The 215,937-nt window shown below is 40.6% G+C and overlaps 2 protein-coding genes across 9 annotated transcripts; one reads left to right on the top strand and one right to left on the bottom strand.

Moving 5' to 3' along the window:
• The first annotated feature begins 7,015 nt into the window (after window positions 1-7,015).
• On the top strand, window positions 7,016-148,633 carry ppp6r3 (protein phosphatase 6, regulatory subunit 3). Of its 7 annotated transcripts, none has more exons than XM_048545515.2 (26): window positions 7,016-7,212; window positions 33,431-33,513; window positions 41,675-41,907; window positions 46,817-47,003; window positions 49,512-49,649; window positions 50,099-50,164; window positions 58,811-58,923; window positions 67,751-67,864; window positions 72,775-72,904; window positions 75,561-75,713; window positions 80,057-80,215; window positions 81,204-81,268; window positions 89,344-89,459; window positions 92,034-92,119; window positions 92,846-92,932; window positions 102,477-102,523; window positions 111,088-111,142; window positions 115,108-115,238; window positions 115,704-115,828; window positions 117,581-117,731; window positions 119,840-119,934; window positions 128,316-128,511; window positions 133,231-133,248; window positions 133,536-133,634; window positions 134,331-134,420; window positions 145,972-148,633. In XM_048545515.2, exons 3-26 carry the CDS (start codon window positions 41,681-41,683, stop codon window positions 146,021-146,023), a joined length of 2,700 nt encoding a protein of 899 aa, XP_048401472.1. In that variant the 5' UTR covers window positions 7,016-7,212; window positions 33,431-33,513; window positions 41,675-41,680; the 3' UTR covers window positions 146,024-148,633. The 7 variants fall into 7 exon arrangements, with proteins under 7 accessions (XP_048401472.1, XP_048401470.1, XP_048401468.1 ...); XM_048545513.2 differs by having other exon boundaries at window positions 102,444-102,523; XM_048545511.2 differs by having other exon boundaries at window positions 102,426-102,523.
• Window positions 148,634-159,253: 10,620 nt separating this feature from the next.
• Window positions 159,254-173,223, bottom strand: tollip (toll interacting protein). Of its 2 annotated transcripts, XM_048545714.2 has the most exons (7): window positions 173,053-173,223; window positions 169,203-169,352; window positions 166,578-166,760; window positions 165,793-165,945; window positions 164,651-164,741; window positions 161,892-161,912; window positions 159,254-160,769 (listed from the first exon to the last, which is right to left on the bottom strand). In XM_048545714.2, the coding sequence occupies exons 1-7, from the start codon at window positions 173,086-173,088 to the stop codon at window positions 160,555-160,557; spliced, it is 849 nt and encodes a 282-aa protein (XP_048401671.1). In that variant the 5' UTR covers window positions 173,089-173,223; the 3' UTR covers window positions 159,254-160,554. The 2 variants fall into 2 exon arrangements, with proteins under 2 accessions (XP_048401671.1, XP_048401672.1); XM_048545715.2 differs by lacking the exon at window positions 161,892-161,912.
• Window positions 173,224-215,937: the final 42,714 nt, after the last annotated feature.

Here is a 215,937-nt window from a genome sequence, read left to right as displayed (position 1 = left end):
ATTTTTTTTGTATTTAATATTTTTGTTTACAAATACTGTTACCAAAAAGCTGGTCTCAGTATGCAGGTAATGACACGTTAAAAATATTTGTAGACAATAAGGACTGCAAATGCTGGAAGCTCGAGTCAATAAATGTGGAGCTGGAAAAGCACAGCAGGTCAGACAGTATCCAAACTGAAGACAATGTTTCAGGCCCGAATACTGACTTCACCAGCTTCAAAATCTCACCACTCCCAACCCATCCATCTTGCTACTCACCTATCCACTCCACCCTCCCACTGACCAACCACAATAACCCCCTGCCTGCATCCACCTATCTCCATCACAACTACCTTCCCCCTAGCCCCACCTCCCTTCCTCTATTTATTTCTGAGCTCTCCTTTCCCACCCCAGTCCTGACAAAGGGTTTCGGCCTGAAACGTTGACTTCCCGCTTCTCACATGCTGCCTGACCCGCTGTGTTTTTCGCAGCTACACATTTATCGAATGAAAAGTATTCGTACTTTTTTTAAATTATTATTCTTCCTCTTAAATTTTGCTTCCAAAAATGTCAGTGTGTCAAAACTGAACCTGGCTAAAACAAACAGAAAATGCTGGAGAAACTCAGCAGGTCTGGCCTCATCAGATTCAGTGTGAATAGTCTTTAGAGCTGTACCTGGTTATGTGGTGCATTTTGTGTTTTAGTTAGCTCATACTTCAGCACTTAGAGGTGAATGGTGCCTATCATAAACCCTATTAATTAAAAAGATCAATAATTGCTCAGAATAAATTGAAACAGGTTCACCAAATTTTAAGTCAGGGAAAACCTAATACTGTCATCTTGAATGTCAAACTTAAAAATAAAAGCTAATAGCAAATTTCTTAAGATTTTAGCATCGCTCTAAATTAACATGGATGTGCAATCTCTTTTGTTTATCTAGAATACTTGAGCACCATTGTTAATTAATTTATCAGTGGTGATTTCAGTCATGGGCTGAAAAATAAAGAACAAGGTTGTGTGGAGAGATGTCTTGTTGCAATATTTACAGCACACGTGTCAGAAAGGGTGTGAGCCCACAGTAACTAGAGCTTGAAACTTTACTGTAAAAAAATGAAATCCAATTGATAAAAATACTGGTCATGAGTGTATAGTCAATTAACAAAAAGAAGTTAGTAGGGTGCAATTATGGAAAACTTTTCCTGTCTCTTGGAACGAATTTTGTGAATCAAATCACTAGAAAATTACATTGTATATACTTGTATCACCATGATCCTATTTATTCATGTTTTTTATTTGTGTCTGAGATCAATTTGTTATCCATTACAATGATGTAAACTCTTCAAAACTTATTTCAAACATTTTAAACTTACAGATTCCATACACATTTAAAATATCTTATTAATCTTTGTTACTGTTCTACTTCCAGACAAGGTCATTACTGGGCGGATTGTTTTGATTGTAAAAGCTAACTAAGATGCTTGTAAAAGTTGATTTACTGTTGAAAAGTAGGTAAAATAAATAACAGGACTTATGAAAAATTTAAGGACCAAGGAGTTGCTAAGATAAACCTTCCTGATGCATGTTGGACTTGGAAGACTTAGGCTCAGGACCATGAATTCCAACTGAGAACTTTCAGCTTTCTGTGAGAGGATGAAATCTGCAGGGAATCCACTGGTCAGGTGGGAATACTTAGAACTTGTTCTTATAATGGTACACATCTGCCCAAAATGCAGTGAGCACAACAAAGAGCTCTAAAACATACTTTACTTGTGTTAGTTGATTAATACAAAATCAACTTATCAGTCTTGCGTATTTGTAACCTGTAAAAACATACTTGATTTATTGTTTTTAGTTTAAGAGCATAATATATAGGATTAGAAATAGGCCATCAAGTCTGCTCTGCATTCAATAAGATCACAGCTGATCTGATAATCCTTGTCTCGAGATGTTTCCTTACCTCAACGCCCATGATTCCCTTACTGATTAAGCATCTTTCTATTCAGCTTTGAATAAAGTTAATGATCCGGTCTCAACAGCCGTCTGCAGTAAAGAATTCCACAGATTCATTACCTCAGTGAAGAAATTCCTCTTCATCCCTGTCTTAAATGGACAACGCCATACTCTGAGGTTACACCCTCTGATCCAAGACTCTTCCAAGGAGGAAACAACTTTGCCACAATGATTCTGTAAACCTCCTAAGCAATAAGGGCACTTCAAGACTCCAGTGAAAATAAACTCAACCTAGTGAATATCTCCTCATGTAAAAATCTCTCCATGCCTAGATCAATCTAGTATATCTTCTTTGGGCTGTCTTCAATGATATTCCTTGCTTTAAATAAGGCCAGTGAAACTGTTCACAGTATTCCAGGTAAGGTCTGGTTAGTGCTCGTATAGTTTTATCAAAACTTCCTATACTTATGTCCTATTCCTTGTGAAATAAAGACCAACATTCCAAATGCCTTGGGTACTAGCAGTGTGTCCACCATCTCCGCAGTTACTTTCTCTAAAATCCTAGGATATATCGCGTCAGGTCTGGGGACTTATTGATCTTCAGCGTCAAGAGATTCCCTCATACGTTTTCTCCAGTGATTGTTATTGTACTTATTTCCTCCTCCATTTTAACCCCCTGACTATTTATGTCCCCTGTGAAAATGGGCTGAAGCATTTATTCAACTCTTCTTCCATTCCCTGGTTTCTGGTTACCATTTCCCCAGCAACCTTTCTAAGGGCACTTTTGACTCTATCTTCCTTGTTATATATTTAATGAACCTCTTCCTATTAATTTTTAAAAAAACTTGCTTGCTTGCTCATTTATCCTCATGGTTTAATTTCTCCTTCATTTTTTCTGGTCATCTTTGGTTGGCTTTTAAAACCTACTCAATCCTCTAATTCACCTCAAATCTTTGTCACAATGTATGCTTTTCATTTTAATTTGATTCTAATTTATTACAGTAAAAGTTCAAAACTGTGAAACCTTATCCTTCAGTTCTGTCAGTCAGTCACTGGAAAATTAAACTCTTCAAAATTTGTTGATTTTCATGAGGATAACAGACTGCATGGAAATTTTCATCAACATCGCTCAGATGCCAGTATCTAGATCTCTATACTTTAGAGAGGTGGGCATGTTTATATAGCCATAGTTTCAAAGTCTGTGAATGTTATAGAACTTAAAAATGTATTAAAAGACTTCAGGAGAACAGGAATAGGTGAAATGGGCACCCACATGGCAAATGTCTTCAGGGTGCATCTTTAGCTGCTTCACAAATGTCTTTCCCTCTATAAAGTCAGAGGTAAGAATACTCGACAATTACACAATGTTCAGCACCATTTGCAACACTTCTGATAATGAAGTATTCCATGTCCAAATACAGCAAATCACGTACAGTATTCAAAAGTGGTCTGACCACTTCCAATGAGAGATGCTAACCATTGCTCCTTCACATTCAATTTACCATCACTAGAAACCTCCATTATCAATATCCTGCAGGCTACCATTGGCAGAAACTGAGCTTGATTAGCTTTATAAATACTATGACTACAACAGCAAGTCATAAACTAGCAATTCTGCATCAAGAAATTCACTTATAGCTTGCCAAACCTTTCACCATCTACAAGTAAGAGTGTAAGGATTTACTCCCTTTTTGTTTGGATGCGTTCAGCTCCAACAAAATTCAAGAAGCTTGACACCATCCAGAACAATGCAGTCGCTTGATAAGCACTATATTCACAAACATTCACTCCTTCTGCCACTCAGTAGGTGCATATCATTGAGAAAACACAGTGGATAAATTCAACAAGGCTTCTTTGACAGCATTTCCAATCCATAACCACTTCCATCTAGATAGACAAGGGCAGCAGGCGTAGGTGCACCACCACCTGCATATTCCTCTCCAAACCACATTCAATCCTAATTTGGAATTATATTTCTTCGGTGTTATTGGGTCAAAATTCTAACATTTTCTCACTAATGGTATTGTAGTGTACCTACACCAAATGGCCTGCAGTGGTTCAAGAAAGCAGCTCACCAGCACCTTCTCAAGGGCAATTAGGCACGGTCAATAAATACTGATTCAGCCAGTTGCATACATTTCACGTAGCTGGTTTTAAAAAAAAAGTATGAAATAACACATTTTACTAGGAAATGAGAGGAAAGGCTAGACAAATTAAATAATATAACTTTTTAAGGATGTACAAAGAGAGATGATGGTGTACACATAAAACCCTTGAAAGTGGCAGAAGAGCCAAGAACTCTTTAAAAAAAGTGTATGGGGGCCCAATATCTTTAACAATAGTGTACATGAATAAGCAATAAGTTATGCTGATCCTTTAAGTCAGGTGATTTATTGCACTCACTTTTTAGCATCACACCTTAAAGATGTAAAGTTTTGAAGGGCTCTGTTTCACTAGTGGGATGCAAGCATCAGTAGCAAGTTCAACTTTTATTGCTGGTTCCTAATTGCCGTTGAGATGACTAGCCTCCTTTTTAAAAGCATTGTAGCTCCATCTGCTACACGAACGCCTACCGCACTGTTAAGAAGTGACTTCACTCATTGCCAGTTCCAAATCAGGATGGAGTGGTGGTGTTCTCAAAAAAAATCCACTGACCTTGTTCATCCAGGTGGTAGAGATAGTGGCCTCAGAAGGTTTTGTTTTTAAAAAAACAACCATGGCAAGTTGCTGTCGTACATTTTTCAAACAATACAAATTACTGCCACTATCTGCTGATAATGGAGGAAATGAACATTTAAGGGGATTTGGGTTATGACCCAAGTAAGTCGGTGTGTTCTTTTGAGTTTCTTGATTGCCTGAAAAACATTCTTCCAAACATGTGGAGAGTATTCAACACACTCCTGATTAGCACTTTGTGGATGATGAGAGTTTGGAAAATTAGTTGGTGGGATACATGCCATTGAATTCTCAATGTCTGTTTTGCTCATGAAGCAGAAGTATTTAAAGTGTCAATTTCAATAACTTTTCTGGTCAATGGTTGGCCCCATACTTTTAATAGTGGCAGATTCAGAGACAGTAATGCCATAATATTAAGGCAAGATGGTTAGATTTTCTCTTGTTGGTGACAACTACTGCATAACACTTATGCAGAACAAATGTTAATATAGACTTACGGTCAAAGCCTGAACATTGCTCAACTTTTCCTGCATGCAGAAATCAAATGCCTCAATTTCTAAACAGTTGTGAACGATACAGAACCAGTGCAATCAACACTCATGCAAATCTCTGAACTTGTATTGAGGAAAGGTCATTGGTGAAGGAGTTGAAGATGGTTTAGCCCAGGACACTACCCAAAAGGTAGTCCCACAGCAATGCTTTCAGCCTGAAATGTTGAACCCTAAAAACCATGTCCATCTTCCTCAGTACTAAATATACATTCAACTGTGAACATTTGCCCCAATTTTCACATTCTTCAATTTTGCTAGAGTTCTTTGATGCCACACCTGGGTCAAATAAGGCCTTTACCTAGGGAATTCATTGTTAGCTCCCTTCTGGAATTCTTTTTGGGTCCATTTTTGGACCAAGGCTGTAATGATGCCAAAGCCAAGTTGTTCTGGAGGAAAGCAAATTCAGCAATAATCATCATGTTATTATTGAATAAATGCTGCATAGTAGCATTTATGGCAATGTTATGACTCCAATTGATGATAATACTGAACAGGTCAGATCTCAGTGAAGCCTGGCTTTTTACAGTTCAGAAGTTTACTAATCTGCAGCTGGTGATTGGTTACAAACATAAAGAAAGTTTACTCCATATAAGACAAGAGGTACACAGAACATTTCAGAAGGAACAAAAGTAGAAATGGTTGGAAAAACTCGGTGGGTCTGGTAGCATTTGTGGAAAAAGAGAGAGAGAGAGAGAGTTAATGAGAGCTCTGAGGGTCACCAGACCTGAAGCATTAATTCTGATTTCTCTCCATAGATGTTGCCAGACCTGCAGTTTTTCCAGCCACTTCTGTTTTTATCGTGAAGTGATTTCACCAGTTTCTACTGAACCTAAGGAGCTCGGAAAAATGATATTTGTGTCGTCTGGGGGTGGGAAAGACATTAGAGAAGTAATCAAGTAGTAAAAAAGTGCTTGAAAGAGTCCACAGCACATGAAAATGGGAATGCCGATGGTAGCGGAGATAGATGTTAATTTACGAAAATAGGTCAACCTTGCTGAGAGTGAACCCAAGCTAACAAGACAAAAACAGATAACGCTGGTGAAACTCAGCAGGTCTGGCAGCATCTGTGGGAGTTAAAATTGAGCCCAGTGACTCTTCATCAGAACGGACATGCTAAAGGTACTGGAGAGAAGAGTTGTAACAAAATTGGTTTCGTATATAATTTGATGTTTTAAGATAAATTAACTAGCATAGCAGGTAAGATTCTCAGACTGCAAAAGGACGCTTTACAAGAACGAACGTTTACAGGAAAAAAAATAACATTTAGAGCAGGATTCGCAAAATTCACGGCACTCTGACTATTTTCTCCACATTTGACGAATTAGATGCGTCATCTCTCTCTCTTCCTGAACATTACTTCTCCCCTTCCCCCAGCCTTTGATCTCACCAGAATTAATTCACAACATCCAGTTAAACCAAAATAACCTGCAGATGGCGGAAATGAAAACACAAACAAATATAGCTGCAAGCCTAAAAGGGGTCAGTGGGCCCAAAACGTTAGACCTGTTTTTCCTCTCTCCACCCATACTACCAAACCTGCTTAGTTTCTCCAGCAATTTCTGTTTTTTGTTTCACAACATCCAGCTTTCCCCACTGACCACTCCTCCTCCTCTCAGACCTTGGCAGTTTCACCGCCATTAGGGCGAGGGGGTGGGAACATCACCCGTTGGGATTGGACATTCCTATCACGGTCCCCCTTCCCGGGACGCGCCCCCCTTGATTGGTCTGTCACTGTGTGAAGGCGTGGCTTGGTCGGAAGTTTGTTTGATGCGGGAGGGGCGGGGTTGTTGGATGATTGACGGACGCAGCGCAGAGGGTGTTGGGATTGTCAAAACCGCATCCGTCGGTTCTAAGATTTGACCTGTACAGGCGGAGGCGCCATCTTGGAAAGTAGGGCTTGTTGCTGTTATTTCCCGCCGAGATCTACATATACAGAACGTATTTTTAAACCAAAGTGAATAGTTTCTATCACCGCTTTTTTTTTTAAAAACTTTGTTCACAACAGTACTTTCTTTTCGTTTTAATAACTACGCATATAGATACATGAAACTGTTGGGTACGTATTGCTATAATTTTTTTCTATATATTGTTTCAGAGATAAGGAAGAAGGGAGTTTGTGTTGTGGCCCGGCCCTGTTACCTTGCGTCTTAACCTCCTGTAACTGGCAAAGTAGAGGGGGTTGTTGCTATCTCATCAGTGTTCCCCACCCCTCCCGCTCTTCCATTGGGGAAACGTAATAGGCGAGCTCTCTTATAAATCGTGTTAATTGATTTTTCTTAAAGTACCTATTCGAACTGCTTTTTAATACATTTCTCGGAAAATGACATTGATTCGTTTGAGTCATTTTTAGAGGGAATGTTGAGATTTGTCAAGATATGCCTTGTGACAGTCGCACTGGCTTAACACTATATAAAATTTACATCTGAATAATTAATTTAAGAGCTATCTTTAATTGTGTAGCCGTGTATTTTTTTTTACTTTTCAAGTTATACCCCATTGAAATGGAAGATTTTTTTTGTTTTCTGGAATAACTAGTCTTGCACTTAGGAAACCTTTCACCTTTCAAATGTGCGTGCTGATGTGAACTGCAGTTTGTAGGATATTCGGTTATAAAGCCTGGAATGGAAACAGCATGGAAACAGACCTTTTGGTCTAATTTGTCAGACATCCCAATCAACCTTAGCCCATTTGCCGGCATTTTGCCTATATCCCTCTAAACCCTTTCTATTCATGTATCCATTCAGATGCCTATTAAATGTTGTAATTTTACTAGCCTCCACAATTTCGTCTGGCAGCTCATTCCTTATACGCACCATCTTCTGCGTGAAAAAGTTACCTCACAGGTCCTTTTTAAATCTTTCCCCTCTCACCTTAAATCTATGCCCTCTAGTTTGGAACTTTATTCATCCTACGAAAAGAGTAGGGCTATTTGCCCTGCCCATGCCCCTCATGATTTTATAAACCTCTATAAGGTCACCCCTCAGCATCTGACGCTCTAGAGGAAAAAGAAAGCCCTCCAGCAACATCTTTGTAAATTTTCTTCTGCACTCTCTCAGCATTAACAACATGTTTCCTATAGAAGGGCACCAAGAATTGTAATTGTACAAGTGGCTTCACCAACGATCTGTACAACAGCAACATGACATCTCAACTCTTATACCCAGTGTTCTGACCAATGAAGGCAAGCGTGCCAAATGTCATCTTCACTGTCCTGTCTATTTTCAAGGAACCTTGCACCTGCACCACTAGATAGATCTCTTTGTTCGGAGACACAGCCCAGGACACTACCATTTCATGATTTAAGTCCTGCCCTGATTTGCCTTACCCAAACGCAACACCTCACGTTTATCTAAATTAAACTCCGTCTGCTATTTCTTGGCCCATTTATGAGTTGATTTAGATTTGCTTTGTTGTGTTGCTTTGTTAAAACTTGCAGTTTAGAATTTTGAATGAAGAGAGGTTACTGGACTCAAAACTCTCCTTTCTCTGCAGATGCTGCCAGACATGCTGAGTTTCTATTAGCACTTTTTGTTTGTGCTTGTTGTGCATGTTCAATAGAGAGCATTATGCAATTTTATCTCTTAAAACTAAGCCTTCTGTACTTAATTGGTAACTTATTCAAAACTAAACATAGATTAGGAATATATAATTAAATTGACATTATCTCATTGGCAAAAATAAAATCTGAGACCCATCGTAATTTTGTGGTAGAACATCTTAGAGACATTCATTGGCTGTGATGCAAGTTTCCGATTGTAGTGAAAATGTTCTGGGGAAATGAATTAATAATGAAGTAAATGCTTAAATTCAATAGATTTAATATGAGACACTCTCGATTTAAACTATGTTTTGTGCCATATTTATGTTTATAAAATTCAGTATCAAATTCCAGTGAAGATTAGCCAGCGCCAGAGCAGTTCTGATTGCCTACAGAGACCCAGCCATAATGATGTGGTCTCTTTATGTCACATGTTAGGTCTGGTGTGAATCATAACATGGTTACCGTATCTAAGGAGGCCATTTGTCCTGTCAAGTCTGTGCCAGTTTCGTTTTAGCTAGTCCCACATCTTGACCTTTCCAGTGTAACATTATTTTTCTTTCCTCTCTAGGTGCTTATCCAGTTCCTTTTTTGAAAACTAATATTGAATCTGTCTCCTCCACCCTTTCACATTGCGCATTTCAAGTCAATTTTCAAAAAATAAGGTTTTTCCTCATTAATGTAGTCCTGGTTCAGAACCCATTCTTTTGGATTGTGTTTTCATTGGTTTATTGAGTTTGACTTTTCTACACCCCTGATTCATTCCTTTTGCCATAAGTCATATGTCAGATTTGTTAAGGGTTAAAATTCACATGTTAAACTTTTAATCTGTGAGCAGAATGTAGGAATTATGTGATGTGTTCTTTTGAAGACTGAGTGCTCACAATAATCTGACAAGGCATAAAAAAACTAGAATATATCTTATTAGCATTATTGGAAGAGGTATTGCAAGGGGATCTGACTTGAGCAAACTTTATAATTGTGTTGCTATGAAAGCCTCCAATGACAGTTGAAGCATTGGATCTTCATCACAGCTAACCTTGAAGATCTCTTGCAACTTTTTGCCTCAGCTTTTTTAAAGCATTATGTTAGAGCAGATTTCTACAAAATTTGACAAGAGTAACCTGTGAACTTGTCGTTTTAATTTTAGCTATGAATTCAATTGCTCACCCCCGTGGTTTATTTGCAGCAGTGAAATGCAATTTGTTTTCTTAGAGTATTCTGCACTTAATTGTTCCTAGAACAACACTTAAAACCCATAAAATCGGGTTACAATGTTTAATTGTTCACCCACAACTATTTCATGTGAAAAGTTGGTTTTCATTTGGTATAGCATTCTGATTCTTCTGTCCTGACCAGTTGTAGTAAACAAAGCTTCTGTCTCCAAACGCTGAATTGGATGAAAGCAAACTCACTGACCTTTGGACTTGCAACTTTATTGTGGAAAATCGCGACACGTCATAACTCAGTTCTGACAGAGCTTCTAGACAAACTAAAAAATAGATGCTTTTTAAACAAAGTAAAATACTTCAGCTGTTGGAAGTCTGAAATAAAACAGAAAATGTTGGAGAAACTCAGACACGGTAGACTCAGGAGAGATAAACAGAGTTAACATTTGAGTTCAAAGATACTCACGTGGAACCAGATCTGAAGAAGAGTCTTTGGTCTTGAAGCATTTAACTCTGTTTCTGTCTCCACAGATGTTGCTAGGTTTCACCAACATTTTCAGTTTTTATTTCAGATTTTTCAAAATGTCTTGCTGAATTTCTATATTTGAATGTAATAAGAGAGACTTTTCAGGCGTGTAACTTATTGTTTACAGCGTTGTTTATAATCTTGTACAATATCTTGCTACTCATACACATCATGAATGCTATATTCAACAAATTATTTTAGGACCATTTGAATTCTAATGTGAGAAAACACAATGAAAATTCGTTGTTTGGATTTCCAAACCTTTGAATTAGTTTGTTTTTTATATAATTTAATATTTAATTGAAATAGCTTTCTAGCTACTGAAGTTCAATAACAGTACAAATGGAATTCAATCTTGATAAATGTGAGCCTGAAATGGACCCTGGTCTACATGTTTATTGGCCCCTTATGGTAGAGGGACCAGTAGATAAAAGCACTTAAGGCAGTATATGAGGGAACTTGGCTTTGTATGCTAGAACTGTACTAAACTTTGATTAAGGCATAGTATTTTGAGTATTTTGTGCAGTTCTGGAATTCCCAATGTTGGAGGGATGTGATTGTACTGGAGGTGGTAGAGAGGAGATTTATGAAAATGTAGTCTGGCCTGGAGAGTTTGTAAGGATTTGGATGTGAGTTTGCTCGCTGAGCTGAAAGGTTTGTTTTCAGACGTTTCGTCACTTTTTATTTGAAAAAATATACGTTATTCATAAGATGTACAAAAAATAAAACATATTTATACACCTACCCAGTCATGCAAGCTGCTCCGGGTTACCCAGGGGGTACCTGCACCAACTAAAGGAAAAAAACAAACAAAGAAGAAAAAAAAAGCAAAGAAAATACCCCGGCAGTCATCACCCCGCACAGTCCCAGTTGGCCTCCTGACCAGTTGGGGAAGGCGCCAGCTGGGCCCAGTTACCAGATAGGGCCCTTTTTTCTATTCTGGACGAGTGGTTTCATACCGTGGTCTTTCCCCACCGCGCCTTGGTGGCAGCTGCCCCAAGCTTTAGCGCGTCCCTCAGCACGTAGTCCTGGACCTTGGAGTGCGCCAGTCTGGAACATTCGGTCGGGGTCAGTTCTTTCAGCTGGCAGACCAGCAAGTTGCGGGCAGACCAAAGAGCGTCTTTCACCGCATTGATGGTCCTCCAGGCGCAGTTGATGTTGGTCTCGGTGTGCGTCCCGGGAAACAGCCCATAGAGCACGCAGTCCCGCGTCATGGAGCTGCTCGGGACGAACCTCGACAAATACCACTGCATCCCCCTCCAGACCTCCTGCGCATAGGCGCACTCCAGAAGGAGGTGATCAACAGTCTCGTTCCCCCCCGCAGCCACCTCGAGGGCAGTGTGCGGTGGCGCAGAGATTCCGGGCATGCATAAAGGATCTCACTGGCAGAGCCCCTCTCACGGCCAGCCAGGCAATGTCCTTGCGCTTGTTTGAAAGTTCTGGCGATGAGGCATTCTGCCAAACAACTTTGGCAGTAGGCGTGGGAAACCACATGACGGGATCCACCCTCTCCTTTTCCCGAAGAGTCTCGAGGATACTACGTGCTGACCACTGCCTGACGGCCTTGTGGTCAAAGGTGTTTCCCTTCAAAAATTTCTCCACGAAGGACAGGTGGTACGGGACAGTCCAACTACTCGGAGCGTTCCGCGGCAACGAGGCCAGGCCCATCCTTCGCAACACCGGGGACAGGTAGAACCTCAGTAAGTAGTGACATTTGGTGTTTGCGTACTGAGGATCTATGCACAGCTTGATGCAGCCGCACACAAACGTAACCGTCAGGGCGAGAGTGGCGTTGGGTATGCCCTTTCCCCCATTTTCCAGGTCTTCGTACATGGTGACCCTGCGGACCCGGTCCATCCTCAACCCCCCAAATGAAGTGGAAGATGGCCTGGGTGACCGCAGCGGCGCAGGTCCAGGGAATAGGCCAGGCCTGCGCCACATATAACAGTACCGAAAGCCCCTCGCACCTGACAACCAGGTTCTTACCTGCGATGGAGGGGGACCGGAGCGTCCACCTGCTTTAGTTTGGTGATACGCTCCTCCCAAGTCTTAGTGCATGCCCCAGCTCCACTGAACCAAACACCCAGCACCTTCAGGTAGTCTGTCCTGACGGTGAAGGGGATGAAGGAGCGGTTGTCCCAGTTCCCGAAGAACATGACCTCACTCTGACCCCTGTTGACTTTGGCACCCGAGGCCAGTTCAAACTGGCCGCAGATGTCCAACAGCCTACTCACCGACCGACAATCGGTGCAGAAGACGGCGACATCGTCCATGTACACGGAGGTCTTGACCTGAAGGCCTCCGCTGCCTGGGATAGTCATGCCCTTCAGGCTCACGTCCTTCCTGATGGATGCGGCGAAGGGCTCCACACAGCACACGAACAACGCAGGAGAGAGCGGGCAGCTCTGCCCTGCCTGACTCCAGATCTGACGGGAAAACTGTCCGTTTCCCACCCGTTGATCGAGACTGTGCTAACGATGTTTGTGTAGAGCAGCCGGATCCAATTGCGGATGCCCTCCCCGAACCCCAATTTGGAGAGGACGTCCCTCATGTAAGCATGAGAGACCCTGTCGAAGGCCGTCTCCTGGTCCAGGCTGATGAGGCAGGTGTCCACCCGCCTGTCCTGCACGTAGGCAATCGTATCCCTGATGAGCGCGAGGCTTTCAGCGATCTTCCTGCCTGGCACAGCACAGGTTTGGTCAGGGTGAATCACCGACTCCAGGACAGACCTGACCCGGTTGGCTATGACCTTGGCCAGGATTTTGTAGTCCACGTTCAGTGGTGAAATGGGACGCCAATTCTTAATTTCTTCCCTCTCCCCGTTCCTCTTGTAAATGAGGGCGATGATGCCCTTCCTCATGGACTTGCACATTTCCCCTGCCCGAAACACACTATCGTACACCTCCAGCAGGTCCTGGCCGACCAGATCCCACAGAGCAAACAGCTCGACTGGTAAGCCGTCGCTCCCAGGAGTCTTATTCCTCTCCAAGGACCTGAGGGCTCTGGTCAGCTCGTCCAGGGATATCGGCCAGTCCAGCCACTCCCTCGTGCCGTCATCTAAGACCTCCGCGATAGACGACAGGAACGACTCAGAGGCCGTGCTGTCCGTGGGCTTCGTGTCGTACAGTCCGGCATAGACGGATCTGCTGATCCTCAAAATGTCGAGCCGAGACAACGTCACCGAGCCGTCGTCCTCCTTCAGCCGGCTAAGCACATAGCTCTCTTTGTGCACCTTCTGAAAGAAGAAACGCGAGCACGTCTCGTCCTGCCCCACGGAGCGGACCCTGGACTGGAAGATTATCCTGGAGGCCTCCGCGGCGAAGAGCGAGGCTTGCTGGCCCCTCACCTCGCGGAGGTCCTCTGTGACATCGACCCCCGTCACCTGCAGAAGGAGCAGGTTCTGCAGCCTTTTCTGGAGTCGCAACAGCTTTCCCCGCCTCTCTCTCGCCTTCCGAACACCCTTGAGGACAAAGAACCTCTTGATGTTCTCCCCCCAGTTGCCTGGAGACTCAGAGGGGTTTTACGGTTCTCCAACCGGTGTACTCCCTCTTAAGCTCTTCGACGTTCTCTGGGGTCAACAGAGTCGTGTTGAGCTTCCACGTCCCCTTGCCGGCCGGCTGGTCGTCCTGTAAGTGACAGTCTGCCAGCAGGAGGCAGTGGTCAGAGAAGAACACCGGCTCGACGCCGGTGGACCTGACCGAGAACGCCCGTGACACAAACAGGAAGTCTATCCTTGAGCGAATAGACCCGTCTGGCCGGGACCAGGTGTACCTCCGCTGTACTCGGTCTGCATGGGCGCTGAAGACATCGAGCAGCTTGGCGTCCTTCACCGTGCCCATCAGGAATGTGGACGTGACGTCCAGTTGACTCCCCCCACCCGCTGTCCCCACGCCGGATCTTCCATCTGCATCGATGATGCAGTTGAAGTCTCCGCCTAGGATGACTGGCCTGGACGTAGCCAGCAGGGGTGGAAGCCGCTGCAGGATGGCCAACTGCTCACTCCGTACCGCTGGGGTGTACACGTTGATCAGCCTCAGGGGAGCGTTCCTGTAGGTGACGTCAGCCACTAGGAGGCGCCCCCCCCCCACCAACTCCTGAACTTGAGAGATGGTGAAGTTGCGCCCCCGCAGCAGAATAGCCAGGCCCGAGGAGCGACAGTCGTTACCCCCCGACCAGATCGAAGGCCCACAGGCCCAGGCGCCGGACCATTTCCTGTACCTGCTGAGGTGCGGTATCCCGCACTCCTGCAGAAACAGGAGGTCCGCCCTGACGGTGGTCAGGTAGGCCAACGTGGGGACACATCTTGCAGTTGACTTGACGCTGCGCACATTAATGCTCGCAACTCGTACCCCCATTGTGGGCAGTGACCGCAGTACCCTCCCCAAGTCCAAGGTCCAGCCCCTCTATCTGCCCCTTCATGTCCGTTGCTCGGGCTAACTGCTGGACGCTCTCCGGGCTCAGGAAACCATCCGTGCTGCCTTCCGGGTGGCATCCACCCGTCGGGGGTACGGAGGCAGGAGAGTCCGGCTCTTGGTCAGGCTGGGGACGCGCTGTTTCCTCCTTCCTGCCTGGAAGTTCCGGGGGACCCTCCACTGCCCCAGTGGAATGTGACTGGGTGTCGGAGGGAGCCTCAGGACACCTCCCGTCACCTGGAAGCGTGGTGCTGCTTTCCTTCTCCCTTGAGATCTTTAACTTCTGCTTCGGGCGGGCCCTCTCCAAATCTCGCTCGTCAGAGGAGCTCTTATAGCCCCCCCTGTAGCTGCCTCTTCCCGCCTGATGGTTGCGGTTCCTGGGCCTGCCGACCCACCTTCCTCCTCGCTTTCTGGACCGTCGTCTACTCCCGGGAGTCGCCTGTCGCCGCCTCCATTGACTCCGGGTTGTCGGGGGGGAGCGGAGACTGCAGGGGGGCTTTGCTGGCCTCGGGCCCATCCTGCAGGGCTGGGCCCTCCTGCACGTCCTGGCCCTCCTGCACATTAGTGGGGTCCTTGCAGGGCCCTGGTGCCTTCCTCTCCTCCGGGGGGACTGGCCCCGCATTGCCCCTGCCGGCGACCTGGGCGTAGGTGGTCCCCCGCTGCGGGCATGCCCTATAGAGGTGGCCTGCTTCCCCGCAAAGGTTGCAGCGTTTCTCTTGTGGGCAATCCTTTGCAAGGTGTCCCTCCTCCCCGCAGTTCCTGCAGATGGTGGCTTTGCAGTCGGCTGCCACGTGACCTGACCTACCACAGGCATGGCAGACTTTAGGTTGCCCTGCATAGGTCAGGTAGCCCTTGCTCCCGCCGATCGCGAAGCTGGACGGTGGGTGTACGACATTCCCGCCCGCGCCCATCCTCAGCGTCACCTTGACCTGCCTCTTACTGGCCCAGATGCCAAAGGGGTCCATGATGTTGGTTAGGTCCCCTTCCACCTTCACGTACCTTCCAAGGAAGGTCAGGACATCAACTGCTGCCACATGCGGGTTGTACATGTGTACAGTCACCATACGGCTCCTCTGCGCTGGCATCACAAACAGCAGGACAGCGGTCAATACAGAGAGGGGGCCCTCACCTCCTTTCTCCTTGAAAACCTCCAGAAAGCGCTCGCAAAGCTTGGCACTCCTGAAGGTCACATCGTAAAAACCTCCGCCGGGGAAATCCTGCAGGCAGTAAGTGTCCGCAGCAGCGAACCCACAGCAGTCCAATAGGACCCTCTTCACGAAGAAGGTGCGGTCCACAGGTGCACCTTCATCCACCTTCTTTACGGAAACACGGATGGTGTTCCGGACCCCCTGACCTGGGGCACGAGCACTTGCCGCAGCCATCGTTGCAGGTTAGCTGCTCCCCTGAACCAGTGTTAGGCCGAAGCCAGCATTAAGATCCACTGGTTGCAAGGGTGCACAGCCAACCAAATGTCTTCCTTTCACCTCCAACACAGCGTTCCCCTCCTCTCGGTCCACAAGAGAGTGGGTCTTTATTTTGTTCCAGATGTAAGCTGGTTCACTGAGCTGGAAGGTTCGTTCCCAGATAATCAGTCACCATTCTAGGTATCATCAGTGAGCCTCCGACAAAGAGCTGGTGTTATGGCCCGCTTTCTATTTATCTGTTTAGGTTTCCTTGGGTTGGTGATGTCATTCCCTGTTCTTTTTCTCAGAGGGTGGTAGATTGGCTCCAAATCAATGTGTTTGTTGATGGAGTTCCGGTTGAAATGCCATGCTTCTAGGAATTCTCGTGTATGTCTCTGTTTAGCTTGTCCTAGGATGGATGTGTTGTCCCAATCAAAGTGGTGTCCTTCCTCATCTGTACGTAAGGATACAAGTGAGAGTGGGTCATGTCGTTTTGTGGCTAGTTGATGTTCATGTATCCTGATGGGTAGATTTCTGCCTGTTTGTCCAATGTAGTGTTTGTCACAGTTCTTGCAAGGTATTTTGTAGATGACGTTCGTTTTGCTTATTGTCTGTATAGGGTCTTTTAAGTTCATTAGCTGCTGTTTTAGTGTGTTGGTGGGTTTGTGGGCTACCCTGATGCCAAGAGGTCCGAGTAGTCTGGCAGTTATTTCGGAAATGTCTTTGATGTAGGGGAGAGTGATTCTGGTTTCTGGGCCCGTTTTGTCTGTTTGTTTGGGTTTGTTGCTGAGAAATCGGCGGACTGTGTTCATTGGGTACACATTCTTTTTGAACAGGCTGTATAGGTGATTTTCTTCTGCTCTTCGTAGTTCCTCTGTGCTGCAGTGTGTGGTGGCTCGTTGGAATAATGTTCTAATGCAGCTTCGTTTGTGTACAGACACACCAACGATACACCCATGGGATCTCAGATATCGGGGTTCTTAGCAGAGGCAGTGATACAGAGACTCGAACAAACAGCTCTGCCAATCATCCAACCTAAACTTTGGGTCCGCTATGTGGATGACACCTTTGTCATCACTAAACAAAACAAATTAGAGGATACCTTCAAGACCATCAATAATACCCTTACTGGCATAACATTCACAAAAGAGGAAGAAAACAACAACAAACTGCCATTCCTAGATGTCACAGTGGAGCGAACAGTCAATAGGGAACTTCAAACCAGCGTCTACAGGAAAACAACACATATGGACCAAATACTGAACTACAGGAGCAACCATCCCAACACCCACAAACGAAGCTGCATTAGAACATTATTCCAACGAGCCACCACACACTGCAGCACAGAGGAACTACGAAGAGCAGAAGAAAATCACCCATACAGCGTATTCAAAAAGAATGGGTACCCAATGAACACAGTCCGCCGATTTCTCAGCAACAAAACCAAACAACAGGCAAAACGGGCCCAGAAACCATAACCACTCTCCCCTACATCAAAGACATTTCCGAAATGACTGCTAGACTACTCGGACCTCTTGGCATCAGGGTAGCCCACAAACCCACCAACACACTAAAACAGCAGCTAATGAACTTAAAAGACCCTATACAGACAACAAGCAAAACGAACGTCATGTACAAAATACCTTGCAAAAACTGTGACAAACACTACATTGGACAAACAGGCAGAAAGCTACCCATCAGGATACATGAACATCAACTAGCCACAAAACGACAAGACCCACTATCACTCGTATCCTTACATACAGATGAGGAAGGACACCACTTTGATTGGGACAACACATCCATCATAGGACAAGCCAAACAGAGACACACACGAGAATTCCTAGAAGCATGGCATTCCAACAGGAACTCCATCAACAAACACATTGGCTCCAAATCAATCTACCACCCTCTGAGAAAAAGAACAGGGAATGACATCACCAATGCAGGAAATGACATCACCAACCCAAGGAAACCTAAACAGATAAATAGAAAGCGGGCCATTACACCAGCGCTTTGTCGGAGGCTCACTGATGATACCTGGAATGGTGACGAAACGTCTGAAAACGAACCTTGCAGCTCAGCGAGCAAACACATCCAGAACTTCAAGCTGAGCTACAAATCTTCTCAAAGCTCGCTAGTTTGTAAGGATGACAGATTGGATAGATTGGGATTGTTTTCCTTGGAACAGAGGAAGCTGAGTGCAGACATGATTGAGATGTATAAATTTATGATGGGAACTTTTCTTGTTGGTGGAGGAATCAACGACTCGGCCATAGATTTAAGGCAAGAGGTTTATAGGGATGTGGGGGTGGGGGAAATCAGTGTAGTGAGAAACTGAAACTCTGTACAATGTCAAGTGCTAGAAAATAGGATTACAATCTTTTAGGTGCTTGCTCTGACCCAGCACAGACTTGATTGGCCAAGGGGCTTTTTTGAGCTATAGACCTTTATGACTCTATATACTGGTCACTGTCATGAATATGCCATTCTATTTATGCTTGCCTGAATTGCACCTTCTTCCTGAATTGTTATAATATTCAAATCAAAGCTAATGATCCTTACCATTCAGAAACATTGGTTGATAAAACATGAATCCAAAAGTGTTGACTTTACATCAATGTGGAGGGCGAAGTTGAAAGGGGAGGAGAGTATTTGAGGTTGGTTTATTTTATTTCTGTTTCTTTTCCCTTCCTCAAAACCTTTAATTCCATGCTAAGATGGTTAGAAACATAAGGAACGTAGGACGTAGGAGCATAAGGAGACCTTTCAACCCGTCGAGCCTGACTGATAGAACACTTTCATGCATTTTACTCATACTATTATTATAACCCTTTACGCCATTGATAAACAAAAATTTATCAACTTCTGTTATATGTACTCCAAGCCTGAGTTTCCATAGCCCGCTAGGGTAGAGAATTCCAAATATTTACCACCCTGTGATTAAAAACATATCACCTCATCCAGATCCTAAATGGCATCACCCTTGTTATTAAAGAGTATCACCTGTTGTAAACTTCCAGGCGAAGGGTAACATCTTATCTGCGTTAACTTTGTCTATCTCAACGTATTTTTATGAGATCACCTCTCATTCTTCAAAACTCTAGAGACTTGCAGGCTCAGTTTAGTCCCATCATTGTCATATGAGATTGGACAGTGTGTTATGATTGAATATGAATATTAATGCTAAGCACAGTAAAAATATTCTAATCAGTCTGACCCATGATATTATTACAAACCCCTGGAGCAGGTAGGATTTGAACCTGGAAGTCCTGACTGAGTAGTAAGAGCAGTACCACTGCGCCACAAGAGCCTTGGCTATTTAACGTGTTCTGATATATGTTGCTCCTTTGGAGCAAGTGAGATTTGAACCTGGAGCCTTTTGGCCTAGCGATAAAGGCAATACCACTGTGCTGCAAGGATCCATCAAGGATTGTAGGTATTTTCTAATCAGCCTGTTCAGAGATTTTATTATGTGGAGGAATCAACGACTTGGCCGTAGATTTAAGGCAAGAGGTTTGTAGGGGATGTGGGGACATTGCCACGTGCTACAGTAGCCTTGCACTGAGGATTTTAAGATTTGTTTCTGATCAAACTGTTGGGAGGTGTTATTACCACTGTGTCACAAGGATTTTACGACTGTTTCATTTGATCAGGCTCAGCTGTGACACACAATAGGTCCACCCTGAACACCCGTATATATGTTTATATGACAGCCTTGCTCCAAATGTCAGTGCCAGTTGCAGACTCCTGACCAGCTACCCAACTTGGATCAGCTCACTCAGACTAGGCTATTGATTGAATATTTGATATTCCCAATCTTGACTGGAGATTAATTAACGAATAAACCTGATAAGCAATCAGGGACCTAAGTATGCTTCTGTTTTATTAGTGGGAGGGGTGCGAGGAAATGAGGCACAGGTATTTTTCTTCCCTTGTCAGAAGATTTACATTTTATATATTTTCCTATCTTGTGGCAGTATTTAATTTGGGCTTCCAGATGTTGCTGAATTCTTGAAGTGATATTTAATACTTGGTTTTTCCCGTAGCACTGTACTGAAAACTAAGTTGATTTACTTGGTTAGTTGGGAGCATCAAGGGCAGGGCAGTACAGCCCAGTGGTTAACACTGCTGCTTGGCCGTGCCAGATACTTAGGTTTGATTCTGGCCTTGGGTGACTGTCTTTGTTTTTTTGTTCTTTATTCATACATGGGATGAAGGCAACACTGACCAAACAACATTTACTGTCCCCCATCCCTAATTGCCCAGCAGGCAGTTCAGAGTCAACCACATTGCTGTCGGCCTGGAGTCACATGTAGGCCAGACCAGGTAAGGATGGCAGTTTCCTTCCCGAAAGGACATTGGTGAACCAGATGGATTTTTCCAACAGTTGACAATGAATTCATGGTCATTTTTAGATTGTTAATTTCAGATACTTATTGAATTCACATTCCACCATCTACCATTGTGGGATTTGAACCTGGATCCCCAGAACATTGTCTGGGTCTCTGGATTAATGGTCCAGCAATAATGCCACTAGGTTTGTGTGGAGTTTGCATGTTCTCCCTGCATCTGTGTGGGTTTCCAAAGGGTGCTCTGGTTTTCTTCCACAGCCCAAAGATGTCCAGGTTAGGTGGATTGACCATGGTAAATTTCCCCATAGTGTGCAGGCATGGTGGGTTAGTCATGGTCAATGCAGGATTACAGGGATAGGTTGGGTGGCTGGATCTCGGAGGGTTGGTGCAGACATGATGAATCAAATGGCTTCTTTCAGCACTGTAGGAATTCATTGGAAATCAAATGTCACTTTATTCTATATTAAATGCTATCATTTGCAAGATTTCTGTTAATTAATTCAGCCAAATGACTCTCTCGTTCCAAAATATTACATATATGGAGAGGGAAAATAAGATTTAAATAGAATGAAGAACAATGCGGCTCTGAATCAGGCCCTTTTGGCCCTCCAGGCCTGCGCTGACATGTTTTGCCCTTCTATACTAAAACTGTCTTCACTTACATTATCCGTATCCCTCAATTTCCTTCCTATTCATGTATTCATCCAGGTGCTTCTTGAATGCTGCTATTGTGTCTGCTTCCACCACTACCTCTGGCAATGTGTTCCAGGCACTCTCCATCCTTTCTATGAAAGACTTGTCTCGCAGATCTTTTTTAAATTTCCTCCCTCGCACCTTGAACCTGTGTCCCCGAGCAGTTGACCCCTCCACTCTGGGGGAAAAAGTCTTATACTTTCCACTCTATCCATGCCATTCACTAGCTTCTATTAGATTGCCGCCTCAACCTCTTGTGTTCTGATGAAAACAAACCCAGTCTATCGAACCTTTTTTCATAGCTAAAATCACCCATACCAGTCAACATCCTGGGAAACGTTTTCTGTACCCTCTCCAAAGCATCCACATCCTTCTGGTAGTGTTGTGACCAGAACTGTACACAATATCCCAAGTGTGGCCTAGCTGAAGTTCTATAAAGCTGTAGCATAACTTGTCTATCCTTATACTTAATGCCCTTTCCAATGAAGGCAAGCAGGCTGTGGGCCTTTTTTACTACCTTATCCAGCTGCACGGCCACCTTCAGTGGCCTGTGGACCTGCACACCCAGATCCCTTGGCATATCAATACTCCTAAGGGCTCTGCCCTTATCTTCCACCTGTACTTGACCCACCAAAACTCATCACATTACATTTGTCTGGATGAAACTCCATCTGCTATTTTTCTACCTATGCCTTGAACTGGTCTAAATCCTGCTGTATCCTCTGACAGTCTCTCACTATTTGCAACTCCACCAATCTTTGTATCGTCTGCAAATTTGTTAATTAGACCAGCAACATTTTCCTCCACGACATTTACGTAGACCATAAACTGCAGAGTTCCACCACTGATGCCTGTGGAACGCCGCTAGTCACAGTCCTCCATTCTGAAAAGCATCCTTGCAACAATAACCCTCTGTTTCCTAAGACTAAGCCACTTCTGTATCCATCATCCCTGTTCACTTTGATACCATGTGACTTTACCTTTTGTACGAGTCTGCCATGAGGGAACTTGTCGGAGACTTTACTGAAGTCCATGTAGACAATATCAGCTGCTTTTCCGTCATCAATCACCTTTGTCACCACCTCAAATAAGCTTGAACAAGTCAGTGAGGCATGACCTCCCCTGCACAAAACCATGCTATCTATCATTAATAAGTCCATTTGCTTCTAAATGTGTATCGATCTTGTCTTGAGAAGCATTTCCAATAACTTGCCTACTACCAGTGTGAGACTTGCAGGTCTGTAACCTCTAGGATAATCTATGCTACCCTTCTTAAATAGTGGGGCACATTGACTATTCTCCAGTCCTCACCTGTGGCCAAAGAGGATCCAAAGATATCTATCAAATAGAACTGTGTATTTATAAACAAAACAACGAAAATAATCCTTTGAGTCTTTTGCATAATATTAGATGGCGGCCCCCTTGTTCTGTAGTTCTGTTTTACTGCCAACCTTAATGTTTCTCTTCCTAAATAATGTTTCTGGAAGTTAACCACTTAGTTAAATTTTACAGTTGAGTAAAACTTCGTTTTTGAAAGAAGTCCTTCCATATTCCTAATTTGCTGTCCTCCAGTTCAAGGCAATTTTAAAGGAAATGAAAGAACATTTTCAACCAAGATGACTTTGGTTTAACAAGTTAGTTCCTAGCTACATGGATATGACAAGTTAGCATTTTTAGTAATTGAGCAGTAGACATTGATTTCATTTGGTGTATTTATTGTCATCTGTATTTTGCCTTTGTGATTGCAATTTTGATGTTCATAACACTATTTACTAAAATGCAAAGCAGTAAGAACAAGTGCCTCGATCAGTGAGTCATTTACTGCTTTGGCTAATGAATGGTAGAGCTTTTAAATATTCACAAAATACATTTACGTGTGTAAATATGTAAGCTGTATCTTAAATGCATTAGTATGTATGACAAGCTACTAAGTACGGGTTATTATTTTAGTGACTTCTGTTGGATATTGTTGAACAATAAAACAAAATGATATCAACTAGGTAGTTGTAAACCGTTGTATTTACATTTTATGACTTCTTAAAATACATCAAACTCCTCAGGATTAGAATATTTTACTATTAGTTCTGGAGTTAAGCTCCTGACTCTCTCTTTGTCAAATTCCTTTTGCAAAAATGCTATTGTCAGTGAGTTTGAAGAAATCAACTTTATTCTTACCACCCCATACTCCTAATTGTGCAAGGAAATTCTGCTGCTTGCTTTGTTTTAATCCATCTGTAATACAAAATATTGACATTGTTGTTTACACTGAGTCCATTTATTTAGTTAAAACATGGATCTGGTGGATTTGCTGGACCAGCGTGTGGAAGGTTTATTGATTTGTTTTCAAATAAAAAGTAAAACTCTTTACCAGTAGCAGGGTTCTGTTTTTGTACAAGTCCATGCGTTTGGCTAATTGACCTTGATGCAGTTTGTGTGAAAAATCAGTCTTTTTCTACTTGTAGAATTTGATTTCTGGGAATCTGATAAACATAAGGGAAGAATGGAAAAATGAGTATTTTTAAACTGTTTTGTTGTTCTGTTTGTATAATAATCTCTCTCTTTTGAAGTTTGCTTGCAAATTCAGAAAAGGTGTACAATTTTCTTTGAGCATTGTTAAAGTAGATGCAGTTATTTTACAGCAGTGGGTCAAATATGACACCAAGGTAACACACAGATTGGTCTAATCTTAAACTCTTGTCATGAAGAAGGCTAGAGTTAGTAGCTAAGGAAACAGAGTTTGGAACAGTGAAAGAGTATGATACTCAGTCTTCTCAGTGTTTAAAATGCTGTTTAAAATCCATTTCTTTGTCTGTTTAGGTGATTATCATACTATGTCTCCTCATATGCCTGAGAGTCTTTTTTGTCTATAACACTCAAAAAGTGCCTTGCGAAGTTCTACTGTGTGCTATATCAGTGCAAGTTGTTATATTGACCATCCATACAGATTTGCAGGAGAACGGTATGGGGCAAAAATAGTTTTATGAGAACAAGTTACATGTACTTTATTTGTATTCTGTTGGCCCATGTTTTGCAGTTGGTGGTAAAGTGGCAGTTCTTGCTGTTGATTTGCAGAATGGTTACGGCACAGCAGGAGGCTTTTCAGCTCTGACTGTTGTGACATTTTGAAGGGGCAGTTCATCTTGTGCCACTTTCCAGCCTTCTCCCCATTGTGCAGGTCATTTGTTCTTTTCAGATGATGATAATAATCAAATTTTGTCTTGAGTACCTTAGTTGAACCTGCCTCCAATACACTCTCTGGGACAGTTCATTCCAAATTCTTGCTGCTTTTTGCATGAGGAAGTTTTCCCTCATGTTGACATTGCTTTTTTTTGGCTAATTATATTAAATCTATCCCTGATTCTGGATCTTTCCTGTGTAAACAGTTTATCCCTATCGACTTTGCCTCGACCTATCATTGTTTTTGAGTACTCATCAGATCTCATCTCAATCTTCTCCAAAGGAATGCAGTCCCGATTTCCCCAATCTATGTAATTGAAACTCCATCTCTGGGCCCATTCTCTCCCATATCCTTCCTAAACTGTGGTGCCCAGAACTGGATGTAGTATTCAGTTGAGGCTGAACCAGTGGTTTACACAGGTTTGTCATAGTGTCCTTGACTTTATATTGTATGCCTAATTGGTACCTGGGGTACAGTTTCTTTAAACTGTATACTGTCCACTTGTTCTGCTATCTTCAGTGACTTATGAACGTACACGCCAGCTCCCATTGCTTCTGGAACCTCTTTAGAATTGTAGGCCCTGTTCCATTGTTGTCTCTCCATGTTATTTCTCCCAAAATTAATCCTTTTGCACTGTTTTTGCATTAAATATTTTGCCACTTGGCTGCATTCCACCAACTTTTCTGTGCCTTTTTGAAGTTCTATGCTATCCATCTCTCAGTTCACAATGATTACAAGTTTTATATAGTTAGCCTAACACTGCTTACCTGGTACTCCACCATAAAGCCTTCCTTTACCCTAATTATTAACTGTTATGATTACTGCTTCTTAACTCTTGGCCAGTTTTGTATCTGTGTTGCTACTGTCCTTTTTATTCTGTGATCGCTAACCATGTTCTGACGTCTGTTGTGCAGCATTTTGCAAAATGTCTTTCCAATTTCATGTAGACTACATTAACAGCATTGCCCTCGTCAAACATCTGTTCCCTCCTCCAAAGAAAAATAATGCCAAGTTGGTTCAACGTAATTTGCCCCCAATACCTCTATGTTGGCTTTCCTTAATTAATAGCCACCTGGGCAAATATGGTTTAATGTTGTTCCAAATTATTTTTCCTGGAAATTTACCCACTACCGAGGATCAACTGACTGGCTTATAATTCCAGAACTTATCTTTATCTTGTTTTTGAACAACATTTGCTATTCTGTCCTACTCTAGTACCACGCTGAGTTGAGGAAAGCTGAAAAATAAGCTTTAGGAGTACAGGCAGTCTCTCTGATACTGCCTATCATTTTTAAACTCGAAGTGATTAAACAACCTCCTCTTTCACCATGACCTCCGTAGCATCTCCTTGCTTGATAAGTGCAGGTATGAAATATCCATTTATTGCTGTTGCTGTAGCACAGCAACAATGTGGAACTCCCCTTTTTGGTCCCTGATCAGCCCCACCCCTTTTACTGTACTTTTACTTTTTAAATGCTGAATGAAGACTCATCTAAATGCCTAAAGAAGAATAATTTTTATGTAAGCTACCAGTCTCCCTACATACACACACTCTATTTCTTTGCTTTTTCACTTCCCGTCTGGACTTTGTCTGCAGCACAGTTTTTAGCCATATTATAAGCCTGACGTTTGTTGTTAGCATACACTTTCTTTTTATCTTAATCTGTATCTCTTTTGTCATCCAGGGAATTATGGACTTTTGTTGTACTTTCCTCCTTTGTGGGACTGTAATCTGACTAACCAGTTTTGTCATCATCAGTTTTGATTTCATCTTATTTAGATCAGATCCATTCTTATCCCATTGGCATTCTCCTTGAATAATTCCTCTTTGTATTGTTTCTTGTCCCTCTCCATAGCCAAATCTAAACCATATGACTGTAACATAAAAAGAATTTTATACTGTGCTTGATCTACACTACATGCCCAAGAACCAGATCTTTATCAGTGCTTGTTTTCTCTTTGGATTGGAACCTCTAGGAATGCTTGCCTTTGTCTACCCTTTACGACTGTTCCAGTCCAAATTCAAATAATTAATGTCCCCATCATGATTACTCTGGGGCATCTTCTTTCCCCAGCACTGTGATGGTCTTCTCTCCAGCTTTTTTTCCGTTTATGCTTTCCTGTACATCATTGTTGCAGCCACACATTCATCTGCTGTATCCTTCTGTTTGTGTACTCAGTTGTACGTAGTACCAGGAATAATCCAGAGGATTTATGTTTGAGGTCCTGCTTGCTAATTTCTTACAAAAGTCCTTAAATTCTGGCTGCAGGATTACATTTCATCTTATGAAATGTACTCAAAAGATTAGGAACTGTCCTGCCATTTCTCAATCCATTTGATAATGTAGCTGATTACAACAAATAAATCTTACTATTTAAAAAGACTCACCAGCTACTTGCTTGCCTTCTGATGTCACTTAAATATAGGAATATCAACTGAATGTCTTATTTCACTTTATTTTCAAAATAGAACGGTTTAATTTCCTTTAATTTGGACAAAAGAAGCACAGCTACAAACTTACCAGTCAATCAACTCTGTCCTATCTATGAAGTCAGGAATAGATTTTTCCTCTCTTCCCCCTTTTTTAAACTATAGTGCAACCCGACTTGCTGTTGCTGCTGAGTCTTTCCCGTAGTAATGATTCCATGAAAGGTGACATCTAAGATCTAGTGATCTCTGTGGTGTAGATTTTGTCTTTGCTGTCTTTGCTGTCGTTCTGGTGTCAGCTGCAGCGTATCTCCAGCTTGAGCAACAATGCTGCATTCAAATCTATGGCTTTAATGTTTTAACCCGCCACTAGTGGTCCCCATTAGCAGCTATTCACTCTCCCAGGCTGACCATTACCGCTCCTTTGTCTGCCCAATTGTGGTGTTGTCTATTTCTGGGCTCCATCTCCTTCCCCCTCCCCAAACCCCACCTTCAGCATATACATCAACCTTTTACTAGCTATAATCGGTTCTGAAAAAGGGTCATTGGAACCAAAATGTTAATTCTGCTTTCTGTCCACAGGTCCTGGCAGATCCGAATTATTCCACCAATTCTGATTTCGTTTCTGATTTTCAGCATCCACAGTTCTTTGGCTTTAATCCTAATTTGACATTCCTCAAATTTAAAGTTTTAGCTTATCAGAGGCACAGATATTGCCAGCAGGAATTTAAAATGAATTATGTTGCTGCCATAAGTTTGGAGTGTGATGGAATTCATGCCACCTTTCTGGAACTGTGGTTCCAGTTTAAGAAGCTTGAGGGAAAACTGGTTTCCTGATCTATATCTGATCTGTCAACCAAACATTCACTCTGTCCACCACCAATACACTGTAACAGCAATGTGTACTGTCTATAAGATGCGCTGCAACAACACACTCAGGGTCCAACCACGTCACCTTCCAAACATACAACCTCTGCCTCCTTGAAGGACAAAAGCAGCAGATGCATGGGAACACCACTGCCTCCAAGCCATGCGCCATCTTGATGTGCAATTACATTCCAGTGTCTTCACTGTTATTGGGTTAGACACCTGAAACTCTTGCTTAACAACACTGTGGTGTGCCTGCGCTAGATGCACTGCAGCAGTTTAATAAGGCAGCTCACCACAACCTTCTCAAGTACTATTAGAGTGAGTAAGATCTTGCATCCCATGAATTTTTTTTTTAAAGTTGCATGACGTGAGCTTTAAGATGTAGGGAATGCTTGCCAAGATGGGTGCCTAGAGAAGGCCGACATGAACTGGAGTTGCCAGGTAGCTTCTGAGTTGCAAGTTGGGAATTAGTCCCATCGAATTTCACTGCTACCTGGGAAAGTAGCAACATGCATGTAAGTGAGAAACACTTAAGTGCTAATGAACTGTTAATGCAAACAAATGGGCCTCTCACTGCTCAGGTGCGAGTTTCTGTTCTAGCCTTTAAAACCTTACGCAGAACTTCAGACTTCATTTTCTTGTTATCGAGAATCTCTCTCGTTCTCCCGACTGTCTTGTCATTGTGAGACTGAGAAAATTCTGTCAATATGGTCTGATCTTAACTGGACAAGAGTGAATTGGGAATCTTATTCTTGAACTACGTTGTCATGTTACACAGTATCACTAAGAAGTTAGGATGTAAATTTTGATTTTCTCTTGAGCTGCATCTCTTCTGTTTCCATGTCCCTTTATTCTGACATTTTCCTCTGTCACATAGCGAACATAATAATGTTAACATAATTTCTGTTTTAACTACTTATTAGAGTGTATTTAACTTCACAATCACCCTTGTACTCAAAAACATTCTATTTTGATGCAAATCTTTTGCATTTGGTTTTATGTATGTGCCCGTTAGTTCTAAACCAATGTTTTAAATTTCATTCCACTTTAATTAGATTGTACATATTTGAAAGTGATTTCCAGTTAATCAAATATGAATATTGCTGATTTTTGCCAGTGTGAAATGTTGTAACTGCAATATTTGCTGCTATGTATAATTATTGTTATTTTACAGAAAAAGAAAAGTTACATATTCCTTAATTTGAGGCACTAACTACTTAATGAAGGACCACTTTCTCTCACTGACCTAAAATCATCGTTCAGTACTTTAAGTAGCTTTTTTGCATACATCAGTAAATAGCTGATGAGATCAGAAATAGCCTCCGAGTAGATTGATTGTATTAATAATAATGCATATACCATAGATATTCCACCACAAATGGGCATTTGAGCCCAACCAGCTTGAGTGTATTTATGTATTAAGCAGTGGTCACTTCCATAAAAGCATAATTTATAGCTCTTTTCAGCCTATCTTGACTGTGCCAGCCAAAAGACATGTACAGCCTGATCCCACTTTTCTGCACATGATTTGTGAACACAAATGCATATTTTTTTTGAATATATCTTTTTGTTCCCTTCATTTAAAAAAAAACTATTAATTTTGACTAGCATTTTAGTCACCAACTCTTATAGGCAATACCATGGCTTCATACTCTTGGAGATTTGAATATAAATTCTGGGTCAAGTAGACTGCCAGTTTTGCATGCACACACATTTGGCTTGAGTATGACAGCTGGGTCAGAACTGGAATATGTGTACATTTTAAGGATGGTTAATGTTTTTAAATTGAAAATTTCAGACCATATAATCCAATGTGCTAATAAGAAATTAAGCTTAAAGTACATGCTTAGGCCTATTGGGAAAAGGTTCACTGCAGTTAGCTGTACAATACTGCTCCTTGAGCTTTATAGCAGAAGTGAAGATTCAAAGGATAGAATATGGGTGCCACCAAAATAAAGCATGTATAAGGCACTGCAGTGTTTAAAATAAAGAGTGTATGGAACAGGAATTGAGAGAGGCACTGAATTCTGTTATTTTATGGTCATAGTAAGGAATGATGTGAAATAGGAAACTCTGATGAATATTTTTAAAAATGTAGGAAGTAAAAGCGCATAGATTGTTTTTGGCTTTTTCCTAAGCTCGAAGTGCAACAGAGTATGGAGAGTTAAGGCCTCAATAGTGGTGAAGAAATAACAAATGAAATATTGATGAGGAATAGGACTGTTGGTGATTTGATGGTAATCTTTGCAGACAAGTGCTTTATTCTTTGTGCCTAAATATTAATAGCGTGATATTGCTAGAGAGTAAAAGCAGCATTGATTTAATCTAAATTTGCAAATAAGATGGGTAAAACTTTTGTTCTAATTCAAACGTTTATGTTAGGTTTCCCCTGCTGAAAGTTTGTTGTTGGATTTTGGCTAGTAACTGATCTCAGTATTTTCTGCATCCCAAAGTTAAGCTTTAATCTTAACTCTCTTCTGTATGCATCAGTTTCATATTGCATTTTCTCCCTCTCCCCGCATAAGTACTCCTCCAATGGGTGCGGGGAACCTTGTGTTATGTGACCACTCGTTATCCATAAACTATCAGACCTTTCTTTGGAGGTAGGTGGGAGAAGAGCCTGGAGGTAACCATAGAGTTTGATTTTTTTTTCATCATTCATTTACTTTCTCACAGATCAATTAGAAGTTGACAATCTCACCTCAGTGGCTTCTCATAAATATACAATAGAATTAACATAGGGATACTTTTAAAGAAGGGAGTTCAGCCTCACTTACAATGTTGAAAAAGTATGAAAAAGACCTTCATGAGATTTAGGATTTACTAACATATGTAGTTTATTTCAGAGGGACAGATTTTGGGATGTGGGGATTAAATAGATTTTGTGTGGACTGAGGATTGTCATATTGTTTCAGCATTTCTTTGCTGTCTGAGAATAGAAACCAAGGCATTTTCAGGGCAATTTCCATGAATTTTTAAGCTTCTTGAGTTGTTCAGCAGTTAGCTTGCTCAAGACAAAATTTAATTGTTTTAATGTCACTGAATTCAGTGTTAGATCCACTTTGGTTATGAACATCTGAACATTTCATTAGACTTGCAAAAGGTTTATTGGTCTATCCAGTCTGTCTGATGTTGTTATGAGTTTGAGTGCTCCGGAATCCAGACCACCAGGAGTCCTGAAATCTCCTGGAAAAGGTTTAAAAAAAAATTTCCAGGCCAGCTCAGAGTGGTGGGGGAAAGAAACTGACAAATTGCTCTTCAGTCTATGTTGCTGGTTTATCTTGTACCGTATATTATACAATACCCTGCTCTTTATAAAATGTACCAGCCAATAGCAGATTCTGGTGTCCTGAAAGCATTCAATAAATCAGCATTTGTCGCTCGAGCCAGCAACCTGTTTGAGGTCCACTGCTGTCTGGAAAATCCACATTAGTTTACATTTAATATGGCTTCGCCTTGTATAACTATTATGTACAATCCTAATCCCACCTGTTCTGTTTAGTTGTGGTAATTTGGTTGAATTAAACGCTGTTCTGTTTTATTCAATGCTCTATAAATCTCCATTTGTTTCCAAGTTGACTCTGTTAAAGTTTCTCCTTTGACCTTGGTGGTAACTAAAGTGTCTTTAACTGAGTTTTTACTGTACATAGCACACATCAACCCAAAGACAGGATGTTTGACAAACATGAAGAAGGAGGGAGTGAAGAAAGCTTAGTCTGACAGAATGGAAAAGTCCAACAGATGTAATTTCTTATGAACAAGTACAGCTAAAGCTTGTTTAGCACTCCATGTTCCTAAGTAGAAAACAACCTATATTAAAATCATTTTGCTATAAGAAAATGTGTGATATGGGTAGGATACATCCTGACCTGTATTTTTACATTTTAAAATAGCCAGTAGGTTTTCACTTAACTCCCAAAAAATCCTCTTCTGCTATTGGCATTAAGTGTTTGTTTCTCTTCAGCTCTTACCTCCCCTACTTGCCATTCCTGTCTCAACCTTAGTTGTGAATGAGGGCTTGCGAGTGGATTCTCAAGAGAAAGGGGTCAAGGTGTGCTGTAAGTTAGAAGGTTCAGGAATGGTTGAAAAGGCAGTTTCTTCTTTTTTCAGAAGATGCTGAATGTGCTATACTGTAACTGCTAATATGAAAATGTTGACTGTATTGTTTGGGATTGTTCTGCTTTATTAGCTGCATAAAAGTGAAAATGTACCATTAGAGTACACTTGAAAGAGGGGAAGCCTGTAATGCAGTCTTTGGGGAGGTGGCAAAGAAGATAACTGAGATGCTGAACTTGTGTCGCATCAGATGCAAAAGACCAAATCGTTAACTTTTAGATTGGTAAGCAGTTGATCATCATTGTTTACAACGGATTTGGCAAAAGGAATTCGGCAGAGTCGTGCAGAGAATATGAAATTTGTTGAGAGTTTTATACAAATTGTAGTGTTCTGACATTTTATGTTGCAATTCATTAATATGCAACCAACTTACATAATAACTAGTCATCTCGCACAAGTTAGAGCTGAGTGTACTTTTGTTTTTGGAAATTTTTAAGTGTTGAGAATTATAAATTGGTGAAGACTGTGGGAGAACGGTGAACGAAAACAGTTCCATAACATGGTTTAGTATGACCATGTGAGATTGATAATTCACAGTGATGCCCTTTATACTGCTTGACCTGTTCAGTGCTTTTCTGTATTTTTTTGTATTTTGTTTGACCATTCCACTATTTTGATTTTCAAAGATAAGTGGCTGTTGCACTGGTTAAATATCCATCTATTTTAACAATGTGATGCACCTAAAGCTTTTCTACAAACTTGAAGAAACATATGATGTTACTTAACAAAAATAAGCCCTTTAAGCATATCAGATCTGTTTCTTGTATTCCAACTGTACGTCTTCTCCTGAATTTCAAAGCAATACCTACTTGTTATTTTCTTTCTTATACTAGTCGCTCTGTGTTATTGAAAAGGATTACTCATTTGTAAACAGTTTTGTGTTTATTGAGGTCATCAAATCTTGGGTTTGCTTATATTCCATGCATGTGACAGGGAGAGCTCTCAACCAAGGATAGGGAATTCCTGTAAATACACCATACTTTATTTCTGCTCATGGGAAACGATACCTTTTGAGAATTCTGGACTTAGAACATGAACTCTCATGTTCATTTCACATGATTTTATGTAGGTTCTAACTGGTTGCTGTTGCTGTATTTTGTGGCACTTTTATCTAGTATGCAGTTCTAATGAATGAAACTGATAATTTAGCTTAACGGCAAAAATAGATAAGCATTGACAGCAAAGTGTTTAAAAAAACTCAGGTGCAGAACGGGCTGTAAAATATGACAGTGAATTTGTAATTCTTAGGAGTTCAGCTTTGAGAAGCTGTGATACATTTTTTGTGTAAGTGGCATTAGCCTGCTAGTTGTTTTAAGATCAGATTTGTATAGCGACTATTTGGGTGTGACTGTTGTCCAAGTTGTGAAATTTAATGAAAACATAACATTTCTGTTACTGAATTTGGTAGAATACAAATGAATTTTTGAATGTCCCCATCAAAGATGGGAAAACAAGGTAGGAAAATGTTTTGATTTCTTTGAATGTTCTCCAGTCCACTCCCAAGTTTTTAATTATAGAGAATTAGTCTTTTGTATTGTTAGAGCTAATTACTTGCTCAGACACTGACCTTTTAATTTTGGTTGCAGTGTATATTTTAGATAAATCTTATGGATTCGTCTCTCCTTAATCTTGCTGGAACTTCCATTGTGTAGCTGTGTTTCCAAAACAGGTGAGTTATCCTGCAATGCCTTCAGATGTCATACAGCAGTAACCTGTAAGTTGAAAAGAAAATGACTTGTGCTTTTGTTGAGAAGATTACCTTGCTTGAAAATACCAGTGTTGCTTTCAACTTCCAAAACCATCAAAATTAAAGTATCTGATTTGTTATTAATGCTATTTTTCTAGGTTTCTATTTCACTTTTAGATATATTGCCTGTCATTTTAATTGAACATTTCTCTTGGAACATGTTTTGGAGATTTTTGGTATAAGAACTAAATTACTTCTAATTTTTTTCTATTCTTAAAACTGGACTTTTCAGAACAATGCCACACTCTTTGACAATTTACAAGAGAGATAAAAATACAAATACTGGAAACACTAAGCAAGTCAGGTAGTATCCGTGGAGCTAGAAACTAAGTTAATGTTTCAGGTGGATCACTTTTCATCTGAACTAGCAAATGTTAGAGATATTTCACAAGTGTGCTGATTTGTTCGTGCACCACTCCCTCGATGCGGGCCCTGTGACAGTGAACCGTCTCACAGGACAGAATCTCAGTTCATTAATCCCCACAAAATGGACCTCTCAACGTCTGCCATATCCTTTGTAGCGATTTTCGCAGCAGCTGCACTCCTTCAGTGCAGTCCCTCTGATACTCCATTAAAATTGACCTTCCAGTTGTGGAAGTGGAGTCATTAGTGACATTTAAGCGACTGCTGGACATGCACATGGACAGCAGTGAATTGAGGGGAATGTAGGTTAGGTTATTTTATTTTTGGATTAGGAATATTCCAGGGCACAACATTGTGGGCCAAAGTGCCTGTACTGTGCTGTACTTTTCTATGTTCTATGTTCTATGTTCTATAACATGGACGCACGGAATGTTGGAGGGTGAGAAGCAGGACAGGTTAATTACAAAAGGGATGCTGATGCACATTTAAAAGAGAAGGTAATGGGACAAGTGAAACAGTAAAAGATGGCTTTAGAAGAGTATGAATGCAAAAAGTAGAGTTGCTGGAAGTGTTTTTCCTGAGCACTTGAACTTGCACACCTTTCAAGGAAATTTCCCATATGGGATGTAATAGAATCTTTGAGAACTTGTGTTTTACATTTTCTTATGAGCTGTTGGTGTCTTTGGCTGGCAGGCATTTATTTCCCATTCGAGTTGCATATGGGAAGGTGGCGGTGAGCTGCTTTCTTGAACCTCTGCAGTGCATATCCTGTAGTTTGACCCACAGTGCCTTAGGGAAGGAATTTCACATTAAAGTTTTGGCAAAGATCTGTAGCTCAGGTTGTGGGTAAGATTGCTGGCTTGTTCTCGTTCACTCATTTTGTCACCACGCTAGGTGACATCGTCATTGGAGCCTCTGATGAAGCAATCTTTTTCTACTCTGCTTGGAATTTATACTGTCTGGTCTGTTACGGTGAGTAGTGTCATTTCCGGTTTTGATCTGTATGGGTTTGTATGTGGGGTCCAATTCTGTGTGCTTGTATAGGTGGAGAACTATGCCTTTAGGAATTCCTGTGCAAGTCCATGTTTGGCTTGGGCTACTATGGTTACCTTGTCCCAGTGAAACTGATGGCCTTCATTGACTGAGTGTACCGATATTAAGGAGAACTTGTCGTTCTGTTTTCCTGCTAGTTGGTGATTACCTTTTCTATTGGCTAATTTCCTTCCAGTCTGTCTGATGTAATGTTTGCAATGGTACCATGCAATGACTGTCACAAGCATTACATCGGATAGACAAGATGGAAACTAGCCATCAGAAAAGCAGAGTAGAATAACATTGCGTCATCAGAGGCTCCATTGATGAAGTTACCTAGCATAGTGACGAAATGTCTGAACGAGAACAAACTAGCTTGTCGAGCTAGTCAACAACTTCAACAAATTCCAGAATTCTGACCCAGCAACTGTGAAGGTACGGCAATATATTTCCAAATCGGGATGGTGAGTGGCTTGGAGGAGAACTTGAAGATTGTGGTGTTCTCAGGTACCTCCTGCCCTTGTCCTTACAGATGAAAGTGATCATGGGTTTGGAAGGTTCTGCCTAAGGTCTTTGAATTTCAGCAATGCGTCTTGTATGTGGAATGCACTGTTGCTACTGAGACTCAGTTTTGGATGGATTGGATGCATGTGGATTTAGTGCTAGTTAAGCGGTCTGCTTTGTGATGTATGACATCAAGTTTCGGGAGTGTTTTTTGGAGCTTCACCCATTCAGGCAAGTGGGGAGTATTCCATCACATTCCTGACTTGTGCCTTTATAGATGATGGACAGGCTTTGGGGAGTCAGGAGATGAGTTTCTTTCCACAGTATTCCTAGCATCTGACCTGCAGTCGTAAGCCCTGAATTTATGTCGTAAGTCCATTTGAGTTTCAGGTCAATTGTAACCAGCAGGATGTTGACAATGGAGCATTCAGTGATGGTTAGACCATTGAATGTCAAGGGGTTGTGGTTAGATTGTCTCTTATTTGAGATAGTGATTGCCTAGCATTTGTGCGGCACAAATGTTACATGTTACTTGCCACTTGTCAGCTCAAGCCTGGATATTGTCCAGATCTTGTTGAATTTCAACGTGGACTGTTTCAGTATCTGAGGAATCATGAATGATGCTGAACATTGTGCAATCATCCATGAACATCCCCATTTCTGATTTTATGACGGAGCGATATGTCATTGATGAAGCAGCTGAAGATGGTTGGACCGAGAACATTACCCTGAGGAACTCTTGCAGAGATGTCGTGGAGCTGAGATAACTGATCTCCAACAATCACACCCATCTTTCTATGTGTCAAGTATGACTCCCAAACAGCGGAGAGTTTGTACCCTTTTATACCCATTGATTTCAGTTTTGCTCGGGCTTCTTGATGCCACACTGTCTCAAATCATTTGATGTCAAGGGCTGTCAATCTTTGATTTTCTTGTTATGTGTACCAAAATGCAGTGAAAAGCTTTGTTTATGAGAGGTATGGGGATATCACAGCAAGCAAAGGATGTACAGATCAAAAAGACTTAGAGGAATACAGGTTACATTGCAAGTTACGTTATTTGAGGTTAGAGTCCATTCAACAGTCTGCTAACGGCCAGAAAGAAGCTTTTCCTGAACTTGCTCAGTGTGATCAGGCTTCTGTATCTTCTGCCTGACGGAAGAGGTTGTAGGAGGTCATTACCAGGGGGCGATGAGTCTTTGATGATGTTGTCTGCCTTAGTGCGGCAGTGAACCATGTAACTTGAGTCCATGAATGGAAGGCTGGCTTCCGTGATGGTCTGGGCTGTGCACTCAACCTTCTGTAGTTTCTTGTGGTCCTGGGCAGAGCAGTTGCCACACCAGGCCGATATGCACCCAGACATTATGCTTTCAATGGTGCATCTGTAGAAGTTGGTGAGGCATTTTACGGACATTCCAAATTTCCTGTGCCACCTGAGGAAGAAGAGGCGTTATTGTGACTTCTTGGCTGTCGCATCTGTGTGGGAAGTCTGTCAGTATCGTCACTCAGAGGAACTTGATGCTGTTCACTTTGTCAGCCTGAATTCAGTTGATGTAAATTGGGTGTTCTCCTCCTCCCTTCTTTCTGAAGTCGATCAGTTCTTTAGTTCCACTGAAGCCTCACCCCTGGAGTTCAGCTTTTTTATCCATGTTTGAAGCAAGGCAAAGTGAGGTCAGGAACTGAGTGGCTCTGGAAGTACCCCAACTGGGTCTAAGTGAGTAGGTACTGCTTGATAGTACTGTTGATGACATCTTCTATCACTTTGTTGATGATCGAGAGTAGACTGATGGAGCAGTAATTGGCGGAACTGGATTTGTCCTGCTTTTTGTACACAGGACATACCGGAGCAATTTACCATATTGTTGGATAGATCCCAGTGTGTAACTCTATTGGAATAGCGTGGGTTCAGTACTATTACCAGAATGTTGTTGGTCCATAACCTTGGCACTCTCCCTGTGCTTCCGGTTGTTTCTTGATATCACGTGGAGTGGATTGACATGGCTGAAGACTAGTATCTGTGATGCAGGGGGACCAGTGGAGGAGTTCAAGATGGATCATACTCTGCTACTTCTCTAAGGTTTTAGAGTAATTTGTAGCTCGGGTTGTGGATGTTGTATTGGTTGGCTCGCTGAGCTGATTCGTTGTTTCACAGATGTTTCATTACCATGCTGGGTAACATCGTCAGTGCAGCCTCCTGTGAAGTGCCACTGTGTTTTCCCACCTATTATTTAAACTCAGGTTTGTTGAGCTGGATTACCTCATTTCCGGTTTTCCTTCGCAGTGGAGTGTATATGGGGTTGAGCTCTATGTGTTTGTTGATGGCTTTCTTCATGGAGTGCCATGCTTCTTGGCATTCCTGTGCTGGTCTCTGAAGCACGGGAATTCCAAGATGCGTGGTACTCCACGAAGAAAGACATCAACAAACACATAGAGTGTGACCCCATATATGCTCCACTTGCAAAGGAAAATCGGAAGTGAGGTAATCCAGCTCAATGGACTCCAGAGTTTAAATAACAGGCGGGGAAGCACAACAGTGCTTCATTAGAGGCTGCACTGATGATGCTTCCCAGCATGAAATCATCTACGAAGCAACAAACCGGCTCGGCGAGCCAGCTTGCTACTTCTGGCTGAAGGTTGCTACAAATGCCTCAATCTTGCCTTTTGTGCTGATGTTCTGGACTCTTCCATCACTGAGCATGGAGATATTTGTAGAACTGCCCCGTCCAGTGAGTTGTCCACCACAGTTGGATGTGGCAGGACTGCAGAGCTGGGTTCTGCTGCATTAGTTGTGGAATCACTTCGCTCTGTCCTTCACTTGCTGCATAGGCTTGCAGGTAGTCTCCTGTTTGGTAGCTTCTCGAGGTTGACACCTCAGTTTTAGCAATGACCGGTGCCGCTCCTGCATGGCCTCCTGTACATTCCATTGAGCAAGAGTTGATGGTAATGGCTAGGTGGAGGTTGGGTCATGAAGTTCCAGATTGTGCTGGAGTACAATTCTGTTGCTGTTGATGGCTCTCAGCACCTCCTGGATGCCCAGTCTTCAAATATTAGATGTATTTGAATTCTGTCCCGTTTAGCATGAGAGTACCACACAACAGGATAGTGGGTATTCCCAATGTGAAGATGCGACTTTGTCTCTACGAGGACTGCGTGGTGATCACTCTTACAGATACTGCCATGGACATTTGCATCTGTGGCTGACAGATTGTTAGCGGTGAGGTCAAGTAAATTTTTCCCTTATTTCATTCTCTCATCAACTGCCACAGACCCAGTACAGCATCTATGTCCTCTAAGATCTGACCAGCTTTTCTACACCTTTGCCACCCTCAGTGATTCTTCCAAGTGTTGCTGAACATGGAGGAGTACTGATTCATTAGCCGAGAGAAGACAGTACATAATAATCAGCATGCCCATGTTTAACCTTAAGCCATGAGGCATCATGGGATTTGGAGTCAATGTTGACTGTAAGCCAGCACTCATTCATGGGATATAACTGTTGCTGGCTCAGCCTGCATTTATTGTCCATTCCAAATTGTTTTTGAGGTGATAATAATTAGCTGCCTCCTTCAACATTTGCAGTCTAGATGATGTAGCTACACTGTCAGTGCTGTCAGGGAGGGAGTACCAGGAATTTGAACAAAGGAGAGTGAAGGAACAGTCACATTGGTCCACATTGAGCAAGCGATAAACTAGGGGAGTTTGCAGGTGCACGTGTTCCCGTTTATATGCATTTGCCCTTTTAGGTGAGTAGAGCTTGTCCTAGACGTAGATTGCGGTGAGTGTTATTGGAGTTATACTCATCCACACAAATGGAGAGCCTTCATTCACATGCTTGACTTGTGCCTTGCAGTTGGTAAACAGACTAAGTAATCAGGAAGTTACTTGCTGTAGTAAAGGTTTTAGTTTTTTTTCATCAATCTGATCAGCGATGTTATTACACACCTCTGGAAGAGGTAGGACTTGAGCACAGGCCTCCTGGCTCAGAAGTATATAGCCATTTGCTGTATCCTTCAGGATGAGAAGGGTATTAAAGTCCTGCTTGTTTGTTTTGGAAGCCTTTGAAATTCTTCCAAGATTAAGTGAGTTGTGATAGTGCTGTCTCTAAAGAATTGAACCGTCGCAAAAGCTGCCAACTGTATTCATTACCTCCCCGAAATGTTTGGAGCTGCTACCATATTAAAGAAAGGTATTCTTATTTGTAATTCATTGAAGTACCATTTATTGAAGCAGAATATGTCTTCTAAATAAAGGTAAGGATACTGATACTGATTATGGATAAATCGTGTAAGGCACAAATGTTATGGTTAAAATAGTCTGTACTAATATAAACTAAAAATGGCTGTTACGTACTTTTTAAAGTTCTTTTATGGGGCATGTGTCACTGGCAAGGCCAGAATTTGTTAATCACTCCAAATCCTGGTTATTTTCTCAAAGTACAGTCTGCCTCAATAAAATCTGAGACTGTATATCTGAAGTCTTTGGAGAGTCTGGTCAGACAGTGAGAAAGAGAAGGAGATTCTAAAAACCAGTATTTAATTTTCTTTGGTACAATGGTAAATTATTTTACAAAATGCTGTTCAAACCCTTAGACCATCTTACATGCTTCAAAGGCATTGTACGTGTTTGAAGTATTTTAAATGCAAAGATTGCAGCCAGGTTCAAAGGCCTGATGAAAGTGAAAGGAGAAACAATTGGCATTAGGTATTTGTTTACTAAGTGCTGAAAGTTAAGTTAAAGTTGTCGTCGATACTACTCAAATACAGTAAACCATAAAGTGTTTAAAGGGAAGCACAGTCTTGTGCAGTGTCAAACGACCACGTTGCTGAGGCAAAGAAAAACATGTGCTGAAGCCTGCCAGCCAAAATAAAATGGTAGTGGTTCCCTGTTTGATCCCTAGGCACTCTTAATTTACCTGGCTGTCTGTGAGCATATTAAAGGCTCATTTCATATGACTGGCCAAATGCTGAGCTCAAAATTGAGAAGGAGAGTAAGCTGCCCTACCGTAACACAAAAAGAATAGGTATAAAACTTGCAGCCTAATAATCTAAAGTAAGTGGACAACTCTTGTTTTAAAAATTCCTACACCGGCTGCTAAAATTGAAGAAAACTGAAGCTGAAACTGCAGTTGGATATTAAGGCTTCAAAGAGCAATACAGAATTATTCGCTATCAAACTATGGATAGGTGAACTGGACTCATTTTTAGTGAGACTAAATAAGTCCTTCTCAACATCTTTGCCTGCAATTCAGCACTGTTTTCTCTCCTTTTTCTCTATCTAGTTTGCACTCGTACAAATCTTCATAATACCTTCTTATATTGGTAACTGGCCACAGAGCAATTTTGAATATTTTCCCATTTGTTTTCCTTTTTAAACCAACATTGCTGCAATTTCCCTCGCATTCAAATTATTCATCAGAATATAGATGCTTTCCATATTTTCACCATGAAGTGTATGTTTTAGGCTTGTTTACATCACGAGTACATTAATCTTGTAAAATATGAACACTGACCATTCTACCCCCCATACACATATAGGTCAGTGTTAAAATGCAGCAAACTTATTAACTGACACCTATGGGCCCAGGAGTGTGCTGGTTAATCAAGAAGTCCTCATAATCAGTGTAAAAATTCACACTACGTAATAGAAACATATTGCAGGATATATACATAATTATTCTACTTTATTTACAGCATAAATCACTTAAATAATAGCGCAACTTCGCATCAAATAAAACATGTTGGCATAAAGCCTTCTCACTCGCACTCTGAACTGACTACTTGGAGATTGTAATAATATAGTATATTTCCAGTATTTCATGTACATAATTTTTTTTTCCGGTTTAGAGAGAGAGCCAATTCAGAAGGTGCTGGTTAAAATAAAGTTTGCTGTACTTCCATTACGTTGTAATCTTTTGGCTCCCTATTCACCTTGTATTCCTTATCTGAGATTTTATTTTCCAGTCTTCTTATTAGTTTTGGGGTTTCAAGTGACACTCTGTATATATTGGTGATTAAATTTTGATTCCTTGTCCATATGACCTTGTCGTACACTAAGGCGATACATTTGCTTGCTGAGATACCAGAGAACCGCACCCTGTTTCCTGATGTAAACAGCATGGAAGTTTTTCCCCTCCCTTGTTGAACTAAATCTTCATTCTGAGTGACCTTGTTTATCTTCCAAATTAGTGCATCATGTTTTGGAAGTTCGATCTTCACACGTCATCCCATATAGATACACTCCTAGAGAAGGAAGATGTGACTCTGACTGAACTAATGGATGAGGAAGATGTTTTGCAGGAATGTAAAGCTCAGAACCGCAAACTCCTGGACTTTCTGGTCCGAACACAGAGTATGGAAGATCTAGTCACGTACATCACTCAAGAGCCACCAGATGACATGGATGAGAAGATGAAATACAAGTAAGAAAATATTATTATTGAAAGTGAACTCTTGGGGGTTGGTCGCTCAGTTGGCTGGTTTGCAGTGCAGAGTGATGCCAACAGTGTACGTTCAATTCCTGCCCTGACTAAGGTTACCATGAAGGACTGTCCTTCCCAACTCTACTCACCTGAGGCATGATGACCCTCAGGTTAAACCACCACCAGTTATCTCTGTAATGAAAGAGCAGCTAAGTGACTTGGTAGTACTTTGGTGACTTTACAATATTTTTAGCTACACTGAGTGAAGCTCAATAAATGACATTTTAGTGTGGAGGTGAGAAGTAACTATTGTTAATTAATTCTTGTTAAAGATGGGTCAGTGTTAGATTATTAACTATTTGCTTTAGAAAAGGAAATTCATGACACTAAAGCATTGCTAAAAGATGTATTTTGGAAAACTAATGATGACACGATGAATCTGATAGCTTTCAAGGGATGTTCCTTATTCTTGACTTCTGTCTTTAGTCATGAATTTTCATTTATTCTTTCTTATTGATTTTTGCATAAATTTGACAATAATCAATTTCAGGAGCTCTTGAACTTTTTCCCACCTGGACTCCAGGGGTGGAACAGAAGATCAGGTGGCATTACCTAGCTGCTAGCCGTTGGCTGGTATCTAAAATTGTACACGTACAAACATTTTTACTCGTCAGCTGGTGTTAAAATTATTCATGAATTAGGGTAGTGTTGGCAGTTTTATTGTCACAGGAATCTGAATAAAGCTGAACACTGTAGAAGTGTCAGTAAATTACTACACTCTGGAGCTTTTAAGATGCCTGAATGGAGCACCAGACTGTGGTTGTGTTGAGGACATTGCTGAAAGCATATTCTTAAGTGTGATGTTCTTTTGACACAGTTTCACCATGTCTGTCTCTCTTTCATTCTGGATTTTTTTGATGCCTGTCCCCAGGAACTGAAATCACCATGTGCGTGTGCAAATGGCCTTTTGATGACCGTCTTTGCATTCATGTTGAGCTCTCTGCTTTTGTTTACCTATAGTGCCTAAAGCACAAATTTTCATTAATACTCTGCTTCATATCCTTTTATTTATTTCAGAAATATTGTTCCACTGCTTCTTTTCCATATGATCCTTGTTAAATAAGGAGCAGTTTTGACTAGAATTCCCGCAGAGCTTCCATTCTCTGCTTTTAATACTGTCATTGCATCTTTTGTGTTCACCTGAATGAATTGACAGGGTCCTTGTTTAAATGCCTGATCCAAAAATGGGCATCTCAGAAAGGAGAGCAGTCTTCTACTAGTGACCTGTCAGCCTAGATAATGGATATTTTCCAATCAGCCTATTCAGAGATATTATGACATGCCTTTGGAACAGGTATGATTTGAACCTCGGCTTTTTTGTTTGGAGTAGGGACAGTACTACTGCACAATAAGACCAGTGCAGCCTAGAATTATGTACTGGACTGAGACTCGAACCCACAACTTCTGGCAGAAAGAGTGATACCATTGAATGAAGCTCAAAGCTAAATGAATAGTTTCTAAACAACATTACTGCTGAGAACTTCTAACAATTTCAACTTTAACTCCTCTTTCACTTACTGCTGGTCAAAGGTGTGGCCATGGGTGCCTGCATGAGAGCCAGTGATGCCTGTCTCTTTGTAGAGTATGTGAGACATTGCTTGTTCCAGTCCTCTTTGGGCCCCTCTGTGCAACTGTTTCTCCAGCATATTGATATCATCATCAGTGCTGCTTTTCTTTCCCATCCAGAATTGAAAACTTTATTACTTTTCTTTCCAAAATTCCATTCTGCTCTTGCCTTCACCTGCTCCGCGTCTGGCTCCTCGCTTCCCTTCTGCAATTTCTCTGTTTCTGTTTCTGCGGATAGATGGGCCACCGATAGCTATTACAAACCCATCGACTGTCAGAGTTACCGAGACAATACATCCTCATACCCTGCTTCCTGTAAAAACTCCATCCCATTCTCCCAGTCTCTCCATCTCTGTCACATCTATTCTGATAATGCCACCTTCCATAGGGGGCCTCAGAGGTCCACTTGTTTCCTCGACCAAAGATTCCCTGCTACTCTGGTTGACTGACCATCTCCCGCACCTGTTTTCTTCCCGGCCACAACAATTATAGGGTCTCCCTGATCCTCATCACCCCACTAGCCTCTGCATACAAAGGATTGTAAGCTTCCATTTCCATCATGTACAGTGGGTTTCCATGACACGTTCCCCTCCCATCCTTTCTCAGCATTCTGCAGGGACCTCACGGACATCCTGGCCCACTACTCCATTCTCAACTTCCCTATGCCTCCATGGCACCTTCCCATGCAGCCACCGAAAGTTTATCACTTGACTGTTTACCACCACCACCACCACCACCTCCTCCTCCCTCCTAACTATCCAAGACCCATGGCACACCTTCCAGGTGAAGCAGCGATTTACCTGCAGTTCATTCAATCTCGTCTACTGTTGAATGTGGTCTCCTCTACATTTGGGAGGCGAAATATAGACTGGGTGACTGCTTTGCCGATCACCTACATTCTGTCCATAAAAATGACTTAACTTCCAGTTGCCTGCCAGTTCAACACATCACCATGTTTCCCGGCCAACATTTCTGTTGCAGCCTGCTGTAGTCTTCCAGAAAACTTCAACAGAAGCTGGATGAACAGTATTTCATTTTCTGTTTGAGGACCCTGCAGTATCTAGGGGCCCAACAACTAGTTCAATAACTTTAGAGCCTGATTCTGTCCTTCCACATTCTGTTAACCCACCTCCACAACTGGTCCTGTCATGATATGGGCTGCTTTCAGCACAGCCAACCCACTCTTCCCCACTGTCAGGCTTATTATTACATTACATGGGTTGCTTTCAGCACAGCCTACAGCCTTGGGCGGCACGGTGGCTCAGTGGTTAGCACTCTGCCTCACAGTACCAACGACCCAAGTTTGATTCCAGCCTTAGGTGACTGTGTGCAGTTTGCATGTTCTCCCTGCAACTGAGAGTTTCGGAGGAAGGGTCACCGGACCCAAAACGTGAACTCTGTTTTCTCCTCCACAGATGCTGCCAGACTTGCTGAGCTTTTCCAGCAACTTTGTTTTTGTTTCTGTGTTGGTTTCCTCTGGCTGCTCCAGTCTCCTCCCACAGTACAAAGATGTGCAGACTAATAAGGATTGGCCATGTTAAATTGCCCATAGCGTCCAGGAATGTGCAGGCTAGGTAGGTGAGCTATGGGAAATGCAGGGTTACAGGGATAAGGTAGAAGTGGAGAACTGGGTAGGATGCTGTTTTGGAGGGTCATTGTGGACTTGGTGTGTTTCCACACTGTAGGAGTTCTGTAATTCTCTCTTATTTTCAGCTCTGTCTATCTTTTATTCAACTTCTCTTCTGTTAATAATCACCTCCTGTCACCAATGTTGTGAAAGGGGAATGGTCTCATTGCTGTGAATGCTCCAAGTAGTTCCTTATCACCTGTCCTTCGAGGAAGAATTTGCAAAAAGGCACACCTTTGACCACGAGTCCTTCAGGAATAGGTCAGCACAAAGCATCCTCACGACCCTGAGTGAAAAGGACAGGGTGGATCCAGCTGGGTTGTTCCCTGAGCAAACTGTTGAAATCAATTGGCAGAATGCCTCATCACCAGAACTTTGCAAGCTAGTGGTGAGAAGGGCATTACCTGTGAGATCCTTCATGTATGCCTGTCCGACAGTAAGCTGGCATTGAAGGGGGGTACAGGTGTGGGTGTGTCTGTTGGTGTTTTCAGGGTTGTGGGTATAGAGACAGTCACACACCTCCTTCTGGAATGTGCCTTTGCAAAGGAAGTCTGGAGAAAGATGCAGTGGTTCTTGTTGAGATTCGTCCCACGCAGCTTTGTGATGCCAGAGTCTGCTTTCTGATCTGTTCCCCAAGACCTGCACTGGGACAAATATCAACTGTGCTGGAGGATGGTCTGCTCGGTGAAGAGCGCTCTTTGGTCTGTCCAAAACTTATTGGTCGTGCAGAGCAAGGGGTTCACCCTGATCCAGTGTTGCAGATTGGCACTTTCCAAGGACTATATGCTGAGGGATGCAGGCAAGGTGGGGAAAGACCACTGTCTGACGTCTTTCTGCTGAATTTAAATAGAGGTCCGTTCAATTATCGGACCCTTCCGGTGCCTCAAACGTGACTAAATGTAGTCTTGGAAAAAGTAACAAATTCTTTGATTTTTTACCCACGTAGAATCAAACTCCAATGTTTGTTTCTTCATGCTACTCTATTATATGAATATATTTTTGGAATGAAGTATATTTTCGAAATAAAGAAAATCAATACTTGTCTCTTTTGCCTAGCCCTTTCATTATCTATCTATGTCTGTCTCTGTGAGCCTCTCTTTACCCCCCACCGTGTATGTGCGTCTCTCTCCCTCTCGCTCGCGCTCTCTCTCTCTCTCTTTCTTTCTTTCCCATCTCCTTTTTGTCTGTGCTCCTGTGTGTGTCTGTCTCTCTCTGTGTGCCTCTCTTGCTCCATCTCCACCTAACCACTCTCTCCTTTGCCTACTCCCCACTCCCCCAACCTCCCTAATAACACTTTTACCTATTATTAGTCCTGATGGGGTGTTACTAGATTTGAAATATTAACCACTTTGCATTCTGCCCAGATACCGCCAAACCTGCTGAGTTTTCCAGCAATTTCTGTTTTTGTTTTAAATCTTCAACACTTGCAGTTCTTTGTTTTACATTAGTGCTGAGATACCCATGTCAAACAACAGCTGAGTCTTTATATGGCAAGTGACCAAAATGATGTCTGGTGGCAGGCAGTAAGATGCTTTAAAGAAAGAGTACAATGTGCTGTTAAAATGAGATGGCATTATTAAATAATTGGACGTTTTTGCAAGAAACTAACTGGAATGAAACTTGATTTGTGTTGGTTTAAAATTCTTTTTCTCCTAGGTATCCCAACATATCATGCGAGCTACTTACGTCAGATGTAGCACAACTGAATGACCGACTGGCAGAAGATGAACCTTTATTGACACGACTTTACAGCTTTCTGCAGAATGAGCCACCGCTTAACCCTTTGCTTGCCAGTTTCTTTAGTAAGGTGCTCAGCATTCTTATCAGCAGAAAACCTGACCAGGTAGGAGCATGTGGATGTAGATTTTATGTTTATTACGAATAAAATCATTTAATACAGGCTGCATGATTTTGCGTGATAGACTGCAGCTTCACTCCCATATCCCAAACTACTGGTAGACTTCAGAATTGGCTCTGTTCTCCAAGCTTTAACAATTAACACAAACATCCCATGTTTCAGATTTATCATCAGAAAAGAGCATTTAACATATTCAAAAAGTATATATTCATGGGAAGTGGGCATTTATGACTGGTGTGGCATTTATTGTCTATCCCTAGTTACCCTTGAAAAAGTGGCAGTGAGCTGTCCTCTTGAACCACTTCAGTCATTTGGTGTAGGTAGACCACACTATCAGTGGGGAGGGAGTTCCAGGATTTTTACCAGTGACACTGAAGGAATTGCTATATATTTCCAAGTCATGATGATGAGTGGCTTAGAGGGGAGCAGGCTGATGACGGTGTTCTCACCTTTGTCCTTCTAGATGGAAGCTGTGAGTTTGAAAGGTGTTATCTAAAGAACTTTTGTGAATTTCTGCTTTGTATGTTGTAGATTGTACAGACGATTGTTTCTGTGCATCAGTGGTAGAGTGTGTGAGGCTTCGTGGATTTGACGTGTGTCGAGGAGTCTGCTTTGTCCTGGATGATATCAACCTTCTTTTGTTGTTGAGCTGCACTCATCCAGTGCACTCCTGACTTGTGCCTTGTGGACATTGGGATAAGGAATAAGAGAGAATCTTAGAAATAAAGATTTTCAGTAAATTGGCAGATTTTTTTATGCAAATGATGCTGTTAATGCATTTAACACAAGGATTCCTTTGTAGTGCTGACTGGAACAACATTGGCACCTTCTTGGTTCATATGTTCATGCTGTATATTGTTGGAAAGGAATGGGATTTAAATCATCCATGAAGGTTTCCGGACTATTTTGACATGCAGTTGAATAGGAAGAAAATGAATACTGAGAGTCCATACAACTCTATCTTCCTGCTGAGCAAGACGTTGGATTCATCTCAATGATTACACTACTGTGGCCTCATAAGCATAATTGAATGGGCAATTTATCACCTTTTTATTTTGACTTTCTCATTCTGACTTCTGCAAGTATTGAACAAAATTTGTGCTCGACACATCTTCTTGATTCTACGTCCTGATCTTCTGAACCAAGATCCTTTTGTACCACTCTCACCTTGAGTCATCCTTTGCTCTCAGGACTACTACTCCTTTTCTATTCTGTCTGTCTTTTCAAAACATAATATATCCTCAAATATGTTTCTCCCAACTTTGCCTTATGACATACTGTTGTCACCCCAAAATCTGTGCTCTACTTTTTCTTAATTCCACGTTTGAATACCTCCAGTTAGCTTTTCATCCATCCCACAGCCCTAACCAAGTTCACAAATGTAATCCTCTAATTATAATGTATTATTACTCCTGGACCATTCTGCATCCTTTTGATAGACAACCAGACCTTCACACTTTCCCTTTTCATGTACCTTTGGTCTGCAAAAGTAGTCTACATATAACATCCTTAGACATGAGGTCATCTAATCTATGCTGCTAGGGCTTTTGTGAGATAATAATAATCTCCCTACCTCTGTGCCAGAAGGCCTGGATTCAAATCACATTTTCTTAACTTCTCTGAACAGGTTGATTTTTTTTTTAAGAAAATCTACATGTATATGCTTATGACACTTGGCATCTATTCTGTGTGTTCAGTCTGATTGTTCAACGTGCAGCCCTGGATGAGCCTCTTTACTCAAGCTAAAATTTGAGAAGACTGCTTCACCAACTCCATCCTCCTCCTCAGTTATTGTCTGAAGCTGATCTAGATGACATGCATCGTGTTCCATCTTGCATACAAAATAACTTTTGAACAAACTTGGGAACAGAACCTGTTTGCAACTGAGGAATGGCTTACATTGCCCAAAATATATTCAGATGGGGGTCGTAGTTTTTAATTAAGTAAGGTTATAGAAGAACCTGGAGCTAAGATGGGGAAATGAAAATGTGATGCATATCATCCAAAATTAAAAGTTTGAGGGGATGAACAATCTTCTCCTGTTCCTATATTTTAGATTTTTGTCATTTGAACTCCTTGGATCCTCCACCTTTGTTCATCCCTCCTGAATATCTTCTCCATTGGATTCGTGCCCATTTTCTGATAACACCTCTGTGAGACCCCCTTTGTACAATTTTCTACTTTTCAATGCGCTATGATAATGTGACTTACTGTTTGAAAATAGAAACATAGACCGTCTTCTGAAATTTTTTCGGAAAGTTGTTTCTCCAAAGTTTAATTTAATACACTAATGTAGTCAGAAACTGAAACATTTATGAATTAAAATGTTTTTGGGATACTGAAAATTGACATTTTACTGATTTGCCCAAAAATGCATGCTTGGTTTTGGCAGTGGGTAGCAGGGAAAGTAGAGGATTACACAATTTGTATTTGTCGGCATTAAAGCTGACTATGGTGCACATTGTTTCAGGTGAGATTTTTTTTTCCTTGCAGATTATCACGTTTTTACGAAAGAAGGATGCATTTGTAAATTTACTGTTGAAACACATAGGAACCTCCGCGCTCATGGATTTGCTGCTCAGGCTATTGACATGTGTTGAGCCACCACAGCTGAGGCAGGATGTTTTAAATGTAAGTTGCGGAATATTTGGTATTTGTTGCATAAAACAGTTAACGCAGATCTGTATGACTTACAAATTTGTATTTCTAAAGTGCTTACTTGACGGACGAGTGCTTTAAGCACTTTAGAAGAAGATTGAATTAGGGGAATGTGCACAGCCATGATCAAAGAAAAGCTCAAAAGAGGCTTTTTCAAATTTGGCTTGACAGAATGAAATTCATTGCAGGTTGACAGGAATGGAGAAATAGTGTATACATGCAGGAACAAAAAAAAATCAATAACTATTGCACGCTGAATAATAGGAACAGATGCAAATGTATTTTAAAGTATAGTTAATTTGGATATATTGTTTATTGGTTATGAAGTTGAATTATAGTTGAAGGTAAGGTAGTTTCTAATTCAGCATTAACTTTATATATTCAATTATATTTTGCTTTTACTTTTTTAAAAAAATTTGCAGTGGTTGAATGAGGAAAAGATTATTCAACAACTAATAGAGATGGTACACCCATCCCACGATGAAGACGTAAGTAGATGCAAAAGTATGTTATTTCTTCTTAAATCTTTTTAAAAAAAAATCCAATGGATAACTGTGTACTGAAGAACGACCCCCAGTATGTCCAGTTCTCATGGTTGCCAAAACATACCAGATAAGTAGCCGTAGTTACTGCCTTGACTCAATCTTGTGTACAATATGTTCAAAATACCAAAAATCTGGCTGAAAACTGAAATTGCCAATAAAAGGGTATATTTGTAGTAAGGAATGTTTCGTCAGCATGAGAAACATTTGCCTGGACTTGAACTTAGCTGCACTAAGAGGCTCGTCATTGAGATTAGGTTATCTTGAAGGTATCCTCAAATATGGTTTTCCATAAAGAAACACAATAAACAATGAACAATCGAACATTGAGGACTGGCTTTGGGACTTTGAGCCCAGGTGCAGTAAAGGTTGGATGTCCGAAACCCAGCATGGTTTGATTGCAAGGGTGTTAGATTGTAGATGTTAAACTTGCACATTGGATTTGAGGATTCAGTCATACAGATGAAACTAAAGTTTAGCTAAAGCCTTTCTGTCCCAAAGGAAGAAGGGAGATAGTGAGAAAAGAGATCAGTCTGAGAATGGGGGAAGAGATAATGGGAACTGCAGATGCTGGAGAATCCAAGATAACAAAGTGTGGAGCTGGATGAACACAACAGACCGAGCAGCAACTTAGGAGCACGAAAGCTGACGTTTTGAGCCTTGACCCTTCCTCATAGAGTCTGAGAATGGGGCAGTTGGGAAAAAGAGTGAGTCAAACACTCAGGACAGGCAGAAACAAAGCAGAGAATGAGGTAGGACTGATAAATTAAACTGCATTTATTTCAGTGAGTGGTCTGACAGGTAAGGCAGGTGAACCCGGGGCATGGTTTGGAACATGGGAGTGGGATATCATAGCAGGTACAGAAACGTGACTCAGGGATGGACAGGACTGGCAGCTTAATGTTCCAGGGTATAGATGCTGTAGGAAAGATAAAAAGGGGCACAAGATAGGAGAGGTTGGCAGTTTTGATTAGGGATAACATTACAGCTGTTTAGCATATTCCTGAGAGTGCATCCAGGAAAGTTATTTGGGTGGAACTAAGAAATAAAGGGATGATCACATTGTTGGGATTGTGCAGTCGACTCCCCAAAAGTCAGTGGGGAATTGAGAACCAAATTTGAAAGGACATCTCAATAATCTGCAAGGAGGGTGGTAATGGTAGGGGATTTTAACTTTCTAGACATAGTTTGGGGCTTCCATGGTGTTAAGGGCTTAAATGGAGAGGAATTTAAGTGTGTACAAGAAGATTTTCTGATTAGTATGTGATGTACCTACTCTTGGGAAATAAGGCAGGGCAGATGACTGAGGTACTAGTGAGGGAGCAATTTGCGGCCAGTAATCATAATGCTATTAGTTTCAAAATAGTGATAGATAAGGATAGGCTGGATCTAAAGTCAAATTTTTAAATTGGAGGAAAGCCAATTTTAATGGTATTAGGCAAGAACGTTCAAAAGTCAATTGGGGTGGATATTTGAGGTAAAGGGACGGATGGGAAGTGGGAAGCCTTCAAAAATGAGGTAACAAGTCTTTAGAGACAGTATGTTCCTGTTAGGGTGAAGGGCAAGGCTGGTAGGTGTAGGGAATTCTGGATGACTAGAGAAATTGAGGTTTTGGTAAAGAAAAAGAAGGAAGCATATGTCAAGTATAGACTTCAGGGATTGAGTGAATCCCTTGAACAGTATAAAGGCAGTAGAAGTATACTTCAGGGAGAAATCAGGAGGGTAAAAAAGGGACATGAGAAAGCTTTGGCAAATAGAGTTAAGGAGGATTCAAAGGGACTCTACAAATATATTGAAGACAAAAGAGTAACAAGGGAGGGAATATGGCCCGTTAAAGATCAGCATGGCCGCCTCTGTGTGGAACAACAGGAGATGGGGATGATACTAAATGAGTATTTTTGCATCAGTGTTTACTGTGGGGTGGATATGGAAGCTAGAGAACTTGGGGAAATAAATAGTGACATGTTGAAAAATGTGTATATTACAGACAAGGACGAGCTAGATGTGGATAAAGGTGGATAAATTCCTGGGACCTGATCAGATATACCCTAGAACTTTGTGGGAAGCTATAGAAATGGTTGCTGGGCCCTTTACTGAGATATTTGTATCATTGATAACTGCAGGTAAGGTGGTAGAAGACTGGAGCTTGGCTAACGTTGTGCCACTATATAAGAAAGATGGTAAGGAAAAGCCAGGGAACTATAGATAAGTGCCACTATATAAAGAAGATGCTAAGGAAAAGCCAGGGAACTATAGATAAGTGAGCCTAGCGTCAGTGGTGGGCAAGTTGTTGGAGGGGATCCTGAGGGACAAGATGTACATGTATTAGAAAAGGCAAGGACTGATTAGGGAGAGTCATCATGGTTTTATGTGTAGGAAATTGTGTCTCACTAACTTAAATTTTTGAAGAAGTAATGAAGAAAATTGATGAGAGAAGAGTGGTGGACATGACCTAATATGGACTACGGTAAGGTGTTCATCAAGGTTCTGCATGATAGACTGGCTAACAAGGTTAGATCACATGGAATACATGGAGAACTAGCCATTTGGAAACAGAGCTGGCTTAAAGGTAGGAGACAGATTAGTTCTGAGTCCATTGCTTTTGTCATTTATATAAATGATTTGGATGTGAACATAAGAGGTATGGTGACACCAAAAAGCAGATAACGCCAAAATTGGTGGTGCAGTGGACAGCGAAGAAAGTTACCTCAGAGTATAACAGGACCTTGATCAGATAGTCCACTAGGCTGAGGAGTGGCAGATGGATTTTAATCTAGATAAATGTGAGCTGCTGCATTTGGAAAGGAAAATCAGGTCAGGACTTATTGACTTAAAGGTAAAGACCTGGGGAGTGTTGCTGAAAAAGAGCTCATGGAGTACAGGTTCATAGTTTCTAGAGAGTAAAATCGCAGGTAGACAGGACAGTGAAGAGGCATTTGGTATACTTGCCTTTGTTGAAGTATGGGATGTCATGTTGCAGCTATGCAGGACGTTAGCTAGGCCTCTTCTGGAATACTTTGTTTGCTCCTAGTCTCCCTGATATAGGAATAATGTTGTGAAGCTTGAAATGGTTCAGAAAAAGTTTACAAGGATGTTGATATAACAAGGTGTGGAGCTGGAGGAACACAGCAGGCCAGTTAGCATCAGAGGTCCAGGAAAGCTGATGTTTCAGGACTGGACCGTTTTGCAGAAATGGAGGAGGGCAAGGGGGCTGTGAAAGCAGTAGGTGGTCCGGTGATTGAATGTGGATAGTGGAGCAGATAGGTGAGAGAGAAGATTGACAAGTCAAGGACGCAGGGATGAAGCTAGTAAAGGAGTGTGTAGATAGGAAGTGGGGCTGACGGAGGTCAGTGAGGTTGGAGGAGTGGTGGGAGAAAAGATGGATCGGTAAAGGAGGCAGGAATGAAAGAGGGGACTGGTCTTGCGGTGAGGTCGGGGGTGGACAGATTTTGAAGCTAGTAAAGTCCACATTGAGACCATTGGGTTGTATGGTTTCAAGGTGGAATATGAGGTGTTGTTCCTCCAGTTTCTGGGTGACATCATTGTGATACTGGAGGGGGCCCATGATAGATATGTCATCCCGGTGAGTGGGAGGGGAAGTTGAAGTGGCTCGCAACAGGGAAGTGTTGTCGTTTGTCATGAACCGAGCGTAGGCGCTGCACATAACAGTCTCTGAGCCTCTGCTTGGTCTACCCGATGTAGAGGCAGCCGCATCGGGAACAATGGATACAATAGACCACATCAGCAGATGTGCAGGTGAACATCTGTTTAATGTGGAAGGCTTTTTTGAGGCCTGGGGAGGAGGTGTAGGGGCAGGTGTTACACCTCCTGCAGATGCAGGAAAAAGAGGTGGGGCTCGTGGGGAGCGTGGAGCTGACGAGGGAGTTGTGGAGAAAGCAATCGCTCCAGAAGGCAGATAAGGGTGGGGAGGGAAATATAGTCTTGGTAGTCGGGTCAGATTGCAGGTGGCGGAAGTGGCAAAGAATGATGCATTGAATTTGGAGGTTAAAGGCGTGATAGGTGAGGACAAGGGGAATTTTGTCTTTGGTTTTATTGCGGGGTGGGGGTGTAAGGGCTGAAGTGCGGGAAACGCAAGAGATACATTCAAGGGCATTTTTGACCACTGGGGGAGAAGTGGGGGGAATTGCAGTCCTTGAAAAACTAGGACCTCTGGGATGTCTGGGAGTGGAACACTTCGTTTTGGGAGCAGATGCAGTGGAGGTGGAGGAATTTGGAATAGGGGAACGCATTCTTGCAGGGAGGCAGCTGAGAGGAGGTGTGGTCTTGGTCGCTGTGGAAGTCAGTGGGTTTGAAATAGATATCAGTTTCAAGGTGGTTACCAGAGATGGAGACAGAAGTCCAGAAAGAAGAGAGAGGTGTCAGAGATGGTCGAGGTGAACTTGAGGTTGGGGTGGGAGGTGTTATTAAAATTGATGAACTGTTCAAGCTCCTTGTGGGAGTGTGAGGTGGCATCAACACAGACATCAATGTAACGGAGGAAGAGGTGGGGGCTAGTGCCAGTGTAGCTGCAAAAGGGGAACGAGGATGTTGCCATGTTTGGAGGGTTTGAGCTATATGGAGAGGCTGAATAGGTTGGGGCTGTTTTCCCTGGAGCATCAGAGACTGAGGGGTCACCTTGTAGAGATCCTTTTATAACATCATGTGGGACATTGATAGGGTGAATAGCTCAGGTCTTTTCCCCAGGGTAGCGGAGTCCAAAACTCGTGGGCATAGGTCTAAAGTGCGTGTGGAAAGATTTGAAAAGGACCTTAGGGGCAACTTTTTTGTGCAGCGGGTGGTGTATGGATTGAATGAGCTGCGAGAGGAAATGGCAGAGGTTGATATATAACAATATACAATAGCCGGCTGGGTATACGAATAGGAAGGGTTCAGAGCGATATGAGCCAAACTCTGGCAAGTGGAGTGAGATTAATTTAGGATATCTGGTCAGCAAGTATGTGTTGGTCTAAAAGGCCTGTTTCCATGCTGTACAGCTGCCTGATGCTATGACTGTAGTGTTCAGCTTGGGTCTCATTTGGGACTACTGATTTATTATTATAAAATACATCCGTTCAGTTTATGATTTTTCCTTATTTCCTCTACAAACCTTAGATCCCTGCTGGCTCTTTTCTTTTAAAACATGAAGCACAATATGTTGGTTAGACAAATTGAATAGCCTAATTTTAAATTATTACTGAACTGATTTTTGATCTGCGATAACACGTTGTGAAGCTGGATGAACACAGCAGGCCACGCAGCATCAGAGGAGCAGGAAAGCTTGATGGGTCGAAACGTCAAGCTTTCCTGTTTCTCTGCTGCTTGGCCTGCTGTGTTCATCCAGCTTCGCACCGTATTATCTCAGATTCTCCAGCATCGGCAGTTCCTACTATCTCTGTAATGATTTTTGATCTGCCTGTTTTAATTCCCACCCATCATGAACTAGCACTGTAGCTTTTTTTTTCCCTCCACTGACTGTGTTACCCCTGATGGCACAGCTGATTGTAGCAATTGGAGAATGCACAGCGTGTTGCAGGATTTTCCAAATCAATTGACCTAACTAGCAAATCTGACTGGTGTGAAAAATTTATACAGTTTTTTTTGGAAGTAGATTACAGTCATTTCCCACTACATTGGTGGTGAGAGCTTGTGTTTTCATCCTAAGTAGCATATGTCTTTGAATCATTTGGAAGTGGAAGTGATACATTACCAAACCGATGGACCATTGAGATTGCGTGCATAAGCGTTCTCTATTTTTAATGCTGCGTGCTTTTCCGACAAATAGTTTTGCCACACAACAAATTAGATTGGAAGTATGCTGATGTATTAAATGTCAGATTGTCTTTTGCTATTATAAGATACCTCTATATTGGTTTATCCTCCGTATACAAGTAGGATATTGCTCCCCTCGCATTGGGGCACAGTAGCTGGCTTCATGTCCCGTGTAAGCAGGTGATCTTTAGTTGTGAATAATAAGGTTGTTTCTCAGCCTGAGAGGAGATTTCTATCTTGCATACGAGAAAATCTTTTGGATCTCAAAGTTGGTTCTCACTTTAAATATTGTTTTACACTTCAGAGATCATTTTGCAATGATCATTTCTTATTAATGCGATGTTAAACTGAGACTTGATCTGATTGAAACGACTTTGTCAATGTATTTGCAGCTTTCCAATTCAAAATTATGTGTAGCACATTGGATCCTGCCAAATGGTGTGGTTTAAAAAAAAGAGTTGCTTTCTCTGTAATACTTCGTGTTTGAATACTGATTTGATAGTGTTGCCCTCCAGAGAGATACCAAGAGTAATTCAGCAGGTTCTCTTTCTGACATTTTGGGATTGTTGATCCATGGAGACCAGTTTTATTTGCAGCCAACCTGAGATCCATAATTCTGAGAAGCTTATTTACAGATGGTCTCGGATATCCTCTCTTGCAGCCAGGACTGCTGCTTTTATTGCATTCTGTTCCTACGATGTTGTAATTCAGACAGAGATTTTGCTTAGAAAATATTATCTGTTTTCTGGTCCAACAGAAAAGACAAAAACAACAAACAAGTTTGGCAATTTCAGATGCAACGTTCCCCTGAAAGAATCATCAACATTTTGTACAAAATATTACTAAAATGGGAGTTCACCATTCACTTTATTATATACAAGTTTCCTCATGTGTCCAGTGCAAGTGAACTTCTTGCATATTTGTCCTCCACAGTGTCACCAAAGTAAGTTAGTGTACTTGACATACTTTAGCAGCGATCATGGCATAATCGTGTTGCACCTACCATCCTCTGATCACTGCTTCCATTGTAGGATTGGAACCTATCTGGATGCCAGTAAATTTTGTAATACTTCCAATTTGTACAGATTCAGCTTTCAATACACTGAGGAACCTCTGCTTTGTTCAGAGGAAACATCTTTGTTAAATGTGTGGTTATACACTTTGGTGGCAAGAACAGGAAGGCAGATTACTATCTCAATGGAGTCAAGTTAGGTAAAGGGGAAGCACAACAAGATCTAGGTGTTCTTGTACATCAGTCAATGAAAGCAAGCATGCAGCTTCAGCAGGTAGTGAAGAAAGCTAATAGCATGCTGGCCTTCATCACAAGAGGAATTGAGTATAGGAGCAAAGAGGTCCTGCAACTGTACAGGGCCCTGGTGAGACCGCACCTGGAGTATTGTGTGCAGTTTTGGTCTCCCAATTTGAGGAAGGACATTCTTGCTATTCAGGGAGTGCAGTGTAGGTTCACAAGGTCAATTCCCAGAATGGCGGGACTATCATATGTTGAAAGATAGGAGCAACTGGGCTTGTATACTCTTGAGTTTAGAAGGATGAGAGGGGATCTGATTGAGACATATAAGATTATTAAGGGATTGGACACTCTGGAGGCAGGAAGCATGTTTCTGCTGATGGGTGAGTCCAGGACCAGAGGACACAGTTTAAAAATAAGGGGTAGGCCATTTAGAACAGAGTTGAGGAAAAACTTCCTCACCCAGAGGGTGGTGAACATATGGAATGCTCTGCCCCAGAAGGCAGTGGAGGCCAACTCTCTGGATGCTTTCAAGAAAGACATAGACAGAGTTCTAAAAGATAGTGGAATCAAGGGTAATGGGGATAAGGCAGGAACAGAATACTGATTGTGGATGATCAGCCATGATCATAACGAATGGTGGTGCTGGCTCCAAGGGCCGAATGGCCTACTCCAGCACCTATTGTCTATTGTCTGTTGAAATGCTGCCATATGGATAATTAATGTAGCCCAATGTCTGGATTGAATTTGTGAATGAACAAGGTAGATCCTTGGCAGATCATTTTGATATTTTCATTTCTGATGGAGGGGATTACCTAGAAATACGTTCTGTTGCCACCTTTCAGAACAAATGTCTGATTTCTCCCACAAGTTCTAAGATATCATGTTAGTGGCTGTCAGTCTCCTGGCAGAAAAGATTTTTGTACATGTTTCTCCTCCCCCTCCAGATTATTTTCAATACTTAGTTGACTGAAGAAGACTGAAGAAGAGTCCTTGGGTATTGACCAGCTTTAAAGTATCCTGTCTATTTGACCAATCAAATTTAACTAAGCAACCAGAAATCTCAAAGCTATTTGAAAGGCTTGTCTTAAAGGAACTAGGAGTACAACGGTTATGAGTTATAAGTTGTTTCACTCACAGGGCTGATGGCAATATATTTGTATGTGGAGTTGAACTTCTTTTTGAAGAGGGAGATTATACTGAAGGCAACTAATCTATCATTCATTTATTCAACATTTATTATCATTATGTAGTTCATTGTATATCTTTAGTTTTCTAAAAGAAAGTAGCAATTGTAATCCATTAATAAATCATTAAAGTAATAATGAGAAAATGCTGAAAATACTCAGGCCATGCAGCATTTGTGGATGGAGAAACAGGTTACAGTTTCAGGTCAATGATCTTTCCTCTGAACGAGTAACTTTGGTGAATTTGCTTTTGGATGATATTGTTTTAAAACCTTTCACTAAGTTTGCTCTTCGCGCTTAGAGGTGAAAACGTGGTTCCTTAGCTTTATTCTTGAGTTTTTAATATGATCTGAGATAAATGACATTAAATACCTAACTTTTTTTAAGAGACACTCAAATGCATCACAATCGTTGTGTGAAATCATCCGCCTCAGCAGAGACCAAATGATTCAAATGCAGAGCTCTCCAGAACCAGACCCACTTCTATCAACGTTAGAAAAGTATGTACTTTAATACAAATTGTTTAAAAGTCACTTACTAAAGTTATCGTTTACTTTTTAAATTAATGATCAGTGTTCTTAATGATGAAAACACGTGTAAAAGAATAACATTTGATTTCACACTTTACATGAGTTGGGAATATTCCTTTGAAGTGATAAGAACAGTATTGTTATAGTATCGTTTATGTATGCTTCTGAGTAAGCCATCATTGCTAAAAGGAAACCAACTGCAGCATACCTTTACAAAATAAAGTCACTGTGGACAGTGTTCTATAAATGCCATGTATGTTTATCTTCTCACTACTCTATTTTGGCTTTCTAATCTATTTCCCGGTTGGATTCCAGTGCTTGTATGGCCTTAGGCTGGTATGGGGTTAGTTCTGATCTGGGTATTTCCATCCACTTCAGTGGGAGTGATACTTTAAACCGGCTTGAGGCTTGAAAAAAAACTCGTGGCTGTTTTAGTTTCTGGGCTAGGTGCCACCTGACTTCAAATTTGTGCTAATGGTAAAGTTTATTGAGCTGTTGAGCGTGCATTCCTGGAGGGAAATGGGAGTTATGAAATATTTTAGTTTTATGTAATCAGAAGGTCAAGTTATTTTTGGTTAGGAATATATTGAATATATAGTGCAGAAACAGACTATTTAGCCCAACCAGTATCTGCTTGACTCTATGCTCTAGCCTACTCCCCTTCCTTGTTTAGTTTACCATTGTAACCCTCTCTTCCCTTCTCTCTTACAGGCTTGTTTAGTTTACCCTAAAATGCGCCTGTACAGTTTGCTTCAATGATTCCCATGGTAGTGAATTCCCCATTCTCACTACTCTTTTTGGTAAAGATTTTTTTTCCCCCTACATTCTCCATTGGATTTATTGCTATACTGTGTTGATTACCTCTGGTTATCCTCTTTTGTCTGTATCCACGCCATCAAAATCTTCTCTGACTACTGAAGACCTACTGTTAGCTCATGTCTAAGAAATGTAGTTTTAAGGGGGATGGAGAAGAGAAAAGCATTACGATTAGAGAGAAGATTGTTTCACATAACTTCTTTGTTTTGCTTCCTAACTGCCAAAATCCTTCGAGGTGAAAACCATGACATTTTGTATTGTAACATGACAATTGCCTCTGCTTTATATCAGTATAACTTGAGTTTTTGGCATTAGTCCCCATTTCATCCTATTTTCAAATGCCCTTTCCTCTTCATGTTAATTCTTTTTCTCGCAACTCCATTTTTGAAACTCTACAAAGAGTTTTCAGCATTATAGCAACAAAGTAATTATAAACAAATATTCAGATTATCATTCCCTGTGACTGTGACCTTAACACACACTTCCTCTTCATCTTCCTCAGCTTCTTTGCAACTTTATTATGATCACCCTTCACCCTCTTTGCTTGTCGTCCATCTGAGAGGACTGCCTTATCCCGTGTGTGGGGAGGCAATGGGGCGTGGTTTTATTGCTGGAATGGCAATCAAAAAAATGCAGCTAATGTTCTGGGGACCCAGATTCAAATCCCCATAGCAGATGGTGGAATTTGAATTCACTAAAAAATTTCTAGAATTAAGAATTTACATGAAACTACTGGGAAAAACCCATCTGGCCTGCTAATTTCCTTCAGGGAAAGAAATCTGCCATCCTCACCTTGCCTGGCCTGCATATGATTCCAGACCTACAGCAGTGTGGTTGAGTCACGATTGCCATTTAAATTGGGCAAGCAAGCCACTCGGTTGTATCAATTGCTAAGAAGTCTCAATGAAAAAATGAAACCGCACAGACCAACTGGTATCAACCTATGCACCAGAAAAGACAATAGCAGCAGCAGCACTGTTGACCTTGCAAAGCCTCCCTTACTGACATCTGTGGGTTAGTGCCAAAATTGGGAATATTGACCTAGTCAAGCTCACTTACAAAATCCCAGGCACCACCACCACCATCCCTGGATATGTGCTGCCCCACCAGCAGGATAGATCCAGCAGAGGTGGTGACACGGTAGTATAGAGTCAGGCGGGAGTTGCACTGGGCATCCTTAACGTTGACTCTGGACCCCATGAAGTCTCATGATTTCAGGTTAAACATGGGCAAGGAAACTTTCTGCTGGTTACCATGTACAATTCTCCCTCACCTGATGTATCAGTACTCCTTCATGTCGAACAATATTTTGGGGAAGTACTGAGTGAAAACGGCGCAGAACATACACTGGGTTGGGGATTTCAATGTCCACCACCAAGAATGGCTCAGCAACAGCACTATTAATGAGCTGGCAGGGTCCTCAAGGACATTGTTGCTAAACTGGGTCTGTGACAGATGATAAGGGAACCATTAAGAGGGGAAAATATACTTTCCTTATACTTGACTTTACCCTTACCAATCTACTAAGTACAGATGCACCTATCCATGACAGTATCATGAGAATGACCACACAATCCTTGTGGAAACAAAGTCCATGGAGTAATCTCCATGTGTTATGTGGCAGTATCACCGTGCAAAATAGGACAGACTTTGAACAGAACTAGCAAGTTGCACCTATGCTGTGGGCCATCAACACCAGCAGAATTGATCTCCAGCACAATCTGCAACCTCAGGCCCATCATAATCTCCAGTTCAACCACTACCATCAAGCCGGGAGATCAACCCTGATTTAGTGGAATGCAGGAGGACATGCTCGGAGCAGCACCAGGCATACCTAAAAATGGGTATCAACCTGATGCAGCAACCAAGCAGGACTAATTGCGTGCCAAACAGTACAACCAACAAATGATAGACAGAGAAAAGTGATTACGCACTCAAGGGATCAGACATAAGCTCTGCAGCTTTGCCACATTTGGTTGTGAATGGTGGTGTACAATTAAACAACTCCTTGGAGGAGGCTTCACGAATCTCCCCAAAATCAATGATGCAAGAGCGCAACGCATTAGTGGAAAAGATAAGGCTGAAGAACTTGCAGCATTTTTCAGCCAGAAGTGCCAACTGAATGATACATCTTGGCCTCCTCCATTTGTCGCCAGTATTACAGGTGCAAGTCTTCACCCAATTTGATTCACTCCACATGACATCAAGAAACAGTTGGAGGCACTAGATAGTGCAAAGACTATGGACACCAACAACATTCCAGCAATAGTATTAAAGACTTGTCCTCCAAAACTTGCTGGTCCCCTAGCCATGCTGTTCCTGTACAGTTACAACATTGGCATCTATCTGGCAATGTGACAAATTGCCCATACGAAGCAAGACAAATCCAAACCAGCCAATTACTACCCCATCGATCTACTCTCGGTCATCAGTAAATTAATAGAATACATCATCAGCAGTGCTGTCAAGCAGCACCTGCTCAGCCATAACCTGCTTTGTGATGGCCAGTTTGTGTTCTTCCAGGGCCACTTGGCTCCTGACCTCATTACAGCCTTGGTTCAAATATGGCCAAAAGAGCTGACCTCCAGAAGTAAGGTGAAGTGAGAGTGACAGCCCATGACATCAAGGAGCTTGAGCAAAACTGGAATAGTGGGAGTCAGGGAGCAAACTCCGTGCTGGTGCACCTCACATATAGGAAGATGGTTGTAGTTGTTGGAGGGCAGTCATCTCAGTCCCAGGGCATCTCTGCAGGACTTCCTATAGGTTAGTGTCCTAGGCCCAAACACCTTGCTGCTTCACTAATGACCTTCCCTCCATCATAAAGTGAAAAGTGCAGATGTCTACTGATGATTCTAGAATGTTCAGCACCATTCATGACTCCTCAGATACTGAAGCAGTTTGTGTTCAAGTCCAACAAGATCTGGACAGTTTCCAGGTTTGGGCTGATAACTGCCAAATAATCCTTGTGCTATTTGAATTCCAGGCAATGACCATCTAACCTTCTCCCTTTTGACATTTCTGTCACTGAATCCTCCACTGTCACCATATCGGGGTTGCCATTGACCAGAAACTCGTCTGTACTCATAACATAAACACACTGGTTACAAGAGCAGGGCAAGAGGCTAGGGATAATGAGGCAAATAACTCACCATCTGACTCCCCCAAACCTGTCCTCGATCTACAAGGCGTAAGTCAGGAGTCTGATGGAATAATCCCCATTTGTTAGGATGGCTGCTGCTCTAACAACTCAAGAAGCTTGACACCGTGCAGAACAAAGCTATCTGCTTGATTGACACTACGTCCACACTGTCCACCACTGACGCTCACTAGCAATAGCTTATATGATCTACAACATGCATTGCAGAAATTCACCAAAGATCCACACCAGAGTGGTTCAGTGATTAGCACTGTTGCCTGACAGCACCAGGGACCCAGGATTGATTCCAGCCTCGGGAGACTGTATGGAGTTGCACGTTTTCCCTGTGTCTGTGTGGGCTTCTGCCAGGTGCTCTGGTTTCCTTTCATAATCCAAAGATGTGCAGGTTAGGTGGATTGACTGTACTAAATTGCCCATCGTGTTCAGGAGTGTATAGATTAGGTAGATTACAGGGGAAAGGGATAGGGTTGGGCCTGCGTGGGATGTTCTTCACAGGCTCAATGTGGACTTGTTGGGGTGAAGGGCCTGTTTCCACATTGTAAGGATTATGATGATTCTGTGATTCTTAAACAACACCTTCCAATTGCATGACCACATTCATCTAAAAGGACAAGGGTGGCAGAGACCTGAGAACATTGCCACTTCCAAGTTCCCCTCAAAGCTACGAAATTGTGACATGGAAATATATTGCCTTTCCTTCACTCTGACTGAGATGAAAACCTGGAATCCTGAATCAACCAACAGCTCACGGAGCTCACTGGTTCAAGAAGGCAGTTCACTACCACGTCCTCAAAGGCAGCTAGGGACGAGCAATAAATGCTGGACAGCCAACGATGCCCATGTCCCACGCGTGCACAAAACAAATCGTGTATTGCATCTTTCTGTTCTTGTGCTATAACCTAGGGAAATTCATAGCACTATTCTTGACAGTCCTTCCGTTGCACAAATATTGACCCTTAGCAACATTGTCTGAAGATGGCATTGTGTCCCATGTGAGTTTGAATGACACCTGCATTCACTTTTCAACACCTTTTCTGATCCCATCACTACCTCTGTAATTCTGGACTGCTTGTCTGCCATCCTGTAAGGAGATTGAAATGGTGCTAAAAATTGTGCAATCATCTGTGAAGATCCCACTTCTCACAGTGGAGAGAAATTCATTGAAGCAGCCGAAGATGGTTGGACCTAGCGACTACCCTGAGCAATACTTGCAGAGAAGTTCTGGAGCCAAGATGACTGATCTTTTACAACCACAACCATCATAGTTTCTACCAGCTATGACTACAATCAGCGAAGAGTATGTCTCCTTACTCCCTTTGACTCTAGTTTTATTAGGGCTTCTTGTTGCCACTCCCAAGGAGCCATTCAGCCTTGATGTCAGTTACACTCGCGTTACTTCTGGAATTCAGCTGTTTTGTCCACATTTGAGCTATATTTGTAATTAGCACAGGAGTTGAGTGGCCCGAATAGAATTCAGACAGAGCATCATTGAGGAGGCTAATGCCAAGCAAGTGCTGCTTGATAGCACTGTTGATGACACCCTCCATCACTTTAGTAATGATCAAGAGTAGATTAATTGGGCCAGAACAGTGTTGCTTTTTGATACAAAACATAGAGGGAGAGACATACAGCATAGAAACACTTCAGTTCAACCAGCCTGTGCATTACCTTGGGGCCAATTTTCTACGTTTGTCAGATAGGTCCCAATGTTGTAGGGGCCTCTTTCTCCATTTGTTAAGATAAGCCCTGATATATTATCTCTAGATCTAATGTGATCTAGATATAAGGATTATGCGTGTATCTTTTAAATTTATTCCTGGAAAATGTGTTGCTGGCTAGGCCAGCATTTATTGCCCATCTCCAGTTACTAGTGGTGTACTGCAAGGGTCAGTGTGGGGTCCACTGCTGTTTGTCATTTTTATAAATGACCTGGATGAGGGCGTAGAAGGATGGGTTAGTAAATTTGCAGACGACACTAAGGTCGGTGGAGTTGTGGATAGTGACGAACGATGCTGTAGGTTGCAGAGCGACATAGACAAGCTGCAGAGCTGGGCTGAGAGGTGGCAAATGGAGTTTAATGCGGACAAGTGTGAGGTGATGCACTTTGGTAGGAGTAACCAGAAGGCAAAGCACAGGGCTAATGGTAAGATTCTTAGTAGTGTAGATGAGCAGAGAGATCTTGATGTCCATGTACACAGATCCTTGAAAGTTGCCACCCAGGTTGATAGGGCTGTTACGAAGGCATTACAGTGTTTTAGCTTTTATTAATAGAGGGATCGAGTTCCGGAACCAAGAGGTTATGGTGAAGCTGTAGAAAACTCTGGTGCGGCCGCACTTGGAGTATTGCGTACAGTTCTGGTCACTGCATTATAAGAAGGATGTGGAAGCTTTGGAAAGGGTGCAGAGGAGATTTACTAGGATGTTGCCTGGTATGGAGGGAAGGTCTTACGAGGAAAGGCTGAGGAACTTGAGGCTGTTTTCGTTAGAGAAGAAGGTTGAGAGGTGACTTAATTGAGACATATAAAATAATCAGAGGGTTAGATAGGGTGGATAGGGACAGCCTTTTTCCTAGGATGGTGACGGCGAGCACGAGGGGGCATAGCTTTAAATTGAGGGGTGAAAGATGTAGGACAGATGTCAGAGGTAGTTTCTTTACTCAGAGAGTAGTAAGGGAATGGAACGCTTTGCCTGCAACGGTAGTAGATTCGCCAACTTAAAGTACACTTAAATCATCATTGGATAAGCATATGGACGTACATGGAATAGTGTAGGTTAGATGGGCTTGAGATCAGTATGACAGGTCGGCATAGCATTGAGGGCCAAAGGGCCTGTACTGTGCTCTAATGTTCTATCTATCTATCTAATTGCTCTGGGGAAGGTGGTGAGCTGTTTGCTCGAAGTGCTGCAGCTCTTGGTGTGTCAGGGCACCCACAGTGCTCTTAGGCAGAGAGTTCCAGGATTTTGACACAGCAACACTCGAGATGGCCAATAGCTCCAAGTTAGGATGGTGTGCGGCTTTGATGCCACTCATCAGCAGCGTTTGTTGTTTTAGGTGATAAAGGTCACAAGTTTGAAGATGTGGTTGGGGAAGCCTTGCTATATTACTGCAGTGGATCTTGTCGGTGGTACATGCTACTGCCTCTGTGTGGCAAAGATGAGGGAAATGAATGGGATGCTAATCAAGTAGGTTTCTTTGTTCTGCATGACAACAAACCTCGTGAATGTTGTTTGAGCTACACTAATCCAGGTCAAAGATGAATACTCCATTGCACACCTGATCTGTCTTATAGAAGGTGAATAGACTTTGAGGGAGACCGGAAATGAGTGCCTTTCTGTAAAATTTCTGGTGTCTGAAGTGCTATTGTAGGTACGGTATTCAAATGGCTAGACCCGTTCAGTTTCTGATAAGTGATAATCTCTCAGGATATCATGATGAAGTTGTCCAGGACGTTAGTGAGCCACTTTTGCAGTATTCTGTACCAGTTCTGGTCACCCTGCTGTAGGAACGATACTATTAAAGCAGAGAGGGTTTACAAAAGATTTCAAGGATGTTGCCGGGACTGTAGATTTTGAGTTAAAAGGAGAGGCTGGATAGGCTGGGATCTTTTTTACTGGCATGAGGGAGGTTGAGGAGTGACCTACAGAGGTTTATAAAAACATGAGGGGCATAGTAAGATGAATTAGAAAGACCTTTTCTCCTAGGGTGGGTGATTTCAAAAGGTACATATTTTTAAAATGAGAGTACAAAGAATTGAAAGGGATCTGAGGGGCAATCTTTTCACGCAGAGGTAGTTCGTGTGTGGAATGAATGAACTGTTAGAGGAACTGGTAGATACAACAATGTGTGGAGCTGGATGAACACAGCAGGCCAAGCAGCATCTTAGGAGCACAAAAGTTGACATTTAGGGCCTAGACCCTTCATCAGAAAAAGGAACTGGTAGATGCATGTTTGGACAGTTACAACATCCAAAAAAACATTTGGATAGGCACATGAATAGGAAAGGTTTGGAAGGATATGGGCCAAATGCGGGCAAGTGGGACTAGTTTAGTTTGGGCATGGACAGATTGGATGGGTCTGTTTCAGTGCTATATGACTCTGTCCTGAATGGACCACAGTTCTTCCTATTAAACATTCAAAGGACTGGAACCGTTACAAACTTATATTTTGTCACTTTCTTCAGTCCTCTCCTTGGCCGCTGCTAGGTTACAACCAATTAGGTTCAACCTTCAGAGCCCCGTTTGCCTTTTGTGTGCTTTTGACCCCAGTATCCGGAAGACTTTTACTATTCCCATATGTCATTGCTTATATTTTCACATGGAAGTATATGGACTTTATTTTACAACACATGCAGAAGTTTTGTGTTTAGATCCCTCCACAACCTGAATATTTTGATGATATTGTAAAAGTAAACTTTACTCCTGTGCACTGTTTTTAAATTTGTGTGATAATTTATAGATTAATATAAATCACAGAAGCAAGCACCCTGTAAGATCCAATGCATCAACAAAAATGCAAGAATGTATGAATGAATTATATTGTACTCAAACTGACTTTTGTGCTAACTTGTGATGTTAGAGTACAAGTTGAACATAAATGATTTCAAATGAAATCCTGATGTCTCTGCATCTCCTAAAAGACAGATGTGAACGAATGGGCTTTTATGACAAATCTGCAGTTTCCTTAGTTATTCCTGATGCTAGCTTTGCAGCACCGAAGCTTTAGCTGCAATTCCAATCCTTCACAATAGCAAGGCTATATTCCCAGTCATTGCTTTGTTTCTACTGTTATAATTGATTATAATGGAAGTTTGTCCTTTCTTTTAGGCAAGAAACTTTAGAACACTTACTTACTAGTGTTCTGGATAAAGCAAAAACTGAATCAGCAATTGTGAATTGCATCCAAATATTGTTGACCTTATTGGAGACTCGAAGACCAGCGTAAGTTGAAATTATTTCTGCAGTTAATTTGTAGTGCTCGCATTATACTACATACCTTGTTTAATAATTATGTTTCAATTATGTTGTGCAAAGGCACAGTTCTCTGGATCAATGCACTGTGATTCATGTGGGTTTAAAAAACATGAAGCATTAATCTACAGTGGATTAATGTATAGAGTATAGGATTATCCTGTAAAGTCTGAAACAGAGAAAATGTGAGGCCATAGTGGTTAAATTAGCGAATGCCATGAAACAGCGTATTAAAGAATTGGAAAAACATTCAGAATTTTCAGTACTGGGGATGTTGGATTATTTAGTTAAAAAAATAACAAAGCATGTATGCTTTACTTAGGTTGCTCTTGCAGTGAGTTGTATTTGGTTTTGATCACCATTTCAAATGGGGGATATTTAGACTGTGGAAGAAGGCAGTGAAAATAATAACTAATTTGACCTATTGTTGATGACGCAATAATAGAGAGAAAATCATGTTTTGAGGATATAAATCTATAAAGAAACTGATATTAAAAGAATGGGCAGATAGTTGATGGATGGAATACAATGTGGGAAAAGTTGGCAAAAATAGAAAAGCAGAATGTCATTGCTATGAAGAGAGAGTATAATTTTGCAACACAGAGGGATCTGGGTATCAAGAATCATATCATGTTAGCATTCAGATATAGCAAGTAATTAGGGTTGAAAACAGAATAGAGCCATAGAGTATTACAGCACGGAAACAGCCCCTTCAAACCAAATCGTCTATGCTGACAAGACATTCCAGTCTGACCTAGCCGGATTTGCTAGCATTTAGGCCACGTCCCTCTAACTTCAAATAAAAACCAAAACAACTGCAGATGCTGTAAATCAGGAACAAAAACAAAGAACTGAGGAAGGGTCACCGGACCCGAAACGTTAACTCTGTTTTCTCCTTCACAGATGCTGCCAGATCTGCTGATCTTTTCCAGCAACTTTGTTTTTGTCCCTCTAAATCCTTCCTATTCACTTGCCCATCCAGATGCTTTTTAAATTTTATAGTTGTATCCACCTCCACCAATTCATTTGGCAGCTCATTCCATACATGCACCAGCCTATGCATGAAAAAGGTATACCTCAGGCCCTTTTTAAATCTTTCACATCTCACCTTAACTCTAAGCCCTCCAGTTTTGGACGACTCCAACCTAAGAAAAGTACTTTAGCTATTCACCCTGTCCATGCCCCTCATGATTTTATAAACCTCTGACCCTCCAGCGGAAAAAAGCCCTAACCCATGCAGCCTCTCCTAATAATTGAAACTGTCCAGTCCTGGCCACATCCTTGTAAATAGCGAGTTTTGAGAGGATTTGTAGCTCAGGTTGAGTTTGTGGATGTAGATTGGTCAATCTACCATCCTCTGAGAAAAAGAACAGGAAATTACATCACCAATCCAAGGAAACCTAAACAGATAAATAGAAAGCAGAATAACACCAGCGCTTCACCAGAGGCTCACTGATGATGTTACCTAGAATGGTGACGAAACGTCTGAAAACTAACCTCCCAGCTCAGCGAGCAAACTCACATCCATATCCTTGTAAATCTTTTCTGCACCTTCTCAAGTTTAACAACATCTTTTCTGTAGAAGGGTGACCAGAATTGCAAGCAGTATTCTAAAAGTAGCTTCACCAATATCCTGTATAGCTGCAACATGATGTCCCAATTTCTATACTTAAGCGTTCTGACCAGTGAAGACAAGCATGCCAAAAGCTGCCTTCATCACCTTGACCACCTGTGACTCTATTTTTGAGGAACTGTGCACCTGTACCCCTAGGTCTCTTTGTTCAGTAACACTTCTCAGGACCCCACCATTAACTGCATAATTCCTGCCCTGTTTTGTCATGCCAAAGTACAATACCCCACATTTATCCAAATTAAACTCCATCTGCAACTCCTTGGCCCATTGGCCAATCTGATTAAGGTCCCGTCGTACTCTGAGATAATCTTCATCATTGTCCATTATGTGACCAATTTTGGTATCACCTACAACTTTACCTCCAATATTCACATCATAATCATTTATATAACTGATGAAAAGCAGTGGACCGATCAAAATGGCACACTTTTGGTCACAGGCCTCCAATCTAAAAAGCAACCCTGAAACACCAGCCTTTGTCTTCTGCTTTCAAGCCAACTTTATATCCAGTTGGCTGACACCCTTTGGATCCCATGAGATTTAACCTTACCAGTCTACCTTGCAGAAAGTTCTTGAATGCTAGTTGAACTCCATTTGAAAGTGGGTCTTTTGTATTTGCAAAAGAGCATACGCTATGTGAGGGTAAGCTAGCCAGTAATATAAATGAGGACTGTCAGAGTTTCTTCAGATATAGGGCAAAAGAGAGGCAAAAGTGGACATTGGATCACTGGAAAATGCTGGTGGAGCAGTAGTAGTGGGGAACAAGGAAATGGCCGAGGAAGTGAATAATTACTTTGTGTCAGTCTTAACGGTGGAAGACACAAGTAATCTCCCCAAAATTCAAGAGAGTCGGGGACAGAGCTGAGTACGGTGGCCATCACCAAGGAAAAGGTGCTAGTAAAACTGATTGGCCTGAAGGTGGATAAATCACCTGCACCAGATGGACTACACCCTAGAGTTTGTGGAAGCATTAGTGGTGATCTTTCAGGAATCGCTACAGTCAAGGAGGGTCCCAGAGGACTGGAAAATTTCTAAGGTGATACCCCTGTTTAAAAGGGGATTAAGAAAACTTGGAAAATTGCAGGCCGCTTAGCCTAACGTCAGTTGTGGGTGAGATTTTGGAGTCCATTGTAAAGGATGAGCTTTCTGAATATCTTGAAGTGTGTGGTAAAGTAGGGCAAAGTCAGCATGGTTTCATCAAGGGGAGGTCATACCTGACAAATCTGCTAGAATTCTTCGAGGAAGTAATGAACAGGGTAAACCAAGGAGAGCCAATGGATGTTATCTACCTGGACTACAAGAAGGCCTTTGACAAGGTGCAGCACAGGAGGCTATTGAGTAAGATAAGGGCCCATGGTGTTAGAGGCAAGGTGCTAGCATAGATAGAAGATTGGCTGTCTGGCAGAAAGCAGAGAGTGGGGATAAAATGGCCTTTCTCAGGATGGCACCTGGTGACAAGTGGTGTTCCACAACGGCCAGTGTTGGGACCACAAACATTAATGCTCTAGATGAAGGAACTGTGGGCTTTTTGGCTAAGTTCGCAGATGATACAAAAGTAGGTGGAAGGACAGGTAGTATTGAGGAGGTGGGGATGCTTCAGAAGGATTTGGATAGGTTAGGAGAGTGGGCAAAGAAGTGGCAGGTGGAGTACAATGTGGGACAGTGTGAAGTTGTGCACTTTGGTAAGAAGAATAAATTTTCTAAATGGGGAGAAAATTCAGAAGTCTGAAGTGCAGAGAGACTTGGGAGTTCAAGACTATTATTCCCTAAAGGTAAACTTGCAGGTTGAGTCAGTAGTCAGGAAGGCACATGCAATGTTGGCATTTGTTTTGAGAGGACTTGAATATAAAAGTAGGGATGTACTCCTGAGGCTTTATATGGCTCTGGTCAGGCCACATTTGGAGTATTGTGTACAGTTTTGGGGCCCCAGTTCTCAGGAAGGACGTACTGGCCCTGAAGTGGGTTCAGAGGAGGTTTACAAGAACGGTCTCCAGAATGGAAAGCTTAACGTATGATGAACATTTGAGGACTCTGGGATTATACTCATTGGAGTTCAGAATGATGTGGGGGGGAATCTAATTGAAACTTAGAGAATACTGGATGGCCTGGACAGAGTGGATGTTGGGAAGATGCTTCCATTGGGAGAAGAGACGAGGACCCAAGGGCACAGCCTGAGAGTAAAGGGAAGACCTCTTAGAACAGAGATAAGGAGAAACTTCTTCAGCCAGAGAGTGATGAATCAATGGAATTCGCTGCCACAGAAGGCTGTGGAGGCCAGGTCATTCAGTACATTTAAGACTGAGATAGACAGGTTCTTGTTTATGAAGGGGTTCAAGGGTTACGGGGAGAAAGTGGGAGAATGGGGTTGAGAAACTTATCAGCCATGATTGAATGGCGGAGCAGGCACAATGGGCTGAATAGCCTAATCTCTGGTCCTGTGTCGTATGGTCTTATGGTCTTCTTAGGAAGAAATCCTGCAGGTTAGGATGTAGTGATGAGCGCCAGGCTTGAATTCATTCCAAAAATTGGATCCCCAGGGAGGTGCATTCACTACACAGCCAAACAGGTTGAGTATCAGCCTCCAACTCATGGCAATGGCACCCGGTAAGAATGGGAACGTTTCCTTGTCAGCCATATGATGGAAACAAAGTTGAGTTGTCTTCATCAAGATCCATAGATCCAGATTACAACATGCACATAAAAATGCATGTGTCAACAGCAATTTGGACCCCTAAGTCAACTGTAATGCACTGCCCACACTATGGGGTGTAAAAGTGGTGAAATCTGGATAGGGAATTGGTGCGTCTCCTTAGGGATACATCTGTATTGGAAAAGGATTCAGAGTTGGTTCACCAGGCTACTTCCTGGTATGCAGGGGTTGACTTGCATCACAAAGTTGAATTGGCTCATTGAAGATTTTAGAATAATGCAAGGCAATCTTATAGAAAGATGAAGGATTTTAATGAGCCTGGATGGCCTTGAGAGAAGGGCAGTTAAGTTTTTAAGTATATATTGCACAGTAATAACTTGAGTTATGAATTAATCTAAGCTTCAGGGGCTTGCTTGATTTGTCTTGGGGATTGAGGTATTTTTGACCTTTTCAAAAATTAACTGCGGGGATAAGGGTGTAGGTGAATTACAAGCTCCATGTCTAGTTGGGGTGGCTTGAATACTTATGTGATCATTCCCATTCTCCTTTGTATAGTCACAGCCATAATGTAAAATCAATTTTCATTTGTTTTTCAAGCTTTGAAGGTCAGCTAGAGATCTGTCCAACTGGTATGAACCATGCAGCCTTTTCTGTGAGTAATAGCACATTGCAAGCCATTAGACAAAGACTTAAAGACTTCCATCAGATACTACTTGAGCCTCCTAAGGTAAAATGGATTAATGGCTTTGAATACTTGGATATATGATAATTTATTTTAGGTGTTTACTCTTTTCCCTTTTCAAGCTGGCTATTTTGATTATGTGACTAAGCCAGTTAAAGATTTTGTTCCTTGAAATGTAAGATCTTTAACTGGTAGGTTTTCATAGTAATTTGCCATCCATCAGCTGTTCTTTTAATAGTATGCAGAAATGGGCCTGAATTCTTCCTGTTCTGTCAGGACTCCAGAGTCTAGACCTAATCCTGCTCGAAGATCCTCACCAGGATGCTTTGGTGGAGGTTAAATTTTGTTGGTAAGATGATCTCGTCCCCAAAATAATGTGGAAGCTGCTGGGTGTGAAAGACCAGCCTTGATGCTATGGCACTTTGTTAAAGCAATGCAAAAATGATAATTAAACCAAAACAGCTCTCAACCCCCCACACGTAGTCCATGTCCCATCAATGCCAAGTGATGGCCCTTCGTGTTATCCATCTTAAAATGTGCTCTTTTACTGTCTCCCTTGACCAATCATACCTGCATGCCAATTTAGTTCCTTTACCCAACCCTCAGGTCTATATAGTCCTTATGCCAAGTTCGTGACAACCCTTTGTCCTCTTCACTTAGCATGCCTACTCACCCACTATTTCACTGTGGGCAAACTTCCAATCCATTGCTGAGACTGAATCTGTTCGAGTGTCTGTTGATGAATTAGCTATGTCAAAGAATCACTCTCAGTACAAATCTACATTTCACTATTTAAATTTCCTTTTATTCCTTATGAAAACTGTCTCTGGAGCCCATAGTTTCATCTGAGAGTTTCTAACCATTTGGAGCTGTCGGTCAGAATGTGAAATGACAAGTGCTTTACTGTGATAATGAAAGGCTGTTAAATTAGTGATATAACACTAATCCTTTAATATAGGCCTTTTAGGTTTACATCAACACAGACAGAATGAAATGTTTTTTTTAAAAAACTTGAGGTATATCTTTTAAATATTTAGAGGCTGGCTGTTTTAAATGACTTGACAGCTTCTGCTAATAGTTCTAATGAGTTCTGCACTTTTTACATTGTGTCTAATTTTAACGCCCCAAAGGGCACATGAAATTCATGAATGGTGTCTTAGAACTGCCTCCAAAGGGGTGTCCCAAGTCTTGAAAGAACATTAACAGATTTAGTTCTTGTACCAGCTCTAAAGTGTACTTGTTTTGAACTTCCCATTATTCAAAGACGGGTCACTCTGATGCCCTTTGGTTGCCTTTGTTAGCCTCAAATCTACAATTTAGAATCCACCCAAATCTCCTTTCTAGACTCCTCCCATAGCCCTCCCCACCCACAGACCAAAAAAAAACTGGGAAAATGTTTGGGACTTCTGAATTCAGGCCTGATTCATCGTTGTTGTGATGATGATGAAGCTCTTCGTCTTTGGTGGAAGTTCAGGCTTTAATGACATGCAAGAGAACGGGTAACATATTTGTTATATTTAACATGACTGTAGTTTAATTCTCAGAATTAAGTAAGCTGCAATGCTAGTGAGTCCACAAACGTGGAGAGTATAACTGTAATTTAAAAGATATAGCTTTATAAATTTAAGATTGTCAGCCATCCTTGCAGTGTGGTGCACTTATGAGCTCTGGGAAAGTTACATATGTGGAGACACAAGCCATTTTTTGCAAACAGAAGGAACTTGTATACTCTGCCTGTTTCAATTTAACAAAACAGATAACTGCCATTCTCTGATTCATATTTCAAGGAAATGCCTTGACCAGAGTCACCCTGCTTGGTTTAAATTTGAACAAAAATTGGTAGCTTACTCTCAGTCATCATTTAGCTGTGCTTTTCCCCATGCAATCAGAGTCCATTTGTCAAGCAGTTACCAATTTTTTTCATAGACTATAAAGAGTTTTTTTATTTGATGAATTGTCCTGATGAGTGCAAAACAAGAACCTGTGACAAATGTCCTTTTATTTTCCAGCAGTGCTCAAGTTTTGTACTACCAAATGACGATTAGATACAGAATCCTTGCATCAAGGATAACCTGGGCTTTCTATTAATGTTGCTATCAATCAGAATTACAGTACTATAAAATGCTTAACACAGAATATAAGTAAAGAAATGTCACCATATTCCTAGAGGACCATAGGGCTGCGCTGTCATTAAAGAGAGACACTTGGTGGGGAGTTTAACCTGAGGGTCACCGCATCTGAGGTGAGGGGCAGGTTGAGAAGCCAGTGCTCGAATTGAACCTGCATTGTCGTTATCACTCTGCATTACAAACCCGCCATACAACCAACTGAGCTAATGTACTCCCTGTTTTGAGATTAGTACAATGGTCCTGCTTTCTCATCCTCACCTGAGGTCTGCTGACTCCCATGTTAAATTCACCACCAGTCATCTTTTTCTAATGAGAGAGCAGTTCAGTGGTCCACTGGCTCTGTGGTGACTTTGCTTTTTCAGGCATAATGAATTGATAACGTGGCAATTTCAGGATGATTTGGAGACGAGTGAAAAATTTCAGAAGCAAGCAACTGTCAACAAATATAGCAAAATGTATTTAAGATGTTCAGTTGCACTTGCTTAAAGAACTTTGCATAAAAATACGACAGTTATGATTTCACTTGATAAACTTTATGATTTGCTATTCACCCTGTGTCACTTCTTTTGTAGAAAAGTGCAATGAAAACTACGTGGGGAATATTAGAGACACCAGTGGGGAATACACGCCTGAACGTGGTCAGACTTGTAGCGAGCCTCCTACAAACAAATACATTCAGTATTAATGAAGAATTGGTAGAACTTAACACTATGGATGTGTTATTGGTGAGGGACCCATCAAATGCTGGTGTTTTAAGTTCTATTTATAAATTTTATTAATGGTCTGAATAACGGGAACAGATTATACTGTTTACAATTTATGTTTCTAACAATTATGGAAGTAACGCTGCGGACCTGCCAGAAGTGAGAAAATTCTGTGGATAGTGAATAGAGTAAAGACGACAGGACTTAGGAAATGTTCAGATGAAAGCTACTAGAAATGTAGAGGTATTTGGAGTAGATCTGTAGCTCGGGTTGTGGGTGAGGTTGGTTGGCTCGTCGAGCTGGTTTATTGTTCCGCAGATGGTTTGTTACCGTGCCTCGGAATCCCGAAGCGAGGCAATCCATCACAACGGACCCCAGCGTTTAAAAACCAGCCAGGAAAACATACTAACGCTTCATCGGAGGCTGCACTGAGGATGTTACCGAGCATGGTAATGAAATGTCTGCGAACAACAAACCAGCTTGGCAAGCCAACCAACCTCAATGTAGAGGTAGTTCTGCTGTAACGTGTGTTTTGTTACCGCGAATTGGCTGTAATGTGATTGATGAATAGTAGATGTTGTTTGGATAACAAACTTTCTGGTATACAGGTATAGAGAGTTTTCTATAGTGATTTGCCTATTATGCGATTTTCTATAGCACAAGGTCACACAAGAATGCAACTGTTGGGTTATAGGAGAACTACCTATACCAAGGATGAGGGACTTCCAGTTGAGACTTGGTTGGGCTGTTTGAAGAAGAGAAGTTATAGTAACATCTGGTAAATTGGATCTTCAGAGAGCCACCATAGATGGAATGTTTTGAATAATCTTCTGTACTGTAATCATTCTATGATTCTTTCTGAGAGTGGTTTAAAATCTTTTGCGGGGGGGCTGTTGGGGGGAGTTAACTGGTCGGTAGGTGCCACAAAATGTCACTGCACTAGATACAAGGTCATGGTTTTGGGGGTAATGTATAGGATTGACTAATTTACAGAAAATTGAAAAACTATAACTAGTTATTTGCTGAAGGAATCAGTGCTGTCTCAACGATTTACGACCTATATTAATACCGTGGATAAAGAGACCAAGTGTATTAATAGCCAGATTTTCTGATGGTGCAAAGAAAGGTGGAAGGCAAAATATAAGGACCATACATCAGCAAAAAGAAATAAACATGTTGGGTGAATGGGTAAACGTTTGGCAGATAAAAATATAACATGCGGGAGAAAATGTGAGGTTATCCACTTTGGTAGGAAAAATTGAAAAGCAAAATATTATTTAGATGGAGAGAGAAGCTGTGATACAGAGGGGTATGATCATGTGAATCAAGAGTTGGCCGTCCAGCCCCTCAAGCCAGCTTTACCATTTGATAAGATCATGGCTGTATCTCCACTTCCCTACTTACCCCATTATCCTTTGAGTCATTTACTAGCTCAAGCTATACCCTGGTTTTAGTCTTTCTGACAAGGTGAATCATCCTCTCACCGTACACCTTGTACATTTCAATAAGATCATCTTTCATTCTTCTAACCTCCTTTGGATGTAGGACAGTCTGTCTAATCTTTCCTTGTAAGATAACCCATCATTTCAGGAATCCCTCAAATGAATCTCCTCTGCATTGTTTTTAATGTAATTGTCTTCTATCAAAAATGTACTGTATTCTAGATGTCTCACCAAAAACCCTGTACTAATGCTGTGAAACATCCCTGTTTTTATATTCTGTACCACTTGTGATAAATGACAATATTTCATTTGCTTTCCTAATCATTTTTTGTACCTCCATTCTATCTTTTGGGATTTACGAATCATGACACTCAGATCCATCTGTGACTTGAATTCTGCAATCACTTTCCGTTTAAAATATAGGCCTTTTTTGTACTCTTCCTGCTAAGGTGAACAAGTTCACATATAATATTTGCCCACTAATTTCCTTATCTGCAACCCTTTTCAGATTCCTTGTATGCTGTTCATAACTTATTTGCTTGCCCGTCTTTGAGTCACCATGAAACTTAGCATTCATTCACTGATTGTAGTTTTGAAGTTGTTCCAACCTCAGTATTGAATCGTGTTCGTCATCGTTTCAACCAAAAAATTATCCGTTTATACCTACTGTGGTTTCTTTTACAGACCAATCTTGAACCTGTGTTAATTTGTTACCCACAGATCATGTTTTTGTTTAGTAATCTTTGCAGTAACACCTTGTCAGATATCTTCTGGAAATTTAAGTATACCATCTCGACAGGATCCCTTTATTTTCATTGCTTGTTACATCCTGAAAGAATGCTCATAAGTTAAAACCCTGTTGCATCTGTCTAACTAAATTCAGATTTTCCAGGAGCATTGAGATTTTCCAACTCTGTACCCTGTTACTGTTCTCCTCCTCTCCCCGCTCCCCCCCCAAAAAAAACCTTTGGTCCCTTTAGCCATGAGAACTATAGTTAACTCCATACTGAAAACATTCAATGTTTTGGCCTCCATTGCTTTCTGCGTCAGACAATTCCGCAGGCTCACTACTTTCTGGGTGAAGGAATTTATCGTCGTCTTAGTCTCAAGAAGCCAACCTTGTATGCATACACTGTGACCCCTGCTTCTGGACTTGAATCCCTTTGCTATGAAGGCCAGCATATCATTTGCCACCTTTGCCTGCATTCTGCAGCTGTATGCTTACTTTCAACAATTGGTGTATGAGAACATCTAGGTCTTGTTGCACCTCCCCCTTCCCAGTCTGAGTTCAGAAAATAGTATGTCTTCCTGTTTTAGCTGTTAAAATGGATAACCTTGTATTTATCCACATTATGCTTCATCTCTCATCTAATGGCCATTCATTTAACTTATCAAAGTCATACTGAAGCATTTCTGCATCCTCCTCACAGTTCAGCCTCCCACTCAGCTTTGTGTCATATGCAACTGTACTGAAATAATGTAACATTTAGATGATCTCTTACCTAAATCTTTAATGTATGTGGTAAACAGCTGGGGTCCAAGCGCTGATCCTGTGGTACACTACAAGTTACTGGCTATCATTCAGAAAAAGATCTGTTTATTCCAACTGTGCTTCCTGTGAGCTAAACAGTTCTCTATCCATGTCAGTACACTACCCCAATTCCCATGCATTTTAATTTTGAGTATTAATCTGTTATGTGGGACTTTACAGAAAGCCTTCTGGAAGTCAAAGTTAGCCACATCCACTGGCTTCCCCTTAATCACTGTACTAGTTGCATCCCCAAAATTCCAGCAGGTCAAACATGATTTCACGTTCATAAATCCATGCTGACTCTGTCCAATCCTGTCACTGTTTCCAACTGCTCTGCTATTAAATATTTTACAATGGATTCTTAACATTGTCCCTACTACTGATGATCTCTAATTCCCTATTTTCTCTGTACCCACTCCTTTAAATAGTGGGGTTATATTAGTTACCCTCTAAGACCTTCCAGTGATAATTTTCCTACAGTTTATGTTTTGAAGGAAAAAAAGAATTAACATTTCGTGTCTGGTTTATTTTCTTCACAGATGCTGCCAGATCTACTGAGCTTTTCCATCAACTTTGTTTTTGTTCCTGATTTACAGCATCTGCAGTTCTTTGGGTTTTTATAAAGGCAGAGAAGTCTTGGTACACCTAGACAGGATATTGATGAAACCACATTAACAAAATAAAGAACCACAGATGCTGAAGATCTGAGACCAAAACAAAAATTGCTGGAGAAACTCAGCACATCTGGCAGCATCATCTGGAGTTAATGTTTCGAGTCTGAAGAGTACTTGGACTCAAAGCATTAACTGTGCTTTCTTCTCACAGATGCTGCCAGACCTGCTAAGTTACTGCAGCAATTTCTGTTTTTGTTAGTCATCCCAAACTTGGAGTACTCAATACAGTATTTGGTCTCCTTATTTAAGGCAGAAGATACTTGCATTGGTGACTGTTCTGAGAAAGTTCATTAGTTTGATTCCAAGGACAAAAGGGTTATTGTAACAGGAAAGGTTGAACAGGTTTGTTCCCTTTTTGGAGTTTGGAAGAATAAGTAAGCTTCCTGAAATATATAAAATTCTGGCGACGCTTCCTGTAGCTGTTCAGAGAAGTTGGATATTGATTTGAAAATTAAAAATTTGCAGTATTTTAGAAAAAGATCTGGACAGTGGGAGTAATTGGATATTCTTTCAAAGTTGGCAGTCATAGTGGGCCAAGTGGCTGTCTCCTGTGTATGATTCAGTGAGTGATTTGTGTGAACGATCATCTGAATGGTTATCCATGAATTTTTAATTATTTTGTTGGAATATTTTGAACTTAAAGCTGATTCTTTATAACAATACATTTCCATTGGGTAGTGAAATCAAAACTTTAATATATTCTTTTTTTAATCAAAGGATATGTACTTCAGATATATTTGGAATAATTTTCTTCATGTACAAGTAGAAATTTGCATTGCAACAATCTTGGGAAGTCCTCCACCTCATGATACTCACACAGAAAACAACATAGAGGATAATTCCAATGCTGCCAGAGAAAATATATTAATAAAACATGTAAGAGCCTTTGCCTTTTATAGTTCTGTGTTGCAATGTTGATGTTAGCTTGCGAATGTTGCTGGTGAGCGTTCACATGCTGGTATTGCTTTTCCTAACTTCATTGAGATTATTGTAAAGCAAATTGTTATTGTTGTACTGAAAAATTGTGTAATATTTGAACTACCTTGAACAGGTTGCTCAGTGTTTTACAGTTAATTCATTTATGTCCATTGTTAATGTTTTTATTGTGAAATCCCATTAAATGCACCAAAGAAAGCTTCAGCCCTCTGAGGTCATGCAATTTTTATGTTTAAGTCTCATCTTCACCTCATCTTCAGTAGTTCTTCAATGCATTTCTGTGCACTGTTGCTTCCTTTTACTTTATTGCTCAGGCCTCCTGTATGAACCACTCTCTATTCTTGTGTTATTCCCTGTGCTTTAGCTGCTCTTGGATTGCCCTGCCACTCTGACTGAAGTTTTTAGTTATTTGTTCCTCATATCAAACGTAACTTTGCAATGTTTTTAAAACTCTTTCCTTGTCATCAATTTGTGGAATTGACTGAATTAAAACTTTACCTTTTAAGTGAAATGTTTTTCACAGAGTAGAGGATTTGTCTTTTGTAACTAAACATTTTTAGATTGTTTTGAACAGTATACCCATGGGATTATGCATTAAAACCAAAAATTCTCTTTTAAAATACAAAGGTGGGAGTGTAACTTTAGGTGTTATTAATAAAGTCATGGTTTACTGTTTGCAAAATAACACCTTCGTTAAAATTTCCTTGGGAATTTTGAAATAATGGTTTTTATGCTAAAACTGTTTTGATTTTTGGTTTAGTTGCTTTTTTTTTGTAATCTGTTTTCAGCAGACCTCCATATTTGATGCTTTATGACAGTTGAATCTGATTTAGCACACCTGATCTATTGTCTCAAACTCTGTAAAGCCATGAAAATATTTTTGGTTTTAATCACTGTGTGTATATTAACTCAGTTTTTCATTGTCCAGCTGTTTACAAAGTGCCGATTAATTCAGAGAATACTTGATGCATGGGAGAACAATGAAAAGGAACAGTAAGTAGACAACTTGTTTTAGTTACCATTGAGCTAAAATCAACAGTAATTTTTAAAAATTATAACCATGTTGTATAGGGATTAGGCAGTATGAGTGGGGCCTGGAATTTTTGGTGACTTACTCTGTTTTGGGACTGGAGTTTGAATCCAACGCCAACTGATGAATAAAGCTTTCTCTTTAAAGCGAAGATTCTACCAAAAACAGTCAGGCAAATCTCAAATGACTCTCATTAAGCTCTTTAATGGTGCAAATTAACAGATGTCGTGAGAGTCCTTTGGAATGCTTGAAACGAAAAATCAGTGGCAGCAAAGTACATGTTCATAGCATATTGCAAAACATGTTGGGGTATAGTAAAAGGAAATGGTCTACATTTTGATTATGTTGTTGTAAGGATGTCCAATTCTGTAGACATTTTTTTAAAGAGTATCACTTTTAGTTAGGGAAATATTGTTAAATAGAAGATAAATGAGAACACCTAGTGTGAAGCTGGTAAACGCATCTGAAGTAACTACTGTTCAAAGAGTAATCCATGTTTGTTTATTAATTCATTCGTGAGATGTGACCATTGCTGACCGGGCCAACGTTTTATTGTCCATCCTTAATTGCATAAAATGCAGTTAGGGGTCAGTCACATTGCAAGTGTCTGGAGACCCACATAGACCAGACCAGGAAAGGATGTCAGATTTCTAGCCCTAAAAGACAGTAATGAACCAAATTGGTCACCATTAAACTCTCTCTTAACTCCAGATTTTTATTGAATTCAAATTCCATCATCTGCCATGGTAGAATATGAACTCATGCCCTCCAGAATATTCTAGTGTGCTGGATTAATAGTCCAGCAATAACACTGTCAATTCATCATTGCCCTGCATATCATTTATTAAGGTTCAAGTTGAAAATAGGAAAACAATAAACAATGTGATCTTCTCTTGTCTTTGTAATGGCGACAACAAATCTGATAAGATTGCTGTTGCCTTTTTAGGGATATGGATTCTTATGAGTCCCAGAATCAAAGAAAGGTTTAGAAGTCAAGGATAATTGTTCAACATCTGTCTCCAGGACACCACTGCGGTACCATCTTCCTGCAGGAAGATTTGCTTTTCATTTTGGGTTTACTGATAATATCTCACAGGAAACAGGCAGAATGGTTAGAGCCCTGGAAGCAACTCTGAAGAACACAATGTGTGCCTGCTGGCCCAATAGTAGGGGACTGTCAGAAACCAAGGGTGTTTCCTGATTTGGAATCATAGAATAGATCATAGAATCCCTCCAGTGTGGAAACAGACCTTTCGGTCCAACAAGTCCACACTGACCCTCACAACATCCTACCCAGACCCATCCCTCATAACCCATCTAATCTACACATCCCTGAACACAGTGGACAATTTAGCATGGCCAGTTCACTTAGCCTGCGCATTTTTGGACTGTGGGAGGAAACCGGAGCACCAGAAGGAAACGCACGCAGACACGGGGAGAACATGCAAATTCCACACACATAGTCGCCCAAAAGTGGATTAGAACCTGGTTCCTTGGCGCTGTGAGGCTGCAGTGCTAACCACTGCACCACCGTGCTGCCCCCTAAGTTGATGAAATCAACTCGCCAGGCAAAAGCAAGCTCAACATTCAGCAGACTCAACCACAGAAATCATGGAGTTGGTTTCAAAACAAATATCAAAATTTACCAGGCAGCAGTCATCATAACACTTCTTTTATGAGGGATGGTCAATCCACTATCATGTCACAAAGCAAGTTCTGAAGGATCACTGTTCTCGAATCGTTAACACATTAATCAAAGCTTTGAGATCAATGATTAAGTTAAGATGTCCTTAGTCTTGAGATTCTTAGGTTGGAGAATTGCCTACCCCATTAGAAGTACTGCAAGAAATCTCATACTGAGTCGAACAGCAGGGACGTTTAGGAGAATCAAGTGACTTCCTGAGAGGCCTGGCACATCGTGTTTTGGTTGCAGGAAGAGTGAAGGAACTCCAATATCATGAAAATATAAGGGAACTTCTTAGAGGGTTTGGGAAGAAACCAAGACAAAATGAAAAGTTGGGATTGTTTGGATTTCCAGGTTTATGAAATAGTGTTAACTCAGTAGTATGTGCTTGTATTCTTGTGCAGTTTAAGTTTTAGTTTAATAGTGAATAATTCTCGTGACATAATTCTTGCAGTTACTATCTAGGTGCTCAAGCTTCTTTTCCAAAGTAATTGGTCTCCCTCAAGGTCACTACAGTGCATGTACCTTTCATGGGAGTTGCAAGAAAACATTACTTCTCTGCATTGCAAACATTCACCTGAGAATACTGACAGTACGAAAATGTGTTCAAGATGATGGCTTTTTATTGTCATTAAAATACGCATAAAGTTTGGTGTCATTTGTATTGACCCATTGAGATTCAATTCTTTGTAAACCAAACACATGTAAAGTAAATTGCCTTTATGATACATTTATGAAAATATGCAATCGTACAAATGAGCCTTCTACTCTTCATAACAAAGTAACAAGATAACTTTTAGATAAATTATTCAATTATGAAATTTGTTTGATATTTTAACCAGTATTAAATGGGGGAGTGGGAAGCACTTGTGACAGTTCCTGGTGTAGCTGTCCAAAAAATCATTGTGCTGGACAGGGATCTCAATCATATCCAACCCTTTTCTTATGCTTCTACTTTTACCCTTCTCCACCATTCTAGAATTGTGATGGCAAGCCTCTTGCTCTCACTTTACACCCCTCCCCACCATCCTTCATATTCAATCTATCATCGTCTGCGGTTTTCTGCCACCTCCACCCAGATACCACCCCATTTGCACTTCCACTCCCTTGCCAGCATTCTGGCCTGACGATGCGCTCTGCTACAGTTTGGCCCATTCCTGTATCACCCGGATACTTCACTGCTCCCCACAAAGACTTCTGGGGTAAAAGCAGGTGGTGGATTACCTCTTTCCTCGCTGTCCAAAATTGCAAGCACCTCCTTCCAAATGAATCAGTTTACTTGTACTGCTTTCAATTTTGTCTACTGTATTTGCTGCTTACCTTGGGGAATCATAATATAGATTGAGGAACACTTCCATTCAGTCCACAAACACGACCCTGATCTTCCAGTCACTTATCATTTTAATGCAGCACCTTGCTTTCACAGTCACATTTCTAACCAAGGACTATTGCATTGTTCCAATGAAACCCAAAGCGAGCTGGAAGAATAGCAGCTCATTTACTGCTTTTCTGGATTCAACATTGAGTTCAGCAACTTTATTTCGTAAATTCTGTAATCCGTTCTGCTCCTCCTCATCCCTTTTCTTGCTTTCACAGTTTGACTTTCAGCAGAGCTGACCAGTGTTCTGCAATTAACATTTACTTTGCACCTCTATCACTTCTCTACAAACATTGCCACCCCGTTTGCTGTTTGATCTCTGATCTTCTAATTGTCCTTACTGATATGTGATTTTCCCCACTTTTTTACACAGTATTAAACCCTTCGTTTTCCCACCCTTCTTCAATTACAAAAACTACACATTGGACTCTCTCTTAACTCTGTTTTTCTTCCACAAGTGCTGCCAGACTGGCTGAGTTTCTCCAGCACTGTTTTCATTTCAGTTCTCCAGCATCCACCTGTATTTTGCTTTGGTTTTGGTCCGTTTTCACTTTGGAAATAGGTACAAAATTGGCCCTAGATTGTAGAACTGTACAACACAGGAATGAGCCCTTCAGCCTAACATGTTGTGCCAAACATGATGCCAAATGAAACTAATCCCTCCTGACTGCTGTTGGTCCATATCTCTCTATATCTTGCACATTCACATGCTTATCTAAAAGTCCGTTAAATGCCCTTATCGTATCTGCCTCCAAAATCAACGTTGGCAGCGTGTTCCAGAGTCCTATCACTGTGCAAAAAAAAAAACTTGACTCTCGCGACTCCTTTGAACCCTCACCCTCTAACCGTAAACACATGCCGCCGCCGCCGCCGCGCCCCCCCCCCCCCCCCCCCCCCCGTATTAGACATTCCAACTCTGGGAGAAAGATTCTGACCATCTACCCCTTCTATGCATCTCATGTTTTTATAGACTTCTGTCAAGTGTCCCCTCAGCCTCTGCTGCTCAAGAGAAAACAAACTGAGTTTTCTACCCTCTTGTTATGGCTCATACCTGCTAATCCAGGCAGTGTCCTGGTAAACCACTCCTGCATCCTCTCCACTGTTGTCTCATCCTTTCTCTATTGTGTCAACTAAAATTGTATGCATTACTCTAAGTGTGGTTTAACCAAAGTCTTGTAAAGCTGCAGTATGACCTCCTAACTCTTGTATTCATTTCTCTGACCAATAAAGGCAAGTATGCCGCATGCCTTCTTTACTGCCCTCTCTACTTGCTTGGCCACTGTCAGGCAGCTATGGACTTGAATAAAGACCAAAAGAACTGTGGATGCTGTAAATCAGGAACAAAAACAAAGTTGCTGGAAAAGCTCAGCGGGTCTGGCAGCATCTGTGGAGGAGAAAACAGAGTTAATCTTTTGGGTCCAATGACCCTTCCTTAGAACTGATGGTCACGTCTGTTTATATGCGGAAAATAGGGAGATTGGTGGATTTGTCTGTCCACCTGTCTTTTTCTCTCTTTGGGCTTTATCCTATCGTTTACTCCCTACCCCTCCCACCTCCCCATTTTCTGCAGAAAAGTGACATTTCCCAGCCACCATCAGTTCTGAGGAAGGGTCACCAGACCTGAAACGTTAACTCTGTTTTCTCCTGTACAGATGCTGCCAGACCTGCTGAGCTTTTCCAGCAACTTTGTTTTTGTTGCTATGAACTGGAACTCCAAGATCCTTTGTTTTGTGTATACTTTTGTATATGTTTTACAACATTAATAAAATTGTCAGCTGTTTGCAGTCCTGGAGACAAATAATAATTTTCACAGTGTAGATTTTAGTTTTGCAAACTCAATGGTTTCACTCATGTGTAAACCTAGGTTGAAAAGCTGGTTTTGTTTATCCCTTGGCTTTAAGTTGTTTCGCCCAGTTTCTTAGTTCATGAAATTCCTAGAGTGTGGAAACAGGCACTTCGGCCCAACAAGTCCACACCAATCCTCAGAGCACCCCACCCAGATCCATCCCCCTAAAACTCACCTAATCTACACATCCCGGAACACCATGGGCAATTTAGTTAGCCAATCCACCTAGCCTGCACATCTTTGGATTGTGGGAGGAAACCGGAGCACCCTGAGGACACCCATGCAGACACGGGGAGAATGTGCAAACTCCACACAGTTGCCCAAGGGAAGAATCAAATCTGGGCCCCCATGGCGGTACTTTTTCTTAATAAGCTATCTTGGTCTATCCTGGTCTTTTAAGAGTTTCAAGCAATTACATATACATGTTACATATGTGAGAAGTTGTGTTTCATAACTATAAAAGCTGATGTGCAACGTCTCCAGTTTTGTTTTTTAAATAGATGTAATAGATCTGGTCTCTAAAATTTACATAGCTTTGAAGTTGTAGACTGTTCTAAGTGTTGTGCCAGTTTTTGTAACTTGGCTGACTTATTTACATAGTTTATTGTTAACTTTTGAACAGTGTATTAATTCTTGATTGCTAGGTTTCAGACAACAGCTGTACAGAGTAACTTTAGTCAGTACAAATCTGCTAATTGCTGAAATACATTGGAGGAACACAGCAGGTCAGGCAGCATCAGAGGAACGAGAAAGTCTGATGAAGGGTTCTAACCTGAAACTTCGACTTTCCTGTACCTCTGATGCTGCATGACCTGTTTAGTTCCTCCAGCTCTTCACTGTGTTGACTCTGACTCCAATATCTGCAGTTCTTTCTATCTCTGCTGAAATATACTCATGTCTTTGAATACACTCAATAGTCATTCAGTTTTTTTCATTTTCTTGTCCCACTTTCTGCTGTACTTATATTTAGGTAGTGTAAATCTAAACAATCAGTTGTATCACCAGATGTAAAAATTAAAGTTGCAGCTGAGATGTTACTGGAAATAAATTCTACTCCAGTAAGTTCATGCTAATATTTGTGGATGATGGCAGTAGACATTGTAGTGGGGTAGCACAGTGGCTCGGTGGTTAGCACTGCAGCCTTGCAGCACCAGGGTTCTGGATTCAGTTCCAGACTCTGGCAACTGTGTGGAGTTTGCACATTCTCCATTGTGGGTTTCCTGCAGGTGCTCCAGGCTATCTGGATTGACCATGCTAAATTGCCTCTAATGTCCAGGGATGTGTAGGCCAGGTGAACGAACCATGGGGAATGCGGGGTGAGAGGGATGGGGGCGGGCGTGGTGATGGTGGTGAAGATGAAGTTTGGGTGGAATGCACTTCAGAAGATCAGTGTGGATTGGATGGGCCAAATGGCCTGCATCCACACTTTATTATATAATTCCAAATGTTCATTTCAATATTATTACTGACGGCTGGAGAGATATTCAAAACTTCATCATGTTCCAATATAGGAACATGAGTCTAATTCCTCAGCAATGTTGTGATAACAGACTGGAAAATCATTTGACCCTCCTCAGCCTGAGAAAGAGCATAACAATAGAGAATCATATGATAGTCTCAAAATAGTAAATGATGTTGCGAAGGTAAATCTTAAATGCTTATTTTGAACCAAATGCTAGTACTGTTGACACAGGTTTGAATTGGCAAAGGACAGATTTGGTCTGTTACGAGGAAATTGTTTACACACTGTTTTAAAGTCTTTTTCAGGACCAGTGAAAGGTAGATTCATATTGAATAGTTTGCTGTGGAATAATCATTTTTCTGCTTTGCTTATGAAAAAAGTAACCTAGTTCACTGTTTCTATAATAAAACCAAAAAGATAAAGGTGTCTCAGAAATGAGGTTGTTGACTTGCTCACTGAGCTAGCTGGACTGGGTTTGTTTTCAATGGAACGCAGGAGGTTGAAGGGCTACCCGATTGAAGTTTAAAAGATTGTGAATGACATAGAATGGAAAGTATGAGGCTTTTTCCCAGGGTGAAGGGGTCAATTAACGTGATTTACAAAATACCATGCCGCGATTGCCATAAGTATCACGTCGGACAGACAGGAAGGAAACTAGCCAACAGAATACATGAACATCAGCTAGTAGCAAAATGGCACAATGAACTCTCCTTAATATCTGTACGTTTAGACAACGAAGGCGAACAGTTTAATTGGGACAAAGTAACCTAAGTAGCCCAAGTCAAACATACACATGCATGGGAATTCCTAGAAGCACGGTTCTCCTCCCATCCTTCAATCAACAAGCACATAGAATTGGACCTCATACTGATCAAAACGAAATGACAATACTCGCCATAATGGACTGGACAGTATAAATTCCAAGCGGAGTAGATTAACATGGCATCATTGGAGGCTCCACTGATGATGTCACCTAGTATGATGATGAAATGTCTGAACAAAACCAAGCCAGCTCAGCAAGCAAGCCAACAACCTCTCCACAGCCCGAGCTACAGATCTTTGCCAGTACTTTAAAAGTGTCTCAGAAATGCCAATCTCTCCAGTTGAGTCATTATATCATAGTTCAGTTTTCCCTTTGTACTTATGTCAATTAAACTGAAAGTTCAGAATACTTTAGACCCTAGCACCAAAAAGTCCGACCTCCCAGGCAAGTAGTAATGTATATTTTTAATTAAATTCTGATTTTATCAGAAAGAGAAAACTAATAAATCAGTGATGCTGATTATTTTCTGCCTCTGCATTTTAATCCGGATTGCACCTCTTGAAAGTTTGTGAAAAAAAATTCACATGCAATCTCTGACAATTTCCTCTATGACAATGTCATTGCCAATCATAGTTCACTCGCCAACTAATCAGCACTCTCACCTCGTGCAGTTTAAAAGTTGACATTCCCTTTGAAATGATGTTTTGGCAAATTGTCACGATATGTGCAAGAAGAAAATCTTTAACAAAACGTGTGTCTTTCAGCAACCTTTACTTTAGTAAAAACATTTCTTTAAACATTATTTTCCCTCTTCTCTCTCTCTCTTTATTGTCTTTCCCCCCAACACCCACCACCAATCATTGTGCTTTGTTGTTTTGGAATAAGTGGATGAACTTGTTTTTCAGATCAGCAGGTGGAAGACGGAGAGGGTACATGGGTCACTTAACACGGATAGCTAATGCTATTGTGCATAATGCTGAAAAGGGACCAAACAGTGTACTCATTAATCAGCTGCTTAAAGGTATAATACTTTACATATTTGTTTCTGTTTTTAACGTATCATCTAGTATAGCTACAACTCATCCTATACTATTTCTCCTAAGATTTTTTTTATTTTGCATTTTACAACGCTGCAATGAACTGAACTTGTGAATTATATTTTAAATTATTTTAAGAAGGATGGAGAATAAATGAATTGCATTTAATTGTGTGTTGTATGAAGATTGGGCAGTGTCTTTATTCCTTTTCCTCATAAACCATTTGATGTCAGATTTCTTATGCAGGCTGTGTCTCTAGTGATCTGAAAGCTGTGACTTCTTACTCTGTATGCTCTCCTGGTTTAGTCCAGTTCTCTCAAATACCAGTTGATGTTATGGTGAATAAATTTATGATCACTTTATCTTCTCTTAAGTGTGGAATACGGTAAATAGCATTGTGTTCAACCACTCTTGGCTGAACTACTCATGAACATGTTATACAACTAATAATTATTCACAGATGAATGTGAAGATAGACAAAAGACTGAATTTTGCCAAAAGTCAGCTGTGTCAGTTTTGGAAAATATGGAGGGTTCATCTCCATGAATGCTAGAGTGTTTTCTTGCACAATTTTCTGCAGTTTGTCTCATTACATACGCACAGCACCCGTTTGTATTATGGTGCACACAGCAGTGGTGAAAGTATTCGCCACTGCCAGGACCAGCCTGGATTCCTGGTGTCAGTGCCATATTTAAAGCGCAGCCAGCCATGAGCTTCCCTTCATGGTACATGTTAAGAGAGGGGAATGAAAAAGAACTGCTTCTAAGGGCATGTAGGTGATATGGGTGAAAATATAAGCTCGCATTCATAAATATAATATTTTTAATTTTTCACTTTCCGTTCGACTGTCATTGCGACTGCAGCTACAGGAATAAGCGACACAGGTTAACTGTCCTTTGCACCATATCACCTTAGTACCCTGTCTCTAATGACCGGTGTAGCATTAACATCTTGTCTTTGTTCAGTGTGGGAGCATTACATGTTTGCTGTTTGCTGTAGGGAAAGTCTTCAAATGGTTGTAAAGGTTTAACCTGTTTTCCACAAAAACAAAGGCAAAACAGCAGCTACTTGCCTTTTCAGCAGCACTCAGCTCACATCTATTGGAACCGGATATCAATTAATTCCTGTCTAATTTGTTGAGCCTGATGCTGCAGTGTGCTATAATGCTGAAGGTGATGTTCTGCCTGTACATTCTTCCTCCTTGGAACACTGGTTGCTCAGCCAGCTCTTCAGCATTGTATTTACACGCTCCCTCAGTCAGAATCATCAGTTACAGGTGCAGAAGGTTGCCCTTGTCTTCCAGAAGCCATCCTTGTATAAGGCCATCATCCCTTGAAACAAGCAAGAACATGAGAATTATCAGGGTTATGGCTGTTATGATACCTCCCAGATACCTGGCACATCTGTGGTCTGGTGATCACACTTGACTTGTACATTAATGGAATGCAGTACATTTCAGTAGATGAAGTTAGCTGTTATGCGATATGATGCTTTTAACATTTTGTGTAAGCGGTTTGTACTGCACTGCACCTTGGGAAAGCCAGCTATGTTGGTAAAGCTGATGGTCTAGTTTGCAACAATGACCTTATGTTCATGAAATAATAAGAAGTGGTGTGACCTGATAGAAATTGTATTGGTAACAGTCTTGATACATTCGTGACTTGAGAGTTGTAATATCTAACTTGGGTCCCCAGTGGATCCATGGAAGCAGTCAGTTGTGTACAAATTTGGTGCAGCTGTCCCCACAGATGGCCATCCACCTCCTAACGTCACATGTCCTGCTCCAACAGTTGGCATCCTGGGACATCCTTAGTCTGCAGCACCAATGCAATCATTGAGGAAATAACATCAAGAATGCTGGACTCTGGGTCTCCACTTCATTGTTTTAATGTGGAGGCTGTTTAGTGGACACTGAAGGTTGTTGCTGATCCTGTGCTTGCTGATGCATTTGTTACTCTGAATTTCTCTGAATCTTTGTAACATTGTGGCCAAGTAGGTGATTATCCCTGCTGTAGCTGAATCCATTGTTCATGGTTCCAGTGAGCCTGCAAGAAGAATATCAAGCAGAACAAGTTCTTTGTAATGTCAGCATTCCGCATTCGCACCACATAAAAATGACGATTTAGATTAGTCCTTCATTTAGTGGAACACGGAGGACCCCCAAGGAAGGACATGGAATGCCTTTGCTGGACTTTTGACATAGGCACCTTTTTCAGATGTGTACAGCATAAGCTGTTTCATACAAATATAGTAGGAGATTGTAATCAAGTCATACTTAAAAGACAAACTGTTAATTTCTGTTCATCTTGATTTTCTTTAACAGCTATTTCAATGTAAAAGTAACTTGAAATTACACACGTTAACATTTTAGTTTCCTTTTAAAGGGTATCTAATTTAATAAATAAAATTGAATAAATAAACCAGGAGTAAATTTTTTTGGTAGGACTGATTATTTGGCGTGGACATTTATTCCAATTCCAAATATTTGGCTTTTAGAATAATCAGAGTAATGGATTTTTTTGTAAAAGTCATGTTTCCAATACTGCTTACGTTTTCAGATCTTAGTGAGGACTACAGGGAAAGATGGGAGACGTTTACAACAGGTTCATTGGCAGAAACCAATAAGAAGAATACAATTGATCTGGTAGGTGTCTGAAAACAAGTACACAAGCTGAAAGCTGTTTAGGAGCACATAGAAACTATGATATTATGGAGATGAAAGTGGGTAACTTTTTGAAGGTATGAACTTGGATAACTAGTCAGACACTACAATTATGAAAAAATGGCTGTCGTGTGAAACAGTAGCTAAGGAATGAAATAGAGCCAGTGACAAGTGTGCAGCATTTGTAGCAAGGTTGAAGATGATTATTCCAGTCTTTTAATGTTTTACATTGCTATTTAGATTAAAATTATGGTTGAGGGACGTTGCATTAAAAGTAGCTACATGTATACCAAAATTATGGTCAAAAAGTTGATTTTTATCAATTTGCCTGTTGTTCTAAAGAGGGTTGTGCAGAATTATCCCATGCTTTGAAGTCTGAATGGACTTTAGGTCTTCTGTGGTTTTCTGAATGTATGAAGGTATTGTCTTCAGTTTATTCCGAGAAATCCGTTGGCTGTTAAGCAGCTTTAAAACTGGATTAATTGTATTTTTTTTGCATAAAAGACAAAAAAGCTTTAGCGTTTCTCACGTGAGGTTGTCATTTAAGTTTTTCCAAGCGTTCCTCGATATTTCAAATGTGTCTTCCTACAGTTCGGCTTTATTGAAAATATACTTTTTGTTTTCTGGAGGGAGTGGACTGTGTTTTTGGGGAAAGGGTGAAAAATTCATGTTTAGCTGTATCACTTTATCCTGTAAATAATATTCCAGGTTAGTGCACACAATATACATTCATCAAGCGATGATGAAGTTGATTTTAAAGAACCGGGATTTGCTCCAGACTCAGGGTTACAGCAAGTAAGTATTTTCTTTACTGAGTAGCCATGTAATACTTCGTCATTTTTAACAGATAAAGTACCTGGTTTGCATGTGAATTTAAATGAAAATGAGAAATTGTAAAATTAATGTTTTTATCCTCCCTAATATATTAAATATTAAAACTTAAGAGAAATTTCTCCTAACTAAGTATAATGTGTGCTTTTTAAGTTTTCATTCAAGTTTTCAACATATTCTGTACTCTCAGCATTTAGAACCACAGCAATCATGGATCTGTTAGATGCATTGTGTACTAAGATCCTGTGTGTATACTTTGGAAAAGCTTGGCTTAATTAGGGACAGTCAGCATGGCTTTGAGCAGGGCAGGTCATGTCAAATCTTACTAATTTGATTGTCATCTCTTCGAAAGGTTCAAAGATGATCAATGAGGATAGAGCAGTGAATGTTGTCTATATGGATTTTAGTAAGGCTGTCAACAAGGTCCGTCATGGTAGGCTCATCCAAAAGATTAAGATGCATGAGATCCACTGTGACTGGGCTACATGGATTCAGAATTGGCTTACCCCACAGAAGGCGAAAGGTAGTGGTGGAAGGGTGTTTTTCCGGCTAGAGATCGGTGACTAGTGGGGTTCTACAGGGACCTTTACTGGGACATCTGCTGTTTGTGATATACAAATGACTTGGATGTAAATGTAGATGAGTGGATTAGTAAGTTTGCAGATGATACAAAGGTCAGTGGAGTTGTTGGTAGTGTAGAAGATTTTCAAAGGATACAATGGGATAGAGATCGGTTGCAGATATGGGTGGAGAAATGGCAGATGGGGTTTAATCCAGCTGATTTTTGAGATGTTGCACTTCTGGAGATTAAATGTTAAGGAAAAATATATAGTTAACAGTAGGACACTGAACAGCATTGATACACAGAGGGAACTTGGGATTCAGGCCCATAGCTCCCTGAAAATGGCCATGGAGGCAGATAGGGTGGTAGAGAAGGTGCATGGCATGCTTTTCGTTATTAATCAGGGAATTCAGTACAAGAGTCAGGGTATCATTTTAATAATTTATAATTTAGTCCACATTTAGATTATTACGTTCAGTACTGGTTGTCACATTGCAGGAAGGACGTGGAGGGTGCAGAAGAGGTTTACATAAGAACAAGGCCATCTGGCCCCTCGAGCCTGCCCCACCATTTAATGAGATTGTGGCTAATGTTCCTGAGACTCAGCTCCACTTACCCACCCACTCACCATAACCCTTAATTCCTTTACTGTTCAAACATTTATCTAGCCTTGCCTTAAAAGCACTCAGCGAGGTAGCTTCAACCACTTCACTGGGCAGGGAATTCCACAGATCCACAACTCTTAGGGTAAAGAAGTTTCTCCTGACCTCAGTCCTACATCTGCTTCCCTTTAGTTTGAAGCGATGCCCTCTAGTCCTAGTTTCAACTGCTAGTGGAAACAACGTCCCTGCCTCCACCTTATCTATTCACTTCATAATTTTACATGTTTCTATAAGATCTCCCCTCATTCTTCCAAGTTCCAATGAGTATAATCCCAGTCTACTCAGTCTGTCCTCATAACCCAACCCCCTCAACTCTGGAATCAACTGAGTGAATCTCCTCAGCACCCCTTCCAGTGCTAGTATATCTCTTCTCAAGGAAGGAGACCAAAACTGCACACTTACTCTCAATCTATCTTACTTTTCTTTACAACTTTTTTTGTGGCTTTCTGTTGGCCTTTAATGATTTCCCAGTCTACTAGTTTCCCAGTACTCTTTGCTTTTTTTGTATATGGTTTTTTTCAATCTGACACTTTATTTCCTTAGACATCCATGGCTGGCTCTCTCTTTTCCTACAGTTCTTCTGTTTCACTGGAATATATTGCTGCTGAGCACTGTGAAAAATTGTTTTGAAAGTCCTCCACTGTTCCTCAATTGACCCACCATAAAGTTTTTGCTCCCATTCTACCTTAGCTAACTCCTCCCTCATTCCTTCATAGTCTCCTTTGTTTAAGCCTAAGACATAGGTACTGAATTTAACCTTCTCATGCTCCATCTGTATTTTAAATTTGACCATACTGTGATCGCTCCTTCTGAGAGAATCCCTAACAATGAGATCATTAATTATTCCTGTCTCATTATATTAGGACTAGATCTAGGATAGTTTGCTGCCTTGTAGGTTCCATTACATATTGTTCAAGGAAATTATTGCGGATACATTCTATGAACCCCTCCTCAAGGCTGCCGTGACTGACCTAGTTTGACCAACTGATATGTAGATTAAAATCCCCCATGATAATTGCTGTACCATTTTTACATGCATTAGCTATTTCTGTCTTTATTGCCCACCCCACCACAATGTCATTATTTGGTGGACTATAGATCACACTTATCATAGAACATAGAACATTACAGCACAGTACAGGCCCTTCGGTCCTCGACGTTGTGCCGACCTGTCATACCAATCTGAAGCCCATCTAACCTACACTATTCCATGTTCATCCATATACTTGTCCAATGATGACTTAAATGTACTTAAAATTGGCGAATCTACTACCGTTGCAGGCAAAAACGTTCCATTCCCTTACTACTCTCGAGTAAAGAAACTACCTCTGACATCTGTGACTTCTTCTCCCTGCTATTCCTAACTTCCGCCCAAATGGATTCAACGTTTTGTTCAGTAGAACCTTTGTCATCTCTCACTACCACTCTGATATCATCCTTAAAAATTAGAGCAACACCACTTCCCTTATCTTCTTGTCTGTCCTTCCGAACAGTTTGATACCCCTAGATATTTAACTCCCAGTCATGACCATCCTGTAACCGTATCTGTCGTGGCCACTAAATCACACCCATTTGCCATGATTTGCATCCACCTTGTTTCGAATGCTCCAAACATTCAGATAAAGTGCCCGTTTGCCAGTTTTTGGGCCCTATTACCTCAGTTATGAGCAGCTTACCTCCATTACTAACAGCTAACAGTTACCAGGATGCTACCTGGATTAGGGGTATGTGCTCTAAGGAGAGGCTAGAAAAATTCTCTTGAGCAGCAGAAGCTGAGGGGAGACTTGATAAGTATATAAAATTGAGATGCGTAGGTAGGGTCAGAATCTTTTTCCCAGACTTGAAATGTCTAAAACTAAAGTCCATGCATTTAAAGTGAGAGGGAGAAAGTTCAAAGGAGATGTGAGGAGCAAGTTTTTGTTTTAAATAGATGGCGATAGGAGTTTGGAATGCACTATCAAGGGTGGTGGTGGCAGATATGTTAGGGGAGTTGAACAGCCCTTTCAATCAGCATATGAATATTCAAGGAATGGAAGGATACGGACCAAGGGCAAGCAGAAGGGTTTAACTTAATTTGGCGTTATGTTAGGCACAACATCGTGGGCCGAAGGGCCCATTGCTGTGCTGTATAGTTCTGTGTTCTATTTGAGATTGAGCAAGTGAAGTGTACTTTCTAAGATCATCTTGGCAAATGAAAACAGTAATACCTTGGTGCAAAGTGCTGAAAAATTAGTCAATTTACTGACTAGTTTTCATTGTTGCTGTGAAAATTTCAAGCCATTCATTTGCCCTAGTTGTTGATACATCACTTTGTTCATTTGATTCAATTGATGTGCTTTTCAACTAAGAAATGCTTAAGAGAGCTCAAACTTGATCAAAAACAATTTTAGAAAATAAATCTGTGGCTGTAAATGTTGAGAATATCAAATCTTAAATTTGTCCCATTTAGTTGCTGTGAAACACATGATAAACTAATTACTTTTGTGCTGGGGAAGGGTAGGATAGACAGAATTAACTAGTTTAATACATGGATAAATGAATGTATGCAATAAAAAAAACAACTTACCTGGAACACTGCAGCCGATTGGCAGAGCTAGGCATTAGCAATTGTACATCAACAGCACAAGCACAGGCCTCTGCTTTAAATTGCAGTAGAATCTTATTTGCAACATTGCAACTCAGTCTACATACTGAGAGAATGTGCTGCAACATTCCAGCAGATGTCCCCCTTCTAAAGAACAGTTTTTAAGAAGAAGGACAAACTTGCATTTTACTTGATACTGTTCATGACCACCAGAGATTTCGAAGTGTTTTATGGCAATTTTATGTAGGAAATGAGACAGCCAAATTGCACGTGATAATTTGATCATTACCAGGTATTTATTTTTGTGATTGAGGGCTGAATAATGATTAGGGTATTATGATAACTCCCCTTGCAGTTCATAAAGTGCCTTAGGATCATTCACATCCACCTGAACGGGCAGTTGGGGGTCTCATTTTGATATCTCGTTTGCAAAATAAGTCATCTGATGTTGCAACATTAGCACTTTATTTTTGTGCTTGAGTCCTGACATGGGACTCGAACACAGACCGTGTGACACAACTCTGTAAGAGTGCTATGAACATTGCTGATACAAAAGCAAAATTAATGCAAATGCTGGTGATCAGAGAAAGAAAACAAAGCACTGGTGAAAAACAGTAAGTCTTGCAGCATCTGTGGGAAATGAAACAGTTAACATTTCGAGTCCAGTGACTTGGAACCACTGCTAATACTTAGTTTGAATTCAAGAAAAAGTAGCAAATGGGATAATGCAGCTACTTTAACCGACTACTGCCGGGTAAGCAATATTGAAATTTCCCTGAAGAATTTAATTGGGCCCCCCTCTCCCTACATCTCCCTCACTTTTCTGATGGTCAGTATTGCCCTTGTTAGCTTAGTACATATATTAATCAGTTGGGGAATATGGGTGATTTACTGGTGATTGGTGAAAACATACCATGAGTGATTTGATGATGAGGAAAACAAAAATGGCTCAGTTGTATGTAACTACTCTTCTGGATATAAATAAATGAATTTTATCAGGATTCCTGTGGTGCAGTAATAGTGTCCCTCCCCTTGAGCCAAGATTTCTGGGTTCAAATTTCACCAGCTCCAGAGATGTGCAATAACAACTCTGAATGGGTAGATTAGAAAATACAAAATTGATTTTAAGTTGCTTTGTCCAGTCTGAAAACCCCTAATGCATTCAAAAAAGACTTTGCATAGCAGCTTTCACAATCTCAAGATATTTCAAAATGCTTTAGAATTACTACACTTCAAAAGTACTTAATGTAGGTGATATGGCAACTAATTGCTGCACAGCAAAATGCCACAAACAATAATCAGAGATGATCAAATTACTGGAGTTTGGCTAACAATGTGCCACTATTTAAAGAAAAGCGGTAAGGAAAAGCAGCTAAGTATAGATCATTGAATCTGATATTGGTGGTGGGCAAGTTGTTGGAGGGAATCCTGAGGGACAGGATTTACATGTATTTTGGAAAGGCAAGGACTGATCAGGAATAGCCAACATAGGTTTGTGAATGGGACTTTGTGTCTCACTAATTTGATTGTGTTGTTTGAAAAAGTAACGCAGGATTGATGAGCACAGAGCGGTTGACGTGATCTGTATGAACTTCAGTAAAGCGCTTGACAAGGTTCCTCATGGTAGACTGGTTAGCAAGGTTATATCATGTAGGGAGGACCAGCTACTAGATACAGAATTGGCTCGAAGGTAGAAAACAGTGTGGTGGAGGAGGATTGCTTTTCAGATGGGAGGCCTGTGGCCACCGGTGTGCCACAAAGATCAGTGCTGGGTCCCTTGCCTTTTGACATTTAAATAAATGACTTGGGTGTGAACATAGGAGGAGTGTTTGGTAGGTTGGCAGATGACACCAAAATTGGAGGTGTAGTGGAGAGTGAAGAATGTTACCTCAGAGTACAATGGGACTTTGATTAGATGGGCCAAGGAGTGACAGGTGGAGTTTAATTTAGACATATCTGTGAGGCGCTACATTTTGGAAAGGCAAATCAGGGCAGGACTTAAATACTTCATGATGAGGACTTGGGGAGTGTTGCTGAACAGAGAGTCCTTGAAGTGCAGATTCATAGTTCCTTGGAAGAGGGGTTTGCAGGTGGATAGGATTGTGAAGAAAGTGTTTGGTATGCATTGAGATTAGGAGTTGGGAGGTCATGTTGCAGCTATACAGAACATTGTTTCAGCCACTTTTGGAGTTTGCGTGTAATTCTCATCTCCCTTCTATAGGAAGGATGTTGCGAAACTTGAAAGGGTTCAGAAAAATTTATGGCCATGTTGCCAGGCTTCGAGGGCTTGACGTATAGGGAGAGGCTGAATAGACTGGGGCTATTTTCTCTAGAGAGTCGGGTACGGAGAGGTGACCTTCTTAGAGGTTTATAAAATAATATGGGGCATGGTTAGGGTAAATACGCAAGGTTTTTTCCCCCCCAGGTGGAGGAACAACATTGTGGGCTGAAGGGCCTGTTCTGTGCTGTACTGTTCTATGTTCTAAAACTAGAGACCATAGGTTTAAGGTGAGAGGGGTAAGATATAAAAGGAACCTTAGGGGGCAACCTTTTCACTCAGGGTTTGATGCATGTATGGAGTGAGCTACCAGAGAAGTGGTGGAGGCAGGCACGATTATAACATTTAAAAGGCATCTAGATGGGTATATGATTAGGGAAGGTTGCGAGGGATAACATTTAAAAGGCATCTAGATGGGTATACGATTAGGAAAGGTTGTGAGGGATATGGGCCCAATACTGGCAAATGGGACTAGATTTATATAGGATAACTCATGAGCATGGATGAGTTGGACAGAAGGGTCTGTTTCTGTGCTGTATATCTCTATGACTACTTGCTTTACATTTTGGTTAAGAGATAGATATTGACAGGGCACCTTGAAAATATTCTCATATTATCCTCAAAATAATGCCTCAGGGCATTTAATGACCAACTAAAATGTCTTTTGGTTTAACATCTCATCCAGAAGACAACACCACCTACAGTGTGGACTTTTGCTCAAAAATCTGAACGAGAGGTTGAACAGTATTCTGGCATGCATCATTGTGGCACGTTCCCCTGCAACCGCAGGAAATGCTACACTTGCCCCCACACCTCCTCCCTCACCCCTATCCCAGGCCCCAAGATGACATTCCACATTAAGCAGAGGTTCACCTGCACATCTGCCAATATGGTATACTGCATCCACTGTACCCGGTGTGGCATCCTCTACATTGGGGAAACCAAGCGGAGGCTTGGAGACCGCTTTGCAGAACACCTCCGCTCAGTTCGCAACAAACAACTGCACCTCCCAGTCGCAAACCATTTCCACTCCCCCTCCCATTCTTTAGATGACATGTCCATCATGGGCCTCCTGCAGTGCCACAATGATGCCACCCGAAGGTTGCAGGAACAGCAACTCATATTCCGCTTGGGAACCCTGCAGCCTAATGGTATCAATGTGGACTTCACCAGTTTCAAAATCTCCCCTTCCCCAACTGCATCCCTAAACCAGCCCAGTTCATCCCCTCCCCCCACTGCACCACACAACCAGCCCAGCTCTTCCCCTCTACCCACTGCATCCCAAAACCAGTCGAACCTGTCTCTGCCTCCCTAACCTGTTCTTCCTCTCACCCATCCCTTCCTCCCACCCCAAGCCGCACCCCCATCTACCTACTAACCTCATCCCACCTCCTTGACCTGTCCGTCTTCCCTGGACTGACCTATCCCCTCCCCACCTCCCCACCTATACTCTCTCCACCTATCTTCTTTTCTCTCCATCTTCGGTCCGCCTCCCCCTCTCTCCCTATTTATTCCAGAACCCTCACCCCATCCCCCTCTCTGATGAAGGGTCTAGGCCCGAAACGTCAGCTTTTGTGCTCCTGAGATGCTGCTTGGCCTGTTGTGTTCATCCAGCCTCACATTTTATTATCTTACATTCCCAACTGATTCATGTTTGCTTGCCATATAGTTGGAATAATATTGTAACTGTCCAAGATAAAAGTTTTTTTAATAGAGACCGTCTAACCAATGCCTTTTGACATCCGATGGTGTTACCATCACTGAGTCTTCCATTATCAACATCTTTGGGATTACCGTTGTGTTTCCATTGACCAAAAGCTCAACTGGACTCGCTATATAAACATCGGCTACAAGACCAGATCAGAGGCTAGGAATACTGCCATGAGTAATCCACCACTTGGCTACCTAAATCCTGTCCACAATGGAATACCTGCAGAAGCTTCACACCATCCAGTAAAATGCAGTCAGTTTGATTGGCAGTACATTTGCACTCTGCACAGTGTGTACTATCTGCTAGATACATTGCAGAAATTCACCAAAGATCCTCAGACAGCACCTTCCAAGATCACGATCACTTCCATCTAAAAGGACAAGGGTAGCAGATAGCACATTCCCTTCCGAGCCACTCACCATCCTGACCTGGAAATATATTGCCATTCCTTCACTGTTGCTGTCTCAAAATCCTGCACTTCCTTTCCTAAGGGCATTGTGGGTCAACCCACAGCATGCAACAGTTCAAGAAGGCAGCTCACCGCCTTCTCAAGGGCAGTTAGGGACAGCCAATAAATGCTGGCCAGTGAGAGATTCCCACCTCCTTTGAGTGAACCTTTCTTTAAAAAATAAGCTTCTTACAGGACCAACCAGTGCGTTGTTTAAGAAGACATTGAGTAGAGTGGATAACCTTGTTTTGAGGCAGATGTTTAGAGATTTAACTTTCCATTGATACTTGGCACATGGTTTGAGTTACCATTGTACATTATATGTTCATAGATTATCTAATGAATCAGTAAGTATCTGTTTTAATGTTTGAATTATAGTTTAGATGGTATGAAGTCCATACTTACTAATCCACTTTCATAGGAATCTTTCAATTAAACAGTTAAAGAAATTTGATTTAAATGATTTAATCTCTTTCTGGGTAGAAAAATAAAATGAGTTAGCTGCTTGCACTAGCAAATAAAGTTACCTTCTTATAAGGAAATGTATTGGTTACATTACTAGACCAGTCATGTCCATTTGGCTCAGTAATATCGCCCTCACCATAAAGTCAGACTTGGTCCTGGGCTGGGCCTGAGCACATAGTTATTGTCACTGCAGAATTGAAGGAGTGTTGAAAGAATGGAGAAATGATCTCCAAATTAACCATATATCAGCAGCTCAAGTGGACATTGAAGATTCCACAGCACTGTTTGAATTTTCTGCTGGTATTTTTAAGCATTACTTTCTCAATCAACACTTCTCAAATCAGTAGCGGGGCATTAATTGAATTTTTAAAAATGAAATGTTAGCTTCTATAACTTGAAAAGATTGGGTGGGACTGGGGAGAATCAGCAAAAGATCAATTTCTTTATTGGGCATCAGATGGTGGTGTAACTTGCATCCAGTATAGTATGATTCATGGTTTGGAATATTGGTCAACATTGAAATTAAAGTTCAAATAAGAAGAATAGTTACTTGACACAAAATACTGCCTTGAAGGGGCTCTTTTTCAAAATTTAAACATTTTATGCCTTGTAATTCTCAAATTTACAGCTACGGAGACTTAAAATTCAATTTTTAAAAAAATGAAGGTTTGGGTCCCCTCTAAGTTAACCTCGTTGTATGATTGAGTATCAAGATTATATCCCTGTCATTGGTCCTGGGTTTGCCAGGCCTTTTCTGATTATCAGATGCAACAAATGACGTCCAATTTTATTGACCAGTTCGGCTTCAACGATGAAGAGTTTGCGGATCAAGAGGACATAGTGAAGTAAGTATGAACTTTTTGAAACTGGTTTAAATCTTTGACTTGGTTATCTATTTCTAGGTATTTATACAGCATGCACTTCCTTGAAATGAATTTGTATAACTAATTGAGTGAGATTGGTGCTAACCTTGTTTTTCCTATTTTTCTGCATAAACAACAATCTTCCAGTGGGTGTATTGAATTTTCTTTAACAGTCCTGTGGTGTTTTTGAACTGCTATGGTGCTTTGGGTCTTTTCCTCCTCCTTTAGCGATATAATTTACATCTGCATGCAAAGGACAACTGAAATTTTTGTTTTAAGCTTGAAATTTTAAATCTTGAATCTCTTTGCATTTGGTTGACTAAGGTGAGAGGAATACAGAACTGCAGTGTGCAGTTTTTACGAGCTGGTATGTGTGTTCAAACCAGTATATAGGCTGCGTTGACTATTCAAGAATGTGAGTCCCTTTGCACAGAAAATGAAGATGCCCAATTTTCAAATATTTCATACCACAACAGAATTATAATATTTCCTTTTCCATCCTGGCCCCCCTGCCCCACATGCATATGAAAGACCATCTTTCACTTTTTCATTAGATTGAAAATTGGGAACCTCTAGTGTCTTCTCTGTTTACTTGCTCAAGTTTGTTAAATTTTCTTTCCTAGTTGTTAGAAAAATGTTGCTTGTTGTTTGCTGATTTAGATAGGTTTGATGACCTTTTGCAGGTCCTCATGCTCCAGGTTTAGGGGGTTCAGCTGAAATTGAACTAAAGTTGCGAATCACGGTTGCTGATAAATATGAAATGGATCAGCAGAGGCTTTGCGGCTAGTTAAAGAAATTTGTGTGTTGAATGACCCTTTTGTCATTTACACAACAAAATTTAGATCAATATCAGTTATTGTATTTTAAAGTCGGTTCTCAATTCATCCAAAAGGAAATCTGAATATCTATCTACTGATACCACCTCTAATTTTCATAGCATATGATAGTTATGTAGAATCTGCAAAATGTTTTCTTGGCTGGTATGTCCAACTGTACAACTGTAGTGCAACTTTATTTTCACTGTATTAGAATAGCCTTCATTTGCGTAGTTTTTATAGAACACAGCTTATTCATTAAGTGGTGGATAGTCCAATTCATATTCCCTCTCTGGTAACTGGATGTTGAGGTGACTTCATCTTCCCTTTCTCCACTTCACTGTTTTCAGCTTTACATATTTCCGTTCTTTCGATACATTCAAAACACACCTTCACATATCGCAACAGAAATGCTTTGGTTGTGATTGGGTATATTTATACTTCTAATCCTCCCTGTGGTCTCTGGCTTTCTGAGAGGAAGCTTTATTGAGGTTTTTATGCCTTTGTGAAAATTTATTCTGTAAATTTTGGGTACCATATTTTGCCATTTTAAGTTAAATTTTTTTGAGGCCAGCTTCTGACTGATCTCATGATGACTGCTAGGTTGAAGCAGTTTTTGGTATTAACATATTGCATTTCTTCTGGTCCTTTCAAAGACTTGACCTTCCAAATGTACTATCTTTTCCTGTTATTAAGCTGGTTATTGATATCAGATTCCATACCTTTGTAGGATAACTCAAAAGAATTATTGAAATGTTCTTTCTGTGTGATGTTTTGTGCCTTAGATTCTGTTTTAAGATAGATGAGTGGAAAAGTTGAAACAAAATTTAACTTGATTTAAAATGCAAAAAGCCACGATGCTTCTGTGAACACGAGACCCTGTCTGAGTTTTGTACTGGTGTGCAGTTGTGATAGATTTCATGCATAATACACAGCTTCTTTCCTCTTCCCAGTTTAGAGGCTGGAATATATTTTATAACTTCAGTCTGCAATCATTTTACATAGATGTGCACTTAATGATTGGTCATCACAAATGCTGAATATCACTGTATGTTTTCTTTCTTACCCCTGCCCATTGGGACGATATCAGAACCTGTTTGGCATCATCTTTTGTGGTATATTGGTGAATCCATGTGTTAAACCTCAATCATATGCCATTTTGATGATATATTGCATCAGGGAAAAGCTTATGGTGCCACTTTAACCTTGCTAGATGTAATTCCCTGCACTATGCACTGTTCCCTATCTAGGAAGGCTAATGTTTTCCAGAATTCTCTCACTACTACCTGTGAACTTGTCACCACAGATATACAAAATATCCATGAGAGCTAGATTTCTTCCTTAAAATTACACGCTTTCCCCAAAAATGTTTCTAAGGTGAAGAGTCAATATGTGACAAGCTGAATAAAAATATCCATCATTTTGGGAGGTGGGAAATTTACCATTCAAACATTTCTGCTTAAAAATGACTGAACCCATCCAGGACATCTAGTGTAGAGTATCATTTGTATAAACCATGTTTTGCTTTAATGACAAGTACAATTAAAGATGCTGTTCAGTGTTTGGTAATGCAGGAAACTGTTCTCTGTGGCTTATCTTGGTTCAGAAGATTTTCAGTGATTCTGTCCTTTTTTCTTCTCGCACATGAATATCAAAGCCAGGAGTGTAATTGTCTGAAACAAGGGGTCAAACCAATGAAGTCAGATAGAGCCAATGGAAACTCCCTTACTAATTAATTTTTAAGGTGAATTTTTATTAGCAAAAAGAAAATGTTAATATTTTTAGTTTTCAGTTAGTGATCTCTCCATTCAAGTAAATTGACCACAGTCAGCACTTGGTTGATGTCTGACGTTACATGCTGACTGCATAGAAGCTCGAACATCAGTTGCAAGAAAAATCATCTTACCATGGACCTTGGCTAAAGTGCTAATTTGAATAATAGCCCTCAGAGGACCAGGAACTGGAATTGACTTTGGATGGTTCACCAGCAAGGATGCTATCCCCTCTGTCCCAATAAAATTTTTCTTCTTGTCTGAAGTTGTCATGTTAACTTTCTAGTTGACATCACTCGTTACTGATTTAACCCAATTTAGAGAAATCATTGGGTTTGGATTTACCTATGGAGTAGTCTTGGTCCGTGTCCAGCTTACAACCTTTGCTGACAATCTTTGCTGCGCAGACCAATATATTTGCATTTTTCAGCCAACTTGGATATCTCGAGCCTTGCTGAATTTTAAATGAAATATCTAAGCAATGGGAAATCGAGGCTGGTAATATTCTGCATTTTAGCATTTCTGCATTATGCATTAAATTGTCAAAGTAATATTTATACGACATTCTTTCTGGATGTATCTTTTCACTTACTATCCCTGAAGATTCATTGGGCTTTTTCTTGGACAGACTGATGTTACTTACCTCAAGGATCTTTTCTGTATTTACCTTTCTTCTATCCTACAGTTTCCTGTAGCGGGCAAAACTTACAGCCCTTTTCACTTCTGTTGCAGATTTCTCAATGATGGTCAAATTACAGACTGAGTGTACATTCCCTATAAAGGGAATAACTTTATACCCTAGAGGAAATTGAATAATTGGAGCAGGGCGGTATACTTTCACTGGGCATAAATATGTTCAATGACGACGAGAGTCTAAGCCCTTGTGAGGAGATGTTTCTGCTGACGGATAATATATGAATGGGTGAACTATTTCAACAATGTACTGGTGATTTTTGTTATGGTTCGGGCCTTTAAAGTATAATTTTCTTTTCCCACAGTTGTACAGTGCTTCCTGTGAATGGAAGGGTACATCTTGCGTCTTCTGCCCGTGCAGAGGTTTAACGCAGCCTGGGTCTAACAATTAGCTCAATTGAGGTAAATTCCATATTGCACTTTACGTGGACTTGCTCTACAGTTTTTTTTTTCTATCGCCTCAAAATTGAATATTGCCACACAAACTCAAATGCTTGCAATCTAAAGTATTCACAAATTCAAATATGAGCTATCACAATTAAGTAAATAGAATAAAAGATTTATCATTTTTTTTAACCTGGATTCAGAGTTTTTGAAAACTTATCAAGTTACTATATCTTGACGCAAGTCTGCATCTCAGAAGCTTGGGGAATTATCATTTTGTTTGTTTAAGTCTATGCTTCACGTTTCATTGAACCGTGGAACTTGAAAGGCCCTATACAGTTTAAACTATACAGATATTGCCTAATTTCAGTTTAAAGTAATGTGATTCAAATTGCTAAATTGTGAATTATTGTAAGTAGATTATAACTCAATTCACAGATGCAAATAAATCTTGCACTCTAATAAGTAACTTACTTTATGTAGACAAATCCAAAACTCTAATCTTACAGAATTCAGTTGAATTAAACTGGCAAATCAGAATTTACGCACAAAAAGAATAGATTTACCTGCTTTTCCAGGACTGATGTGAGCAATGTTTTGGATGTCATGTGGCCTTGGGATATCACGTTTTGAATTTTCCAATCTCAAAGTACCTTGCCTTTAAAACCTGTTTGGAAAGCACTGATCTCGCCCTCGCAGCAAAAAAACCCCTTCTGTCATATAAATCTAAATTTTCCTTCATTATTTTAATGATGGACTTCCTGTTAAATCTTTAACAATATCAGCATTGAAGAGCAAGAAAATTAGTTGATGGACAAAGTGTATGCAAAATAATCTTTGGATGGGGTTAATAGTGATTCACTAAAATGCATGCACTTTTAAAAGTGCATGTTAAAGAATTTTCTGGAATCTGAAGTCGTGCAATTTTATGAAGGTAATTTGCCAAATGTTGGCAGGTCTGTAGGCAGTAATCCTGTTAGGCTCATAATGCACATCATAATATTTCTTCACTTTCTCAGATCAGATCTGTCATCCTCATTGTGTTGATATTGTTGTCATCAAACTTCTTCTCATTAAATACCTCCCTCTTCCCCCCTCTCTCCCTTCTCTCTCTCTCATTTGACCAACTTACTATCCCATTCTAGCACCTCAAAGTAGAACAAATAATAGGTTTGCAGGCCCCTTTCTAGTCTATTTTTATTAAAGTTGCAGCTCTGGAGCCTTGTAGAAGCTTTGTATGTTATGAATAAATAGTCTAATGTTCAGTCAAGGCCAGAGAGACAAGAGATTTCTATGAATATCATTTACATGGAGTTGTAACCTGACTTTCTCATGATGCCCAAGTTGGTGTGGTCGTCTGGAGCTTAGTTTATTTTTCTTATTTGTCTACTGATGGGTCTTGTACTGTTGAATTCAAGCTATTAATGAAAAAAAGTGTTGTATTTGAGCAAGGAGTCATCCTCTGTGTTAGGAAAACAGCAGCATACATAAACATCCTGAGGAGAAGAACAAACAACAAATGCTTTTGAACAAAAAGGTAAAGCACTACAAAAATTTGAAGGGAGATTTTGGTTTAGTAGTCACATAACTTTTGATATTAGCTGTCAGAATGATGTATGAACTTGAAAATCTTTGACTGGCCTGGAAATTTGACAGCTGCTAAAAATCTACATCAATCCTGATTTACATGTGAACAGAATTAAATTTCTGAGCAATGAGTTTTATTTCAGAAATGCAACTTGATTATGGTGGATAAAAGGGTGAGACTAGTTTTTTTTTCTCCTGTGGGGAGGAGTCAGAAAAGAGAGAATTGATAAGGAATAATGAAGTGATCTTGAAGGAAGGTGGGGGATAGAGTCATAGAGATGTACAGCACAGAAACGGATCCTTTTGTCCAACTTGCCTATGCTGACCAGGTAGCCTAGATAAATCTAGTCCCATCAGCCAGCATTTGGCCCATAGCTCTCTAAACTCTTCGTATTCATATATCCATCCCAGATGCCTTTTAAATGCCTCCACCACTTCCTCTGGCGGCCTGTTCCATACATGTACCACCCTTTGCGTGAAAAAGTTTCTCCTTACATCCCTTTTAAATCTTTTGCCTCTCACCTTAAACCTGTATCCTCTAGTTTTGGAGTCCGCCACTCCCGGGCAAAGACTTTCTATTTTCCCTACCCGTACCCTCATGATTTTATGAACCTCTGTAAGGTCACCCATCAGCCTCCGATGCTGCAGAAAAAATAGCCTCAGCCGATTCAGCCTGTCCATATAGCTGAAACCCTCCAATCCTGGCAACATCCTCATAAATCTTTTCTGCACCCTTTCAAATTTCACAACGTCCTTCTTTCAGCAAGGAGACTAGGACACAATATTTCAAAAGTGGTGTAATCCATGCCCTGAGGATGGGCATCTATAAATAGACACTGTTGGGGAATTGCCATTACTCATTAGATCAAAGGGAAAAGAGGCTTGTTAAACTCAGAAAAATGAAAATCATATGTTGAGTGGATTTATAGGGAATAGAGAGATGCAGCTTGTTAAGGTGGTAAGAGGAAGCCTATTAATCTTATGAAACATATTAAGTAAGGATGGAAGAACACTTCTGGGTGTGTTGAGAAAGAAATGGACATTTCCTGAGGCTTAGACAGCTCACTGAAAACTCTGATTTCATGTTAAAGATAAATGTATGAAGAATTAAGATTATTAGTTACAACACAAAGAATCTGGTGCATAATTAGTACTGTTGTCCCATTACTTTTCTCAAAGCAAAAAAGCCTGTCTTGTCCCTACTGTGCAGTTTATTGAGTGGACTTTGTGAATGTTGACCTACACCTTTTTTTAAAGAGTTTTATCATGCTGATTTTGATGTGGTGATGCACCTTGTTCTGTAGGTACATCTGGCTACGTACATGTCTTTCTTAGTTGTTTAAAAGTGGTGGTAATATTAAACATGTTATTTAGGCCAGAAATTGCATTCATGATTTGACTGTCTTGACTGCCAGCCAAGCCTTCTTTAAAATGGCAATCCAACATTTAGTATCTATCATTATCAGTCTACTTCTTGAGGCGAATCATTTATTTTAGAAGAAAAAAGGTAATTGCAACTCAAACTAAATAGTCCAGAAGATGTAAAGGGCTGATCATCTTATATTCTTAAGGAACTGCAATTTCTTTGATTCAATGAGGGTTTAATTTCTCAGCTCTTTTAGAACTGGATCTCTTTACAGCTGAATCTCCTCCTTTTGATACCCTAGTTTCTTTCACAATTTGCCATGGATGGTGGTGCTTTTACAAGGGACAGACTTTTAACTGTAGCTCTTTAATCTTCAGTGGTGCATATCTTTCACACCAAAAGTATTCACTTAAAGCAAGTGAACAAATGGTGTCCATAGTAGTTTCACACCAAAAGTATTCACTTAAAGCAAGTGAACAAATGGTGTCCATAGTAGTTTCCAAACAACATCTATAAAATTATTTGTTGTGACTTCCTTGCTTTAGTTTCATTTGCTTACAGTCATAGCATGTGCTTCATGGGAATTCATCTAGCAGTGACAACCTTCCACCTGCACTCAATGGCAGACACTGCAAAGAGCATGCTTAGTTTCAGCATTTTATATTTTTGAGCTTCAAACTCCAGTGTTAAAGCTGTCATATTTGTCACATTTGGATGAAACCATTCTTCAGTTTTATTTTCACTCACGTGGTTTAGCTTAAAAGTTAATTTTCTGACTGAAGCTAAAAAGTTTAGACTGTATTGATTAGATTTTAAAGCATTATGATACACCGTCTTTCCGTTACACATTTTGCCAGATGAGCTGTAGAATATCTTCTTTGCTGGCAAATCGGTAATTGGTTAGTGAGAGGTTGTTTAATGATTGTTTCATACATTTTAGGATTCTGTTTCATTATGGTATATCAGCATTAGTTGTGTGGTGCAATTCCCACACCTTTTCAAGCACTTTACTGTCTATGTCTTCCAAAGGAAAATTCTTTCTCTGTCAATTCCTGCAACGGGCCTGATATTTTGAAAAGCCTGAATTAGTTGCTTGTATCATTGACGTAATATTGATGTATGCGGAAAATATGTCATCAATTAAAATTACCTAAGATTGACCTGTTTCTATGTAAAAGATAAGTTGTATTCAAATTCTACCTTCCATCCTTCATCACCATTTCTGATTGGGAGTAAATTTGACGCCTTTAGTTTCACTGCTTTAACTTCTTGCTCGTCACCATCCTGTTCAAATTTGGATCTGACTTCATCTGTGAAGTCTCTTGGAATGTTTAACCACATTAAAGGCGCTGAAAGGAGATATTCTGTACAAGTAACTTCCATTACAGGCTCCCTGAGTTTGGTCTCCTGGTAGACCTTTTTTTCTTCTTGAGAACGGAAAGGAGATGTCTACAGAGCATAAAATCCAAGAATGCACTTAATTCTCTTAACTTGTGGCCATTTGGTATCCTATCATATGTGGTAGAGGAAGTACATTAATCATAAGGTAGGTAATTGATCTATATATTGTATTTATTTATTCGCCACCAACTCCAAGATCGATTGTTAAGTAACACTTGCTTAATCTTTTATATTTGATGAACATCGAAATGTGTGCAAAATGTGTTACTTTGATTTTCTGTTGTGCACAATGCAAAATGCAAGTCCTGGTAAATAATTACGTTGTAATATTTGGATGAATTGGCAAGGCTCAATTATGGATTTTCTTCTTCCTTTATTAACGTAAACTTGGGTAACTTTCCAAATAGTGTGAAACAGATCATTTGTAAATGGCAGTCATATTTTTATGAAACCACAGTTCATATTGCTTAAAGTCAGTTTATAACTTGGAGTATTATAACCATAGAAAACATTTTGAATCATTTGCAGTGTTCCCTTTGAAAGAATTGCTGATATCAACTTCTCACTGAATACAAATGAGAGTGTAAGTATTTCATTTTTATAATGCTTGTTTGGTAGGGTGTTGTGGACAATCAACTTAAAGCTAGTTGGACATAAAGAAACTGCAAAACGTAGTCACCAATTTCTGAATGTCAGCTCGTTTCCCATGAATGCAGACCAGAAAGATCCCAAATTCCGTTTAAAGTTTCGAGTCCAGTATGACAGTTCCGTACTGCTGATTATCCTGTGACTGCTGAACTTACTTTTGTCATTTCTTTTTACCGGGTTGTAAGATTTACAATTCTCCAGTTCTCCTGCACCATGCCCTATTTGAAAGACAGCTGAAAAATTAAAGCCAGTGCTTTGACAGTTTCCACACTCATTTGCCCAAATCTGAGGATAGAATACATTCATTCCTGGTGTCTTCTAAAATTTAAGTACAGAGAGTGTATCCATTACCCATTCCTTGTTAACTTCAAGTTCTTTGTTTGACTGAACAACCTCTGCTTTCACTGTGATCTGTACAGCAATATCTTTCTTGGTCAAAAAATGTTGAACAACGTTAATTTCATTACCTCTGCCAAGCTACTTTACTCAATGTTTAAATCTCCATTTGTTGTCTCCTCCACCCCATCCTGTTTAAACACCCTGACAGTCTATAAGCTTATAAAAGATTATTGGATTCTGTTTTTTGTTAGCTGTCTGTTGCCTCTCATACCCTTTGGTTTCTTCCTTGCTTTTTCAGTTCCCTTCTGAACCTTCTATAATCAGCATGGTTCTCAGATGTACTATCTACTTAACAAAAACCAAAAGAACTGCGGATGCTGTAAATCAGGAACAAAAACAAAGTTGCTGGAAAAGCAGAACTGAGGAAGGGTCACCGGACCTGAAACGAGCAACTTTGTTTTTGTTTCTATCTACTTAATGTTTGTCATAAGCACATTTTTCCCCTTCTTAATTAGTATCTCCTTTGTCATCCACTGAGCTCTGGATTTATTTGCCCTTTCTTTCCCTTTGTGGTTTTGCAGAAATCAGCTCATCTTTAGAGTCCATTGTTCAGTTTTTGTCACCTAATGGACTACACTCCATATGCGTGAGATTCATTCATTCATACCCCACTGAAGTTGGCTTCTTCTCAAATAAATTATTCTTGCTCTGGATTCTGTCTAGTCATTTTTCGTACTCAACTGAAACTTTTTATGATACAATGATACCATTCCATAGATACTCATACCAACACTTAGAACATCGAACATAGAACATAGAACAGTACAGCACAGAACAGGCCCTTCAGCCCACAATGTTGTGCCGACCATTGATCCTCATGTATGCACCCTCAAATTTCTGTGACCATATGCATGTCCAGCAGTCTCTTAAATGACCCCAATGACCTTGCTTCCACAACTGCTGGCAACGCATTCCATGCTCTCACAACTCTCTGCGTAAAGAACCTGCCTCTGACATCCCCTCTATACTTTCCACCAACCAGCTTAAAACTATGACCCCTCGTGCTAGCCATTTCTGCCCTGGGAAATAGTCTCTGGCTATCAACTCTATCTATGCCTCTCATTATCTTGTATACCTCAATTAGGTCACCTCTCCTCCTCCTTTTCTCCAATGAAAAGAGACCGAGCTCAGTCAACCTCTCTTCATAAGATAAGCCCTCCAGTCCAGGCAGCATCCTGGTAAACCTCCTCTGAACCCTCTCCAAAGCACCCACATCTTTCCTATAATAGGGCTCCCAGAACTGGACGCAGTATTCCAAGTGCGGTCTAACCAAAGTTTTATAGAGCTGCAACAAGATCTCACGACTCTTAAACTCAATCCCCCTGTTAATGAAAGCCAAAACACCATATGCTTTCTTAACAACCCTGTCCACTTGGGTGGCCATTTTAAGGGATCTATGTATCTGCACACCAAGATCCCTCTGTTCCTCCACGCTGCCAAGAATCCTATCCTTAATCCTGTACTCAGCTTTCAAATTCGACCTTCCAAAATGCATCACCTCGCATTTATCCAGGTTGAACTCCATCTGCCACCTCTCAGCCCATCTCTGCATCCTGTCAATGTCCCGCTGCAGCCTACAACAGTGACATGGCGCAACTTGATCCACATGGCGCACCTCATTCCAAAGAATCCTCTCCAGCAGTGCTTTCTCATTGGACCAGAAACATACTGCTGTTGAAAATTCCCTTGAGTACGTTTGACAATGTTTGCCCCTCTCTGCCTTTTGTACTAATAGTATTCAGATATTTATAACTACACTATAATTCTCGTGCTTGCATTTACACTCACGCTCACTGTCTCACACTTGTCTCACCACTCCTTTGGCATTTTAACAGTGAAATGATTGCCAATAAAATACTTTGAGATTTCCTTTTTTAGCAGCTATTCTATAGTTGCACAGTGTATTTGCCCCATTTATTTCCTTTTTCAGTCGTTCTCTGTACCTTTTACATTTAGCCTGAGCTTCCGTTTGCCAATCTGACATGCTATTCGTCTCTGTTTTCTGCTTCTGTCCACCACCCCCACCTCCACACCTTTTTTGGTCATGTAATTAGACAACATGAAATTTGTTCCTTCAAGGCTGACAGTTGCTGCATTATATTTACATCAAGTCTTTTGCTCCAGTTTACCTAGGTCAGATCCCTCTTCAATTTATTGTCATTAGCTTACTCCAACTGAACATTTTTATTCTTGGTTACATCTTCTACCTCCTCATAACTAATAATTGGCAGTGTTTTTAAATTGACTAAATGTATTTAGTTTGGTAGTATTGTAGTATATTTTAATCCTGTAATTAAATATTGCAATATGATAAGGTATGAGATCTTGGTTGTGAGATTTAATGTAATCATAACAGAATTGTCTCCTTTGTGTGAGACCACCCTGACTACTTAATCATTTACTGAGTGACAGATGAGTTGATGTCTGGGAACAGTTCAATATATTCAAGAACAAAGAAAATGACATAGGAATGAGTTCTCTTTGCTCCTCACTATTACCATGAAGTGAGGTTGGATATGCTGTAAGTCAGTTTTCTAAATGAAAGGATAATGCTTGCATTTATGTTGGGTACAATGAACAATTAGCTAAAATAAGTATTTCAGAAGTTATGAAAATAATGAATCTCAAATTGTTTCACCTGGATTTTATAGACAAGGTAATCATGTAACAAGAAAGATCTGTTACCAAGGAGAAATTAGATTGATCCGTCCATTGAATGAACAATCTTTGGCATGTGTGCAACTTCAGGAAGCAACAGTGCAACAGATTTTGTTATAACCGTAAGACCATAAGACATAGGAGCAGAAATTAGGATATTCAGCCCATCGAGTCTGCTCCACCATTCAATCATGGCTGATAAGTTCCTCAAACCCATTCTCCCACTTTCTCCCCGTAACCTTTGATCCCCTTGATAATCAAGAACCTATCTATCTCAGTCTTAAAACGTTGCAAATGTGGACCTTGATAATTTTGAAGTGTTCATTGTGCCCTATTTCAGAGACGTGCTTGAAACCAAAAGTTTCTGGAACCTTCATTGTAATAGCACCGTACTTCTACTTGACTAAGATACAGCTCAAGAGAATGTCTTCATTTACTAAGTCCCTTGAAAAAGTCACAGCAATTTGATATTTATTTTGTATTTGATAGCATCACTCTGCATTGATATGTTTTTTGAAATTGAAACACAGGTCTGTTTTGGAATTTGGGAATTCTTAAGACTTTGATAATATTTGCAAGTGCCTGCCACACAGTTTTCAAAGACTGATGCAGTATAACTGACAGAACTGTGTTCTGATTATTCCAACATGCCTTCCAGTTATGCCAGCACGTTTTTATACTTGTATGATGAATTCAGTTTGAGTTTATCTTGGGAACAGAAGTGAATGAATATCACATCTGAGACATAGAGATTGTTTTATAGTAGTTTGGAGTCTATTTGATAAAATCTATAATGAATTTGATCTTGTTGGTAACTTCTGACATTTTGCCATCTTGGTCCAGGCGAATGTAGCTCTATTTGAGGCATGCTGTAAAGAGAGGATTCAACAATTTGATGATAGTGGCTCTGATGAAGAAGATATTTGGGATGAAAAAGATATAACATTTGCTCAAGATGCACAAAATCGACACAGGTATGTTAACAGGAATTTACCGTGATTCACTCCTCCCTCCCCCTCTCGCTTGCTCACTCTCTTTTTCTATCTTCCACCCGTCCCCTGGCTGCTGCCTTTCTAACTCTTTCCCCTTCCCTTACCCGCTGCCTTTCTAGCTTTTTTCCCCTTCACCCAGCCAATGCCTTTCTAGCTATTTCCCCTTCCCCTACTGACTGCCTTTCTAGTTGTTTCCCCTTCCCCTGCCTGCTGCCTTTCTAGATCCTCCTCCTTCCCCTAGACACTGCCTTTCTAGCTCTTCCCTCTTCCCAGCTCTTCCCTCTTCCCCCAGTCACTGCTTTTCTAGCTCTTTCCCTTTTCCCTAACTGCCACTTTTCTATTACACTCCCACTACCTTCCACAAGTTAGTTTCTAAAAGAAATCTTAAAAAGCTGTTTTAACTGTTATTATAATTGACAAGCCCTCAATTTTCTGTTTTTTTTGCAGAAGTTCAGGAAGTACAGATAGTGAAGAAAGTACAGATTCTGAAGATGAAGATGTGGACAAACGGAATAATTCATTTGTACCTGGGGTCTCTCCTGATGATAGAATGGAAGTCGACACAAATGATGGCAAGTAACAAATACATGAATCATGGTTGATTTTGAAATGATCTGGGAGTTATGAGGTTAAATATTTGATGTAGCTTTTTCTGGTTACAAAATCACTTTTGTAAATTGTAAAGGTTCTCACTTTTTACCATGGAGATGCTTTAATATACAATATTATCTCAGTGCATTTAAGCTATGCAAGGAACTTGCTGTGAAATAAAACTGTTTTCTTACTTTTACCTTATGACAAAGTTTTATTAGCTGAGGGAAGTGTTTCGTTTTGCTAAGTATCCATAGCAACCATTCCCTAGTGGACTAGTTATATATACTTTGGAACTTCTGGGATGCTAGATAAATACTTTCATTTAATGCCAACAATGAAAGTATTTAATGCCAACAATGAAAGTATTTCTGTTCTCCCTGTTGGCCTGTTGTTTGTTGTCTGATTGTATAAATTTGTGTGTGGTGGAACAGAGCTTGTTAAGCCAAAGCTTTATGTCTGTTAAGTTCTGGATCTAGAACAGAACGTAATAAAAAAAATAAGCATGGACTGGATTGAGACCAAAGTCATTGAGGTATTGGAACAAATTTTGTTGCCATTGAACTGTTGAATACACCTTTAGTGATGATGAACAGAATAGCTTGGATGTTATACCACACTCTCTTCGTTAGAAACATTCCAGGTCTAGTGCATAGTCTGTACCATGTCATCTAATCTCAGCTTGGGTGAAGGCAGGTGTGGTGCAGTTGATTTTAAAATGTTTAGTTCTATTTTGAATCTTATGCCCCTTGCTGGAAATGTATATTTAAGGACAAAATTAAATTTGATTACATTGGAGTCTGTAATCATAAACTTGCTGAATTACATGATGAGCAATTGACAGTTAGGTACAATACAGGACACTTTGATATCTTTTCCTTTGCCAGTAGAGAACTAAGTGGATTGACCATTTGTGTCAACAAAGCATTGTTAAGAGACCCCTGGCACAGTTACCTGTATTGTTTTGTTGGTGGTGTTTGGAGACAGGCGTGAAGACTGGTAGAGAAAGAGTGTGAGATATAGATGCAAGACTCCAGTATTAAAGAATATTAGAAAAAGGAGAGTTCTGTCCTGATGTAGTTACACTTGAGATCCTGGTGAATCCGATATTAAATTGAAAGCCTACAGCTGTAATATTGTTTCTTCAGATCTCTCCAACAATCCTGCTGGAAGCCCAAGAAAACCAATCTTTGTAACAGTACTTTGAAATTGTTGACCTTCCAATTTCTGTTAAGTATCTGGCTTGAGTTGCAGTTGGTACAAGTCCAATGAATGTAGGGGAAAAGCTGAGCTAAGAAATTTGGTTTAGATTATAAACCAATTGTTGTATGAATTTTTTTTAAAATGGGGACTGGTTATCTCAGTTGACTAAATGGCTGGTTTGCAATGCAGAGTGATGCCATCAATGTAGGTTCACTTCCCATACCGCCTGAGGTTACCATGAAGGACCTTCATCCTCAACTTCTTCCTTTGCCTGCGGCATAATGACCCTCTGGTTAAACCACCACTAGTTCTCTCGAATGAGAGAGCAGCCCTGTGGTCCTCTGGCACTATGTTGACTTTATTTTAATATCTTCAATGTAACTGAGTAGTTAGTAGATCCAAAAGCAGCGACCCAAAGGCTTTATTCATAAAGTGTTGGAAACATTTTTTTTGAATGAACTAAAAGTAACGATTGCCATGGACCTTTTGGTAACAGCAAAAGATTGGTAAATGCTGAATTGGTTTTACAGCACCAGGATGGACTGCAAACTTTGAAGTGCCTATGGAAACAACAAATATAACTACAGCAAATTCTAATGAAGCTATCTTGTGGAGTTCGGGTGACTCAGTACAGCAAGAAACTGGATGGGCTACATTTTCTGATTTTTCATCTCAGTTAAGGTATTACTAGTACTGGATATCTAAAAATTCGGTAGTGAGTTGTATTAATGTTTTGCATCAATCTACATTTGGACATCAAATCCAAGTGTAAAACGTCAGACCCTGAAATCCCTTCTGTAGTATTTTGCTATTTAGCTTCTATAATGATGTTATGATCTTTTTCTGAAGTCACTTTTTTTTATTTTGGGTTTTTTCTTTTACCAATTCGTGCTCCTTTGCTGTGTGATATGATGTAATATTTATTGAAAGAGATTCAACCTCATGTGCCAAGACCTTGTCTACCCTACCTTGTACTGTTGTGGTAAACATGGTTTGTGCTGCATTTCTTGCTGGTACTGTTAGAGAAAACTTCAGAATATTTCTTAAAAGCATTAGAGTAAAGGAAGATCATGTGGCTAAATTAACTACATGAAGATGCAAATACTAGGAAGCACTTACAATCATCAGTTACCAATCCAAGACCAGTTGTAAAAGAATCTGTCCCTTACTTAATATAACAGTCCAAATGTTGTCAGGGGGCCATTTTGCGCCATTTGTCTCTGGCGGCAGGTTGTGATGTGAAAGCGATAGCAATAATACAATCTGTTATGACGCCACCCCAGAACAGACCACCAAAGTTATCTTATGGTTTGACTTGAGTCCTGTTCCCTGTTTTGTTAAAAGAAGATAAAGTGTAAGATACCTATGAATTAAAACAAAATCACAAGATTTGACAGTTTGAACGAATGATTATAAACTAGATGAGTAATACAATTGATGTTTTACTTGAGCATCCAGAATTAATGTGAGGTAAATAAGGCTAACAGATAAACTGTGGTGTTAAACCCTACAGAACACACATGAGACAACAGAGGTGGTCATGACAAATCTCAGATTTCTTTGACCTCACTCTCTGCTTCATCGATGTATTAAGGGGTTACAAGCTTCTTCAAAGGCTATAAAATAAAACACAGAACAGCAAATGCTGGAGATATGAAACAAACATAAACAAAAATTGTTGTAGAAACTCTGCAGGTCAGGCAGTATCTGTGGAGAGAGAAACAGAATTAACACTTCAAGAGCTGAGAGTCTTCATGGTTCTGAAATGTTGACTCTGTTTGTAGAAAAGTTCTATCTTTAGGAATCTGTAAACTTGAGAACTTTTTTAAAAATACTGTTTGTCTGACTAAATCCATTGAAAAAGCTGTCTTCTTGAGTGAAGTGTAAATAGGCTTTAATGATGCAATAACTTTGCTGTCAAAAAACCTCTGATCTTGGAAAAATATCTTTGTGCAATGTTAATTTTCTTAATGACAAAAATCTGTTTACTTTTAAAATGTTACCTTCTGTTTGATGCTTCTGATAGCTTGATTGTTTCATTGAGATTAAAATAATTTCAGATTAACATCTGAAGTATAATCATTTTGAGTATAATTGAAATGATTTGCTGCTTCACCTGGGCACAGTCTTAATTTTGCATCAGACTCGAACAAATATCACAAAAGGAAATCCATACCGTATATGTTGCTAGATCTTTGTTAACTACTTTGTTCTTGATCAGCTGTTAAGTACAGTCACTACTGCTGTTTCCAAAACGCTGACATGTTTTTTGCTTGGCTGGATAACCAGGAAATAATGTTTTTCTTTGGGACAGTAATAAACAAAAGCATTCCACCTCCTCCTCGCTGCAGGTTGAAAATGTCACTGGTTCTGAACCTCCGTCCTCAATTTGCATGCAGCCACACCAAGTGAGAGTAGTACTCTTGGGAATTACTTCAGCATATCCTGAGTTCCAGAACTAATGATGTAGATTTAGCTTCTGCAGCATTCCTTTGCTGATCAAATCTTACTTTACAGAAGCATAATGTTTTTTATTTGCTATGATAGACATTCATGTAGCTGAGAAGGTAGAAATTGTATCATTCCAAACAAAAAGTGCATCAAGAGTTCTCAAGCGCCGAGTAACTGTATTGATACCTGTGGCATGCAGTCCAAAGGTCGTCAAGCCCAATATACAAATAACAGATTCATACTTATAATGTTACAAATTATGTAAAGGTGTATGTAACAGGTAAATAGTGCGCTACGACACCTGTAAATTGAAATAACTTAAACATTATTTGATTCAGTTCAAAGGATCCTTTGAGAAGTAGTTCCCCTGTTGAAATGGAAACCAGTGCAGATCCAGAGGATCCCCACCACAATAGTCTAACGCACCATGAAGGTAACTCTCCTTGTTGCAGATGGTGAATTGCTAAGAAATTTTAAATAATTTCTAAAAGTAAGAGAAAATTCTATCAATAATGTATCTGTAAAGTGAGAAATACTGTATTAATAGGTATAATCATGGAATGGTTGGACTCTAAAGGCTATGCAGTTTGGACAGGTTCATCACAACTTAGTTGCTTTCATACTCTGTCCTTATTTGTAAAGCTTAGGATCCTGTATGCTTCATTAACCACGCACTGAACTTGTCTCACTAACTTCAATGATTTGTGCACATATATTTTCAGCCCCCTCTGCTCCTGCACTCCCTTAAAATTATATCCTTTATTTTGTCCATTCTTTGCAATTTGGGAGTTGCTGGCAGGCCAACAGTTGTTGCCCAGCGTTAATTAGACTGAAATGAGTGGCTTGCTAGACCATTTTGGAGGGATCTTGAGAATCAAAATGTAGGGCCAAACCAGGTAAGTGGAGCAAATTTACTTTTCTGAAGGACGTTACTGTACCACACAAGTGTTTTTTCAACTATCACTGGCCTAGCTTTATACTCTAGATATTTGTTAATTGAATTAAAATTCCACTAATTGCCACAGTGGTATTTGAAGACCGCTGAGTTACTAGTTCAACGTTGCTACCTCTACTTCCATCTTTTTCTAAATTGTTTTGTACATTGTCTCACTGGAATAGCACACTGGAAATACGACTTCACTATTCTCAGAGTCATCATAAAAGGTAAAGATTTTATAAAAGTAATTAAAATTCCTGATATACCTTTTAGACCCAAGTTGACAGATAGCATGGACCGAGTTTCTGTACTTAACCAGAATGTTCATCACCAGTCATTTGCAGTCACTCCATCAACTCCCATTTCGCTACTTCCAGCTTTATTCCATGAGCTGTAACTCTATTAGCAAGTCTCTTATATGGCACATCATTTAAATGTTTTTTGGTAGTCCATATGTCGCAGGTCAGAGAATAACTGTCACCACTGTTTGTTACATTGTGAAAAAACTCACTCAAGTTAGTTAAGCATTGTTTGTCCTAATTCGATTCATGCTGGCTTTCCTTAACTGATTTCCATTTTCCAAGTGACTTTCAATGTTGTCCCAAATATTATTTAAAGGCTTCTCTGTATCTAAAAGCTTTTCTGTCATGTTGATATTGCTGTAATAATCAATTCAGTACTTGAGGATTCATTAACCGTCGTCTTAGTTTCTTTAAAATAATGAAATACGTTATAAGTTATAAGTTATAAAACAAATCCGACAACAGAGCAACTGCTTTCAGCAGTGTGGTTTCTGTCAACCCAGTCTGATTGACTGATAGGCGGAGTTGCATCCTTGTGTATATGTAGCACCTAGAGTCTTTAAAGGTAAAGGTTCTTAAAAGCAAATGTATATGAAGAACATTGCCCGCCACCAAAATTAAATGAACTGCCCTATGTTGCTTATCTCATGCAATCCTCGTGGTTTATCAACTTTGAAGTCCAGACAGCCCACCTGATACCTCCCTTTTATCAATTCTGAGCTGATCGATCAAGCCTATTGTAATTTACTGCAGTGTAGAAGAGTAAGAAATTACTTTATTGAAGCAAACAAGATCCTGAGTCATCTTGACAGAGTGGATTTGAAAAAGATATTTCCTCCTGTGGGATAATCTAAACTTTTAGGTAAAGTAAAATTGAGATGTGCTGGTTAGCTCAGTTTTGTGTCCTATAATGTGTGGGAAGCTGTGGACTCCACCATTGACCTAGATGGCTGCATGTGCAGGAACTGTCACCGACTGCCTAACTTGAGTTCTAGGTTTTAGAACTTGAGTGACATCTGGAGTTGCTGTGGCATACCCACAAGGCTGAGGGTATCTGAATAAGACATTCAGAATTATTCACACTATGACATAGGACCAAGAAGGAGGCAGAAAGAGAAGGGGAGACTGCTGGGCAGTCCAAGAGAATCAGACACATGGCGCAGGAATACCCTGTGGTCCTGCTTGCTGATCAATTTATAGTTTTGGTACTGATGAGGATATTGACTCTTGAAGCATTGTGGACAGTGACAGATTTGTAGCACTGTGTTGTGGCTATGCTATACAGGAGGAAGAAGAAAGGGAACAGAGCAGTGATAGGGACTGTATTAATAAGCAGAACAGAGAGAGTTTCTGTGGCTATAGATGTGACTCCAAGGTGGAATGTTGCCTGTCCACTGCCAGGTTCAAGGATATCACAGAGTAGCTGTAGGACATTCTTCAGGTGTGGGTGAACAGCAAGAGATTGTGGTTAATGTTAATACTATTGACTTGGGTAGGAAAGTGGATGAGATCTTGAAAGTAGATTTTGGGTAGCTAGGAAGGACATGAATCACAGGAACTCTTAGGCAGTAGGCTCAGGATTGCTGCCATTCCTACCTAGTGACCGTAGAAGTAGAAGAAATGTGCAATTGAAATTTGTACACAGTCTTCACAAAGGAGAAGAATAAGGTCACCTTTCTAGTCAGAGGAGTGTGAAATGATACAAACAGTTAGCATAATGCAAGGGGGAATACCAGAAGGACTGGCATCTTTGAAGGCAGATAAGTCACCAGGACTAGATAGATTGTAAACAAGGTTGTTAAAAGAGCCAGGGAGAAAGTAATGGATGCGTCTAGGATTATTTTCAAATTCTCACTAAATTCAAGTAAGATACCAGAGGATTAGAGCACTGCGAATATTGTATCATTATTTACAAAGGGTGTGAGGATATACAGAATAATATAGGTTGATCAGTCTGACTTTTATGGACAAATTATCAGAATCAATTCTGAGATACAATAAACTCTCACTTGGAAAGACATGGATTAACCAGAGATGGCAAGGTTGGTTTTGTTAAGGGAAGATCATGTCTTATTGCATTTTATTAAGGGAGGTAACAAGGATGACCTGTGAGGGTACTGCAGTGGATGTTGTGCAGTTGGAATTTAGTAAGGCACTTAACAAGGTATCATCTGCACAGAGTGATCAAAAAAGTAAAAAAAAAACCATGTGATACAGGTCAGTGGCGATTTGAATCTAAAATTAATTGAGCAATAGGAAACAAGTTCAGAGTTGGTGAATTTTGTTTTGTGAGTGACGAGTGGTTTCCTGTAGCATTCTCCAGTGCTGTGTTGTGTTCCTTGCTGCTGAAGTCCGAACGTTAATATATGCAACATGAGGGAGACATAAAATTTGCAGGTGAGACACACATAGACTTGTATTTGATGGTAAAAGGGGGACCAGCTCTGGACTACAAAATGATCTCAGTGGTTTGGTTGAGTAGGTGAAAAAGTGGCAAATGGAATTCAGTCCAGAGAAGTGACATGTAATGCATATGGAGATGGCAAACTCAGGTAGGGAATACACTATATAAACAGGGGGGATATTGAGAAAGATAGATAAAAATGAGACACCTTGAACTCATGTTCACAGGTCATTAAAGATTTGAAGTTAGGTTTTATTGTTTTGTGCACTCAAGTACAGAGATAGAAGAGTGCAACGAAAAATGTATGAAGTTGCCGATTCTGGCGCCATCTTAGGTATGAAGGTACCTAGGTACAAAATCTTAGGTGCAAGGTAGAAAATGAAAGAAGTAAAGGTGTAAGTTCAAAATTACATTCTTTCTTGAGTACTTAGCTATGCCTGCCTTGCAATTCCCTCAAGGGCTCAATTTTCCTCCACTTTGGGCTCTTCTACTGCAATGGGCTCCGTCTCCCTGTGCTGGCTCAGTCTTCCCGGCAGATGCCGGGAGATCTCGGGCTGCCTGCTCACGCCGCCACCGCGGGCTGCCAGTTCTTACCATTGCTGCAGATGCTGGAGGACCTCTCTCGCCGTCATGTGGGCTCATTCTCCTCTGCGCTGCACAAACCCAGTCTACACAGAACGTAAGTAGATTAAAGTAAGGGGTGAAAGAAAAAAAAACAAGCAGATGGATGAGCTCCGGGCAGGAACCAGCATGCTGTGCTGCTACTCTGCTGTCATCTAGAATGGCAGAACAGGTAGAAAATGTGACAGAGCAGGTGAAATGCTTTCTTTCATTGAACAAGGTAGTGAATACAAAAGCAGGGATATGATGTTGGAAATTTATAAAATGCTAGTTAGGCCACAACTGGAATTTTGCATACTGTTCTGCAATTGCTCTAAATTGCAGCAATAAGAAATATTGCAAAGGCAAGAGTTAGCTTCCTTTTCCTTAGGAAAACATCTGATGACTTAATTGAGATATATAAAACTGAGAGGCCTGAATAGAGTGCAGAGAAAAGACCTGTTTCCCTTAGCCGAGAGGTCAATTATCAGGCACATATATAAAATGATTAGCAGAAGAATCGAAGAGGTCAGGAAAAATTTCTCCCCTGGAGGTAGTGAGTGTCTGTCAAGCTTTGCTCAGTTTGATGATGGAGGCAGAAACCTCCCCACTTTTTTGAAAGATACTTAAATGCTATAAGCTGCAAGGCGATGAACCAAATGCTAGAAGCTAGGGCTAGAATGGGGCGTTAATTGGTTTTGACTTTACCATCATAGATATGGTGCACTGAGTGGTTACTCTGTGCCTTAACTTTTTTATGTGGTTGCATGCTAGCTCTTTCAGAAACCCACTTTGTAAAATGTATGTTGCTTAAAAGAGAATGATTATGCACAACATCCTATGTCAAACCTTCCTGGGATTGACCATTGAAATAAGATTTCCTTTGGAATATTGGATAAACACACCCCTAGCACAACTGTTTCATCAGCCAAGGTATTTTCAACTGTCCATTTTATATTTTTGGCTTCCAGGCTGGTTGAAAACATTTATTCTGTTAAACATTTCTCATCAAAAATATGACAAAAACTGCCATATTCTAATAGCCGTCCAGAAGGTTGACGTCTGAAACATGAAGCAAACCTGTTTTACCAATGTCATTTGGGATACTCAAGACTGGAAGCCTGTATTCATTTTTCTGAATTTCATTCTTTTAATTTTTTTTGTCCAGACTTCCTTGATGATCACACGCTTCATCATAATACAACTTCTCCCATTGCCTGAGATGTGGTGACCCTCATGCTAGATTTATCACCAGTTCTCTTACTATCTAAAGAGAGAGCAGCCTCTGATCCCGGGACTATTTCACCAAAACATCCTTACTTAGCATCTTGTCAAGTCTGAGTGCACAATCAGTTTAACTATTCAAATGTATTAACTCGTCAGTTTTTACCCTCACTGTAAAATGATCTTTCTTTGAGGTTCTGCCCGAATTTATTGGGATGCAGTTAACATTTTCCAAGTAAAACTGTTGATCTAAATTCATTCCTGACATGTTCTGCTGAATGTCTAACCTTATATGTTTAAAGGCCACTGAAGCCTAACTTTAAATCTTGAATTCTCTCTTTATTTTATGTATTACACTTTGTTCAAATTCCATAGAATCTCCTCACAGAAAATCATTGATGTGCATCATAAAGATACGTGCTAATTTTTCTCTGTAATATCATTGCTCGGTTTGCTTAAAGCTAAATGTAGCCTAATTTCAGCAAGACAGACTTAACTGGGAAGTATGATACTCTTGCTGCATCACTGAAACCATTAACATTTGTTTAATTTCTATTGTTTCTGTATCACCCAGTTTTACCAATCCATACATCTTAGTAACTGTCCCTCGTCTTGTACATTTGGAGAATTGTGTATTTGTTGATAAATTTGTCAGTTGCTTTTTCTGTTCTGGTAGAATTCTAGTAGAATTCTCCATTTCCTGTACTCTCAAACATGTTACTTTCATCCCCAATTTAGGTGTTGTCTTTGAGGTCAAACAACCTTGTCCTGTTACTGCATCACTTTGGCCACATTCACCTTTATAATTGCCATAATCTGGTTCTCAGCATGGTTGAACATTTTGGCACGTAAAGTCCACTTCCAATTTTCTTAAAGTTTCTTCTCTACACATTCTGTACTGTATTAGAACTTACCTTGATTTGCTTTTTCTGCACTCTCTCGTTTTACCTTCCTTAGACCTGAATATTTTTATATGTCCAGGGATCTCTGGGCTTGTTGCTCCTGCCTGTACTGTAAAGGGGATATGTTGGGCCTGCACTGTCCCTATTTCTTTATTAGCACCCCCCAGTGTTTTTCTGTAGACTTTCCCACAGGTTGCCTTAGTTTTAAAAGTACTGTTTTCCCCCAATCCAATACCCTTTTTTCGCAGACCATCTTTTTCCTTTTAGATAACAAGCTTAAATTGTATTGCGTTGTGGTTGCTGTCACTAATGTGGTCCCCCATAGTCACCTTGATCACCTGTACAACTTTGTTCCCTAGATTTTAGCTGCAGCACCCCTTGTTGCACCTTCAACAGGGTGACATCAAAAGGCCTGAATGTATTCAAGAAATCTGCCCCCTTTAAACCTTATACACTGACTATCCCAATTAATGTTTGGGAAGTTCAAGTTCCTAATTTAATGTTGTTGTCATTGTAATCAAAAATACATTCACTCCAATGTGACTGTCTGCTTTTTTTAATTACAAACAGACGAATAGAATTTAGTACAGGACGCCGTTTGAACCATCATGTCTCTCCCAGCTCCCAAAAGACCCACCCAGCTGGTGCCATTCCTCAGCCCTATTTCCATAGCCCACTAAATTCATTACTTTCAAATATATCCAGTTGCCTTTGAAACCTCATATGAGATCGCCTGCACCACTCTCCTAGGCAATGCATTCCAAATGTTAACTATTCTGCACAAATAAATTTCTCCTTATCTCACTATTAGCTCTATTGCTGACATCTTGAAATTGTGACTCCTAGTTATTGACCTGTCAACTAGTGAAGACCAGATATCCTCCTTTACCCTGTCAAAGTTGTTCATGATTTTGAATACCTCAACAAGGTCACCACTTAATCTTCTCTGCTCCAAACAGAATAAGCCCAGTTTCTCTAATGTCTACTCATTTGAAGACCTTTCCAAAATATCGTCCCTCTTTAGTGTAGTTATTGACTCCTAATTAATATTGCAACACCACCCCTTATTTTACAGCCTTCCTGTCTTGCCTGTAGATCCTGTAACCCGGAATGTTGAGTTGCCATGTCTGTGATTGCAACAATATTTCAATTCCATGGGTCACTCACACGCTTAATTCATCTATTTTACCTATACTATTTCCAGCATTAACATAGAGGCCATTCATCCTTCCCTTCTTTGAATCACAACATGGCTGTACTCTGTCCAACCGCGTTCCTGTACCTTAATATTCTGCATCTTTATTGCACTAATGCTCCTTGCTCCTCTGACTACTAGACTTGTTTAAACTCCTCAACAGCACTAGCAGACCTAACTGAAAGGATGTTGATTACATTTTGTTTCAAGTGCAGACTGTCCCACTTGCCCAGAAGTGGAACCAGTAAATCCAGGAAATGTAAGATGTCCCCTCCTGCAGCAACGTCTGAGCCATGCATCTGCCATGTTCTCCTTTTCCTACGTGTATTAGCACATGACACCGGGAGTAATCCAGGGGTTATGATCTTGGAGGTCCTGAATTTTAATCTGTTGCCTAGTTCTGTGAATTCTTGATGCAAGTTGCCATCGTTCATTCTACCTATATCGTGTACAATGACCTCTGACTTATCACCGATCCCCTTCTTGTGCCCTACATAGTCATGAATCTATTATGTGGTACTTGATTTAAGGTCTGTTTAGAAAGCCGAGTACATTACATCTACATTATTGTTATCTGCCTTCATTTAGAAATTATCTTGACCACCTAAATAAAAACTGAAAGAACTGCGGATGCTGGAAATCAGAAACAAAAACAGAAATTGCTGATTAAACTCAGCAGAACTGAGGAAAGGTCACTGGTCCTGAAACATTAACTCTGATTTTTTTCCACAGATGCTGCCAGACCTGCTGAACTTTTTCAGCAATTTCTGTTTTTGTATCTTAACTACCTGCTCTGTCTCTGGCATAAGTCCCTTTCTAATTTTTTAGTATTAAGTAATGTACTAGCGCCCTCTGCAGTCTCTTCCTTGACTACTTTTTATGCGCAGATATAATCCTTCCAGACTAGGAATTTTATCTTTAAATTTGATTAATCATGCTTTTTTTAGTCTTCAGTTGAAAATTTTGATTATTTGGAGGAAGACAATCTAAAACTCAGTACAAATGTTAATATTTGCATTATAGTTCTGTTTTGGTTTTCAGTAAATCTACACTTCAGCATGTTCTTCAAGTAAAAGGTTGGCTAATCTGAAAGCATAGATACTACTTAGAAAAACAAATAAAGTGAGACATGCCAGCATTTTGCATTGTCTAAGGTAGTAGTCAGTTACATTTTTTAAACACGATTTCTACTTCACGTGCCTGGTTGTTCAATTCTACAGATCTTAACTGATTCTATCTTCAAACTGCAGATTTTGTTGCAACTTCACAGCTTGCCTGCAAGGAGCAAACAGTAGTGTCAACCACATTAAATGTAGAATCCACCTTGTTTGGAGAAGATGAAGAGGTGGCTACAGACCAAGTAACAGAGACCGTTACAAATGGCTCTATGAAAGAAACAGTCAGCCTTACAGTGGATGCCAAAACTGAAACTGCTGTGTTTAAAAGGTTGGTTGAGTGTATCCACATCTGTCAGAATATTAATTATTTCAATCTTTCACCGCTATTTTTTAAAGAAAATGTGACTGAATCCCATTCCCGACATTATGGTTTGGGTATTTTGTGACTTAGTTGGATTCTCACAGTGATGGTTCAGTGATCATAATATTTGGGCTCAAAGCTACTGGCATGACATAATGCCAATTCATTCTTTCCTAGATTTGTTTTGATTTGATTTTGTCTGAAATGAGGGAGGGGTTAGATTACGTGAAGAGAGTTTTGAAGATTTAAAGATTCTAATCTTTCAGAAACATTTGCCAAAATAGAATACTTTAATGCATTTTGTCTTTCAGTCCTTTAAACACAAGGTTTGTTTATATTTCATTTTCTTGATGTCCTCATTCCTTCAGCTATTGCAGTTTACAATTAAATAGATTTTTAACTTACATTTTCAGCTGTACAGCATAGGAATGTGCCAAACATGACGTTTCTTAACATAATTACTTCTACCTGCCCTTGGTCCATTTCCCTGCAAACTTGCATGTTCGTGTGCTTATCTAAAAGTCCCTTAAATGCCCCTTCTACCTCCACTGCCTCCCCTGACAGCATGCTCCAGGTTCTGACCGTGCTCTGTATTCAAAAAAAACACTTGCTCCTAACATGTCCTTTCAACTCTTCTTTCCCAGCATCAGCAGAACCCCCCCACCGCCCACACACACACACACACACACCTTAAATGCACACCCACTAGGTTTTGGACATTTCAACTCTGGGGAGGAAGATTCTGACCATCAATCCTATCAATGCTTCTCATAATTTTTATCAAGTGTCCCCTTAGCCTCCACTGCTGTAATGAAAACAGGCTGAATTTTTCTAGCCTCCCCTTATAACTCACACCCTCTAATCCAGGCAGCATCCTGGTAAACCTCTTCTGCACCCTCTCCAAAGCCTCCACATCCTTCTTGTAATATGGTGACCAGAATTGAACACCTTACTCTAAGGTGTGGCCTAACCAAAGTTTTATAAAGCTGCAACATGACATCTGACTCTTGTACTGTGTTCCTCAACCAATGAAGGCAAGCATGTCATATGCCTTCTTTACCACTATCTCCTTGTGTGGCCACTTGCAAGGATCTATGGATTTGAACCCCAAGATCTCTCTGTAAATCAGTGCTGTTCAGGGACCTGCTATTAACTTATACTGTCAATAACTTGGATTTCTGTGACAAAAATGTAGGGTTTCAATTTTTGTTTTGCTCTGGAGGGACTGGTGAGCAAATTTCAGAAAGATGAGGTTTGGCATAACAGTAAACATGAACTTTTGAAAAATCTGAAGTAATTGATCATTTAAGAAATAATTGATGAGATGTCTAACAGGAGATCTGAGTTTTTTTCACAATCTTGGGTAAGCAGAGCTATGAAAGATAGACTCGATCCTAAGTACAGATCGCAAGCAAAGAGTTGGAGATGGGCACAAAGCTATGCAGTTGGGATAACACTGATCTTGTGTTTACTTCTGTTGGCACATACTCTAAACTGCCCTTGGGGGGTTTCAGAGTGGACATCAGAAGATTGTTGTCTTTCAACCTAAAAGTTCTCCTCTCCCAATCTGCTTTGTAGATGGGTTTCTCAGGGAGCGGATGAGGGGAATGGATGGGTGTGTATCTGAATCTCTCCATCCCCCGCACACACTCTCACTCAATCACTGCCTTCCAAGCACACATTATATTTTATGTCCACTGAAATACTCCTGCTTTCTCACTTGCTCTTTTCACGCATACTCAAGCTTTCACTACCTCCCACACTCTCTCATTCCATCCCTTTCACTGATACATCCTCACCTCTCCCTCCATGTTGGTCTGTCCCACCCTGTGCGCCTCTGTCTGTGTCTCTCTCTGTCTCCTTTGCTTATGTTCTGTCTCACTCATGCACTCTTTCACGCAAGTACGTGCATATGCATTCTACGTAGTGATGATCCTGGCTGACGTTATTACTGGACATACCAGATCCCAGATTGAAATCTAATGCCATAGATCATATTTTCTTTCAATGAAGCAGTGTTTCACTGAAAAGCAATGCGATGCTGCAAATACAGGTTTAATAAAAATTGACAGGATAGTATGCAAAGAATATATTACAATAAACCCAACTGTTTATATAAAATAACTTCTAAGATTTCAAAACACACTGTAAAAGTTTAATTGTATTAATCCCCAAAACACACCTTTACAGTAGTCACCAGAGAATTTACTTCTCTTTCGTATCCATAGGGCTTAATTTAACTTAAATTCAGATTTAATTGCAGGTCTGTTAACTTCTTTTGGAGCCTTCACCCAACTGTATTTAGATTTTTTTCAGCTTCAGCTAACCCCTCAAGAGTTTTATCTAGACTCTCCTGGCCTGAAAATTTTAAACTTGTCTCTGTTCACTGAAGTAGCCTTTTCCTTAAACTGACCGAAAAACTGCCCCCCCTTTTTTTTCAGGAACAACTGCTTTATACATCCATCTTCAGTTAGGACTTCTGCAAACTGTGCCAAACTGCTTTTTCAAAGCTAGGGGTATTTCTCATTAACACTCCCAAAAGTCCAAAATCTTCTATTTGAAAGCATAATGCACTACACGGATTACTTTAAAATTAAAAAAAAGAACAGTGGTCCCTGAAGATCTGAAACAAAACCAGAAGCAAAAACAGCTGAAATCTGAAAAAGGTCACTGGACTCAACATTAACTCTGCTTTCTCATCACAGATGCTGCCAGACCTGCTGAGTTTCTCTACCAATTTGATTTTGTTGCAGACTTCACTTTGTTTGCTCATATGCACTTCCCCTGTAAGCAAATTCTCTTTGCTTTCTATAATACTGAGCTTTAAAAGGAATCACTCTGGCAACAGAAATTCTTGCATATTGAGTATAAATCACTTTACAGCTACATGCCACTGGTACACAGTCCAGAAATAATTACATTGAAATATGTATCAATCTCACACCTCATATCATGGAATCAAATTATATAGACCCATCACAAGACTAAAGGTCCATTTTTCCAGTATGGAGTATTTTTGCTGACGTATTGTCAGTTTCTTGGAAAATCTCTATCTTGTCATCTTGCAGCAAAATCACTCAAATTGATGTCACTGGTATCAACAACCAGTTTGAATGACCTCAAATTGATTTATAATTCTATGATACTTTAGTAGTCTGATGGAAGATGAACTAATGTAAACACTTCTGTTTTCCAGTCTGATTGTTGGAGGGTCAATGTTTAAACTATCAGTTTGATTCCCCAATTTACAATTTTTCATTTCTATTTCACTCCTTATTTCTTCCATTGATGTAAGTACACTTTTCTTTTGGGTATTGTTCATGTCATAATCTCTCTTCAACAGTGTGTTATCATGGCACTTTTCTGTCTGATTCTTTTTCCTGTCTCAAGTACCCACTGCATAATTTACATTGGGTTCCATTTTTGATGTGATAAGTTCCAAAGGCAGGTAACAACACTGACACATTACCTTGGGCAACAAAATTAGGAACTTTGACAATAACTGCTATAGCTTTCAATGTTTGCTGCCCATTCTTTAAATGCTTTTAGGTCAACCTAAAGGCATTGTAAATTGTTTCCTTACGTTGACACACAGTTTGGAGTATAGTTTTGGAGCTATATAGTTTTTGGAACTTGTTCAATTCCAAATCCATTTGCTGCGTATCTGTTATAGAAGATGGGCCTAGCATTATCATCCTCATTCACTTTGCTGCATCCTTTTGAGTTAATTTTTAAAAAATTTGTAATTGCTAACTACATTTTCCAAGTCATCTCTCTGATCATAGAATTAGACAGGAAGAAAACGTTCTGGAATCTAGCCACAACACAGTCTGGAAACAATCCTGGATATTCCTGTTGTAACTTCAGTTTCTCTTAGTTCCATTGGTTGTTCCACCATCCTTAATGAAACCAATATTCTTGAACTGGCCAGGTCAGTTCCTTCTATATGAATTTGTTTCATTATGCTTCCACTGCAGCCTCTCCATTTACAAAATCACTGGATTTGAAGTTGTTTTTTTGGAAAAGTCCTATTTGGTATTGTTTATATTGTATATAGCTGATTTTACATTTTCATGTTATTGACCTGATTAATTTATAAAAGAAATTTCTATATGCTTACATTTGAAATTTTCTCCTGCGTGTATGATTTCTGAAGCTAATGCTTTTGAAGCAAACATTGATAGCTCTGAATCATTGCTCTGTTGTAGAAGAAAGTGTCCTCATCCCACATGACAGCATACTTCGGCAGCTTTTAAAAATTGCTGGCGTTTGAGTGAATTAAATTAAAGGAATTTAAAATATATGTTTCATACAGGTTTCACAAAACAGACTGAAGTTGGATTTTTCTATGATGTTGTATAATGTTTGAATATCTGCCACTTATTCATCTTTCTGTATTTATGATCCAGCTGTAGTTTAGAATTTTAATTTGTGAAATAAAATGGTAGCAAAATGATTACTTATGAAGCTTTTTGCTATTGTTTACTCGAACTTAATAGTGTTTTGAAACATTGAGGTATTGATTTCTTACACTATTACAGAAGAATGCCAGACCATTTAATGGAGCTATATTCAATAGAAATTGATTGTGAAACTTGCCAAAATTATTAACTACAACATACTGGTTTAGTTGAGTGTTTCACAATTTAAGCTTCCTTTCTCTTTCTTTCGTGCTTGTGGCTTCAGAGTGTTGAAATCCTATTGGTATGTATTACAATATGTGTGTATAAATAAACAGCGTTATGTGATCTTTAGATTTCTGTTCATATTTTGGCATGATTTTGAGATAATGTCCAGACTATTACATTAAAGTTTAAAGAGCCTGCAAGCTGATCCTCATAAATTCATGCTTTTCATTCATTTGCATGTGAAGATTTTCATATACTGCATGATTGGAAAGTGAATTCCATAACACACCTGTGAAAGGACATATATTATTGTTTGAAAAACTTTTTGTAGATGGTTGACCAAGTTACTTTTTGTCTGTTTAGTGAGGAAGTTACGTTGTCTACCTCTGAAGATCTTTCTTCAAAATATGTATTATCAGAAAACTTGGAAATTCCAAAACTGACTTCACCATCGCAGTCTGGGTATGTGCATTTCACATAATGATGATTCTAACCGTGCCTGGTAATCTTTAAGATTTAACTTGTAGTGTCCTGGTTTGATTATACAACTTGCAGTATTTATAAATGGTAAGTACATGGAGGTTTGGATCTCAGATTGTTTGCTACATCATCTTTGTTACTACTGTAAAGTCAGTTTTAGTTTTAAAGCTGTTATTTGAAGTCGTATTTCATACATTAAATGAGATTTAATTAGTTCACATTGCAGGAATTGTGAGAATTTCACTCCCGGCTAAAGAAATTCCTCTTCGCTGACATGGGGACAACAGTGTCAGTACTGATGGCTGTGCACAAGTTGTTGTGTTTTAAATGCAAACAGAACTTCATTGGGTCGCATGGGTGGTGTTGTTCAAATCCAGAGGTTTTCTTAACTAACCAGTCACAGTAGATACAACTGCAGCTGCAAAGACTGAACAATAGATTTGCTTTAGATAGAAGTCACACTGTACTGACTACTGTATATTGAATTGTGCCATTTTCCTTATTGTTCCACACATTTGTCATTGGAATGAGTTGATTGTTTTAATCCTAGCTCTTGTACATACTCGGTGCTAAAATCAGATAACATTCAGCTCGGGTAAATTATTAGAATATGTCAATTGGTAACTAAACAGAGGTATGAAGTGTAATCTAACTTTAACACAAACTGTTTGTCAATAGCTTGAAGCCTTCTGAAGGGAATATGAAATCTCGAGCAAAAGGCACCTTGAATGGGCCCGTTGATGATGTGACATCAATGGAAGAAGTCAAGTAAGTCTTAGTTGCAGTCTATGCATTATATCGTGCAGTATCTAACTTCAGCACTTTATTTTCCCAGTAGTTTCGTACCATCTTTTGTATCAAAAAATGCAGTGGCACATTTTGTATAAATGATACAGATGTGTACATGGCTGCTGAGGCTTTATTTAATCTCCGGTGACTATTTTTAATACTTGGATAATGCATTGTGAAACAACAATTATATTCACTTAATATTGAAATATCTCCGCTGACTATTTTTAATACTTGGATAATGCATTGTGAAACAACAATTATATTCACTTAATATTGAAACCTAAACCATTTGGAACGTGATATTGCAGCCTTTCAGAAAATTGTTAAGGTCCCTGTGGAGACCAATAACTTTTGAATTCCGAGATAAAGGAATTGCATGATGAGATTTGAATGTTTTAGAACGTAGAACATAGAACAGTACAGCACAGAACAGGCCCTTCAGCCCACGATGTTGTGCCAACATTTGATCCTCATGTATGCACCCTCAAATTTCTGTGACCAAATGCATGTCCAGCAGTCTCTCAAATGACCCCAATGACCTTGCTTCCACAACTGCTGCTGGCAACGCATTCCATGCTCTCACAACTCTCTGTGTAAAGAACCCGCCTCTGACATCCCCTCTATACTTTCCACCAACCAGCTTAAAACTATGACCCCTCATGTTAGCCATTTCCGCCCTGGGAAATAGTCTCTGGCTATCAACTCTATCTATGCCTCTCATTATCTTGTATACCTCAATTAGGTCCCCTCTCCTCCTCCTTTTCTCCAATGAAAAGAGACCAAGATCAGTCAACCTCTCTTCATAAGATAAGCCCTCCAGTCCAGGCAGCAAACTAACATCAGCATTATCCTGAGTTATTGTTTCACTGCACCACTTTGTACTTTTTAAAAATAGAAGTGAGACATTTGCAATTCTGCCATCATCCAACACCGTTCCTGTACCTAAGGAAGATTGGAAGGTCATGGCCAGTGCTTCCAGTTTCCCTGCTATATTTCTCTTTGGACACTTGGATGCGTCTCATTTAAGCTTTGTAATACAGTCGGTTATGCTAAGAATGCGATTGTTGCATACGTGCACAACATCACGTTGTGGAACATCGCACTGTGGAAATAATGGGGCCTATGGGAGATGCAGGGTTGGGGCAGACCATCAAAAAATATCACTTAAAATTTTTCAAAAATCACTCAAAAGCATAACACAAAGGATAGCACAGTTTGAATAATGTTTAATTCGTGTCTAATAATGAAATAAAAGTAATTTTAACACTCTACCTTGACAAAATGTCAAGATAACTTGATGGGGGAGGTTTTGAGACTCCTGTATTGTTAATGCAGGGGCTTGAGAGTAGTTGTCGTCGTCGTCGTCGTCATCACCTTCAGGTGCAGTTGTGGTTGGAGGGTTTGGGCGAAAAATAGTTAATCCAGGTGTGGATGACTCTGGTTCATTGTTCTGACTGTTTCTTGGTGGTTGGTTTAAAAAAGACATCTAGTTTTTGCTGCTTTGCCCTTTTTCTGCTTTCATGAAGAAGCTGTTCATAGGATGCCAAATAAGATCTTGTTCCATGAACTGCCACCCAGCTGCGTTCTGCATTCATTGTCCTCAAAGACCTGCAGCTGCTTCTCTGTTTCCCTCAGGCTAGAAGACAAAACAGAGGTGGAAAGCTCTTACGGTGCTACATCCTGGACTACTATTACTTCGTTTCCAGCTTCCTCTTCCTCCTCAGCGACAGGTTGTTGTAGATCAGCTGTAGAGATATCTTCACACTGGGACTTGAGCAGGTGTTCAACATCCTCACTCTCCACTTGTTCAAATCCAACTTGCTTTGCAAGATCGCCACACTCTCCTTTGATTCTTGGGAGCTCCTCTGATGGATCAAAGCCTTTAAAATCTTGAAAAACATCTGGGAGAAGCTTCCACAAAGCTGCATGCAAGCAGTCCTTACTGACATCACCCCAGGCCTCCATCATGATGTCAACTGCTTCTTGATGTTACAGCTCTTCCAAAATTGAAGAACACTACCTTTATCCCTCTCAGTGGCTGCAATCAAATTCTTAAATATGTGCCTTACATTATTAATTTAAAAGCTGCTATTGTACCCTGGCCCATGGGTTGAATGAGTGTGGTTGTATCTGGTAGTAGAAATTGCATTTTGATGTTTTTTTAGAAAGCTCACTGATGGTGGGAGTTTGGCTTGACGCATTATCCAGGATGAGGAGAATCTTGAAATCCAAACTCTCTTTTTCCTGCAATACTTTCTAAAAACATCTTCCAAAACATCAACAGTAAGATCAGAAAAAAATTTGCCCCATCACCCAACCTGTTTTGCTTGACTTATAGTAGATACCTAGAGTAGCATTAAGGTAACCTTTCAAGGCTTGTGGGTTCGCAGCATGGTACACCACCATAGGCTTAAGCTTTAAGTCTCCATTGCCATTGGCACCCAGCAGCACATTCATATGATCCTTTCCCATCTTAAAGCCTGGAGCATGCGTTTCATTCATAGAAGTGTAGGTTCTTGATGGCATTCACTTCCAGTAAACTTATCTCATCCGTACTGACAATTTGATCTAAGTTGTAGCCACCGATGGAATCACGTTATAGCAAACGCAAGTTCAAGTTTTAGAAATAGCATTCCCTTATTTGTCAGTCATGTTATAGCCAGTTTGTGTTGTCAGAACACGCATTATAGCAGAACCGACTGTATATCAACTTTTAAATTCAGGCAGTCTATCTGATGTTTCGTTTAATAATATTTTAGCTTTTCAAGTGTCTCAGCTAACTCTTGTTTCACTGACTTGGATGGCAGCTTCTTCCTCAGAAAAGATGGATGGAAACTGCCATATGTAGCCTGATTCTCAGTTGTGTCATTGAGCTGACATTTGACATAGTTACCAAATTTGTTCTTTACCTTAAAATTACAACCATAAATGAAATTTAGGTTAGATTGGCTATGGCAAAAGGCTTGATCATTAACGTTAAGTAATAGCAAGTTTTGAGAAGATTTGTAGCTCAGGTTGAGGTTCTGGATGTGAGTTTGCTCGCTGAGCTGGAAGGTTAGTTTTCAGACGTTTCGTCACCATTCTAGGTAACATCATCAGTGAGCCTCCGACGAAGCGCTGGTGTTATGTCCCGCTTTCTATTTATCTGGTTAGGTTTCCTTGGGTTGGTGATGTCAGTTCCTGCGTTGGTGATGTCATTTCCTGTTCTTTTTCTCAGGGGATGGTAGATTGGCTCCAAATCAATGTGTTTGTTGATGGAGTTCTGGTTGGAATGCCATGCTTCTTGGAATTCTCGTGCGTGTCTCTGTTTGGCTTGTCCTAGGATGGATGTGTTGTCCCAATCAAAGTGGTGTCCTTCCTCATCTGTATGTAAGGATACGAGTGATAGTGGGTCATGTCGTTTTGTGGCTAGTTGATGTTCATGTATTCTGGTGGCTAGCTTTCTGCCAGTTTGTCCAATGTGGAGTTTGTCACAGTTCTTGCAAGGTATTTTGTAGATGACGTTTGTTTTGTTTGTTGTCTGTACAGGGTCTTTTAAGTTCATTAACTGCTGTTTTAGTGTGTTGGTGGGTTTGTGGGCTACCCTGATGCCAAGAGGTCCGAGTAGTCTGGCAGCCATTTCGGAAATGTCTTTGATGTAGGGGAGAGTGGTTATGGTTTCTGAGCCGGCTTTGTCTGTTTGTTTGGGTTTATTGCTGAGAAATCGGCGGACTGTGTTCATAGGTTACCCATTCTTTTTGAATACGCTGTATAGGTGATTTTCCTCTGCCCTGCGTAGTTCCTCTGAGCTGCAGTGTGTGGTGGCTCGTTGGAATAATGTTCTAATGCAGCTTCGTTTGTGGGTGTTGGGATGGTTGCTCCTGTAGTTCAGTATTTGGTCCGTATGTGTTGTTTTCCTGTAGACGCTGGTTTGAAGTTCCCCGTTGACTGTTTGCTCTACTGTGACATCTAGGAATGGCCGTTTGTTGTTGTTTTTCTCCTCTTTTGTGAATGTTATGCCAGTAAGGGCATTATTGATGGTCTTGAAGGTTTCCTCTAATTTGTTTTGTTTAGTGATGACAAAGGTGTCATCCACATAGCGGACCCAAAGTTTGGGTTGGATGATTGGCAGATTATCTAAGATTAGCCAAGGAACTACACCAAAGACTAAAACACCTAGTAGAAGACTCCCGCCACTCCATTCGCTCCACCCAAGAATTCCTGAACACCAGAGACACCAAGATAGAAGAGGATGAAATAATGGTCTCCTTTGACGTAACAGCCCTGTTCACATCCATCAACATCAACCTGGCCAAAGAAACACTGACTACACTATTAGAAGAACCGAAGACACATACACCAGACACCACCAACCTCATCAGCAAGGACAACATCATCAAGCTAGTGGACCTATGCCTCACCACCCACTTCACTTTCAATAACAAAACCTACAGACAAACCAACGATACACCCATGGGATCTCTGATATCAGGGTTCTTAGCAGAGGCAGTAATGCAGAGACTCGAACAAACAGCTCTGCCAATCATCCAACCTAAACTTTGGGTCCGCTATGTGGATGACACCTTTGTCATCACTAAACAAAACAAATTAGAGGATACCTTCAAGACCATCAATAATACCCTTACTGGCATAACATTCACAAAAGAGGAAGAAAACAACAACAAACTGCCATTCCTAGATGTCACAGTAGAGCGAACAGCCAACGGGGAACTTCAAACCAGCGTCTACAGGAAAACAACACGTACGGACCAAATACTGAACTACAGGAGCAACCATCCCAACACCCACAAACGAAGCTGCATTAGAACGTTATTCCAACGAGCCACCACACACTGCAGCACAGAGGAACTACGCAAAGCAGAGGAAAATCACCTATACAGCGTATTCAAAAAGAATGGGTACCCTATGAACGCAGTCCGCCGATTTCTCAGCAACAAACCCAAACAAACAGACAAAACGGGCTCAGAAACCATAACCACTCTCCCCTACATCAAAGACATTTCCAAAATGACTGCCAGACTACTCGGACCCCTTGGCATCAGGGTAGCCCACAAACCCGCCAACACACTAAAACAGCAGCTAATGAACTTAAAAGATCCTATACACACAACAAACAAAACAAACGTCATCTACAAAATACCTTGCAAGAACTGTGACAAACACTACATTGGACAAACTGGCAGAAAGCTAGCCACCAGAATACATGAACATCAACTAGCCACAAAACAACATGACCAACTATCACTCGTATCCTTACATACAGATGAGGAAGGACACCACTTTGATTGGGACAACACATCCATCCTAGGACAAGCCAAACAGAGACACGCACGAGAATTCCTAGAAGCATGGCATTCCAACCGGAACTCCATCAACAAACACATTGATTTGGAGCCAATCTACCATCCCCTGAGAAAAAGAACAGGAAATGACATCACCAACCCAAGGAAACCTAACCAGATAAATAGAAAGCGGGACATAACACCAGCGCTTCGTCAGAGGCTCACTGATGGTGTTACCTAGAATGGTGACGAAACGTCTGAAAACTAACCTTCCAGCTCAGCGAGAAAACTCACATCCAGAACTTTAAGTAATGTCTGGAAATTCAAAAACATCAGTATGAAAGTGAAATAATGTCGAATACAGTCACTAATGTAGAGTGTAGCAGTCTGTAGATCCAAGGGCTGGACTCTGAAAAGAAAAGTATGAGACGAATAGACAAATTCTGAAATGCGGGTATGACATTCAGAATTGGCCGGTTTGGTAGGGAGACATATGAGTAAGTGACATCAGAGTCAAAGTTAAGAATAGGAAGTTATTCAAGTACAGGCATTTAAATGAAAATCTGATATTCTTGACATGGGCACAATTGAAGAAGTGGAGGGTAAAAACGAGGAAGAAGAAAGATCAGGTGGGCAGATAACATTTGAATTGTGGACGGATGGATACTTGAAGAAAGCCAGAGAAGAAGCAGAATGATGCTGACAAATTCACTTTGGTTCTGGTGGCAGCAAATGAAAGAGCTTGCAGTTTTGGTCCCCATATCTAAGGAATGAAGTATTTGTCTTGGAGATAAACTCTCTATATCTTATCCAGGGTTGCTGAATCTTGCCATTCTTGTGTTTCATTCTCATGGGAACATGTTGGCCCTGAACGCTGATCAACTTAAAAGATTCCTACGCATCAGTTGTGGATTGATACTGGGGATGAGGATCTGCTTAAAATGGGCCTACAATCTTTGGAGCTCAGAAGAATATGTGATACTTTTCTTGTTACACAAGATTCTGAAGTGATTTGACAAGGTAGACAATGCAAGGTTATCTCCCCAGGCCAGAGAATCTAGAACATGGGGTATTACTTCGGGATAAGGGGAAAGACAAACTACAGTTTACAAACTGAGTTCTATCCTCTTTTTGCTCTGCTAATGTCTCATTCCTAAGGGACAATCTGCATGACTATACTTGTGGCTAAATACTTAACAATATTTCCTTTACTATCTGTGCCATAGCCTTTTTGCTTACAAGTAGGTCTTGATTTTCTTAAACTCCTATGGTAGATATTCTGGAAAAAAAAGTTTTCCAGTTCAAATTTTAAATATACATGTAGTGCATAGCTTAGTTTGGAATTGACTCCTCTCCAGCCCCACCTTTCCCCCAAACTTTCTCGATGTGGAAACAAAAAATGCAAGAGTGTTCAAATAAGACTGTACATTCTTGGTTCATTTTTTAATGGTTAGGTTATATCGGTGTGGACCGACTGGTTAAAAATGAAGAAAGATTACGTTGAATAAGGCAGATTTATGGGCAGAATCATATGGGAACCTGATTGATGTGTGCCACAGTCAGAAAAGTAGCAGACTCACATGCAAAGGTCTTATCTCTGTGTTGGGAACAACTCATGAGCTACATCATTTACCTAAAACATCAAGGCGAAACTCCCACCACGCAGTGGCAAGACACCTATTAAGTGTGATTGTTGCTTGTTCCCGATCATATTCACTGTCGACCTCGCTTCATTAATATGCAGCTTTCTATCATATCACCTGCCATGAGCAAACTGGAAGGCAAAATAAAAACCCCAATGTGAAAGGTGGGGGAGTTACATTACTCATTAAAGAAAACGTCAATCTGCAGTAAAAGAGGACATCATGGATGGCTGATCCAGTGAGGCCATGTGTGTACAATTCATGAATAAGAAAGGTGTAGTCACTCTAATGGGATTGCACTGTGAGTTTCCCAATAGATGCAGAAGATAGATGTACAGGTGTGTAGGCAGGTCATGGAAAAATGCAAAAACAACAGATTTATTTTAACTTCTCCAATATTGACAGTGTCTTCAGTGGGCCACATTTGTTAGATGCATCCAGGAGGGTTTCTTGAAACAATAAAGGGGGCCCATACTTATCTTGTATTGGGAATGAGTCTGGCCAGGGGATGAAGTTTCAGTGGGGAACATTTTAGAAACAGTCATGATAATTCTGTAAGTTTAAAGATAGTTATGGATAAGGATAAGACTTTACCTAAATTGAGAGAAGGCAGGAACTGGAAAAGTTAGATTGAGGGCACCTGTTTGAGGGTAAATCCACAACTGATGCGTAGGAATCTTTTAAGTTGATCAGCGTTCAGGGCCAACATGTTCCCATGAGAACGAAACACAAGAATGGCAAGATTCAGCAACCCTGGATGATAAGATATAGAGAGTTTATTCAAAAAGAAAAAAGAAGTATATCTAAGGTTTAGGAAACCAAGATCGGACAAGGCCCTTGAAGAATATAAAGGAAGCAAGGTAGAGCCTAAACAAAGAATTGGGAAGTCTGAAAGGGACCATGTAATGCCCTTGGCAAGTAGGATTAACAAGAATGTGAAGGCATTTTAATACATATATTTGGAACAAAAGGCTAGGTAGGGAAAGGGTAGGTGCACTCAAGACAAAAGAAGGAATTTTGCAGTCAGAGGAAGTGGGTGAGGTCCTTACTGAGTACTTCACTTCGGCATTCACCAAGGAGAAGCGCATGGATGATGGCAAGACTGTGGATGGGTTTGTTGATATTTTAGAGCATGCCTGTGTTGAGGAGAAGGTGGTGGTGTTGGGTGTCTTAAAAACATTAAAGTAGATAAATCCCCAGGGCTTGGTGGAATCTATCCCAGGATACTGAGGGAAGCAAGGGAGAAGATTGCTGAGGCTTTGTTCGAGATCTTTGAAACTTTTGGAATTAGGCGATGTCCCAGAAAACTGGAGAATAGTCACTGTTATTCCTTTGTTTCAAAAGGCAACAATATCCAAGAAATTATAGGCTGGTCTGACTATTATTGGAGAAGATTTTTTTGGGACATTTGGAAAAGAATGGACTTATTAGGTATAGTCAGCTTGGCTTTGTGCAGAGAGGCCTTATCTCGCAAATTTGGTTGAGGTTTTTGATCAAGTAACGAAGATGATTGATGAGGGTACGGCATTGTAAGTTGTCTACATGGATCCACGGTGAGTTGATAATTTGGATACAATATTGGCTTGGTCATACAAGTCAAAGGTGGTTGTGGATGGGTGGTTTTATGACTGGAGGACTGTGACTAGTGGTGTTTGGCAAGGATCCCTGCTAGGATTCTTGTTGTTTGTAATATGTATATTGAATTGGATGAGAATGTTTGTTGTCTGATTAGTAAGTTTGCAGCTGACAGAAAAGTTGGTGAAGTTGTGGATAGTGAGGAAGGTTCTTAAAGGATACAGCTGGAGATAGATTAATTGGAAAGCTGGATGGAGATATGGCAGATGGTGTGTAATCCAGACAAGTGTGCGGTAATACATTTTAGGAGGTTGAATGCAAGAGGGAAGTACGATAAATGGCAGGACCCTCAGGAGCATTGATATACAGTGGGATCTTGGGGTGCAAATCCATAGCTACCTGAATGTGGCGGCATGTGAATAAGGTGGTAAAGGCAGTGAACAGCATGCTTGCCTTCATTGATGGGGCAGTGAGTATAAAAGTTGGTAAATTATCTTGCAGCCGTTTAAAACACTAGTTAGGCTGCATTTGGAGTATTCTATGCAATTCTGCACCACACTACAGAAAGAATGTGGAGGATTTGGAGAGGGTGTAAAAGAGGTTTGCCAGGATATTGTCTGGATTGGAGTGTATTAGCTGTAAGGAGAAGTTGGACAAATTTGGATTGTTTTCACCAGAGCATTGGAGGCTGAGGGGTAACTTGATACAAATATATAAAATTGAGGGGCATGGATAGGGTAGATAGAGTTTTTTCCCTAGGACGGAAATATCAAGTGTTAGTGGACATACATTGAAGGGGATGGGGTGAGGACGTGGGGGGAACGTTTAAAGGAGATGTGCAAAGCAGGTATTTTGCACAGAGGGTGGTAGGTACCTAGAATGTGCCACCAGGGGAGGTGATAGAAGCAATGTTTAAGACATTTTGGACAAACGCATGAACAGACAGGGAATGAAGTGAAATGTACCATGTGTAGGCTGTTGGGATTAAGTTATAATGACTGTAGGGCCTGTTCTTGTACTAAATCACAGTGTACCTGATCACCTCAATCGTTGCTTGCTGTGAAGGATCTTGGGTAATGGAGAGTTCATGGGGTGCAATGATCATTCCCAACCCAGAACCCGCAGACCCGAGTTCAAGTCTCACCTGTTCCAGAAGTCTGTAATAATATGTCGAAACAAGTTGAATAGAAAATATATTTAAAATGAGCTAGCGTTCTAGCAGAGCAAGACCCTCCTGCTTTGGCAATATTGGGCTTAAGGCATTTCACCTGCAGAAGTCAGTGTGTGGCAACGCACCTACCCTGCCAAGAAAAAGAGGAAGTATTACTGAGGTGCGAAGGTCAAAAGGAGAGAAATAACTTTTCAGGTTGCATGACACACCTGAAGGTAACTTGCACATTCAGGAACTATGTCAATGAAAGGACCACCCCAAAGCTCAAAGGTGTACCACAGTGGCTACCTCTACATAAACTATCGGAGTAGATACACAACAAATAAAGGTAAAAACTGGAAAAGTCAAAAAGAAAGAGAGCACCCCAACCCCACCCCATTGGACATGCGCGCGTACACGATCTGTAGTCTAAGGAAAGGTGGAAACTGGAGTTTGTGCTACGCAATAATTTTACAATAACTCTGAAAGTGTTTTGCTGCTTAATTCAACATATGGATAATAGTCTGTTAAACAGCGAGTAAAGAATTAAAGCATAATTTATTTTCTTAACTTTTTCTAATGGATTATGCTTCTCTTTTTGAAAACATGTATTAGAAGGTTTGGTGATTGTTACCATCACTTCATTAAGTATCAGATTTTACAGCACAAAAACAATCCATTCTGCTCAAGAGGGTTGTGTCTGTGTTTATGACCATACTAGCCTCTTCCCACCTTTACTATCCCACCTCTTTACATATACTTATCAAGTTTACTCTCAAATAGACCTGTGCTAATCTTCTCAGAAGGACCATGGACAACTAAGTACATAAGATCGTAAGTCTATCAGATCTGCTCCAACATATACAGTAAGATCATGGAGATGAAGCCCAAAATCAGCCACTTTCCTGCCTGCTGTCCATATCCTGTGATTCCCTGAAAGGCGAAAAATCTATCTTGAATGTTCCTAATGTTGGGACTTCCACAACACTCTGGGACAGAAAATCCCAATAAATTGCAATTCTGAATGAAGCAATTTTGTCATCTCAGCCCTAAGTGATCAGTCCATTCTACTGAATTGTGCCACCTTGTTCAAGGTTTCCTTGCTGAGGGACAAATGGTCTCAGGGTCTGTCTTATACATGAGGCAGGGGAAGAGATTAGAGTGGTTCCAGGTACATGTGTGACTAGAATAGGCAGTTTGCTTGGGAACAGGATTGTGTGGGGAAAATAAGCATCAGTATAAACCAGTTCAGCCACATGACCTGTTTCTGTCACATAGTGTATGTAGATCAGAGGCCCCAAATAGTACATTTTGGTCCCTCCTAATAGTATAACTGATATTGAGATCAAACCAGAACTGATCAAATGTGTTCAGGGTAAGTGGATTCAGTTTAATGTTCAGATAATAAAGTGTGAAGCTGGATGAACACAGCAGGCCAAGCAGCATCTCAGGAGCACAAAAGCTTTTGTGCTCCTGAGATGCTGCTTGGCCTGCTTTGTTCATCCAGCTTCACACTTTACTATCTTGGATTCTCCAGCATCTGCAGTTCCCATTATCTCAGTTTAATGCTCATCCTTCTGTAAAACAAACTCCAAAGCCTGTGGTTGAAAAGCTCATAGTACATGGGCAATTTAATAATCTGTTGCATTATTTTAAAGCTGTATAATTCTTGATTTTCTGTTGGTTTTCATTGTCCTAGTACACCTTGTTTTTAACAAATGCACCATGTTTGGGGAAAGTTGTCTTCAACTACATGATAAATGTCTCAGATTTCTGACTACATGAAGCTTTATTCTTCTCCTGTAGCTTTAAAAGTATTTATAACTAATGAACAATACCTTCACAACATTTCCTCAGAGAAAATATTTTTTCTTTAGGACAAATCAACAAGTTCTGTCACCTGAAGCTTCGGTTAATGGCCCTGCATGATTAATTCTGTCTGCTGTTGTCTACTCCGGCCTAACCAGCTACTATCCAGGGGTATCAGTGGGGTTCACTGGAGGCACTGGGCTTCGGCCTGTCAAAGCCAGTCACTGCTGCACTAAATTCAAATGGGATCCGGACCAGCAATATTATCAGATTTTTTAAGATGGATGTGCAAAGAAATGTTTGAATGAAATGTATAAAAGAGGGTATTACATGTTGGCAGATACAAAGAACTCTTGCGTGCATTTGTATCAAATACATGTTCTTATAAATGGGATGATTAGTCCATTAAATATCTTGCCACTCACGATAATTAGTATTGTTGCCATAGTTAAATGGTTATAAGTGTAGAATATTTTATAAAAATGTGTATACTTAAATCTGACACATATAATTAAAGTACACCAATTGGAACACATAGTGTGACCAAAGTGTTTAGAAATTTTCATACTTCTTTTCATTTTGTAAAAAATTTTAATTTTGTGTTTCTTCCAAGTGGGCAGAGTACATTGTAGAAGTGAAATGCAAATGTAAAAGTGTTATTTTGATTGAGTTACCTATATTAAACTAATTGCTAGAGAAAATTCTAATTGTAAATGTTCACTAGTGGATCTTTGCTTCAGGTTTTATTTGTAAACATTTCTTGAATTCTAGAACATTAGTATTGAAAACTCTTTGATATGGAGTTTAAACATGTTTGTTACTGAAGACTAGTTGGTCATTTAGTATATCACTGAACAGCCAAAAGCATGTTTGCCCCTCTCTGTGTTTTACATTTTCGGACCAGCATTTGTTAAAATCAAAGGTAAAAAAACACATGATTAGCCTTGAATTGCATGTGGCTTCTGTGTTTTTCTTTTGCTAAAGGTTTTCATTGCCTGAATGATTGAAACTATTTTAACTTTTAAATTTCATTTGAACCGACGAATTGATTTGTTTTTAATATAACCCCTTTATTTCAGTTGGTAGGGCAATAGAAATTAATCAGGGTGAACTAATAACTGAGCACTTAATGTAACATTAGTTTGCTAAAAGTGGCTGTATTGGAATGAATCTCTAAAGAGTGGCAAAGAGCTGTAATTTGATTGAATATGATAATAACTAAAGTTAACTCCAACTTTTAAATTCAGGGATTTGAAGTGTAATGTATGACAGGTTGACTCTTATTCATTGGGACCTTACTGTACTGTTAACAGAAGTGGCAGCTTGTATTGGGTTAAGCTAAGACAATTTTGAAGTCGTTTGATAAAGTGCCTATGGTACTGGTTTAAATCAGAAGAGAGATTATGATGATGCATGATAAATTTGTGGAAGAAATCTTTCACATTAGAAAATAGTATCTGTTCCAGGAAAGTTAAATGAGATGTCCATTCATCTATTTGTGTAGCTTATTCTTTGCAACATCTACAGTAACTGTATATTGTTGGACCCTCTAAGCACCTTAACACATTCTAAGTCAATGGAGTAGTTTATGTCAACTTCATCACTGGTTTTAAAAAGACAGTTTGAGTTTATAGTTCTACATGTCTGTATTTGAGGAACAAAAAAAAAATTGCCAAACGAAGCAATGCAATTTTGTGATCTAACTAACTGCTTTGGGACAATTAACTTCAGCTGCCAAGTCTTCATTCACCACTTAAACTTCTGAAATAGCTATCATAGATACTTGAAGATTGGGATGTTGAGACATCTTTATCAGTAACAATCAGTTAAAATTGATAGGATTGTAGGTTTCTTTTTATTTTAAGTATTTTGAAAAAATTGGAGGAGGAGGGGAGGAAATGTTTCCAACCCATTTGAGAATAGTGATGGTGCTGGGCTGCTAAATAGAAAAAACACCGGTTCTGTCTTGACAATCTTCACTTGCAATGTTTGTGTGTTTAGTTGCATGTAAACATGGCAACTATCTTTTTTAATACTGCGTTAGAATGGACATTAACCACTCACGCAAGCAAATACAAAGTGTAAAAAGTCTTGGATTCTTACTGTCAGATTATTCTGGTTGTATGATACATTTTGCATTTGTCTTATTTCATATGTACATCCAATATACAATGTAAATATACCTTGTTAAAATTAATATGCCATTAGTTAAAATTTGCAATAAAGTAAATTGCTTAAGTTGTACAAAAGTGAATTGTTTAAGTTGTATGATCATGGCAGCCCAATAATTATTAGACGGATGTTCAGTGATGCAAGTAATTTCCAAAAACTTCCATAATGCCTGGATGTACCAAAAGAAACCCTCCCTTAATTGTAGGAACAAAATATTGCAGATCTGAACATCTGAAATCAGAACCGTAATTGCTGGAGATACCCAGCAGATTCTGGAAGCCTTTGTGGAAAGAGAAACACTGTTAATGTTTTGAGTTGAATATAACTATTTCAGAATTATGAAATACCCACAATAGACTTGTCGGCACCATACTTGAGAGCTTGTTATTTGAAATTTATTCACAAATGTTTGCAAGCCTGTTTTATTTCATAAGTAAATTCAGATTAATCATGGATAAAACAAACAAAAATGACCTTCAATAAGGTGACACCTTTTATAAGATGTATAATGGTTTGATTTAAATGTTGGGTTGGCAAAATAAAAAAAACTTGTATGAAGCATACAGCTTACTTTGTACTACTTAAAAATTGAATGGATTTGATTGTTCAGAGGGATCTGGAGAGTTTTGATTTGCATACACAAGCTGAAACTTGTTAGGAATACTCCACACAGTTGCCTTTATAAATTTCTGTATTCAGAGTGAGGTATTAAATGCTTGTGGATGTTAGTTAACTAGTTGCTTAAGTGGTGAGATAAAGTGTTTAATTTAGTGTGACACTAAAAATAGATAAAATGTGATTTAAAATCGTACATATTTGATCTTAATAGTGATAAATTAGTTTTAAACAAGAGGGTAGCCTCATGATATTTTTGCTGGACTGTTAATGTGGACACCCTGATTTGAATTCTGCCATGGCAGATGGTGGAATTTGAACTCAATAAACATCTGGAATTAAGAGACTAATGATGACCGTGAATCCATTGGTGATCAGAAAAACCCAACTTGTTCGTTAATGTGAAGGGAAGGGAAGGAAACTGCCGTCTTTATCTGGTCTGGAGTACAGGTTACTCCTGATCCACAGCACTATCATTGAATGAATAAAAGAAAAAAAAAGTCAGATATAAAATGGATAGGGTCTCGAGTTTAGCTTCTTTGCACATTTGGTCTCGGAAGTAGTAGATTTAAAGTTCATTTGATAACTTACTTGCGAGATGCAGCATCTGAGCCAGCTGCAGTTCATTTTTGAAAAAGGCCAGAGATATCTGCCTTTACTATCTCCTGAATACTTGAATTTCAGCAGTTTGCAACTGATAATGTTCCATAACATTTGGACGTTAAGGGGTTCTTAATGTACTCACTTTTTTTATTGTTTATTCGTGGGGTCTTGGTGTTGTCAGCCAGTATTTGTTGCCCATTACTACTTGTCATTGGAAAGGTGGTGGTAAGCATAACAAGAGATGGATCATCCCACAGTACTGAGTAGAACATGTTGAAATAGGTAATCAGCAATGCAGGGCTCCATCAAGTGTTAATTTGGCATGGATACTCGTAGTTTGTTCCTGCAGTTGTGGATGTCACTGGCCTTTTACTGCCCATTCCTAATTCCTTGTGGGAGCATCTTGGTGAGATGGATTTTAATACTACTGGAGTTCATGAAGCTGTAGTTAGGCCCATGGTGCTGTTAGGAAGGCTGTTCCAAGGTGTGAATTAGCAACAATGTAGTTCCATGTCAGGACGGTGTGATTTGATTTATTATTGTTACATGTACCAAGATACAGTTTTGTCTGCTATCCAAGCAAATCATAATTCCAATACATCAGAGTAATAGAGCAGAATACAGAATTTAGTGTTACAGCCACCGACAAGGCGCCGAGAAGAACCAAATTTAATATGAGACGTCTGTTCAATAGTCTGATAACAGCAGGGAATAAGCTGTTCTTCAATCTTTTGGTATGTGTTTTCAAATTTGTCTCTTCAGCCTGACAGAAGAGGGTGGAAAAGAGTATAACCGAGGTGGGAAAGGCCTATGATCATGTTGGCTGATTTGCATGATGGATTGGGTCGCATTTACAACTATGTAATTTCTTGCAGTCTTGAACAGAGCAGGTGTAATACCAAGCTGCGGTGCATCTGGATAGGATGTTTTCTGCCTTGTGAGCAAAAAAATTGATGAGAGTCACTGTGTCTTGCCAATAGGAACTTAATGGTATTTCCATGTATCACCTGCCCTTGTCCTTGTAAGTTTTAGAGGTTGTATGTTTGGAAGGTGCTACCAAAGGAGCTTGATGAATTGTTGCAGTGCATCTTTTCGATGATACATGCTGCTGTTCCTGTGTTTCGGTGGTGGAGGGAGTGAGTGATTGTTTAGGTGCCAGTCAAATTGGTTGTTTTATTCTGGATGATCAGAAGGTAGACAAAACCATCAGGTAAAACCAAGGAGAATGTGATTGTTAATCAAGTGCAGAAGCACAGTTGTAAGAGGAATTTTCAGTTTGGGAATAGACTGACATTGACATTGTCAGCAAGAATCCTCAAGTTTGAGAATGTGTTACGTCACAGAATGTATAAAATAAATTTTGGAGAGGAAGTCACAGCAGCCAACAGTTATTGAAATTGGAAACAGTCATATTGGAGGCCCCTCAAAAGGGAGAACAGCGATTAAGAGACAGCAAGGTTTTAGGTATAATAATCTTAGGATTATTCTAGTTGCCTCCATACCAATTAGAACTGGCAAATGAATTTAATGTGATGCCGGAAGGAAGGATTCTATTTCACTGATTTTGGATGAATGCAAACAGGAATGGTCTGTACAGACTTCAAGCAAATAAGCTACAACCACTATCATTGCTGGTGAAGTAGCTGATGCTGTGACGGCAGATATTAAAAAAAACAAATAAATTAGTGAAGGAAAAGATAAAAGCAAAGCAAGGGTAAGTGGTAATTATAAAGTTCAGTTCAAAAACAAGTAAGATGGTACCCAATTGAGAAATTTAAATCTGGTAAGTAAACCATTAAACAACATCATTATACAGTAGTATTCTCCACTAACGGATGCTGCTGTCAGTTCAAAGTGATTTCTATCTACCACGATTGAACAGCATTGTGTGAATTTCAGTGCCTGTGAGTTACCAGGTGAGTGTGCTATAGGTACTACTGATTGGCTGATCAAATCAAAAAAGTATGATTGTTTGGTGATTTGTTACAGATTATTACAACCAGCCTGTGCTTGCCAAACCCAAAACAGCACGCCTAGCGTGAAGTGCAATTCCATATTTGGCAATGGTTCGGTGAACACTCCCGTGTGTTGTTAAATTGTCAGTATAAGTATTATTACAATCAATTAACTCTTTATCTTGTTCATCACACTCACTAAATGTGATACACATTAGACCATAAGACATAGGAGCAGACATTAGGCCATTCAGCTGAGCGAATTTGCTCTGCCATTCAGTCAGGGGGGAGGTGGGGGGTGGGGGAGATAATGGGAATTATTTAACACACCATCCATTACATGTAATCCATTACATCTGATTGCAGAATAAATTCTCTCATATATTATAGTCACTTAAAGCTCCCTTATGAAGTCTGCCTCATTGCACAACACTAAATCCAGAATTGTCTGCTCCGTAGTGGGCTCCACCACAAGCTGTTCCAGAAAGCCATCTCATAGACATTCCTTTTTTGCGATCCAGGACCAACCTGATTTTCCCCCAGTCCACCTGCATGTTGAAATTCCCCACAATCAATGTAATCTTGCATTTCTTACATTCATTCATAGAAGCATGTTTTTGTAATCAAGAAGAGATTTGCATCTTTTCTATGAAATGGGAGCTCAGGGAGCCTGTAGTTCCTTGATGTAAATTGCATTAGCTACCCATCTGTATCCTAGAATTATACTTTTGCAATCCAGCACGACTAATCATATGCGTAGTACCTGTTACCTCTTTTGTAAATTCTAGGATTTGTGGAGGTGATCTGTCTGGGCCAGAAGTTTTTAATCATCTTTGATTAGTTTTAAATACATTCCCTTTTTAAATACAATTGCCTCAATACTTATCCAATGTCATGTCTATCTGTTTTACCCTCCTGGTGACTTACAGAATCATACAGTACAGAAGAGAACCTTTGGCATATCCAGTCTGTCCCACCAAGAAGTACACTACTACCTACGTTAGTCCCACTTCCTTGCACTAGGCCTGTGGCCTTGAAAGTCATGACATTTCAAGTGTTCATCTAATTATTTGAAGATTAAGAGTTTACCCACTTCAACTACTTACCCTGACCGTGCATTCCAGAATTCACCACCCTCTGGGTGCAAAAACCAGTTTTTTCTTGCACAAATCCTTTCTAAACCTCCTGCCTTTCGCTTTTAAAAGTGTGCCTCATGTTGTTGATCCTTTAAGTAAGGGGTACAAACTCCTTCCTATTCACCGTTTCTATGCTCTTCATAATCTTATACATCCTATTACCTGTCCAGCCATCTTCAGGGATTGGTGTCAAGCACCTCAAGTAAGGAAGAAAAATAATTAATATAAAACAAAAACCAATAGCTGGAGAAACTCAGCAGGTCTGGCAGGATATGTGGAAAGAAAGTAGAGTAATCATTTTGGCCCAGTAGCTCCTCTTCATAACACCAGGACTTAATGGTTGGGTCCTAGGTAGCATTCTCAAATAGAGAGACCTAATGGTTCAGAGTTAGTTCGTACTTCTTTGACAGTTGCATCACAGGTACAGGGTGATTTAAGAGGGCATTTATCATGCTCGCCTTCATTGCTCAGACCTTCGAGTATAGAAGTTGGGATGTCATGTTGAAGTTACATAGGATGTTGGTGAGGCCACTTTGAGTACTATCTAGTTCTGGCTGCCCTGCTCTAGGAAGGATATTATTAAATTGGAGAGATTCAAAAAATATTTACAATAATGTTGCCAGGACTGGAGAGTTCGAGTTTTAAGGAGATGCTTGGAACATTTTTCACTGGAGCACCAGAGGTTGAGGGGTGACCTTATAGAGATTTTTAAAATCATGAGGGGCATGGATAAAGTGAATAGCAAAGGTCTTTTCCCTAAGATGGTGGAGTTCAAAAGTAGGGGGCTTATTTTTAAGGTGAGAAGACAAATATTTCAAAAGGGACCTGTGGAACAACTTTCTCCTCAGAGAGAGTGGTTCGTATGTGAAATAAACTGTCGGAAAAGTGGTAGATGCAGATACAGTTACATTTAGATAGGTACCTGAGGAACTCAGTCGGCAATGGATGAGTTGGGATGAAGGGTCTGTTTCTGTGCTCTGAGATTCTTTGACCAGAACAGTATTATTTAATTTTGTCTCATTACAGATCCATTTCATTGACACCTTTTTATTGATGTGCCTGTGAAAATTTTTTCTTGACAATTTAATAGCTTAAGTTTTTTGCATTCTAGTTTTATGAATTCTCAATTGATTTGTTTATAAGGCAGTGCATGATATTAAAAAAGTACTGTCTGCAAGTTTAATCTGTCCCTCTTCTTACAATATCCTATTGGTGAAAAAAGACAAAGTAAGTATAAGAGGTTTCTTCAGCAGAATTTACTTTTGGTGTACTCTTGAATGCTGACGTAAATGTTTCCTGCTGTTTTTCTATATCATTGTTTGCTATTTTTAAAAAAAAAACCCACATTCAATTCTCAATTCTTCAGTACCTGCTTTTCTGCAATCTATTAACCTAATTTTCATTTTCTTTAGAATCTGCCATATCCCAGTAAAGGCATGTCCCCTGAATACACCTACTTATCCAAAACTCTGAAAGTGCATTACTAACTGTTTCTGATTCAAAACTTAAATCATAAACAGGTGAACGATTACTACCCATCACCACTCTACGCCCCCAAATAAATGCTGAATGAATAGCCTATTTGTAGACTTTGACATGAAAATTCATGAATAAATAATTCCTTCAGCCCATGAAATCTTGCTGCTGTTTACATTAATTCACCACATGCACAGGGTTAAGACAAACACATACTGTCCATAATCATTTGAAAAACAACATAAGAGAAGGGCATCCATGAAGTGAGCAAGCTAACATTTTGAGTCTCGACTCAACATTAGCTTGCATTTTCTTCAGGGATGCTGTCTGACGTATTGTGATCTCTAGCATTTATGTAGTTCTCCTTTTCACAGGTCTGTCTAATTGTTTTCAATTCCTGTAACTGCCCCTTAGTTTATTCCAGACAGGTATTGCTGATTCTTTCAATGAACAGTCATTAAAGTTCTGCAGTTTACACTATCACAACAGATTGTAAGTATAAAGCAAAAGTTGACAAATATATACAAATTACTGGTTAGCCCACCGTTAAAATGTTATCTGCTTTTGAGCACCTTACATTAGCAGGTTATTCAGGATTACAGAGATGTATCATAGATTTCTAAAGCCTCAGTTCTACTCCGTGAAGCTGCGTCCTCATCTTTTCCAATAATACATTTGGAATGATTTTGTCTTATCATTGAACAAGAGTGCTTTAACTGTCTTTCTCGAGTCCTTTTGAGGTCTCTTTAATCCCACTGCAGTGTCAAAAAAATCTGCAAAATATGTGATCTCTTGGAGTTCTATACAATTTGCTGTTTGTTTTGTCAATTACACAATTAATCTGAATTCTCCTGGACATCATTGACTCCATTCCCCCGGTTTCCTAGTTTTGTCATTCTCTGAAAATTTAATACATGAGTTTTTTTTTCGCTTCCATCTTATTTATATAGATTAAAATTTAGTGTTTGGACCTTTGTTGTTCCTAAGGTAGTGTTCTTTACACTACTACTCAGTCTAACACTGCGTCAATTTAATGCTTCCTAATTTGTTTATCCAACAGGAACAAAAAGAGATGAGTTACCTCCCAAACCTGTTCTACCATTCATTGTGATTATGGTTGACATACAACTAAACCACAGTTAAGCCTTCGCCCGCCCCCCACTTCTCAGTACTTTTGCCTAACAAAGTATTTTCAATGATAATGGGAACTGCAGATGCTGTAGAATCCAAGATAATAAAGTGTGGAGCTGGATGAACACAGCAGGCCAAGCAGCATCTCGGGAGCACAAAAGCTGACGTTTCGGGCCTAGACCCTCTCTGATCTAGGCCCAAAACATCAGCTTCTGTGCTCCCGAGATGCTGCTTGGCCTGCTGTGTTCATCCAGCTCCACACTTTGAAAATATTTAAACAATCATTGTTTTAAAATCAAGAATTGATCTGACATTATTTTATTTGAAGAAAATTACCAATTGCTGCAAACTGTTGCATGTACAACTAATTCCGGATTCATTACTGAAAGGTTTTGATGTAGTTTTAAAACAATGCACCCGCCACAATCCTTGTGCCTCCAACCAAAGTGGCAATAGCTTCTCTGTCTGCCCCACCTGGTCAGCCTAATATTTTGCAAGCTTCAGTCAAATCATACATGATTGAATTTAAGGGAATTCAATTCTCATTATCTGTAATCACTTCTTACAATTTAACCCTTGAGGTCCAGATATTGTCACCTGTATGGAACTGCCTCCAAGGCCAATATCTTGTTCCCAGACAGAATACCAGGTATACTACAAATAGGGTTTTGTTTCTCTTAAACACCCTAGTTTGCTATCTAGGGTGTTTACTATCTAGTTTGCTAATATGCTTGCCTGGGCAAGCATATTAAACATCTGATTATTTTATCCAAATTATAACAATCCTCTTCCTTAATAAAACAATATCTTGATGACTGGTTTCAGTTTTTCTTGCATGCTGCAAATTAACACATACAAGATCAGTTGCACGAACAGTTTAGTAATAGATCTAGACCAGACATAGGCAAAACAGAGGGTTGTTGGAAGCTGTAAAAGTTAAAACTTGGGTAAATGAAGGCAGGAAGAAAAGGCTGTCAGATTCTCCAGAAAGAGAATTGAGGTTACAGTCAGCTAAAGCTAATAGAGGAAATAGAAAAGGAAATTCTCTCTAGTGCGTACTGTATATGAGTATTCTTGTGACCTGTAATTAAAATGTTTCTGGGGTTATATTTTTGCTATGTGTTTTGAAAGCTTTACATCATTATGTAAATGATTTGTCGTGCATAATAAACTTGTGTTTGATTGTTAAACCCAAATCTGCAACATTGTGGTCTTATGCTGAAACATAAGCACATAACTAAAACAAAAAAATCTGTTAAGACAGATTTCAGTCTGGGATCTGACTTGTAAAGTGATAACGTCAGCTGGGATCGTAACACTTAGTGGTTACAGATTGCATCAGATGTCAATGAATTATAGGAATTTTTAGAACATAGAACATAGAACAGTACAGCACAGAACAGGCCCTTCAGCCCACAATGTTGTGCCGACCATTGATCCTCATGGATGCACCCTCAAATTTCTGTGACCATATGCATGTCCAGCAGTCTCTTAAATGACCCCAATGACCTTGCTTCCACAACTGCTGCTGGCAACGCATTCCATGCTCTCACAACTCTCTGCGTAAAGAACCTGCCTCTGACATCCCCTCTATACTTTCCACCAACCAGCTTAAAACTATGACCCCTCGTGCTAGCCATTTCTGCCCTGGGAAATAGTCTCTGGCTATCGACTCTATCTATGCCTCTCAATTTTTCTTGTGTCAAGGTTCAATTACAAAACTGACATTAGGGGTCCTTTAGTAAGGTTAAAATCCCTGGTAAATAAGTGGGATTTTTAATTAAATGGTGCATTTGTAGGTTTAAAAAAAACCTAAAATAAGTGAAATACTTACAGATCAGATCCATCACCATAGCCAAAGCAAACCAGAACTCTGTAAAGCATAGCTAAAGTTATGGAAATAAGACGACTGCAGAAATAATTAAATTCTGAGGTTGCAGCAGCAGGAATGTCATGAACCCATAATTAAAACAATAATGAGGCAATGTAAAAGCCCAAGTATACAGTATCTAATGGAAAAATAAATAAACTAAGATGACTATTGAGGCCACAGTCAGTGTCCGTAATTGAAACCATGGAAAAGCTGGGAGTAATTTAAGGCCACAGTAATACTGATTCAATGAAGCCATTAAAAGAAAATGGGACACTTTATTAAAACTGTAAGGTTGTGGGGAATATTGGCAGTGCCATTGATAACATGCAGCACCTAGGGAAAAACCTTTAAGATACTGGAATTCAGCTTTAAGACCATCTTCAGCAAGATTCATTTGGGAAAGCCATGGAAACAAGCATAAATCCTCCATTTTGATCATCATTGCTATACTGTAGAATCAAAGGCCTTTAATTCTACAAAGTGGCATTAATATGCAGCAGTCTTTAAGAATAAATGATCACATTGGGAAGAAACTGCAACAGAACTAATTGCCTGAAAGATTTAATTTCAGAAATGAGCTAAACAGAACATGTAATGGGATAAAGAAAAAACCAAAAGAACTGTAAATGCTGGAAATTGGAAACTTCTTGAAAAACTCACTGGGTCTGGTAGCATCTGTGGAGAGAAAACAGTTAACATTTTGGGTGCAGTGACCCTTCTTCAAAACTGATAATTAGACATCTTAGAGAATGTAAGAATTGATTCCACTGGACACTAAATCAGTAGCTGAACAAGGAAACACACTTTTGTTGTGAAATAAACTAAAATACTGTGGGTTCTAGAAATCTGAAACTAGCATAGAAAATGCCATAGAAACTCAGTGGGGGGGGGGGGGGGTGGAAAAGAGAGAGAAAACAGAGTTTGCATGTCATGTAGGGTATGACTTCTTCACAGCTTCTGACATGTGGCAGACAGAATCCATTGAGATTACCCATCTTGGCACAGGAGTTGTTTTATGCTAACAGACTGGAAATCACCACATCCGCATAGGCTTGGTAACTATAACCTCCACTCCTAACAACATTGCAGAGTTTGGACAATTAATTAAAGTTTGCAAGATACAAATTAAGGTTCAGATAATGAACGTGACCCATTCAAGCTCACTAATGCATTTCTAAGAAGTTGTTCAGAGAGCAACACAGCCTGACAAACAAATGATGACAAATTTGAATTTGATGTCAGACGCTGAGAAGATGCATGCTCCAGTAGAACATTTAAATTCTTTAATTTTCTAATGACTAATTAGCAGTACTGGAGACTCTGTTGCAGTTTTCCTCTACCCCTAATAAGATGATCAGAGGATTAGATAGGGTAGACAATGAAAGCCGTTTTTCTTAGATGGTGATGGCTAGCACAAGGGGACATAGCTTTAAATTGAGGGGTGATAGATATAGGACAGAAGTCAGAGGTAGGTTCTTTATTGAGAGAGTAGTAAGGGTGTGGAATGCCCTGCCTGCAAGAGTAGTAGGCTCGCCAACGTTAAGGGCATTTAAATGGTCATTGGATAAACCTATAGATGATAATGGAATAGTGTAGGTTAGATGGGCTCCAGATTGTTGCGCTGACCTGTGAAATCAGAGGGCCAGAAGGCCTGTACTGCACTGTAATGTTCTATGTTCTAATTAGACAAATCAGGTTCTTATTAGGTCCCAGCGTAACACGAGGATGGTGGCCCCAAATGTGGAAATTAAGAATCAAGCTAGGTCATACGACTTGAGTGGTGATGAGGATTCATCTTAAAACAAAAATATGACCTTTTCCATTTGTTAATCAGGGAGGGGGGGGGGGGTTTGTGGTTTTTGTGAACATCGAGGGATATATATTAGACAAGATACAGAGGAACAATTTGCCCAGAAAGTGTCATGAAAATCTTTTACATACACTTGAGCTGGCAAAAAGGGCTTCAGTTTGACAGCTCATTGAAATGCAATCTCAATTAACAGAAACTACTTAAAAGCAGACAATGCAAATTAGAAAAACTTGTTTTACAACACACAAGTTCTGATAGTAAATGATTGGAACATATGCAGAAGTGATGTGTACAACTTGGGGGAAAAAAAGAACTTTTGACATGGCTACTTGGAGGAGATTTCTGGAAAAGACTGAAGTGAATGGGATTAAAGACATAAAAATGTAGTAAACCATTCTGCCCTTCAAGCTTGCTCCAACATTTTAAGATCCTTGATCTGAGTAGAAGCTTAAAGCCACATTCTCAGGCCCCTGATAAACTTTCACCTTCTTGCCTAGCAAGAATCTATTGATCTGTCTCAATTCAGACTCTCTTCCATTGCATTTTAGGAAGAGTTCCAAGGACTTCATAGAATAGCAATTTATTGTCATGTATATTTTTATGAAAAAAAGAGAGATGTTTCATACATCACCGTACCACAGCACCCAAGTTAATGACAGAAGTCATAAGTAACAGCAAACAAAAAAAGTTCAAATGACAACATCTAGGTTCAGAGTACACTGGAAAATTGAGGAGCTGAAACCGCCCCTCAACGCTACACTAAAACAAGACCTCGGCCCTAGGCCTTCAGAAAGTCCTCGAAGCCACTTCCGAAGCAAGGCCAGGACATCTGTCCAAGGCTGCTGGAGTACCCTGAAGCTGCCAAAAGACCTCCATTCCAGGATATGAATGCTACTCTAGGGACCTGCCCCTCTTGAACAATACTACCACACTAGGAGACCACTCCACCAGGCCATACCACCAGATCAGGGCAATGTAAGCCAAATTGATCACTGGGCTTGGGCTGGGAGACGACACTTTCCGCCAAAGTTTTTAAAAAAAGGTGATGTACCATAATAAAAAGTAACATTAAAAAGGAAGAAGCACAGTAAGAAAGAAGAGCAGATGAAGTAGGAGAGCAGTGAAGGGGCATGAGGCACAAGTAATTAAAATAAAAAGTACAATTAAAGTGATCTTTATCTTTGTCATCTAATATGATCTGAAAGATTGCCTGGAGATCAAATGGAAGAAGGGAACAGGAATAAAATGTATTAATAATTACTTGAGCTTGATCTGGTTGCATAATTCTGGGAGTGAGGGCAACTTTTATGTAGTGTGACTAACTGAAATAAGTAATTTTCCCCAGAGTGTGTCGTTGGTAAAGGCTACTTATTACTGGGGGTGTGGGTGCACGTGTATATCAGGTTGTGTATGTGCATGGAAGATTGTAAAAAGTAAGTAGCTATTGCTTCTGTACATAATTTAAACTCCAGTTCAGAGTAAAACTAGCTGCAAAATTCCAATTAATGCACATTTTTAATAAACTCTAAGAAAAGACAGTTTTCAAAGCACTTGACAGGTGGACAATCAGCATTAAATGCCATCAGATCCACAACAGATGTACTTCAAAGACGTAAGCATGAAGTTCAACTAAGCTCAGTGGGTCAAATTAGTATATAACCACAATATATGAATTTAGCAGCCTTTCTGAACTTAAGCATATGCACTTAGAGATTGCAGAACTATGTTTAATACAGTTACAAACTTTGTACAATGTGCTGTTTATCGGACACGTGCATATGTAAACAAGAAAGATTGACAGAGAAAGCTCAAAGTCTTTGTTGCAGAGATACATCAGTTATTATGGCCCTTGGCAATATGGACAGTGACTGCACACATTCCTAAGATATTTCATTGATCTGGAGCAAAGAATTAATTGCTGCATCTTTGTTGCCTCTCTGTGCTTCCAGCACTGACCGGATTACTTCTCTGTCCATGTTAGGGAACATATCCTGGATGGATTTGAGATCTTCCTCACTGTACAGATTTTGAGGAGCAGATACCTGTGTTGGTGCTGCAACTGGAATCATTCCTTGTGTGTACACTGTTGGCACTCCTGGCAAATAAAAGAAATGGTATTTGATAGTATTCCAGGAATCAGGACAGAATGAAAACATGAGCAAATGATATGAAAAATAACTTAGCATGTGATTTTTAAACCACAAGCATGATGTTTCATAGAGGTAGTTTAACAAATGCTAAAACAGAGGGAAAAATAATCCACTAAGGGACATCAGACTGGATTGATCTATTACAGGAAGTTAAAATAAATCCATTAATTGCAGAACACTATTACAACTGTAATCCGTACTTTGTGGTATTTCAATTTTTATTATTTGAAGTTATTTGGTTATTAATTTGTATTAACGCTAGCAATTCCAGTCTACTTGGTCCAGTTTATGGATTATGAAAATTCAATGCTGATGGAAGAGATGATATTTTAATGGCAAGCTTCAAGTTTCATACACATTGTAGTATTTACTTTCAAGTAAGATTATTTTGATAATTTTTGTTATGTTAAAATCAGTACTCAAAAGTTTAAAATCTCCTCTGCCGAAAGTACTGTGCTTTTGTACAAACAATGCACTTTAAAACAAAGCCACAATATTACTAGGGATTCCAGGTGTGATTCCAAAAACATGTTTAAAGAAAAACTTAAGGAAACAGAATACAGAGAACCAGCTGCAAACATTTCTTGTGAAAATTCATTCGTGTAGACTACTTGTACCACACATTTTGACATATATAAAATACAAACATATTGAAATAATTGAGGAGGTCAATTTATTTTTGAACAGGTAAAAGTGAATTTCAATTTCATCCTCTATACAACTGATACCAGTTCTATGGAACATTAGTAATATAAATAAAACAGCCTATTGAATTTTCAGTAAGTTTGTAAATGTAAAATATCAGTTAGCCAATTTTATCTGACAGACTTTGAAGCTCAAGTATATTGTAATTTATTTGCCGGTGCAAATTTAATATGAAAAGCAATACATTATCAAAATCAGATATGTTAAAACGTGAAGCCAACCATTGATCCTTTATTGAGATCTTATATAGAATGCTTAAGCAACAGCCAGTTTAAAATACATAAGCAAATGACATATTAAGTGTGTTCATGCATAGACTTAGCCTGTGAGGAAAGGTAGCAAATGCCACTCAAAAAACTTACCCAAAGCAAAATACTCAAGCCCTGAAGTAGGTAATAAGGAAATTAAAGCGCAAAAATACCAAGAAGCAACATTAATAACATGTCTGAAAATTTAGAATTAGTGAGAAAGCAAATCATATCCAATTTCCTTTTACATGAATGAACTTATTACAAACCACAACTATTACTACTATCTAATGCATTGCAGGGTATAAACCACAACTCAGATTTATCTTTAAAACAAATGTAGTGATTATCAATAATGCAATATAGCTGTTGCAAATGTGCCGATGCGGCTACAGATATCATCTTATTGTGTCAGCGCAGAAAGTGTCTAGCACCAATACCACCACTACACTCCATTTACAGTTATGTCATTATCAGGTACATGTCCCAGTGACCACAGATCAGAGGGGTGAGGCAGATGCCATGGTGGGGAAAAAAAAAAGACAAAAAACGGTTGTGTCTAGAGGGTTGGAGTGAGAGATGGGAAGGGTGACACTTTCTACAAAGATACAAGATACTTTACAAAAAGTAAATTAAGCTCAACTCCCAAAATGCAGTCTTAAATTGCCAATAATACAATATTAATAAAGACAGAAAAGAACTTTTGGACCCTTTTAAACAGTGTGGCACTTGCCAAAATCTGTATTAGTTGCATGCAGCAAGAAAATAATCTCGTGAACAATCAAGGAATGATTACATTTAATATTAAATCAGTTCCCCAAAATATAAACATTAAATCAAACCAATACAGTGCAGAAAAATAGACATTTAAATCACAGCTTCATGTCGATGCTCCTGTGCTGCAAGCTGTTTTTAAATGCTTGTATTGAATAACAAGTCTATTGAATACTAGCTCATGATGGGAGCATAGCAATACATAATTGAGTCTTGAACCAGTAATATTGTCTGTTCCATGGCTTAATACTTCTGCCACTGAAGTAGGTGCTTCACAAGCTAATAAGGATGAAGTTTCTTCAGTTTCGGTCTGCTTTTGGGCCTGAAATGGATTTCCTACCAAGAAAGTACAATTCAAGCAGATTCTCAGGGCCAAACTGAAATTTGATTTTAATTGTGGGAGCTGCTAGTACTTCTTGTGCCTCCAAAGGCAGCAAGCTTTAAGAATGCAACAACTCAATGCCTATTTTTACACAGACAACTGGGACATCAGTTGCTCAGAACATCAGAGCCTTCAGAAATAGGTGGCTAAGGCATGCTGGATATCCTGCATGACTTTGCAAGGTATTGAGATTGAATGAAGTTGAAGTATCGAATTGTGCCATATGCTGGAGCAGACTGTGTCACACTAGGTGGTTCATTTATAACGTGCATTAAAAGAAAAATTTGTTTTATTTTAAAAATCACATATTCCTCAATTCCTTTGGCATTCAAAAAGTAAAAAAGGTTAATGTATTTCAAACCAATTCTTCTGTTGGAGAAATACTATGCGTCTCAGAGCAGTTAACAGTCCCTAAACAGTTACTGGTGCCTCACATTTCAGCTTCTGAACCTCACACATAGGCACAAGAAATGTCAAAGCTGCGTTAAGTCCAGCTGGCCAAGGCACAATCAGACGAATGATAGCAGACCCAATACCATTAAACGAGGCATGCATTTTCAACTTCAATGCTTAACAGGAAATAAGGAAAAATATTCTGTTCTAAAACAAAACCTAATCACTGAAATGCACAGAAATATAGAAGATAGGAGCAGGAGGTGGCCATGCAGCCCAAGAAGCCTGCTCTGCCATTCATCATGATCACGACTGATTGTCCAACTCAATAACCTAATCCTGCTTACTCCCCATAACCTATGATCCCATTTGCCCCAAAATGCTACATCTAGCCACCTCTTCAATACTTCCAATGTTCTGCTATCAACTACTTCCTGTTGTAATGAATTCTACAGGCTCATTGCTCTTGGGTAAAGAAATGTCTCATCTCGATCCTAAATTGTCTACCCTGAATCTTCAGACTGTGACCCCTGGCTCATTTGCCCGAGCTCCAGCAAAAACAATCCTAACCTAGTCAGTCAGTCATTCCCTCCTCATACATCAATCCTGTCATCCCTCAAATCTGCCTGGTAAACCTATGCTGCACTCCATCAACAGCAACCGCATCTTCCTCAGGAAAGGAGACCAAACAATATTCCAGGAGTGGCCTCACCGAGGTCCAGTATAACTGCAACACATCCCAGCTCCTGTACTCTACACTCTCACAGTGAAGGCCAACTTGCCTTCTTGATCAACTGCTGCACCTTCACGCTTACCTTCAGCAACTGGTGTTGAAGCACACCAGAAAGGAGTCAACCACATTGCTGTTGGTCTGGAGTCACATGTAGGCCAGATCAGGTAAGAATGGCAGATTCCTTCCCTAAAGGACATTAGTGAACCAGATGGGTTTTTCTGACAATCGACAATGGGTTCACAGTCATCATGAGTCTCTTGGTTCCAGGTATTTCTTGAATTAAAATTCCATCTGCCACGATGGGATTCAAATCTTGGTCCCCAGAACATTACCTAGGTCTCTCAGTTAACAGTCCAGCAATTAAACCACTAGGCCATTGCCTCCCCTTGGCATCATAAATGTTTATTTTAAATTTCATTTAAAAACTAGCTAAAGTAGATTGTGACTAGTTAGAAAGCAATGAACATCTCTTTCAACCATTTCCTCGACAAAAACAAACAATGTTCCATGCTTCTGTTAGCAAAGAAATAGGAGAGAATTGCCAAGAGACTCCTGCCTCACCTTAAAAAGGTTAGAAAAGCTTAATCATACCTGTAATAGGCACGTATCCTAGTCCCTGTTGGTACACAGTGGGCATTAACACTACTGGCTGTGGCTGCACCAACATGTTTGGTGGCAATGTCTGTGAAATGCAATGAAAAATTGAGTTAAAAGTATTTTCCTCCCAAAAACAAAGTGGAAAAATTTAAGGGCATTGCAAGATTGGATTAAGTTGAAAAATCAAATTGTGCCACTCAACTCTTGTTTCAACTGGGTAATAAGTAAAACATATACAGATGATAGATTATCTGAATAAAAAAAGGGGACAAATTCTCAAAGGAAACTCAGATTTCGATAGAACACAAACATTTTGAAAACTTAAAGGACATGCCTTGCAATTTGAAATATTTCAAAGAATTGTGAACAAAATGCTGCACAAAAAAAATGTACAATAGGCAGTTTACATACAAAAAACCCACAGCAACATTTATTGTCTTACCAACATAAATGTGGGACTACACAAGATTTAAAAAAAAAACTTAAAATAACACCAGTTTATACATATTGTGGATTGCAGTGTCTGATTCAGTAAACATGACGTCCTGGGGCAACGCACTTTGCATTTGCACAACCCTTTGCTTGAAGGCTTTAACCTACTAAATTTCCTTCTATTTACCAGACTTCATCTACTCCCCTTTTAACATCGTAATTTAAATAACTCCATGGTCTCTGTCAAAACATTTGACATCAGTGATTGAATATTGGCTTTTGTTGTAATAACTATATAAAAAGAACACTGAAGCTTACTAGTCTCATTTGGTATTGAAGAAAAAACATTTTACCAAAATTTGTATCTTGCAAGCATCAGTGCAAGCTACAAAAAAAAACGAAGTAAAGGCAAAACAATATTTATAGTGCTCAGTGATTGAGGCAGGTGCAAGATGAAAAGTTGAGATAATGCATTTTTTTCAGCAATACTACCAAATGACTATAAGCTTACAAATAATTTTGAAAAATTAGACAATGTACCCAATGTCTTTAAATGTCACCTATAAATCACTGAAAATCTAAGTTACATTTTTAACCTCAAATTGCAATGCTAAACTATTAAACAGTTCCTGAAATGCAATGTCCATCAAGACTTTCACATAAACAAGTTTTAAAATAAAAAAAATCTAAAATGTGTCACTTACTGCATAAGACATAACAAGGTTGATCATTCCTTCTTTATCATCACCTTGCCTTCCACTAAGGCTGTACCACTCATCCACTACTTTGCCTTCTTTTAGTAGTTCTGGGATAGTTATGTGAGTCCAAGCAATTCTATCATCCATGGAAAAAGCCCGCTGCAAATAATAAAACATGTTTCAATAGAAAATGTACACTGATGGAATAACAAGCAAGTAGTCTATGCCAAGAGCTTTTAAACAGTAAGGTTCAAATCACAACAGGTGATAATATGGAAAAAAGTGAACGTGTATAACTTTTGAACACTACTGGATCTATCAATTACCCTGAAAGTCCTGTAAAATAATACAAAACAAGTAACACAACAGAACAATTGTCTTTCTTTGGCTTAAGATCTGCCATTCCACCTCAGGGCAACTTTATAAGCAACTACTAAACCTTAGCAGATCCCAGACCACTATTTGAGCTTTCCTGTGTAAATTGCAGCTCATTTGGGGATTGTTCTAATACATGCATTGAGTGTGTTACTGACTTCTGAAATCAAGATTTTAGACATTTCCCTACTGTGTAAAATGATAGTATGTAATATACAAGTTTCAATATCAGAAATTATTGAAAACAAAAAAAAAAATCAAATTGACAGTTCAAGTGCAGGTCCACTATCTAATAATCCAGTACTCCTAAAAACTTAACATTTCAAGTAAAGTACTTTTAACTGTTTAACAGTTTACCATGCTGAAATCAATGGGAATGTGAATGATGCAATTTAAAGAATTGTTTAGAAACTCACCTCATCAAATATCTCTAAGTAAAATGAATCAACGCCAGGTGGCACAGTACACTGAATGACTTTGTTCCATCTTGGGTTTTTTGCTCCATTATGTGCTGTAGGTGTCTCATATACTGCATATCCAAGACGTATTCTGCAGTAAGGATCCATACGTGTCATCCCGTAGTTTTTTGCCAGTTTTGCCTAGACAGACAGAATTAAGTCATATTTACACAAAGAAGATTTGGAGGAGTTTTACCAGATTCCAGTTGAATAAATTCCTGCCCTGTCAAGACAAAGACAGCATTCGATCTCTTTCTCAGAACTTCAAGTCATCCAAGTTATCCATTGTAAAAGGGAGTACAAAGGGGCTAAAAATCAAGCTGTAACTTTTCTTAACTGGCAAAGACATTTCTGCCAATCATGGTTTAGATTGGGTGTTCAAGGATGTGCAATTCGCTATTTATATACTACAATTTAGTCCAAACTACATACACAAAAAAAATCTTTCCCATTTGTGTATACACACCGATACTACAAAGCAACGAAGCAAATGCAACTTTGTGCCGCTGTTGAAGCAAATGAATACTAGACCAGGCTGTGATGGCTTTCATCTTTTTTGCTACAGGAAGGACAAAACAAAACTAATAACAACAAGTGAGAAAATAATTACATTTTCTGATGCAATATTTAATCTCTAACAAGTCTCAATGCCAAACATTAAACACTGTTCGGGGCTGATATGTCATTGCAAAATACAACTATAAAAGATCAAGATAGCAACTTTTTTGAATTGGACACAAACAGCAATTTTGTACAAGGTTGTCTTCTAACAAAAGAATGTCAAAGCATTTTGAAATTTTAGGTAGGGTTACAGAGAGAGCAGTGCATGAGGTAGAGGGCACAGTGAAGATGGAGTAACTTGGCCTACTTTCAACTGGAGAAGAAGGTTAATTGACTTCTTTTAAGCCCTGCACATAATTACACAATGTTGCTATTAAATATATTTAGAATGTCAAGTCACAGTCACAATCTTATTTTAAACTACAGAAAGAAAAGTCTAATGTACAGAACTTAGGCAGGGGTGCAACCGCTTTCTGGGACAGAAACAAAGTGTTTGTATAATTTCTCCCCCTTATGTAGGGCAGCATCTGCAGTCGGGGCTTAAGTTCATCAACCCTGATCTGACGATCCTTGAGCTGCAAATATTTACAGCAGATGTGATTATTATGAATCTCACAGCTAGGCATCAGCTCCACAGACTGTAGTTGCAACATATCACTTGACCTGCCATTTATATTGCATTTCTTAATAGATATATCACAGTTTACCTTAACAGCTAAATAGTCACTCAAACTAGAGCCATCTATTACTCTCCAGGCAAGTGCTGTCACATGTGCAATTTTTTTTTAAAAATCTGACAGTTGCGGAGTACAACTTTTAAAACATTCTAAACTTGTGGAAAAGAGTGCAGATGGAGAAAAGTGAAAATATTTACAATTAACAGCTAAGTACACAAAGCAATTAATTCTTAACATCAACATCCATTCCTATATCTAATTTTGAATTAATAATGCTCAATTCATCAGAAGAGTCTTGAAATCAAGTACTGGTTCACACAACAGAGAAACTGAAGTGACATGTTTATGGTGTTGCTGGACTAAACATCTGAATTTTTTTTGAGCAGTCTGTTCATAAATATTTGTGCAGGTTAGAAAGTTTCTGGGAACTTTCCAGAAACAAACATTTGGAACTGGCTGGTCAGAGCAATGGCCAAGCAAAACAATAGTTGTATATTATTACAACTGGTCAGCCATACAATTTATATTAATACTTACATTAATCTATGAAATTTATGAAGAAAATAACTTCTGAATAAACCTTTAATACCCCTAATTGGTGGAAAAATTACTGGGATCACAGCATGATCCTTACAAATACAGTTATACATTACTGAATTTCAAAATTCTCCAAAGAAAAGGCTATTGATTTATTAATTCTTTGCAGATTAGTGTTCCTACGATTATGCTCCAATAATATTTACTAGAATTCCAAAATAATTCCTATTTGCAACTGTTGTTTAAGAATTATTAATCCAAGAATAATCAAACTCTTCAAAAAAAAGTATGCCTCTTCAGTGATTTCAGATGTAATAAAACTATTCTCATAATTTTGGAGAAAGTTTTTAAAATGCTTTCTGCAGATTTTATTTGAAATTGCTCAATAAGTGAAAAGGGACACGTTTTTAAAATTCCTTCTTCTGAATCCATAATTTACAGAAAATATACGATTCAGAATAGAATTCTTGAAAATAAAACTACTCGTGAAATTCTCTCAATCAATCTTTTCCACTACAAGAGAAATTTCAGGTAGCAGACTGAAAGTACAAAAATGTGGTCCAGAGACAGACTGCGGTACATCAATTTGATTTGTATTAAGTTCCAAGTTTAGTTCACACAGGTGAGATAAACCATTTTATGTTTCAAGTGCAGAAGCACTTTACTGTCATGAAGGGTAGTGCATAATTTAGCACATCTCAAAATCCAAACGCATCAAGTTGTGGGAACATAGTTGGGTCCTTCACCAATTGCACTGCTCTTAGCTAGCAACTTGACCTTTACTGAGAAAGAAACAAACATTCCCTACCTGTACCACAGTGATGCTCAATCGACCCACAGTAGCCATGCTTGTTCCAAATTGTAATTGTTGAGCAGCCTGTGCATCAAGTTGTACTTGCTGCTGTTGCTGAGTTGGTACAATGCGAAGGAAGTCCTGTGGCAATTCTCCAATGAAAACCTTCAACGCAGTACAAAATGTTTTCACATCAACGGGCAGTAAGACATCATAAATATTATTACCCAGTAACAGGCCAATGCCAATATCATGATGAGATTAGATTCCCTACAGTGTGGAAACAGGCCCTTCAACCCAACAAGTCCACACCGCCCCTTGAAGCATCCCACCCAGACCCATCCTCCTATAACCGATACATCCCTGAACACTACGGGCAATTTAGCATGGCCGATCCACCTAACCTGCACATCTTTGGACTGCGGGAGGAAACCGAAGCACCAGGAGGAAACTCACGCAACACGGGGAGAATGTGCAAACTCCACACAGACAGTTACCCAGGGTTCAAATCGAACCCAGGTCCCTGGTGCTGCGAGGCTGCAGTGCTAACCACTGAGCCACCATGGCACCCTCTAAACGCCCTCTATCATAAATGCTAGACTAGTTATTCAGCCACATTCATCACACCACTCGACAGCCTTAAAAGGGAATAATTACCAGGTGGTGTCAGCCCATACCCTTAAAATGGCAAAGCCCACTAAAATGCTTATGCTTTCCTGATTTCATAATTCAAATCTACCAGTCTCTATTACAATACTCACTGGTTCACATTGTTAGGTGATGGCTTAAGCAGTACAGTAACTTTGGTACCTAGAGAACTCCAGCAGTTTCTGATACATTGTAAAGTAGAAGAATTGATTTGTCGCCATACTGCACTATGAAATGAAACACAGGCGATAATGGAAAGGATTCTTCCATTAAATCTATACCAGCCAATTTTGAAAACACTCATTATGTCAAGTGAGTTTAAATAACAGCACATTTTGCATCAATATATACTGAATGATAGGACACTGCATTTTTGTAGTACAGCTTTCAAAAAAAAACAAAATCGTTACTTTTAAAAAACAGATTCAAACATTTACCATTTTAAAACAAAAAGGAGACTGAAGGACATTTTTGCAAGTCAGTCAAACGGATAACAAAAACGTCTCAAAAGGTTAAAAGTCGACACGGAATTCCGAATCTTAGCAATAATGCTTTGAGCAGTTGACATGCTGAGGTCAAGGCAAAGAAGGAAATTAAAGGCATTCGCAGCATCACTTTACACACTTTCTTAGAGTTAGCGATACGATGCAACAACATAGCGGTAGATACACCATTAAAACAGGGCATGGCGTCAAAAAAAAAAAACCAAGGTGGCAAAATTTTCCAAATTTCCAATTTCTAATGTGCTCAAAGTGCTTGCAATCGAGAGGTGTGAATGGAATGCGTTCTTCGGCAGGATGAATTGAAACTTCCAACTCCAAAACAACCCTGAACAATGCCCAAGAAATGGGATCATGGATGAATTCACCCACAGGACAACACGTCACAGAAACGTCACCCCCTTGTCTAGAATAATCCATCTGGGGAGCTGTTCGACATCCCATGAGGGTCGCTGCTGATGGTGAGTCTTTTGGCAATATCACTGGAAAAAAGCAGTCTATGAACGGAAATACAGCTTGAAGGCGGTGGAAAACAAGCCTGCTGAGGTCAAGGCAAGGCAGCTTTGTGGCGATGTACAAGTTTAAATCCTGTGGTATCTTGAACTATATGCTTGTGTTCTGGCTTCGTAAACCATTGAAAGTTCTTGATTGGAATGATGGTCGGAAGATGAAATTCAACATACAGGTGTGAAGTGATACATTCTGGCACAAAGAACATGGAGACAAAGTATAAATGTGTCCACTGCTGTCTGTATGGAGAAGCCACACCCACAATGCCATTAGGGAGAGAGTTTCAGGATTTAGAAACAATGACACTGAAGGAATGGCAATATATTTCCAAGTCTGGATGGAAAGTGGCTTGGAGATGGTGTTCCTACATGTCCACTACCCTTGTCCTTCTAGATGTTAGCGAGTATAGGTTTGAAAGGTTCAGTCTTAGGAGCCTTGGTGAATTCCTGCAGACCATCTTGTAAATATTACACATTGCTGCTAAGCGTCATTGGTGGAAGGACTGAATGATTGTGAAAATGATGCCAATTCAAGTGGACTGCTTTGTCCTGGATGGTATCAAGCCTGAGTGTTGGCGCTGCAATCATCAAGGGAAGTGAGAAGAATTCCCTGACTTTGCCTTGGAGATGGTGGAAAGGCTTTAGGCAGTTACAAGGCGAGTTACACACTGCAGGATTCCCAGCTCCTGACCCAGCTGCTATACTTATATGACTAGTCCACGTCAGTTTCTGATCAATGGTAACCCCCAAGATGTTGATTGAGTGTTTCAGTAATGGCTACGCCACTGAACGTCAATGTTAGATTCTCTCTCCTTAGAGATGGTCATTCCTTGGTACTCGGATGTCACTTGGAGTATACAAGCTCCATGTGCCACACCATAGGAAGGCTGTGAATATACCAGAAAGACTGAAGAGGTTTGCAAAAAAAAAATGGTTTCAGGGATGAAACACTTCAGTTTTGGGGAGGCAATGAAGACATTGGGACTGTTTTCTTTGGAGAGAAGGCTAAGAGGAGATTTAATAGTTTTGATAACCATGAGGGGTCGAGACAGGGTGGATCGGAAGCAACTGTCCCCACTTCCAGAAGGATCAAGAATCAGCTGGCATGGTTTCAAAATGGCTTGCAAAAGAAGAAAATGCAGGGAACTTTTTTCCCCCTCAAGTAGTTAGTAGGTGGAGTCTGGAACGCATTGTCCAGTAATGGAAGTATTCAAGAGAGCGTCGGACAATTATTTAAACAGAAACAATGTACCAAAAGAAAGGAGATTGACACGAAGATAAAGTGCTCAAATAGCTGTTTCAGAAACTAATAAACCTAATGACTTTCCACACCATGAGCTTCCTGAGATTCTCGAACAGTCAAGAATCACATAATACGGTGATTAACATTGCTCACTTTCCAATTAATCTCGGAAGGCAGTGCGCAACGAGGACTAATAAATTGGGCAACCAATATCATCAGCACGGGACAGTGTGTTTTGGTAGAACTTGGGATGTTACAAGGTAGGACTTGTGTGATGAAACCACGAGGAATACACCCAACGTTGGCAACCCTACAACAGATGCTTTTTATCTATTCGGCACATTACCAACATGATAAACACTCAAGAACGTCAGGATAAGCGAATTCTATTTCCAAACAGTGGGATCACCGTCATCGAGACGCTACGTAACTGTCCTAGATAACAAGGTGTAGAGCTGGATGAACACAGCAGGCCAAGCAGCATCAGAGGGGCACGAAAGCTGACGTTTCGGGCCTAGACCCTGAAGAAGGGTCCAGACCCGAAACATAAGTCTGCTGTGTTCATCCAGCTCTACACCTTGTTATCGCAGGTTCTCCAGCATCAGCAGTTCCTAATATCTCTACGTAACTATCCTATACTGATGGAAATGTTTCTGAAGCAATCTGTCCAGTTATTTTCCTGATTGGCCCTTTAAACGTTCTTAAGACATATCAGAAGACAGTAAACATCCTCAGGATCTTTCTGTCTGTATATTCCAAGATGAACTTTTTTTTTAAAAAAGGAGCATTACAAAAACAGGAAGGACGGGACAAGACACGGGGACGGCAGCCAGCTGCGGGTAGGATCTGGCGCAGCCAAGCCCAAGAGCTCAGTCAGTACACCTACTCCCTGACAAGGCCGCACACTCCGCAGAGATCGTAGTCTCACATCACCCATAACTGGAAAATAAGAAGAGGAAACCTACCGGGCCCCTCTGGGTGGAGACGGTTGTAGCCGCCATGTCCAATCCAGCCAAGCCACACTCTCGTCCACCACTGCCACTACCCCTACAGCCGTTCACAGCTCCTTCTCTGGGCGGCGGAACATCAACTGGGCTAAGGGCCGCTCACGACTCCTGCTCATTGGCTGGAGGAAGGGGTGGGAAATGAGCTCAGTGCCTTGCCATCGGTTAATTCTCGCGCAGTGCCGGCGTGCGGGCCTCCACGATTGGCTGCTCCTGGGAAGGGTCTACACCCATAAGCGCTACGATTGGCTTTTTCGGGGTACAGCCTGCAATCACAAAGCTACGATAGGCTGCTCCTTCACCGGCTCTGGTATTCTGGGCCCTGTGATCGGTTAATTCTGGAGAAGGTAGATCTGAGCTCGCTGATAGGTGGCAGCCTCTTCCCGCTTCCACGGAATGGATGTTGATCAGTTTTTCTGGACGCGGCTCAGTGTTTCTAGCATTTTCTGCATCTGTATCCGAAGTCTGTCACTGCCAGCCTTTTCCTCGCTTCCTTTGCACCCGGGTTGAGGCTAGGGTACAACTTTTGTCCGACTGGTCATACCGTGTTTTTACAGGAAATATTCAAACCTGTTTAGAAATTTAAGATATATAAAGTTGTCACGATCGGCGACGTTAGCAACGAGTAACGCAAAGCTTTCCCAAAGAGGTAGGTTTAAAGGTGGGATAACTGTGGTTCCAGGGACAGACGGCGTGGGAGTGCATAACGTACTCAGCATGAAAAATAATTTATGCATTTTAACAAGGCAAAGGTTTTACCAGTCAATATTTTCACAATTTGACGTGTGTAAGCAATTCAGAATAAATTTACCATGGTCGTGGTATCACACTATTGTTGTAATGCATTCAAACATAATAATATGGTAACACTTCATTGCTTTTCATATCCATGTGGCCTGTGTTGGCTCAACTGCGCAAAATAAGGAATACTATTAATGAATTTGATTTGATTTATTATTGTTACAAATACAGTGAAAATTGTTTAGTGTCGCCATTATCCAGCACCAGTTTGAAACACAGAAAATAAACCAAAACATAGAAAGTGAAGGCAGAAAATAAAGAAATGTTCAGCTTAGCATAGACCTGGATCTGGGCACTTGCCCCACCCCGATGCTAAGAACAACACAAGAATGAAGCAGGATGATAAAATGTGAGGCTGGATGAACACAGCAGGCCCAGCAGCATCTCAGGAGCACAAAAGCTGACGTTTCGGGCCTAGAGAAGGGTCTAGGCCGGAAACGTCAGCTTTTGTGCTCCTGAGATGCTGCTGGGCCTGCTGTGTTCATCCAGTCTCACATTTTATTATCTTGGATTCTCCAGCATCTGCAGTTCCCATTATCACTGATCCAAGAATGAAGCAGTCTGCCTTTACTGCATTGCCGCCACTAGAACAGAGTTGCCATTCTTCACCCCCATGTTGCCTCTACTAATGCTGCTGCCACCATGAGTCCTTGCCGATGATGTAACCACCACCAATGCAGTTGAGTGTACGGGCTCAAACTTGACCTGGCTGCTGACCCAAGTCTGCATCATAGTCCAAACTCGGTGATGCAGTCGCTGATGCTACTGGGTCTTGGATTGGGCCCAAACTTGCTTCCACCATCAAGAATCCAAAAACTTGTCACGCTTCTGCACTGAACTCATATTGCCGCCAATGATGCTGCTGCTCTCAATAAGAAGGTAAGTTTAAAAAAATGAGGAAAATTAAAAAGAAAGACAAGCAACTGGAGCAAACAAGCCCGAACTGTTCCTGCTCTGTCTCCACCATCTTGAAGTAGGACATGCTGTGACAGCATGATGATGTTTGGCGATAGCTTCGTGTCCTGTTCTAAATTGTCCTGGCAGCACTCAAAATTGAAAATACTAATTGGCATACTGAATATTTACACAGATGTAAACATTCTCTGGAAACTGGTTGCTAATACTGGTTGATTGCACTATTTTCATCCCAAGGAAAGAAACATACTAAGGCAAGGACGAGGCAACCATGGCGAACAGGGTAAGTCAGGGACAGCATAAAAGCAAAAGAAAAACGTGCTGCGTTGGGAAGACTAGTAGGAAACTAGAGAATTGTGAAGCCTTTAAAAACCAGCAGGGGATGACTTAAAAAACACAAAGAGGGAGAAGATGAAATATAAGGGTAAGCTAGCTAGTAATATAAACGAGGATTGCAAGAGTTTTATTCGATATTTGAAAGGTAACAGAGTGAAGTGTAGACATTGGATAACTGAAAAATGAGACTGGCGAAGTAGTAAAGGAAACAAGAAATAGTGGAGTATCTGAATAGATACTTTGCATAAGCCTTCACTGTGGAATACACCAGTAACATACCAGAACGTCAGGATAGTCAAGGGGCAGAGGTGAGTGTCATGGCCACCACTAAGAAGAAGGTGCTGGGGATGTTGAAAGGTCTGAAGATTGATAAATCATCCGTACCAAATGGACTACACCCCAGAGTTCTGAAGGAGATACTTGAGATTGTGAAGGCATTGGTGGTGATCTTTCGGGAATCATTGGAATCAGGAAGCGTCCCAGAGGACTGGAAAATGGCTCTGTTTAAGAGAGGGAGGCAGAAAATAGGAAACTTTAGAACGGTCACTGGTAAAATTTTAGAGTGCATTATTAAGAACAAAAACAAGGTTGCTGGAAAAGCGCAGCAGGTCTGGCAGTATCTGTGGAGGAGAAAACAGAGTTAATGTTCCGGGTCTGGTGACCCTTCCAGCATTATTAAGGTTGAGAGTACTTGGAAATGCATGATAAAATAGGACTGAATCACCAGTGCTTTCATCAAGGCTTCATGCCTGACAGATCTATAAAAATTCTTTGAGGAAGTGATGAGCAACTTTGCCAAAGGAGTGCCAGTGAACCTGATCTATTTGGATTTCCAGAAGGCCTTTGATGAAGTGCTGCAGAGAAAGCAGCTAAATAAGAGAAGAGCCCATGGTGTTAGGCGCAAGAAAGTGGCATAGATAGAGGCTTGGCTGACTGGCAAAGGGCAGAGAATGGGATTAAAGGGGTCTTTTTCAGGATGGAATCCCGTGACTAATGGAGTTCAGCATGGTCAATGTTGGGACCACAACTATTCATGTTATACATTAATGATCTGGATGTAGGAACTGTGAGAATTGTTGCTATGTTTGCAGATTACACAAAGCTAGGTGGAGGGATAAGTGTATTAGAGGAAGTGGGGAGGCCTCAGAAGGACTTGGAAAAGCTAGGAGAATGGGCAAAGAAGTGGCAGAAAGAGTACTGTATGGTCATGAACTTTGGTTGGAAGAATAGGAGGTGGATGATTTTCCAAATGGGGAAAGGCTTTGGAAATCTGAAGCATAAAGGGACTTAGGAGTTCTAGTTCAAGATTCTGAACTAGAACATGCAGGCTCAGTTGGCAGTTAGGAAGGCAAACACTTGATTGCAAGAGCTGGAATATAAGAGCAGAGTTATACTGAGGATGCTGTATAACTGGACTTTCCAAGTTCTTCTGGTCAGACTGCATTCAGAATATTGTGAGCATTTTTGGGCTCCATATGTAAGGTAGGATGTGCTGACTTTGGAGGAGGTCCAGAGGACATTTTCAATAGTCATCCCAGGGATGAAGGGTGAGGAGTGGTGTGAGGAGCGGTTAAGACCACTGGCACTGTTCTTGATGGAGTGTCGAAGGATGGCAGGTGAAAATCTTATTGAGATTTACAGAATACTGAGAGGGCTGGATAGAGTGGATGTGGAGGTGGTTTCCACTAAGAGGAAAGAATAGGACCTGAAGACACAGCCTCAGATTAAAAATATCACCCTTTAGAACTGAGATGAGATGGAATTTCTTCACCCACAGGGTAGTGAATCTGTGGAACTCATTGCCTTGGAAGACTGTGGAGGTCAAGTCATTGTGTCTGTTTAAGACAAAGATGTATAGGTTCTTGATTAGTAAGGGTATCACAGGTTACTGGGAGATGGGAGGAGAAGGGGGTTGAAAAACATATCAGCCATGATCAAATGATGGAGCAAATCCAGTGGTCTGAATAGCCTATCACTTCTCTATCATGTGGCATTATTTTCAGTTTTTTTGTACATGAAATCTCGCACTTATGTCACACATCATCCAGGCAGCCCCTCAGCTGTGGCAGTTTTGCAATGTCAGAGCTAATAGTGATAGTAACAAAAATGATCAGGTATGGCTGTCTAATATATTTATTATTATCTTAACATTCATCCGGCACCATCATCAAAAGCAACTTGCACTTTGGAGTTCTGAAGAAAAGTCAACAGACTTGAAATGTTAATTTGCTTTCTGTCCATGGATGCTGCCAGACCTGCTGAGTTTTTCAGTTTTTTTTGTTTTTGTACAAAATGTACAATGTGTCCTAACTTACGCTTTAACATCAGTAGATTAAAGATAGGGCATTTGGAAATAGGTTTTGTGAACCAGGGACATTATTTGCATGTTCAGAGACCGTTCCTGGAAAACCTTTAGGATGGTCTTTGAAAGAAGGAGAGATGGGTGGATTTGGCAGGGAATGTCAAGGTTTTTTAATACATTTGTCCATGGAATGTAGGTGATGCCGGTTTAGCCAACACCCCATCTCTAAATGACCTTGAGAAAGTAGCAGTGACCTATCTTCTAGAATCACTGTAGTTCATGGAATGTAGGTACACATACAGTACTATACAAAGTGTGCAAAGGAGGAACTTAAATATGAGTTATTACAAAGTGAAGTGGCTGGAATATGCTGGGAAAGAGGTTTAACTGCAAAGGCGGTTGAGGAACAGGGGTAGATATTTAGGAAAATAGCTCATGGCTTATGGCAAGTGAAGAAGAAGAGGACAAGCCAACCATAGTCAAACACGGAAATTAAAGTGAAAAGTCTAACTGAAGGAAAAAAAACATGTGGCAAGATTAGCGATAAGCCAGAGGATTGGGCGAGTTTTTAAAATACTGACAGAGACCAAGAAAAGGAGAGAAGATAAACTTTGAAGGTAATATTGCAAGTAAAATCAAGAAAAATAGCAAGATTTTCTTTAAATATGTAGGATGGAAGAGCGAGAGGTCAAAATGAACATTGACCCCTCAGAACAAGAATGGGAAAATAATATTGGGGAACCAAGAAATGGCAGAGGAGCTAAATAACTTTGCATCAGTGTTTGTGGTAGAAGACACTAGGCATCTCAAAATGACTGAATAATCAAGGGGAACAATAACTTCCATTAGAGAAAAAGTGCAAGGGGAATTGATAGGCCAGTTAGCTTAATGTCTGTTACTGGGAAGATGTTCAAGTCTACTATAAAGATGTAATAGTACAGCATTTTCAAATAAGTAATATGGTTAGTACAGTCAGCATGGCTTTACAAAGGAGAAAGCATGCCTGCCAAATTTACTAGAATTATTAGAAGAAGTAACATGCAAGACAAATAAAGGGGAAGCAGTGAGTTTAATATAATTGGATTTTCAGAATGCGTTTGATAAGCTACCACACTTCAGACTAATTAATGAGTCCATGGTGTTTAAGGCAGAATAATAGCATGGATAGAGGATTGAGTAACTAATAGAAGACAGAGTTGGGATAAAGAAGGACATATTCTCTCCATCAACATGAGCAAAATGAAGGAGCTAATCATTGACGTCAGGGAATGGAGTGGATGCACGCCCAAGTCTGCATCAATGCCGCAGGGACGGAGATGGTCAAAAGTGTTAATTTCCTGGGAGTGATGATCATCAACAGTCTGTCCTGGTCCACACACATTGACACTGTGGTCAAGAAAGCATAAGAACACCTCTACTTCCTCAGGAGGCAAAGGAAATTTGGTATGTCTATAAAGACTCTTCCAAATTTTTATGAATGTACATTAGAAAGCATCCTACCTGGATGCAACACAGTGTGATATGGCACAGCCCAGTCCATCATACGAACCATCCTCCCTAGCATTGACTTTATCGGTACTTCCTGCTACATCAGTCAAGCAACCAACATAATCAAAGACCCATCCCACCGCGACTGCACCCTGTTCTGTAAGGCAGAAGATATGAAAGTTTATATAAATGTACAAATATATCAAAAACAGCTTATTCTGCACTGTTATAAGACTTCTGAATGGACCCCTTTCATGTTACTATTGATCTTATTCTGCACCTTCTCAGCAGCAGTAACATTGTGTCCTGCACACTGTTCTTTTACCCTGATGCACTTGTATAGTATGATCTGCCTGTAAAGCTCATAAGCCAACATATTTCAGTGTACCCTCAGTACATGTGACAATAATAAATCAAATATTCAGGATAGCACCTGTATCTAGTGAAGCGTCCCAGGGCCCAACACTGAGGCCACAATTAATAAAAATATTAATGATTTGGATGAGGAAAGTGGATGTACTGTCATCAACTTGTGGATGACACAAAAGTAGCTGGGAAAGCAAGGGTGAGGATGACAGAACCAGTCTGCACAGGGATATAGATACAATTAAACAAGTGGGCAAAAATGTGACAGATAGACTATAATGTGGAAAAATGTGAGATTATGTACTTTGGCAGAAAGAAAAGCAAAGCTGAATGTGACTTAAATTGATAAAGACTGCAGAATACTACAGAACAGAAGAATTAAGGAGCCCTTGGGCAACAATTATAAAAAGCCATCCTCTAACTTCAGGAGTAATAGAGAAGGCAAATGGGATGTTGGCATTTATTTCAAAGACATTGGAGTACAAAATTGTGCAAGACGCTAGTCAGACCACAACTGGAATACTGAAAACAGTTTTGGGCCCCTGGCCTATGGAAATATATACTTGCATTGAGGACCTGTCTTATGAAGAGAAGCTGAGTTGGTTGGCCCTGCAATGATTGGAGTTCAGAAGAATGGGATGGCCTTGTTGAAATGTACATGATTGTTAGAGTACTTGACAGGGTGCATGTGGAAAGATTGTTTCCCCTGTTGGGAGAATCTAGAACCAGAGGGCATATTCTCAAAGTAAAGGTTACCTGTTTAAGACAGAGTGAGGACACATAAAAAATAGGAGCAAGACTACTTAATTCAGCCCTACGCACCTGCTGTGCAATCAGTATTATCATGGCTGATGGTCCAACTAAATACCCCGTTCCACTTTCTCCCCAGGAGAATTTCTTCACTCAGGGTAGTGAATCTGTGGAATTCTTTACTGCAGAGGGCTGCTGCTGTTCGCTTTTTTTTAAGTATATTCGAGGTTGAGGTAGACTGATTTCTAATCAGTAAGGGAAGCAAGGGTTACAGGAAAAACAAAATTGGAGTTGAGGATTATAAACCACGATCTCATGAATTGGCAAAGCACCCTCACTAGGCTGGGCCTACTTCTGTTGCTGATGTCTTAAGTTGATGTTCCCATCCATCTGCTGCCACTCGCTCTTCTGAGTGGTAAAGGAACTGATTGATGCTGCAGTGCACACTGCTACCACTGTGTGTCAGTGATGAGAGAGTGAACGTTGAAGGTGGTGTCATTCAAGCAGACTGCTTTCTCCTAAATGATATTGAAGTTCTTCTGTTGCTGGAGCCGCATCCACCCAGGCAAGGGGGAGTATGCCATCGCAGGCATGATTTGCGTCTTCTTTGATGATGCACAGGCTTGTGGAATTCAGGAGATATGTTGCTCCCTGCAGAATTATGAGCCACCAATCTGTTTCCATAGCCATGGTATTTTATTGGCTGATCCAATTCAATTTCTGGTCAACAATAAGCCACAGGATGTTGACATTAGACAAATGGTAATGTTGTTGATGGTAAAGGATGATGGTGAGACTCGCACTTTTTGGAGATGGTTGTTGCTCTCACTTCTCTGAGGAACTCCTGCAATGATCTCCAGGTTTTTCCTAATCAGTCTGTTGAGAGAAGTTATTACACACCTCTGGAACAGGTGGGACTTGAATCTGGCCCTCTTGATACAGGGCAGGGACACTACCACTGTGTCACATAATGGCTATCTTTACTATGTTAGACATGACTCCAACAAATGAAGTACAGCCCCCAACTCCCTGATTCCTATTGACTCCAGATTTGCTTGATCTTCATAATACTGCACTCAGTCACTTGTCACTTTCATATCAGGGGTAGTCACTCTTATCTCACTTTGCATTTTATCACTTTTCATCTGTGTTTGAATAATGGCAGTAATGTGGTCAGGAACTGCATGGCTCAAAGCTGTTTCAGTAAATCTACAACACTCACATATACCCAATAATGTGGAAAATTTATCAAGAATGTTCTGTCCACAAAAAGCAGGGCAAATCCAATGCAGCCAATTGCTGCCCCATTAGTCCATCTCAACCATGAGTAAAATGATTGAAGGAATTGTTGATGGTGCTATCAGGCAGCATTTGCTCTACAACAGTCTGCTCACGGACACTTAGTTTTGGTCTTGCCAGAGCCATTTGAGGTGACACTTGAAATCCCAGTTACTCACTTAGAACAAAGCACAAGATTCTGTTGTATTTAAACAAATATAATGGCTCACTAGGATAGCATGCTGGAAATCGAGTACCTCTATTCCTAGAGTTGTCATAATAGTTAAATAAGCTAATTTCCCTCTTTACCTAACTTTCAGAACCAGGCTGATGGAAAGCATGCATCAGATTTCTGTACTAAACGAGAATTGATGTACACATTGGTAACAAGTATTTGGACTTTAGGAATCACAAACTGTTGGTGTACAACGCCACCAGTTAAAACTCTAGCCTTCGTATAAGCTCCCCTTACAGACGGACAAACAAACAGTGTAAAATAGATTATTGGGCAGATGGAGAAAAACTAGAAAGTCAGTTCATATCCTTATGACTCTTCTGCTGGGCAGCACCTTGCTTTAATCATCTTTTTTTCCAGATACCTCAGAAACAAGGTAGCCAGTTCACTTACAAAATGTCTGTGACTTATCAGTTAAACCTCAGAGCTTACAATAACTACTACAAGAAAGTTAGTCTGGCTTTTTTCAGGTCTACAGTGAGTTTTGACTACAACTGAACACTGTTCTCGTTTTCTTAAACTTGTTCCCATCTCCAAAGTACTCAGTTACCTGAGAAGCAATCACACTGTTCATAGATCATGGAACCCCTACAGTGTGGAAACAGGCCCTTCAGTCCAACAAGTCCATGCCGGCACTCAGAGCATCCTACCCAGACCCATCTCCCTATAACCCTCCTAATCTACACATTCCTGAACACTATTGGCAAGTTAGCACAGCCAATCCACCTAGTGTGCACATCTTTGGACTATGAGAGGAAACTGGAGCACCCAGGGGAAACCCATACAGACATGGGGAGAATGTGCGAACTCCACACAGTTGCCTGAGGGTGACATGAAACCCAGATCTTTGGCACTGTGAGGCAGCAGTACTAACCACTGAGCCACCATTGGCAAACAAAAGGTTTCTGACCACTGGTCCATAGACCCAGCAAATTCATGTTGTCAACCAGAGTTACATTTGTACACCATCTCGGGTACAGTTCATCTGTAACTGAAATGTCAATTTTAGCTTAAAGTGTGAAGCTAGATGAACACAGCAGGCCAAGCAGCATCTTAGGAGCACAACAGCTTTTGTGCTCCTAAGATGCTGCTTGGCCTGCTGTGTTCATTCAGCATCACACTTTGTTATCTCGGATTCTCCAGCATCTGCAGTTCCCATTATCTCTGATGTCAATTTTAGCTTATTCAGTGGCTTACTTGATGTTTGGCATAGGTGTACGTTTACTTGTTTCAAGACATATAGCCAGTCTTTCAAACACTGTTTTTAAAACCACTCATTGTCATTATGGTTCACAATTTTTGGAGAAGTTAAAGTTGCCATTCTCCTACGACATCAAGGGACTGCTCTCTCATTAGAGAGAGACAACTGGTGGTGGTTTAATATGTGGATCACCACACCTCAGGCAAAGGGAGAGGTTGAGAAGGTGGGATTTCCATTGTAATCTCAACCAGCGCAGGAATTGAACTTGTGGTTTTGGTGTCAGTATATGTTGAAAGCCAGCTGTATAGCCAACTGAGCTTACCAAACTCGTGGTCTTATTGAATGATGGAACAGGCTAGAGGGACCAAACAGCCTAACCATGTTCCAATGCTTATGGTCTTTTTTGTAGGGTTACAGCCTCCTGTACTAGCTGTTACTCTCCATAGCTGCTGGCTTTCAGAACACACAGACAAAAATACGATTTTACCATAATGGATATTATGGGCATAAACTTAAGGGGGTGTTGAGTAACATGGGCTATAGCGAGACTTGTGGCAGGCCCTGATGAGAATTCAGATGAGGCCTACCTCAACATCTTGGTGCATCTTTTAAGCTTTCGCTGAGCACTGAGGTGAATTTCTCACTATCAGTAATGAGTTGCCGATAATGGGGGATATAGCTTGTTAACTGCATTATTAATACCATAACCCACTGCATTAATGTTCAGCTTTCTATCTTATCAAATGCACTGAACAAACAAAATGCCAAGAATTCTTGGCATGAAAGTCAAAGTTGGTACATGGCAATTTTTTTCAACCAGATGGCCGTGTTGAAAACTGGGTCAGTCTGGCCCCCTATTCAACTGGATCTAGGGATCTGGTCATTCATATCAAGGGGCTGTCTCTCAAAGTTGATCTGAGACTGTTACAGTCCTTAGTCCATTAGTTGTAATGGAAGATGCAAGGGAAAGTGCTGATAACTGCATCGGGGGGAAGCAGATGCATTTGTAGAGATGGGGATGAGGACGCTAACAGGGAGAGTTTTCTGGGGGTTTTGTGCTGAAAAAAGTTGAAAGGCATGTTAGACAGTGGGAGGGGAGATTATTGAGAGTGGTCTCCACAGTGGGTGTGTAGAGGATCAGGCTGGGCATCATTAAGGTATAATTTTTTTTAGGGGGCAGAGGGGATAGTTGGAGGCGAAGTACAATATGGTGGGTCACCATAAGGGGGAGGGGGGAATGGGTGAAAATGGGATGTCAGGGTACAACATGGTTAAAGGGGACATGGTGGCTTTAGAAGGGGTACCTGATGACCAGGTGCTTGGTGTTGATGATGTTCACCAATGAGCTGCCATCACTTAACATTCTGTGGATGTGAAATACAACTGAAAAATTGCTCAGGGTGTTTGGAGTCAGTCTCACTTTGATGAGTAAATGTGTGGAATTCCTATATGCTAGATGATAGGATATTAAAGGGACAAATACATAAGCAGACCTTTGCAAAGTCCAGCTACATTTCATTTTCAATCATTTCATCACCCATTTGCAATGCAAACAGAGGGATGATGTTGAGGTGTCAAATGCTGTTAAAGGTGATTTGTATCATGCTATTGGTCCATGTAAATTGAACATTGACATCTCAATGATGCTGAATATAGCAGTGATGAGTTAAAAAGAGGCCAGTGCTGGCCAAAGGCAGCCATTAGTTGTGCGGCTTTCAAGGGTGCTGTGGAACCATCACTGCGTAAACTGTCATACAAGTTCAATAGTCTCTACCGGGGGAGGTGCTAGCGTAGTGGTATTATCACTGGACTGTTAATCTAGAGATCCAGATAACATTCTGGGGACCTGGGTTCAAATGTCGCCATAGCAAATAGTGAAATTTGAATTCAGTAAATATCTGGAATTAAGAATCTAATGATGACCATGAATCCGTTGTCAATTGTTGTGAAAAAAAAACCCAACTGGTTCACTAATGTCTTTTCGGGTAACTGCCATCCTTCCTGATCTGGCCTACACGTGACTCCAGACCCACAGCAAGGTGATTGACTCTTAACTGCCCTTTGGGCAATTAGGGATGGGCAATAAATGCTACCTACCTAGTAATGTTCTCATTCTGTGAATGAATTTGAAAAAGTGAATTTAAAAAAAAGTTGAATATTTGAAGTAGATCTAGGATGGGGCAGAGATATAACACAGTGATGTAATGATGTAATGTGTTGATCACCCAGCCTAAGCAGCAAATTCACCAAGTTAGTGCACATGCTGAGGCTGAAGCTGAAGTTATCAGGATGTGTCATGTCACAGTGTAACTATGAGTGTGTTCAGCTGTCAGCTGCAAGCAACTACCATTAATAACTTCTGAGATCTGCCTTTGGCTTCTTGTGATCCCAACGTTGGTTATTTCCATTTACAGTCCTGCACCCTTCCTCTGATGGCTGCCTTTTTAAGAAGATGATGGCAGATGGAGGAGGACCCTGACCAATGACAAGTTCAGGAGTACCATCAATCTGCAACAGAGAACAAGAAGACAAAGCTCAGGAAGAGTTCACAGTCACAGGGCTCCTCAGGATGTTTGGGGTTCACAGGAGGCCCCAGGTTTTTCAACCCCGTCTCCATTTCCTGGAGATGAGCAAGATGCAGTTTCAGTGCAGGCTCCATATGTCTCGGGATACTACAACAGAACTGTTCTGGTTGCTGGACTGGGATATGAGGGCTTCAGGAATAGGAGGTGACAGCCCTTTGAACTTTTATATGACTGGCTCCTTCCAGGGAGCAGTGGGTGATCTGTTTGGATCTTTCAGCCAGGCACCACAGTTACATCTGGACAGGGACCAATTGTCTAGGGAACAATGTGTGGTAAGGTGGGACTATAATTAGGTAAGGGGGACATTATACGGGTGAGTTATGTAATTAGTGAGGCCAGTTTGGTAAGATTCAGCGAGAAGCCTTGCTGGGTCTTGCATTGAGAACATCATTAAAAAATTTGATAGAACGCACAAAGTAAGCAAATGGAAGGTTTTGTTTTTCCTTAACAATGGCTGACACTGTAAATATTTGCAATGTTGCGTAATGGAAAGAAAATGTTAAATTTGTTCATGGTCATTTGGAGGGTGCAATAAAGGTGAGTAAGGATATGTGATGGTAAGTAAGCTTTGAGAATCTTGGATAGGTGAGCTCATATCTACATCTTCCTTTTGTGAAATTAATTCAAAATTTTGACATTTCTATAGTGCAGAATTCTACCATTTTTGAAAATGTTCATATTTAATAAGAGAATCAATGTTGTATTTTTTACCACCATTAGAAGAATATTACTGTAATTTAGTTTTGTGCTTATAGAGCAAGGTTGAGAAATGAGATAGTAAGTATATATAGATGTAGTATATTGAGTTATACAGATTGCAGCTGGTAAAGGCAATGAGTTTACGTAGAGCTGAATTGATTAATATTAATGTTGTTGGTACTTTTTGTCATGGAAGCCTTGAAACATAATTTTCCACTGAAACCTAAGCCTTCCATCCGAGCCTTTTCAATTCAAAAAAATATAAGTTTTTAATACAAGCTTGCTCTAAGTTGCAGTTTCTGGGATCATTATCCAGAAGAGTGAGTTGAAATGTCTTTGCCATTCTTAAAAAGGTAGTTGACTATTTGTAGTTTTTGCTGGTATTTCACTGTCTGAACATATATCTTGTTAGTACAAATATATTGTCTTCCCTCCAGTGTCCCTACAAATATTTTGAGAGCTATAATAACTACATCTGTGATTGCCTAGAGACAATTAATTATCAGGGGCACGAGACAATAATTGGCATCAATTGAGTTTATTTTAGAGACGCTTGCTAAGGGCTTCTGTCACCTTGTGTATTGTCAGTTCCTTTGACTATACGTTATATAAATGTTGGGCTATTGTCAAGTGAAATGGTTCAGTGAATTAGAAGGTAAAAACTGGCTTTGCGCTTAATTTTATGTCCTATGCCTTCAGAATCCAACCTTATATTATGTTTAATTATATTTAATTATATGGGCATTAACAGAGGAGTTACTTCTGCTCTAATCTGTATAATTTCCTATAAGCAGAAGTAACTCCTCTGTTTGTATAAAAAGGAATGAAAAATAAATGAGCAGAAGGGTTTCTGTGGCACGGTGGTAGTGTCCCTAACACTTAGCGAAAAGGCCCAGGTTTAAGTCCCATTTGCTCTGTAGATGTTTTATTTACTTGTGGGACATGAGCATCACTGGCTGGCCAGCATTTACTACCAGTTCCTAGTCACTGTTGAGAAGGTGGTGATGAGCTGGTTTCTTGAACCGCATGGGTCCGTATATTGTAGGCGTAAGGTGGGAATTCCAGGATTTTGAACCAGTGACAGTGAAGAAATAGTGATATATTTTCAAGACAGGATGTAAGTGTCTTGAAGGGTAACTTGCAGTATTGTGTCCAGTTCTGGTCGCCTCATTACAGGAAAGACGTGGAAGCGTTGGAAAAGGTGCTGAGAAGATTTCCCAGGATGTTGCCTGGAATGGAGCGAAGGTCTTACGAGGAGAGGTTGACAGAGCTCAGGCTTTTCTGTTTTAGAATGACAAAGGATGAGAGGTGACCTTACAGAGGTGTACAAAATGATCAGAGGTACAGATAGATTGGACAGCCAGAGATTTTTTCCTAGGGTGGAGGTATCTATTGTGAGAGGGCATAGTTTTAAAGTGAGTAAAGGTAGATACGGGGGAGACGTCAGAAGTAGGTTCTTTGCTCAGAGAATGGTAGGGGCATAGAATGCATTACTGGAGAGGCTAGTGGAGTCGGCCTTATTAGGGGCATTTAAGCGGAAATGAGATAGGCATATAGATGATAGTATAGGGTAGGGGTGGAGTTTAGATAGACCTTACGTTTAGGGTAAAATTTGGGGACAACATCATGGGTCGAAGGGCCTATACTGTGCTGTACTATTCTATGTTCAATACCACTTGTCTTCCTGATTGCTTGCTACATCTTCAGGCTAACCTTTAGTGCTCTACAGGGTTACAGAGATATACAGCATGGAAACAGACCCTTCAGTCCATCTTGTCCACACTGACTAAATATCCTAAATTAATCTAGCGCCATTTGCCAGCATTTGGCCTGCATCTCTCTAAACCGTTCCTATTCAAATACCCATCCAGATGCCTTTTAAATTTTGTAATTGTACCGGCCTCCACCACTTTTTCTGGCAGCTCATTCCATAGATGCACCAATGTCAGTGTGAAAATGTTATTCCTTGTGGTCCCTTTTAAATCTTTCCCCTCTCATCTTAAACCTATGCCCTTTTAATTTTGGACTCTCCCACCCAGAGGAAAAGGCATTGTCTATTTGCCTATGCTGACTCCTCATGATTTTAGAAACCTCCATAAGATCACCCGACAGCGTCTGATGCTCCAGGGAAAACAGCCCCAGCCTGCTCAGCCTCTCTCGAGAGCTCAAACCCTCCAACCCTGGCAACATCCTTGTAAATCTCTTTTGAGTTGTTTCAAGTTTCACAACACCCTTCCTATAGGAGGGAGACCAGAAATGTACACAGTATTCCATAAATGGCCTAATCAATGTCCTGTACAGGTGCAACATAACCTCCCAACTTCCAAATTCAATGCACTGACCAACAAAGGCAAGCATACAAAATATCTTCTTCACTAGCCTGTCTACCTGCAACACCACTTTCAAGGAACTATGAACCTGCACTCCAGAACTCTCTGTTCAGCAAAACTCCCCAGGACCTCGCCATTAAGTGTACAAGTCATGCCCTGATTTTGCTTTTCCAAAATGCAACACTTCACATTTATCAAAATTAAACTCTGTCTGCCACTCCTTGCCCAATAACCCGTCTGATCAAGATCCTGTCGTACTCAGAGGTAACAAGATGCAGAGCTGGATGAACTTGGCAGGCCAAGCAGCATCGCAGGAGCAGGAAAGCTGACGCCTCGGGCCTAGATCCTTCTTCAGAAATTTTTCTGAAGAAGGTTCTAGGCCCGAGGCATCAGCTTTCCTGCTCCTGTGATGCTGCTTGGCCTGCTGTGTTCATCCAGCTCTGCACCCTGTTCTCTCGGATTGTCCAGCATCTGCAGTTCTTACGTACTCTGAGGTAACCTTCTTTATTGTCCACCACACCACCAATTTCAGTATGGTCTGCAAACTTACTAAGCATGCCTCCTATGTTCACATCCAAATCATTTATATAAGTGCTGAAAAGCAGTGGAACCCAGCGCTGATCCATGGACAAGGATATCCATACTCTTAGCCTCTCACCATTGAGAAAATACTCTACTGTTCTGTTTTTTCCAGCAAAATGAATAATTTCACATTTATTCACATTATATTCTGTCTTCATTTTCTGGTCAATTCGCTTAGCCTGTCCAAGTTCTCTTGAGCCTGCTTGAATCCTACTCACAACGTAAGTTCCCACCCCATTTGGAATAATCAGCAAATTTGATAATGTTACAACTGGCCCTCATTCAAATCATTTAAAAGAATTGTGGGCCTAACAGTAACCCTTGAGCACCCCAGGCTTAAGAGCCTGGCATCTTGATAATAATCACTTTATCCCTAATCTCTGCTTTCTGTCGATGAACCAATTCTCAATCCACAGTAGTATATTTATTCCCAATGCCATCTGCTCTGTCTTGACTTAACTAGCAAGAGGGCACCAATAATTACGTCAAACTCTTCTAAAAGCGGTCACAAAATATGTAAAATATGTGTGAGGCCACCAAACTGTCCAGTTTTGACAATGATTGCCACCCCTGGGTGCTGCAGTTTTTTTCCACCTCGAAGATGTGGGGGTTAGGTTGATTGGACATGCTAAAAAGTTGTACCTTTGTGTGCAGGGATATTCAGGTTAGTTGGGTTAGCCGCAGTAAAAATCCCATGCAGAGATGGTGGGGGTGGTTCGAGTGGGATGCCATTTGGACAGTCAGTGCAGACGTGATGGGTGGAATGACCTCTTTCTGCACTGCAGGGATTCCATGATCTACTCATCAGTAACAAGAAAAATATTGTAACATGCTTAACTTTAACAAGAGCAGAGAAAAGAAAGGATTTTTAATCTACTATTATGCAACTTGAATTACACCCTTTGAGTACCCTCAAAACATCCATGTTCAATTACAGAGATAATGGGAACTGCAGATGCTGGAGAATTCCAAGATAATAAAATGTGAGGCTGGATGAACACAGCAGGCCAAGCAGCATCTCAGGAGCACAAAAGCTGACGTTTCGGGCCTGGACCCTTCATCAGAGAGCTCTGATCACAAGTTTTGATCTAATTTATTTGATTTAATTTGATTTATTATTGTCACATTTACCGAGGTACAGTGAAAGGTTTTGTGTGCAGTACAGGCAGATCATACCATACAGGGTGCATTCGAGTAATAGAACACATTGAAGAGTACAATGTCGTGGCCACACAGAAAGCGAGATCAACATATAAGATGTCCATTCAGTATATTAAGAACAGCAGGAAAGAAACAGTTCTTGAATTTATTTGCACGTGTGTACAAACTTTTATATCTTCTGCCCAACAAAGGAAGGTGGAAGAAAATATAACCGGGAGGGGCAGAGTCGTTGATCATGTTGGTTGCTTTCCTGAGGCAGTGGATGAAGGGCTGGTTTTTGTGATGGACTGAGCTGTGTTCATGACTGTGTCGTTTTTTTCAGTCTTGGGAAGTGCAGTTGCCAACCCATGCTGTGATGCAACCAGATAGAAAGCTTTCAATGGTGCAAATGTAAAAATTGGTAAGAGTCCTTGTGGACCTGCTGAATTTCCTTATCTTCCTGAGGAAGTAGAGACGTTGTGCTTCCTTGACCATTGCGTCAACATGGGTGGACCAGGACAGATTGGTGATCATTATTCCCAGGAACTGGATTCTCTTGACCATCCCTACCTTGCCACCCTTGATACAGACAGGAGCATGGCCTACACTCTACTTCCTGCAGTCCTTCATTTTGCTGATGTTGACTGAGAGATTGTTCTCTTTACACCATGCTCTTAAGCACTGAATCTTTCCTTTAATCTGTCTCGTCATTGCTTGATATCCAGCTGACATAGGTGGTGTTGTCAGCAAACTTGTAAATGGTGTTTTGGGTGGAATTTGGCATACAGTCATGAGTTATAAGGAGCAAAGTGGGTGACTAAGTACACAGCCGTGTAGGGCAGCAGTGTTGTGGATTATGGTGGAGATGGGGTGGTCATCTGTTCTTACTGATTGTGGTCAATGGGTCAGGAGGTCAAGGATCCAGTTACAGAGGGGGGAACCGAGGCCTAGATCCTGGGGTTTAGGCATACATTTGTTTGGAATTATGATATTGAAGGTGGAACTGCAACCAATCAGTAAGAGCTGAATGTAGGTATCCCAGATGTTCCAAGGATGAGTCGAAGGCCAGGGAGAGCTGTAGATCTGTTAAGCCAATAGCGAATTGCAAAGTATTGAAGTTGGCAAACGATAACCACTATGGTTATAATTTTTACTGGAAACACAAAAGAGTGGAAAAACACATTACACAGCAGTAATACCTACATTACTCATCTAATACTCTCTTCCATGTTTCCACACCCAAAGTACTGTGCTAAAATTATGCCGATGATGTTGAGTGACTGCATTGGTCTGCCTAAGACATTTCAAGACAATTGGAAATTTAGAAAATAAATTTCCAGACTAGAGAAATTATATATTGTTGTAGCTATTGTGTGGCTCTTCAAAGATGTGCTAAATCCATCTGAGATGAACCTTTTGATGATAACTTTATGTGAAGTGAAATTACCATTTTCAAACAGTTCATAATGGGTTTTCATGCAAATGATGACTGTAAACTTCTAACAGCATTCAGAAGTCCTGAGGTTGGATGGTGTAATAGGAGGTTTTCTGAAATTGTTGGAGTCAGACCGCAATGGTGAGAATCAGTTGACATTTACCTGCCATCTCTTTTCATGATGCTACATCTTATAACTGTGGTAGCATCTTAGACTGACTAATTCTTTGTGTTGCATTTTACTCCCTGTAGTCAAAGAAAACTTAAAAGTTGATAGTTTCAGAAAATGGTATTTAATGTACAGTTAGAAATGTTAAATAGCAGTTTCATTTTTATCTTGTATCTGTAAGGTTGTATTGGAGAACATGTAAGGGGAGTAAATAATGTTTTCATCTTCGTTTGAAATATTAATGTATTGCAGAAATAAATGAACATAGGTTTCGACATATTTGAAAAATAATTAAACAATTGTATTGAGCAATGTACCCATACTGTACTCTCAACTTAATTTTAGATAGCTGTTTTAATAAAGTCAAAGAGAATTATCGAGTACAAAGGCAAATGTTTACCTGTTCTGACAATCTACAGGATTAGCAAAATCTTGCAGAATATTTTCAAGGGAGTTCAAATAAGCACAAAATACAGTTTTTATTTGGTTGAATAGGCACTTTAAATCATGTAATGAAAAGTGCAGAGAGCAAAAGCATTGTCTTTTGGTAAATATACTGTTTGTCAACTGGAGTTCAGCTCTCCTGTATCAGAGATAATGGAAACCTAGAATACACCTCCTCCCACCCACCCTCCTGCAAAAATTCCATCCCCTATTCCCAATTCCTCCACCTCCGCCCCCAGGATGAGGCATTCCACTCCCGCACATCCCAGATGTCCAAGTTCTTCAAGGACCGCAACTTTGCCCCCATGCCCTTGACCGCGTCTCCCGCATTTCTGGCAACACATCCCTCACACCCCGCCCCCGCCACAACCACCCAAAGAGGATCCCCCTCGTTCTCACACACCACCCCATCAACCTCCGGATACAACGCATCATCCTCCAACACTTCCGCCATCTACAATCCGACTCCACCACCCAAGACACTTTACCATCCCCACCCTTGTCTGCTTTCTGGAGAGACCACTCTCTCCGTGACTCCCTTGTTCGCTCCACACTGCCCTCCAACCCCACCACACCCGGCACCTTCCCCTGCAACCGCAGGAAGTGCTACACTTGCCCCCACACCTCCTCCCTCACCCCTATTCCAGGCCCCAAGATGACTTTCCATATTAAGCAGATGTTCACCTGCACATCTGCCAATGTGGTATACTGTATCCATTGTATCCGGTGTGGCTGCCTCTACATTGGGGAAACCAAGCGGAGGCTTGGGCACCGCTTTGCAGAACACCTCTGCTCGGTTCGCAATAAACAACTGCACCTCCCAGTCGCGAACCATTTCAACTCCCCCTTCCATTCCTCAGACGACATGTCCATCATGGGCCTCCTGCAGTGCCACAATGTTGCCACCCGAAGGTTGCAGGAACAGCAACTCATATTCCCCTTGGGAACCCTGCAGCCCAATGGTATCAATGTGGACTTCACCAGCTTCAAAATCTCCCCTTCCCCCACCGCACCCCAAAACCAGCCCAGTTCGGACCCTCCCCCCACTGCATCACACAACCAGCCCAGCTCTTCCCCTCCCCCCACTGCATCCCAAAACCAGCCCAGCCTGTTTCTGCCTCCCTAACTTGTTCTTCCTCTCACCCATCCCTTCCTCCCACCCCAAGCCGCACCTCCATTTCCTACCTACTAACGCCATCCCACCTCCTTGACCTGTCCGTCTTCCCTGGACTGACCTATTCCCTCCCTACCTCCCCACCTAGACTCACCTCTCCACCTATCTTCTTTTCTCTCCATCTTCGGTCCGCCTTCCCCTCCCTCCCTATTTATTCCAGAACCCTCACCCCATCCCCCTCTCTGATGAAGGGTCTAGGCCCGAAACGTCAGCTTTTGTGCTCCTGCGATGCTGCTTGGCCTGCTGTGTTCATCCAGCTTCACACTTTATTATCTTCAGCTCTCCTGTAGCTGTTATAAAATCACATCGCACAGAGGACACCATCATACCTGTGCTGACTCTGAAGGAACTATCCAGTTAATGCCACTTCTTGGTTCTTTCATCATATCCCCACAATATTGCTGTGGAAACTGACGCTGTGTTGTTTAATGAAATTACTGAAGTGTATCACGCAGATGAGAAGAAGGATGAGGTCAAAGGGAAATTTCATTTAATTGTATGGTTATGATTAGATTGGTAGAAATGCAGCCAGGCATGTGCCATCCTGTAAATGGAGAAGTGTTAAAGGAAACTCATTTGGCAAACTGTGTCAAAGACTGTAGGTTAGCCATTGCCATAATCACAAAGGATGCCATTTGCGGCTGTGATAAGAGCCATTTCAGCAATGTGACAGGGGCACATGAGTATTACGTCTGATATGAAACCATAATCAACAAAACAACATAAGCATCTCTTTGCAACAGAGAGAGATAAATCCTAGTTTATAACTTGAGGATAAGCACTCCACAAGCATGGGGCACATTGAGGAAGCAGACATCTATGAATTACTACAGGGAATTGAACCCACACTATTGGCTTTATTCTGCCCTACGTACTAGTCCTCAAGCCAACTGGGTTAATTGACCTTACAAGTACCAGAGAACTACAGATTGTAGTTAAGGCGAATCATGCCTTTATTACAAATATAGCCACTGAGCAAGAATAAAATGAGCTATGTTGTAGCAATATAAGATTACGAGAAACTGGAACCTGGGCCTGAAGACAAGGTGTCGCCTTTTTTACCATTTCTGTATAGTTATGTTCAATATGGCATGCTGTAGTTGACGCATGACAATATGGCTCCCACATTGTGATACAAAATGCCTCAATTTCATAGAAGCTGGTCTGAACAAGGCAAAGAGTCATGGATTGAATACCTGTGTTTAGGTTATGTTTTTATACTGTATCTCCTGCCACAAATCTGGGTTAGAAAATCTGCACAGTTGACGTCATCAGTGTGCATCTGGAACTGGAAGTGGACATCCACTGCATCTATAGCTGCATGTTTTATGCCTGCCATGGTTTCATGTCTGTGGAACACTCACACCTCATGTGCTGTCCCTATGCCAGATGCCATGCTACTCAGTGTTGTGCTCTTCATCTTGCACACTGCCTTCTTGGCTGTCCTGTTCTTGATCCCTCATGATCTTGCTCTACTCAGCACCCTTCCCTGTGTGAAGGGATATAATGGACAAGTGTTGAGAGAGGTGTTGAGATAATTTCATGATCCCATGATTTAAGTTGAATTGTTACAACATTTTATCACTCCTGATCTTTGATGCAAATAATTTAATTATCTCCTCCATTGCTAGCAGTGACATCATAAGCATAGTGACAGTGTGGATAGTTAGTGCACTCCCTGAAGTTGCATTAGCAGCAAATGTTGACATGATATTTCATGTGGAATGTGTATTTCCATACCAGGAAAGTGTGGATCCCAGTAAAAATACAACAGCAAGCCTTTGTGGGTTTAGAACGAAAAACATAGGAAATGGGAACAGGAGTAGGCTGTTTGGTCCGTCCAGTCTGGCCATTTAATCAGATTATGGTTAACTGGCCTCAGGCCTCAACTCCTGTTTCATGCAAAGGCTTCACAGCATTCGACTTGCTGATACTTCAAAAATCTACCTGCTTCCTCAAAATACTTGCAGTGTTCTTCCTCCAGAACTGCCTGGGGTAGAAAATTCCAAATATTTACTACTCTCTTGGAGAAAAAAATTCCTTAGCACTTTAGGCTCAAATGAGTGTCCCCCTTATTCTGTAACTATTTCCCCTCGTTCAAGATTCCTCCACAAGTGGAAACATCATCTCAACATCTACCTTGTCAGCCCCCCTCAGAATTTTGTATACTTCAATAAGATCACTCCTGATTCTTATAAGCTCTAATGAATAACCTGTCTTACTATTCATTATAAGTCCACTCTTTCCCAAATCTGGATAAATTGTGTTCCGAAGAATCTTTTCCATGGACCCACCCTTAAATAAAGGTACATGTTAATTTCTTGGATTGCTGTGAATGTGGTATATTTAACTAGATATTCACTTGAGATTTGGTACTGGCTGTAGGTCAAAAACCAAAAGCCACATGATTTGCAGCAGCCATTTAAATGCTATGTTTGTGTCCAGTTTCTGAAGGTATTAACTGAAATGACACCTTTGTACTTCATATGACAAAAATCAGGACTTAGGTCACATGCTTCAACGGTCACAGACACATTCATGATCCTTGTAAAATTTAATTCATTGTACTGTTGAACATTTGAGCTTTCACTGCTGCTAGAAATACTCAAACTTAGTGTCCTGCCCTTTTATGTTACTGCTGGCTTTTAGTTCATGAAGCAGCTCACAAATGCAAGACCTGAATGAGTAACATTCCAGACACCATGAGCTCACCTATATTAAGCTAATTTGGCTTTGTATGGAAAATTTGACCAGATCAGTATTCCTTTTGGATTTCTTTTGAGTGGAAAGTCTAAGCTTTAAAATCTCCCACATTACAAACTGGGCTTGGGTGAGGGCTACAAATGTTGCTACTGCAGACATCATGCAGAACCTCCTCAATGTATGAGTGAGTTAAGCAGGGATGTGCAGACTACATGGATTAGCCATGGAAATGCAGAGATAGAGTTGGGAGATGGGGTGGGGGGGGGTTGGTCTGCTGTTCAAAGGTCCGTGTAGACCCGGGCTAAATGGCCTGTTTCCACACTGTAGGGATTCTGTGATAAGAGAGATTGAAAACTTGTGCAGTACTTTATAGGTCGGCATGATGTGAGCTACATTTTTGACTTGGAAGAAAGAAGTAAATGTATTGTCGCCACATTTCCAGATGACACAAAAATAGGTGGAAAGGCTGCTTTTGAGAATTTATGAAGAGGTATTGATAGGTTAAGTAAGCGGGCAAAATGGAGTCTAATGTGGGACAATGCAAAGTTGTTCATTTTGGAGGGGAGAACAAAAGAACAAAATATTATTTAAATGTGGGAAAACTGCAGAAAGCTTCAACATGAAGGGACTTGGGGGTACTTGTGCACAAAACACAGAAAGCTAGCACACAAGTGCTGCGGTATACAGGAAGGCTAATGGAATGTTGGTCCTTGTTTGAAGGGATTTGGAGTGTAAGAGTATGGAAGTCTTAACTGCAATTGAACAAGGTAAGACCACATCTGGAGTACTATGAGCAGTTTTGGTTCCCCTTTTTAAGGAAAGATATTTCATTAGAGGCAGTTCAGACAAAGTAATTAGGATGATCCCTGGTATGGAATGATTGTCTTATGCATGAAGGCTAGACAGGTTGGGCCTCTCCTCACTGGAGTTTAGAAGAATGAAAGGTGATCTCACTGAAACACATCTGATTCTTAAGGGATTTAACAGGGTAAATGCTGAGTGGTGTTTCCACTTATGGAAGAGTCTAGGATCAGAAAGCATAGTCTCAAAATAAAAGGGCACCAATTTAAGAATGAAATGAGGAGGAATTTCTTCTCCCAGTGGATTGTGAGTCTTTGGAATTCCTTGCCTCAGAGAGCTGTGGAGGCAGAGTCTTGTGTATATTCAAGATTGAGTTAGATTCTTGATCAGTAGGGGCATCAGGGGTTACAGGAAAAGGTCAGGAAAATGGACATATGGAATGCCGGAACAGCCATGATCCGACTGAATGGCAGAGCAGGCTCGCGGGGCTGAATAGCCTGCTCCTGTTCATCTTCCTTACAGTCTCATGAGTAGATGCTTTGAAGTATATGGAATTTGTTATTGAAGGGAGGGACTGCAATTGTCAAATTGCAAATGTTAAATCTATTTAATAACATGTGCATGTGATCTTCATCTGCAGAAATAGTTTCCATAGGTGCTCCCTAACCAAGTGCCATGTTTTTGCCGGTAATGCGTAAATGATTGTTTACGGTATTTTCTGGGGTTTTCCAAACTTACAACTGATGGCTCAATGGGGAATTGGAAAAATGCCTTTGGAATTTATTGCAAGTTGTTTTGAATAATAAATAGTTGATAAATATCAAAGTCAATCAGTTTTAATAAGGCACTAAAGTAACTCCACTGTTAATTCGTCCAATGTCCATGAAACTGTATGGTTAAGTTTGTGAGAAGAATCTGCCTATCTTCATTAGATTTATTCCAAACAAAAGAAACACTGTGAATTAATTCAGTTTCGAAATATACAGATTATTAGCATAAAATAACTGAAATGTCTCGCTTACCCACAATATGTTCCAATAAATTAATATTTTTTTCTAAGGTGAATTTGTTCAAATGAATCTCTTCGCTCTGACTGGAAGGAAAATGGACCTTAATGTTACTATGTTTCAGAGGTGTTAGGAACTGCAGATGCTGGAGAATCTGAGATAACACGGTGTAGAGCTGGATGAACACAGCAGGCCAAGCAACATCAGAGGAGCAGGAAGGCTGACATTTCCAGCCGAGACACTTCTTCAGAAATGGGGAAGGGGAAGGGAGTTCTGAAATAAATACAGAGAGAGGGGGAGGCAGATAGAAGATGGATAGAGGAGAAGACAGGTAGAGAGGAGACAGACAGATCAAAGAGGCAGGGATGAAGCCAGTAAAGATGAGTGTTGGTGGGGAGTTAGGGAGGAGATAGGTCAGTCCAGGGAGGACGGACAGGTCAAGGGGGCAGGATGAGGTTAGTAGGTAGGGGATTGGGAGGAGGGGATAGGTGGTAGGAGAGACAGGCTAGGGAGGCAGGGACGAGCTGGGCAGGTTTTGGGACGTGGTAGGGGGTGGGGAGATTTTGAAGCTTGTGGAGTCCACATTGATACTTTGGGCTGCAGGGTTCCCAAGCAGAATATAAGTTGCTGTTCCTGCAAACTTCGGGTGGCATCATTATGGCACTGTAGGAGGCAGGATGGACATGTCTGAGGAATGGGAGGGAGGGTTGAAATGATTCGCGACTGGGAGGTGCAGTTGTTTAGTGCAAACCGAGCATAGGTGTTCTGCAAAGTAGCATCAAGCCTCCACTTGGTTTCCCCGATGTAGAGGAGCAGCGGACGCAGGATAACATTAGCAGATGTGCAGGTGGACATCTGCTTGATGTGGAAATTCTTCTTGGGTCCTGTGAGGGGGGAGGTTGGTGGGGTGGTACATGAGGATGAGGGGGCTTCTATTTTAGTTGTTATTGCAGGAAGTGGGTGTGAGGGATGAATTGCCGAACAGTCATCCACTTCACCAACACCTTCCACCCCAATCTTAAGTTCACCTGCACCATCTGTAATACCTCTCTCTCCTTCCTGGACCTCTCTATCTCCGGCAACCACCTAGAAACCGATAACCATTTCAAGCCCACCGACTCCATAGCTGCCTAGAATACATCTCCTCCCACTTGCTTTCCTGCAAAAATGCCATCCCCTATTCCCAATTCCTTTGCCTCCGCCGCATCTGCTCCCAGGATGAGGCATTCCACTCCCGTACATCTCAAATATCCTCATTTTTCAAGGACCGCAACTTTCCCCCTCCGTGGTCGAGAACGCCCTCACCCGTGTCTCCTGCATTTCCAGCAACTCATCCCTCGCACCCCCTCCCCACAATAACAACCAAAAGGGAATCCCCCTCGTCCTCACGTACCACCACACCAACCTCCGGATCCAACGCATCATCCTCCGACACTTCTGCCATCTGCAATCCAACCCCACTACCAAAGACATTTTTCCCTCCCCACCCTTATCTGCTTTCCGGAGGGACCACTCTCTTCGTGACTCCCATGTCCGCTCCACACTCCCCTCCAACCCCACCACACCCGGCACTTTTCCCTACAACCGCAGGAAGTGCTACACCTGCCCCTACACCTCCCTCCCCCCCACCCCACCCCCAGCCCAGGCCCCAAGAAGACTTTCCTCATCAATTAGATGTTCTCCTGCACATCTGCTAATGTGGTATACTGCATTCACTGTTCCCGTGGTGGCCTCCTCTACATCGGGGAAACCAAGCAGAGGCTTGGGTACCGCTTTGCAGATCACCTGCAATCAGTTTGCACTAAACAACCTCCCAGTCGCAGATCATTTCAACCCCCCCTCCCATTCCTCAGATGACATGTCCATCCTAGGCTCTTGCAGTGCCACAACGATGCCATCCGAAGTTTGCAGGAACAGCAACTCATATTCCGTTTGGGGACCCTGCAGCCCAATGGTGTCAATGTGGACTTCACAAGCCTCAAAATCTCCCCTCCCCCTACCGCATCCGAAAACCAGCCCAGCTCGTCCCTGCTTCCCTAACCTGTCTCCTCTCCACCTATCTTCTCCTCTATCCATCTTCTATCTGCCTCCCCCTCTCTCCCTATTTATTTTAAAACTCTTGCCCTCCCCTATTTCTGAAGAACTGTCTAGGCCTGAAATGTCAGCCTTCCTGCTCCTCCGATGCTACTTGGTCTGCTGTGTTCGTCCAGCTCTACATCTTGTTATCTCTGTTCGTTACTATTTTGAGTTACTATTGGCAAGCTTTTAAAGTAATCAGTTCGCAATTATGCAGTAATCAGGTATCCCATGAGACTGCCGGGCAGGATTGTTATTCTTGTTTTTTTAAAACAGAATTTGATAATATGCTACATTTGGCAGCATAGCTAAGAATTGATAGAATCCACCCTGCCCATGTCATCTAGTCTGCATGGAAAGGAGGCTTCAGCTTCGGGCTATTTTAAGATGAAAAATCAAAACTGTACCCTGAGGTCTACAGGTGGGTTGACAATGCAAAATGCACTAAAACTAAAAGTACACTTTTCTGAAGCCACAATCTAAAAATCCATTGAATATAGATACATTTAAGGCCAGTTTCAAAATTCAGATGCTCCATATTACACAGGTAATAGCAGGTTTACATTTGCTTTTCTGCCACAATTGTGGCCAAGAAGATGGTAAATTGTGTAAAGTTGATGCAGTTTGGATTCCATTCTTCAGACCATGGTGAATCTTGAGACCTACCAACTTCTGAACACCTGTATATATTTTGCTAGTTCAGTTCTTCTTTTAAACCAGATGTAATGTTATTGCTGTCTGAACTTTTTCAAACAGAAATTAGGTTTGCAGAGTTTCATATAGCAGATGAACAGATTAGTTTAGGAACCTTGGACTGAAGAGTCTGTTTCAATACTGTATGATTCTGTGACTCATATAACTTATAATGCTATTCATAGGAATTGTTATAAGTGCAAGTCCTAATAAAATTAGCTGGCAGTGAGTAAGAAGGATTGTCACTTAGCCTAGCTGCACAGTGGCCTGTGGAAATGTGTTACTTTTAAAGATAATTGCAACTTCCATCATATTTGAAAACATTGTTGTTCGCTCGGATTGAAGCAATGGAAACATTGTAAAGTCAGAAATTAATAATAAAATTGTTAACATGAATAACTGACAAAGGGATAGAAATTCATTAATGATCAACGAGAACCGATTGAGCTAGTTATTTGAATTCTCTCAAGTAATTGGTTGGAGAAGCAGAGGCCAGTTTTTGGCTGTTGATTTATCACTATCAAATCCTTAGTAAAGATGGCGTTGAGGACGTTGGAGAGAGAGAGGGCTAGGACCAGGAAGAAGTGAGGGGATGAGTGGCTAAGCATGCATTCAGTTATTGTGTGGACACATGAGGAGAACCTTTGTTTCTTCCTGCATGGGAACAATCAACATTCCACTTTTTGGGAGGGGTTGCTTTAAACACTGCTGCTTATTATCATTTAAAAAATGTTAGTTTCCTCATGTGCACTAATTCTAGCTCACCATTAACTTTCTTCCCCATTGCTAAATTGTCACCCAACACAAATGAGCAGAGATTTCAGCCAATTAAATACTGTAAAGACTAAGTCTTTGTTTTCAGTCCTCACACCAAACTCCATTTCCCAGTTACTCCTTCCTTAACAATTATACGATTTTAAAACAGATCGTTCACAATTGTGGAATTTTAATTGACCCTGAAGTGATTTCCCAATCACATATTAATGTCACCAACACTTCTGGGTAATGACTGTCTCCAACAGGAGAGAATCTAAACTGTTCCCTTTAACATTCCAGGGCATTATTAATGGTGAATCTTCACAATCAACATCATTGGGGTTACCATTGACAAGAAACTGAACTGGCCTAACCAAATAAATTCTGTGGCCACAAAAGAAGATCAGAGGCTGGGAATTCTGGAGTGTGTAACTTACCTCCAGACTTTTCCAATCCTGTCCGTCAACAATAAGACACAAGTCAGGAATGTGATGAAATACTCAGCAATGGTCTGGCTAAGTTTGCCTTCAACAACACCAAGAAGCTTGACATCATCCAGGACAAGGCCACCTGCTGAATTGCACCCCAACCACCACCTTCAGAATTTACTCCCTGCTCCATTAACACACGGTGGAAACAGTATGAACCATCTAGAAGATACATGGCAGCAATTTATCAAGTGTCATTCAACAGCCCCTTCCAATAAGGTGAATTCCACTGTTGTGATTGTAACACGGCCAGCCAGGTGGATGCGATAGAATATAAGTTCCCTGACTGGGACTGTTAATCTGGTCTAATCAGAGATCCGTGGCTGGCAGACAAAACAAGAGTGTCAGACATCCTATTCACTCTAAGGGAGCTGGATCGATGTCCAGGACTTTCTGCTGGTAAATGAAGGATGCCTTGGTGATGCGATACTGGCCCCTGTGGAGCTATTTCATCCACCAACCAGAAAGACAAGGGTAGGAGGTACGTGAACACACCGCCACCTGCAGGTTTCACGCCAAGCCACTCATCATCCTCTCTTGGAGCTATGTCAGTATTCCCTCACTTTCAGCAGGTCAGTATCCTGGAACTCCCTCCCTAACAGTACTGTGGGTGTACCTACACATCAAGATCTACAGCAGCTGAAGAAGGTTACTTGGACAGGTGGCCAATATCCATAAGACATAGGAGCAGAAATTAGGCCATTCGGCCCATAAAGTCTGCTCCACCATTCAATCATGGCTGACAAGTTCCTCAACCCCATTCTCCTGCTTTCTCCCAATTCCCAATCAGTTTTACTAGCACCTTTTCCTTGGTGATGGCCACCATACTCAGCTCTGTCCCCAATTCTCATGAATTTTTGAGAGATTACTTGTGTCTTCCACCGTGAAGACTGACACGAAGTAATTATTCGGTTCCTCAGCCATTTCCTTGTTCCCCATTACGATCTCTCCACCATCATTTTCCAGTGATCCAATGTCCTCTTTTGCCCTTTATATATCTGAAGAAACTCTTACAGTCTTCATTTATATTACTGGTTAGCTTGCCCTCATATTTAATCTTAACCCTCCTTATTTCATCTTTTGTTCCCCTCTGTTGGCCTTTCTAAGTTTCCCAGTCCTCTGGTTTCCCACTGCCTTTCGCCACATTATATGCTTTCTCTTTTGCTTTTATACCATCCCTGACTTCCTTAGTCAGCCATGGTTGCCTCATCCTCTCTATGCCATATACCATGTTTCTGTTTCCTAGGGATGAATTTTTGCTGCATCTCCTGAAATACTCCCAGAAGCTCCTGCCATATCCATGTGATATAGAGTGATAAAAAGCAGGAGCTGCCCATGATATCGTACTGGAAGGGTCGACAGGGTTTACCTGACCTTCCCTCCATTCAAAAAAACAGCTACATGGGGCATTTCTCTAGCTCACATGGGCTCCTGCTTGATGCCTGCACTACTGCAGTTCTCAAAGTTGGCAATGTGCCACAGTGGTGGCAACATTTCAAGCTCCCTATCCACCACCAACTTCCTCTGTCATATTACCATCCCACTCACTTCCCAACCCAATCACCACAGGGTTGGTAACATCAAGTGTTTGTGTCCTCAGAGTTCACATTCCCACCTAGCTTTTTTACTCAACAAACATGGACATACTACTCTTAAAATATTCCACTACATCATTAAAATAGATTGTAAATAGCAGAGGTCTAGCACTGTATGCTCCTATGCCATTTGTAGCTTGCAAGCTTCAAAATCCTCAGTTTATCTTGAACCTTTGCTCCCTGTCTGTTAACCAGCTCTCATTTCTTGGATAACATTGTGTTATCTACCCCTTCTTTAAAACAAATTAAACAACTCTAACCAGGATGTTATGAATGAATTTGCCCAGGTGTTCAGTGCTGAAATGGCCAAATCACTACAAACATAAGCCAGTACCAATACAAACAGTCTCAAGTGTATTCAGAAGCAAGTTACTATAGCCTTTAATATTAAACCATACTGTCTCTATCCTCTTGAGCACCTTAAATTTACCATACTCCCTGAGTCTGTTGTAGATTTACACAGTTGATCTCTTTCTCTGGCTCTCTCTCTGTGGAACTGTGAAGCTGCTTTCTCTCTTCTCCTCTTACGCTCTCTCTGGATGGTCAGGGGGTCTGTGCCCTTGGCCATGTTGGCCTCCTTGGGAGGCCTCCAGAAGGTCCAAGAGATCGGTCTGCAGGTGAAACCCGTTTTTACACCTCTTTGGATTGTTTACTGCAACTTTGTATAGTTCTGGGCAATCAGGGAGACTTTCTTGATAGTTTGAAACATTGTAAATCATTTGGATAACTCAGCCCTTTCTGACTGGGCCATTCTTATGTTTGGTAGATAAATTGTTGGGATATGTCTGTCTAGGATAACTGTTGCCTTTTACATAATAGTAATATCATTAGCACCTGGATGCTATGTTTGCACTGTGTCTGCTGTATGGGTTTTGTGATTTCACAATTTTACTTGACCAGTATACCTAGCATTCCTTGCTGTTTGGCCAAATTACCAAACTGTGTTTTCGCAGCCAGGAGGCTGCTACAGTTGAGACATGTATTGAAGGAGGTTTGAAGAAAATCGGAGAAGAAATAAAACAAAATGCCAGTAGCTCCACTTTTGACTCTGGTGACAATGAATTATGATCCAAGGTAATGAATTATTCCCAACACCTGTACCTTTATCTTGCATACTGACCTTCTCTGTTGCACCTTATTGAATGCCTTTTGGAAATGTAACTGTTCTACATCTTATGGTTGTCCTTCATTCACGCACAAGGTAAATCTTTGCAAAACTAACTCTTCTGGCATTCAATCTCTCCTATCTTTCATTTTATCACAGACCTTCCTTTTGTCCTTTACTCACATAAGTGATGCATAAATTTGTTCCTCTGAGACAGGTAAGAAGGGGTAAGATTAAGGACCCTTGGATGACAGGAACAGAGGTGCTTCTCGTCAAAAAGAAAAAGGCAGCTTATGTAAAGTGGAGGAAGCAAGGGTCTAGCACAACTTCAGAGGATGACGGGTTTGCTCGGAAGGAGCTCAAAAGTGGACTGAGGAGGGCCAGGAGGGGGCACGAAAAAGGCTTGGCAGGAAGGATTAGGGAGAACCCGAAGGCATTTTACTCATACGTGAGGAATAAGAGAATGATCAGGGAGAAGGTAGGGCCAATCAGGGATAGTGTAGGGAACTTGTGCGTGGAGTCTGAGCAGATAGGGGAAGCCCTAAATGAGATTTTGCTTTGGTTTTCACTAAGGAAAGGGACCTTGTTGTGAATGAGAACTTTGAGGAGCAGGAAAACAGGCTCGAACAGATCAAGATTGAGGAAGTTGATGTGCTGGAAATTTTGGCAAACATTAAGATTGATAAGTCCCTAGGCCCAGACCAGATTTATCCTAGGTTGCTCCGGGAAGCGAGAAAGGAGGTTGCTAAGCCACTGGCGAAGATCTTTGCTTCCTCACTCTCCACGGGAGTCGTACCGGAAGATTGGAGGGAGGCAAATGTTGTTCCTTTTCTCAAGAAAGGGAATAGGGAAATCCCTGGAAATTACAGACCAGTTACTCTTACGTCTGTGGTCAGCAAGGTTTTGGAAAGAATTCTGAGGGATAGGACTTATGACTATTTGGAAAAGCATAGCGTGATTAAAGGGAGTCAGCATGGCTTTGTGAGGGGCAGGTCATGCTTTACAAATCAATATTATTGAGTTCTTTGAGGAAGTCACGAGACAGGTTGACGAGGTCGAGCAGTGGATGTGGTGTACATGGAGTTCAGCAAGGCATCTGATAAGGTTCCCCACGGCAGCCTCATTCATAAAGTCAGGAGGTATGAGATACAGGGCAATTTGGCTGTCTGGATTCAGAATTGGTTGGCTGACAGGAGGCAGAGAGTGGTTGTAGATGGTAAGTATTCTGCTTGGAGATCAGTGCTGAGTACTGTCCCGCAGGGTTCTGTTCTTGGGCCTCTGTTCTTCATAGTTTTTATAAATGACTTGGTTGAGGAGGTTGAGGTGTGGGTTAGTATGTTTGTTGATGACACAAAGGTTGGAGGTGCCGTTGATGGTATCAAAGGCTATTGCAGGCTTCAGCGAGACATTGACAGTATGCAGAGCTGGGCTGAGAAATGGCAGATGGAGTTCAACCTGGATAAATGCAAAGTGATGCATTTTGGAAAGTCGAACTTAAATGCTGATTTATTCTCGGCAGTGTGGAGGAACAGCGGGATCTTGGTGTTCAAGTGCATAGCTCCCTCAAAGTTGCCACCCAAGTGGATAAGGTTGTTAAGAAAGCATATGGTGTTTTGGCTTTCATTAACAGGGGGATCGAGTTTAAGAGCTGCGAGGTTATGCTGCAGCTCTACAAAACCCTGGTGAGACCGCACTTGGAATATGGTGTCCGGTTCTGGTCGCCCTATTATAGGTAAGATGTGGAGGCTTTCGACAGGGTGCAAAGGAAGTTTACCAGGATGCTGCCTGGACTGGAGGGCTTGTCTTACGAGGAGAGGTTGACTGAGCTCGTACTTTTTTCTCTGGAATGAAGGAGGAAGAGAGGTGACCTGATCGAGGTGTACAAGGTAATGAGAGGCATGGATAGAGTCGATAGCCACAGACTTTTCCCCAGGGCAGGATTGACTGCCACGAGGGGTCATAGTTTTAAGGTGTTAGGAGGAAGGTATAGAGGAGACGTCAGAGGGAGGTTCTTCACCCAGAGAGTTGTGAGCACATGGAATACTTTGTCAGTGGAAGTCGTGGAAGCAGAGTCATTAGTGACATTTCAGCGACTGCTGGACATGAACATGGACAGCAGTAAATTGAGGGGAATGTAGGTTAGGTTATTTTATTTTTGGTTTAGGATTATTCCACGGCACAACATCATGGGCCGAAGAGTGCTGTACTTTTCTATGTTCTATGTTCTAAAACTCTTAAATCATAAATCATTAGATCACCACAGCACAGTACAGGCCCTTTGGCCCAATAGCAGGATGTCCTACTATCCTGCTCTAAGATCAAAACTAACCTGCATACCCTTCATTTCACTATCATCCATGAGCCTATCCAAGAGTCACTTTAATGTCCCTAATGTATCTGGCTGTACCACCACCGTCGGCAGTGCATTCCATGTACCCACCACACTCTGTGTAAAGAACCTACCTTTGACGTCTCCCCTATCCCTTCATCCAGTCACCTTAAAATTATGCCCCCTCATGATAGGCATTTTCACCCTGGGAAAAAAGTTGCCTCTCATGGTCTTGTACGCCTCTATCAAGTCACCTCTTATACTTCTTCACTCCAATGAGAAAAGCCCTAGCTCCCTGAACCTTTCCTCATAAGACCTGTCCTCCATTCCAGGGAGCATCCTGGTAAATCTCCTCTGCACCCTTTCTAAAGCTTTCACATCCTTCCTATTAGGAGGTGACAAGAACTGAACACGATGAAAGACCATCATCCTGAAATATTAGCTTGGGGCAGAATCCTGTGAAGGTGATGGTGGTTTTGGCCACTGCCGTCCTCTGCTTCCAGGTTTGAGACCAGTCTGGAACTATATCCCATATAGTCCTGGCAGGTCATAGTCCATCCTGAATTAGACATCACCCCTGCTCCCACAGTAGATCATCTAAAGCACAAGGCTCAGTGTGATTTCAGAAGTAGGTTGTCTGAAAGGGGTGCCTGATCCATTGACAGAGAGTGGGAATAAATGGATCTTCTTGCAGGTGGCACACCGTGACGAATGGGAAATTGCAAGGATCAGTGATAGAGCCCCAGCCATTCATGGTTTTGGTAAATGATGTGCATCAGGGAACAAAATGCACCATTTCCTGATTCTGATGATGCACAACTATGTGGGATTGTGAGTTGTGAGGAGGATGCAAGAAGGATTTAGATAAGGTGAGTGAATGAGCTGACACATGACAGATGAAGTACACTGTGGCTAAATATGAAGTTATACTCTTCAGTGTGTAAAACAGAAAGAAGGAGCACTATTTAATTGATGATATATTGGTAAATGTGGATGTATAAACGGATCTGGGTGTCCTTGTACACAGACCAGTAGAAGTAGTTGGGCAGGTGCAGCAAGCAATTAAGAAGGGCAAATGATGCATTGGCCTTCATTGCAAGAGGACTGGGTTTTGACCACAGCTGGAGCATTGTGAGCAGTTTTCGTCTCCCTTCCTAAGAAAGGATGTACCTCTATGGCTAAGAAGTCTGGAACCAAGGGACACAGTCTCAGGATATGGGGTAAGCAATTTCGGACTGAGAAGCAGAAATATTTATTCACACAAAACATAATGACAATCTTTCCCACAGAAGGATCTGGGTGACAAGCCCTTAGAATATATTCAAGAAGGTGATGAATTTTTTTTAGATATTAAAGGCATGCAATTGTTGTACTGGACAGGGTGTCGCTCAGACCCTGCAGACTCCTTGACCAGTATACACAATATTAATTTACCCAGTTACCTTCGTGTGTATCAGGGAAAAGTCTACATACCACGAGCCCGTAGTAAATGACCTTATTCAATAAATGTAAGGTTGAACTTTACAATTTTAACAACATTCTAATTCTTCCCTTCCCTTGAGGAACTTAAGTATTTCCCATCTATTTTCAACATTTGCTGGTCTGTTGAATTCTTTGGTCCTTTTCTGTCTCTTCACAAGATGATTTTTCTCTTTGCTCTTTCTCTCTCTTTGTGGTTGGAAGGCAAACTGCTCAGGTCTTTGCTGTGTCCTGACGTGCCTTTAGGTGGGTCGGAGAGTGAGGTCAGGTCTTGCCAGAGCCAGGTTTTTATACCTTTCTGGCTACCTTCTTGAATTTTTCAAGGTCTTGACTAATCAGGGGCGCAGTGTTATCATGGAGTTGTGGAGTTGTATGGCAGAGAGACAACTCCTTCGGTCTGGATTATCCAGAAATCCTAGATTGGTCTGGTCCCATTTTCCAGCATTTGGCCTGTGACCCTCTAGAATCTTCCTATTCATGTGCCCGTCAAGATGCCTTTTGATTGTGCCAGCCTCCAACATTCCTCTGGTGGCTCATTCCATCCGCACACTGCCCTCTGCGTGAGGCAGTTGCCTGTCAGGTCCCTTTTCAATGTTACCTCTTTTGCCTTGAACCTATGCTCTCTGGTTTTGGACTCCCCTACTCTGGTAGGGGGATCTTGGCTATTTGCCCTGTTCATGCCTATCATATTTTATGAGCCTCTTTAGGGTCACTGCTCAGTCTCCGATACTCTGGGGAAGATAGCGCCCCTGCCTGTTCAACTTCTCTCTGTAGCTCAGCCCTCCAACTCCAGCAGTGTCCTTGTGGACCTTTTCTGAACCCTTTCAGATTTAACAAGCTCTTTCCTATGGCAGGAGACCGGGGTTGGGCGCAGTGTTCTGGGAGTGGCGTAGCCAGTGGCTTGTGTGGCCATGGCATGGCGTTCCAACTTCTGTACTCAATGCACTGACCATTGGGACAGGCGTGCTTGATGCCTTCATCACTATCCTGTCTGCCTGCAACTCCACCTTGGGGGAGCTGTTGGCCTGCACCCACCTGGGTCTCCCTTTGACAGCACTCCCCAGGATCCTGTCATTGAGTGTGTGGGTCTTGCCCTGATTTGCCTTGCTGGGGTGCAACGCCTCACATTCTTTTAGGTGGAACTCCATCAGCCACTCCTCAGCCTGTTGGCTCATCTAATCAAGGTCACTTTGTGCTCTGGGATGCCTTCTTCATTGTCCGCCGCTATTTTGGTGTCATCTGCAAGCTTCTGACCATACATCTTGTATTTGCATTTAAGTCATTTATAATTGATTTTGTCACCTGGAAATACTGGTAACGGCTCTCAATGGCGTGCTTAGAGTGATCCCTTTGATGTTTATGATTTGGGGCCTGGACCTCTTGGTTTTGGTCTAGAATGTGCATCTGGTCTTTTATTTTACCAAGGCATGCCTGTCTCATATATATATCGTGTTTTGTTTGTCAGAAAATGTTGAACTATCTTTTCACACTTACATTCTGATGCCTGTATGTTTTTCAGTTTTCTGGGCTTGAATGTTGCAAGGATCTGTCTCCAGGCAGAATTGTCTGTTTGTCTTCATGTCTTGGCTGAAGTATTTCCAGCATACCGTGCTTTTTGGCCACTTTATGTGCCCTGTTTATTTCAGTTGCTGTGCTTGTATTTCTGCCTTCTAGTGATTTTATGTTACTTGAGCAATTGCAGTATTATGCTATGGGGAGAAAGCAGGAATAGGGCATTGTAATAGATTACCAATCAACATCACATTGAATGATGGAGCAGCCTCAAAAGGCTGAATGGCTTATGTCTGTGCTGCTGGCTTTTATGTTGCCAAGCAGACTAAACAAACTAGGATGTATTTTAGAGAATTCACCAACAGGAGAACTCATTGAAAATCTGCAAACTGCACTCCATCTCCCCTTCCACATTTGAAATCTCACCCCTCTAGCTATTCCTTAGTATGATCATTGCACAAATAAGGTCATTTACAGTGTTGATTTTCTTTAAATGTTTATTTCCAGATGTTAAATTTCTCATTTAATAAATTTAAATAAAACTTAAGAACAAGCAGAAAAACACAGCAGGAACATATTTTTCATCCAGTACAGCCTGTCCTAGACCCCTGCTATGGTTTATGCGGCATAATACATACATTTAAAGTTTTGGCAAAGATCTCTAGCTCGGGTTATGGGTGAGGTTGTAGACTTGCTCACCGAGCTGGCTTGTTCTCGTTTAGATGCTTCATCATCATGCTAGGTGACATCATCAGTGCAGCCTCCAATAAAGCAATAGTACTTCATTCTGCTTGGAATTTATACTATCGGGTCCATTATGGTGACTATTGGCAATTCCGGTTTTTATCAGTAAGGGTTTGTATATGGGGTCCAATTCAATGTATTTGTTGATTGCGCTACGGGTGGAGAACCATGCCTCTAGGAATTTCCATATGTGTCTATGTTTTGGTTTGCGCATCTATGGTTACCTTGTCCCAGTTAAACTGATGGCCTTCATTGTCTGAATGTACCGGTATTAGGGTGAGTTGTGACAAACTCTCCTTAATATCGTAAACTCAGGCAATGAAGGCCATCAGTTTAACTGAGGCAAGGTAATCGTAGTAGCCCAAGCTAAACATAGACACGCACGGGAATTCCTAGAGGCATAGTTCTCCACCCAAAATGCAATCAACAAACATATAGAATTGGACACCATATGCAAACTCATACAGATCAAAACCAGAAATGACCGGAGTCACCATAACAGACCAGACAGTATAAATTCCAAGCAGAGTAGAATAACATTGCTTCATTGGAGGTTCAATTGATGATATCACCTTGCATCTGAACGAGAACAAGCCAGCTTGGCGAGCAAGTCAACAGCAAAATACATACATTCCTGCATCCTAACCAGAGATGAAAAAAAAACAAGTGAAAAACTAAGAATAGCTTTGGAGAAAGTCTTTCTTGGGAATTCCTCTGTTTCTTTTCAGCATGCATGTAGTTCAGAAGATCAGTCTGTTCCAATTAAGGTCATACATCTCAAGATAATTGCTTTTCCACTTCCACATTGCAGACACTATTTGAACATACGGTTTCAACAATCCATGTCGAGGTAAGCACCAGCAGTTACTTCTCGAGCATTCGTTGATGACTTGAAGGCTCTTAATGTGTTGTCCAGTGTTTACATTTCTGTTTCATTAAAGCTTGAACAAATTCTGTTCTAATATTTCTCTTTTAAAAGTTTCAGCTGTAACATCCTTTAATTCATTGGGGCCTGATGCATTGCATATTCTCAAGTGTAATGGTGTAGAGGTCTGTATATTATGGAATTTATAATCCTGAGGACTGCCCTCAAATTCAGGAGAGGTGAATTCAAATCACATCATGACGTTTAATTAATGAAAAGCCTCTGATCATTAAGAGTGATCATGAAACTATCGCAATTGGTTTACTATTATTTTAATATTCATTCAGTGGATTTGGGCTTCTGTGGCTGAGGCAGCATTTATAATTCATCCTTACCTGCCCTTGAGAATGTGGTGGTGAGCTGGGGTTCATTTACAGCAACTTTGCTGCCAGGACAGAGTTCCAGAACCAGTGAAATGGATGATGAGCTTGGCGAGAAATCCAAGGGAAAGGAATCTGATGTTCTTAAGTAACCTGATCTTTTGTATGTTACAGTATATCACCCGATAATGTTAAATGGGTGCCTTTGGATCAAAATTCCTTCAAAAGAGGATCAGAGGTATTGTATCTGTTCGATACTGACCTGAAATTTGGATTTGGTTGCAACGAAGGGTCATACAGTCTAGCCAAACATGGAAACTCCTCAATACAAAGATCTGGGCATTTGTGCCAAAATGGGAAGGACTGTTCCACAGACTAGGCAAGGTAGATCCTGACAGAATCATAAATCACAAAATTATGCCTATTACCTGGTGCTCCAGAAAACCACCAGTTATATGTCATGAGGAGATTGCATTGTGAGGAGGGAATGACCCTGCAAGAATTCACAACTGATTTCACCACTCACACCCAGTGGATGTATCAAGCCATTTACTCAAGCATGATGAAATCAATGACAGACCCCTAAAACTAAACACCTATGTCCCAGCACCTTTAACACCCAATAGATGAATCTACGTTGAACATTACTTGCAGTAGACACTAATCTAGGATTCATCTAAGGATAAGGATAGGCTATTCAGTTGTGAGATGAGGAGAAATGCCTTCACCCAGAGAGTAGTGAGGCTGTGGAATTCTCTGCCTCAGGAACATTGGATGCTGTCAGGGAGATATGGTTCCTCGGAATTCCTATGGATCAAGGGATATGAGGAGAAGGTGTGAACAGTTGAAGATCAGCCATGTTCATAGTAAATGTTGAAGCAGGTTTGAAGGTCCAAATTGGCTACACCTGCTCTTATTTTCTGTGTTTCTTTTAAGGCCACATAATGTTGACTGAGCTGGCTGAGCCCCAAACAACATAGCTGCCATAATGGGGAGGTAGTGGTGGAAGCAATACCAGGGAAAACTAGCTTGATTGTAGTTTCAGCAATCTGCTTTTCAGATTCATTCTGGTATTAGTCATAGTGACCATTGTAGAGTCCTCATGGAGACAAAGTGCCCTCTTCACAGTGATGACAGACTCCATGGAATCTTGTAGCATGAGTGCTGTCCTAAATGGAATATGGTCAGAAGAAAATTAAAGACAGTCAAAATTGGGCATCTGTGGGACACTCTGGACCACCAACAACAGAATTATCTTTCATCACGTTTCTAACTTCATGACTAGGCATATTCTTGACTTTGCTATTGCTGTCAAGCCAGGTGAAGAGCGCCAATTCATTGAAGACTTTAGAACGTACCAAAATCATCAATGAATAAAAACATCTGGACCTCAAAATGAGGTTGTCAACTTGGCAAAACTAGAAACTGGAACTTCTTGAATGCATATAAAGGAGGCAGCATGGTTAAGAACAAGCTAAGACATCTTACTGTGATCAGATCAGTTCAAATCCTTCTGAAGACTTTTCACATCCAATACTGATGTGTGAACACTGTTAAGGCATGGTTGGCTTTACAAAGACATTTTCAAATGTCTTTACTCCGGAAGGTACATCCAATAGGTATCCTTTTTTTCCTACAACCAGAGTGGCTCCACCACATTTTCAACATTACATCAGATGTGAGGACTAAGATTGGAAGGTTGTGTGGACAGCACTGTGCCTAAACCAAAAGAAAATGGTTTGAGTACAACATCAGTAATTGATGAAAAAGGAAGGTGCATTCATTGCACAGTCAGACAGGTTGAATATTAAACTGCAATTCATTACAACTCTAGCATAGTTAGGAGCGGAGTGGATTGAAGGGCAGCTGATTATCCTCTTTGTTGTGTTCCTTCTCTGTTTTAAATATGGAACCAGGAATCCATTTCATGGTTCAAGCTACAATGGGTAAAATTTTATCCCCTGAGCACTGAGGATTTAACAAGTACAGCAACAGAGAGAACTGGGAGGGCTGCATTATCTGATATTGGACACTGAGCTGAAAGCCCTGAATTGATGTGTTGCTTGGTGAGTGAGAGTATCAGAGGCCAAAGCAACAAACCAATCAAGGATGGATAGAAGAGGCTGAGAACTGGAGCAGCAGGAGTTTTGTTCCTTCAACTTGGTGAAGGTTCCCAAATGATAACACTCTCAATTCTCTGCTTTCTGTTCCTGTGGAAGGAGAGAACACAGAACTGCAGAGAGAACCAGAGAACTTCCACTGGCAGGCACCTTAATGACCACTGACAATATGCACTAAGCTGCTCCATTGGGATGGAGAGTCTTGTTCCCTGAGGCTGTAGATGTCAGCAATGACCTGCCATGTAAACTTGAGCCTCCATCAGATGGTCAGTGTAGAGCTGCATAAACTGCTGTTCCTGTGCTAGGCCGGAAGGTAGACTGTGGGGAACTACACATCATAGAGCAGTGAAATTCAAGATATCTAAACATTTGCAAGAGATTGTCAATCACCTGCTGAGCTGTGAAACCACACTTTCAGGAGCGGAGCTGTGAGCCTCACCTGTTAATGGGGACATGGCTACAGTTTTCAGCCTATCTGAAAAGAGCTGAATGTGGATCTTGTCATTGGGATGCATTGGTTGAATTAGACTCTGGAAATTCTCTTTCAACCTGAACACTGTTTCAACAACTGTTTTAACTATTGCAGAAATACCAAAGAACATGCCCACAGCTTTTCCAACAAAGTGAAAAGTTCTCGTAACTGTTAACTTCCAGAAGACTGAAGTACATAGATAGTTGGCGGCTAAATGTATCCATGAAGGAGGGAGAGATACATATAATAAACTGCCCGTGTGGACTAGAGAACAAACAAACAACAGGAAAATGCTGCATCAAATACGGAATGAACAAAGTTTCAGAATGGATCAATTTAGAAGGGAGCTGAAGCAAGTAGACCACCAAACTGTGAAGTATTGAGGGCAAGGATGAAGGAATATTTGTACAGGGAGTATGACTAATTTCAATGGAAAACCTAGGACCAATAATGTGAGTCGGAACAGATGAATAGGCTGGCAGCACAATTTGTACTATAATGTTCAGCAAAATTCAATACTATGAACTGACATCAAGAAACTGAGGTTTAGTGGTTGAACTTTGAAATCACACTTTGAGAAGTCCTTGAAGCATCAACCTTTCAAATGGACACAACTACAGCTCTATAGTGCTCACAGTGCATGAAAAAAATGCAGAATGTGCCTCTTTTCAAAATGATTCAGCAGCAGAGTTTCTCTCAGGAAATTCCCTTCAAATACAATATCACTTTCAATGACTATATTTTTCTAAATGTCCTAAATCTGGAGATCATACATATGTTATTCGCATTGTGTGACTCAAGTCATTGCCATCTCTTAGCATACCTAGCACTGCTACAGAGATGGCTGACACCAAAGTGTGACCAAATTTTTTTAAAAATGGAGCTGTGGGGAAGGTTGACAATGGGAAACTGCACATCAAGTAAGTGAAATTCAAGACTGGTGGATTGACTTTCATGAAATTGTAAAATCACTTATTTCTATTCAGTTGGAAATTCTGACAAGTCAGCTGAACAAGAATTGTTCTGGATAATGTGACCTCCAGAGATGAGTGTTTGAATGATTTTGTCACTTACCTGGGATACACAATGTGTATCTAACACTGTCCTGATCATCCTGCTTTGTACAATAATCCGATTTGGAACACCACCCTAGCCACACACACAGACAAGTACAGATGCTCACACTTACAGACACAAATACAGACACACGGCATTGACCTGCCATGAAATCCTGAGGCTTCTGATTAAGTGTCGTGTCATTGCTTGGATCTGGTGCTCATGGATGTTGAATGTGCTGACTCTCTGTGTGCCTGGCAGCCATATTTTTAGGTCTTACCTCCATCCAACAGAATCTTGACAGTTCCTATTCATGGAGTGGGTGACAGTTGAACAGCTGGTGCTGCTGCTGGTTTTGCTCCTGTTGCTCCTGTATCTGTTGGTGTTAGTGTTGTAGCTCCTCTTGGTGGAGCTGCATAAACTGCTGTTTCTGTG

The sequence above is a fragment of the Stegostoma tigrinum genome, chromosome 17 (genome assembly GCF_030684315.1).
Source record: "Stegostoma tigrinum isolate sSteTig4 chromosome 17, sSteTig4.hap1, whole genome shotgun sequence".
In the NCBI taxonomy this organism is placed as follows: domain Eukaryota; kingdom Metazoa; phylum Chordata; class Chondrichthyes; order Orectolobiformes; family Stegostomatidae; genus Stegostoma; species Stegostoma tigrinum.
The sequence above is the reverse complement of the archived record's forward strand: the minus strand, read 5'-3'. Positions and strand labels throughout refer to the sequence as shown.

Bases quoted from the DNA above. Each gene is read 5' to 3' on its own strand.
- ppp6r3 (XM_048545512.2), top strand. From the start codon at position 41,681: ATGTTTTGGAAGTTCGATCTTCACACGTCATCCCATATAGATACACTC. The intron at 92,120-92,845 runs GTAGGTGTCTGA...ATAATATTCCAG, and splicing joins AGAAGAATACAATTGATCTG to GTTAGTGCACACAATATACA. The intron at 133,635-134,330 runs GTATGTGCATTT...GTTTGTCAATAG, and splicing joins ACTTCACCATCGCAGTCTGG to CTTGAAGCCTTCTGAAGGGA.
- tollip (XM_048545714.2), bottom strand. From the start codon at position 173,088: ATGGCGGCTACAACCGTCTCCACCCAGAGGGGCCCG. The intron at 164,742-165,792 runs GTAAGTGACACA...TGCATTTCACAG, and splicing joins ACCTTGTTATGTCTTATGCA to ACATTGCCACCAAACATGTT. The intron at 161,913-164,650 runs GTATGATTAAGC...TACCTACTTCAG, and splicing joins AGGATACGTGCCTATTACAG to GGCTTGAGTATTTTGCTTTG.